At 41.9% G+C, this 283,891-nt stretch overlaps 9 protein-coding genes across 24 annotated transcripts; 3 read left to right on the forward strand and 6 right to left on the reverse strand.

The window, feature by feature from the left end:
* The first annotated feature begins 62,747 nt into the window (after positions 1–62,747).
* Positions 62,748–78,140, forward strand: nocta (nocturnin a). 2 transcript variants are annotated; one of them, XM_028589490.1, is made up of 3 exons: positions 62,748–63,366; positions 74,054–74,332; positions 76,838–78,140. In XM_028589490.1, the coding sequence occupies exons 1-3, from the start codon at positions 63,150–63,152 to the stop codon at positions 77,701–77,703; spliced, it is 1,362 nt and encodes a 453-aa protein (XP_028445291.1). In that variant the 5' UTR covers positions 62,748–63,149; the 3' UTR covers positions 77,704–78,140. The 2 variants fall into 2 exon arrangements, with proteins under 2 accessions (XP_028445291.1, XP_028445292.1); XM_028589491.1 differs by lacking the exon at positions 62,748–63,366 and adding an exon at positions 69,893–70,068.
* A 6,493-nt stretch (positions 78,141–84,633) lies between these two features.
* elf2a (E74-like factor 2a (ets domain transcription factor)) lies at positions 84,634–97,827 on the reverse strand. 2 transcript variants are annotated; one of them, XM_028590175.1, is made up of 9 exons: positions 97,601–97,827; positions 95,650–95,733; positions 93,433–93,742; positions 91,486–91,593; positions 90,722–90,835; positions 90,375–90,458; positions 88,069–88,261; positions 86,276–86,530; positions 84,634–85,230 (listed from the first exon to the last, which is right to left on the reverse strand). In XM_028590175.1, the coding sequence occupies exons 2-9, from the start codon at positions 95,722–95,724 to the stop codon at positions 84,660–84,662; spliced, it is 1,710 nt and encodes a 569-aa protein (XP_028445976.1). In that variant the 5' UTR covers positions 95,725–95,733; positions 97,601–97,827; the 3' UTR covers positions 84,634–84,659. The 2 variants fall into 2 exon arrangements, with proteins under 2 accessions (XP_028445976.1, XP_028445975.1); XM_028590174.1 differs by having other exon boundaries at positions 97,510–97,827.
* A 4,656-nt stretch (positions 97,828–102,483) lies between these two features.
* Positions 102,484–131,901, reverse strand: mgarpa (mitochondria localized glutamic acid rich protein a). 10 transcript variants are annotated; one of them, XM_028588715.1, is made up of 9 exons: positions 131,596–131,901; positions 126,218–126,318; positions 125,119–125,224; positions 116,255–116,272; positions 108,351–108,689; positions 105,774–106,222; positions 104,958–105,740; positions 104,653–104,699; positions 102,484–104,416 (listed from the first exon to the last, which is right to left on the reverse strand). In XM_028588715.1, exons 1-8 carry the CDS (start codon positions 131,672–131,674, stop codon positions 104,664–104,666), a joined length of 1,911 nt encoding a protein of 636 aa, XP_028444516.1. In that variant the 5' UTR covers positions 131,675–131,901; the 3' UTR covers positions 102,484–104,416; positions 104,653–104,663. The 10 variants fall into 10 exon arrangements, with proteins under 10 accessions (XP_028444516.1, XP_028444519.1, XP_028444517.1 ...); XM_028588718.1 differs by having other exon boundaries at positions 104,958–105,593; positions 105,627–106,222; XM_028588716.1 differs by having other exon boundaries at positions 104,958–105,548; positions 105,582–106,222.
* Positions 131,902–140,182: 8,281 nt separating this feature from the next.
* ndufc1 (NADH:ubiquinone oxidoreductase subunit C1) lies at positions 140,183–144,028 on the reverse strand. The gene is made up of 4 exons (XM_028588915.1): positions 143,765–144,028; positions 142,908–143,011; positions 141,694–141,765; positions 140,183–140,312 (listed from the first exon to the last, which is right to left on the reverse strand). The coding sequence occupies exons 1-3, from the start codon at positions 143,808–143,810 to the stop codon at positions 141,706–141,708; spliced, it is 210 nt and encodes a 69-aa protein (XP_028444716.1). The 5' UTR covers positions 143,811–144,028; the 3' UTR covers positions 140,183–140,312; positions 141,694–141,705.
* Positions 144,029–144,351: 323 nt separating this feature from the next.
* On the forward strand, positions 144,352–168,201 carry LOC114562508 (N-alpha-acetyltransferase 15, NatA auxiliary subunit-like). Its single transcript, XM_028588914.1, is given in 21 exon segments — positions 144,352–144,735; positions 145,834–145,918; positions 147,403–147,507; positions 148,556–148,713; positions 149,956–150,090; positions 151,438–151,591; positions 151,951–152,070; positions 152,647–152,742; positions 153,157–153,263; positions 153,363–153,435; positions 153,559–153,728; positions 155,440–155,592; positions 156,682–156,810; positions 157,572–157,785; positions 160,758–160,951; positions 161,806–161,914; positions 162,084–162,182; positions 162,779–162,922; positions 167,270–167,367; positions 167,474–167,558; positions 167,561–168,201. Coding segments are annotated over 21 exon segments (2,763 nt in total). The 5' UTR covers positions 144,352–144,681; the 3' UTR covers positions 167,842–168,201.
* A 4,763-nt stretch (positions 168,202–172,964) lies between these two features.
* Positions 172,965–199,174, reverse strand: immt (inner membrane protein, mitochondrial (mitofilin)). Of its 2 annotated transcripts, XM_028589861.1 has the most exons (15): positions 198,945–199,174; positions 196,942–197,009; positions 196,839–196,841; positions 196,480–196,675; positions 189,646–189,763; positions 184,502–184,594; positions 183,588–183,755; positions 181,957–182,090; positions 180,512–180,615; positions 179,072–179,207; positions 177,332–177,461; positions 176,098–176,321; positions 174,833–174,964; positions 174,124–174,253; positions 172,965–173,743 (listed from the first exon to the last, which is right to left on the reverse strand). In XM_028589861.1, the coding sequence occupies exons 1-15, from the start codon at positions 198,984–198,986 to the stop codon at positions 173,136–173,138; spliced, it is 2,286 nt and encodes a 761-aa protein (XP_028445662.1). In that variant the 5' UTR covers positions 198,987–199,174; the 3' UTR covers positions 172,965–173,135. The 2 variants fall into 2 exon arrangements, with proteins under 2 accessions (XP_028445662.1, XP_028445663.1); XM_028589862.1 differs by lacking the exon at positions 196,839–196,841.
* Positions 199,175–200,500: 1,326 nt separating this feature from the next.
* Positions 200,501–210,281, reverse strand: slbp (stem-loop histone mRNA binding protein). 2 transcript variants are annotated; one of them, XM_028589403.1, is made up of 8 exons: positions 209,839–210,281; positions 208,920–209,033; positions 206,660–206,773; positions 206,468–206,533; positions 205,344–205,466; positions 204,310–204,462; positions 204,111–204,213; positions 200,501–201,186 (listed from the first exon to the last, which is right to left on the reverse strand). In XM_028589403.1, the coding sequence occupies exons 1-8, from the start codon at positions 209,895–209,897 to the stop codon at positions 201,115–201,117; spliced, it is 804 nt and encodes a 267-aa protein (XP_028445204.1). In that variant the 5' UTR covers positions 209,898–210,281; the 3' UTR covers positions 200,501–201,114. The 2 variants fall into 2 exon arrangements, with proteins under 2 accessions (XP_028445204.1, XP_028445203.1); XM_028589402.1 differs by having other exon boundaries at positions 206,468–206,539; positions 209,839–210,272.
* Positions 210,282–213,288: 3,007 nt separating this feature from the next.
* ccdc142 (coiled-coil domain containing 142) lies at positions 213,289–230,554 on the forward strand. Of its 3 annotated transcripts, none has more exons than XM_028590170.1 (12): positions 213,289–213,934; positions 214,902–214,954; positions 215,629–215,669; positions 216,430–216,475; positions 217,813–218,060; positions 218,655–218,879; positions 220,291–221,624; positions 224,124–224,416; positions 226,792–226,878; positions 228,374–228,526; positions 229,424–229,591; positions 230,430–230,554. In XM_028590170.1, exons 1-12 carry the CDS (start codon positions 213,927–213,929, stop codon positions 230,468–230,470), a joined length of 2,697 nt encoding a protein of 898 aa, XP_028445971.1. In that variant the 5' UTR covers positions 213,289–213,926; the 3' UTR covers positions 230,471–230,554. The 3 variants fall into 3 exon arrangements, with proteins under 3 accessions (XP_028445971.1, XP_028445972.1, XP_028445973.1); XM_028590171.1 differs by having other exon boundaries at positions 213,289–213,673; XM_028590172.1 differs by having other exon boundaries at positions 213,289–213,389.
* Positions 230,555–245,330: 14,776 nt separating this feature from the next.
* Positions 245,331–272,909, reverse strand: enpp6 (ectonucleotide pyrophosphatase/phosphodiesterase 6). The gene is made up of 8 exons (XM_028589343.1): positions 272,535–272,909; positions 254,198–254,377; positions 252,778–252,889; positions 252,390–252,531; positions 251,421–251,600; positions 248,511–248,648; positions 248,084–248,207; positions 245,331–246,804 (listed from the first exon to the last, which is right to left on the reverse strand). The coding sequence occupies exons 1-8, from the start codon at positions 272,770–272,772 to the stop codon at positions 246,599–246,601; spliced, it is 1,320 nt and encodes a 439-aa protein (XP_028445144.1). The 5' UTR covers positions 272,773–272,909; the 3' UTR covers positions 245,331–246,598.
* Between the last annotated feature and the right edge of the window lie 10,982 nt (positions 272,910–283,891).

Below are 283,891 nucleotides of genomic sequence, written 5' to 3' on the forward strand. Positions count from 1 at the left end.
TTTTCTGTTCTGCCATACATGCAGATGAATGGCGGCAGTACCCGGAGGTCTGCGTTTATCCGCCGGTAAAACTCCCGTTGACGCGCTTCAAAAGCATTGAAAATCAGCAATTTTCCCCCGACTCTAGCCGTTTGCTGCCTTCTGTTTATTGGCTGGAGGGAGCGTACCCATTGGTCGTTGACAATGTTCACATGATTTGTAACTTCACTGCCAACACTTAAAACTTACGATAATATCAAACACATTTTGTCGGAACATCAAGACGGGAAAAAGACTGACTGGGAATGAGTTTTATGACCACCTTACACCAAACCATTGAGACCACGGGAGCACCCCGACTCCAGCAAGACTCAGGATTTCGTTCCGATATTGGAAATTAGTTTGCGACAGCGGAATCGCTTGAAAAGTTGTTTGGTGTAAGGTCGGCATTAGTCTACAGCTGTGTGCAAAACACTGGGCAGGAAGGAGAATCATTGGATGTCAAACAACCATGAGCTTAATGCTGAAAGGGAAATCACCAATTGAGTGGTGCACAGAGAACAACCTACTGCTCAGCGTCATTAACACCAAGGAGCTGATCATTGATTTTAGAAAAAAATGGAGGGGAAGACACACACCCCTGTCTACATTGGTGGAGCTGGTGAACAGTTTTAGAGTTAGGTTTCTGGGAGTAAACATCACAGAGAATCTGACATCATCTCAAATTTCCATCTTGTCTTGAGTCTTGAATTAATTCTGATGAATGTGCCCCTCTAATTGAGTCACCCCCATCTAGACAAGACTGACAGGTTGGTTGAATTTTCATTATGCTACAATATGACAATTATTCTTGGTGGTTTATTATCCATTATTGTTGCCCCTTTTCATCCTTTTTTTTTTTTAACCTCTGATTTTACCAAACTTTTAGATTATTTTATATTCAGTGTGGCAAGCATACCAGCCATTACAAATGACATCGACTTGACCTAGTGCTCTTTTAGTTTCTGTGTGAAAGATTTGACTTTGGTTGATTTTTTTGTTTCTGATTATAAAGCAGTGCTTTTCCAGGTTCCATTCCTCTCTCCTGACCCCAAACCCCCGACAGCAAATTACTCCACCTGCATTAATACACTCTCTGTTCCTCGTTTCTGTCCAGATTATACTGTCTAAAACAATTTTTTACTACTCACAAACACCATAGAAAAGCTTGTCAGTATTTTTAACAGCTGTTGCACGAATATTTTTAGATTCTGTAGCTCCTGTCAAACACAAAAAGTCTAAATCTTCTCTCAAAGATCAGCGGTATTTATAAACGTGGCGTACGCACAAAACGGGGCTGATAATGTGCGTACGCCACTTCACACGCAAAGGTTGTGATTTATAAAAAAACAAACTTGACGGGAGAATGTGCGGTCCTCCACGCACACTCTGACCCATGCGTACGCACATTTTGGAGACAATGGGAATTGGCGACGCAGATGGTGAGGTGGTGAACTCATGTCAGACTGCATAAAGTAAATGTGGGAAGAACGATTACTCGCAATATTATTAAGTATTGATGCCTCACGCACGTTTTAGCTCCATATCATCCACGTTATCATGAAGATTAAATCCAACAGTGCTCTTTGCACTTGTACTGAGTGATAATTGTTCCATAAACACTTTTAAAATCCAACGCAAATCTTGCACAGGAGGAGGAGATGGCCCGACTGCATGGAATACAGGATGGCATCAAATACCCTAGCATTAGATAACTGCAGAACACAGTGTAAATAACTAAGTATCTTTAATACTGTGCATTTATCGTAAAATGTCAAAGTCTGGAAATGCTGCCTTTAAACTCATGCACAATCATTGCACTTAATGTATATATATCTATATATATATAATGGATATAATCTAATTCTGTTAAATCTCATCCTATAGGTCTGGTATATCGCAGCCGTCCCTGAGTTCTATAATGCCTGCCGTTTTGGAAGGTATTATTAATATAGGTAGTAGATACATCAGGTTTCCCTACACTGCGCGGAACAGGCCAAAATTAAAATGCAATTTGCAGCAATGTCCGGTTTGCCGAATGTAATTGCCGTAATTGACTGCACTCATATTGGTATAAGGGCTCCATATGAAAACAAATTTGTTTACGTTAAAAGAAAGCATGTCCATTCTATTAATGTGCAAGTCATATGTGACGTTAACATGACCCTCACAAACATTGTGGCACGCTGGCCAGGCTCAACACATGATTCCTTTATCCTGACAAATAGCAGTGTAAAATGCACTACAATGAGGTCCACTCTTGTGCGCGCTCAGTCGTGGAGCGTGCCATCGGCCTGCTTATATGCAGATGGTGTGCTCTGGACGCATTAGGCAGTCTTCTTTACCACCCGGCAAAGGTGTGTGCAATTATCAGGGCGTGTGTTGTTCTGTACAATGTGGCCCTCCTGACCTCCTCCCCAACATTGTGACCCCGAACCACAGCCCCCTGACCGACAAGAGGCCTATGTGTGGGGATGTCATGCGGCGTTTGTAAGAAAGATAAGAAAGGTTCAAGGTTCATTTTTTAACAACATCTTTTAATAATTGTGCAATTTCTTGTATTGCTTGTCTCATCTGCTGTAGCTCATTTGAAATGAGGTTGATAGCGTTTATTGTGTCTCACTGTAGCTGCAGGACGGCGTCAGTGAGCACCCGACCACTTCCATGCACACGAGGTGCACCGCTGATTGGAGCCGGATGCTGTGCAGCTGCAGAGGAGCCCTCACAGTTGCTCTCCTCGCAGAGAACCTAGTACCCTATTGTCCCTCTAGAGCACTGCGCTCCCAGAATGCAGAGTTACTTGTGGTTCCTGGAGTCTCTAAAAGTAGAATGGGAGCCAGAGCCTTCAGCTATCAGGCTCCGCTCCTGTGGAACCAGCTCCCAATCTGGGTTCGGGGGGCAGACACCGTCACCACATTTAAGACTAAACTGAAAACTCTCCTCTTTTGATAAAGCTTATAGTTAGGGAGTGAGGAGTTGCAGTGTACGCCTAGCCTGGCGGGGGCAGTGTGTATAGCTACAGACACAGAACCCCTGCTTTTCTCTGCTTCTCTTTATAGTCATCAGATTTACCTTTCATATAATCAATAATATAATGAGATTAGAGGCAGGCAGGCCAGTACAGCCCGATCCAGTTGGGGAGAGTTCTAGCCTGATCAGGCACCTCTTAACCTGCCTCTATTATTATTTTATACTGCCGGGGAAGTTCCTTCCCTCTTATGACACAATGAGCTGCGCTCTCTTTTCTTTATTTCCTTTTATGTGTATCCTGTCCCAGAAAAGCTTGTTACTAACCTAGCTCTGGGGAGTTAACTCCCCGGAGTCCTTATGTTTCTTCTTGGCAGAGCTACGCTTTGCGATTCCCTGCAATGTCCGGCTACATCCTGCTGCGTCCTGCCGCGTCCACTGCGTCCACCCATGCTGCTCTGCTGGGCCACGTTACATCCTGTAACATCCTGTGCCCAGCTATGACATGAACTACTACGACTACCATTGTAGTCACTGTTCCATTATCTTTATTGTGACTATTACGCCACTGTTCATCATAACCCTAACTGGTCTGCCGAGGTTTCTTCCTAAAAGGGAGTTTCTCCTCGTCACTGTTGCAGTAGCCACTGCTAATGCTTGCTCTTGGGGGAATTATTGGAATTGTTGGGGCTTTGTAAATTATAGAGTGTGGTCTAGACCTACTCTATCTGTAAAGTGTCTCGAGATAACTCTTGTTATGATTTGATACTATGAATAAAATTGAATTGAATTGATTACCCCCCCTCTCTTAGCCGGCCAGTTGAATCCTCCCCAGAGTGATATGAAGAATTCCTTCATTACTTTAATAGCAAAATTGTGCAGATTCTGCAGCACATTAACACAGAATTCAAAGAGGTTAATGTTAATTGAAAATCTCTTTGTGAACCCTGGAACACGCTGTTGCACATTAAAAATCATTCACCTGCCCTTCCGGCCACATTTACCTTGCTACGTTTTGGTTTAAAAAGTATTATCTTTTGATACGTTTCCCCCTCTCATTCCTCCTGCTCTAGCGTTTCCGAGCCTCTAAACCGGAGACATTTGGAAACACTTCTGACCCGTTTTGGTTTGTGGCCGTTGAGACTGCAACACAACCCCGCAGGTTGGAACCTGCGGGGTTGTGTTGCAGTCTCAACGGCCGCAAACGGAAACCTTTGGCAACACCAACACTGACGCCAACGTTTCTCCGCCTGATTGGGTCTAATTGGTCAAGATATCTCGGTCTCTGAGACTAAGCTACTAACGTTATCGTGGCAACCACCGGCAGCGGGAGGAGTATACATTCTGCCTCCTGCTTATGCCCAGTGTACGAGAATGTTGATGAGATATGCGGTTTGGCCGTGTTAGTTTAACGGAGATTAGTTCTACTACTGGAGCTAAAAACACTGCACGGAGATCACTTTTGGCTCAAAACTCCACTTAAAAACCAAAACGTAGCAATGTAAATGTAGCCTCACTCTGCATTGCCACTTGGTTTTTAAAAGCAGTATTTCAGATGGTTGGTCTGGATATTTTAGCTGTCATTAACCGCTCTCTGTCTACAAGCAGTTAGACCTCTCTCTTCTCTAAACTGCCATTACTATACAATATCTTAGAAAAATGCCTCTACTCAATTAAATTCTTTTATGAACAACAATCAAATTATTTTACTATGCACAGCACTAGGACTACTCTTGTCAAGGTCTCCAATGACTTACGGCTTGTTGCTGACACAGACCTGTAGCCTACTCCATTTTAACTCTTCTTGACCACAGCACAGCCTTTGACACAGTGGACCATAATGTCTCAATAAGCCATCTGAGAAACTTTGTTGGCATCATTGATGCAGCTCTGGGGTCCATTCTTCGTACATTGCTTAAAACATCTGAGATCAAATGACACATCCTAGATGATATCATCGTGCAAATCATGATCTGGCAAATTAGGTTCTTCGAACACACTGCCGTATATGATTAGTATAGCTGGATTGAGTTAGTGAGATAATTGCGCGTTCATGCGCTTGTTTAAAATGGGATATGTATCAATAGCAGAAACATTGATCAGCTACGCTGCTATTGGCTGCTCACCATGGCCAAAGAGCGCGCTCAGTTTTTCAACGCAGCAGAGCAAGAAATATTACTGGAAGGGTATGCTGAGTTTGAAACAATAATTAAAACGCCAGGGAACACCTCAAAGTCTGCAAAAGCCAGGAGAGAGGGCTGGCAAAAAGTAGCAGACAAATTAAATGCGTAAGTGTTTCATGTTATGGTTATATCACCTATTACAGTATATATTCTTGTATTTTAATAATTTTCTAATTGCTTAATGTCAGAGCCAGCTCAGGACCCACTAGAACATGGGAACAAGTAAAAGTGAAGTACAAGAATATTCTTCTAACTGGTAATCTTTTCTACTTCTACTGTTTAGTCTCTGTTACCCAAAAACATGTTAAATTATGTGTTTGTCTGTTTATAACAGCAACCAGAAAAAGGCGGAGCATAAAAAAAACAGGTGGTGGTCCTGCATCCCCACATTATACCCCGGCAGAAGCGCTGGCCCTTGGGCTAAATGAGAACCGACCCATTGTGGAGGGCATCCCTGGGGGCAGCTCTTCCTTAGACCTAAAGCCAGGGACCAGTAACAGCAACACCTTAATTACAGGTAAATGAGTTTTAAATCATCTTGCTACACTGTAAATAATTTGTTGCTGCTTTAAATTAAGTATGTCTATAATCCAAATGGCTGGTAAAGTCATTTCAACAGATAAATATTGAGTCAATTGCTTTGACTTGTGAAGGTGAAAACTGCATAACTTAATGTACAAATGTTTTGCAATATGTTATTGATCATATTTTTTCCTAGTGTAGTTCATTGTAATGCCATTGTGTTCTCCTCTTTTGTGTAGTTTTACATAATACACCAACACTTTTACCTGTTCCCAAGAAAGTGGTGGCTGAAATATGTGCAGTAAGTGGACTTTTTCTAACTTTACATCAAAAGAAAAGAAAGTGCAACACTTTGTAATACCCATTTTTATTTTGCACAGGACAGTGAAGAAACCCTCTCAGATGATAAAGTACTTGTAAGTGCATAAATAACTTTATTTTATTTCTAGTTGTGTGCATATTATTTCTGACTGCAATGAGTTGCAGGAGGAAACGCCTACAGACAGGCCTACAGCACAAAGTGATACAGAGGTGGGCAGTCTACTTTTCCTTTTTATTTCTGTTGCATGAGGCTTGTGTTCATTTTTCTTTTTTATGGCACAGGGTGATATCTGTACCCTATATAAACGGAATCTTCAACAGAAAATTGAGTATTTTGACCTTAAAAAAGAAAAATTAAGGGGAGAAATAGAACTTGACACCTTAAAGAAGACAAAACTGGCACTAGAGATTGAGTTGCTTCAAAAGGAACTTCAGAGTAAGTGCTAAAACACTCTTTTTCACAGAGTACTATTGCTAACCTTGGATAACAATATATATTATTGCAGGCAAAAGATGACCTTCACTGGCTTTTCAAGACAAACAATAATTGAAATAAAACTCAATGAACTAAGCATGTTGTCTTGTCTTCTATTATTCATTTAATTAAGGTTTTTTTTGCGTGTAAAAAATAAATAAATAAAAAATAAATAAAAAATGGTGTTCCACAATTCTGTCCCGTGCAGATCTGCCACTAGGTTGGTCCAAGTGCACTGGCTGGAGGTCATCATCAGGCTGCACCTCCACCACAGGGGTCCTCTCCTTTCTGATGGCGGCAATATTGTGGAGGATGGCACATGCAACAATAATGTCACAGGCCCTGTCAGGTGCAACCCTCAGACCCTTCAGACACTGAAAAAATGCAGCAGGTCTTGAGCGGGGTCTGAACAGAGAACTACAGGAGCTCTAGCGACAACAGGAAACTCGACACAAAAAAAGTAAACTGAGCCAAGCTTCCACACTGGTGGATGTAACGATCTGGCGCCGATGGTGAGATCAGCCTGGGTATATGTACTGCAGAGGTGAATCATGGAATAGGCCGCAGCTGTGCAGGTAGAATGGATCGAACGACCACGCCCCTTGACCTACTTCCGTGAAGCCACACCCCTTGACCTACTTCCAGGTAGAGTCATCACAGAACAGACAGAAACACAAGGGAAAGGGGAGAGATTCTAAATGGCCCCAAGTTGATTTCCTGTTGCAGTCAATCAACTGACAGGAAGGGGCAAGAATGGGCCAGACTGTTGCCTAGCAAGTGAATTCAATTGAAAAGGTCTTTATCATAGATACAAAACAGCTTTATATCTATGGTCTGTATACATTCAACCCCTGGGACAAATCATGCATAGGCATTATATTGATTTTCATTGTTATGTAGATGATACACAGCTGTGTGTCCCGATAATGCCGTTTACCATCCATATATCCTTTAATAAACCTGAATTTTAAAAGCCACATTAACATAATTAAAAAATCAGCCTATTATCACCTTAAAAATATATCAAGGGTTAAAGGACTTATGTCTTAGCAGGATCTGGAAAAACTTGTCCACGCTTTTATCTTCAGTAGACTTGACTACTGTAACGGTGTCTTTACAGGTCTCCCTAAAAAATCAATCAGACAGCTGCAGCTGATTCAGAACGCTGCTGCTCGAGTCCTCACGAAAACCAAGAAAGTAGATCACATCACTCCAGTACTGAAGTCTTTACACTGGCTTCCAGTGCCTCAAAGAATTGATTCCAAAATACTTTTACTGGTTTATAAATCACTAAACGGTTTAGGGCCAAAATACATTACTGATCTGCTACTACATTATGACCCACCCAGACCTCTCAGGTCGTCTGGGACAGGTCTACTTGTTGTCCCCAGAGTCAGAACTAAACAGGGGGAAGCAGCGTTCAGTTTTTATGCTCCACATCTTTGGAACAAACTCCCAGAAACCTGTAGGTCCGCTGCAACTCTCAGTTCTTTTAAATCTAAGCTAAAGACCTATCTTTTTGATGTTGCTTTTCTTTAAATAATCTATTTTACTAACTTTAATTTCTTATACTGCACTGTAACTTTTATTCTTATACTGCACTATCAATTTTATTCTTGTCTTTTAATGTTTTTAATTTGTTTATTAATGTTTTTAAATTGTTTTTAATTGTCTTCTAACTGCTCTTTAATGTTTTATGTAACACTTTGAATTGCCCTGTTGCTGAAATGTGCTATACAAATAAAGCTGCCTTGCCTTGCCTTGCCTTAATATTTCCTGAAATGTTGAAATTAAGAATTAGATTTCCTGGAGTTGAATGACTCCAAATCAGAAATATTTATAATCACCCGTTTACCAGCATTAACAATCTCTTGTCTAGTCTGATTGTCTAATAATGTAAAAAAAAAAAAAAAAAAAAAAAGGTCCATAACCTAGGTGTACTTTTTGACTCAGAATTGTCTTTTGATGCTCAGGGGACTAAAGTGGTGTAGTCATTCCTTTCATCTGCAGATCTAGAAAAAGCCATCAATGCTTTTATCTCTCCCAGACTAGACTATTGCGATGCACTTTATTTTGGTATCAGCAGGCGAAACATATATTATATTATACTATATTATATTATTATACAAAATGCTGCTGCCAGCAACCACTATACACCAGCCTTTGATGCCCTTCACTGGTTACCTGTGAGTTTTAGAATTGATTTTAAGATTGTACTGCTCCTTTTTAAAGCCTTGCGTTGTCAGGCTTCTGCTTATATCTGTGATCTGCTAACCTACTAATGGTTCCTATATCTCGACTTGTCACTAAAGGTGACTGGGCCTTTGTTGTTTGGCCCCTCAGCTGTGGAACTGTATCCTCTTTAATATCTCTTCTTAAAACCTACTTTGACCTTATGGCTTTATAAAGGTAATGGTAAAATGTTAATTATCTCAACAAGGAAACCTTCCTGTTAGCCCTTTATAAGAACTTTATACGATTCAATGTACTGACAGGTGGTAAATAGTTGCACAAAGCTGTTTAATTAATTGTGCATGCATTTATGTTATTTTATTTTTACAGCTGATAGGTGTAGACTGATGGTTTGGATGGGATAATAATATTTTTTTTTGAGAGACAGTGTGCAGAGTACTCTTGATCATGTGTGGCTGATAAATAATTCATTCACATTTACCTTTAAACTATATGTTGATTGGTTGGATTGGCAAGTTGCTTCATTTGTAAATGTTGTAAATGTCAATAATGAATCTATCATGACATTGTGGCAGCATGTTTTCTACCCCCCTGCTGCGTACATCTTGGATTGTTTGTATCCTGGAAACCTGCCCATTTAATCATTAAAAGTATTTCCACATTCCTGAACATTATAAAATCCACAATAGTAAATTAATACCATGCATACTTGGATATTTGGAATCCAGTCAGAATTTCTCATTAGAATCAGTTCAGTTTAAGTTTCTACCAGAGAATAGCAGTGAGCTGAACTGTGGGTCTGAGTCCAGCAGCAGCACCCTAGGTTGGTCTGAGGGCACAGCAGTGATCTACTGCCACCCTGAGTCTGGGCAACGCTGACATTATGCCACCCAGCTTTCCCATCAGGCTTCATCTGACACTTCAGTGTGTGTGTGTGTGTGTGTGTGTGTGTGTGTGTGTGTGTGTGTGTGTGTGTGTACATTCACTCCCAGTGCCAGCAATTTCCTGCTGTCAGTCCATCTGATGGAGAAATACAATTAAGTTTCATTTTTAAAATGTAGCTTCTGCTTTTCTACTGGGTTAAATTGTCAGCTGCCTTCTTCAAGAATCCAACTGTTCTTTATTGATGTTTTTTGTATTTTTTTTTCATACCTTAACAGGCGTGTATTGTCATCACTCCTTTTTTTCCAACAACCCAACAGCTCCATAGTTTTCCCCAACTATGATGGCTATTGTGTCCAATTAACAGATGCACAAATATCCTTTTTCATTGCTGTCTGAGAAGAAAAAAGGTTACTTTCTTCTTTTTCATTTCTACAAAGACATAAACACATTTCTTATGAAAGTTTGAATCCTCTGACTTTGATCTACAGTTCCCACTTTGAGAATTTTGACATAATGAAAGGACTATGGTTGCTGCCTACGCTTCCTGTGTATGTGTGTGTGTGTGTGTGTGTGTGTGTGTGTGTGTGTGTGTGTGTGTGTGTGTGTGTGTGTGTGTGTGTGTGTGTGTGTGTGTGAGTGAGAAGCTGTTTGTCTGATCGTAGCTCTGTTATTAGGTGGAACAACAGTGCCCCCTGCAGAACAAATGTACAGTATCATACTGTCAAGAGTAACAGTATAGTGTGTGTATTTTTCCAGGCATGTATTTTGCGTTTGTATCAGTGTGTATGCATGTGTTTAGCCCCTGTATTCAGTTTCACCTCTCACTGTACTGTTGCAACCTTTTTTGAAGCCAGAGAGAGTCATCAAAAATAAAGTGTTACTTCACACTCTTGAAAAAAAGAACCTGTGTGCTTTGATGCTGAGGGAAGAGACAGAGGTGTAGCGGCTGTATGGCTTGTAGTTGATGCTGACAGCAGAGGAGGCCGTCTGAAAACAAGGCGGCAGTAAAGACATAATCAGCCCATAAATGATGCAGTGGATGAAAGCACATGGCAGTTTGAGGTTATTCTGCTCACCATCCTGTCCAACATCTCCATACAGCTCTGAGACCGTAGAACATTTAAAATGAACTGCAATGCCTAAGATGCTGGAAGTAGAAGCCTTTAGAGATCAGGTAACGATCACAGTGATAATAGTTCTCATTGCAGTTAGATTGGATTTCCCCTCTCCATTCTATAACAGGGGTCTTCAATGTTTTTTTAAGCCAAGGACCCCTTAACTGAAAGAGAGACGGAGCATATATTGTACTACATATATTGTATATAATTAAGTTGCATATTAAACTGGGCCTACAATAACATGTAGGGCGGTTTAAGCCTTTATACATAAATTTTTTGCATATAATATTAAGCTATTCAAACAGTAATTGTTGGCATGATTTTATAAATCATGTTTTAATGTTAAACATACATGTGGCACAGTGAATCCTTAGGAGTAACTGTATCTATGGATGGCATTAGAGACTACCTTACCTATAGGCCAGAGAGCAGTGGGGATTTATATTTGCTAATATGTTGGATTCATGTTAAGGCTTTTAATTTTTGAAAAAAAAGAATCAACAATAATTTAGAGGTGTCAATAAAAAATTAATAACAAAAAAAAACAATAATTTAGAGGCCCTCCTGCATTGACTCTAAGGACCCCCTAAGGGTCCTGGACCCCCTGTTGAAGATCTGTGTTCTAAACAATTCTTTATGTTTGTGGAAGCATATTTGGTTAGTAATTGTTAGTTTAATTTCAAGTTCCCTGGTTATCTGATAAAGTGGTACAAAAGCTTGAATTAAGCTCTACTACTCAGTGTTTTCTTTAGTAATGAATGGAATGACCACTTGTGAGGTGAAAGATGATGTCGCTTGGAATGACAAGAATTATCAAGTCTGCAGGTCTGCTGAGCTTTTTAGCCCTTTTTAAGATCACTGTGTTGGTTTTGCAGTAAATTTTATGGTGGAACGTTTAGATATTTTATTCCCAGGAGTTGCTGGAAACAGAGCAAAAAGAATGTTGCATTACCACACAGACAGAATTCATACTACATTAGCCAGGATATGCCAATCTGGGGAGTACTGCCATTGTGGGGTCTGTTCATTCAACAAGACTCCAAGGGCATTTTTACACCTACAGTTTGTTTGCTTTGGTCCGAATTAGTGATGGGACAAGCAACTCTTTTACGTGAGTCGGTTCAACCGGTCGTGGGTTGGCCTACCGAGTTAATAGATTCGGTCACCGGTTCGCGTGCCCTCGGCGGCGGAGGCGGGGGGGTGATCGCATTCCCCCGCCAGGAACCAAGACTCGAGTGGTTGCGTTTACATTCGGTCTCAACATATTATTTACACACTCATACTGACCGACACTAGACTCACGCACTGGCCACGGTTACATTCGGTAGCCTGGTGGGCGGTCTCCTCATGACAGTCTAACTACCATGTAGCAACATTCACTTCTAACATTTAACTTAACGTTAACTACCAAGATAACATTACGTGTATTTGTATGTGATATAATACTTTCCCCTTGGTAATGTAGCCTATGAATTTCCATGAACACAATTCTAAAATGCACAAGACATAAAGGCTTCTGCTATCGGTAACTCAAACTTGCCGAGAACCTAGACACCCGTGATTACACAGACTCATGCGTTAGGCACGGTTACGGTCTCGTTCAGTAGCCTGGTGCGCGGTCTCCTCGTGACACCCTACCTACCACGTAGCAACATTCACTTCTCTAACATTTAACTTAACATAACTACCAAAATAACATGACGTGTATTTGTATGTGATGTACTGTACTTGCCCATCGATAATGTGTGAATTGCCATGAACACAATCCTCTAAGATGCACCAGAAACAAGGCTTGGTTAATAACTCACACTTGCCGAGAACCAAGACAACGCTTGATTACATTAGATTCGAGCGGGCCGGCCGGTTGCACATTTACATTCGGTCTCAATCAGTAGCCTGGTGCTCGGTCTAGGTAGCTCATTTCCTGATTGATTCTACCACCACCACTCCAGTGGAGGCGCTAATGAGCTAGATTACTACACGCAGTAGCAAAAGAATGCCAGCTACACACAACGGCACGAATGAAGTAAAAGAAAAAAACAGGAGTGAGTCGGTTCAATGACGTATGGCACTCGAGTCTCCCGGTTCAGTGACACGAGTCGGGTTAATTAACTGGCTCTTCAGTCAGTTCGTCAACACTAGTCCGAATCGGTTGATGAGTATTTGAGTATTAGTTTCACAGCTGGAAAAATCCAAGCGTACCAAAATGCGTCATTATAAACAGCGCAAGAATGTTCACTCCACTTATTGGTCAGATGTGTCTTGGGCGGGAGCAAGAAAGTAAATACAGGAAGAAGGTCCTGTGTTCGTAGTAGTGCATATTTCTTGCTTCTCTTTGGTCAAACCAGCTCATTTCATTTAAAGCTTTAATGCATAACTTTTTGATATTTAAGAACGTCCGTTACATTCAAGCCATTGCCAAATGAGTTGATACAAAGCTAATTAAGACTATCAGTTCAACACTACTCTCTGTATTTCTCAGTATGGCTATGGTCAGAAAGATTGTGGAGTCTGGCGACTTTTGCGCACAGAAACTCAAGTGGAGATAATTACCTCTTCTGAAGAGTCCATCATGTTTTTTTTAATCCTCCGTGTCCTCCTTGGCTACTAGCAACTGTGTGGGGGAGGGGTGGGGAGGGGTGGGGGCTGTGCGCGGGAAGGCTTGTAACATGTGGACACGCCGACAGTTTTGTTGTCAGTACTTAGAATTCCTCATGGGGGCGGCAGAAAATACGCACTATAGCTTTAAATAATCAAATATTGTTTCTCAAGCGACTACGTCTGCTCTGCTCACCGAGACTTCGCTCTGCTCTGCCGGCCAACTTTAGGAGTGACTGGTTTGACCACAGAGATGCGAGTGACTGATGGCGAGCCTGGCCTCTGTTTATTTCTGTGAGAGAAACACTGCAAGCTGCTACAGTTTGCATGTCCTGCCGCATCACAGATTGAATATTAATCTGAGCCTGTCAGTAGCAAAACAAGCACTTTTGTGATGGTAAATACAAGCTGCTCAATTGCCCTGTTAACTTACATTGTAGCTTGTTTCGCAGCTGCCAACTGCAGCAATCTCGCTTAATACTGGACCAATGTCAAAGATTGTTGTTCCAAAAATCAGTCACAAAAACATAAAAAAAAACTGAAAAAAACGGTAGTTACCCTTTAATGAATGCTAAGCCTGCTATGTATCTGTTGTTTCTAAATACGCCAATGTTTGCTACCACTGTTAGCTATGGAGAAATGAAGTCCCTCCTCTTCCGATGGACCACCATGGGAACTTATTTTGGAAAAATTATGTTCGGTAGTGAACAGGGAGAGACAAATACATTTTTGATCCCATTTTAATTGAGCCATGAATTACACATGATGTTCGGCAATTTAAAAGACAATTTTGCAAGTCCAGAAAGGCTCAGTTTGTCATAGAAAATAAGTAATTAGAAAGACTCCTCACCCCAAAGTTGCATAAGTGACATCTCGCAGAACCAGATATCATCTTTTTCATTCCATGAGTTCTTCTGCCTCATCAAAACCTGGCGCCTACATTATGATGAACTGATTGGACAAAGCAAAACAATCCTACAATCGGCTCATTATTATTTTTTTGCTCTAAGCTGCTGTAACATTAAAGTTATATCATATATATTAAGATAATTATTCAAAGAAAGCATTTTTAATGAAATGGAAAAAATAAACTATATTTTTCACACTTAACATCAGCAACATTAGACATACTGAGTATAATCATTTAAACTAGCATTTAAAATACAGTTCTTTGAACAGAGCTCAGCTGTGCAACATGCAAACTTTCTTCTGTTCCTTCGTTGGTCTGTAAAGTAAGTCACAGTCATGTATTTGCATCTATTACTGTCACTACAGTAGCCTAAGTGCAGCTCATGTGAGGTGAAGTATGATATTGAGTACGATCAGTTATATCAGAGCCACCATGATTCATTACAGTTTAAAATTCAACAGCTTTGGACTTAGTCGGCCTATCAAACGCTTCAGTGATGGGAGTGTGAAGGAACGCATCCCCCACAGCCTATCATCACTCACACACCGCTGGCACTGATTAATTCATCACTGCTACAATTTAGTTAGATGATAAATAAAAAAGAAGTCATTTCAGGGCATTTGTGATAGTTTTTACAGCTGCTCCTTTTACAATGACTGTGTATAGTGTCACAAACTGGCTCAGGGAATGTGACAAAAAAGGGAGTTCACACAAGGTTATACTTAAAAGCAACACAGTTTATTAAAATGAATGTTAAGACAAAACTAACAATGGATGGACAATCGACAATGAAAGCAGGGCATGGATGCCTGGCGTGTGTGCTGTGGAGATGTTGAAAGTGCAAAAACAAAAGAAGATGATGCAGGGTGGATGTCAGAATGAGCACGTGCCCCAGCTTCTATAGTCTCATCAGGGCCCACGTGAGCCAATCAGCTGACGACCCTCCCGTGTCAGCCAATTGACTGCTGAGGTTGGCCGAACAGATTGCAGTAAAGTGGGAGGGGTGTCACAGTTGGAAAAGTACTTTTTTGACCAGTGATTCGGAAACGACTGGGCGCCTCGGTACCGCACAGTGTCTGACAAACACTAGTCTAGATCAAAGGTAGTACATTTTCAAGATCAAGCTTCCTCTCTCTGTGTGTCGCCGTTCTCAAAATCCCTTCGCTACAGGAAACAACAACAGACTTGGAGCAAGCTACACGGTCAAAATGGCAAGTTTTGAAAAAAAATGTGGATCATTCAACAAGGCAGGCCTGCTTGGTTCTTTCGGGGAATGATTGTAAAGATTTACAAAGAACATGTTTACGGCATTTCTTCTCTAACTGGGACGTTTTGGAACTCAGACATCTTACCTGGACATATTGGTATAATGCTCTTTTACCTGTGCACTGTTTCTCTCAAACGGTACAGTGTATGTTGTACTGTTTCATTCTTACTTGGAGTTTTAGAGTCATATATATATATATATATATATAAAAAGAAATGTCCTCTCACTTTCAACTGCTTTTATTTTCAGCCAACTTTGTATGAACATAAGAAGATTCAACTACTAAGACAAAGTTACACAGACATGTGACTAACATAAATGAAAAAATGTGTCCTTGAACAAAGGATGGTCAAAATCAAAAGTTACAATCAGTATCTGGTGTGGCCACCAGTTGCATTAAGTACAGCAGTGCATCTCCTCCTCATGGACTGCACCAGGTTTGCCAGTTCTTGCTGTAAGATGTTACCCCACTCTTCCACCAAGACACCTGCAAGTTCCCAGACATTTCTGGGGGGCATGGTTCTCGCTCTCACCCTCCGATCCGACAGGTCCCAGACGTGCTCAATAGGATTGAGATGACATGAGGTAGGAGGATGTCTTCCCTGTAACGTACAGCATTGAGATTGCCTACAATGACAACAAGCTCAGTGTGATGATCCTGTGACACACTGCCCCAGACCATTACAGACCCTCCACCTCCAAATCGATCCCGCTCCAGAGTAAAGGCCTCGGTGTAACGCTCATTCCCTCGACGATAGACGCGAATCCGACCATCGCCCCTGGTGAGACAAAACCGTGACTCGTCAATGAAGAGCACTTTTTGCCAGTCCTGTCTGGGGCAGCGAAGGTGGGTTTGTGCCTATAGGCGACATTGTTGCCGGTGATGTCTACTAAGGACCTGCCTTACAACTGGCCTACAAGCCCTCAGTCCAGCCTCTCTCAGCCTATCGCAGACAGTCTTGGCACAGATGGAGGGGTTGTGCACTCCTTTTTTTTTTTTAAACCATGTATTTATTGAAATTGTTGTACATTTTACAGGCAAAAACAGTACAAGGCACATAACATGAAACAGAAAAAAGACCCAAGGATCAAATGTAGTAGCTGTAGTATCCATAGTCATAAGTCCATACATCCATAGGTGTATGTTTACATGAAAATCATACCGCCATTGTTTATCTCAACACCGTACAGTACAGATGGCACACTACAGGCATTAAGAGAATGTTATATTATTTACAAAAAATAAACAAATAATAAAAAAATGGGTTGTGCACTCCTGCTGTGACTCGGGCAGTTGTTGTTGCCATCCTGTACCTGTCCGGCAGGTGTGATATTCGGATGTACCGATCCTGTGCAGGTGTTGTTACACGTGGTCTGCCTGTGCGAGGACGATCAGCTGTCCTTCCTGTCTCCCTGTAGCGCTGTCTTAGGCGTCTCACAGTAGGGGACATTGCAATTTATTCCCCTTGCCACATCTGCAGTCCTCATGCCTCCTTGCAGCATGCCTAAGGCACATTCATGCAGATGAGCAGGGACCCTGGGCATCGTTCTGTGGCGTTTTTCAGGATCAGTAGAAAGGTCTCTTTAGTGTTCTTTAGAGTTTTTTTAAACTGTGACCCTTGTTAGTGTGTTGGTGATCATTCCACAGGTGCATGTTCAGTGATTGTTTATGATTCATTGGACAAGTATGGAAAACATTGTCTACATCTTTTACAATAAAGATCTGTAAAGTTCTTTGGATTTTTACAGAATTATCTTTACAATATAGTGTCCTGAAAAAGGGAAGTTTCTTTTTTTGCTGAGTTTATATTATATATATATATATAATATGCGTTCACGGAAAGGTCTAAAACAAGACACCTGCTTAGTCTTTCAGCTGAAATTGCAATCAGCAGTGTTTAAAATTCATCAGGCTGAAATCCATTCTGTTGTGTGTGGTTAACAGTTTTGACAGCAGTGTGTTAGCATTTGAACAAACTGCTGTAAGTCCACAGTGTTGTGCAGGTTGTGGTTAAAGCCGTGGGATAAGTGTGTAGAGTTTTGAAAACTGTGTTTAGGCAATGAAAAATGAACTAGAGTTTGGTCCACATGAACTGCTTCTGTGCAGACTGTAGTTAGAGTTTTGCACACGTGTCTACAGTTGTGCCCACTGTCGTTTAGCAATCGAAAAAAAAAACTAAGTAAAAGTATGTAACTATCATCAGGAAAATATAATTAAAGTATTAAAAGAAACTGTAAAGGATCCAAACAGTTGTGTGTTAATGGTCTAATCATTTCAGCTGGACTTGTAGGACCATATATTGTTTGGTAGTTTCATTTATAATAAAACATCATATTTTATAAACTGCATGTGTTTTGTGTGCAAAAATCCTAATTTGTAAAGTAACTGTAAACAGTAATGAGTTCATTTGTCTGGTCTCTTCGGCGCATACACACCACGTACACGCTGCTCTCTTGTCCGGTGTCACCAGTTTCATTGATTATAAGGTTACCAGAACTTAGTTAGTGGTTTTGTTCTCATTAGATCAACATCCTTTTTCATTTTTAATGATTCAACTAATTCTAAACTTAAGTGAAAATCTATATACCTTTGCAGTTTTAACCTAAAAAAAAAAAAATGCCAAAGAACTTTGCAACTTTCATCGCAACTTTTTAGAAAAGTGGCTGCAAAATCAGGCATTTTAGGCCGCAAAAAAATCACAAAAAAGGAACGCAAAATCCTGGAGGGACTGATAGTGGAGCATCCGCTCCGCATACGTTACGTATGCAATGTAGCCAGCCCATTATATACGATTGGAAGATTGCTATCTTTCAAATCCATAACCTATTAAGACCATCCATTGATCTTTGTCTGTGTGACAACACATCATAAATCCCCCCCCCGGTACAAAACTCTAAACACACACAAATGTCATATTTTTTTTTCGGAGGTTCTGGAAACACAGAGGCCATGGTTGGCAGTGAAAGGGCATGGATGGAGTGTAGAGAGCAAAGGATGGCATTTGAACTGAACCGATCTGCCATTTCACCGATGCCTGAGCAAATAGATGGCCACACACATGAAAGTATGACTGGGTGAAAAACATCGAGGTTTTTGAGGTTGAAAGGCAGAAGAGCTCTGACGGTGGAAGGGCAGAGGACAGCTGGAGGGAGGTCAACACGAGAAACAGCACTGGGTGGGGTCCTGGGTCGGCCGCGGTAACTCTAAATACAACACAGGACAGTAAGAACACTTCAGGGTGTCTGCTGTGCATTTTGAGACATTTAGCAGTTTGTGGGATAAGAGAGACAGAGTTTTCATTTTTTTTGATGTCCTTAAAAATCAAATAATTTCAATAAATTGTTTGTTTTTTTACATTTACCCTCCCCCTTTGACATAAATATTCTGAAAATAATCAGAGCCAATGTAGATTAGAGGATGGTGGTGCGCACAGTCGCAGTGGCTCACGGCTCTCCAATACCTTGCCTTTTCTGTGTGTTTTTGACTGTGAAGTTCTGTCAAGCTAATTATGTCTGCAGCCACCAAGACTTGCTCACTTATTATTTAAGAACCTGTGTTGTCGGCCTGTGTTGTGTGCTGAAGCCGTTTTGTTTCTGTGATGTCTTTTTATTGCACTGATTTATTCTGTACAATGACAATTTCCAATTCTTTCTAATTTCTAAATGAATGTTTTAGCTGTAACTCATTAGTTGACTGGCTACGTACACTAATATCCATACACTCATCAAGTAGTTCAGTATCAGAAAATACATAAACTTTATTACATGTATTTGAGTTTTAATCCTATGAAGAATTATTTTTAAATTGTATTCTACATTTATATTTACCTATTTTTTTTATTTTCTACTATGGGCATTCACATGTTGCTGTTTTACTATATGACATTATTATGGCCTGTTTGCATTGAAGGAGTATGCATTTTAATTAGAACTACAATTTTCCTGTGGATTACATCTAGTTTTGTCCCTAATACATTTTTCTATGGTCTCGCGGTGTGTTTTGAATCATGCTTTGACTATTTTAAAATCATTCATGACAGCGGCATTGTCAGATATCTAGAATTATTATTATTGTTTGTCTAATAAGGACAATTCAAAACACTGATTTGATCTTCTGTCTGGCTAATTCTCAAATAATGTGAATAGCAGTCATCCAGATGAAAAGAAAGGATGAAAGGAAATTGAAAAAGATGAAAAAGGCATTTGTGACACTCTTCAGGTCATTAAATGAGAAGAACGGTTTGAGTTTTTAATCTTTTATGATTTGTTTTGTCATTTTTAGAGATTAGCAGCATCCATTTTCTCCCTTCCTCCTTTGTGTATGTGTATGATTTTAAACTGGAGGTTTTGGTGTTTTTGTTTTTTGCTGCTGAATCGTAAAGCACTTTGTATTGCGTTGTGTGCTTGAAATGTGCTATTTAAATAAAGTTTATTCTTTCATTCACATATCGGCCGGGCTATAACTAATCTTACCAGCCTAAACGGCTGTATCTAGTAAAGTAAGCCATTACATTATTAGGTCTAGTAAGTCTATAAAAAAAAAAAAAGCAGTGTGTTAAATGATGTTGAATTGGCATGAAAAGGGACATGTTAGAGAGCATGAAAGTTTCTCCCTGACTGTGGAAACAACAGTTTGACAAAGAAAATAGCTTTTTTCTGGGCTAACAAGAGCATTGCGTGGTCTTTAGCAGTGAATGGAGTTTCATAATTACCTTTTTTTAACAGATAATTAAATTGATTTGATCATCCACCTTGCATGAAGACTGACAGGTAACTGAACACTTGATGATGATGATGATGATGATGATACATTTTATTCCAGTTAAAAAACATGAAAGAAACAATTCTTTCCCACAATTTGCCACCGTAGCTAACCGAAAAAGGAATAGGCTGAAGCCAAGGCTTATTTTTGCCTATATCCTATAATACCCATAGAATCCCCCAGAAATACAACAAAACTAAATGAAACTAGATGAGTTAGGTGAGCTGTGTGCATTCCTAACTCATCCGTAAACTCCAACCCGGGCTGGGTGAATATGCACACTCGCTCTCACTCTCTCTGATGTTTTATGAGCATCATGAATCTTATCAGGATCTCATTGAGTCGCATGCTCTCCGTCTCCAGTTGAGTGTCACAAATCAATCCTGTCTTCTTTATCATCATGACTCATTGCTAGCCTCCCTCCCTCCCTCCCTCTCTCTCCATTGACACAGACATTTAGATGCTCCACTCTTTCACTCGTCCATCCATCCATCACCTCCCTTTCTGTAGATGGGGGGGGGGGGGTATATGAGTGCCATTCTTCAGCTCTGTGTGGAAATGATTATTCATCATTACTATTGACGTTCTCATCATGGCAGCTGTCATCAGGAGTGGAGTGGCAGCTTTTGGACTTCCCTCAGTCAAACTCCCTTGAGCAGCTGCTGTCCATGTTGATATTTCACTGACACACACTCCTGCTACTTTTCTGCCATATGACTCTATCAAAATTAAAAATTAAATTAAAATTAAAAACACAAAAATCTACAGTCAAAAAAAAACTAGTGACACTAATACTGTTTGTGAATAACACTTAAGTTTTCTAAAAAATTACAACAGAATAGCACTATTTGATTAGTTGATGGGAGTCCATCTATTCAGGACCATTTGTGTTCACAGAGATACATAATATTGTATACATAGAACATTAATAACAACCTAGAACCAAACTGTGTTTCATTCCAACAAAAATCAAATGGAAAACAAGCATGTTGTCTTATAATAAACTTAACAAATTATTGAAAGAGTAAACACCACTAAATTCTTCTAGGGTCTATATCGATGAATGTTTAAATTGCAAATGCCATATTGATCACCTAACAAAAAAGTTATCTAAATATGTTGGACTATTTTTATAAATTAAGACATTTTCTCCCACACTCAGCACTTCTCATCTAAAAATCAAAACTTTGTTTGAGCCCCATTTAAACTATTGTAATGTCATATGGTGTAATACTTTTCCCAGCCACTTGAAAACACTACAGACTTTACAGAAACAAATTATACAGGCATTAACTTTGTCTGAGCCCAATACCCCCACTCGTCCTCTGTTTTGTCACATTGGTTTACTTAGACTTAGACAAGAATATGTCTTTTATAATGCCTGCATGATATTCCAGGTCATTCATAGGTTAAACTACCGATTGTGGGAGCTTGTTCCAATCTGTCGTCCGCCAGCACACTTATGACAAACACTGGCAAAAAAACGAAGGCTAAAGTGTACAATCCTGAGTGTAGTTTGTAGGGGACCATCTGGAATGCGCTTGAGTTTGAGCTTGAGTTTATGACTATAAAATTAAATAAATATGGCTATGAAATAAATCATGAAATAGGTAAATGAGGCAATAAATATATAATTGAGTCAACATATTTCAATAAATAAATACAGTACATTTTCATACATCTTTATATTTCCGTTTCTTATATTTAAATGAATGAGGCATGGTTATCTCAAAGATTCAGACCAAACCAAAACAACTAGCTGGTACACAGTGAGAAAAAAATCCTTAGAAAAAAGACAATTTCCTGGCAGAAAATTACCAGTACCTTTTCCGTTAAGGTTACGGACATTTCTGTTAATCCAAAAAATCTAAATACGGAAGAACACCTGTGAAAAGTCATTACAGAAAATTCTAGCATTTTAAAGCTTTAGTGCTTAACTTTTTTTATATTTATAAACGTCCGTTACATTCAAGCCATTGCCAAATGAGTTGCTACAAAGCTCATTAAGACTATCAGCTCCACAACAACTCTTTCTGTATTTTTCAGTATGGCTATGGTCAGAAGATTGTGTCTTCTTTGTGCGACTCAATATAGTCCCAAGTCAATATCTGCCTAGGAAATCATCTAGTCTTAATGTGCATTGCTATTTTTACTCGTTGTGAATACGCAGGCCACAAGAAGTAATTAGGTTTTGTTTTGGTCACTTTTACTCACGACATGCTAACGGCAACAAAGGATTCCATTCATTATGCTAAGCTAAGCTAGCGGCGGCGCCGCCAGACTAAGACAATGCATGCACTGAGACAAAAATGCGCTTGCCCATCTATATAAATATAGAGGAGACGGTGAATAAACCTATTTCAACAAATGGTGGCGTAATCCTTTAAAATGTTTTCAGAAACACGTTTCGGTGAACTATTTTAGTACAATATGAGATTGTACTCTGAACAAACCGCCATGACAGTCTGTCTTTGAATTTCCGGAGAAACCAGACCCACATGATGCATTTGTCCAATCAGCTGCCGGTTTTCATTTTTGTGTGACAATACACATTAGCCCCGTCTGCTGTTATGGAGACGTATTACGTCTCGTCACTTCGGTGTGTTCCGAGGCACTTTTTTGACCAACTCGGGGATACTGATCGGTCAGACTGCCTTTTCTGCCGTCGGCCATCTGGTCAGTGTGTCTGCAGCTTGAGAGTTGCCACTATGGCTACAGATAAAAAACACATTCCAGTGCAGCTAGTTATCAATTTTCTGCTGGCCACAAGTCCACTGTGACCCGCGCAATGGGTTTGCGCTGGCTGAATTTGAGTTGCTACAGCAGTGAACTAAAGGTCCGTCTCCGGAGCTGACATCCACTCTAACTTACTTTGTCGGGAATAGATCTATTCCCGACAAAGTAAGTTGTCTCAGCAGTGGAATGTGCACGGCTGTGCCTAGCTATTTGCCTTGGCCTGAATCAAAACCGATAAAGTGAATATAAAAAATAGAAATAGAAAGAGCTGTGAAATAAATGCAGCATTATAAAAATAAAAGTCCCCTGAAATAAATAAATGTGGAATTGTAAAATAAAAGTCCACTGAAATAAATAAAAGTAGTCCTTTGAAAAACATAATTTTACCTTTTTATTTATTGAACTATGCTGACTCATTTATATTTACATGTATTTATATATTTATTGGCTCATTTATTTATTTCATAGCCATTTTCATTTATTTATTTAATATGGATCTAAATGGCTTTCCTCTCTTTATCTCAGCTCCAACTTTTCTCTTTCTCTCCCTCTGTCTTTGTGCTGCGCCGTCCATGTTTTTCAGAGTTTACAGTAGCTAGACTTTCTCTCCACTACACTGCTGTCTCTTATTTCTAAAGCTATTTATTCATCCGACTTGCGGAGTGTGAGGGCCCATTCATCGCTGCTTGCAGCTTTAATTTATATATTGTGACTTATTTGCCTGAGCCAAGTTTGCCCAGTTTTCATCTTACTCATTAAGGGACTTTTACAAGTCAAGCTGCCTCACAGCTTCCAAATGTAAACGGTGTGCACCCAGGATAACATTGTCATGTCCCGCAGCAGCTTTATAATTGGAGGTTCTCTGCTCTGATCTCAGACTGTATACCAGCGAAGCCTCTGCAGTGCTTTTCTGACTTGCTGCCAAAGATGCCCAAGTCTTTCAGCGATGACAGCAGGCATTCCGAAAGCCCCAAGAGATTGTATTTCAGTCACAGTATAATGTTGGAATATACTGTATGAGCAAAACAACAGTCCCCTTTTAACTGTAAGGCAGCCAGAGGGCTGCTAGCCAGACTCAATTTTCAGTATTTCAGTTGGAGCTGGAAAATCAAAGTGTCTGGTGAATGACTGTCTGTTAAATACACCACTAACATGTGTCTAATCAAGTGTTTCCAATCATTTGACTCACCTGTGTCTGGTTTATAAATCATGATTTGTTTTTCTGTGTCTGGCTGAGAACAAAAACTCTTTCTTCTGTGAAAAAATGAAAATGAGTGCACTTACATAATATCATAGAAATAGAAATAATGTACTTGTCATAAAAGCCTATGCCAAGTAAAAGCCTGCTTCTCTCTGCCACAAAACTTATATAAATATATATGCACTAACCAGTTTGCTGTGGGAAACCCTTAATCTAAGTGTTGCTACAGGCACAACAGGGAGAACTATAGTTAATGGCAAAACTGCAAAAAACATGGGAGCTTTATAACAAAATATCTGCAGGTTTCCGAAATTTAAACAATTAAAAATGATTATTGTTACAGAAATTATTAATGGGATAATTTATAGTATTGAACATTAAAGCATGTAAACATGTTCTAATAGAAACCCAAAATACAAGCATGACCTTGAAAATTAGAAATCAGAAATTGAATTCCTTTGATTTTAGTTTAATTTAAAACAATTAAGACAATTGTGTCCAGATTTTGTCAGTTGCTGCCATCTTTGTTGTGTACAGTTACCATGGTTACAGGTATTGTTCTAGTGGAAAAGTACTCCCGCATTGCCAGACCTTCCTCCACAGCGCTGCAGAGGAGGGTCTGGCGAGTCCACACAGCATTCCAGGATGGGAGAAAAGCGTGCTTTGGTTTATTGGCATTTCTTTAAACCAATCACAATCGTCTTCAGCGGCGCTAGGCGCCGAGCGGAGCCACTTTGCCTCAGCTAAATACGGGAAGGAACTTGTTTTGGTGGAACATGTGTACGTTAAAAAAAACTCAGATTGGACAGATAGTCTAGCTAGCTGTCTGGATTTACCCTGCAGAGATCTGAGGAGTAGTTAACCATAGTCCTCATAAATCTACTGGAGTTTTAAAGGTCCCATGGCATGAAAATTTCACTTCATGAGGTTTTTTAACATTTATATGAGTTCCCCCAGCCTGTCTATGGTCCCCCAGTGGCTAGAAATGGTGATAGGTGTAAACCGAGCCCTGGGTATCCTGCTCTGCCTTTGAGAAAATGAAAGCTCAGATGAGCCGTTTGGAATCTGCTTGTTATGAGGTCATAACAAGCAAGGTTACCTCCCCTTTCTCTGCTTTGCCCGCCCAAAGAATTTGGCCAACCCATGAGAGAGAGACATCATGGCTTTCAAACGAGAAAAGTGGCAGTTGGTCAAGGCCACACCCTCACCCTCCACCTTGCCCCTCCCCCTCTCTTCGTCAATAGCTTCAGACACAGAAATGGCACATCCTAAGGAAAGCTCATTGTGGGACTGGCTCTAGTGGCTGTAGTTCTGCACCAAAGCTGAATTTCGGGAAAGAGACTTCAGATACAGTATTAGGGGACCACTAAGGTCTATATAAAAGCATCCAAAGAGCACCATGTCATTGGACATTTAAATGCCAACACAAAGAAAGCCCAAGGCAATGGATATCTGGCCTAAATAAGTGAATTCCAGAAGAATTTCTGTTGGCAACGGAACAGTCCTGGAAGTGGAACGTCAGGGATATAGACTAGTAGAAAAGGCACTTTTAAGTTGTTCACACACAGTGTCCATGTCACTGTGCTCTGACTGTTGACAGTCATATAGGGAGACCCTCGACAAACTGAAACTGTGACTAGAAGGGGCCAAATGTAACCAGTTGTGAGTACCATTTATGTTTTGTATTAGCTCTTAACGGAAAGGTCAGTAATGAGTCTGAATCAACGGAGGTAGATTTTCAGGATAAAGCCCGACATACTGCGCGTGGCTCACAAAATTTGGATTGTGCAACAAGGCAGGCCTGCTTAGTTCTTTTCGGTTGGTGGGACCAGATTTCCCGGAACAAAAACCGTGACACTTTGCGCGTGACCGTAGTGCTCGTGCATGGACACGTTTTTTTATATGGGCCAACCCAGGTCAGACATAGTCACAGACAGATTAGACACAACTTTGCCAACAGCACACAAAGGCCTACTGCTCACAACATAATGGGGTATCTCAATTAATATTCATGAATTTTCTTGGTATGAAGCCTACATTGAGTAAGTTTAAATGGGAGACCAACTTTATTTTTCAGAATTAAAGCATTCTTTTGGAAAATGCACCCACTGAACTTGTGAAAAACTTTGTGAAAAGGTATTTTTCATTGCATGGCACTAAACAAATTATTGCCACAGGCTTGAACTAAAGTTATGGTAACACTTTATGGTAAGGGTACATGAATTATGAATTCATGCATGAATTAATTCATGAATATTTATGAATCATCAGGAATTGACATGAATTCATAGCCTCTCATTCATGACCTCTCATTCATGCATGAACAACCCATCAACTAAAGCATTAGGTAAGGTGGGTAGGCTACATCATTATGCACAAGTTGTGTTCAAATCAGAATTTGCACAGTGATGACCAAATTTTTTTGCAGAAAAATAAATAATCATGATCATGCTTAATAAATCATAATTCATAATGATGTGCCCACGTACCTAATGCTTTAGTTGTGTTATTCATGTATGAGGTCACGAATGACAGACTATGAACACGTCAATTCCTGATGATTCATGGGATATTAAGGAATGCAGTAATACATACATCAATTAATTCATGCATAAATTCATGATAATTCACATACCCTTACCGTAAAGTGTTACCACTGTTATTCTAACCAACAACACACAAAACGTAATCTTATTAGATAGAGCAGATAGCTTTCCTATTGGAAACATTAATTACGTATATTTGTTAGAGGAGTGAATTTGCTCAATAATCAATTTGTTGGTTGAAAGCCTACTGTGCACAGGTGTCAGCAAAACTGGCCTGTGTGACGAGTAGTGCCTTTAAGGTGGGAATGGTCATGCGGTTCCTCTCGTCAGTCATGTGTTGTTCATGAGCGAAAAGATCCGCTCGACGGGAGAATTTGTGCCCGGTAGACACGTAGCGAACTGACAAAGGAGATTTACATTTTTGAACAGAATCTCCCTACTTTTGAAATGTGCGAACATTTCCACCCAGCATTCGTAACGCTGGCTGCACATATTATGCAAATGCAGACCGCTACGATTGACTGACACACACACACCAAATTGTTAAAACCATACGCTGGGCGCTTTATTAGTCTTTGTACATGGGTTCAGTTAATGTTCGGGCTATAATAAGACCACGTCGGCTATGTAATCGCTGACAACTGGGACAGTTTCATAGTGGTTGGTGTAAACCGGGACATTTTAGCATCCCTTTTGTCAGGACTCGGGACATGCAACTCAAAATCGGGACTGTCCCAGTCAAACCGGGATGTCTGGTCCACGTTACTATATTGTGTGAACAGTTAACTTCATTTAATGTTGAATGTGGTGTTTTCTTTTGCGGGGTGCAAATGTTCCACCAAAACAATTTCCGTCTCGAGACAATTTTGCAGACTATTTTCCATCGCTGCGTCCGGAGCTTAGCGCCGCCCAAGACGATTGTGATTGGTTTAAAGAAATTTAAACAACCCAGAGCATTTTTTTCTCCTATCATAGAATGTATGTGTGGTGTAGCCAGACCACACAGCTCTATGGAGATAGGTCTGGCAATGTGAGACTAGTAATGAGCTGAAACTCCTATAAATCCACAGCAGTGCCAGTGACTCCCTCTCCACTTGAGCATATCATTGCTCAGTTCCCAGCAGGCTGTGGGCAGCACAGTGTTATTTCGTTATGGAATTGTGTGAGGGCTGCTCATGTGTCAGCTGGTTTTGGCTTGTGGTCTGCATTGGCAAGTGCCCACTTTTCACTTAGCATCTGGCCACCTTCCTGGAGTCACACCAACACTGCTGTGAGTGGTTATTCATGCTGTGTCCTCTCCCTCCACATGCACAGCAATATCATCTTCATTATTATTTACACCACCCGAGTGCATAGCAGCTGAGACAGGCATCTGTGGAGGTACTCTGGTCCTGAGTCCAAGCCAAAATGGCAATTTGTTGAGGCAGCAGTGCCTGCAGGGGAGAGTGACGTACTGAGCTTCTTGTTTTCTTCCTCTACTTCCTTCACTTTGCCAACAACTGGTCCTCTGATGCCAACAATCTCTTTACCTGTAGTACCTAATTAGCTCTGAGAGGTCAGGCACAATCCTAACTGTTCCTCATGGATATGTGGTGCCATTTTCAGTGAGCACATCTATATGACAGTGGAGTTTGTTTGTTTTTCCACAACTATCTACTAGTTAAGAGTTAAGTTGGTTATTTAACAAATTTCCATTCACCGTGACAAGAAGACTGTGATCCAACACAGTCACTGTGCCAGGTTATTGTTCACAATCTTGTGTTGTTGTGACGAGAGGTTGGTGCTGGGGAGAATGACGTGGCCAAGCCAATGTTGTTTATGGTTGTAATGTAGGGTGACCTGATTTCCGGGAGCTGAAACCGGGACACTTTGCGTCTGACCGTAGTGCTTGTGCACACTCTTTTTAATGTGAACATGTGCCAGCCGAGGTCAGACATAGACAGTAACTTCATTATTTTGATCATAGGCTCCTCATCTAATAATAAATGTTTTGGTTTTTTTTCGGTAAAATTAACAAAATTGCAGCAACAGCCTTTTTCAGTTCAGAATGAGATTTATGTTGAGACTTTTCTAAAAAAGATTTTTGAAGTGTTATTTATTCCAATAACACCAAAAGACTTAAAATGATTGAAAATTTTGAGCATTAAACACTTCATTTCCTGCATTCTGGTGAATTTTTATGCACCTATTTCTACCTTTTTCTGAATCAATGTATGCTGCAAATATCGTTATGTAAAGAGAAAAATAGATTACAATCCAAATATAAAAACATAATGCAATATATTGAAGTAAGGCTAACAGGCATTATGTATTGCTTTCAAATATGTATTCTCCTTTGGATGGACTTTTGTAATTATAGCTGAGTCAGCACACATGTAGCCTAGGCATCATTTACTCCTCCATCCTGTTTTGCTCTTCTGTTGTTAATGTAGGCCTATTAATAAACCCCTGGACTGTAATTTTTCAAATGTGTTTGAGCAATGTCCCAAACTTTGTGCACATTCAAAATACAGTATCTGTGATCTCTGTGATTTGTCGTGATTTTGAGAAAAATAAAGTTATAATAGGCTATTACAAGAATAAAGTCACTATTTCAGAAATCTACCTGCACCATAGTCTGGTTTTACGTGATTGCTGTAGCTCTCAGACCTTCTGACAGACACAGAGCCCTGTTTGGGTGTCTGAATGAGACAAAGAGTTTAGCTAGGGAAGTGGCCGTACGCTGCTCTACATCGGAGGTGGAAAAACAGTTCTACTGCAGAAATACACGGAGCACAAACGCAACACATCTACCGCAGCATGTCGACAGCAGAGCGCATCCGGTATAACCTGAGGTTGCGCTGCATTTTACAGAGAGAGTGGACACTAAGAGACGCACAGGTCTTCTTCAGAGCTCCGTGTGGTTGAGTCTGAACAATAGACTGTAAACATCACGTCACAGGAACTTCAAACTAAGTCATTAGTATTGCGCTCCTTAACTTTGTGTTGATGGCATCAATGTATTACACTGATTTGGCTAGGATTCCTCCGAAAACTTCACCCGGCTTTCACAGCTTTTCCTTCACGTAGAGACGATTGGTAGGTGATAGCAACAAACACAACATGGTCGGACCCTGCATGTAGCTGCCTGTTCTATTCGCCTCGGAAAAATAATCTGGAAAAAGTTACATTTGGGACTACACTCAAAACATTCGGGGCTCAAGCCCCAGCAAAATCGTCTGACGCCGCTCCTCCTAAAACCGGGACATTTTAGCGTCCCGGCAGGATTTTGTTGGGACTCGGGACATTAACTTCAAAATCGGGACTGTCCCGGTCAAACCAGGACGTATGGTCACCCTATTGTAATGGCGCTAAGCTAAGCTAAAAGCTAAAGCTAAAGAGGGAAAGTTACTGCCGCCATTCATCTGCATGTACAGGAGAGCAAACATTCCCTTAAGTTACCAGCTGACGCTAGCGGTAGATAGCTAGCTTGGTTAGTCGAACGCTAGATAAGGCATTTCTAGGCAACCGAAATGTCCCAATTAACTTTGATGAAGTGAAAACACACAGTGAGAGGGTCAAAAGTTCAAGATTAAAACACACCCTGATGGAAGTTTGATAGAATGCAAGTTTGCACTTCCGGATTCGCATCACTTTTCAGGCTGTAAGCTTTGTCCATTATTATTATATTATACAGGCTATGGTTGTTCACCAAGAAATAGTTTCAGTAATGTATGCAACTCCCCCCAATTTCTGTTTGTGTACATAATAAACAAATGACATGTTCATTAGTGAGCTTTAAGCTTGGGACAAAGCTGAAGATTAGCTGAAACATACAAGACTGGAACCATATAAAGAGTGTTTCCACCAATTTGCACCAATTTTTTAGTCCACTAGACAATCAGGAAGGAGCATTAATCTTACAGTAACTAAATACAACACACTGAACCACTGGTCAGTAACTACAGGAGGTCTGGAGGTAGACAACCCCAGAAATCCCACAAAGAGGCGAAAACGGTCACGTGTTCTCATACCAACACAAACATGGGCTGCAACCAGTTATATTATATATGCAGTGACATTTGTGCTGAAAAGGCCCCCAAACTAGGGCTAAAACAATTATTTGAGTAACTAACATATACCGCAGGATTCTGGACCCGGATGATCATTACTGTCGCCCTACGGACTGACGCTGCTGTTGACACATGCCATGAAGACTGACGGGGCAGATTACAAAGTGAAGGAAGAGAGCGAAGAGAAGAGAGGTGGAGAAAACGACGGAAGGTTTGGGGTCATTTAATGCTGCAAAAAAAAAACTGGATAGTGTGCCACGGAGTGGACAAGTTACACAAGGTAACATTAACGTCTGCATGCAGTCTCTCATCCAGTGTTTTACACAACTACAGCTGTCGGTAAACTTAGGCCTAGTCTACACGGACACGGGTATTTTTATAACCGTGACTTTTTTTACACGGTTCGGCCTTCCGTCCACACGAAAACGCAGTTTCAGGGCCCTGTAACCGAACATTTTTGAAAACTCCGGCCAGGGTGAGCATTTTCAGGAACGCCGGTTACAGTGTTGACGTGTGGACAGTATAACCGGGTTTTTTGTCTTGCGACGTCAGAGTGTGCGCCGTTATCCGCTGTGTTTGACGTCATATTATGCGCCGCTAACTGCTTTGTTTTGTGCTTCTGTTTGTTTTTGCGTTTTCATGTGGACGGAGATTTATTTTAAACCGAGCATATGTGGACGGGTTTTTTTTTTTTAAACGGAGGAGAAAAAACTCTGGTTATAAAAATACCCGTGTCCGTGTGGACTAGGCCTTAGCTGCTGGTGGAGACAAACCAGCCCCTCTCTCTTAACCAGCGCCTCCTGCACACTGCTACTTAATATGCATGTGAATGACATCATTGGACCACATTTAGGCCACCAAAAATGTACTTGCGACCAGTGCTAAAAAATATTAGCGTCTATTCCTGTTATTGTATGCAATTTAAGCAATACAATTGTAGCTTTTTCTAAAAATTAAACCTTTCTTTTCTATATTTATTATTGCTCTTTACTATAAAGCAAAAGCATTTCTTATCCGATTCCTCGATTAACTGATGGAATAATCTGTAGAATACTCGATTACTAAACTAATCGATAGCTGCAGCCCTACCGAGACCCATAATGCACCAAGAAAGTGGATGCCAACTGCAGTAAAACAAAAAGAAGAAGAGTTGAGAGCCTTGTGCAGACAATCCAGACTCTGAACGTAGCACTTTTAGACTGGCAGCAACAGTTCAGAATCTGTACATACTGTATCTCTCACGATATGATTTTGTCTGCCGACTGTCCACACCAACCGACCCAGTATGGAACAGACCCGGTCCAACTCGGTCCCATCAGTAATCATGGCCAAATCATATTCATAATCGGCTCGACCGTCCTGATTTGTGCCGCCGCCGCCGCCTCTAGAGGTGTTGCTAGCTGCATTTTTTTTACTTTGGACAGAGCCAGGCAGTTTTTCTAATCCTCCGTGTCCTCCTTGAGCTACTAACAACTGCGTGGAGGAGGGGTGGGGGCGCGTGCGTGATCACGAAATGCTTGTATCATGTGGACGCGCCGACAGTTTTGTTGTCATTACTTAGAATTCCTCATGGGGGCGGCAGAAACTACGCACTATAGCTTTAATGATTATTTTAAGAGGATGGAGGGGGGGGGGTGTTCATATTGTGAGTTGTATGTTTTGTATGCCGTTTAAAAAAAAGAAATGTTAATCACAAAAAAGGAAATAAATTAATTTCCCTGAATGTTGAACCATTCCTCTAAACATTTATTTTCACCAGAGAACTTTCCTGGAGAATAACATTTTAAACACTGATCATGAATACAACCTTCCCAACAACTCTTAGCGGTTGACTGTATTTTGGTGGATAAAGACTTTAGAGCCAAGCAGCTCTCTGTGTTCAAGGACGGACACTGGCCCGACATCAGTGAAAAGCAGCAGCAGCACAGACGGAGGCAGATGAAGGTGCTCAGAGTTAAAAGCAAGGCAGCATTTGAAGAGAGATACAAAAACATGAGAGTCACACAGAAAAGAGGAGAGCAGAGGAATAAGAGAAATAAAAGGTAGTCAAAGAAAGAGAAAGTTTGGAAGAAAGAGGGAAGACATGGTGGAGAAGCTGATGAAGGCCAAGGAGAGAAGTAGAAGTGTCATGATATACCGGAATTGACGATAACCGTGATATTTAAAAATGAAACATTGATATCATGTTAATAACACACCATATAATGTAATAGCATGTAAATAATCCAGCAGCTCTTAAATCATTTCCCTTTCTTTTTGTTCTCGCTTTGTCTTTCTCTCTCTCAACGCCCCACACATCGGATTTCTTTGTTCATCAGTTCATCTGGTTGCCTTTTCACTATTTTTAGAACAGCTCCGGAACACTGCGGTGTAGAGAATTACTCTAAATTGCCTCAGATTTGTTACCTTTGTAGTTTTCCAACAAAGGCTCTGCTGTATCCCTTTTAGAAGCATCAAAATCCAGCATGCAACAGTAGTGTATTTTTAAGAGACTTTATAAAACGTATAGACCACCATCACCAAAGAAAAAAATCCTAAAGGCTGGTCTGTATACACAGGGACCAGAACACAAAATTGCAAAGAAAATAATCTGTAGGTTTGATCACACCCTAAAGAAAAAGAGTGGGCAGATGCATCACACTCCATTCCCTACTTAAAAGCTTGATTGAACAGGCCGGACTCATGGTGGAAAACCTCTAAAATAGAGCCAGGACCCTCTCATCCCCGTGAGATAAAGATCAAGATGAGTAGGAGGAAAAGGAAGAAGAATAACCTATAATCCTTAAAGCCTTTTGTTTGAAGAAGAAAGACCCATCTCTGGGGGAGTGGCGTCCTGAGTGGTGGGCCAAGTCGCTTGTGCATTGGAGAAAATAATAATACTCCCCACGAAAAAGCACAGTAGCGATTCACCGCAGGGTCTGGAGCTTCCTCAGAAACATGCAAGAATGAAGTGGGCGAGGAAACTGGGGGATGTGGAATTCCATCGCTTCTGTGTAGAAGGATCCTAATGGATGAAGTTAACAGAGGCAGGCTGTGTAGGCTACAGACATCATCAGAGGACCGTGGGGGGGGTTCAACTCCACAGACAGCTGCTCCGTTCTGGGCCCAGTTCCCTCGAAGCACCGCCAACCATCACACCGGTTTTCACTCAATAACCACCATTCAAAACTAAATATTTTCTCAAGGATCACATCCAGTTTGGATTGTTGCAGGACATTTCAGTCCTAGTGGACTGAATGAAGCATTGGATCCACTACAACTCAAATCAAGTTACCGTAGGATCCTGCTGCAGAGCATTCCAGCCTCTTTTTTTTGTCATTTCATCCTCAGCAGTCATACAGTATGTCCTTCAACACACAGCTATCATTTCTAAAGTCAGGTAATAACTACCAAGTGATACAAAAATGTGATCGAAGGCTCCTCTAATGAGTCAAAATATCAAAGAAGCAGGGTTTTTTTTATGTCTGTCCGGCATTTAACAAAGCCATTTCAAATAAGTATTTTGCTATTAATGTATTTATTCTAATGTATTGAACAACATGACATAAATGACAAAAAATGTCACCCAATCAACATCCAAACAACTTTTTTTTATTTGACTTTAATATTTGAACCCACAGAAGACAATCCACACATTGTGTGGATGATCCACAGATATTTCACGATCCGCGAACATGGATCTTTTTTTGTGCTTGTGTAAAGTCATTTACAAATGTAAATAGTTTGACCACAACAAAAAGTCATGTACATGTAAAGTCATATTTACGTATTTGTGGTAAACTTGCCAAAACAGAACAGCTGACATTTGTTCTGAATAGCGTTACCTGATGCTTAAAATTGTCATGCAAGTTTACAGTTGTTGTGGTGCATTGCTCAAAGGTCACCTCAGCAGTGCCAAGGAGGTGTACTCCACCGCTCCAGCGTACACTCCTTACTTAGTCCGTACGGTGAATGAACAGGCGAACCTCCGGTTCCCAAGCCAAGTCCCTACAGACTGAGCTACTGCAGCACCCAAAGCCCTCAGCCTGTTTTTATAGCAAGAAATATCTATAAAAAATAAAACGTATCAGAAAATGTAACACTTGCACAACACAAACATCAGCTTGATATTATTAAATTATATAAATATTATTATTTATTTGACGTGTTCTTACATTTTTTAGTTTGGCCCATGTCCCATCCGCTAACATGGAGGGGGCGGGGTTTATGACCTATACTGCAGCCAGCCACCTGCGGTACGATGGGACAAATATCTGCAAACAAATAAGAGGCAAGTCACAAATGTCACATGGCCCACAAACTGACAGGAAGGGATCCACAAATGTGCTAAACCACTTGTACAAATAGATCCACAAATGTGTAAATATGACTTACCGTGTATTGGTTGTGATGAAACTATTTACATTTGTAAAGCCTATAACATTTTTATGTGAAATAAAAAAAAACGTAATACATCTTTGTAAAAACTTCCATAAACAACAGCTAAATAATATAAGGTCTTCAATCGGTCATCTTGTAACCTTTCACTTTCACCCAGATTTTGGCAGACTTTTTAATATCTCCACATTTTGACGTTACAAAGACGACTTTGTGCTGAGTGAGCCCCCTCAGCATACACCACACACCAACTGTGACTCTCCATTTCAGTAGAGTGTGCAGTTGTGTTTAACTCCCGGTCCTGACTTTCCATTCCATTTAACCTGATCAGTTCATTAAGAAAATGAAGCATGGGCCCCTAATGAGGCCTTATTAATGAGGGAGATCAAATTGCCTCCATGATCTCAGTGTTTAATTAGGAAGAGAGAGGGGGCAAGCTGAGAAATACAGAGCGAGAGAGAGCAGTAAGATAAACCTTCAAGAAGTGTTTGGTTCGCAGCAGAACCCAGCGTGATGCTCAAACACGTTTGGCTGAATCTCTTCGATGTTTCTAGCAATCTTGACGCGCACTGCTCCTTTCCCGGTCAACCTAGTAGGCGTTGCGCATTTGAAAAGCTCTGCGAACAAAATGTACTGTGATTCTGTGGAGCCTGATTCTGTGATTAGAGTCTGCTAAATTGTGGGAGGTCATAATTCCCTCCGTTTCACAGCAGCATATGCGATATCGACATTCAGAGGTCATCAGCAATAGCTTTAAAGTTTCATGGTTGTGGTTTTCAGTTGTGGATGCCTGGTAGCTCACCTGATTGAGCGTGCGCCCCATGTACAAAGGCTCAGTTCCTACGGCAGCGGCCGCAGGTTTGATTTGCTGCATTTGATTTGCTGCATGTCATTCCCCCCATCTCTCTCCCCTTCCCTTGACCTCGAGCCAAACAACCCCCCATAAGCTTTTATCCCTTGTTATGACGTTGGTCGAGTCAGCGTTATCAGCTGGTTAGCTTAGTGCAGGCGCTAATGGATCGACATTTGTATCTCGTAAATTAGCCCACTAATAATGCCCGGAATGATACCAACCATCTACAGTAGTACAAATAGTTTCTGTACTTATAAAACGAGGCATTAGAAAGTTTGTAACTACACCAGAAGTATATTTAAATAACACTTGCCTGATGGATACTCTGTGTGTGCCCTGTGTGTGAGATCACACACAGGGCACAACACCTATTGCCGGAAAAGACTAATGGAGAAGAAGATCCAAAAGCGAGTGAACAGCAGAAGCAGCTACTGCAGCGTGAGGCGATAGGACAAGATGAATTTAATATACAAATATGGATCCATTAGCGCCTGCACTAAGCTAACCATAACCATGATAAGGCTAACTCAACCAACATTATAACAAGGGAAAATAAGCTTATGTGGGGTTGTTTGGCTCGAGGTCAAGGTGCAAGGCAGCCTAAGGGTGAAATTACTCCGAACCATCGCTTTAAACTGTCCGGTCGAATGCCCAAAATAATAACAGTTTCTGATTAAGGGGCCTTTATCTGTGATAATATCTGCGCGCCTTTCTCAGCTCGAGAGAAGTTTTTCAAATATAAAAAGTCTATGATTGGAAATTCAGTCGTAACCAACCTTTTACTGCAGTTCGAGGTGTCCTGGCAACAGTTTTACTAGTCTGGATCGACGACAGTTTATTTATCAGATAGTTATGGCGCCGCCGGAAGTCCCTCACCTGCTTTCTTGGTGTTTACGTTAAACTCCCAAATGTATTATAAGTTAAATTCCGGTTGCATGATGGAACAGCAAAAAGAACCTCTTAGCAACTGTTACATGCTAAAAACGGAAAGTTTTAAAGAAATGTTGGATGGTGCAACAAGGCAGGCCTGCTTGGTTCATTCGGGGAATGATTGTAAAGATTAACAAAGAATATGTTTACGGCATTTACTCTCTAACTTGGATGATTGTGATTGGTTTACAGAAATGCAAACAACCCCTGACTGTTTCTTCTCCTATCCAGGAGTGTATGCTCCCGTTGCCAGTGCTTCCTTCGCACCACTGTGAAGATAGGTCTGTCAATGCGAGACTACAGTTTTTAAGAGTGGCGGCACTTCCATTGTTTTCAAACATCCTGCCATTCCGACATGGGTTAGGGTTAGGGTTAGACCGGTAGATGGCGTGGATTATTGATATTTAGCCGCGGGTGCAGATGACATTACAGCTCATCCGTGCTTCTCAGGATGTTGGAATTTGATACAGGAACCGTGGAGATAAATTGACTTGAAAAAAAAAAATTTCGTTGCAATATTGACTACTTCACTCCACTAGTCTCACTTTGCCAGACCCTTCCTCCAAAGCGCGCTGAAGGAGGGTCTGGATACTCCACATAGCATTCAGGGATGGGAGGAAAACGTGCTCTGGTTTTATGGAAATTTCTTTAAACCAATCAGAATCGTCATGGGCGGCGCTAAGCTCTGCACAGAGCCGTTGCAAAATAGTCGTGAGAGAGAAGAAAGGGGAAGGAAACGGAAAATACACACAGCCGGGCGGAATTTCCTGCGGCACCAGAGCAATCCCGGAAGTGGAATGTCAAGGATATAGACTAGCGCTCTACTAACTTGGGTGGGTGATTAAATGATGGTGTGCTTGCAGAGCACAGATGATGAGACTCCAGAGATCCAGAAACAGTGACCAAGCAGAGCACACGGTGCTTTTTTTGGGAGAGGGGGATAAAAGAGACAGACGCTCCGACAGAGTGTCTCAGACAGAGGGTGAATACAGGTGTAGCAGCCATGGGCAGTATGAGAAAAAACAAAAAAGGATGTAAACATGTTCTGCTAGAAACATGCAAGTATATAAACAGTATATAATACTGTAGGTCACTTTTATTACATTTCCAGCAGTTTAAGCACATGGCCAAACTAAAGCAGAGAACATTTAAGTCAGGGGTCACCAACCTTTTTGAAACTGAGAGCTACTTTATGGGTATTGAGTCATACGAAGGGCTACCAGTTTGATGCACTCTTCTGAAACAACAAATTTGCTCAGTTTGCCTTTAGTTATACATTATTAATAATGATTAATAATACTCATCTATGTGAAGACACTGGTTCATGATTTCTCACAATAATTAAACAATGACAATAAGGTGGGAAACAGATATCGATATTCAGCACTTTAATCTCAGTAATTGTTACATTTTCAGATGATCACTTGCATCACTACATTTCATTGGAAAAATGTCCCATTTTCACTAGCCAGTGACAAACCCTTTTAACAAACCATTAACTATGTTGCACTGTTTCAAAACGTTATCAATTAGGTAATGTTAGAAAAATCAACTTACATATTTTAAAATACATTTTGTCACATTTTGAACTAATGACCAAATATGCAGCATTTTTAACAAAATTATAACTGTTACATGTCATGAACAAACTTAAATTGAACACAATTCTTCAATATTGTAATTCAACTTCGTCATGGCACTGCCATGTTGCCACTGACATCTGGTATCTGTTTCTTTGTTAGTGGGAAGACTGGCATTGCATGCTGTTCACCAGTGTATTGTAATCTGGTGTGTAACTTGACACTGCAACTGTGAGTGAGTCTTTCAGATGTGCATCAGTGAGGCGTGTTCTGTGTTTGTTCTTGATGAAGTTCATGTCAGAAAACGCTGATTCACAGAGATAGGTTGAACCAAACAGGCTAGCAACCTTCATAGCTGCTGTGCATACTCCACTGTACTTCTCTGTGTCAACAAGGCACCAAAAGTTTGGTGCAGCCTGGTAGGCTTTGAGGTGGAGGTCATTTTGCAGTGTTATGATTTCAATCTCCACCTGTCCAGCATCCAAGTTGAACGTTGCACTTAGTTGCTCAGCAAAGCATGTTGTGTCCACATTCATGAAAGGATTGGAAATGAACGACACACATGGCTCAAGCTGATGAAGGTCACAAAACCTATTCTCAAACTCTTGCCCAAGTCTGTTTATGACTTCACAGTACTTTTCTGCAACTTTGTCAAATGTCTCAGATGCAGAAGCATTGTCTTTCAGCACCGACTGCACAGAGGGAAAGTGCAGCACCTTTTTTCTCTGTAAATCCACAGAGAAAATGTTCATCTTGGCTTTAAATGCATTTAAAGCACTTATCATATCAACAACAGTCTTACATTTGCCTTGCAGCTTGCAGTTCAAGTCGTTTAGTTTCCCAGTAATGTCCGTCAAAAATGCAAGGTCAAGTGTCCACTCTGTGTCCTCTAGCAGTGAGACGTCTTCGCCTTTGGACTGCTTGAACTCTTTGATTTCACCCAAAAGTGACAAAAAACGAAGTAAAACTCGTCCTCTGCTGAGCCATCGGATTTCTGTGTGTAGCAGCAGGTCACCATATTCAGCTGACATCTCCTCCAACAGCACCTGGAAAATCCTGTGCTGTTTTGCTTTGGAGCGGATGTTGTTTATGATTTTGACAACAGGAGTCATCACATGCTCAAAGCCGATCACTTTTGCACATAACGCCTGCTGGTGAATGATGCAGTGGTAATGCAGAAATATTGGGAAGTCTGGGTCACTTTTACAGTGAGCGATGAAACCTGTATGTCGGCCGATCATAGCAGGAGCCCCGTCTGTAGTCACCGCTACCAGCTTTTCCAATGGTACCTTTTTCTGCACGAAAAACTCCTTCACCGTGTTATAAATGTCAACTCCCCTCGTAGTTGTCTTTAAGGGCAGTAGTGTCAGGAGTTCTTCTCTTGTGGAGAAATCCTCAAACACCATCCGGATAAAAACTAACAGCTGCGCTGTACTGCTGCTGTCCACGGACTCGTCACACTGGATGCTAAACCAGCGGCACTTCGCCAGATCCCGGTCCAGCTGATCGGCCAAGTTACCAGACATAGCTGACACTCGCCTAACTATCGTAGAGGCACCCAGTTGGACGTCGGAGAGAGTGGAGATTAGATCGGTTCCATTTTTCTCGTCTTTAAGTACAGTGTTAGCAATTATCATCATTGCTTCTTTGACAACTTCTCCGTCTGAAAATGCCTTCTTCTTCTTGATCAGAAAATGTGTAGCTCTCAACGAGGCTTCGGTTACTTTTTGTGACTTTTTCGCCGGCCTCGTGAAAAAAGACTGTTGCTTACCCAAAGCTGCCTTTAGCTCACGGGCTTTTTCTGTCCGTAGTGCACTTCCCAGTGGGTAGTTAGCATGGTAGCTTTTGTGACACGTAGTGAAGTGTCTCTCCACATTGTGCCGCTTTGCCGTCGCCACAGTAGCCCCGCAAATGAGACACACGCAGGTTTCTTTCACAGAAGTAAAAAAGAATTCCTCCTCCCATTCGTTGTGAAAGTGATAAGTTTTCTTCCTTTTTTCTGCCATGTTTTTGGGGCAAGAAACTGAATTCCGCTACCATCTTTGCTGCGCCCGCTAGCTTACTCTCCACGAGCATTGGTTTTGTCACGCGCACAATACTGACCTTTGAACTACAGTAGGTCAGAGTTCACCTAAACTTATCTAAACTCATGTATAATGAACATATTTTTAAGATATTGTCATTTTTAAATATATATAAATGCAAGTGTGATTTAAAAAAAGAATAGCAACAGAATACAATACAATTAAATTTCAGACGCAGCTCACTAGTGAGTTGTGCTATTTTTAGAACAGGCATGCGGGCGACTCATGTGGTCCTTGGGGGCGACCTGGTGCCCGCGGGCACCGTGTTGGTGACCCCTGATTTAAGTGTTTTGGTGAAGTGCTTAGTGAGTGTGCCCCAAGAATACAAACCATCCATCTGCATTATTACTACAGCTGTTCAGCTTGTTCCATTAGAGAAATCCACAAGAATAATGAACTCATGGGAGTGAGGCTTTTTTTGCTTGTACAGCGTAATCCATCTTTCTTTCTTTCTTTTTCGCTTCATGTTTTTTTCCAGCCAGTCGGTTTGATAAACAGCCTCTTATGCAAAAGCTGAGGAGAGGGAGGGAAAGAATGAAAAGGCAGGGCGAAACCACACACACTTGCATAGACAGAATGAGAGTTCTTATCTTTTCAACAAGAATAAGTCTGAAGGCTCATATTTCATTAAGTCCCTATTATGAGGCTCTGTTGTCGGCCCTGCAACCAGCTTTAATCTGTAAACCATTACCAGCGCCTAAAAATAACCGAGTTAACATGCACAGCTGCCGAGCCAACCGGCAAAATTTTAATAAATGTCATGTAAACACCGCAACAATCAAATTTAATGGCCCTGAACCACAGCAACGATGCTTTGCCCCACAGCATAGTTTGCATAAAGAAAATGACAAGCAAACCCAATAACAGAATATTTGTTTCTTTTACATATTTAATTCATAAGGTGGTGTTGTGTTTACAACACTTTACATTTGGCTTAATATCCCTTCAGAGAGTGAGCCAAAGAGGGAAAGAGGTAAGAATTAGGTGACAATAGGACAAAAAAGGTACAGAAAAGAGGCCAGACCAAGCCCCCAGGTACACCATTGGACTGCGTGGCGATATGGCCATAGTCAGAATTGCAGGTCATGTGATAGCCCCTGGCCCAGTTACTCTGAAAAGAGAGCTAAATCAGGAAATGATCCTCATGCCATTCATGTGTGCAGGGAGTCAGCAAAGGATTCTTAACGCTGGGTTTCCACTGGCAGCAGGAATAACGGCAGAGCGAAGCGATTCCATTAATTCCCTATAAGAACAGCGTTATAAACGAAAGTGCCCGGATGTTCACCGCTCTCCCCGCTCTGCAAAAGTTGACTCTGGGTCAACTTTTGCAGAGCGGGAGCCAATGAGAGGGCAGACTCGCGAACGACCATCCAATATATTCTCCCGTGTATACACATATGCGTTTGTGACCACTCAGGACCAAGTACCGTATCTGGGGTGACAGACTGTTAGAAAAGTTATGCTTACTTTTCTTTTAGTGTTAAACTATGTGTGCAAATTATTTCTGTCCCTCATGAGATCATCATGAGACCGCTGACCATGCGAGGGGCACGGAAAGCCCCTGAGGGGCAGAGCGCGTGTGGAAGAGACGCCGCGCCTGACCAGAGATAATTGGACAGTAGCTCCTTTGTAATATTCCTCCCTGATTGTTATAAAAAGAAAAAGACACTGCTGTGAACAGGCAGTCATTTGTTCTGTGCTTGCTCTGATGTGCTGTAAATCTGACTCTACTTGCTGCAAGTAAACGAACTTGGAGAGAACTCCAGTGATTTCTGTCCATTCTTTGATAAATAATTATCCTGACACAGAGCTTTCACCATTGCAGCCCCCTCCCTGTGGAACTCCCTACCCATACACATCCGTGACTGTACTGACCTGGACACATTCAAAACACTAATCAAAACACACCTCTTCACATTAGCTTTCCGCACACAATAGTCTTACATTTCTCACCTGATCGCTACTGGTTTTATTGTTTTTAATTGCTTCTAATATGCTTGTTTTATGTGTTGGTTGTATTGCTAATCTGTTTTTAATGTGCTGTATGTGCTGGTTTTACTGTAAAGTGTCTTTGAGTACCATGTAAAGCGCTATATAAATAAAATGGATTATTATTATTATTATTATATGCTCATCTCATTCGCTTTCACTTATTACTGTGCATTCAGTAATAATGCTTTACAAGGAACAGCGAGTGATTTATGGACTTTTTTCAGCTCTCAGGCTACATAGATGCTGCTGCTCTACCCTCTGATTGGTGGAGATTATACAATATCTGCAGCCTGAGACTAAGACCTGCACACACAACCCAGGGATGGAAAAATACTGCCAAATCCTCTGCATGTTTCTTTTGGTAAAAAAAAAAAAAGGGAAGAGGCAGTGAAAGACAGAAGCAAACACAATATGTATCCGTCATAAAGTATCAGGTAAGGGGTGTTAGTGCATTAATAATACCGCAATTGACATGGATTTTGTAATGCGATGACTATTGAATTGGAAAGCCCATTACTAATTCCATAATATGTCATTTGTGAGATTTTACATTGAAACAGGAAAGAGGAAGAGATGAGGTTAAAAGAAGAAGACTGTTTTTCTTCAGCATGAAAATTGAAAATAGAAAAGAAACAGGCTTGTTATTTCTTTAGCTCGCTTTTCATTGACCTGTACGCTCTGGAACCACTGCTGTTTGTGTGTGTGTGTGTGTGTGTGTGTGTGTGTGTGTGTGTGTGTGTGTGTGTGTGTGTGTTGTGTGTGTGTGTGTGTGTGTGTGTGTGTGTGTGTGTGTGTGTGTGTGTGTGTGTGTGTGTGTGTGTGTGAATAATCAACAACTGCTTGTGAAGGCCAAACAGCATGCTATGTTATTCTCAAGGGGAATCTAAGTGTTAAGTAGCAACACAATTGTGGATGATTGCATTCACCTTCCTCAGCATAACCCCACTCACACACACACACACACAGGATATTGCTAACCGCCCCTGACACTTACTGACACTGCGTCGCCCCCACTTCATCTCCAGCACAAAGGTACACAACACCTTAAAATGCATCTTCAAAACTAATCCACTCCACACAAAGACATGACCTGTTTCTGTTCCAGCCGGCCCTGCTGTGGCAGAGGCCACGGTTGGAAGGAGAGGAAGCAAACAGAAGCAGAAAGTAACAGAAAGAGAGAGAAATCAAAAGATAAATCTAATACATTATGTGTGGAGAGGTGATGGGTTGAGTCCTTCAGCAACAGAGCTACCAGAGTGAAAGCCAATCGAGCATGGAGAAAAACGTGAATTTTCTCAGAGGGGAAGAAATGACAAAAAGAGGGCAAAAAAAATAAAAAAATTGAAAAACACAGAGCTAGAGAGCAACAACACTCAGGTTCATCCCCCTCTTGGCTTCCATCCGATGCTTTTAGAGAGCTCAACCTTCGCCTGGAGATGTCAAGCGGAAAATAACCTACCGATTATAAAACCCTGTCAGGGGCTGGGAGAAGGGATCCACCACTGGCTTTGTTAAGGGAAGACATGGAATCACACCAAGGGTCTCATTTATAAATGTGGCGTACGCAGAAAACGGGGCTGATAATGTGAAAGGTTGACTCCGGGTCACCACGCAAAGGTTGTGATATATAAAAAAAAAAACTTGACAGCAGAATGTGCGGTCCTCCACGCAAACTCTGACCCATGCGTACGCACATTTTGGAGACAATGGGAATTGGCGACGCAGATGCTGAGGTGGTGAACTGAAGTCAGACTGCCACGAAGTGCTATTTGCGCTTGTACTGATACTTGTTCCATAAACACCTTGTAAAATCCAGCTGAAATGTGTTATTAATGTTTAATCGGTGCTGTCTCGCCGTCACATTGTCTGCTACAGAGCGCAGGAGGAAGAGATGGCCCGACTGCATGGAATACAGGATAGCATCAAATACCCTATCATTAGATAACTGCAGAACACAGTGTAGATAACCAAATATCTGTCTTTAAAACATGTGCATATATCATCAAATGTCAAAGTCTGGAAATACAGCCTTAAGCACTTGCGCAATCGTTACACTTAATGTCCTCGTTATCAGTCCTAACTTTAATACTGCTCGTGACGAAACCTGCATGAAGAAAAGTGTGTTTGCCTATTATACTTTCGTCTTCAAATTGTATCTCGGGGTCGGGGATACCACTAGTTGATGCCGTGATTTTAGCAAAGTGTTAACAATCACAATATGTTGTAAACATATATAATACTGCGGTGAACCCGTGCGTAATGCTGCATGATGGCACTGCTGGCCCTGCAGGAGGACTACGGCAATGGAAGAATCAGGAGAAAAAGAGGCTTCAAGGACCATGACGATGACTGGCTAATATGCCGATTTAAGGGTCCCATGGCATGAACATATCACTTTATGAGGTTTTTTACCATTAATATGAGTTCTCCCAGCCTGCCTATGTTCCCCCAGTGGCTAAAAATGGCGATAGGTGTAAACCAAGCTCTGGATATCCTGCTCTGCCTTTGAGAAAATGAAAGCTCAGATGGGCTGATCTGACCTGGAATCTTAGGTTACCTCCCCTTTCTCTGCTTTGCCCGCCCATGAGAAAGAGAGAGACATCATGGTTTGCAAACAAACAAAGTGGCAGTTGGTCAAGGCCACACTCCCACCCTCCACCTTGCACCCCCCCTCCTCAATAGCTACAGACACAGAAATGGCACATCCTAAGGAAAGCTCATTGTGGGACTGGCTCTATTGGCTGTAATTCTGCACCAAGGCTGAATTTCGGGAAAGAGACTTCAGATACAGTATTAGGGGACCACTAAGGCCTATATAAAAGCATCCAATAAGCAGCATGTCATGGGACCTTTAAATTCCCTAAAGCTGTACTCTTGGATCTCTGTACTGAATTGGGTCCAGTAGAGAGGGCATCGCGCCGGAACCGTGCCATCATGGTCCAAATACAGGTCCTCGCCACTCTGGGGGCAAACGGTTGTTTCCATAGGGAAATGTCAGACAGCTAAGTGTTTTGTATAAATATCATATATAATCTTCAACTTTATCACTAAGGCTTGTTTGGATAGCCTATAATATATAGTTCTGTTAAATCTTATCATATACGTCTGGTATATTGAAGATGTCCCCGAGTGCCGTAATGTCTGCTATTTTGGAAGGTATTATTAATAGAGATAGTCCATAGATCAGGCTTCCCTACATGAATGAGGGTGTTTTTTTATGAATTAAACTACCCAACAATATAACAGCCTACAAGTTCAGCTGAAATTATTTGACTTTCAACTCTTTTTCACACTGTTTGTTTCCAGTTTCTAAAATGTGAGGCGTTTTCTACATTGAGTACTTTTACTTTTAATACTTTAAGTACATTTTACTGATGATACTTACATACTTTTACTTAAGTAACATTTTCAATGCATGACTTTTACTTGTAACAGAGTATTATTACAGTGTGGTATTAGTACTTTTACTTAAGTAAAGGATCTGAATACTTCTTCCACCACTGTCAACATGTATCTGTATCTGCATACACAAAAACACATTTAATGCTAGGTGTGCATGCAGAACGTATTGGGATTGGAGTTTGGTCGGATCAGCCAGACCACATTTGGAGGTGGTCAGGCTCGCATCAGTTCTCTATTGTATCGAGACTATCTCTCCACCGTTACATATTCCATATGTACAGGCCGTACAAATGAACCAAGGTTACAACATAACCGAGCGATCTCAGCCTGGTGTAAATGCAATCTGTACACTCCATTGTCTATTCTTTAAAAAAAAAAAAATAATCCACCCAGCTAGTTAAAAAGGTCACCTTATTGACAAAAACTGCAAGTAGATAGCTAGCAGGTCTTCCATCCTGTTTGTTGACAAGTCTGCCAGCAACACCTAACTAATCTGCACATTGATCACAATGTAATATAATGAGAGCCCATTTTAATACCAGGTGTAAATGCAAAGACCCATGGATTGGATGTCATTACCGGATAACGTATCCAGATACAGATCACACGTTGACCACACCAGGTGTAAATGGACCTGGGCAATGACAAAACAACTCTACTTCTACTTCTAAGGTCTACTTATAAACTTTTTCTGGTGCTTTCAACTTAGTCTCGTGGTCTTCATCGGCAATTGAAGTACATGCACACCTTTTAGAACTGGAAATTTGGTCATGTGATGCAACTGAGCTAAAATAATAAGTGAGCAAACTCCATCCACTGATGAAGACCATGAGATGCTGTCAAAAGCTCCAGAAACCTAGTAAGTGGATGCTAAGTTAAGGAAATTAAAAGTCAGAGGTACCCTAGTTTTCTTTACATTGAGTGAGAGAATCTTTTGGCTAACCTACAACCTGGGTTTACTGTCTGAACTGAGTCTAAACCCTAATTTCCACCGACTCCCGTGAGCAATAACGGCCATTCAAGTCAATGCCTGATATTCTACCACTCGCATCACAGTGAGTCCCAGAAGCATGTGTGAAGCAGCTCTCCGCTCCGCTAAAGATACGCGCCAGCTAAAAAGTGGAGCCAAACATTTGCAAGACAAAACTGTGTAAATAAATACAACATACAAATACAAGCAATAGACGCAAAACATAGATAATGACACGACAAAATAAGAATATAAAGATAAGCAATAAAATAGAATTAATCTCAGTAGCAATAAATGATATGAATAATGAATAATGATATAACACTGAAAGGGTGTTTATGAGTACTTTTGATGTTTTAAGTTCATTTTACTGATGATACTTTTAAGTCATTTGAATGCTGGGCTTTGACTTGTAATGGAGTATTTCTACACTGTGGTATTGCTACTTGTATTTAAGTATTAAGGATCTGAGTACTTCTTCCATCACTGTGTGTTGTTGAGTTTTGGGAGGAAAGCTCCTCTGCAAGCCTGTGTGGCCTAGAATTACCCATATCACCCTTTTCCTTTGTTGGAACTGCAGATGATTTAATGATTTATACTGTTTATTGATCCCCAGTGGGGAAATTACAATTTACACTCTGTTTGTTAGAACACACTACACACAGGCCTAAAATACACACACACATGCTCAGGTCCTATACATGCACTAATGGAGAGATGTCAGAGTGAGGGGCTGTGAGTGCTAAAGGGGCCCAGTAGGTGAACTGGCATGTCTCCAGCTACCAGTCCACACATTGTACTTCGGTTCATACAGGGTCTTGAACCGGCGACCTTGCGGTTCCCAACCCGACTGAGCTACTCCAAACCCAAAGTGTAGTGAAGTTCATGTGCATCTGCAAAAAAACTCCCCACACACGAAGCACACACAAATGATATACTAATACAAGCTTTTTTAACCTCCTCAATCTCTTTGCATTTTAATTGGCCCAAGTGATTCTAAGTGTGGTGACACAAAGACTAATCATTTCAATTGTGCATGCAGGCAACAATGTTGTTTTTTCCATGGACATTCTTTGGTTGATTTTATTTACAATTTTCTTTCCTATGCTATAATATTTTCTATTACTAATTATGTTTGCTCCAGTTTATGAGCACTCCTACATTGTAAGCTGAAGTGCTTTTTCCCCATAGCAGAATAATGCATCCACAATAACAACAAGAAGAAGAAACATTTTATAAAGGTAAAGGGTTTTCATTTCAGACTCAGGATCAGGTTTATTGCTAAGTAGGTCTTCACATACAAGGAATATGCCTTGATGTGGAATATGCCTTGATGTGCATAACAACAACAACAACATCCTGAGAATCCTAAATATAAAATACAATAAATACTGTAGAAAATATATTTAAAAAAATATGTATCTGTTTTTAAAATGGCAAGAGGGGTACAGCATTAAAACAAAGAGGATGGGATATGCAAAATATTGGCCAAGGAAGCTGCGAAGTATAAAGAATATGTTTAATGTGCAGAGATAATAATCCAAAATGTGCGATTATGTAAGACATTGAGTCAGATGTGGAAACTTTATGTCAATGTCAATGTATAATATGTACTTACATACTTTTACTTAAAGCTTTAGTGCGTTACTTTTTGATATTAATGAACGTCCGTTACATTCAAGCCATCGCCAAATGAGTTAATACAAAGTTAATTAAGACTATCAGCTCCACACAACTCTCTGTATTTCTCAGTATGGCAATGTTCAGAAGATTGTGGCATCCGGCGATTTTCCCGCTCAGAAAATTGGCTATTAGCAACTGTGTGGGGGGGAGGTGCGTGATCACGGAAGGCTGTACAGTTTTGTTGTCATTACTTAGAATTCCTCATCCTCCATAGCATTTTCAATGCAGGACTTTTAGTTAACGGAGTATTTTTACAGCATGGTTTTAGTTCTTTTACTTAAAATGGCTATATGTAACTTTCATTTTGTGTTGATTCTAGCGTTTTGGACAAAAGGGGACAAGGAAAAAGAAAATAGTAGGCCAACACAAACACGGAGTAAAAGATGCCCAGCTAAATCATTTACAATCCCGTAATTGTCTCCATCTGTTGATAATCTGACTGACTGTGACTCGCGTTGTCGACCGATGTCTTTCACTTTCCCTTTTAGCTTTTAGCTGTTCTTCATTTAATTTCCTTCTTCCCTGTGATGGTCCTGCCCCTGTATCAGCCATAACTACAGCAGATAACTTCTAAAATAGCATTTAAAATACAATTAGGCCTATATAAAGAAATCTCCTGCTACCTTTTACCTGGCTCAGCTGGCTGAATAAGCTAACAGACCTTTCCGGTGTTCCAAAGAAATCTGTGACCCGTCAGAATGTGTTACTGTAGCGCCGTCCACCTGCCGCATTTCATTCTGTGACTTTGCTGGAAAAATTGGACCCGGGCAGAGGCCTTACTAAAAACAATATAAAAATAGCGTTCTTTTCACTGTTAGTCTTGTTTGCTGTTACAGGTCATTTTAGACCATTGAAATGACAGAGCTTTAGGAACATTAAAAAGTTACATATAGTCACTTTAAAGCAACACCAAAGATTCTTTTGTACCTTAAAATAATGTTTCCAAAATCGTTTCAGTGGTTCATCAACTCGTAACAGGGTGAATGGCCCTGCTGCATTCGCTTTGCGGCCCTCTATCGGCTAACCGCACTATCGAAGTTTGCCAGATCGGGTAGCGGATCTGTAGTCCGAATGAGAAATAATGGACACAATTTCCACTTTTAACCTGTAGGGGGACCGAAGAGGAAAAGTGCTTTGGTGTTGCTTTAAGTAAAGGATCTGAATACTTCCTCCACCACTGTTTAATAGTATATTGAGCGCTGTACTGGAAATTTTCATTTCAGAAATCTGGTCACCTTAAGCTGTCCGCCTGCGTGGCTCCGCAAGATGGCCGCCCTACCTACTGCTGTCTAAACCTGAGGAGATAGAGCTGAATCTCTCCGATGTTTCTAGCCATCTTGATGCGCTGCTCTTTCACTCATCAACTAGCGCTGTGGTAGTTCTGGCAATGCAGAATTACCTGTGGTGGTAATTACTCCAGAATTAGATCCAGAATTACTCAATTCAATCAAGCCTCTAGTCCCTTTTAATTTTTGCATGTGGGAAAACTATGTTAAACTAAATATTAATCATACTTTAAAATGTGTCTGAAGTGGGACTTTAAATAAATATCAATCAACCGCAGAAATGTGTTGATTTAAACTTTGTGTGATACAGTGTTTACAATAATTTCCCACATACAGATTTATCAGTATGCCAGGCTAGAAAGTTATTCTATAAAGGCCCTGGACACCCACACAGGTGTTTTCAGTTAATGTGTCTGAGTGGACCTCTTCCTAGGACTGTGTGGGTCAGAACTGATTGATATCTTCTGTTAGCTTTGTTGCACCTTTTAGGGCAGGATAAATGACACTTTTATCATTCTTATTGTTCGATAAAAAATCAAAGCTCCGGCCCACCTTTAACCTGAGCAGAAGTCTAATCAGCCTGAATGTCTGAAAAAGAAAACCTGTGTGTGTGTGTGTTCAGAGGCTTTAAAGAGCCCCTGTTATGCTTTGGGGGATTTTTCCATCTCTTAGTGTGTTATATAGTTTTTTGTGTATGTAATAAAGTACAAAAAAAACACATTTCACTCCAAACTGAGCTTTTTTCTCCCACAGACTGCACTTTTTCTCAAATGGCTTGCCCCACATTCCTAGTTCCTAGTTCCTAATAGACATTCCTATTAGTGATGTCACTGATTGAGAAAGCAGCCCAATTTTTCCTATGTGCTGCCCATAGGGGATGCCTTAAAAAGCACAGCCCACCCAGTGGCTTATTTGAATTTGTTTGACCACTCACATCAGAGTGGGCCAGCTGACCAATCAGAGCAGACTTGGCTTTTTAGGAAGGTGGGCCAAGAGCTCTGACAGGTGAATGCACTGCGGCAATGGGCAGTATGAGACCCTGTTTACACATATATGCTTATTTTTACAAACAGAGACATTTCCCTTCGTTTGTACCCTTCGTTTACACGAAAACGGAGAATTTGCCTCTGAAACCAAGTCTTTCTAAAAAGATTGGCCAGAGTGGAGATATTTGAAATCTTCGTTTGCACGTTTGTATGTAAACTGAGACAAACGGAGGTTTAGACAGCCGAGAGACAGAAAGAGCAAGGGATTCGTTGCTGTTGTTGCTATTTTCGGGATTCTGATTGGCTAACATGGGCTTGAGCTTCTCGTTTACACTGCCACCTACAGGTTTTGCATGCTCTTGACTGTATTGATGGCATATACAGTGAGGAAAATAAGTATTTGAACACCCTGCTATTTTGCAAGTTCTCCCACTTGGAAATCATGGAGGGGTCTGAAATTGTCATCGTAGGTGCATGTCCACTGTGAGAGACATAATCTAAAAAACAAATCCAGAAATCACAATATATGATTTTTTAACTATTTATTTGTATGATACAGCTGCAAATAAGTATTTGAACACCTGTCTATCAGCTAGAATTCTGACCCTCAGTGTTAGTCTGCCTTTAAAATGTCCACCTCCACTCCATTTATTATCCTAAATTAGCTGCACCTGTTTGAGGTTGTTAGCTGCATAAAGACACCTGTCCACCCCATACAATCAGTAAGAATCCAACTACTAACATGGCCAAGACCAAAGAGCTGTCCAAAGACACTAGAGACAAAATTGTACACCTCCACAAGGCTGGAAAGGGCTACGGGGAAATTGCCAAGCAGCTTGGTGAAAAAAGGTCCACTGTTGGAGCAATCATTAGATCTCCTTCGGACTGGGGCTCCATGCAAGATCTCACCTTGTGGGGTCTCAATGATCCTAAGAAAGGTGAGAAATCAGCCCAGAACTACACGGGAGGAGCTGGTCAATGACCTGAAAAGAGCTGGGACCACCGTTTCCAAGGTTACTGTTGGTAATACACTAAGACGTCATGGTTTGAAATCATGCACGGCACGGAAGGTTCCCCTGCTTAAACCAGCACATGTCAAGGCCCGTCTTAAGTTTGCCAATGACCATTTGGATGATCGAGAGGAGTCATGGGAGAAAGTCATGTGGTCAGATGAGACCAAAATAGAACTTTTTGGTCATAATTCCACTAACCGTGTTTGGAGGAAGAAGAATGATGAGTACCATCCCAAGAACACCATCCCTACTGTGAAGCATGGGGTGGTAGCATCATCTTTGGGGGTGTTTTTCTGCACATGGGACAGGGCGACTGCATTGTATTAAGGAGAGGATGACCGGGGCCATGTATTGCGAGATTTTGGGGAACAACCTCCTTCCCTCAGTTAGAGCATTGAAGATGGGTCGAGGCTGGGTCTTCCAACATGACAATGAGCCGAAGCACACAGCCAGGATAACCAAGGAGTGGCTCTGTAAGAAGCATATCAAGGTTCTGGCCTGGCCTAGCCAGTCTCCAGACCTAAACCCAATAGAGAATCTTTGGAGGGAGCTCAAACTCCGTGTTTCTCAGCGACAGCCCAGAAACCTGACTGATCTAGAGAAGATCTGTGTGAAGGAGTGGGCCAAAATCCCTCCTGCAGTGTGTGCAAACCTGGTGAAAAACTACAGGAAACGTTTGACTTCTGTACTTGCAAACAAAGGCTACTGTACCAAATATTAACATTGATTTTCTCAGGTGTTCAAATACTTATTTGCAGCTGTATCATACAAATAAATAGTTAAAAAAATCATACATTGTGATTTCTGGATTTTTTTCTCTCACAGTGGACATGCACCTACGATGACCATTTCAGACCCCTCCATGATTTCTAAGTGGGTGAACTTGCAAAATAGCAGGGTGTTCAAATACTTATTTTCCTCACTGTATATACACGGGTACGTGTAAACGAACACTTTTCTGAAAACTGACAGCTGTGCACGATGTTATTTTTGAAAAACGGAGAGGTTGAAATGTCCTTTTATGAAAATAGCCGGCCACGTGTAAACGTAGCATGAGAAACATAATATGTTTTTTGAACATCAAAGCATGTAAACCTATTCTAGTAGACCCCACAAGTACAAATATGATGCTGAAAAGGAGCATCATAGGGCCTCTTTAAGTAAAAACAGGTTACACATCACTGGTCTTACCTCTTTCTAGAGAAGAGAGGGCTCTATCCATCACTACCACCCATCTCTGAGGCTTTTTCAGTTCAACTCCATTTCCATCTGAGCAGTGAAAGGTTAGGAACAGACCCCAGACACCGGAACAGACGGGTAGAGAATCTGTTTGAATCCTTCTGCACGTTAGGGTCACTTTGTAATTCCAGGCAGATCTGGGAGAGCAGGCAGGTGGTCACCTCCACTGCTACTTTCTGCTTTCCTCTACCTCTTTCACCCTCCTTTTGACCTCTCCTTTTACCCTTTTTTCCTTTTTCTTTCCACTTTTCTTCCACTCCCTTAGGCAGCACCTTTAGTCCATCAACACCTTCTCTTCACCGAGAGAGGGAATCGATAGCACTCAGGTCTGGGCGGTGGAGGAGGCATCGATTGCTCGGCCTCGCAGACTGCCCTTTCGCGGTCTGTTCAGTAAGCTGAATGGCAGGACGTTTCGGAGCTGTCTTCATGTCCAGGCGGACATTTATCAAATTTTGTTCCTCCAGAGATGCAGCGAGGAAACGTTACACACACTTTTTTCAATATTGAGTTTATCAGCAGGACCACCAGAGACACTGGCCTCACAGAAGCAGCAGTAATTCACGCTGATAGAACTTATTTAAATAAATAAAACACTGGAAATGACAATTCCCCAGAATGCCATGCTGCCACTAATCACTGGATTGTTGTTGTAATTACTGAGATGTAGCTTCAGAATGAGAAGAAAAAAAATCACCAGGGATCATGAAAATCTGCAGAGCAGTCGGTTAATTTGGCTGTAATTTAAATGACCTGGGTAAATGACTACTCTGGTGGGTTGGGTGAAGGAGATTTGCGCGATTTTAAACAAAAAGGATCTTACTCTTTAACAAAAAGGTCTATCTCTGCAGGGATCCTTTCCATAAGGTTGCCAGACACGTAGAATAATAATCTGAGCCTGAACATTTGTCTTATATGTTACATTGCAGCCCAGGTACAGTGTTCTCGCTCAATACTGGACCACAGATTTCAAAAGATTTCAAGATTTCAAAGATTTTGGTTCACATTAGTCACTTAGACATCAATGCATGGGAAAATAGGGTACAAGTTGAAAGATACGGAAACACCTTTATTTATGTAAATGAGCACATTTAATAAGATCATGCTTAATTGCCATAATTACACATAAAAGTTCAGAAAATGTGTCTACGTCCATCAGTGCCCCTGTTGGCTCAGGTGTCAATCAAATGGGTCCATTGGCCCACCCACTCAGAGGCTTACATTTTAAAGGAACATTTATCATTCATCCACAAAGACAAGAACAAATTCTTGCTATCAACATTTAAAAAATCTTTGCAAAGACTGCAAAAAATTAATCACTGTTCCGTAACGAAAGTGTAATCTAAATAAGGTTTCCACCGCTTGAACACTCGCTATTTGTTAAACACTTTCACCCTGTGTGTCTGTATATCAGGAAGCAGTATCTTCTTTTACTAACACAATTGCTTTTTTTTATATATTACAATTATAATACGAAAGCTATGCTTCTAAATAAGGTCGGGGGGTAGGGCAGAAATCTGATTACTGACTTACTGCATGTACACACAGATTTACAATACGCTGTTTACAACAGTGCATGTAAATGCGTTCTTCGATTACATACCTAACACGAATTAGACATTTTGGGGAGCCTTGTTTAGGTTTTCCTTTAAATAAAGCTTGCCTGAACGTCTGACATCGTCGTGTTCCCAGCAGTTACTTTTGTGAGTATAATATAATTATAATTGTTAAAATAAAAAGAAGAAATGGTTTGATGACCAAAACCACATAAAGTAATTTCGAAGTTGTAACAAACCTGCATTATCCTATAAAGTGATACTCCACCCATAGACTTTGTAGTATCAAACACTCCCCCCCCCTGCAGACTTAAAAGACTGTTAAAAGTTGGTTCATTTATCCTTCACAGAGAACAGCTGTTCTCTTGGATTCCACAACATCCACGGAAATTTCTCAAACCTCCTGTAGAATCATCCACTCATCTGCTGTCTTTCAGCACACTCGGTATGTTGTATACTCAAACAGAGCTTTTGCCAAAATAAGACTAAACACAATGCTTCTGCTTGCAGCTCACACTATGTGTCTGTATGAGCTGTTGGTCACCCTGTATCACATCAACATCTGGTATTTCACACACTTGCAGCACTCAGCATCTGGGTTATACCAGAGCTACATAACCACGGGTGGCTAAAGAAGGCTCTCTCCTATAGTGTCGCATTGCCAGACCTTCCTCCACAGCGCTTCAGAGAAGGGTCTGGCTAGTCTACACAGCATTCCTGGATAGGAGAAAAATGTGCTCTTGTTTATTGGCATTTCTTTAAACCAATCACAATTGTCTTGGGCGGTGCTAATGCAATTACTGTGTCCCTGCAAAATAGCCTCGGAAAGGACCTTCTTTTGGTGGAACATGTGTATGTTCAAAAGTAGTTTGAACAGAAAACTCAGAATGGACAGATAGCATAGCTAGCTGTCTGCATTAACCTAGTCTATATCGACGACGTTCCACTTTAGGTTGCCGCCGGATATTCCGCCGGATGTCCCTTATTTTGGCCGGCTGTCCATCACCATTGCTTTCTTTGCGTTGGCATTCTAAACTCCAGTAGATTTATGAGGACTATGGTTAACTGCTCCTGAGATCTCTGCAGGGTAAATCCAGACAGCTAGCTAGACTATCTGTCCAATCTGAGTTTTCTGTTGCACGACTAAAACAACTTTTGAACGTACACATGTTCCACCAAAACAGGTTTCTTCCCGAGGCTATTTTGCAGAAGCACCATCGATCCGTACGGCGCTTAGCGCTACCCAAGACGATTGTGATTGGTTTAATAAAATGCCAATAAACCAGAGCACGTTTTCCTCCCATCTCGGAATGCTGTGTGGATAAGCCAGACCTTCCTCCGCAGTGCTGTGGAGGAAGGTCTGACAAAGCAAGACTAGGATTTGCCCTGCAGAGATCTGAGGCGCAGTTAACCACAGTCCTGATAAATCCACCGGAGTTTAGAACGCCAACACAAAGAAAGAGGAAGGTAACAGACACCCGGCCAAAATTTGGGACATCAATTTGGGACAGCATTCCCGGAAATAAATTGTCGTTGATATAGAATAGCTCTCTCCTAACAGAGATATGAAGCCTCTTGAAGTTCTGCTTCTTGTACTGTTATTTGCATAATGCTGGGTGCATGGCATGACCCTAGATTACCACAGTCCCCAGGAGAATATTAAACCGTCTGGATGGCCGGATATCTGAAATTACTGATTTGCATAGGCAAATAAAATTACAATTCATTATTAATGTCATCTGGAGAGGGTTTAAGTATTGGATTTGTTTCCCCTCCTGGTCCAAATGAACATGGGATTTTCATTTGCGCCTCAAACTCTTCCAACTTCTTGCAGCTTTAAATCTGAAGCTCAGCATTCATGTCGTGTCAAATGTCATGAGTGTATGATTCATGAAATAAAGGGAAGAATGTAAGGATATGATGGAAAAAAACATATAAAAGATATAGTGATGTGAATCTAGTGATAGTCCGTATCCCTAGACTTTGGTCGTTGGAATACAGCTCAGTATAGGTTTGTTTGAACACAAACCACGGGTCCAGCATGGAACTTTGGGGACACCTAGTGTCTAGACAGGCGTAGGACACTTTATACCTACACTAACCCAAATACCCAAGGCCGGAATATACTCTCATCATTTTTAATCCTTACATAATAATCAGCACTGTGGAACATCATTAATTCATCAAAGTGATTTCCATTGCAATTGCCTTTCAAAATAAAATTGAGTTTTCATTAATTTGGGATTTTGTTTTGCTCTTATTCAAATGAGGTGGTATGATCCCATCTAATCCGTTTTTTTGCTAATACTAGCACACAAGTCCAAGTTCTAAAGGTGTATGCATGAAGAGACACAGCTTAGATTTCTACTTAAACTAAATTGAGGAGGATAAAAAGCCCTGCTCTGGGTAATAACCCAGAAATATTACTGAGTCTGGACAAATTAGACAGCCTCTCACTAAAAATACACACACACACACACACACACACACACACACACACACACCTACATACATATAGAGAGGCACACACGTGCACAAACATTGAACACACTTGCTTCTGCTTTCTCAGCAGGACTTTGTCAAATGAGGTACAAAACTGCTGAGGAAATGGTGTGCTGTGTTTCAGGTCTTATCATGGCTCATACATTATATGTCGATGGAAGTCATAACCTTTCCTTCTTACATCTCCATAAAGTGTGATATCAGCACTGAGCAGCAACTTCTATTTCTGTTCTGAATCACTGAGGTACTTTGGTGCAGCTCTCTTTAAAACCTCTGCATTTACACTTTATTGACTGACTGTGAATATTAATTTCACACCCCTTTGAATGCTACTCTCCTTCCTTTTCTCAGCGGGCGACTCCGAGTTTATTCTGGAGACGGGAGGGGTTTTCTCAGTTACTGAAGAACCTTGTGTTATTCTCAATACACAGCTTGAACTATGTGCCACGTTTTTATTCACCATGAGACTGGACAATGTGGGGGGTAATCACAGAGGCCCAACAATACGATATTATCACAATACTTGTCACGATATGATATTATTGCGACACAAATATAACATTGCAGTTTATTACCTTTTTTGAACTTCAAATTATGTCCCCAAAGGAAAACTTTGTCATTATCTGATTTATCTTAAAGGATATATTTTGTTCATGTCACTTCAATGACTCCATCTAGTGGACTGAAAAAGCAATAGATTATATTATTCTAGTACCAAAAAGTTAGATTCTCAAGTGCAATATATCTATCTATAAATTGCAGGAACGTCTGTCTGTCTATCTGTCTGTCTGTCTGTGTGTGTGTTGTTAGTCCGATGGATTTCAAATTTGACAGGTGTTTAGATTAGAAATGCAAAGGATTTTGTTAAATATATATCTGTAAAAGAAGCACACATTGGCTTTTGCCCTAGCCGCTGGCCACTCCCCCTCTCACACTGCTCACTGACTGAGCAAAGTGCAGGACCAGAGACAGAGAGGGTCGAAGAAAGCAGCAGAGCTTTGGTAGGTAAAATGTGAAATACACCTCATCGCGACTGTCTGTGTGGAATAAGGTTGGCGAAAAAAAGGAGTTTCAGATTATTCCTTCACAGCGCTGTGCAATGCGAGAAAATCTCAGAAGTGAACTGGGCAGACACAGCACTCATTCAAACAGTTTGTGTCCGGGGGCTGTCGTATTTTTAGTTATATGACTGGGTGCTATAGCGTTAATTTTGTCACTTAATTTTAATTTAGTCTTAGTCTTGGTCTTATGCCAAATGTCCTTGTTAGTTTTAATCACATTCATTCATTCACATATCTTTTTTGTTAGTTTTAGTCGAATAAAAGTGTTGTCATTTTAGTATAGTTTTAGTCAAAAGAAAACTCACTATATCTTAGTCAAGTTTTAGTCAAAACATTTGAGTCTTTTTTTAAATAAAAAAATATTTCTGAGATTATTTCTGATAACCATTTTAATCAAATAGTTATAATAACACATTCTGATTCTTTGTCAATATCATTGTACATAAAATGCGACCAAATATCGAGCCTCTTCCTTATTTCACCAGTAAATTCATGTTAAACAACAAAAACAAACACTGGATGGGAAAAGGGTATTTTGCAATAACTCTGAATGCAGCACGAGGCTGGTGAGGTGAGTTTCTAGTGAACGCAAGCAACGTCTGTGTTGTTTTTCCGACAACGGCTCTACAGACTGTCGTACATCCTAGTGTTGGAATCCTACACAAATACAGGCACACTTTACACCGTTTAGCTGTCAGTATTTTAACCGTGTTTAATCCAGCTGCTAGCTAACGGTAGGCTAATGTTACCTGCTGCCAAGTGTAGCATCAGAGAGAAGCGCAGAAATGGCACCGAAATGAGGCACCGAAATCCACGTAGATAATGGTCGTTAAAGCACCCATGCCGTATTAGCACCAAGAAAACGGAGATCCCAGAGATTCGGCAGCAAGACATTCCCAATCATCCTTGGCCTTATCTGACATTTGTGTGGTCCAGGTAGCATTGCCTAAAAAATGTCATTCATGAGGCTACTTTTACTTTTATACTTTAAGTAAATTTCCAAGCCTGTACTTTGTTACTTTTACTTGAGTAAAGAAGTTAAATCAGTACTTCTACTTCTACCTGATTCTTTTTTAACACAAGTACCTGTACTTTTCAATCTTTGTTTTATATCAGAAAATACGGGACGTAGAAATAAGCGCTGAAAATGTGCAGAAGAAAAATGTAACAATTTAAAACGTTGGAAAAAGCAAAAACAAACTGTGAAAAAAAGGCGTCAAAAACTTCGGAAAAAATAGACAGGAAAGTGGGAGAGAGAGGGGAAATGACATGTAGCAAAGGGCCACAGGTCAGAACCGAACCCGCAGCCACTGCGACAAGGACTGAACCTCTGTACTTTGGGCGCACGCCCTACCAGGTGAGCCTACCATGCGTCCCGCTACCTCAAAGTTTGATGTTGTTTCCCGAAGCGAAGCGATTGCGAGAACAGCAACCACACAGAGAGCGGACATCCGGCACAATGTCTGGCTTTATCCTGGAAACGTTCTTCCGCTGATCCAGGATGGATACCATGTGTTGTGAAATAATCCAATCCTAATTGTTTTGTGGTTTGTATCCTATCATCTTGACCTCTGTGAGTTGGTTATGAAAGCAGTGACACTAAGCAGGGGTCGGTTCACAAAGTTCTAAAGGTTTAATGAGACACCCAAAGATATAGACATTTTCTATGTATCGCTCCATTCAATTAGATGACTTGATAGTATATAGAGAAGAAAGAGGTCCTGGGAGAGGAGGATTGGTTTAAGGTTGGTTCACACAGATACATCTTCAAGGAGGAAAAAAGTGTGAGAATGTATGATACATATTAAAACAGATGAGAGAGGCTTTGTTCAGAGTTCTCAGAGAATGGAATGTAACATATTCACATCAACATATGATCGCTAAAAAGGCTGTCAACTCTGTAGAAATCTCATATCTCAGAGGTTGTGACTCTGGAAAAACTTGGACACTACATCAAGAAAAGGGACTCATATTTTTCTGCATAAGTGGAAGAGGCCACTGGAACTTTTGGGAGTGGACTATAATCTGGATTTGAATAGATAGATAATATGATGGGCAATATCCACGTGTCTGAACTGGAACTAGCGGCCTGGGGGTTGACTCGTCTATTCTACTTATTGCTGTCTCCATTACTATGGACTACTGTGCAAGTACAGTGCCCTATTTTGTTTTGCTAATAATACCACATTTCTCTTTACTATAAGGACCAGTCCTGTTTGTTTACGTGTTGTTTGTACATTTGTCTTTAAAAAATTTAATAAACAGTATTTAAAAACCTCTCGTTGCATTAGATGACCACTAGATGGTAGTACAAAGCAACAGTAAGAAAATCTGAATCTGAAATCTGAAATCAGAAAAGGTTTTATTGCCACAATAAGTACACTTGTGGAATTTGCATACATAAAAAAAAAACATATTAAACGTTAACATAAAATAAACAATAAAAACAGAAAAAACAAATATACTGAATGGGTTGAGTGCAAAATTGCAAAGAATAAAAAGTATATGGGCAGATATAAAGTCCAGAATGAAGGTTAGTGCAGGTAAGTGTAGTGACTAGGGATCAGGGGTGGGGGGGGGGGTCTGCAGCCTTGTTGGTGGGGCTTACTGCTGAGGGGAAGAAACTGTTTTTGTGGCGTGAAGTTTTGGTTCTGATGGACCGCAGCCTCCTGCCAGAGGGGAGGGGTTCAAACAGTTTGTGCCTGGGGGGTGAGAGGGATTGGCTACAATCTTCCCTGCCGGCCTCAGCGTCCTGAAGCCGTACAGGTCCCAGAGAGACGGCAGATTGCGGCCAATCACCTTCTCAGTAGAGCGGATGATGCACTGCAGTCTGCTCTTTTCCTTAGCAGTGGCAGCAGCGTACCAGATGGAGACGGAGCAGCTGAGGATGGACTTGATGATGGCAACGTAGAAGTGCACCATCGTAGTCTTTGACAAGTTGAACTTCTTCACTTGCAGCAGAAAGTACATCCTCTGTTGGGCTGATGTCCATCATTTTACCAGAGTTATAATAATTGGCTACTTTTATTCTGAATGTCAGGTGTATTTTAAAAGCCTTAACCTGCATATGCACAGGTTGTTAGTCTGTTGGCTTGGTTGAGCAAATTGCTTGCACAGATATTGATGCCATTTTTTTTTTTCTAGCAAATAACCAAATGGTAATATTCATTTTTTGGGTTTAACATCTTCAGCCTGCTGCCATAGGTTTGCTAATATGAGCTAAATAAGAGACCCATTGAATTATTTAAATTGACCCAAAAAAGTGTGAATCTGATAAAAGAACAACAAACTGCCAAAACTTGTAGTGTTGTTACATAAAAAGGAAAGGAACACACAAATAGAGATACATAGCTCTAAAGTTGTATTTTGCTGCCATATGGAGCTTCTGTGTTTGCTGTTTTCACTGCTTGTCTTTGTTTTCTTTGCTTCTGTTTTTTCAGCATTATGAAGCACATTATGTACAGTTTACATACATGTACTTTGAAAACTGGAACAACTTATGCAACTTTGAAAGCGAGGTGATCGAGTTGATGAATAATTTACAGAGAAACAGTCACTACTGACCCTTCACCTGGTTATCTAATGGCATTATCACATTAGTTTGGCCTCAACTAACTCCAGATGAGATTTGAAAAAAGAACACTTAGAGTGGGTGACACATTCATAGAAAAGACCATTTACATGAAGTAGGCCTAGTGTTTTAGGCTGTTCTGACCTCGTTTTAACAGCTGTCCTGAGTGATCGGATCACAAGGGGACAGCTCTATGTGCGTGTGTGTTTTTTTTGCCTGTCTGTAGAATGTGTCTCCAAATGTGAGCTAATGCAAGTTGTGACCACTTTCTTGCAACTAAACAAAAATGCAAATGACAACTTTAATAGGCTATATTTACAATGGGGAAATGTGGCTTTGTTATTCAAACAGTACTTCCCAAACTCGTTTAATTTGAAATTCGCTGCTCTTACTGACTTAAGTTTTTGGTTAAAACAGAAAAGAAAAGTTAAGCACAGCCGACAGATGACTTTGGGGATTATATTTGTATTAATGTGATACGTTGTCATTTCTAATTGTTTTATCATTTATATGATATCAGTAAACTCAAGGCCTCACTGGCAGTCACTTTAATCTTAAATACACAGCTGTCATCAACTCATCTTTTCTTTAGGTTGACAGGCTGGCAGTGTTGGCTGATCTAGGCCAGGCTGTTCTTATTTATTTACAGGACTAGTTTTCAGGGGAAGGTGATATAACTTGAGAAGAACACTGCATACAAAGCATTGGGAACACGTAGGAGCAGGTGTGGAGGGGCGTGTTGTTGACGTCAGAACCGTCATTGTATATATCCATGCGTCATTCCAGTCTAACAAGCACTCTGGACGCTGATTGGCGTGTTTATGGAAAGTTACGCCCTCTTCTCGCAGGTTCCCGCCTCTTTGGTACACATGTAAGTGCGGCTTGAGCCACTGGTGACTTGAGGGGGATCACTATGTGTAGCCCTTTTTAAATGTATACTTAAATCCGTTTGCGAAGAAAAATAAAACAGTCAGGTACACTTTCAACGAAGTGTATTCACTTTGTGTAGTCTATAGTCAGCTCTAACGAATGTTGGTGGCCTCGGTAAAAGCATTATGGACTAGCCCATCATTGGTCAACCCCTCAATAGCCGGTGTTCCGTGACTCGCACATGATGTAACGTTTGCCGGCTTCTGTTACCTTAAAGCGCAAAGACAAAAGGAAGTTTATCCTGTCATACGGCGGGTAAGGGGAACATTCTCACGCATTTTGTTGGACAAATGGCTCGTTTTCTTTAGGTGAAAAGACAGCGACATACTGCCGGTAACTTGCGGTTCTTTCTCCGTTAGACTCAGTAACGTTACAGTAAAAAAATGAATCCGGCTCGTCGCTGTTCGGCTTTATTGAGCCAGCTGTGTGTAACCTCGCGGGGTGGGTCGACAGCCAGGAGACCGTTGTCCCCGGGACCAGTCTCAGCCCTGGGGGGAACACGGTGCTGTCGCTCCGGGGTTGGAGGAGGAGGAGCGGGAGTCAAAGAGACCTGTCCCCAGCCGAGGCCGAGTGGAGCATCCACAACTGGGACAGCACCAGGTAATGTACACCTCAACATTTCCATTCAGTATTCTCCAAAACGGGTAACATAGACTGTATTAAATATAGACGCAGTATCCGTGACGTCACCCATAGCTTTATGAAGAGTCATCCTCCATCACTCAAAATGTGGTTGTTGAAACTATCTACAATATTTGAAAAACCTACACTTCCGTTTCATCTTTCCTTGTGGTAAATCTATTGTGAAATATTGAAACAAGTGGATATTTTATCAACAAACATAACGTAACTTTTTCCATATTAAGACACTATATAGTGATTCTAAATATTTGAAGTTGTTTGTATATTGGGTGCACCTTTTTTATGAGTGTAACTTTTCACCTCAAACTGTCTCCAAACTGGTCATGGTCATTCGCTGCTGATGTAACCGATGCCCCGCTGACCTCTCCCCCATAGTTATAACCAAGTTATGTGCAAACAAATCAGTTCAAATGCCTTTTTTAAAGGAGCATTACAACAAAATACCTCTGAAGCAGCCAGGAAATGTTGCCAAATGATTTAGACCGGACACATGGGAACGGTTTAGTTGTACTGTGTTTCTGCACTGGGCAGAATGTTCCTTTTTAAAATTGTAATTTCTTGGTGTCATTCGCTCTACTGAACAATATTATAAACTGAAAGCTACATTTAGTTTTTCTAAACCCCTAGCTTCCAGCCAAACATTTTAGTTAATGATCCTTTTTTGGGGGCGGCTTTTCCGCCTTTAATGGACAGGACAGCTAGGTTAGAAAGGGGAGAGAGAGGGGGAAGACGTGCAGGAAATCGTCACAGGTTGGACTCGAACCCTGGACCTCTGTGTCGAGGCATAAACCTCCTATGTATATGTGCGCCTGCTCTACCAACTGAGCCAACCCGGCCACCAGCCAAATGTTTTTGGATATCTAAATCATGATGTAGAAGTATTTTTCCTTTTGAAGCACCTGTAATCTGGCATCTTCGGGACAAAATACACTGGCACAATGGGGCCGCATCTAGTCTCGCATTGCCAGACAAGCTTCCACAAGGCCGTGGCCCTGCTTTTGTTGCATGTCACCTGGGAGCAAGACGAATCTGCAAGGTCATGTTTCATTTGCTATGGCAGATACGTCCCCCCCCTCCTCCCCTCCTCCCTCTCATTCAGATAGATTTCCAGCCAATTTTTTTTTTCAGTTTTCAGCGGTGATCCAGAATGGATAGCAGACAGTTTTTCTGCTTGGGGTGGAGATGTGTTAACATTCAGTGTTTGTTTTTTTTCAAATTTATTTAAAATTTTTTAAAACCTACGCGTTTGCAGATTCCTTGTGGCCCTGAAAATATGGGGTGGGTTTTTAAGATGAAGAGTGATGGTCTGTGGAAAGAAACTCTTCTTGTGTCTGGTTGTTGTGGCGTTCAGTGTTCTGTAGCGCCTACCGGAGAGAGGAGAGGTTTGAATAGGTTGTGTCCGGGGTGTAGAGGCTCTCCAGTGATGTTTCCTGGGCGTTTCCGGACTCTGGACATGTATGAGTCCTGAATGAAGGGCAGGCAGTCCTGACTGTCTGTTGTAGTCTGTTCCTGTCCCTCTTTGGTGGCAGATCCAAACCAGACTGTGATAGATGTGCAGAGAACAGACCGAATGAGTAGAACTTATCAATTATCAAAGTGTTATTCATTGATTTTCTGTCCAATCATTTGGATGACTAATTTAGCACAAGTTTGGTATGAACAAGAAAAAGTGAACTTTTCCCCCAGTGTATTGCTAGCCTGGTGGCCAAAGTTGCCCCCCACCAGGCCTAAGCCACTGGAAATAATTTTGTATGTATTTACTAGGCTATGTTCACACTTGGCATCTTTTTTGGAGCTACCAGTGTCTGTTTTACATTATAATCATATAGTATACAGTGTTTTCAAAAAAGTCCTGAGTGCTTTTTTTAAAAGCCACCACCGACTTCTTTTCTGCAGCTCAGGTTTCCATGACAACAAGAAAAAATGGAGTCGGAGCACAGCGAGTTATATGATATGACCGGGTGCTCCCTGTACAGGGATGTAACGTTAGCAGCACCGCTCCCTCTCTCTGTTCTTTCTCTAGCTCGCTCCACCGCTTTGTTTTATCTAACGTTAGCATTAGCACCGCTCCACATAGCGCTCTAGGATACTGTAGCAGTAGCTGTTGTTATAGCAACAAAAGACGCTCTCGGCTGATTTTTGGAACCAAAATTCTGCCAAGTATGAACATTAGGGCTGCAACTAATGATTATTTTGGTAGTCGACTAATCTGTAGATTTTTTTTTTTTTCGATTAGTCATATTTTCAAATAGCTTTTAGCACTGATTTAATGTCTGGCTCTATGGGATTTGGGTTTAACTTTTTTTTTTTTTTTTTTTTTTTTTTTTTATTCTCAATTTTTGCGATTCTTTCCATGGCTCTAAATTAATGTTGCCATCAGTCTGGGAATGGCCCTCCCTTGGGGGGGAGGGGGTGGAACCCTGTATTCCTTAACTTGACAAAGTAATCTTTACTTACAACAAGGCGTTCCTGGGCAGATAAAGTTTTGCTCCGTTGTCACAGAAGTGCAGATATTGAAACTCCTGTTCCTGTCTAGTCCGAGTCTGTCTGCCTGTGTCGGCCATGTTGGCTGTAAATGAGCTAGTGTGAGGATCACACTTTATGTGTGCTTGTATGTGGAGAGTCTCACATACTAAATAAAACCGAACATCTGATGAAATCTGCAACATTAGCTCTCGGACTTGTCAACCCTTCAAGTCTGTGAGTTGGGAGTTTCTATTGGCGGCGCTCTTTTCTTCAGCCACGGTGTCTTAACCCTGCTCCTGCTCAGTAACTAGTTCTATTTATTCACTCTCTAGAACCATGACACAGGATGTTCTTGATGTGGCTCTTAAGCCGGTACATCTGTCTGGTAATCTGTTCAAGCAGCCGTGGTTTCCTTCCGGCCACGGCAGACTCTGACACTCCGCTTCTTATCTCACTGCATTTAGCGCTTCTTGCTGACTAATGGACCTTTTTCACAGCAGACATTTTTGACTTGTCATAGTAGGACAAGCACCGCTGAAATTGATGACCTTAATTCCATCAAATAAGCAATTTCAGAGAGTCAGCTTGCACAATACCAGGGCCTCTCCTAAGTGGAATGCAGCCATCATTAATGGTTTGGAATACACCTGTGCTTTTCCTACTATGACATGTCAACATGTCTGCCGTGAAAAAGGTCTATGGGCTGAAAGGACTGTGTGGAGCACCAGAGATCAACCTGGTGTTGAGATGTTAATACATGAGATTTGCCTGCTTGCTTAAGGTTTAAGAAAAGACTGCTTCATGTCAGTGCAGCTTGATTTGTAAACCACCATCTTGCATTACAAAGGCATTGTTTCCCTCAAAGAAGAGAACATTTGATATAAAGCAGCACCAGACACTTTAAAGAAACGGACAGCTGATTTAGGTCAGACAATGGTCAGGGTTAAATTCATATAATGGTAGATTAAGTACTTTTTTAGCTGCACAAAATGTACGTTTCGTAGTCATTACGGTTAGGATTTTACAGCACTTTCAAAATAAGAGGAGAATAAGCAAGAGCATGTCAAACGTCCTGGTGGACCCCAAAAAGAGGGAGAACGTTTGGCCCGCGGGTCGCAAATTGGGCGACCCTGGTCCAAAGGAAGCCTGATTTTAATGAAATATCGGCCTTCAAAAACTTGCGCTGGTTAAATGCGACGCGGGCTAGTCAGGGACCAGCGTTTGGGTCAAAGTCCAGGTTGGAGGTTTATTTTAGGCATTGTCAGGAAACGGGTCAGGTCTCTAGGTTCATGCCTATGGTCAGGTCAAGTCAAGCCCGCACAAACGCACGCACATGTATACTTATGCACATTCCCACGTGACCTGGGTCAGCAGCAAAATGGTGCCCTAAATTAGCCACTTTATTAGCTCCTGTGTTTCTCTGGAGGCTTCAACTCTTAATCTAACTCCTTGCAGATCTTCACTGGCCTCCATATGTAATGGGATTGGTCAGGCCGAGTTACATAACCATCAAGACATGGTCAAGTGAGAGTGCACACTATGGTTACATCAATCAGTCAGGACTGTTTTTATCTTCCATTCCAAAGTGAAATCTCTTGAGGTAGCTCGGCCCTGTCGACACAATCAGCACTAAAACTAAAACCTAAAGCTGATCTGATGGCTGGTGTGTGTGTGTGTGTGTGTGTGTGTGTGTGTGTGTGTGTGTGTGTGTGTGTGTGTGTGTGTGTGTGTGTGTGTGTGTGTGTGTGTGTGTGTGTGTGTGTGTGTGTGTGTGTGTGTGTGTGTGTGTGTGTGTGTGTGTGTGTGTGTGTGTGTGTGTGTGTGTGTGTGTGTGTGTGTGTGTGTGTGTGTGTGTGTGTGTGTGTGTGTCATTGATGTGTATTTAACAGTATTTTTATTAAAACAATGGAGCTTTATGGCACAGAGGAAGAAGATATATCAGGCTGTGACACACACAATACTTGTTATTAGGATACTTTTATTGTTGGTTCTGAGGTTTCTTGTTGTTTACAGTAAGATAAATAATCTTTTAAGAGTACTGGCTGTTGGCATTTTTTGAAGCAGGGCACACTTGCCTTCTTTCCTGGTGGCGTATGACGCATATTCAAATTAAAATGTAGAATGAACACACAACGTGAAGGTTCCCTCCTTGTTAACTGACATTCCAGTTGACTGTGTTTCCTTCCTGGATTGCTTACGCTGCAGAGCTCTCATTCTGTTACTTGAGCGAGAGGGAGAGCATTCTTGAATGGGCTCAGTTAATGACCGAGTCACCTCCTTGATCTGGCTGCCACAGCGGCAGTCCCTGGGACTGTCTCATGAGAGTTACACTGTCCTTCAATACCCTCAATACCCACATTACCCACTTACCCAGCAGACTGCCTGGAGGAAGAAGAGCAAGCGATGACTGAGAGGACGACAGGCAGGAAGAAAGGAAGAGTGTGAGGTGGATAACTAGTGGACAGACTAAAACCTATGTATGTATGTATGTATGTATGTATGTATGTATGTATGTATGTATGTATGTATGTATGTATGTATACTTTATCCATCTTGGGGGACTGGGAGGGGCCCATAGAGAATGCCTTTCTACAGCGCCCAGAATGTTGCCCCTAGATAGCATTAAATATTGACTGATGACACTGTCATTGTAGAATTGATCAGCATTCAGACTTGTGGAAACCACGTAACTGTATGTATGTACGCATGTATAAATGATGACGTTGAAGGAGGACGTTATTAAGCAAGATGAAGTAATCCCATTGTTTGCAACAGTAGACAGTAGCCTGTCGTATAACAAAGAAACATTGCTTGTTGTTTGAATTGACACAGTCTGTCTGGTCATTGTGAGGCCACAGTTAGGGGTGTTTTGCACCGTGTTGTATCGAGAGGTTTTTTAAGCCAAGCTAGTGGTGTGTCTCTGGGGAGGACGGGAGTCAGGCGATCAGTGGGTAGGTTGAAGGTTGACAGTTTTTGGTTATGACTGAAATATCTTAACACATTTTGAATGTAATGCCATGAGATTGTGTGCAGGCTTCCCTGATGCAGTCGCTGCGAAACGAGCACTTTTGTGAAGGTAAATACAAGCTGGACAATTGCCCTGTTAACTTACATTGTAGCTTTTTTCACCGCTGCCGACTGCAGCGATCTCGCGTAGTATAGATTGTTGTTACCATTAGTCACAGAGACATAAAAACATAGGAGAATAGGGTCCAGTTTGAAAAAAAAATCAGTAGTTACCCTTTTAAGCACATGAAATGGTGCCACTGACCCAAAGTCAGATAGGTGAATTAACCAGGTTAAGAAATGTCTCGAACCATGTAAATGTGCCACTGACAAAGAGAACAAGCCACTCTCTTGTCTCTTTCTCTTCCCTCGGCTCTATTCACAGTTATCCAGAGAGCACATGACTTTGTTAGACAACGTGCGGTTTCTAATCAAAACCTCACCTACTTATAAAATTAGTTAGGCCAGAGTTTCTCAATTATTTTTTCAGCAAAGGACCAGATAGAAAATATGTATGTCCCTTGGAATAATTTGACCTATTCTTTACACTTCTATAGTCTAGTTATGTAAAAGAACAACACAAGAGACCTGTATTAGAAAGATATTAGACATGGATTAAAAAGAATTGCACTCAACACAGAATACTCATTGCAAAACATTGCAATTAACATAAATATAATTAGCTGCAAGTAACACTGTACCTAAACACAATATCAAAAGCCAATCAAGAAAAAAAGGGCTGATTTGAAGTGCATTTTAGAACACACACACACATCAAGGGAAGTGTGTGTTTGACTGTTAGTGCAGTCATCAGCTAAATAAAATGTGAATTCTGATTCATATAAATCGTGATAATGGAAAAACCTTACTGGTCTCTCTCTCTCCCCCTCTCTCTCCCTCTTTCTCTCTCCATGTATGAGCCAGGCCTCCTGCTCTCTAGAGGTCATTCTGTCACACACCGAGCGAGAGGGGGAGGGAGGCGGTAGGAACTGATGATTCAGGGAGAGGGAGACAGACTTACTGGAGGACAAGATAAAGGATGAGTCACAGCGTGGTTAGACAGGGAGGGATCCAGCTATGTAGTGGCAGAGGATAAAAGGGCAGAAGGGAATGACGGGTGGATTGTGCTGGTCCTCAGACGTAGGAAGAAGAGGGAGAGAAGCATTAGACCAGACATGGAGGCCATGGGTAAGATATTTATACTACACACACTTACTTACAATTATGACTGGAGCAGTAGATAAAAGACCAGCTGGCAATGGTAAAGAAATGAAAAGTTGAGGTCCTTAAGCCGCCTACACACGATAGGCAACAAGACCGCTTTGCACCGGCCGTTCCATTGATTTCCTATGGGGAGGGCGGTGCCGTCCAACTGTGCACTGTTAACGTGTAACATGTAATAACATATATTACGTAAAACATGAAGGCTCTGCCACGTATGAGATAATTGGTTGTGATTGGCCTGACCAGGATCTGGTCGGCTGGAAATCTGTCTGAATGGGAGGGGAAACGGACGTATATGCCAGAGCAGATAAAAAAAAACTCGCAGATTTGTCTGTTTCCAAGGCTAGGGTTTTGTAGAAAATCCTTTTTGTATCCTAACAACGGTATGATATAAAAAAACTCATTGTTTGGTTATCAGTGCCAACATTCAGATCCAGGCTCCTATATCTAAAAATGTAAGACGTCTGTCTGATACTCATTATTATCTTAGGTATTGGGTTGGACATGGTTTGGTTCAGTTGGATCTGGTCAGGACTTCATCTATAGCTGTAGTCTCTGCTCCTGCATCTCTAGCTATGTTTCCACCACATGTTTTCATGCAAATTAAGTGATATGGAATAAAAAATGCCTTATGGGAACCGTAAAATTAGATTGAATTTCATGGATAGCGACTCAAAGTTTATACGTTCGGTCTCATCGGATTTTCTCTTGATTGATATACGGTTTATTCGATAAACGCTGATGGAAATGTTATTTGCCGAATAAATAATGAATTGCGATTTAAGTTTGAGGTAATTTTATGGTTAAACAGACGCACCTAGAGGTGAAGACCGCGCGCCTAATGTGCACTACCGGGAATTCGACACGAATGTCCCTTATCATGCAACAATCGTCTACTAGAGCATGTAGTAGTATGACTGATGGCCAGCCCTTTCTATTGACAAAATCCCTGCAGCCTTCAGCAGGGGGTCCAATCGGGACGTGCACCTTATCCACTCCAAGTAGGTATTTACCTTCACATTATCCTCGTTCGTATGGCATTGCACATGGCGTAAACACACGGTGGCCTTGCTGACCCAAACGTTTCGCCTACCACTCTGTACTGCGCATGTAGCCAGTTTGTAGAGCGCAACTGCGATACGCTTCTCGGGTTGGAACCGGAGGGCCTTATCTGGGTCAAATGTCTCAAATCATGTCGATACACCAATTTGACCAATTTGGCCGCAAAACAGGATGTGACGTCATTACGCACAAGTTTTTATTCGCTTTAAAGCCGTTTGATGGAAACACACTTTCACCGGCTTTATTCGTTTGAGTTTTTTTTTTTTTTTACCGAACTTCAGATAATTCGATTGACAAGTGGATGGAAACTTAGCTTCTGTCCAAACAGAATAACACCATAGAATTTAAGCATCTTCAAAGATGTTACTTGGATTGTTGGCATGTCTTTTTGATGTTGGCAGTGAAGGTGGACAGTCATAGTTTAATGATTGTCATGCTAGTCATTTTCCTGCCTGGTGGACATAGTGGGGTAAATTTGTCACATTAGCATGGTTTGCTAATATGACAGGAGAGATATTCCAGTGGACCTTTTTTAATAAATCCCATTTTCTTTACTTCTCAGAATTCCTTATCGGTAGTATTGCAGTATTTCTCCAAGCTGACACTGTCCAATCAATGTCTGAACGATCAGCTATCAGCCTGACCACGGTTTAGCCTCTGGGGGCAACGGCCAAAAGTTTGGGTGTTCCATTGTAGCCAGCGGATATCTGGGCCAACTTCCTCTTCCGTGCGCCAGGTCCAATCAGCAACTTGTATAATGAAAGGCAAGGCAAGGCAAGGCAAGGCAGCTTTATTTATATAGCACATTTCAGCAACAGGGCAATTCAAAGTGCTTTACATAAAACATTAAAGAGCAGTTAGAAAACAATTAAAAAACAATAATAAACAACTTAAAAACATTAAAAGACAAGAATAAAATTGATAGTGCAGTATAATAATAAAAGTTACAGTGCAGTATAAGAAATTAAAGTTAATAAAATAGATTATTTAAAGAAAAGCAACATCAAAAAGATAGGTCTTTAGCTTAGATTTAAAAGAACTGAGAGTTGCAGCGGACCTACAGGTTTCTGGGAGTTTGTTCCAGATATGTGGAGCATAAAAACTGAACGCTGCTTCCCCCTGTTTAGTTCTGACTCTGGGGACAACAAGTAGACCTGTCCCAGACCACCTGAGAGGTCTGGGTGGGTCATAATGTAGTAGCAGATCAGTAATGTATTTTGGCCCTAAACCGTTTAGTGATTTATAAACCAGTAAAAGTATTTTGAAATCAATTCTTTGAGGCACTGGAAGCCAGTGTAGAGACTTCAGTACTGGAGTGATGTGATCTACTTTCTTGGTTTTAGTGAGGACTCGAGCAGCAGCGTTTTGAATCAGCTGCAGCTGTCTGATTGATTTTTTAGGGAGACCTGTAAAGACACGGTTACAGTAGTCAAGTCTACTGAAGATAAAAGCATGGACAAGTTTTTCCAGATCCTGCTGAGACATAAGCCCTTTAACCCTTGATATATTTTTAAGGTGATAATAGGCGGATTTTTTAATTATGTTAATGTGGCTTTTAAAATTTAGGTCTGAGTCCATGACTACACCAAGATTTCTTGCTTTGTCTGTTGCTTGCTTTGAAAAGCTAAATGGTCGTCGGATGATAGTCGATGGGTTCTGAGATTGCATTTTGGCCTATGCGTTCCGCCCAATTTTGCTCTCAACGGACTGTTTTACCTGTATGAAACCACAGCCCGCTAAAGCGTGATTGGTCAATACTACTCGGACTACCAACGAAAAGTAAAACGCTTCTGATTGTCCCGTTGCCTACAGATTCTGCATTCATATGCAATATCTGTTTATGGAGATTCGTATCCCATAAAAGAAGAAAAGGGTCACTGGAAACAATTAAAAGCAGGGTCTCCAAGAAACTCTGCAGTCATATGGAATTAACCAGGATAAAACGTTTTTATATCCATGATTCATACTCATCTCTTCCTTTTTAGAGAGTGGAGAGCAGAAACTGAAGCCTTAGAGCGCTCATAACAAGAGAACGCACGGCGCTTCTGTTAAAGCAGGACAAAAGAAGGAATGACACAATATTCCTCTTACAAATGAAAAGTTGAATTCATGCATTCAGGCACTAAAACACATGCTTAGTGAAGTCAGTTCACTCACTCGCACTTTCTTGGTCGGGTGTGACCAGTAGCTTATGTTGGCTAAAGGCGCCGACACACCAACCCGATTATCGGCCGTCGGACAGTCTGGCGAGGTCGATGACTCGAGTCTGTTCCGTGCGTTCCGTGCCGTCGGCCTTCATTAGGGACAATTTGACTTGTTGAATCTGCCAGTGGGCAATCGGACTCGATGACCAATTACTGGAAATGACAAGCGGGATGAGCGTGACGAACGCCTCTCAAAATCTGATGAATCTTTTAAACTGACCTTTTGTCGATCTGAAATGAAGATTCAGCAACTGCACGGCCTACTTCTCGCTTAAAATGTTTTCAGAAACACGTTTCAGTGAACTATTTTCGCAAATTACGAGATCGTATTCTGAACGAGCCGACATTATGGTCGGTTTTGAAATCCGGGAGAAGCCAGACCCACGTGACGCGTTCGTCCAATCAGCTGCCAGTTTTCATGTTTTGGGCGACTATACAGATTAGCGCCGCCTGCTGTTATGGAGACGTTTTACGTATCGCGCACGCGCAGAACGTACGCTCAAGTCGGCGTCACTTCGGTGTGTTCCGAGGCACTTTTGTTTTGACCAACTCGGGGAGACCGATCAGTCCGACTGCCTTTTCTGCCGACGGCCGGCTGTCGGGTTGGTGTGTCAGAGCCTTAATGTTACCAAACCGACACAAAAGCACCTTCTTAATATTTCCCCTTGTCTCCTCTCCATCAGTTTGTCCAATGGGTCGCAGCAGCAGCAGGTTGTTTGGTACGTTTGCCCAGTCACTGAACCGCGCCCCGTTGGCCCAACCAGCCCCGTACCCAGAGGAGAACCCAGACCAGGACCTGGCCCAGACCGACCCGGACCAGCTGCTCCGAGAGTGTGAGGAGGCGCTGCAGAGGCGTCCGGCCCGGCCACATCGCCATCTGGTCTATCCCAGCGGCACGGCGTCCCGCCGCCACAAGCATAACCCAGCCATACGGATCATGCAGTGGAATATACTCGCACAAGGTACAAATCTGGGGATAAACCATACAGTACTGTTATTACAGTAGTATTATAGAGAATTTGGGATGACTCCAGTGACGGACAGAAATGTAGAAGTTGTATCCAAATTCAAGGGGTTATTTTTTAACCACTGCTAGCGTGGTTAACCCTTGTGTTTTCCTCCCGTCGACCATGCACTAGTCGTCCTCCCGGGTCAAAATTGACCCGGTCTGTTTTGCCAGTTTATAAAGCATGAAGTATAAATTATCAACCAATTCTGTGTTACATCTTCTTAACAACTTCTTTCCAACATATTACCACTAATTTTACACTTATTTTTTTTATATATGGTGAAAAAAACGCATTTATATCAAATTATACCTAATTTCTGAGGTAAAAAAAAGATGAAATTATGAATTATTATAGTTGAGATCAATGGGAACATGTGTTGATGGATTATCACGGACTGGTATAAGTCAAAGTTTAGTGAAAATACTGTTTTGAAACTATTTCAATTTTTTAATGGCAGCCAATAATCCCACTTGTTGTCCTCCCGGGTCAAAATTGACCCGGTCTGTTTTGGCTATTAATAAAGCATAAAGTATGAATTATCACCCAATTCTATTTTACACCTTCTTAACAACTTCATTTCAACTCATTACCACTAGTTTTACAATTATTTTTGGAATTTATGGTGAATAAACTTCATTTACATGAAATAATACCTAATTTTAGGGGTAAAATAAGCATAAATTATGAATTATTTTCATTATAGTTAAGATCAGATGAACCTATGTTTGTGGATAATCACTGACTGCTATATGGTAATGATTAGTCAGGATATGGTTTTGAAACCATTTTATTATTTTGAATGGCAGCCAATAATTACACCTGGTGTCTTCCTGGGCAAAAAGTGACCTGATCTGCTTTGCGTGTTTATAAAGCATAGGCAATTATAATTAATCACTCAAACCTGTGTTACCACTTTTATTCAACTTCATTTCATCTCAACTAGTTTTATACTTATTCTGTTCTATTTATGGTCAACAGACCTCATTTACATAACATTATACCTACCTTCTGAGTAAAATCAGTTGAGATCTGAGATATTGAGAAAGTTGCGTTTGGATTAATGGCTGGTATGTGACAATTATTATATTCCCAGGTTAAAATTAACGAATGCAATTGTATTCACAAACAAAGGAGAGCTACCAAAAAGGAAAAAAATAATTTACTGAAAGTTTACTGAAAGTTTACTAAAAGTTTACTGAAAGTTTACTTGGCCCCTTTTAGGAAAAGACACATTAAAGGTGTTAAAACAACAAGTTTACAAAACTGTAGTTTGAAGTTGTGTGTGTGTGTGTGTGTGTGTGTTTGTGTGTGTGTGTGTTTGTGTGTGTGTGTGTGTGTGTGTGTGTACATACGCGCACATGTCTGTGTGTGCATGTGTGTCTGTGTACATTTTTATGTCAGGACAGCTCAATAGTGTGATATATTGCAGGTCTCAGCTGTTTCTGAGTGTGTGTGTGCACGTCTGCATGTGTACATGTGTGTCTGTGTGTGTGCGTGTTCATCTGCTGAAAAGAACAGTAGTGTGATCCACTGCTGTGTGTGTGTGTGTGTGTGTGTGTGTGTGTGTGTGTGTGAGAAAAGAACAGTGTGTGTGTGTGTGTGTGTGTGTGTGTGTGTGTGTGTGTGTGTGTGTGTGTGTGTGTGTGTGTGTGTGTGTGTGTGGGCGTGTGTGTGTATGCATGCGTGTGTGTTTGTGTGCGTGCGTTCATGTGCTGAAAAGCACAATAGTGTAATCTTTTGTAGGTCTCAGCTACTGTGTGTGTGTGTGTGTACTGTGTGTGTGTGTGTGTGTGTGTGTGTGTGTGTTTGGGTGCATTTCCATGTGCTGGAAAGCACAATAATGTGATCAATTACATGAGGTAGTTCTCAGCTGCTGTTTGTATGAATGTGTGCGTTTGGGGGGGTGGGGGGTGTATGTGTGTGCATGTGTGTGGGGGTGTTTGTGTGTCCCCACATGTGCATTCATGTATGTGTGTGTCTGTTCATCTGCTGTTGAGCGCAAGAGTGCCCCATTGCACCACCGGGTCAAAATTGACCCGGGAAGAACACAAATGCAATAAAATTAAATAAAACACCCAAAATTCTATGAAAGCAGTGATCATTAATTTTACTTGCGAAGAACTTAATTGGGAACCACCCATGCTATTTTTGGTTAATTTGGTTGAAAGAAACCTATATTTCTGATAAAGAAACTTTGGAGACGACACAAGGGTTAAAAAATAAGGACAAGTAGGAATCGGTTCTCGATGCCCAATCCTACTGAACAGCGTCGGAGAAACGCTGCTTTTTAACGTGAAACTGCTTTAATCAGTGTATTCTCACCGGTTTTAATCACTTGGTGCGCTCGTTTTGGAGAGGAGACCTAATGGTCTTACAGAACCGAGGATAAAAAATGGATGATTTTGGTAAAAAAAAAAATAAAAATAAAAAACTCAATCTCTCTCTCTTTGTTTCCAGCTCTCGGCGAGGGGAAGGATGGGTTTATCCGCTGTCCAATGGACGCTCTCAACTGGCAGGAAAGGAAGTACCTGATCATGGAGGAGATCCTCACCTACCGCCCCGACATCCTGTGCCTCCAGGAAGTGGACCACTACTACGACACGTTCCAGCCCGTCCTGGCCAGCCTCGGTTACCACGGCAGCTTCCTGGCCAAGCCCTGGTCGCCCTGTCTGGACGTGGAGCGGAACAACGGCCCCGACGGCTGCGCTCTGTTTTACCGCCGCTCGCGCTTCTCCCTCCAGGCCACCGCTTACCTGCGGCTGTCGGCCATGATGCTGCCCACCAACCAGGTCGCCATCGTCCAGACGCTGATCTGCCGGGAGACGGGCCAGCGGCTGTGCGTGGCCGTCACCCACCTGAAAGCTCGCAGCGGCTGGGAGAGGATGCGGAGCGCGCAGGGCGCCGACTTGCTGCGGAGTTTGCGCGGCATAACGTCCCAGCGTAGCAGCGGCCAGACGGAGGCGGCGCCCGGCGCCGTCCCTCTGGTGGTGTGCGGGGACTTCAACGCGGAGCCCTCGGAGGACGTTTACCGCCGCTTCAGCTCCTCCGCCCTCGGCCTGAACTCGGCGTACAAGCTGCTGAGCGCTGACGGACAGACGGAGCCGGCCTATACCACGTGGAAGATCCGCCCCTCTGGAGAGAGCTGCAGCACTCTGGACTATATCTGGTACACCCAAGGCGCTCTGAGTGTGGACTGCCTTTTGGACATTCCCACGGAGGAGCAGATTGGCCCCGACCGCCTGCCCTCCTACCACTACCCCTCTGACCACTTATCACTGCTCTGTGACATCAGCTTCAGGGACGAGCCCCACAGGTTGATGTAGGCTGCCAATCACAGCACCACGGGACCAATAGGAGGACTGAGAGTGGACTGCTTGAAACGATACTCCGCCTTTTTACTGTAAATCGGGAGTGAGGAAAGTGAACGTGATACCATCTGTCAGATTGAGTCATGGAAGTGAAATCTGATTAGAGTGTGAATAATTCGCATTGAGACACAAATCACGTTCTGTAATGTTGCTATTATTTAAAACATAGTCATAATGGGGAACATTAGAAGAAGTGAAATGAGACATCGTAACATCACTTAGCATCACTGATGGAAAAGCTACTTCTAGCTTTAGCAATAATTTGGGATTTGCTCCGTTGACTTGTGTAGAGATGGGTGAGCCTGTCGGCCCCATGTTTCTTTGAGCTTTTTAAAGTGCTCATATTATGCTTTTTGGCTTTTTCCCTTTTTTATAGTGTTATATATCTTTTTTTTTTTTTTTTTTTTTGTGCACGTTATAGGTTTACAAAATGAAAAAGCCCAAAGACTACCCCAAAGGCACTTACCACCTCCCAACAGAAAACACTGTTCACCAACTGCTCCAAACAGCTCTATTGTAGTCCAGCCTTTACTCCCGCGACGAACACGCGTCACTTTGTAACACGCGTTATAATGCTCGCCTAGCTGCTAGCGTGGCACGCCCTCAAAATTAAACCATGTAAACCTATTCTGACATCACCTCTAAATACACTTGTGAACCTGAAAATGAGAATAATATGAGCACTTTAACTAAATGCATTTCTTTAACTGAACTTCCGCTGAAATGGCAGCTAAGGGGCTCATCTCCTGAAGTTTGAACACTGGAAACCAAGTGCAGTTAAAAGTATTATCACTTCATTTTATGACTTTTTTTTCTTTTTACTTTTTGTCAGTTGGTTATAGCATAATCAACATTTAGTGTTTTTAAATTCATTATTTTGAATTGAGGTTTCTCAGTTTGACATGGGTAACCACGACAGTGTTGTTGCTGTGACTTCACTGTACATGAGAACTGTTTAATTTATAAAAATAAAGTAATTATTTTGACTCTTATTCTTCTTTTTGACTCTTATTGATTTCTTGCCTGGTACAGTTTACTCATGAAGAAGTACATTGTTAACATAAAATGGATAGAAAGCCCATTGAGCTGTTAGCCACAGTCATTTGACTGGTACCAAAAAAAATATGGCGATTGTTGTTACTTGTCATGGTGACAACACGTCAGTGAGTCTTGTGTATGTACAAATGAGGAAATGTACATACACCAAAAGATATTCTAATTCATAAAACCTTGCGCTGCAAAATAGCCTCGGGAAGGAACTAAAAGTTGTTTACTCGTGCAACAGAAAACTCAGATTGGACAGATCAGTCTAGCTAGCTGTCTGGATTTACCCTGCAGAGATCTGAGGAGCAGTTAACCACATTCCTCATAAATCCACCGGAGTTTAGAACACCAACACAAAGATCCTTGAGAAGGTAGTCGCTAATCCGTTACGTGAATTTCTACATAGCATTTGAGGACTTTCAGTCAGGATTTAGAATGCATCATAGCACAGAGACAGTACTGGTGAAAATTACTAACCTTACTAACCTTCTAACTGCTTCAGACAAAGGACTTGTCTCCGTACTTGTCTTTCTAGATCTTAGTGCTGCATTCAACACTATTGACCATACCATCCTGTTACAGAGACTGGAACATTTAGTTGGCATTAAAGGAATTGCTCTAAGCTGGTTTAAGTGCTATTTATCTGATCGATCTCAATTTGTTAATATTAACGATGAATCCTCCAGGCACGCTAAAGTTAGCAATGGCGTTCCACAAGGCTCAGTGCTTGGACCAATTCTATTCACCTTATACATGCTTCATCTAGGCAATATTATTAGGAAACACTCAATTAATTTTCACTGTTATGCGGATGACACACAATTATCACTATCAATCAAGCCAGACAAAACCAGTCGGTTAGCTAAACTTCAAGCATGCATTAACGATATAAAATCATTGATGACCTACAATTTTCTGATGTTAAACTTCATTCAAGCAGTCCAAACTCCATTGTTTTAGCTATGGTAACCAAACAGAAACCATCTGTTCCTAACTATTAGAAACTACCTACATCAGTATGAAATCACTGAAGCACCTGTTTGACACTCCTTCACACAAATCTTCAATTAGCAATCAGTCTGCAGGCCTTAAAGCGGCAGCGTCTGTGTTGTTCTTTGCCAACATGTATGGAAGAGGTCAAAGCAGATGAAAGTGAGAGTGAGAGGTAGAGGTAGAGGTAGAGGTATCAATCATGGCCTTCACTTAGAGAGGCTGGACAAAGAGTCCAACCTGATCTGAACAGAAACGCTGTCACATCCATTGTCAGAATTCTTCGACAGGAAAACAGGTAATGTTGCTGTACAGTATATACAGAAATATCTTCAGTGATATACTTTATGTAATTGTTCCCTCATTCCCATTACATGTATTCTTTATAGAATCCAAAGGGTACCATTCTCTGGTGGCAAAGGGTGATTTTTTAGTGCTGAGCAGGAGGCAGACGTTGTGAACGTGGTTGTGGCAAACAATGCCATAAGGCTGCGTGAAATCAGGGCAGCAGTGATTGCAGACAAGGGCATGTTATGAAAGAAATGCCAATAAACCAGAGCACGTTTTTCTCCCATCCCAGAATGCTGTGTGGACTAGCCAGACCCTCTTCCGCAGCACTGTGGAGGAAGGTCTGGCTATTAATCTGAAACGCAGCTCAGCAGTGTGTGAAGTGTTTCTACATCTGTAATAAACATTGTGTTTTGATTAGGCCCCTATTCAAATTATTAAAAGTTTAGTGTACAAGGGCTCAGGCATTGTGATGGAAGTATATGGTTATGATATATATTATGTCTTAAGTTGTTGCAGCAATGTTTGGGTTGATAGCATTTGTTACAGACTTGGTGCAAAATGTAACTAATGTAAATAAATACATAATTGTTGACCACTCAAAAATGTATAAAAATGGTTAAAAATCCTTCCAAAATACCACATTAAGACACTAAGACCTTGAGGAACACCATAGAAAAATCCACGCTGGGATTCGGTTTCAAAACTTTTGACATTTGGAGATTCCGATTGGATGGAGGGCACTTCTGTTCTAGAACCCCCCCTTAATGTCAATATACTTAGGAAAGTCACACACCCTCTGAGAGCCCCCAGTCTTTAGTTTGTGCCTGTAAAGTTTCATGAAGCTGTGATTATCCTAGAGGTCCCTACAGCTCATTTTATACTGCGAGGTCAAGTTTTTACTTATTTTTTTTTTTTTACAACTGCTTACACACAAAATCACAAAATGTCACACGGATTTTGAAACCGCTCACTCAAAGAGCAAAACTACACACCAAATCTCCAAAAACCATAAGCTATGTCTCAGCCTTTCACTCAGTTTTCAATTGCATTAAAATAAAATACAAAAAAAAAATGTCAAAACACTACTACATAATTCTCTACCTAAGATACAAAAATCTTAACAGGAAGTGACTTGCTTTCCTTTTCCATACACAACCAATCAAATTGCTACACTTATTCACACACCCACTCCTCACATGTGCAAGCTAACCAATACATTTACTATTATGAAAGAAAGTGTTTGCCATTTGATACAAATGCTTCATTTTTAGATTTGTTTATGGCATTTTGAATGCAGGGTTTCATTTTGAAGGAGATGGGAGGCATTTTGTGTGTGCAGTTTTGGAATTGTGTGTAGTTTTTTTTTTTTTTTAAGTGTGTGCAAGCAGCTGTAAAAAAAGCAAAAAAACAAAGTAACTACAATGAAATGGCTACTATAGGGACTAACATTAGCCTGGTCCGACCAAACTCTGGTACATTTCATTTGTACAGCGAGTCTGACCTCTCTCCATTGACAAGTGTTAACTTCCTTAAAAGGCGGGTACTCTGTTGAAGTTTAAAACTATTGGATCTGCCCAGAGCCACTCTGGATCTGCCATTACCAATCACTAACGTTTGCTCGTGACGTATCATAGATATATACACTATGGTGACGTATGTCACGCGCAATGTGCAACGAGAGGGTAGATCGACAACTATCGGATTATATTTAGCATTAACGTTAGCCTTAGCCAAGTCCTTCACGGCTAACGGAGCGAGCTGGAAAATCTAACTGTTCCCAAACCCCATGGGGAGGAGGGCCACAACATCATGGCCACCAACACAACTCAGCAAAGATTGTTCTTTCTCGAATGGCTTCGCTCGCATCTTTCTAGCGCACGTCCTCAACGTCATCGTTCTCAGCCGCTCCCTCTGTTCGCGGATTGGACCGTCAAATATTTGGCAGGAGAAAACCCAAGAATATACCGCAAACCCAGACGAGAGTACTGAAGGGAAATGAAAACTGAGCGGAAGTACGTAGGAGGGCGGAGCCACTAGAGATACCAAATGAAGCTTCATGAGCATTGACATACAATGGACCAATAGAACCCGTTGCTCTGGACGGAGACCAGTGAAGGCTATTAGAAGCACTTTTCCGGTGATCTCCTGCTTTACTGCGCAGCCTCCAACTGAGAGAGACAACGTAAATGTGACGTGAGCAACGTGTCTGAAAGTTGTAAGTCTTCTGGTAGCTGTGCCAAGAGAAATCTCAATCATTTCCAATCTTACAGAGACGGAGAGTGTAGGTATATCTAAGGAGATAACATGGGCACAGGCTAATTATTGCTAACTAACATGCTAGTTAACATTAGTAATTAAACCTAAACAGCAAATGTAAGTTAAAACTGCCTGTGAGCTTCTCCTGTACTATACGGTAATTCCTCTACTGTGCGACAGTAAGTCACTTGGTTATCACACAATCGTTAGCTTATTTTTACAAAAACGTCTGCTACGGAGCCATAACGTGAGGTACAAGGTAATGGAGCCTTTTATACATTGTCGTGTTTCTTTAGAACTAAACAATGGACAAATAGAGTCTTTAAACGCTTCAGATGTAAAGTTATTCAGTCAGGTGACGTAAAAAAAAAAATGGCGGTCAGTGGAATGCTAACAAGAGGTGATAGCTTTGTAGCAACAAAATGGCGCCATCGGAGGTTCGAGTTCTGAAGCGAAGCTTACCCCTTGTTCATGAAACTTTGCGAGCCATCTTTATTTTCTGAGCCCACCAGATGGCGTTCTTGGTTTAAAAAAAAAAGAACGAACATCTTTGCTGAACAGAGAGAGCGCCGTCAGAAAATAGAGAATGCTTCACAAAGCTTCATTTGGCCATAACTACACCGTATGCAGCGCGTTCAGTTCATTTCAGTCCAGAAAGTATTTCCTCTTTGCTTCTTTCCACATGGTGTTGTAAGTGGTTTTCCCTTTTACATTTTCAGTGTTTTCTGTGCAAACCATTTCCAACATGGCATCATGACTTCACGTAAATATACACGCTAACTTTCTTAAGCCAAGTGGCGTGTTATCTGTATGCTTTTTCAGCTATCCGCGTGTATGTCTACGCCGTCAGACTGATCTCATAAAGTGGTGTACGTATGACACGCCAATTCGTATGCTGTTGTGGCGTGTTATCAAGACGCATTATCGCTTTATAGCGTGTTTATCACCGCCGTTCGGCCGCCATTGACCTACATTACGTGTGAATGTTCGCCATAGCCGGTAGTATGAAGGGATATAAGTCAGCGTAGCAAGGTTGGTTGGGGTGGCGAATGGGTAAAACGCAGGACTTTCACCCAAGAGAGCCAGGATCGTGTCCTGCGTGTGCCGTTTTTCAAAATTTTTTTTTTTTTAAGCCTTCCCCAATGTTTCGACGTGTTATCGCGAGAAGAACACTACGGTTTAGGAAAAGAACGGGGTTGGCTTTAGTAAAAGAAGAAAGCGAAGGTTGAGTTTAGGAAAACGTCACACGCGGGACGCAATCCTCGGTCTCCTGGGTGAAAGTCCCGACCAAACTCCCTACGCGGATTCTTGCCCTTTCATACTACTCTACGGCATAAAGTCACACGCAATCACAAGGTAATGTAAGTCAATGTAAGTCAATGGAGGCCAAACGGCGTTGATAAACACGCTAAATAATATAATAATATAATGGCATACGAATTGGCGTGTCATACATACGCCACTTCATGAGATCGGTCGGCTATTTCAATATCTGAGATTGAATCAGGCGTGACCGAGCAATTTACTTTGTATTCATGCAACTTGAGCATTTCTTTTCAAACAAGGCCCTAGAAAACGCCTTAGCATTTTTCAGATGGCTGAATAAGACCACTTCAGTCAGATGAAGTCACATTTGTCATTTTTTTATAATACATATTTCAGTAAAATCTACTTCAATACACTGATACAAGAAAAAAATAGTATATTATACTTGTTTGGAGCACGCTATTTAGTTGTTTAGTCTCGACACAGACATCCTTTCACTCCCTTTTTATGAACAGTAAAAAAACAACAGTGCTGTGGAGTAACAGAACTCTGAGACAAACCATTAGACTGAAACAGAAGAGGAAACAAAGACATGAAATCAAACTGATATATACCCGATGAGTATCAAAAAATGCTTTTTACATTTCTGTTTACAACAAAGTCTTGTCAGGCTTTTTATATTACCTTTTGATAACAAAAAGGAGTTTTTTCTCATTTACAATCTAAGGCTGCCCAGGACTCCTGAGCTCCGAAGGATTTGTGTGTGTGTGTGTGTGTGTGTGTGTGTGTGTGTGTGTGTGTGTGTGTGTGTGTGTGTGTGTGTGTGTGTGTGTGTGTGTGTGTGTGCGTGCGCACAACAGTCCCTTAAATCCTTTCTGGGGCTTCAGCAGCTCCACAGTAAGCGCAGGCGTCACGCTGACTGTCTGAGCCAATCAAAGAGCATCTCTGCTCTGTGATGGTGGGGTGGGGGGGGGGGGATGTGTCCTGCACTTCCTCAGCAGTGTCCACAGTCACTTCCTGATACCCCCCCCCCCCCACCCCCCCCCCTCCTCAGGGCAGAGCACTCAGGACGAGGCGGTTTCTGCTGATGCTGCTGGTGGGCTGGTGGGGGGCGGAGCCTCCGCCGCTGCCTCTGACTGCGCGGCTTTGAGCTGACCCCTGGGCTGGGCGGCGGGGGCTTTGGGCGGGGAAGGGTGAGGCTGGCCGACGTGGACAGAGAGCTGTGGCAGCGGCTGGGCCACCACCGCCGGCTTAGCCAGGATGAGGTGCGGCGTTGGCCGGCCTGCCGTGAGCTGGACCGTCGGGGCCGTGGCGGCGGGCTTAGCGGCGGAATGCGCCAACTGCGTCGCAACGGGTTTAGCCTGGAAGAGCTGCGCCAGCTGGGCTGACGGGTTGCCCTGCATGAGCGCGGCCAGCTGGTTGGCCGGGATGGTGATGATGGTGATCTTCTCTCCCGCTTTGGAGCCGGCGGGCAGCATGGCGGGCAGAGCCTGGATGACCAGTTTGGGCGGAGCGCTGGCGGAGGCGTTGCCTACCGTCATCGGGACTCCCGCGGTGGTGGTGAGGATGGAGGAGGAGTTCAACGTCACCTGACCCAGCGAGTTGGTCATGACCAATGGCATGGCTCGGATAGACCTGCGGGAGAAAGCACACGGAGGAAAATGGCGTTTACATCACCTGCTCTGCGCCACAGCTGAAACATGGCAGTTCCTCTCCGATTTACACGACAGGCCTCTGTCACCGAAGACATTTGGCCACGCGCAGGTGTAAAGGAAATGAATGATGGCGGAGTTCCATTTAGGCGCTTCAGTTCAGGGGCCCGGTATTGTTCATGCTGGCTCGCCGTCACACCTTCACGACTTAACTTGGCCACTTGACTAAAACGGAGCCATCGGTGATGTTATAAGTAACACCTGGGCTTTTTCTGCTATGGACAGGTAACACTTTACTTGAAGGTATCTACATAAGAGTGACATGACACTGGCATAAACACATAACACTGGCGTGAACACATGAACCCTAACCCTCACTTGTCATGACAAAAACTGAATGACACTTAGGCCGGTTGCACACTGGCTACGTGGCGTGAGCGTAGCGTTTCGGTTGCATGGCGGCTGCCTGGCGCTGCTGCTAGCCTTGTCTGGACACATGTATGTTTCCCATTGATAAAATGAAATACCATGTTGAACATAAATATATACTGATCCGATTACAGCAAAAACAACGTCGGCAGTATTGACAGCAAAATAGACTACAGAATATTTTGTTCTGTATTGACAGGTGCAATATTAGAAAAATCGATTTTTATTTTTTTATTTACAATACATTATTCATTCACAAAAAAAAATTGGTGTCCTTAAAAAGGTTGAATTTTTCCTCATTTCTTTTTATTAAGGCATTAAGATCAATTTCCAAAAGATGATTTTTTTATATTCCTCTTTTTAGTCAACTTTAGCATGGGTTGAGCAGCACTGTATGTAGGTTTACTGTATGTTAATTGTGCGTTTCTGTGCAATGCGGCGCCATTTTTGTTCTCTCGACGGGCCCAAGACTAATTTCTCCTATAGGAGACAATTATCTGATCTTATTTTAGTGCGTCACAACAATTAGTGGCGTTAGAACGAATCTGCGACGACGCGTTAAAACATGGGGAGATATTGAAAACGGTGAAAACAGAGACCTGGTGGCAGCGTTGCCGGGGATGACGGTGACGTAGGTCTGCTGAGGCTGGGTGGTGGCGGGGGAGCTGGTGCCCAGGCTGGCGGGGCCGTGCTGGTCAGCCGGATGCTGGCCGACCATTACGCCCTCGCCGTCCTCCACCTCCTCGCCGTCCTCCTCGTCGTCAATCACCCGGATGTTCTTGGGCATGTCTTTAAACTGGTAGGCCAGCCGCTGGCCCTCCACTTTGGCCAGGATGCCGCGCTGGTAGTAATACCTACACAGACACACACACAGACACACACATTATATATGACAGGCAGACTGTTCAGGACTGTTAAGGATAGGGCTACACAATATGAGGAAAATTGCGATTAATTTGACTGATATGATTGACGTTATTGGAGGGAATTATCATTTTTGTATCATTATTCTCATTGCAAAATATTAAAATTAACAAAATGTAAAAGATTTATAGTGTGAGTTTTGGTAGGATCTGTACCAAACAGAGGTTTTCTGTAGTCTGTAGGATAGGATTGGTAGGCCGGGACCCGGGACGTCTCTGCACCACAATACTTCCAGTCGCAGGGTTTTTCCCGCATAGCAAAAGCTTTGGCGCCGCCTGAAGAGGTTTTAGCCAGCGCCAAAGGAAAAACACGAGCGCCAAAACATCTGATTTTCTGCAGCCGGCCTTCCTCTCATCCACAGCGACTACTGTATCGACAAATTTGGCTGGCGCTGATTTGACTGGACCGGAACACTACGCTGTATAGTGCTAACGGTATCTCCGTTTGGCAGGGTCAGACTCCCGATGAGCACGCTGCTCTGGGGACCGCCGGTGCCGCAAGATGCCGCTGCTGACGGATGCAGAGCTCTCCGTCCGCCGGAGCTCCGACTGCTGTCCGTCTGCGCTTCCGTCTATCAGTATTACATTGAGACAGTTTCATTACCTGTAAAAAACGTCTCGCAGTAAGTAGCGTTAAAGGTGCGGTGTAATTTTAACATCGACAACTTCTCAAACTCTCCCCCGTCCTTTCTGCTAAATCCCAAACTGTCTCTTAAGCCCCTCCCCCCACAAGGGAGAATGAATGCATGTGCATGAGCAGTGATTGACACGCAGTTAGACTGGCCCTGATTGGTGCATCTGAACAGGGAGCTGTGGATTTTTGCAAATCGCACTACACGCTGTACGTGGTGCCAGAGGTGCCAAATGACCTGCTTCATGTAGTTCTACTGGAACATAGGGTCAGTTTCAGCAAATATGACAGAAGGTTAGTTTTATGAGACTTACCTACTGCACCTTTAAGCTTTTTCCCGTGTTGATGCAAGCCGTACATCAGCAGCCCAAGCGTGAAACCCAAAGTTTGGTGCTTTAGCGGCATTGCCCTGACTCCCTGAATAAGCTGCAGAGACGTCGTCTCGCTCCGCCTCTCTGCTGAGCCCCGTTCACGTAGCCCAGCAGCAGCAGCAGTTGAACAGCATTTCACACTATGGTGGTCACACTTGCAATTAATCCGCAGTTCACATGCCTGCCAAACTGTAGGGGCGGCCCGTTACACTACTGTAGGCCTATAGGCTGTTCAACATCACTGACAATTATTTTGACCAATATTTCAAAATAGAAAACATAACATTTCATGGTGTTTTGTAATCAACACTATTGTATTATTGTACAAATTAGCCACAACGGTAATAGTAGTACCCCCACCCCACCATTAAGATATTGCACTAGTCCATATTGCGATTTCGATAAAATCAGAGATAATTGTGCAGCCCTAGTAAAGGATTAGGTGTTTGCGGAGAGGACAGGCAGACCTCAGGGCTCGGCCCATGGTCTCGTAGTTCATGTCGGGCTTGTTCTTGTGCTTCCCCCACAGTTTGGACACGGCCTTGGAGTCGACCAGTTTGAAGATGCCCTTTTCCCGCTGCATCCACTTGATGTACTTGGGACAGGTGTTTTTATCCTGCAGCAGCTCCAGCAGGAACTCCCACAGATAGGTGGTGTTGCCTTCAGGACAAAGAGCACAACGTCGTGTAAACCCAAGAAGCTCGGAATCATTATTTCACAGTGATGCGTTGATGCAGTGACGGTAGGGTTGTGCTGATGGACGATATCATCGTCCATCGTGATGGCTGGCCGACATCACGATGGAGAGCCACCATAGTGATGCCCCCCCACCCCAGCTACTTTTTCCCCCTTTACGTGCAACCTATTTGTGAAAAAGACCATCGCTTTGAGCAGACTGCTGATTGGCTGTAGTGATACATTCTCTCTCTCTCTCCCGGTCAGTTGTAGCTCGCTCTACCTTCTAGTAACGTTTGGATGGTCTCGAGTGAGAGAGAAAAAATCGTTAAAAGTGGAACGCTATCACACTTTCCTTTCTCCCCTCATTGGACTAAGTTTGTCGACACTACTTTGTGCGTGCATCAATAAGTAAGTCTGAGGTCCTGTAGGTACGGGACGATGTTATGCAGGATTTATGAATGTACGTTAGCAACAGGCTAATTCACGAGGGTGCTATTTTATGTGTGAGCTAATATTGCGCATCTGTTCATGTGCCCTGCAAGAGTTATGTTTCTGTTTATTGAATGCGTTATTCAGTGCAATCATAACCGAGAATGTAGTTTAAACTCAGTAATGATGGTATGTTGGGTTATTACTGTCGCTCTGTTGAAGGCAAACGTCCCACTGTACTGTCGTTACGCAGATCACGGACTTCTGATTGACTTTACTGCACCGTAGTTAAGTGAAAGTAGGTCAAGTTGTAAAACCTACCATAGTAAGAGATATGTTCTGAGATTAATTTATTTTTATATATATATATATATATATATATATATATATATATATATATATATATATATATATATATATATATATATAGTGAGTACACCCCTCACATTTTAGTAAATATTTCATTATAACTTTTAATGGGACAACACTGAATAAATGACACTTTGCTACAATGTAAAGTATTAAGTGTACAGCTTGTATAACAGTGTAAATGTGCTGTCCCCTCAAAATAACTCAACATACAGCCATTAATGTCTAAACCGCTGGCAACAAAAGTGAGTAAATCCCTATGTTAAATTCCCATAGAGGCAGGCAGATTTTTATTTTTAAAGGCCAGTTATGGATCCAGGATACTATGCATCCTGATAAAGTTCCCTTGGACTTTGGAATTAAAATAGCCCCACATCATTACATACCCATCACCATACCTAGAGACTGGCATGGGGTACTTTCCATAAAATCATCTCTCTATCATCTCTTTATCAGGATGCATAGTATCCAGGATACTTTGCATCCTGATAAAGTTCCCTTGGTCTTTGGAATTAAAATAGCCCCACATCATCACATACCCTTCACCATACCTAGAGATTGGCATGGTTTTATGTCAGTTAGCCTAATAGCTAGTTTGATTTGCATTGAGACATGATTTTATGGAAAGTATCCCATACCCCACTCCAACATCAGGTGTTGCCTATTGCAAACATGTTATCTTCTGCACACACGCTAAAGAATTTCCAAACAGCTGACATGTTGCAGGTTAATTCACGAGGTTCCCTACACGTGCGAGAATAGCGCGGACACGCGCTTCACACCGCTAACGGGTACGATAATATGTATACAAGTACAGCCCAAATTAGGGCTGGGCGATAGGGAGAAAATCAGATATCACGATATTCTTAACCAAACACCTCGATATCGAGGCGATATTCTAGGGTTGACAATTGATGCTTTAACAAAATATCTTCACACATAAATAATCATCTGTAATGTGGACATAATGTCTAAGTGGGTAAAGGCAAATAATAGAACAGCTAGAACAGTCTGCTAAGTTCAGAAAAGTACATCACTTTACTGTAACGCAGCCTTTAAAACCAGGAAAAGACTAAACTTATGCCATATTATGATATCCAAAATCTAAGACGATATCTAGTCTCATATCATGATATCGATATAATATTGATATATTGCCCAGCCCTAGCCCAAATGATTAAAAAGAGTGAATTTTTATTTTCAAACCAACTGTATCTAGGTTAGGGTTAGATTTTACTCCTATAGTCCTTTCACAGAGCAGGGTCATCTAGACAGAATTTAAACGAAAAAGCCAAACCTTTGCCCTCCCTCGGTCTCTTCTTGATGCCCAGGTCAAAGGAGCCGTTTGAAGCAGGCTGGTTCGTCTTGGGCTTGCGTCCACCTGCGCGCACACACACACACACACACACACACACACACACACACACACACACACACACACACACACACACACACACACACACACACACACACACACACACACACACACACACACACACACACACACACACACACACACACACACACACACACACACACACACACACACACACACACACTTTGACTGTGAATAAAGCACACGTCGTTTAACATTAAGCCTTGGAGAGTCCCATGTAACATCGGGTGTACTGTAGTGACACTGACCTCCTCTCTTCTTCTTGGCAGCAGGTTCGCATTCAGGAGGGATGGGGAAGGAATCCTCCTCCATGGGTCCACACTCTGTAGACACCTCCACCACCGTCTCCATCATCACATCCTCTGCCGGGGGTCAAACAGATCACATATATTCCAAACCCCCACACTATTCTCTTTCTGCTGGATCATGGAGTGAGAAAGCTACAGGGAACACTGTATTTGGCGGTTCTTTTATCAAGATGTCTGTAAACTGCCAGGAGGCATTATTAAATGCTGATGCCGGGATGTGCCGGTGTGTGTGTCTGTGTGGGTGTGTGTCTGTCTGTCCCATGAGCATGCAGATAGCAGATCCTCCCATTAAATATCCCCACTAGCCTCATGGCTACAAACCGGTTCCTCACAGGAAGAGCACTGCTACCCGCTGAAGAGACAAAGGCCAGACATACTTGGGACACACACTTCTGTTTATACTGCATACATGGATGTGTTCACACACGTTTGTCTGCATGTCCACTGCACTCGCACAGACCCTCATGGAGACACTGAACGGATTATAAGCAACCCAAACTAATCATTTTTTTCATCATTTGGGGCGTGGTGTAAAACGGATGCAACTTCATTGGAATTGGGGTTTGTATAAAACAGATGGTTTTTGATGGAGAACTAGTAAAGTATACAAAGAAGCAGACCATTATTGCCTGGTTCGAGCCCTGGGAGGACAAGCAGTTTCTCTAACATCCAACGTTGGAGGAAGTACTGACAGCGTTGTTTACCTGTGTTGCGTTCACTGTGCAGTCCTCCGGGAGACTCCATGTGCAGGAGAGCTTCAGCTGCTTCAAAGGTTTTGTCGAAACACACCATGTCGTGACCCGACATCTCCACTGAGGAGAGGAGCAGAGAGGAGGCCGTCAGTACACAGACCTCTGCGACGCGCGCTCGCTGACTGAGAGTCGACAAGACTTCGACATCAAATAGCAACACAAGGAGCCTGGTTCTGGCGGGAAAAGGTTAGAACGTTCACAACAGCACGGCACCGCAACAACAACCCTTTTGAAATGCTGACTTCCTTGTTTGAAGAGGCAGATTGTTCCTCCCTCCCTTGTTTCCAGTAACCTGGTCTAAATAGTAACATGTTGTTCCTGCCAGCAGAGGGCAGTCTACTGCAGTCACAGCAAGCGGCAACCTCCGGTGCCGAAGAAGGTGCCAAAAACTGCAGTTCACGTTGGAATGGCGATAACCGCACATAACAGTTCTTGCGACACACAAGAACTAGGGAGGGAGGGAAAATGAAAACGTGTGCACAGGAGTGGAATTACCGCAACAGCCTTTATGATGTTAAAAGCACATTATTCTATGCAGAAAAGTTAGGGTGAATCTAGTCTCACGTTGCCAGATCTTCCTCCACAGCGCTGCGGAGGAGGGTCTGGCGAGTCCACACAGCTCTGGCTTATTGGCAGTTCTTTAATCACAATCATCTTAGGCGGTGCTAAGCACCAGACGGAGCCACTGTGCTTCTGAAAAATAGCCTCAGGAAGGAACTTTTTTTGGTGGCGAGCTCTGGGAAAAAAATGGCTGTCTATAACAATTTTACTTAAGGAAAAATATGTTAAACCATTCTGAATTAAGTATTGTGGGGCTGCAGAGATGTCGCGGCCTACAGACTAAAGATAAAAAATATCTTTGTTTGGTACCGATCCTAGCAAAAAAGAGAAAAAAAAATAAAATGAAAAATCACACTATAATCATTTACATTCTTTTCATTTTAGTATTTTTCAATGAAAATGAGAATAATGATACAAAAATGATCATTCCCTCCAATATCGTGACTCATATTGCAATCGCAATATCACTCAAAATAACCGCAACTTGATATTTTCCTCATAGCCCTAATCCGACCGAAAATGAGGACATCCGGCAGAACTTCCGGCGGCACCGGAACTATCCCGTGAATGAAACATCATCGATATAGACTAGGCTGACTCTCACTCCAACCCCACCCAGGTGAAATGAAAACCACCACCATTGTCTGTTAATCCTTTTTGTAAAGGCGGATTTATGGTTCTGCGGAGACTCCACGCAGAGCTTTCTCCGTAGCCTACTTAAGTGGCCTGAAGTTTATACACTGTGTTCCAAATTATTTTTTACCCTGATTTACCTAAATAGTCGATGCAAATGACAGTCAGCATCATTTTCAAGTCACCAACCGTTAAGGTATAAGTCGAATTTCATTGAACAAACCACCCAATGAAAACAGTATTTTTTTGAAAAATAAGAAACTCAAATTGCACTGTTCCAAATTATTATGCACAACAGAGTTTCAAAACATTTCATAGGTTGTAAAGAACTGAAAATGGTCATTTTGCTGAATTTGTAGCATTAGGGGGTCATATTTACTGAAATCAAAAGCTATTTCAATCAAACACATCTTAACAGGGCTAGTTACATGTTAACATAGGAGCCCTTCATTGATATCACCTTCACAATTCTTGCATCCATTGAACTTGTGAGTTTATGGAGCGTTTCTGCTTGAATGTCTTTGCAGGATGTCAGAATAGCCTCCCAGAGCTGCTGTTTGGATGCAAACTGCCTCCCACTCTCATAGATCTTTTGCTCGAGGATGCTCCAAAGGTTCTCTAACTCTGGGGGATACGGTGAATAAGCTAAAGTCCCAATAAGTAGGCGTGTTCCTTTAAGTTAGATCAAACATTGGAAGAACTTACCAGTCTCAGCCACCTCTGTAACCACCTCCTGCTCCTCCGCCACGTCCTGCATCAGATACGTCTCATCGTCGTAGACCAGGACTTGTGCCGAGTAGCACTCCTCCACCTGGGCGCTGGGCACCTCCTCCACGATCACCGCCGGACAGCCCTCTTCCTGCAGCACCACGCCCTCCTCCTCCTCTTCCACATCTTCCTCCACCTCGTCTCCGGCCCCCACGATTATCGCCTCGATTTCCTGCTGAACCACTTCTTCTTCTTCTTCTTCTTCTTCTTCTTCCTCCTCGTCCTCCTCAGTGGGCTGCTGCTCACACTGGACAGTAAGAAGAAGTGTGTGGAAAAAGTGAGATTTAAAGTGAGGTTACTAGGCCTGTAACAAAATTACATAATTGTTTAATCGCAATATTTTTACGTAATCGCAGTTTCTTTGCTTAACCGCAATCATTGCTCACAGTCCTAAGGGGTGTGACTGTGTGAATTTATGCAATGATGAAAAAATTTAGAAATAAATGAAAAAAATCTTCGGCCAAGTTCTTAATTTTGGTGTTTCCCTAATTTTCTCCCTATATTCTGTGAGTTTTGAGACGTGTTACGTGCCGTATTGTTCTGGCGATTCTGCTGAGGACATAACAACCCCTTAAGTGACGTTTTGGACAGATCTTAACGCCTCTCGCTTGAAAAGAGACGCCAATAATTCTCAGTGAATGTGCTCTCATGTGGCTCTCTGGACTGGAGTGTTAAGTGAGTAGAGGACAGCAGCCGCAGCGGGTTCAGTCGACCAATCAGCAGCCAGACAGAAACGTGAATGTGAATACCTCACAACCAATCACTGATCCCCATTGTTGGTCTGGGGAATCCCTTGTTATTTTGCTTTGGTTCTAAGTATCAAAAGGACCGGTGTTTAGGATTTAGTGGCATCTAGCGGTGAGGTTGCAGAATGCAACCGACTGAACGCCCCTTCCCTCAGCCCTCCCTTTCCAAACGTGTAGTCGAACCTACAGTGGCCTTCAGGTACTGTAAAAACGCTAGAAGACCCTCTCGAGAGCCAGTGTTTGGTTTGTCCGTCCTGGGCTACTGTAGCAACATGGCGGGCTACGCGGAAGAGGACCCGCTCCCTATGTAGATACGAAGGGCTCGTTCTAAGCTAACGAAAACACAACAGCTATTAGTTTCATGCGACTATACAGTAATGAAAAGATAGTTTATAGTATTTCATTCCATTTCTTCCAATAGGTCCCCCTTAATCCTACACACTGCTCCTTTAACTTGACTCGTAAGATTACATTTTTCCTCAATATCCACAGAGTTTACAAGACTAAGTTTATTCCAGTGTCTGGATCCTTTCATTCATGATAATTAAGTTGGATTTAGAAGCATATTGATATTATGACAGCAGCTTAAAAAAACAAAACAATACTTAATACCTAGCAATAAAGCAATAAAGTTTAGCTACACTTCATTATTTTTTTAAATCTTGAAAATGGATACATAATGACGTCAGAAACATGGAAATGACATAATTTCGCGACAACTAGCAAATCTTCGAGCAGGCTTTAGCTATTTTCTATTCCCCGAGTTTTGAAGAAAACTCTCATTGACCTTTTTCATCTCTCTCCTTTCGGTTTCCTAGCATGCTGGTTGGTTGTATTTTCTGTGAACACTGTAGGCTTGTGTGGGATCAGTTTTTCCTTCCACTCTTGGCTGCTTTGTGTCAACATTTTCTATTGCCTCACACTGCATACTTGGACATGTCACCTCTCCAAAGACGACCTTAAATCACCTACAGTGAAAAATGCTGAATGAACTTGCCCTCTCACTTTTTATTTCTATTTCTCACACATAATATGAACTTTAGAGGCTGTGTCTAACATTAACAACTGGCCCTTGATGTGACTATCCTTTTCCAGTGTGGCCCTTAGTGAACTTGAGTTTAACACCCCTGATTTAGTAGCTCTTATTGTGGCATTGCCGTCACCAAATGTTTAAATTGAAAACTGAATCAAATCGTGACCTTAAAATCAAAAGTCAAATTGAATCGTGGATTTGGAGAACCATGAAACCCTCTAGCCAAGTACATCATAGAGAAAGTTGAATTAACCCGACGCTGGTCTTCTAATTGCAACCATTGGCACAATCTCTAGTGTCTTTTTCTGAAACTTGTTTCAACAGAACAGTCTTTGTTGGCTTCCCTGAGAGCAGTTGTGGGGATAGACAGCTTACCTGTTGGGGCCCCTCCACCACGGTGACATACTCCACTATGTTCCCTCCACCGTCTGACACTACCACAGAGGTCATCACTCATTCCTACCAAAACAAAAAGCACATGGGGTCAGGAAGGACACATTTGGAGTGTGTCTGTGAATGTGTGTGTAGGGGGGTGGGGTCATGTGAATGCCCCATGGCTCTCCTCATGACTAAAGCCTGTTTTACAGTTCTGCAGAGGCTCCACACAGAGCTTTCGCTGTAGCCTATGTAAGTGGCCTGATGTTTATACTTGTGCGCTGGTGTGTGCGTCGAGCCAGGCGCGCGCGCATGCGTGTGTGTGTGTGTGTGTGTGTGTGTGTGTGTGTGTGTGTGTGTGTGTGTGTGTGTGTGTGTGTGTGTGTGTGTATGTGGAGTGGGTGATAGAGCAAGGAGAAGTGAGAGAGTGTTGATTAGCTTCGGAGCAGGTACCGACTCTAGAGTCATAGTGAGAGAAACAAAGTGTCTCCCCTGTGCTTTCTGACCACGGTGGGAAATCTGTAGCAGGAAGAGTTAACCCTCTCCTTGATTTCATGTTGTTTATGGAGAAGGAGAACCAGGAAATCAGTCGGGGGAAATGCAACGCTACCAAGCAACGGCCGAGTAACATGCTTTGCTGCGACGTGTAGTTACATTTTTCAAATGGTGCATGTCAGGCTACGGCGAGAAAAGAACACCAGGCCACAGTCCAGTCTAAAATATTCTGGTAACTCTACCCTTGTGCTAGCTTCAGCTTATATAACAGTTTTTTTTTTCATTTCAATAACGTATTGAAAATGGAACTTATTGGTCATAGACTTTCGTCACGCATCAAACTCACAATAAGAGACAAGAACATCTTTATGCAAAAGGCCCAGGCTGCAACAACAACCTACAAAGAACAAGTCAAACACCTGGGACAATAAAAACAACAATGTGCTCTTGTTGTATAAAGATGTTGGTGTTTCATATTGTGAATTTGATGCTTGAATCTCTTTTTTTGTTTGTTTGTATTTTACTATTTTGTGTTTTTTTTTCTGTGTGTCATATCAAAAGAAGCATCGATAATCGTTTTTATACTAATGTTGTATCGAAGTTTAAAATTCTAGTATGGTGACAACCTTAGCTTAAAGTATGTATGTATGTACAACTGATCAATGGCTCAGAGGTTTGGTATAACGTTACTGTTTTATATTATACTTGTACAAAAAATAAATGCCATTACATTGATATTTTGGATATACATCCTTTCCCGCAAAAAAACTGTCATGCAGCCTGGACAACGTTTAATGTAATTCAGATTGCCAGCACGACTAATATATAATGGGAAGAGTGACTGAAAACACTAGCAGTGTGCATCATATCAGACAGGCACTGACCGATCTCACCACACAGTAACGTTGGCTAATGTTTACTTCCTGAGCGGCGGGTTGGCACGTCTGTGTGCTCACTCAGTCTGTGACGTTAGCTGCAGCTACAAACTCTACAGCTAACTCGTTATTGCTTCTGCTAAATACTTAAACGTAGCTAACGTTACTGCTGCCAGAGTATGCACTTTGTTATCTAAAGTCACATATTCAATGCCATAAAAAATAAATTAACACTGCATTCTCCTTAAAAATGGAGATCACCAACCAATAACATAGCAATAGATGGCTAGCATTAATGTTAGTTAATGAGCTCGAAACAGTTAGCAGATAGCTAGCAAACATTCGTATTTAACGTAACGTATAGCTAGTTGAATGAGCAACGTTACACTGTCTCTGGCAGGCCAATAGGGCAAATTAAGACAACTGCAATAGTAGTTGTGGTCTATGAGAGTCTGCTAATATGTTGTTGCAATGAGTTTCCTCCCCTTACCTTGTTTTGCTTTTGCTAGCGTAAAGTAAGCTCCACAGCTAGCGCTACCTGGGCCTAACGTTAGCCTAGCTGTCAAGGCCAAAATGCTTACTTCGCTCGCATAAACAAGTGTTTGCCCGTCCTCCGTCCCTCACAATCACTTTGCAGACACCTATCGTCTTCCTGCGTCTGGAGTCTAAAGGGTGGACGTGAATGCAGGCCCTGAAGTTGTGTTTTGATCACAGCTCGTTTCTTGCTATCCTGTAGCTTTCCGGCGCGTCGACTCTTCGTTCGCTGCAGCGGGTCAAAGCACAGACCGCCGTGACGTCACGAGGACAAACCCCACTAACAATGGGCGCAACCTCGTATGTAGGCTACTTTCTGGCAACATGTAACCTTGTAACTCCTCCCGTGGCTCAAAAATCACAAATTTACTGAAAAATCTATTACACAAATATCATGCCAATAATAAATTATTAAAATAACCAACGTTTTTTTAGGAACATGCAGGAGGGTTTCTAGGTTTTGAAGACATTGGGGGCCCGGACTCGAGGGGGTCCTAATCATTGAAAAAGTTATAATAATAATAATAATAATAATAATAATAATAATACATTTTATTTATATAGCGCTTTACATGTTACTCAAAGACACTTTACAGTAAAACCAGCACATATCACATTAACAACAGATAACCAACAAAACCAACACATAAAACAAGCATATAAAAGCAATAATTATAGCCTGATGTAGTGTCTTTTAACCAGACCTACATTAGGCCAATGCGGCGAGACAAAGGGAGAACTTGCTTTGACGTGTGGTTTAGGCTGCCAATAAATCAATGTGGACTCACAGGTATATTTCAGTTTGTCCATTACTTCAGGTAGGTTTCATTCTGCTTTCCAACTAAACCCTAATAAAACAATACCACTGAGAAGCCATTATCACGGTGAAAAGCTGTATGCCTTCCTTTTTGCCACACACCTGTGTAGATCTGGCTGATTACCTTTATCCTTTCCGGTGACAATGCTCCAACCAGTGATCAAATACAAAAACTGCATATGCATTAATTTCACCAATGTGGTATATAAACAAACCAAAAAGCAAAGCTACATAATGACTCCAACATATAATCATTGGAAAATGTAAATGTATAGGCCTACCTCAAAACTTTACTTTTGCATTTTAAATAGCGTATACCAAGCTAACAAAGGCTTGATAGACTTTTGGTCTATCTAATCCAATCTAATCTACTTCACAAATAGGAAGTTTGAACAGTTTTGGCATAGGAAAAAAAAAGGCATTGAAAAAAAGTAAACCGGCATTAAACATGGGTTTATTATATGCATTCTGGTGTGTTTTCCAATGGCAATCTTAAGATTTTCAGTGGTAGTTTTTTTGCTGACCTTAAGACATGGAGGGGTTTGAGGGGAGGGGGCAAGGAGAGAGTGATTTATAATTTGCGTACTAAGGAGAGGACTTCACTCCTCTGGACCCCTAGCCCACTCCGAAGCATGGCATAAAAACGAAAAAGATTCCCCACACAGCTATACTGTAGCATGTCTTCCATGAAATCACCTGGATCTCCCAAACAGCTATGGTAAGTTCCAGAGTCTTTTGTGGTCCTGTCTTGATTATGTTTCCTGTGTCAAAAACTAGTTTTAAGACCATTATTTAAACTGATACTTTATTTATGCATATTTCTAAATGAATGTGTTGAATCAAATCAGCACACAGCAAACCTATCAGGTAGCATTTCAGCACAGTAATAGGCCTACTGTACACAATGCACAGACAACTGGCAAGTTTATCACTTTCAGATCATAACAAATCAGTCTGTTGTCATATTAGTTATGGTTACAGCTTTTTAAAATCATAGATGTCATTTTTGCAAACAAGTATTGTTTGACGTTAGTTTGACTTATCACTCAGAAATAATTGATTTTCCTCTTTAGAAGATGTCATCATGGGTATCTGAGAGAAGGGTTTTAAAGAAATGCTGGAATACTCAAAATCATGTTGTGATGTCTTAATGAAGACAGACATGTAACTACATAAACATCAGTGCAGCAGCTAAAATAAAGTTAAAGTAATGTGGGACGGCCTCTCATCACACTACAGTAATTAAAGGGATGGTTCAGAGTAATTTCACCCTAGGGTCCATTGCACAATGACCTCGAGCTAAACACCCCCCCAAAAGCTTTTTTCCCTTGGTCTAACATTGGTTGAGTTAGCGCTATCAGCCGAACGCCTTAGTGCCATAAAATAAACTCCTTGTGTACTTACAAACTTTCCAATGCCTCATTTTATGAGTACAGAACCTATTTGTACTACTGTAGAAGTTTGGTACCATTCCAGGCATTATTAGTGGGGTAATTTACGAGATACACCTTTTGTACCATTAGTGCCTGCACTTAGCCATTTGGCTGATAGCGCTAACTTGACCAATGTTCGACCAAAGGAAAAAAGCTTCTTTCTTGCTTTTTCTATAGCATTGCAGATGGTTATGGTTTAATTTGCCCAGTCTCCGAGATGTCTGTAATCACACCACAACAGAGTGGAAGAGATGTTTGTGGTGCTCAGAACACTGAAAGACACTCACTGAATCATTTTCATTGGAAATACTTTCTGCTAAAGAAGTAGTCCATAACAATATGGCTGACAGAGAGGTCTGTGATTCAATACAGCGTAACAAGGATATTGTTTCAGTCATGAAAAGTAACTTAGTACATTTACTTATAAGTACTTAACCCTCCTGTTGTCCTTGGGTCAAATCAGAAATATGGGTTTCCTTCAAGCAAACCGCACAAAAATAACATGGATGGTTCCATACAACGTTTAGCTAGTAAAATTAATGATCAGTTGAATTTTTATAGCATGAGAAACTTTTTTTTTTTCTTTTTCAAAACAGTGACTTAACTTTGACAGTCTGTGATTATCCATCAACATATGTTTCACTGGGCGCCTGGGTGGCTCCCCTGGTGGTGTGTGCGCCCATGTGCAGAGGTTTAGTCCGCAATGCAGTGGCTGTGGGTTTGATTCCGACCTGCGGCCCTTTGCTGCTTGTCGTTCCCGGTTTCTCTCCCCTTTTGGCTCAGTGGTAGAGCAGTCGCCTGCCAATCAGAAGGTTGGCGGTTCGATCCCTGGCCCTGCAGTCCCATGTTGAAGTGTCCTTGGGCAAGACAAAGTTTCCCCCGATGCTGCGCCATCGGAGTGTAAATGTGTGTGAATGTTTATCTGATGAGCAGGTGGCCCTTGTACGGCAGCCTCGCCCACAGTGTATGAATGGTGAATGGTTCCTGTACTATGTAAAAGCGTTTTGAGTAGTCGTTAAAACTAGAAAATAGCTATATAAAAAAATTGTCCATTTACATTTACTTTCATTTCTAAGGCACACAGTACAGTACAGTACAGTATACACTAGTGGTAGTAAAAAAAAATGTAAAAAAAAAAAAAAAAAGTCTAAAAATGTTGAAAAAAATGACTAAAACCTTGAAAAAAAAATGATAAGTAAACATATTGGGTACTTATACTTAACTTGAGCATTTCCATTTTATGCTACTTTACACTTCTACTCTAGACTAACTCAAATATTGTATTTTACTCTGATCTGACAGACTTAGTTAGGTTTTTTTACAGATTAAGATTTTATACAAAACATGAATTTCTTAACTTCAAACTACCCAAAAGTACATAACATTACTAACCACATATAGCATTATACTCAGCATTATACTCACAGGAGCCACTTTTATGATTCTTTAAAGTACTAGTACATAGTATTTTTACTTATATTGAGTATCTTTATTCAATTTAATTGTATTTTTACTGTCAAATCACATGTCAGGATACTTTACAGAGTAGTTCTAGACCACACTATAATTTAAAAGGCCCAACAATGGATCAACTGGAGTCTTTATATTGCTTAAGTATTTTATCTGAACCTCTCCAGTAGAGACACACAGCTGTTTGAGAGTTTATCATATTTACATTTTCAGAGTTTTGAACAGCACAAACTTCCAATTACCTCCACTGTTTTAGAGTGGGCAACAGAAGTTTCAGTGGCAGATACCTTAAAGCGAGCCCATGTGACTGGGTGAACTGTGTTCACAAGTGACAGCTATGGGTGAATGGGAAATGCTAAAATGTAGCATAATAGCACACTAGTAACTAACTCTAGTTAAAGTTTTACATAAGATAATATTGGCCACCGTAAGTTACTGTTTCAGCTACTGGTAGCAGCAAAAAAGTTTATTGAACTGAGCAAGTTCTATTGGTTATACATTACATTACTAAACTGAGCAAGTTCTATTGGTTATGATATTGCTTCTTTAATAATAAAAGTAATACTTACTTAATATGCTGAAGTCACCTTTTAAGCTTTTGTGATGACGAAGAAATGGAGACCGTGGGAACAAAATAAAAACTCAAAGTAGTATTTTTTTATTATTCCAGTTATGGGGAATCAAAAAGATCCACAATTTATTTTAACCTAACTGGGCTCACATTGCCCAAACTTCCATCTTAAAACAGTGTCTAAAACAAACTATACCTATATTTATTTAGTTGTGTTCTTACATTATCCTAAATGTTTCCAACAATGTTCCCAGAAAAATCTGTAATTTTAATCAATGACACAGGACCTTTGTTTGGGCGCCAATGTCACAGAATTAGAATAATACAGCATTTTCTTTTACATTACTTGCCACTTTCCAACACAGTAACCCTAGTAAAGACCATATGTATTGATATATTTCAATATCCAGCTCGCTACGATGTTGTAGGTTGACATGTGGCTCATGCTAATGCTTGGTGGCTAACGGCATGGAAACGTTATAGCGTTGCGACAACGTTCAACACGCTCATGGTTAGTTTTAGTTGTTTTGGCCACGGTTAACAGCGCTGGGCTGACCCACAATTACATTTCGTTTTTAGTCAAAGTGTTGTTGGGTAAAATTAGTTTGAAAAAAAAAGAAAGAAAACTCAAATGTAAAATCAAGTTTAATCCCTCTTTATTTTGCAAAAACAAGAAAAACAGTAACATGTGAAACCGTCAGTTTCTGTCCTTTGCTAAGTCAAAGGCATCCACCCCGCATCCTATCATAGAAACCTCAGAATAAAATCATTCCCATTTTTAAATCCATACTAACAGGCAAGTTCAATTCTCCCCTCAGTGATCCATTTTAAATAGCGTACAACAAGCTAACAAAGGCCGAAACTCAGACAGCGGAGGCGAGAAAATCTGAAAAGAAGAAATCAAAGAGAGAACTACAAGCGACTTGTCAAAGCATTTCACACTGGAGACTTTACTTCAGACATACTGCAACACTTCCAAAAACACACATTTCATGTCACACCAGCACATCAGCATCATTACGGTTCATACTTGCTGCAAGCCTTCATATCATACATCCACTCAGACCGGACGGCTAGAACAAGACAAGAAAAGCTCTGAGAAAGGACAGAAAAGCAAAGAGTGAAAGAACATATACATTCCCTTATCCAACCCTCGCATCTATATCAATGGCGGAGATGTGGATACAAATGATACAAGGACTGTTGCACTATCCATATAACATAAGCCAAAGTTTAAAAGATTGCAACATAATATCAGAGGATGTCCCAAATGTTATACATTCACTATATAATCATTAGACTGTCTACAAAATTAAGAAGGAACAAACTAAAAAGGTAACTCAACACATAAATATAAAGAGGAAAACACCGGCTGTGACATCACCAACTGGGGATGTGGCTAGGGTACATGGGGCACATTCAATTTCAAAACTGTGTGCACTGTTTTGCCATGGTTTCCTGGTTGATCCTCATGTATCCTTAGAACGGTGTGAATCATTGTGCAACAATCTTTGAGGTATGTTTTTTCTCGTTTGGTGGGTGCGTCAGAGGTGTTAGCCAATCAGCAGCGACGGCAGCGTGAACTCTTATTAAAAAAAGGAGCGCGCGCGTGGCACATAGCACGGTGTTCGACACACCGCCGTTTCAGTTTGAATAAACATTTCGCTACGTCTTGTTGGGGCTGAACTCCCATGCTTTAAGATTTTTAACCCAATGACTGCAGATCAGCAGTTTTCCTCTGTTCCAGTGTTAAATTACCCTTTAAAAAAGGAAGACAATTAAAGGGTCAACAAATGCCTGCCTTATTTAGTTTGGCATGATAAGTTTAGGTGATCAAATTACAGCTTCTGAAAAGTAAGAATGCAATGTTGGAAGTCAGCGGCTTAGGAACTGTAACACTGTGACTGCATCAAGAAGAGGTCTATGGTGTCATTTTAAAGACTGAGAACACGGTGAGGTAGGATGGTCTTTCTTCTAAAACAAAAACTACAGCAAGTTTTTTTTCAGAGAAAAACCTGAGGCCGGGTATTGAAAAGAATGCTGGTGAATAAAAACAGGCCTCACTTCTTTACAATATAACACTAGTTTCACATTATAAGTGGCTGGGCAGAGCCTGGGTTAACAGGATGCGGTGATGAGTATCAAGGTATTGCACTGGAGTGATTTCTGAGGCAGTGAACACTGTAACAGTACAAAAAGAAAAAAATAGGGTGTCTGAATGGCTCAGTTTTGTCGGGTTACAATTCACAGAAGTTACAAGTACTCTTATTGAGGCTACTACATGATAAACCAGAGATCTGTTCAACTACTGACTGGGTGCAGCTGGGACTATACAGTCAAGTCATTGTGGAGTGTCACAGTAATGGGCCATATGGGCACCGCTAATATGTGAGACAGGATGGTTCCATAGAGCAGGCATTGATTTAAAAACACTGAGGTATGTGTATCTTTTCACTGAAACTAAATTTTAGTCCCTTGCATTTTTATGGGTGAAGGGAGAAAGAGAAAGGGTTCGAGAAAGGCACATCCTCTTCTTCTGCAGGATAGAAAGTCATCATTCGGGAGCCATTTACTGCGATGGGAGGACAGAAACACAAAAGTCAATAGAACTGTACATTGTCTGTGTCTATATGAACACATTCCAATAGGAATACATTTTTTTACAAAACAATTCCACATCCCTAGCGTGTATTTGAACCTAAAGTATAGCAATGTGGACCTAAAGGGTGGGAATGTTCAGTCTGAATGACACGTATGTCATGTCCACAGGCTACTCTACCATGGTAGAAATAATCAAAGGCTCAGTACCTTATTTGGAACTACTGCATTTGCATCCTAAGAAGACGTCGCCTACCCTGAGTAGCAGAGTTTAAAAATCCATGTTAAAAGCCCACACTGATTGAGAGCAAATCCATTACATATGGAGTTATACTGAAGCATCCTGACATAAAAAATTGGTCTTATCAGCCCTCTCTCAAAATACTGTTACACTTTTAACAACCAAGGCTGAGACATATGGGAAATATGCTCCGGTCACTTAGATACTAATCAATTTCCATACATGGAGTCTTTAATCAATCTGAGATCAGTCTAAGAACAAAGTTATCTGGTACCTCAGAAGCAGGGGCATCATCCTCTTCTGGAGCTTGGATGATTTTTCCAGTCAAGGGCCCTACTCCTAGCACCTTTGGCCTTTTTTCAGCTTTTGGTGTTCCTTCCAGAACCACAACAATGTACTCTCTCTTGGGACCTTCTGCCAGGGTTTCTGCAGCTGCTTCTTCCACCACCACCGCGGTGGCTACTTCCACAGCAGGGGTTGCTGAGACTTCTTCCACAACTGGTTCCACAGCCAGTTCTACTGGCGTTGAGGCCTCTTCTACCACTGCCGCAGCCTCTACTGGTGATGGAGCCTCAACAATTGGTGCAGAGGTCTCTTCTTTAGGCGCAGCCTCTACTGTTGTTGGGACGTCTTCAACAACTGCCGCAGCCTCTACTGGTGCTGAGACGTCTTCTACAACTGGCGCAGCCTCTACTGGTGCCTCTTCAACAACTGGCGCAGCCTCTACTGGTGCCTCTTCAACAACTGGCGCAGCCTCTACTGGTGCCTCTTCTACAACTGGCGCAGCCTCTACTGGTGCTGGGGTCTCTTCAACAACTGGTGCAGCCTCTACTGGTGCTGGGGCCTCTTCAACAACTGGCGCAGCCTCTACTGGTGCCTCTTCAACAACTGGTGCAGCCTCTACTGGTGCCTCTTCAACAACTGGTGCAGCCTCTACTGGTGCCTCTTCAACAACTGGCGCAGCCTCTACTGGTGCTGGGGTCTCTTCAACAACTGGTGCAGCCTCTACTGGTGCTGGGGCCTCAACAACTGGCGCAGCCTCTACTGGTGCTGGGGCCTCTTCAACAACTGGCGCAGCCTCTACTGGTGCCTCTTCAACAACTGGCGCAGCCTCTACTGGTGCTGGGGCCTCTTCAACAACTGGTGCAGCCTCTACTGGTGCTGGGGCCTCTTCAACAACTGGTGCAGCCTCTACTGGTGCTGGGGCCTCTTCAACAACTGGTGCAGCCTCTACTGGTGCTGGGGCCTCTTCAACAACTGGTGCAGCCTCTACTGGTGCTGGGGCCTCTTCAACAACTGGTGCAGCCTCTACTGGTGCTGGGACGTCTTCAACAACTGGCGCAGCCTCTACTGGTGCTGGGACATCTTCTACTGGTGCAGGGGCCTCTTCTGCTGGCTTAGTAGCCTCCTCAACTGGTGCAATTTCTTCAACAGGCTGTGCCTCTACTGGTGCCATTGACTCTTTGATGTCTTCAACAGCGATTGCCAACTCTTGAGTTATCTTTGGTACCTCTAGAGCAGAGGCAGCTGCCAGCAGCACTGTAACACAAAATCCAGCCATCCAAACATCACTGATGCTCAAGTTATATTTTCCTACTTTAAGTTCACACAACTTGTGGTGGTTAGCCAAAGGTAACATTTGTGACAACCTTTTTTTAGGGTTAGGGGATCTAGTGCCAGGAAATTTATCTGTGACTACATGCAGGTGCAATGTCAACCGCTAGCAGTGGACGAAGTTGAGGAGAAACAAAATGGCGCAGCAGGAAACCAATGTTAGTCAGAAGGGGCATCGATGCAGTGCTAAAAGCCAATGAAGATCTTCCATAAGAATAGGAAAAATACACAGCTTGCTTGCCACAGACAAAAGCAAAGCAGCACACCAGTAATAATGGCCAATTTTGGTGGCATTTGGAAACCCCACTTTACATTCTGGAAAATTATTTTACTAAAATCCAAACCGTGCAAAAAGTAAGGGTTGTCTTTTTAAATACAGAAGTCCCGGTGCATTTCTGACAGTGCAGCAAAGTAGTTTGGTGCAGAGAGCAGTGAGAAGGAATTGAAAGGACAGAATGTATTTTAAAATGCTTACTCAATGAAAAAAGCAAGCTTGCATCTATATGTTCATTGAAGACTTACATTTAATATGAAATTTCTGTAAATGATAGAAATTGAAATTTCTATCATTTACAGAATCATTTACCTCTGAGTTTCTCCTAATGTCAGCAATTGATTTTCATTTACAGAAAACTATTAGTACATTTGTGGAGAAACAAGGCAGTGAAAATGTCATTTTTAAACTGGAATGAATGGCTAGAAATATCCTTACTTAAAAATTACAGTAAAGACTAATTCAGACAAATAAAAGACGGCAGTAAACCTTTCCGGTTTGATAAAAGTTTTATTGTTTCCTTATGTAGTTATAAGCAAAATAAAAATATGATCACATATGGGTTGCATAACTTGGAAACCTAATGGAGTTCTTATGAGTTTCACATTACAATTAAGGAAAAGAACCCACTGCAGCAGTTACAGAGTTTGTACAGAGCCATCTCATCTTGCTGTAGGATATACACAGCTGTATGACAGTTTAAGGGTGTTGCTTGTTTGGAGAGGGAGCGTTTCCCTCCCCAAAAATCGGTCTTGTTTCGTCGCTGTTCAACATTGCTGTGTGAGCACAAACGAACCAAGAGACAAATGCAAATATTGTATAATTTTTAGCCCCTGAATCGGAACAAAGCAAACGAGCTACATGTGTGAAAACGCCCTTTCAACTGCCTGCTCTGTGATACCCGATGAAGAAGTACAACATTACAGAGGTTTCAAAGAAATACAGTGTTGGTCAAATCTTGGAAAAACAGCAGTCGGGGCTTCATAACAAAAAGACACCAATGATATCACAACATTTAAAGGTTGTTTCTGCTTGTTCTCTACGTCCATTTACTTATGTGTGAACCTGAAAGTACGGTCTAGACCTGCTCTCTATGAAAAGGGTCATGAGAGTTGCGATTTAGCGCCAGAAAAAGGCAAGTGGTATTCTCACAGGCGAATTAGCTGGTTGTTGAGTCATATTAACTGTGCGAAATAAGTGCCAATCTGTATGGATGTTTGTATTCACAGTGATCACATTTATTTCACCCATAACTGCAAATGAGTCACAATAAAATACCTCACTGCCACTTTGGAAATGTCTCACTGTGGTGTGCAGCTGTAAATCAAGAAGAACCTGCTGAGAAGATGGCCTTGCTGGTTTTTAACATCTCTAGGCCCCATAATAATAATAATAATCGGAACAAATATATACATCACACAGTGACGCTGCACACCAGAAAAAAAAACAACCAAAAGTCATCCTTACGTTACCCTACCCACACCAATAAATACAAGAGCAAAATATACATTTGTTTTCCCACCTGAGGCACCTGAGGAGAAGCAGCTAACCTCTAGTGGTTCTAGACAGTGACTGGAAGGTATCGGTTTTATTCTTCCTAATGCTGTGAGAGCAGAAAAAGACCTGCTGTCAGCGGCTCTTTAATTACAGAGGTTTAGCGATTGTGTGTCTGGTGAGAGTCAAGTGTACGTCTGGTAGTGTGTGCGTCTCCCTGCAGTGAGTGTGTGCAACCTCAAGCCTCAGAGGCAGCTGCCTCCTCCTCAGCTGAAGAAGTCGTACCGTTGCTTTCGGGCTCCTCGGCAGCGACGGCGGCCGGTTCTGCGATAGCCTTGGCCGTCTCCTCGACCGCTTCGGCCGCGTGAGCCACTTCTTCTGCGACCGTCTCCACTTCGTGCGCAACCTCGGCGACGGCCTCGGCAGCCTCGGCGATGGCCTCGGAAGCCTCGACGACCGCTTCGGCGACGGCCTCTACGACAGCCTCGGCCTCCTCGGCGACCGCCTCGACGACGGACTCTGCCTCGCCATCGGCGGCAGCGACGGCAACTTCCTCTTCGGCAACCTCAGCCTCTCCAGCGGCCTCCTCGGCTGCCACCTCTTCCTCCTCCTCCTCCTCTCCAGCTGGAACACAAGAACCAGAAGGAGCGCATTAGCCAGAGCTTTGGTTTGACTCACAGGGCTAACACTTTGCAGTAGGGGTGTAAATCACGAGTTTTATCACAATACTGATATCCTAAAGACTATCACGATAGGATTTTGATTCGATATAATTCAGGGGCCTGCGATAGATACCATACCATATGCCCAGTTAACACAGCTATAGTTATAGCAATTTAAAAACAAAAGCAACTAAAATATGATTTGACAATTTTACTAAAAGGAGCTTCTCCAGACATTTAAATTAAAACAAACTATTCTCTGTAATAAAAACAATACATATAAAGTGGGAATCTAAAATAAAGGGGAATCTTACAGACTATATGTATCGCTATTTTTACATTGCATCGATAATATTGGATCGTGGATCATTGAATCGATACATCGATCGTTACACCCCTACTTTGTAGCAGACACTTCATCTACTACAGTAAGCAGCCAGTAGTCAGCCACTGTTTTCTAGATGCATGCAGTTTGAAATGCTACATGTAAGAAAATAAAGCAAGCAAAAATCCCTCTTTTCAAATATATTTTGAAGAACATTTAAAAAGCAGCACAATACATTAAAAGCAGCACTATACATTATTTAGTCGTGGTAGTAGTTTCCATCCAAGGTGTGTTAACTACACCATGGAGAGAGAACATTTGATTAAAGGTTTCTTTTTTTAATGCACACTCAAATGTAGTAGGGCTGTCACTTTTTATACGAAATTCAAACAACCATTACAACGTGGGGAAAACAAACATTTGACCAGTAATACATTTTACTTAATCGAAAATTCACGGTTTACCTTTATTTATGCATTTACCTACAATCAAATAGTTATGCTCCTCATTGCTGCACAAAAAGTTGCAAACTAGGTAGTGGTGCTAAACAAATAAACCATCTGAAGTAATTTTTGGAAGCATCTTGGATCCAATACCATCAGGTGGGAAAAATCTTGGGATAAAAAAAAGGTGAGGTTGTTTGTTGCCCTTTAAAAATACAGCAGAGCCTGATGGCGTTAATGGGCAACAAATCGGAAGTCACTTACTGTACGAGGGTTTCATTGGAGTTCATTTGGACAGTTACACGTTAGCTCTCAATTATTTTAACTGAAAAAGTGACAGCTCTACAATGTAGATGACAGAAATGCATGTGCTGAACATCTTACATTTATCAAATGTCAGGTGCTTTTAGAAGGAGCAGTTGTTTTCAATGTAAACACTCATTGCACTGCTCTTTGCCGCTGCAGTCACAGTTTATGGTTGCACTTTTTCCAACTTGCTGCCTTTCATTGGAAAGTCAGACTCAAGTGTATACCAAATTATATAAGGGGTTGATGCACTGACTGTATACGTGAAGCCAAAACATCTGGATCACCCCCTGGTGGCTGGCTGCAGTATAGGTCATTAACCCCACCCCCTCTATGTTAGCAGATGGGACATGGGCCAAAAAAAAAAATTAAAGTACACGTCAAATACATTTTTCCTAAAGATAGTTTCTGCCATTTTAAGTCGTTCTGAACACACAGTTTGTTCAAGTGTTCATTTTCCTGATAAGTTTGATGCCATAAAGACACGGTGAAACGTCATGATTGACAACTGTGATCGACTCGCAATTGGTCATGCGGGTGTATGGGCGGGACTTCCAATCACTACTGCGCAGACACTGGCTCCAAAATTACAAGATGGCAGCGCACGTATCCGGGATATTTTGGCTTCACTTTTGTACAGTGGGAGGAAGTGGAAACAAATCTTTTTTTCTTTTACAGTCTATGGAGTATATCAACTGTGTAAAAGTGACTGATGGGCATTTGGATGGAAACAGAGCTACTTAACAGCTGAAGGTTTCCCAGCAGGCTGATCCAGAAATACTACTTCTAGTCATGCCATTCCAAAAATGACCACTGCCTCAGCGAAAACTTTATCTGAAAAACCCCAGGAGGCGGCACATTCACTACATTGAGTGCATGCAAACTCAAAGACAGGGAGGAGCACGACATACTGTAGACAAGAGAGAGGGGAAAAGGGAAGGGGAGGGAGAGGAGGACGGGTTAAGGTGCAGGGTAGAAGGGGTGAAGTTGAATCGTGGTTCTTACCATCCAATCAACAAACTATGTGTTATCTGAAAGTCTGAAAAGTGAGCGTGACAGTGAGACCGACACCGAGGCAGCCCAGGTAGGTTGTGCGTCTTTATTCTTTAACAGAGAGATTCCCTCCACCATTTGTTCTACATTTACCATCAACAAAAATACACCAAGTTTGTGGGAGACTGGCCCAGGAATCAACATTGACTCTGGTGCTCAACACTTGAGCGTTGGACCATTGGGAGTGATATTAGCCTGTTGGCACGTTGGCATTTCATGAATGCCAACGTTGACCATGAATTTGTTGGCCTTCCAGGGCAAAACCAAAAATGAATTTGTCAGGGGGCGCTTCCCCCCCCCGACATTTGTTGATTATTTGAATATATGGTTAATAAACCCAATTCATATGACATTAAACCTAATTTGAGCTATAAAAAAGCAGAAAATATGAATTATTTTGACTAACAGATCAAGAGTTTGTTGGGTGGATCCCAGACTGGTATATGTCAAAGTTTAGTCAGGATACGGTTTTGAAACTATTTAAAAAAAAAAAAAAAAAAAGTGTGGCTCGCAGCCATTTAATGTCATCGTTAACGCTATTTATGGTATATTTGTACTGAAAACACCACTGCTGTAATATGTTTGCCATAATTGAAAATCTCGCTAAATCTAAACCTGGCTACGTCAGCTCAAACATTCAAAGATTGTGGTAATGGACTACTATCACTCACAATAGTGCATGCTAATGTGTTAGCATGAATAGCTTTACACAGCAGCTCAGTTGACCACCTGAGCTAATGTCCCACAAAAATAGCCAATTTTTATTTTTTTTTTTTTCCAACATTCAAACCTAGAGTTGTGTTGAACAATGATAAAGTCCATCGACAAAAGAAAAGTCAACAGTCAACATTGGTTTCGGATAATTCTGTCAGTCCATTTAGCACATTCAGAGAGTTTAGCATTTAGCACCAAGAGGCAAAAAAGAAATAAAAATTAATGAAGAAAAGGAGCACAGAATCAATATCGTCCACAGAATTGTCCCGGGGTTTTAGGCAGAGTAGAGCACTCTCTTTCTGAGCAGTACAGGAGGGGAGGGAAGGAGGAGAGAGGGATTTTGTTTTCCTGTTCAGATCCAAAGAGTCCAGTTCTAGGACGAATATCCATGCGGCCACAGAGGACCTTAGCTTTAGCATTACACTGAAAAGAGTAAAGACAGAGTTAGAGAAACGGGAAGAAGATAAATCTAGCGCTTTCAAAAAAGCCAAGTTCAATTTACACAACAATGGCATTTTCAATCTAACAGCAACCACAGAAGCTATAAATGGGAATTAGCCAAAATGGATATGGGCTGCTACCAAGATGCACTGGGGATGTCGATGTTGAGCGCTTTATGAGAAGAAGACTAAAGGCTGATTTATGGTTGTGCGGAGGCTCCACGCAGAGCTTTCTCCGTAGCCTACGTACGGTAAGTGGCCTGAAGTTTATACTTGTGTTGTGTGCGTCGATCTCTTTAATAGAATAGCAGGGCCGGTGGGTGTTGTGTGTGTGTGTGTGTGTGTGTGTGTGTGTGTGTGTGTGTGTGTGTGTGTGTGTGTGTGTGTGTGGTAGAGCAAGTGAGAGAGTGATTGTGATTCGCATCGGAGGGAGTAGTGACTCTAAAGTCATAGTGAGAGAAACAAAGGCTATGTTCACACTGCAAGTCCTAATGCCTAATTCAGATTTTTTGCTCAGATCCAATTTCTTTTACATTACCTTTTAAAATGTGGCCTATATCAGATTCCAGTGTGAACTGTTTGCAGTTTTGAAATGACCCGTATGCGCAAAAGAACAATAACAATGACATCAGACGCAGCACACTGTTGCACTAAAGTTAGGGAGGTTATGGAGGGGTTATGGCTGCAAAAGTCACTACAGAGGTCTGTGTTACCAGACGACCGATTTGCACGTCAAATAATACAAATAAATCAGATCTGGGCTAGATTTGAGTGTTGACACTAGTTCTGAGGAAGCCTGACCTGGACCCTTGTCCCCCCCCCCCAAAATAAATAAATAAATAGGATTTGGGCCACTTTTGCCTGCAGTCTGAACGTAGCCAAAGTGTCTCCCCTGTGCTTTCTGACCACAGTGGGAAATCTGTAGCAGGAAGAGTTAACCCTCTCCTTGACTTCATGTTGTGTATGGAGAAGGAGAACCAGGAAATCAGTCGTCAACGCTACCAAGCCACGGGTTGCGCGACGTGCGTCACATAAACGTAGTTAAATTTTTTGAGAGGTGCACGTCAGGCTACGGCGTAGGGATCGGTATCTCCACCTACGTAGACGCGGCGTAAACTTACTGCAGAAGCATAAATCAGCCTTTAGTTATTACAAAGTCAAATAAAGTCACCAGTTTGTTTCACTTGGAACAGAGATGTCTTCAAATGATGCAAGACTGCGTTTTTATCTAAAGCCTCTTCCAACACAAGAGGAATGAAGAACACAATGAAGAGAGAGAGAGAAGAGGGATTGAGTGGTATGACAGGAGGGGACTGATTTGGTGACTAAGCCAGTAGGATAAATTTGGGAGAGGTGGGACTGAGGTCACATACTGTAGGAGGACAGATTTGTCAAAACTTATTGGCCAAGTGTAGCCAAGCTCCATAAGGAATAGGGTATGTTGCATATACATATTCCTAAACTAGCTACAATAGAGGAGTATGATGAATTACAAATCTGGCTAAAGCCAAAACTTCGCTACACAGGAAGTGGTTTACAATTTTGATTTTTTGATTGAATTTCTCAATCTGTCACTTTATTGTGCAGAGGCAAACCTCTGCACTATTTACGCACATGTGTAATTGTTAAATGTATGCATCATAAAACTGCACAGTTGATTTTTTTTTTTTTTTTTTTTAAAAAAAAAGGTCCCATGACATGGTGCTCTTTGGATGCTTTTATATAGATCTTAGTGGTCCCCTAATACTGTATCTGAAGTCTCTTTCCCGAAATTCAGCCATGGAGCAGAATTACAGCCACTAGAGCCAGTCCCACAATGAGCTGTCCTTAGGATGTGCCATCTGTGTCTGTAGCTATTGAGGAGGAGAGAGGGGGCAAGGTGGAGGGTGGGGGTGTGGCCTTGACCAACTGCCACTTTGCTCATTTGAAAGCCATGATGCCTCTCTCTCATGAGTGGGCCAAATTCTCTGGGCGGGCAAAGCAGAGAAAGGGGAGGTAACCTTGCTCCTTATGACCTCATAAGGAGAAGATTCCAGATCGGCCCATCTGAGCTTTCATTTTCTCAAAGACAGAGCAGGATACCCAGGGCTCGGTTTACACCTATCACCATTTCTAGCCACTGGGGGGACCATAGGTAGGCTGGGGAACTCATATTAATGTTTAAAAACCTCATAAAGTGACATTTCCATGCCATGGGACCTTTAAGTTCAAACTGAGTTGAATTTCCTTCAGTAGAATCCATTATTTGACCTGCATTTTCAGTGTTCTGCCAAAGTCTAACATTAATAGTGCGTTCCATTTACCTCGGAACTCTGAGCTGGGAATGACGTTATCGGTATACGATCCGTTCTGCCTGCACGATCCGTTCTGCACATGCGCAAGAAAGGATCTGCACGATCTGTTCCACGCTAGCCTATGGCTAACCTCAACTGGGAAGCTAACGTTAGTTTAGCTAACAGCTAATTCGGCTAACCGCTAGCTGACAGCTAGATTCAGTCTAAAATAACGTTAAGTCAAACTTAATGGGAGAAGCAGGCTACAGCTAAACTTTACAGTAATAACAATAAAGACAAATATTGAGTGATTGTATTTTAAATGAGCACAAGCAGAACTGACGTAACAGCTGTTATATATGTTAACGTTTATTTTCAAGTTTTATTTTGAGGGTCTTTTAAAGTTATTACATGCTGTCTCAGCTAGCGGTTAGCCGAATTAGCTGTTAGCTAAACTAAGCTTGGCCGTCAACCAGAAGCGTGGAACAGATTGTGCAGTTGTAACATAGTTGAATGGGTTCAGGTTAAATTCTACTAAATTGGCATAACTACGCCACCTACTGTTAAAAGCTGTACCTGCTTCGAGTAGGAGACATTTCACATAGGTCACACAGTGTCGTAAATCCTCGTACAACAGCGCATGCGAACATTTTGCGCATGTGCAGAACGGATCGCGCATGTGCAGAACAGATCGTGCAGGCAGAACAGATCGTGCAGGCAGAACGGATCGTGTACTGACAGACGTCACACCTGGAGTTGAATGGGTTCCATTTACAAGTCAGATTTTTCATTGTGGTGTTAGCTCTAGCCAGGTTAGCCATTGTTAGCAATGCCAGTTGATAACGGATTACGCCGTTTTCTGCCCATACAAACTGCATAGCAACATGTCGACAGATAGAAGACGGACAGGACTGTGTGTACCACTGATTTAGTGAGACATAAATAATAAGACAGAAGTGCTAATAACTGTATGTTTCTACAGCTGTCACTGCTGCTGATGCTGGCGGAGCAGCCATGCTGGATTTTGAGCTTGGGGTACTGCAAGGTTGTCCGAGTTTCGAGCTCAGAAATCCGACTTCCGAGTGCAAACGGAACGCACGACGACCATTCAGTGTGTGCCAAATGCACACTTTCTCACTGAGGAAAAGTCAAATGGGCCAATCTGAGCACAGCTGGGATCATCAGCTTTAGCGGTCTCTTAAGTCTGCGGCACTGACACAGAGGGCAATCCTGTACACTTACAATTAAGTTCAAATTACTTTATTCAATTTCAATTTGTACTAATGCCGCATTTATTCAATTTCGTCTTACATTTTTATGTTCGTAAGAGCCTTTCCAAGCATGCATACAAATGTATTAAAGCTTTATGTAGCTACTATCACAGATGTAGCTAGAGCTGGGCAATATATCAATATTATATCGATATCGTGATATGAGACTAGATATCGTCTTAGATGTTGGAGATCGTAATATGCCATAAGTGTTGTCTTTTCCTGGTTTTAAAGGCTGCATTACAGTAAAGTTATGTCATTTTCTGAACTTACCAGACTGTTGTAACTGTTCTATTATTTGCCTTTACCCACTTAGTCATTATATCCACATTATTGGTGATTATTTATCAAAAATCTCATTGTGTAAATATTTTGTGAAAGCACCAATAGTCAACACTACAATATCGTTGCGGTATCGATAGAGGTATTTGGTAAACAATATTGTGATATTTGATTTTCTCCACATCGCCCAGCTCTAGGTGTAGCCCTCTTAATTTCTGTGTACATTATTTTGTCAAGTTTCCTTTCCACTGTCAACGGTCTAATCTTGAACTATGGAGGGGTAAAACACATACATGTGATTAGTGTGAAATTATTAGAAGCACAATCAAGCCCATGCCAACATTTCAGTGAGCATTCAGACTGTTCTCAGGCAGCGATGAGAATGAATGAAAGCTAAATATCCGTGTTGACCCAACTTACCCTCTTCTTCGTCCTTGCCTGCAAGCAAAGAGAAACATCAGTTTCACATAGAAACAAGCCACGGCAGCAGTAGTCAGCTCAGTTGCTGAGCAGTAAAGAAATGCAGGCTTTTGCAAAGGAAGAAGGAACTCTGGGTTTGTTTCTTCGGTTAACGTTTAGGGCTGCAACTAACGATTATTTTAATAACCGATTAATCTGTCGATTATTTTTTCGATTAATCGAGGAATTGGATAAAAAAAAAAAGCATTCATTTACATCAACTCAATACATACATACTTGTTGTTTTAGTTAATAGTTGTGTAAAGGTAAGTAACCCAAATAGCAGATACAGACAAGACACACAGACAGACAGACAGACAGACACACACACTTATTCATTAAATTATTACCATCATTGTAGTAAGTGCAAGTTAAGTTCGTTTATACACCACAAACTATTATATTTGTCAACAATAACTGGTATGGGACAAAGTACATAATATATACATGACAACAGATTGAAAAATTAATGGGCCAAAAAAGGAGAGTGAATAAAACAGTGTCTTTAGTCTTGCAAACTATACCACCCCTGCTTTATTACTGTTATTACCGAGCTGCTCTTTTTTCTTTTCTTTCGCTCCGCGCTGCTCCGCGCTGCTCCGCGCTGCTCCGCGCTGCTCCGCGCTCAACTCTTTTTTTTTTTTTTTTTTATCTCCGCGACTAGGTTGCCTAATAGTTGCGCGACACAACGAATCGATAATTAAATTCGTTGCCAACTTTTTTAGTAATCAAATTTTATTGATTCGTTGTTGCAGCCCTATTAACGTTTAACTTTTTCCTCATTCGGTTACGGTTGACCAAAATCTGGAAACCTGAAACTGTTTACATTTGATTACACCTTTGAAATTAGGCATGGGCCGGTATGAGATTCTGACCGTATGATAACCTTTCAGCTAAAAAAAAAAAAAAAAAAAAAAAAAAATCACGGTTTCAGGGTTTTCGCAGCTTTAAAGTGTATTATTTTGAAATGCCTGGGTAAAAAACAACTTTTTATTTTTTTTATTTTTTTCATTGAACACAATGTATTTTATTTTTAAAAACACACTGCACACTGGCAGGGAGAGGGATTTCTAAAGTGCAATTTCTGTCCTTCAAGACACAGCTCATACCTTAGGAACGGTATGATGGAAAATGTTAGTGGTTTTGAAATCTGACTTTTTCTTAAAAACTTGAAACCTGTAACCGGCCCATGCCTATTTAAAAAAAAAAGATTTTTGAAACACATTTTCAATCCATTGTATTCTATTGAACATGCTGATCATGCCGTTTGCCTTTTTAGATGTGCTTTTTCTCAAAGAACAGTAAAAATGGAGATTTAATAAAAAGAATCCAACATTATTTGCCATACTGTATATCACAAAGGATTTATCCTTTGGAAGCATGAATGTAAAGTTCATATTATTATGTTATATTGTACAACCAATTACATTTAAACAATGCCTGGGTTAAAATGGGAAATATGTTTTGATGGACAAAAGACTCAAAAGATGGAATCTTCTTGGGACTAAAGCCTTTATACTTTAATTCTGTGGAACCAACTAGATTTTTCAATACTCAGCCCTAGATGGGATCGTTTCTTATTGTGTGCGATGTCAACAACTTCAAATGGGTCATCTTGAGACCAGCAGTGAGTGTGACCCTGCATAAGCCAAATAAATGGATTTATCTCCTAGGCATTAGTGCACAGTAAGCGGGCTGCTGCTGATGTTATCAGTACGCTATATACACGCTATGTTTGCTCTAGTCACACTTCAAAAACTGATCAAGTAAACTAATCTCAACCATCTACAATAGAGCACGGGCAGTTAAGAGTCTGCTGGCCAGAACAAATAAGAAGCAAACTGTCAGTGATCACAAACACGGATATAACATTCAAACAGAATACACAAGGCCGTGTGTGCTGGACCAGAGGATGTTTGTGTTTAGAGGAAAGGACAGGGTTCCCCCCCAGTGTATTAGGACCACCAGGCCTAAGCCACTGAGTATTATGAATTTATTTTTTGAGACGTTTTTTAAATCTAGAGTTACAGTGGGGCGGCTCGGTTGGAAACTGAGACGTAGTCATATTTTTCCAGTTAGCTTTTAACACTGACTTAATGGGACTTAAAGGGCCCTATGGAATCTGTTTTACAGCTTTTTTTAAATTCAAAATGTCATGATTCCCTCCATGATTCCTTTACCACAGAAGCTATTGGGATTTACAGAAACTATCGGGCTCTACATTAATTCTGTCTTTAACTGGTCCGAGCCCTCGTTCGGCACTTGCCACCGGGCTTTACAACTTTTCTGGGCGAACACTGAATGAGTTTGTGTTCGGGAGGGGAGGGGGGTTTAGAACAGGTAAGCGCAGAGGAAACAGGAAAGATGGACTAACGTGAGCATTTAGAAAGAATCAATGCATTCATTGGTTTGGATCCATGAGGCCTTCATGTCTACTTTTGTCAAATTGACATTTTTGTCAGAATGGGCTTTATTTTTTGCCAGGGTGGAAAAGCTTCTCAAACACTTCAAAATACACTGGAAACCAATTTTTATATTTTTTTTTAAATGTCAAATAAACAAAGTCACATTTGGAGGAAGTAGTGCTGCGCTGCTTTCTCTGGGTGATAAGCATGTCATATTTAGGCCACATCCCAATCAGTAATGTCACTAGAGAAGTCCCGATCCGAGAAGTATTGCAAGACATTTTTTTGTATTGACTAAAATAAAGACGATCAAAGTCCGAGCCATTCTTTACTATGTTCTACAGTGTTTATTTACTGTAATACACATCTCAGTGAGCAGGTCATATCAGCTGTCACTAATAAGACACTAATTCTGTCAGTAATTTGATGACCGAACCAAATTGAAAGCGTCTGTTGTCTGGTTTGTATGTTCTCGGCAGCAGGTGATTGTACTCGGCCAGAGATCACTTGGGAGAGAGGAACCTTCACTCTGTAACACCGCAGGGTAATTGCGAGTGGACACAACGCTTCTGTAGTTCCATGCCCATCTTTTTTAAAAAAAAAAAAAAACGGAGAGAACTACAGCCGCTAATGAAGATCATGAGATGTGGGTGAAAATTCAAAATGGTAGTAAGGGGAACTTTATGTTTTTGCCAAACACTTCAGCTCAGAAATAAGCTCTCGCACTGTGCCGCAGCAGTTTTTCCCTATATGTACGTCCTTCCCCATTTAATTATCCTTCACATTAATTAGGGCAGCAAGTTATATAACCCTATTTTCACTGGGTTTATCTTCGGTATATTTTCTCAATTAATCAATGGTTTGGTCTATAGAATTGGCAGAAAAATTATGCCATTATCCATTGCCATTTTCCAGAACCCAAGTTTGACTTGTTTTGGCTCACCAACAGTTCAAAACCTCAAACTATTGAACGTATTATCATAGTGTTATGGTTTCGGTGTTTTGCCTTGTATTTTGTTCCATTTCTGTTGTCTTGTTTGTAGATCTCTGTAATGTATCCTGTTTTGTATATTCCTGTTGTTTATATTTCTGTTCCTTATTCCCCTGTTCATTGTGTGTTTCTGTTTATCCTGTTTTAACTGTGTATTCTTGTTTGTACTTTGTATTCCTGTTCGTTGGTGATTATTTCTGGTTCCTGATAGTCTGTTTTTTTGTCGTGCCTAGTTTTACTTCCTGCATTTTCCCGTCAGTCTGATTGTCCTGCCCCACCCTGATGTGTTTCACCTGTTGTCTACCTGTTCCTGGTTTGCTCGTTTCCTAGTTTATTTAGCCTCGGTGTTTTCCCTTTGTGTCTTGTCAGATTGTTTTGTGCTTCGTCCTGTCTGTTTGCATCCTGCTCAGCCTTTCCCAGCCTTTTGTTTGCCTGCCTCCTCTGGACACCTTGTGTTCCCCTCTGCACTTTTGGATACCTTAGTTTGTTGGAACTCTGCCTCTTTTGTTGTTGTGAATAAATTGTCATGTTCAACCTTCTCCTGCCTGCCTCTCCCTGCATTGGGGTCCGTTATCCCCCTGCTCCACACAACACATAGAAGACTAAGAAAACCAGCAAACATTCACAACTAAGAAGTGTGAACCCAAGAGGTGTTGGCATTTTTTATTTAAAACCCCCAAAAGATTTTGCTAATGTAAATGGAATTCAGAACTTAAGTCAAAATTGAATAATAATGAAGAAGATAATAAATAATGAAGAATAATTTTCTGTCCATTGACTATATTTGTTTCAGTTCTACTTAATTTATAAACCTTTATCCTCATTTATTTACTTATAAATATGCTACGTTTACACGTGGCCGGCTATTTTCATAAACAGACATTTCAACCTCTCGGTTTTCAGAAAAGTGTTCGTTTATATGTACCAGTGTAGAAATGCCGTCAATGCAGTCAAGAGCACGCCAGACCTGTAGGTGGCAGTGTAACGAGAAGCTCAAGCCCACGTTAGCCAATCAGAATCCCGACAATAGCAACAACCGCAACCAATCATGTCCTCTTTCTCTCTCTCGGCTGCCTAAACCTCCGTTTGTCTCAGTTTACATGCAAACAAAGATTTCAAAAATCTCCACTTTGGCCGGAGTTTTTAGAAAAATAATCGTTTTCGGGGATAAAAAAAAAAAAAAAAAAAAAAAAGGGCTTTTCGTGTAAATGAGAGGCCAAACCGCAGAAAAATATCTGCATCTTCCCTTCGTGTAAACGGGGCTTTACTGTGTGTGTAGGTCTTCCCATAAAGAACGTATGTAGTACAGAACTCACTGTATTTTTTTTCAATCATTGCTGTCAAACTGCAGCACAAATGAAAACACTTCACTGGATTATACAATCTCTAATTAAAAAGACCAATTCCTAACTGATGAACCACTCTGACAATAGTCCGTGGGGTTGTTCTAGTTGGCGATCAAAACATGAACGTCTCGATACAAAATTTCACATGCAGGCAGTACGGCTGTGCGTGTGTGTGTATGGGTCTCTAACACTGAGCTGGGCTGCTACGCTCAGTCTCTCTGTGCGTTTTTGTCAGTGATGTTCCCTCACTGCTGAAATAAGCCAGGGATAATCTGGGACTGTCCCACAACCCTTGCTCGGGGTGAACACAATCCGTTTGCTCACAGGGAGGCAGAGCAGCCCATTAACGAGGCTACGTGTGAATTAAAGAAACACACTACATCACCGATGGGGCTGTGCAATTAATGGAACTTTAATAAATGGAATTCTAAATCGCAATTTTGGTTTTCGACTCCTAACGATCACAAAAACAATGGAATAGAGAGAAACCATTACACATTACGTATTTTGGTCTTGTGTTTTTGAATGGCACGGGCAGTTAAAAAGTATTAAGGGAAATTTCACAGTCCAAGGTGTTTGCGCTGTTGATTTGTTTAACGGTTTATTTTAAGTTCAATAAATGCAACTTCTTTCCAAAAGTCAGTCAATGAGCAATCATGTTAAATAATTGTGATTTAAATACTGACCAAACATAATTGTGATTGTTTTTTTTTTTTCTTTCCCATAATCGAGCAGCCCTAATTTCTAATAGATGGTTCTGGTGGTTAGTGATCCTTGCATGATTAGAGGAATTAAAAAAAAAAAAAAAAAAAAAACAAGCATACTTGTGTCCTCAGTGAATCCCTGTCTCTAGAGCTTCATGCTTACCCTTTAGCATACATTATTTACTGCTAAAACAGATGGCAGGACCAGTAATTTCAGCACTGTTGATTGAGTACACAAACACAGCTACACTATGATTAATTTGTTTGAATTATTATCATCATCATTGTTTAAGTGCAAGCCAACCCAGCTTAGACCTTGTTAATAAACCTAACTATCTTCTTTTTAAGTTATTTTTTAGGGTTTTTCCTTTATTTAGAACAGCTAAAGAAAGACAGGAAACAGTGGAGAGAGAGAGGGGGAAAGACATGCAGTAAAAGGGCCACGGGTTGCATTCAAACCCGGGCCACTGGCAAGAAGCGCTTATATGGGACACGCGCTCTACCAGGTAAGCTATAGCCGCCCCTAGACTTACATTCTGACAGAACGCTGTGTCATAAGGCAAGGCAGACCATCTGCACCACTTGATAAAGCCTCCATAACCACAGAAAGAAAAATGGACTGAGAAAACAGGAGCTAAAAGGAAACTGGACAACAGCGCTTTTTATCTTTACACACCAATGCTCCTTAGTGTTAAACAAATCATTTTGTGTGGTTAAATAATTAATGTGTTTTAATGAAAGACAACAGAGTTTCATTTTTCATCTGCTGTTTGTTGGCCTCGTTTCAGCACCAGGAGCTGTCCACAGTGGGACCCATTAGGCCTCACACATGGTGCACAACAAGGCCCAGAGACTGTCTCCACAAGGGGTTATTGATTATTAATTGATGGAAAATTCATGCCATTTCCAACGTTATCTTAATGGTAATCGATTATATCTGCAGAGGGCAGAAACACTTTTGTGGCTGTCTGATTAAAGGTGCTCTATGTGATGTCACGCGTTTTTTAGGCTACGCCATTGTTTTTGTCACATTCAGCAAACATCTCCTCACTATCCGCTTTTAACACCGTTAAAAAAAAAAAAAAAAAAAACACAACCCATCTCTGTAGACAGCCGAGGCTCCACAAACGGCAAAAAAAAACAACAAAACTACGCCAACCTGCACCACAAAACATAAACCGTGTTCCAGACAAGAAGGAGTTGGTTGAGCCCTCACCGCAGCAGCGTTAGCACCTAGGCTACTTCCACAATGCGCGTTCATGACCGTTTCAGGAATAGGGTTGGGGACTGAAATGCGGAGCCAATAGGGCACCGGTTTCGACATAAACTGTAGTAACGAGGCCGAATAAGAAATGAAAATTTCAGTGCCTTATTTCAGTCTCTGACTTTTTTTTTTTTTTTTTTTTCTCTCTCAAAAGCATCGCTGCACAGGACGCTACGTTACCGTTAGCTAGTAGCTGAATTAAACACAATGGTGACTGTATTTCCCTGTAGAGGATTCCAACACCGGGACGTAACAGTCCGCAGCTGCCGTTGTCGGAAAAACAACACAGACGCTGCATTTACTTGAAACTCGCCAGCCTTGTGGTGCATTTTAAGTTATTGTAAAATACCCTTTTCCCATTTGGTGCTTGTTTTTGTCGTTTACCAGCAATTTACTGGTGAAATAAGTCATTGTTGTAACATTAAAAAACCCAAACGATACCAAACTCTATTTAGGAAGCACGGAAGGGAGGGGGGAGGGGACGGGATGAGGAGGAGGGAGGGGTGAACTGGCCTCATTTTGTAAACAATACTTTGAATGTCAACATGAAGTAACGTCAACATCGCTTAGAGCACCTTTAATGTTCACAACATTGAGCTAAGCTGTAAAATGAGATGCACCAAAGAAGATATGAAATATTGATAAAGTAAGCATGTGACAACATCAGAAAAAAAAGAAAACTGGTGTAGCCTTCTGAACTTAGAAGGTATGCATTACTTATGTATGTGTGTGTCTGTGTATCACTATGTGTATGTGTTATTTTGCCAGGAACAGCCAGCCATTCTTTTAAGATGATATTCCTAACAGCACATAGGCGTATCCAGGCCTCAGAGTGCATCCTCAGTCCAAGGTTTCTCCATATCCATGATTACCTTGTGAACTCTCGCCCAGTTAGAAATATCTAACATACCCTTCCCCCCCCAGGAAACATTCCTAAGCTGGTTGTTTGACCCCTCTCTCTCTACAACCACACACGCAAACTTCTGTCTCTCCAACTTAAGGACAGAGAGGTTCAGGAGATCCTTTGTCCCCACAGCCATCAGGCTTTTTAAACACCAACTAACTCTCCCCCCCATACCAAAACAGATAAGAACTGGGCTGTGTGAAGTAGTTGTAATTATGCTGCTCTTATCCTGTTTTTAACTCTCTTGTGTATGCATGTGCATTGTATTTATTTATTTATTTATTTATTATGGGGAACTGTGTTGTGTATGGTAATGTGTGTTTATGTGTGAGCTGCTGGACACGTGGGGATGAATAAAGTATCTTCTAGTCCAAGAACAGATACATGCCATTATATTTAAAGAGTCATTATAACTCATTGATTATTTGATTATACATGATATAGGCAGACATAAATGATTGTCTTTTAATCAGGGCCTTGGCATAGCCTTATTTTGTTGAAACTAGGCACTTAGCATGTTAACTTTTTTTTATTTCTTCACATACTAACAGTCCCAGTTCAGAGCTAGTAACTTTGTTATATTGAAATTGATGTGACTTGATCAGCTAGGTCTTTCAACTATGGAAAAACCTGTTTGACTGCGTTCAGTCACTGGCTTGCACGGAGCACTTCAACTTGAGAAGAAGTTGAACTATCGGCAAGAGATATTTTTTTTCTTGCTGGTAACTCATTTTAACCAGCAAAAGCAGTCACCGCTGCTGGCTAAAATACAGAATAAATAAATAAATAAATAAATAAATAGCCAACATGGAAGCATATCTAAAATAAAACCAGCTATCAGAGACCCTAACATGGATTGTAACTACACAACAAGAACAAGTAAAAAAAAAAAAAAATGGAATATTCTTAATTCAGTGATTGGTCCATGCCTATGTCATCATCCAAAATCCCCTTTTTGTCACAGCAAAGTGTCGTCAATCATCTCTAAGACTGACACTTAAGATATAGTCCTACACTTCACTCAAATTATGACTGAGATGCTTGACAACTAACTTTTAAGCACAGCTTTGAGGCAAGATTTTTTTTAACTAGTCAATTCTTAGTGTTCTTATGAGTAATTCTCAGAGGCTTGATAAATACCGGCTCTGATCAGCACTAGTGTATTCTGGTAAAGTGGGGAAAGATTCAAGTTGCAGGTGAGGAATACTTACTCTTAGGTGGCCATGGTTTAGGTGCCCACTCTGTCTTGGGTCTGGCGTTGATTTCTGCAATGCGATCATTGAACCTGGCGCTGTCTGTGGACACGGTGCTGTATGCCTGTGGAGAGAGGAGAAAGTCAGAATCTGAGCATTCTGTTCATTTCACACAAAAATATCTCATTTTACAGGATTAGCTCATTTGTTGGACTTGGGTAGCTCTCTGTTGAGGAGATAATGTTAGCACTGTCAACGGGATGCTAATAATAATAATAATAATAATAATAATAATAATAATAATAATAATAATAATAATCCATCCAAGCCCATCTCCACCTGCGAGGTTGTCAGCTGTGCGTCTACTACGGGCAGGAATCACCACAGGACCCACGATACGATATTATCACGATACTTATGTCACAATACTATTGTCAGTTTAAAGCTATAATGTGTAACTTTTTGATATTAATGAACGTCTGTTACAGTCAAGCCATTGCCAAATGAGTTGCTTGTGAAGAAATAAAAAAAAAAGGTTAATATGCTAGATGCCTAGCTTCAACAAGAAAGCTACACCAAGGCCCTGATTAAAAGACAATCATTTATAATGTCTTCCTATATCATGCATATAATGACTCTTTAAATATAATGGCATGTATCGGTTCTTGACTTCAGTTAGAGAGGCAGGAATCTGAGAGAGTTAGGAATCTGTTTAGAGAGAGAGAGAGAGAGAGAGAGAGAGAGAGAGAGAGAGAGAGAGAGAGAGAGAGAGAGAAAGATCTCAGGAAAGAATTAGTTTCCAGGGGGAGAGGGTATATTAGGTTAGGCCAACCACAAAAGGGGGCCCACCATTAGAACTTCCGGTTAGACCAAAGAAAGAGGCCATTCTACGGAGCTCCAGGGTGATCCTTTTGCTTTATTACTTACAATAAATAGAGATCAAATGAGGAGTAGCTCTACGCTTTGCACCGCACAGAGCCACAAACTAATAAAATTGCTTAAAAAAAACACTCTAGCATTTCAACGTCCGTAGTTGTCAACCTTGTTAAGTGTTGGTTAGTATCATCATAGTATCAAGTTGAAGCTGAAATGATGGAACAGAATCAATACAACTTACGTATGAAAGAGCACCAACAAAGGCTCCACCACACAGCAGAGTGTAGACTATGTTCTCCCCAGACCCACCAGGAACAGATGACATTGGTCGCCGCTGCACAACTGGAAACAGTCAAAGGTCACACGTTAGATCTTTGTCAAAAAAAAAAAAAAAAAAGTACTTGATAACTCAAGATTTTCCCTAATGGAGCCTTCATTACATGTTCTCACTTTGACCTAAACATACATTAGGTTTAAAAGACAGAGTTCAACTTCAACTGCTTTGCCTCCATGTGTCCCCACTGTCGTTGGAATAGGAATAATGTGCTGCACAAGCCCATAGCTTCAGCTCTGTCCGTGTAAAAAGGGATTGGTGAGAAAGCACCCTAAGGCACTCTACTGGCTCATGATGCCTCCTAATCTGATTGGATTTGGAACAAAATATTTAGATTGCCAGAAATCAGCCAGCACTTGCATGGTTTTTGCTGTATAGAGGAATTCTTGGCGCTCCCCCCACCCCCAAAAAAGAGGTTTTAGCCAGCCCCAAAGGAAAATCACCAGCACCAAAATGGTAAGAACTGAGAATAAAAATGGCATTTAAAATCCTCTCTAAATGGGTTTAAGAGCAATTTAGCAAACAACCGCTAAACAAGCAGAACATAAACCTGAATATGAGTGCTAATCTTAGTTTTATCTCCAGAGTCAGGTTGAGTCTCAGTGATTTAAATATTATATTTTCAAACCAGTTTTGTTAATTTGGATTTCATTTATTCTAGCATAAAATACATTTGTTTTTCAAATTATCAGAATTGCAAAAAAGGAAACTGCATAGATTTCTGTCAAATAAAGTAACAGACTTATTGTGTTTACTGTACACAGAGCGCTCATGCTAACTGTCGGTCCTAGTCCTAGTTTGTGCGGCGTGTCCCTCCCCGTCACCACAGCCAATTCGTATGATTGGCTGTTCAGCTTGAAAACGAGAGTGAGGAAAACAAACGACTGTGAGAAGCACAAGGCTCCTTTCATTTTTCCATCTCATCCGATCAATCCAAAACACAAAAGAGCTGTCAAGAATGACGTACGAATGTTTCTTAAAAGAAAAAGAAAAGAAAAAACACCGTTTAAACGATTGGAATATCTATTTTTGCACACTATGTCCATAAGATGGCAAACATACAACCAGATATACATAACTACTTGTGTAGGCATATTTATTCCAACAATAACATTTTTAAAAGTTCTCTACATACCTACACATTACAAAATAAAACTAACATTAAACTAATATCCTACACCATGACATTTAATATAAAGACCGTAATAGACTTCTCTCTCTCTGCGCCCTCTGCACCGCTAAACAATGAGCCCCTTAGCAAGCAAGCTAGCTTACTAGCCAGCCTCTAAATTAGTAAAATGTAACAAATTAATGTTTAATTCACACGCTCTTGTCAAATCGAATGACAGCAAAGTGCTATCGCCAGATGAGTGACAATTTTGTTTGGCTAATTTTCTGCAACCAGTGTTTTATAAAAAGGCATGTTGGGTTGGTGAAATTAGCAAGCTAACGTTAGCTAACGAGCCAGCGGCGGGCCATTCGGTCCCTGCGCAGAGAGACTTCTTTGCGGAGAGAACGGGATGACAGACTGGGAAAAGGACAGTCTGGTTAGCCATCTCCCGGTGTCGGCTGTCTTCCCGGCGGGGGTTAAGCAGAGATACCGTAGGCTCTGTTCCGTTCTGCCGCTGATCGAGCAAACGCTGTTTGTTGTGGATATCATGGCAACGTTATCCGGTTTCTCTTGTTGAATGATGAATAGATTACCGCCGCCTGCTGCTACGGAGAGTTATTTCCTCTCTCGCAGGCGCAGAACGTACGTGGTATTTGATCGCCAGCTGTAGTCTCTGCGACGTGTACCAGTGCTCATTTTTGGCCCAGACAAAGGAGACGCCACAGTCGGCCGTCGAGGACAGCCCTACGTCAAATGGATAAGTCAAAGTAACAGGACAAATGAATGCCTCCAATTGTTTCAACTGACCAAATGTCCCCTGTGAGCCAAAGACATTAACTAGATGTTTTTGTAAAAGTCAAGGCCAATGAGCTTTGCCACGTACAGTGTTGAGGGTATTAAACGCGCCATGTTCTCAGGAACTAATCCAGTATCCAGGGCTGTGACACAACTCCCTGCCACCCTGTTATTTTTACTGGCTAATCGGCTCAAGTCTTAAAAAGGTATGAGTTGGGCGGATTAGAAGGTGAAAATCCGTGACATGAGGAGGGGACGCAGGTCAAGAGGTCACAGGATTAGATTATGATACCATCCTCTGGTTAAGTGGGACCACTGGACTGGGGAAGGGCTACATGTCTCATTACTGACTTTTATGTAGCCTATACAGTGGCCACAGCTTTGTTGTAGGCATGGGCCGGTTCTGACGGTATGATAACCTGCAGAAAAAGTCTGCAACATTGTTTTAGCCAGATGACCCGATGCCCAGAGAGCAGTGTCCAGCACAGCCCCCACTGAAGGAGACAGGATATTATTATTCCTCGCTTTTAAAAAGGTAGCCTATAGTGTTATGTTTGGTAATGATATTCATAGGCTACAGGAAACATGACGATGCACAACATTTTTATTTATTATTCAGGTTTTCATTTCTATGTCGTGAACGATTTATTTCTGCCATTGACCGAGTTATTTCGGCTTGTTTTCCCAGCCCCTCTGCTGTCAGGAGACAGGATCCAGCACGGGGGGGGCGGAGGACACGCACTCTCCCTCAGCTGTTGCCTCGTTCTGACTCATGAAAAAAAACGAGTAAAATAACACTGCATAAACTCCGCTACCGTGTGTTTATTTAAATATAGGTACACCATGTAGGCCTAAGAGATTACAATAAGCCTGTATATTACTATTAGGACTATAGAAAATGTGTCAAGGATGTATAAATTAAATAGGCTAAACTTCAGCTGGAGTCCGATTTACTACGGCAACACTGTTGACCGCATCGGTGATCTCTTTTCATCCCGCATTCTTTCTACAGCCTTTAATACCAGTTTTCAGGCTGCCAAAAAGTACACACATTAGTGCAAATGAACCTGAGATATCAGGGTTTCAATCTCCACCTCTGAAAAGTGCCGCTTCTCAGCCGGATTACTTCTCGCCATGTTGTAAATTGCAGGGGCGAGGCCTCAAAACCGAGAATATATTGGGGCGTGATATTTAAATTACGATCGTTTCCAGCCGCGGCATTTATCAATGTACGACCACTTACGCTCGGATTGGTGTGATACGAACGTTTCATAAATCACAGGTGAAGCCTGTCGTAAGATGATTTCTGCGCTCATATCTGCGCTGGTTTCTACGTTAGGTTCACAAATGAGGGCCAATGTATTTTATTTCTAAATGCACTGCACTCGTGGCAGGGAGAGGGATTTCTAAACTGCACTTTAGGTCGTTGAAGACGTTTGTGGTTTTTAAACAGTGACTTTTTCAAACCGCGGTATACCTTGAAACCGGTAATCGGCCCATGCCTACCTACTTTGTTGTAATCTCTTTAGAGGCCCCCAGTTGTGCCTGGCTGCAAGACAACAGAGGCAAGCCCTTGTAGGGAGGCTTGCCATGCTACAATCTTTTTTTAGGCATTGGCTTATTGTTATGATACAGAAGCCAAGAGGTGCTGCCCGAAGCAGTCGGGACCAAAATCAGAAGGGTTGGGGGGGGCAGCCTGGACATTAAAGAAAATGTTTGACAACTTGAAAAAAAAACTGAGTTTTAGATCTATAAGTGAAAAGTGTAATGGCTGCTACACCTGACCATTTAGAGGCGAAACACGAGCTGGCTACAATCTTTCAGCCAAACATGACCTATTGAACGCAAAACTCAAGGTCCACTTTATTTTTTCGCAGTTTAAAGTTCCAGAAAAGCAAGCCTTGCAAATGGACCTTTGTTGGTCTGCTGTATGCTCCAATGCGGTCTGTATTAGGGATCTACCCATACTGTTTTTTCAAGACTGATTATTAGTAGTTAATAAAACCCATAACCGATATATGGAACTTATATACATATACAGTGAAAATGAAAATCTTTATATCAAAATTAAGATTTTGGAATGTTACAAAATCCAACATCCAATAGTCAGATAGTGTTATGGGCGGGAGATTAAGTCAGACTCGGTGGTGAGTGAAACCGAAGCAGAGGGACAGACAGAGCTGTAGCCGAGCCATAGTGGAACACTTTTTAATTCATCAACTTTATCGGTTATTGGTCAACTAAAACGCAGTTAAAGATCATCTGCAAACTGGCAAAAAACAGTCTGTCAAATGTCCTGAGATAACATCTGCTATGATTTGACAGTATAAATAACATTGAATTAGACGGAATGGAGGACTTTGGACAGACTCTGGATTCATTTAAGGTGCAAGTAACAGAACCTTGTAACATCACTTGTGCTGATTATGAATCAGCACAAGTGATGAGTAGTGAGAACAGAGGAATTTGTTCTTGGGGTGGCCCATATGCTCCCATCTGCTAACAGCTAGGGTATCCAATGTTTCCTCTATTAGTTATGTAAGCTCATCACAGATAAAGACAGAAGCGGTGAGTCGCCAGTTTCTATCAGCTGTAGAGGTATAGCTCGTGCCTGTGCATTCTTTACGTTAGAATACCGTCACACAAGCACACCACGTGACTCACAGTGGCAACCATGTTTCCAGGCTCCCCATAGCCTGCTGAAGGTCACTTACACATGTATACATGTGGCGTACATTCATATTTAAAACCAACTTTCAATGGCCGTAACTTCACAGAGAAAACCTCGTGCGGCTCCTTCATTTGTAACATTATTGCTAGTATTGACGGTTCGGCCCACGTTCAAACACCGGTTTAAAAACGTAACATGCCATTTATAAAGCAGCCTATGGAAACAAGCTGACAAACAGCGGAATGAATTTTAAATCAGGCAGTCTAGTGCTCCGTTTAACACTCCAGCAGTGGATACATGTGTCATTATTAAATAACAACTAGCTCAAGTGTAGGCTGTGTCATTCCTCCATGAGGAAACCCCGAAAAAGCATGGCCTGAAAGACATAATTTAAATAAGAGTGACCTAAATGCACCACAATGATTATTTCAGTCAAAGATCAGCCAAAAAAACACGTTGACCTTCAGTGGCCGTGGGCAGCCATCGCCATTCTGCAAGCTTGGAGAAGCAGCTATGCAGAGAAATGCACACGAGGACAACGTGTACTATTCCACCGATTTCAGTCAAGCGGCGACACATGACCGTGAGACAACGTCTACGTTTTAAAGAACATAGATTGTGCAGAAAGTAATGATAAAAAAAACAAAAACAAAAAAACATATCATTCAGGTTTGGGTTTTGTTATAACGCCAGGCTGAAGAAACTCACCATCCCGGGGCAACCTAGTGTAGGCTGCTCTGCGAGCCAGAGGCCCACACCTTTGCCAGGCTGCTCTGCAAGAAAACATCGCTGCTCTCCGACGGCTACGCTGGGAGTGCTGCTGCAGTGCAGTTGGAGCAGCAAACGCTGGATGAATGGCTGGTCTAGTCTGGTTGGAGAAGCGTGCGAGGAGGCGGAGGCCACACTGTTGCGCAATATATGTTGTGCAGTGCCGGAGTATGAGGGGTGGTTAATGCCACAGAGGGGAAAAACGGAAGATGACATGTATGAGGAGTCGTAACATCCCGGAAGAGAAGGAGGCTAAACACATTAGAGTAGAGTGGCCAGCGGTGGAAGAAGTATTCAGATCCTTTACTTAATTAAGTAGCCTAATACCACTGCACTGTAAAAATACTCTGTTACAAGTAAAAGTCCTGCCTTAATGTTACTTAAGTAAATGTAAGTAAATATCATCAGGAAAATGTACTTAGAATATTAAAAGTACTCAATGCAGAAAAATCCTCACATTTTAGAAAATGGAAACGATCCAAACAGTTCTGTCAATCAACTGAGTGTTTAATGGTCTAATCATCTCAGCTGGACTGGTAGGCCTATACATTGTTGGTTAGTTTAATTTATAATTAAACATCGTATTTTATAAACTACATGTGTTTTGTGTGCAAAAATCTTAATTTGTAACTAGTAACTAAAGCTGTCAGATGAATGTAGTGGAGTAAAAAGTACAATATTTCTCTCTGAAATGTAGCGGAGTAGAAGTAGAAAGTGGCATGAAAAGAAAAGACTCAAGTAAAGTTACAAGTACTTCCAATTTGTACTTCAAATGCTCTTATTATGCTCATTTTCAGGTTCATAATTTTATTTAGAGGTTGTACCAGAATAGGTTTAATTTTCAAAAAACATCATATTTAGCTCCTCTTTTCACCTTGTGGGTTGAGCTCTCTGCTTTAGCTACAGATTGAGGCATTTTGACAATAAAGTAGGGTATGCTTTTGGGCATGGCTGCAGTAGCCTCGTGAGACCATCCTGATCTTGTGAGCTCCAGTTTTCCACTCACAGATCAGTCTGGCATCTTGAGATAGAGAACATTTGGAGCCGTTCGCCAAACGATCGACCAATCAGTGTTGGTTTTGAGGCAGGTTTAGGTTCGACGCAACGAGAAGCGACTGTTCAGTCTAAACAACATGGTGGCTTACACGGATGAGATGAGCGTAGCTATCGTGCAAGTTTGATCCGAATTAGAAAGTATTCCTTCATTGAAAGAAGAACAAAAACGGCACTGCAGAGTAAATGCGAAGCAATCCATCTGGCAGAGTCAGGTTAGTTAGTACGTCATACGCTTTGTTGATCTGATTGGTTGATTTGGCCCGTCTATCACCAACATAGGTGGTGATAGACAGATGGTTTATCCAATCAGCTAACCAGTATTTTCGCCCCTTCCCAAAATGTTCTCCAACAGAAAGTTCCCTTAATGGGTATGCCGAGCAAATGCGAAGCAATCCATCTGGCGGAGTCAGGTTATGGCTGCAGACCCAGTGCGTCAAAAGGTGACGCCAAGACCCAGTGCGTCAAAAAGTGACGCTAAGAATCCCAAACCAGAGCGTCAAAAAGTGACGCCAAGAGTCCCGACCGAAAACGTCAAAAAGTGACGCCAAGAGTCCCAACCCAGAGTGTCAAAAAGTGACGCCAAGAGTCCCGACCCAAAACGTCAAAAAGTGACGCCAAGAGTCCCGACCCAGAGCGTCAAAAAGTGACGCCAAGAGGCCCGACCAAGGGCGTCAAAAAGTGACTGCAAGAGTCCCGACCCAGAGCGTCAAATAGTGACGCCAAGAGGCCCGACCAAGGGCGTCAAAAAGTGACTGCAAGAGTCCCGACCCAAAACGTCAAAAAGTGACGCCAAGAGTCCCGACCCAAAACGTCAAAAAGTGACGGCAAGAGTCCCAACCAAGGGCGTCTAAAGGAGACTTTTGGCGTCAATAACAAACGCCAAAGGCACCCGTGACCTGACCACGTGTTGCTGAGTGAAAATGTGTATCTTGGTGATACAGACTCAAAAGAACAGTCCCCACGGGTCCTAAGTTGGGTGTGTGTTATATGATACTAGGACAAGAGACCCAGAGCGTCAAAAAGTGACGCCAAGAGTCCCGACCCAGAGCGTCAAAAAGTCATGTTAAGAGTCCTGACCCAGAGCGTCAAAAAGTGACGCCAAGAGTCCCGACCCAAAACGTCAAAAAGTGACGCCAAGAGTCCCGACCCAGAGCGTCAAAAAGTGACGCCAAGAGGCCCGACCAAGGGCGTCAAAAAGTGACTGCAAGAGTCCCGATCCAGAGCGTCAAATAGTGACGCCAAGAGGCCCGACCAAGGGCGTCAAAAAGTGACTGCAAGCGTCCCGACCCAAAACGTCAAAAAGTGACGCCAAGAGTCCCGACCCAAAACGTCAAAAAGTGACGGCAAGAGTCCCGACCAAGGGCGTCTAAAGGAGACTTTTGGCGTCAATAACAAACGCCAAAGGCACCCTAGACCTTACCACGTGTTGCTGAGTGAAAATGTGTATCTTGGTGATACAGACTCAAAAGAACAGTCCCCACGGGTCCTAAGTTGGGTGCGTGTTATATGATACTAGGACAAGAGACCCAGAGCGTCAAAAAGTGACGCCAAGAGTCCCGACCCAGAGCGTCAAAAAGTTACACAAAGAATCCCGACCCAGAGCGTCAAAAAGTCATGTTAAGAGTCCTGACCCAGAGCGTCAAAAAGTGACGCCAAGAGTCCCGACCCAAAACGTCAAAAAGTGACGCCAAGAGTCCCAACCCAGAGCGTCAAAAAGTGACGCCAAGAGGCCCGACCAAGGGCGTCAAAAAGTGACTGCAAGAGTCCCGACCCAGAGCGTCAAATAGTGACGCCAAGAGGCCCGACCAAGGGCGTCAAAAAGTGACTGCAAGCGTCCCGACCCAAAACGTCAAAAAGTGACGCCAAGAGTCCCGACCCAAAACGTCAAAAAGTGACGACAAGAGTCCCGACCAAGGGCGTCTAAAGGAGACTTTTGATGTCAATAACAAATGCCAAAGGCACCCGTGACCTGACCACGTGTTGCTGAGTGAAAATGTGTATCTTGGTGATACAGACTCAAAAGAACAGTCCCCACGGGTCCTAAGTTGGGTGCGTGTTAAATGATACTAGGACAAGAGACCAGAGCGTCAAAAAGTGACGCCAAGAGTCCCGACCCAGAGCGTCAAAAAGTTACGCTAAGAATCCCGACCCAGAGCGTCAAAAAGTGACGCCAAGAGGCCCGACCAAGGGCGTAAAAAAGTGACTGCAAGAGTCCCGACCCAGAGCGTCAAATAGTGACGCCAAGAGGCCCGACCAAGGGCGTCAAAAAGTGACTGCAAGCGTCCCGACCCAAAACGTCAAAAAGTGACGCCAAGAGTCCCGACCCAAAACGTCAAAAAGTGACGGCAAGAGTCCCGACCAAGGGCGTCTAAAAGAGACTTTTGGCGTCAATAACAAACGCCAAAGGCACCCATGACCTGACCACGTGTTGCTGAGTGAAAATGTGTATCTTGGTGATACAGACTCAAAAGAACAGTCCCCACGGGTCCTAAGTTGGGTGCGTGTTATATGATACTAGGACAAGAGACCCAGAGCGTCAAAAAGTGACGCCAAGAGTCCCGACCCACCCAGAGTCCTGACCCAGAGCGTCAAAAAGTGACGCCAAGAGTCCCGACCCAAAACGTCAAAAGTGGCCCAAAGAACCCCGTCAAAAAGTGACGCCAAGAGGCCCGACCAGGGCGTCAAAAAGTGACTGCAGTGATCCAAGAGTCAAATAGTGACCCAAGAGGCCCGACCAAGGGCGTCAAAAAGTGACTGCAAGAGTCCCGACCCAAAAGCGTCAAAAAGTGACGCCAAGAGTCCCAACCCAAACGTCAAAAAGTGACGGCAAGAGTCCCGACCAAGGGCGTTTAAAAGGAGACTTTTGGCGTCAATAACAAACGCCAAAGGCACCTGTGACCTTACCACGTGTTGCTGAGTGAAAATGTGTATCTTGGTGATACAGACTCAAAAGAACAACGGGTCCTAAGTCGTGTTATATGATACTAGGACAAAGAGACCCAGAGCGTCAAAAAACGCCAAGAGTGACCCAGAGCGTCAAAAAGTTACAAAGAATCCCGAGGTCAAAAGTCATGTTAAGAGTCCTGACCCAGAGCGTCAAAAGTGACGCCAAGAGTCCCGACCCAAAACGTCAAAAGTGGCCCAAGAGTCCCAAAGGCGTCAAAAGTGAAAAGGCCCGACCAAGGGCGTCGACAACAAGAGTCCCGACCCAGAGCGTCAAATAGTGACGCCAAGAGGCCCGACCAAGGGCGTCAAAAAAAGCGTCCCGACCCAAAAACGTCAAAAAGTGACGCCAAGAGTCCCGACCAAAAACGTCAAAAGTGACGGCAAGAGTCCCGACCAAGGGCGTCTAAAGGAGACTTTGATGTCAATAACAAACGCCAAAGGCACCTGTGACCTGACCACGTGTTGCTGAGTGAAAATGTATCTTGTATACAGACTCAAAAGAACAGATACAGACTCAAAAAGAACAGTCGCCAAGAGTCCCGACCCAGGGTCAAAAAGTTGGGTCAAAAGCATGTTAAATGATACTAGAACAAGAGACCCAGAGCGTCAAAAAGTGACGCCAAGAGGTCCCGACCAAGGCGTCAAAAAGTGACTGCAAGAGTCCCGAAGTCAAATCCCGACCCAGAGCGTCCCGACCAAAAACGTCAAAAGTGACGCCAAGAGTCCCGACCCAAAGCGTCAAAAAGTGACGCCAAGAGTCCCAACCCAGAGCGTCAAAAAGTGACGCCAAGAGGCCCGACCAAGGGCGTCAAAAAGTGACTGCAAGAGTCCCGACCCAGAGCGTCAAATAGTGACGCCAAGAGGCCCGACCAAGGGCGTCAAAAAGTGACTGCAAGCGTCCCGACCCAAAACGTCAAAAAGTGACGCCAAGAGTCCCGACCCAAAACGTCAAAAAGTGACGACAAGAGTCCCGACCAAGGGCGTCTAAAGGAGACTTTTGATGTCAATAACAAATGCCAAAGGCACCCGTGACCTGACCACGTGTTGCTGAGTGAAAATGTGTATCTTGGTGATACAGACTCAAAAGAACAGTCCCCACGGGTCCTAAGTTGGGTGCGTGTTAAATGATACTAGGACAAGAGACCAGAGCGTCAAAAAGTGACGCCAAGAGTCCCGACCCAGAGCGTCAAAAAGTTACGCTAAGAATCCCGACCCAGAGCGTCAAAAAGTGACGCCAAGAGGCCCGACCAAGGGCGTAAAAAAGTGACTGCAAGAGTCCCGACCCAGAGCGTCAAATAGTGACGCCAAGAGGCCTGACCAAGGGCGTCAAAAAGTGACTGCAAGCGTCCCGACCCAAAACGTCAAAAAGTGGACGCCAAGAGTCCCGACCCAAAACGTCAAAAGTGACGGCAAGAGTCCCGACCAAGGGGCGTCTAAAAGAGACTTTTGGCGCATCAATAACAAGCCAAAGGCACCCATGACCTGACCACGTGTTGCTGAGTGAAAATGTGTATCTTGGTGATACAGACTCAAAAGAACAGTCCCCACGGGTCCTAAGTTGGGTGCGTGTTATATGATACTAGGACAAGAGACCCAGAGCGTCAAAAAGTGACGCCAAGAGTCCCGACCCAGAGCGTCAAAAAGTTACGCTAAGAATCCCGACCCAGAGCGTCAAAAAGTCATGTTAAGAGTCCTGACCCCGTCAAAAAGTGACGCCAAGAGTCCCGACCCAAAAACGTCAAAAAGTGAAAGAGTCCTGCGTCAAAAGTAAAGCAAGAGTCCCGACCCAAAACGTCAAAAAATGACGCCAAGAGTCCCGACCCAGAGCGTCAAATAGTGACGCCAAGAGTCCCGACCCAGAGAGTCAAATAGTGACGCCAAGAGTCCCGACCCAAAACGTCAAAAAGTGACGACAAGAGTCCCGACCCAAAACGTCAAATAGTGACGCCAAGAGTCCCGACCAAGGGCGTCTAAAGGAGACTTTTGGCGTCAATAACAAACGCCAAAGGCACCTGTGACCTGACCACATGTTGCTGAGTGAAAATGTGTATCTTGGTGATACAGACTCAAAAGAACAGTCCCCACGGGTCCTAAGTTGGGTGCGTGTTATATTATACTAGGACAAGAGACCCAGAGCGTCAGAAAGTGACGCCAAGAGTCCCGACCCAGAGCATCGAAAAGTTACACAAAGAATCCCGACCCAGAGCGTCAAAAAGTGACGCCAAGAGTCCCGACCCAGAGCATCAAAAAGTTACGCTAACAATCCCGACCCAGAGCGTCAAAAAGTCATGTTAAGAGTCCTGACCCAGAGCGTCAAAAAGTGACGCTACGAGTCCCGACCAATAGCGTCTAAATATGACGCTAAAGGAGACTTTTGGCGTCAATAACAAATGCCAAAGGCACCTGACCAAGTGTTGTTGAGTGAAAATGTGTATCTTGGTGATAAAGACTCAAAAGAACAGTCCCCACGGGTCCTAAGTCGGGTGCGTGTTATATGATACTTATATAATACAAGAAATACACTTGCAAAGTAGCCTAAAGAAAGTTTTACACCTGCTATATTTTCTTCTACAACAGCACTGCATACTTGTCTTATTAAAATCAACCCCAAAACGTGTTGTTGCACTTTGTATGGCATTGATCACCCTCCATATATCATGGTGACCTCCGCCCTACCCTTTTCAGTAGAAGCGTTAAAGCCCAGAAGGTCGCACAAACAACACACAAAGACAAAATGACACTGTTATTTTTTTCATGCTTATTCATTCCTGTATTTATCTCTGCTTTTACAGTCTGTGTTTTCAGGGCAGGCACAAAATAATGTTGCTGCTGTGGATTTTTTTTTTCTCCAATTATCTTACTTATTTAGATAATTGTTGTCCTCAATTTTAGGTACTTTGTTTAGTTTCAAAATGTGTCATCTTAGAAACCCCTTTCTATAATTTAAAAATGCATAGCAGTCATTGCAAAGTGGACAGTCTGGTGTCTTCCTTTCTCCCTCTAGTTCAAAACAGGTTTATTGAAATAAAAGAACGTCCCTCTCTCTTTCTGTAACACTGTTTGACGTGTGTGTGTGTGTATTTGTCTACTAGAAAAAAACATACTTAACAGTATACTTAAACACCATTACAATGTTCCTGATTAAAGAACATCTTTGTACATCTTTATGTCTAACCAAAAACAAATGTCTGTGTGTGTGTGTGTGTGTGTGTGTGCAGGGGAAAAATGCATCACATTGCCTAAGAAACTACAATTTAATCTAATAGAAGTAATACCATTTTATCTGCAATAGTGTAGATACTAAACAAAATATAGTCATGGTAAAAAAAATTACTACTTTCTTACATCAAAATCAGTTTTTTTGTTTCTACATTCATAATGTGCCCGTTTCCAGCCTTGACTACCCCCATGGGGGAGTTGGTAGGAAGGAGGAAAATACTGAAATGATCACTCCTATCGTATCCCTAATTTGTGGAATGGTGGTCTTCCAACCATCCCCAGTCTCCCCTACAGTATTGAGTACAAGACCCTGTCCAAAGCTTACAAAAACACATTATGCACGATAACTACTAGTGTTGGATATGGTCGAACCGGCAAACAGCTTCATTCCCCAGGCTCTCACATAGTGTCAAAACGATATATAAAAATGTATTATCGTATACATTTTTCTATATCATTTATATCGTAATGCTGAAAAACCAGTAGCTGAACAGCGTTACAGCGATGTATAAGTCAGTTTTCTTTTTCTTTTTTTAAATTGTATTTAATTCACACAGAAGTATGCAAAAAAAATAGGCTTTACCATGTGGTTATTTCATGTAGCCTATTGATTTATTGAATTACCAGAAAACATGCTATATTCTGATATATATTGTTGTCGACATGAAATGACCTACTTTAGGATAGAAGATTTTGGCTATATCACACGCCCTACTTCAAATAAAAAATAAAATCAAAGACTCGCTCACACATTTCATTATTCTGCTTGAAATTCAGTATCCAGATCAGCGCCCCAGACCCACTGTTGAAGATCTCTGATTGAGAATTTATTACTGTATTGTACACATTACTTATCTTTTTTAATTTTTAAATACTTATATATTTTTTTAAATCTTATTTGTATACATTACTTATCTTTTATTATATTTGTACGTGTCCTTATTGCATATAAATTATATAAGCGTATTTTCAATTGTTCTGTATGCCTAGCTGGCACATATTGCAGAATTGACACTAAAGTTGACTTGACTACAATTTAACCAGTACTACAAGATAAAAGAGGTCATTTAAGGACTATACACTGACAAGAAGTTATCCTCCTGCTCTGGTATATTTCGAAGTCAACGGCCAACAAATATGACAACAAGTTTAAATACTGATATTTTGGAAAAGATGGAACAGAAAACATACACTACCTATCTCAGACAGTTGGTTTATTAATAAAGAAGTATAAATTCCACACAAATAATATATCGATCAATACCAACACCACAGAAACAGCTGGGAATGTATATGGACAAAATGATCACGACTCTTATTTATTTCACATGATACATTTTTATTTTACACAGAATTCAGAATGAGGAATCGGAAACAGAGGAAATCAAAAGAAGCGGACCAACAAGTGCATCCTGTAGACAGGACCTGACGACCTCCTACACGGGACAAGAAATGAAAGAATATCATGTTTTATTTGTTCATCCATTTAGAGATTTTATATCTTCACTCTGGATGATATAATACCAATAGAGAAAGAGCGCATGTAAGTCCCGCTCCCGCCAGAGGGGAAACTCTCTACTCTCCGTTGACTTGTATTGCGTGAAGTGTTCCTCCTCTTCAATTTCACCTGCTAGCAAACAACAGAAAAAAGCCTAAAAGCTGCTTTTTGTACGTTTATAAAAAGCTGCGACATGATAAAACTGAGCTTTTATGAAGACAAAAGTGGATACAGAGGTGAGGAATCAGCAGGAAGAATGGGGAGACTGTGGGATCACGCCGCATCATCAAACTAACCTAACGATAAGTCCGACGTTGATATTTGGATATTATCACTTGGTAACAAAACGCTTGCTGCAAACATGACGTCGGACATAACGTTAACTTAGTGTCAGAATCCCACTGTCTTCCCATCCTTCCTGCTGATTCCTCACATCTGTATCGACTTTTGTCTTTGTAAAAAGCCCATTTTTTCGGATCGGCAGCTTATAAAAAAACTAAAAAGGTATGGGTTATTTACCCTATTGGTAGTGAATATCACCACACAGCAGCTTTTAGGCATTTTTCTGTTGTTTGCTAGCTGACCGAATTGACGAGGAGCAACGCCCCACGAAATACAAGTCAACGGAGAGCGGAGAGTTGTTTTCTAGTGGTGGGCGGATCGATCCAAATATCGATACCAACGGTGGTATTGATATTGATCAGTACCAGTGTAATGACATCGATACTTTAGTTTCAGTTTCTCTCCAGTATGCACCACTGTGGTTTCATCAAAGAGGCGACCTGGCTGTCTGTGTAATTGCCGCTGCTTTCAAGTGCCGCTCCTGTCACAGCGTGGAGCAGGCACACTTTGCCCCCCCCCTTGTGATTTGATGTTGTACAAGACTCAGCGGCGTCGGGCAAACAAGCAAGCAATCAGCCAGGCCTGGCAGCGGCAGGCACGCACGCAAATATATACAAGCATATGAAAATTCTGTCCTGGGTTTGAACTTATTAATAATCCAAAAGGAAAAAAAAATCGCAAAAACACGAAAATTCTATCAAATTTAGCTATTTGATGATGAATCCACCTTAATTATTAAAAAGTATTGTATTTGTATCGGCGATATTGGCCCTGTATTTACTTGGTATCGGATCGATACCAAATTTTGCAGTATCGCACACCACTACTGTTTTCCCCTCCGGTGGGGTGGGGAACGCGATGCGCTCTGTCTCGATCATGCTACATGGCAATATAGGTATCAAATCGAAAAAATAAAGATTTACTGAATGTTGGGTCCATATTGAATTTAAGTATCATCTAGACAAACACTCACATACCAGTGTGAAGAGTTATTCCAGGCCATTCCTCACTTTGTACTCGTGTTCATCTGTGCTGTGCTGCTTGAATAGCTGCGGGGGGGGAGACAGATACAAGTCATTTAAATGTACCAACTAGTTATATCAGATTCATATTCAACTACATGCAATAATCTTAAATTCTTCAAAGCTTTCTGGAGGGCTCCTAAAGGGAGAGACGTGTATAATGGGCTTATGGTGTTGTCATTCATACATATGTTCGTTTGGTTTATGGGTTATGGACTATTTTGTTATTATTTTGTTTCATGGCCTTGAATATTGTAGTTACTGTGTCGTGTTTTCTGGATTATTGTCTGGGTGGGGGTGGTGGTGGGGGGGGTATGTTCATGTTGCAAATTGTATGTTTTATTGTTTTAAAAATAAATACAATTTGTATTTGCTGGGCAATATGACAATATATAGTGTCAAAACGATATAAAAATGTCTATTGTATATATGTTTCTGTATGGTTCATATCGTAATGTCGAAAAACCAGCAGCTGAACTGCGTTACGGCGATGTAGACGTCAGTTGGAAGACGTTTCACGTTCTGATCCTTGTACCTTATGTTTATTTTGCACTAAAGTCTTAATAAAATGACAATACTCAGTGCTTTTCATTTGTTTAATTGTATTTAATTCACACAGGAGTATGCAAAAATAGGCTTTACCATGTGGTTATTTCATGTAGCCTATTGATTTATTGAATGACCAGAAAACATGCTATATTCTGATATATATTGTTGTCGACATATGAAATGACCTATTTTGGGACAGAAGATTTTGTACTATATCACACGCCCTACTTCAAATAAAAAATAAAATCAAAAACTCACTCACTAAGACTTTTGTATAAGATTATTGAAGAAACATTTCATTGTTCTGCTTGAAATTCAGTATACAGTTGTTGTCCTGATCCCCACATGTGAACTCAAAGATCTAAATTGCTAGCTGCGTATTGGTGCCCTCTCCTGGGTAAACTAATGCAAGACATTTTGGGATACAGTAACAGTACTCAAAAACGGGTCTTTTATCTTGCTGGAAGACATGTACATTTCTGGATAGGTTAGCCAATGACATAAATTGCACGATTGGTGTATGAACAGAGTTTGGTGTCCATACAAAGAGATAGAGATAAACTAAATTTATAAATGATATGTTATTAAAATGTTCTGTGTGAAATGATGTGGTCACTTACCAGGCCCCAAAGGAAAGCAGATGTTCCAAAGGCAAGGCCCACCCTCACCCAGTTGGGGTTGACAGTGTCAGGCTTGGAGCTTGTGAATACAGACCTGGATCCAAAAAAAAAAAAAAAAAAAAAAAAAAAAAAAAAAAATACACTGTGACAATACAACTGTTTTCAATGAAAAATGTCTTGGCACGGGCAGTCAGTACTTTGAAAAAGCAATGAAGGTAAGCATCAATAACAGTGTAAGAAGAATGAACCCTTACAAACCTGGTAGAAATGAATTGACACTATTATAAACCCATATGATTCGCCTGGCCATATTCCATATCAATAATACTGCATATTAGAGTGCTCTCTATGCGCTACTGTATGCTTTGGTGGAAGCAGACTGTGGACTGTCCAGTTATTAGAAGCTAGCCGAATTAAAGAATTGCCCTAACTCACACTAAAAAGTTAAAATTAAGTCTTCCTTCAAAGGTGGGCTTTCCAAAAAAACGGGGAAGCATTAAATTACACAAGTTCTGAAAGACATTTGGCGTGTATGCCCCTTCATATATGAGATACTCGTATAACGTGGATACAACTTGGTTTACAAGCCTTACTATTAAATCAGATAAACAGTATAATAATATATTGGAAAACAATTGGGTAAACAATTGAAAAGTACTAAGCAACACTGCCATAAGAAGCATACATTTAGGGGGAGAACCCCGTCTCTGTGGCTGCAGTGCTAACGTTACATGAATGCTAAGCTAAGGTCAGGCTTCAAAATAAATACGGCGTTCACGTAGTAAACAGCCAGATAAATAAAACGTGTGTTTCAAAACCATAACCATGACTTCGTTGGCATTATGTCACAATCTTACCTTTGCTGACGAGAGCAGCCCTATATAATAACCGGTTGAAAGTCATTTTAGCTTAAGAACAGGAGCTCACTTCATCCGATTTGCAACCCACCGCGGTTGATTAACCTCCCTGGAAGCTGACAGGACTGAGTAGATGATTCGGATAAATCGCTCGAACAATTATAACAACAATCTCATCTGCTTGCTGTAACATTTTGTCATTTGAAACTCAACAGATGTATGTATGACCTAATCTCCAGAACAAAGTTTAGCATCATTAGCGTTACAAATTCAAATTCCTCTCCTAATGGGGTTGGTAGTTGATACTGAACCAAAGTCCATAAGAAAATGAACCATGTTTTTCTACCGCGCCCTCATTCTAAAAACGTGATTTTAATGAAACAAACTAATGTTTGGTGAGTAGTCATCGTGCCTACTTTTACAACCTATTCAAATAATTAGTAAAAATATTCTATACTCCACTAAGTGTGAGCATTTGACGAAAAGCAAGGCAGTGTTAAATTTGTAGATATGTCAATGGGATTTGGTGAGCAACTTTTGAGACAACCAGTGTACACAGCTGGAGCGCACTGGCACCATTTCCATCCAACATAAAAAGTTGTATAATTTAAAACATATCCGGATACATTGCTATATGGATTATAAAATAAAGCCGTGTCACGTCATTCTTGTCAAAAGACTATCAGTCACACAGCGTTACATGTTAGCCCTGCTTGCCCGTGTTTGACACGCAGACTCAGAGAGCAGCCTGACCCGGAGGAAAAGCACATATCGGCCATTTTGCTCGGAAGGGGGCCTCGGCTTGGCTTCAACACGTGAAAGATAGGAGCCTGAAGATACTGAAACAGTCCAGGGTCTCTGACTCCAAGAGGATATTATTCATGTGTGAACCGTGCGAGGCATAGGAAGCCAACAAAATGCCCACAATCACTCTACCGCCGAAGGAGAATGCTCTCTTCAAGAGAATATTGGTAGGCTAAATGCCCGAGATCACGTCAGCTTGCTGGCTAATGCTAGCTAGTTTGCCAAGTAGCCGTCAGTTGTAAGTTAGCAGACAGAGCATGTACCGTTAGCTAGGGAGTCGTTAGTGAAATAACCAACATATTCATTTTACCAAACGCGTTTTTACAATAGCATATCTCAGTTATTATAACACTGCCATTAAGGAGACCGCATCACGTTAGTTTGCAGCAACCTGTGTGTGGTGTCCTAGCTATGCGCTGGCCTCGGCAACACATCTAAAGTAACGTTACAATCAATGACAAAGCTGCTCGACACATGACAGCCACACAACTTGGATGGAGAGTTGACGTTAGCTTTTCTAGTTAAAAGTTTCAGTTTGGAAAACGTATTCGTCTGCACTGTCAATAAAGTTGCTGAACACTGTTCTTGTATGTGCGTCCAGAAATAGTTGTCCTTAGTTCGAGCAATTCAGTTAAGCCCATACCGCGAGCCAGATTTCATTCAGTAATTTCGAAGTGAAGAGCTTAGCTAACTTACTCTTGCTTCTTTACAAACCAAACGTGTAACGTGGACGTTAAAGCTTGAGTCGCTAAATAAATCAGTTGATGCCACATTAAATTCGGCATATGTCAACAACTGCTAAAATCAAGTCTTTATTTAAAATATTGACTGAACAGTATCATTCTAATAATGTATACCACTACTCTTGGGTATTAAGTGCATTTTTTTGTGGGAGTTGGCATGATTTCTACTGGGGGGGCTCTGAACTCCTGATGCCTGAGCCAGTCACATCCATCTGGCCGCTTGTCTGATTTCATTTTGTCCACAGCCCCTCCATCATCAAGGCTCTTATCTCAAGTTGTGTTTCTTCCGTGCCACAGTCTCATGCTGACAGGACTGGCAATGTTTGGTGGATGTGATGCTTTGCTCTCTCGCTGGGACCAGTTATTTCTACTGGTCACTGAAACACAGTGTTGGCATTCAGCAATTATTAATGTCTTTTTCTGGCACTCCAGCATGGCTCTCTGAGGATTAGTGCAGCGGTAGAAGGGCAGTCTGTTGGCCTCAGGCGCCTGATGTAAAGTCTGCTCTGTCTTCTGTTGCAGAGATGCTACGAACACAAGCAGTACAGAAACGGCCTCAAGTTCTGCAAACAGATCCTGGGCAACCCAAAGTTTGCTGAACATGGAGGTAAGACACAAGCTGCTTGACTTGTCCCCAACACATATACTCAGTGACGGAGGCTCTGCAAAAATAGTCTTGGAAAGGAACTTGTTTTGGTGGAAGATTTTCACCCTGCAAAACAAAAAGCCACATCCAATATTAAATGAAGTTAACTGTTCACAATACAGTAACGTGAGCTATTTCAATTAGCTGGATACATGGTTAAACCTCATTTGCTCTTACCAGCGTATTGCTGTGTGTATTTCGTCCACAATCCCACCAATTGGTCCCAAAACATCCCAGTTAGAGAGGAAATGCCGTAAACATATTAATGGTAAATCTTTACAACCATTCCCAAAAAAAAAAAAAAAAAAAAAAAAAAAAGGCCTGCCTTGTCGCACAATCTAAATTTTCTTCCAAACTTTTCATTTTCAGCGTGTAGCTTGCTAGCTCGAAGTTTGTTGTTGTTTCCCGTAGCGAAGGGATTTGGAGAACGACAACACACAGAGAGCAGAAGGTCATGCGAAATGTACTTTCGTTGCTCCAGACTACTTATCAGCTAATGTATGCAGTGATACTGATGTTTTTTGTGAAAAGCTGTGATCGGCCAATAGAATGGTCTGCCTCTAGTCGTGATATTTGTCACGCTGTTTACCATTGCAGTTTGTGGCAATGCCGTGGTATTTTTTTCTCAATACTGCCTAGTACTTTATTACTACTCCCACCTGTTCCATTTAGTTGGCCAGCAGCAACCTTATTATTATACTGAGAAGTAAGCTGCAAAGTTGTGCAAGACATTTCATCAGTTCATGTGAATACACTGTGTGTAAGCAGTCCGTGTCTGGATGCCAAAAAACAATTAGCTAAAATGCTAAAAAAAAATAAATAAAAATAAAGCTCTGTAAAGCTGAAGGGAATTGCAGAGTTGGGTTGTAATTTTCGGTCCGTCACTACAAGGGACCCTTTTCTTGTTACACGTAGCCATTTAATCAATCGTAAATATTAAAAATGTTGATTATGGAACTCTTAAACGTAATATAATACATATGGGAATATCGAGCAAGCAACTTGTACAATTCACAACAAAACGAGTATTGGGGCAACTTGTAACGGACCCCTTGTTACCACACTTGTAAGTCCCATTATTTTTTTTTGCATAATGTATCTGATTAGAGCAGGGATCCAACTAAATGTCAGGTAAGGAAATGATGTACTGAAAGAGACAACCTTGATTGGCCAGTCTGAAGAAAGGGCAGAACGCTGACTGGCTGCTGTTAGCCCTGTGTCACTTCTCTTCACTGGTCCTCTGGCTCTGGCATGGGGAATCACAATCCGCTCTGTGTGTTTAATTAAAATGCTGCATTGTGCCACTGTGCCTCCCTGGACTTCATTTACATAAACCGTCTCAATAAATCAGGTATAAAAGTGGAGGAAGCTGCACCTGTCTTGACATCTCATGTCCCTGAATGTCCCGCTCCTCTCTTTCCCGCCCCCCTTGCTTTGTGCTCCAGAGACGCTGGCCATGAAGGGTTTAACCCTCAACTGTCTGGGCAAGAAGGAGGAGGCCTACGAGCTGGTGAGACGGGGCTTACGCAACGACCTCAAGAGCCACGTCTGTATCCTTCCGTCAGCCCCCTCGGGGCAGTTTGACACTCAAATTCAGTTAGGCACAACATTTGCTGAATCACTTTGAATAGGGCTGTGCAATTAATCAAATTTGAATCACGGTCCCGATTTCGGCCTGCAGCGATCACTAAAACAATATACTCAAGAAAACATTATTTGGCACGACATTTTGAAAGTAAACTCTTATCTCATCTTGAGTACAACAGGAAAAGTATTAAGGGGAATTTCACAGTTCAAGGTGTTTTCACTGTTGATTTGTTTCACTGTTAAGTTCAATAAATGCAACATCTTTCCAAAAGTCATTGAGAAATCGTGTTAAATAATCGTGAATTCGATATTGACCAAAAATAATTTTTATTTTTAATTTTTTTTCCATAATCGAGCATCCCTAAAGGTGCCGACACACCAACCCGATTATCGATTACCGATAATCGGACAGTCAGGCGAGGTCAGTGGCTCGAGTGTGTTCGGTGTGCCGTCGTCAGTCGGAGGAGCCGTCGGCGTCCATTTTGGCCGATTTTGACTTGTTGAATCGGCCAGTGGGCAGTCGGACTCGAGGACCAATCTGATTGGTGGAGTGCTAGCCCTTGGCTAGCGAATCAGTGCTTCTTCCACAAGAAGAAGCCCGAGAGCGGACAACGGCAGTATCTTCTTATTGCTAGCCATCGTATTTTCTTCCGTGCACTGTGTTTACTAGGAGATGATCCATCATTTCCGGTTTAAATTTTTTTGGGCGACAATACAGGTCAGCGCCGTCTGCTGTTATGGAGACGTATTATGTCTTGCGCATACGCAGAACGTACGCTCAAGTCGGCGTCGCTTCGGTGAGCCGGGGGACCAGACTGATCAGTCCGGCTGCCTTTTCTGCTTTAACTCCAAAACACCTTGAACTTGCTCTTTGATCAAATTTCTGCTTGGCCGAGAAGAGTCTTTACATACTTCCAGTCTTTTAATTCCGATGTGTGTGTTTGCTACATTTGTAAGTACATTAAAAACCCCTGCAGGAGTGTTGGCTTCCTGAACTCGCTCTTCCTCCAGGCTGGCATGTGTACGGCCTGCTGCAGCGCTCCGACAAAAAGTACGACGAGGCCATCAAGTGTTACCGCAACGCTCTGAAGTGGGACAAAGACAACCTGCAGATCCTGCGAGACTTGTCCCTGCTGCAGATCCAGATGAGAGACCTGGAGGGATACAGGGTGAGGGTCACCAGAGAGAGGAGATGTGTGTGTGTGTGTGTGTGTGTGTGTGTGTGTGTGTGTGTGTGTGTGTGTGTGTGTGTGTGTGTGTGTGTGTGTGTGTGTGTGTGTGTGTGTGTGTGTGTGTGTGTGTGTGTGTGTGTGTGTAAAAAAAATTCAAAAAAAAAAAAAAAAAGGCCCGGATGGAGGGGGACGAGGAAGAGAATGGATGAAGGGGTTGTGGGGCAAGCGTGTGTGTCTCCCGCCGTCCGTGGTGTTGTAGAGGAGACCTATACGATATTGGGGGTCTTTTGGTAAAATGACTGGATGCTCTCGCTGTTCTACCTCCTGGTGAACGCCCTGCGGCCCCCGTAAAAATAGACCTGGCGCGTGTCTTTGGATTTAGAGCCGTTTCACCCAAGGGTTGGCTATCGTTTGGATTTTTAGGATTCTGATGCCAAACCGGTACTTTGAAAACGAAAATTCTGATTCCTAAACCGATTTGTTATTGTAAGTGTAATATGTTTACTAGCGATCACGTGCAGTCAGTGAATGGTTAATATGCTTTTAAGTCCGTTTTGGTGAGCCCAGAGGGGAAATATGGCATTTTAAAAGTAGCCTACATTTAGGCGTCAGACACCGCCTACCAAGAGCCTGGGTCTGTCCGAGGTTTCTTCCCAAGAGGGAGTTTTTCCTCGCCACTGTCGCACTGCTTGCTCTTGAGGGAATTACTGGAATTGTTGGAATTGTTGGGGCTTTGTAAATTATAGAGTGTGGTCTAGACCTACTCTATCTGTAAAGTGTCTCGAGATAACCTACGTTATGATTTGATACTATAAATAAAATTGAATTGAATTTACGGTAGCTAGCTAGCAGTAGACTACTAAGAGAGTGTGATATTTTTACGTCCATTTCGGAGCGACGGAGGAAAAATATTTCAGTCGACACATTAAGTGGAACCGAAATTTGCGTTTTAATCCGGTCCGATTCCTACCGGGTTTCGGTACCCAACCCTACTTTACCCACGCTTTGGAATCGCGGCGGTACATGTGGGCTGAAAAATCAAGCATTGACTTAAATGGCCGCCTCCAGAACGCAGCGCCAGACGCGCCCAGTAGAAAATAGGGGTTAGATGGTGAAGACTGACAGAGGACGGGATGACTGACCAGTACAAGTCAATGGTGGACATACTGTTATAACAGACATAAATATGGTTGCTTACAGTTTGGTGTGCTATGATGGTCCTTCTCCCTCTCTCTGCAGGAGACGCGGTACCAGCTGCTGCAGCTCCGCCCGGCCCAGCGGGCCTCGTGGATCGGTTACGCTGTCGCCTATCACCTGTTGGAGGACTTTGAGATGGCTGCCAAGATTGTTGAGGAGTTCCGCAAAACGCAACAGGTAAGCCAGAGCTACAGGCGACTCAACGGGACTGTACAGAATTAGTTTTTATATTATACTGAGTCATGCTTGTAGTAGGGCTGGGCGATATGGAGAAAATCAAATATCACCTTATTAATGACCAAATACCTCGATATCAAGACAATATTGTAGGCTTAACAATAGGACTGGCTGATAATTCAGTATGATAATATATCGTCTTTCAATGGAATCGCATCGTGATGAAGTCATATATAAAGATATACAATTATACTACGTTGCAGATTTGTTTTAACATCACACTATTTCTGTGCATGCATGTAAACATAATCCGTATATATCACTTGAAACTGTTTACCACATTATTTATCTAAAATCTCATTGTTAAGAAATAATATTTTGTGAAAGTACCAAGTCCAAGTACCAAGTCACCCCTACAATATCTTCGCAATATTGACATACGTGGTCAAGTATATCGTGATGTCTGATTTTCTCCAAATCACCCAGCCCTAGTTGACAATTTGTTCTTTTCACAAAATATTTACACAATGAGATTTTTCATAAATATTCATCAGTAATGTGGATAAAACTTCTAAGTGTAGCAAGCAAATAAGAGAACCGCCAAGAACAGTCTGGTAAGAAAGGGACATCACTTTAGTGTAATGCAGCCTGTAAAACCAGGAAAAGACGAAACCTATGCCATATTACGATATCCAAAATCTAGGACTATATGTCCTGCATCTAGTCTCCTATGACAATATCGTTATATTGCCCGGCCCTAAATTGTAGTGGAAGTATGCCACCTGCTGGGGACTCCTAACAGATTAGGGTCTCTTTAAGGTATAGTGCGTAGTTTCTGTCGCCCCCATGAGGAATTCTAAGTAACGACAACAAAACTGTCGGCGCATCCACATGACACAAGCCTTCCGTGATCGCGCACCGCCCCCCCACCCCTCCTCCATGCAGTCGCTAGTAGCCGGGGAGGACACGGAGGATTACAAAAACATGATGGACTCTTCAGAAGAGGTCATTACCTTCACTCGAGTTTCTGCGCGCATAAGTCGCTGGACGCCACAATCTTCTGGACATGAGAGAAATCCAGAGAGAGTAGTGTGGAGCTGATAGTCTTAATTAGCTTTGTAGCAACTCATTTGGCGATGGCTTGAATGTAACGGACGTTCATTAATATCAAAAAGTTACGCCAGAGTGGAGATAGAAAGACTTTCCTGAGCTAACACTCCTGGCGTTGATAATTGGCAAGGGCAACAAAGTCCACTCAAGGATGCTCCACTCATACGTTTTCATCCCTTTCCCGTGTGTGTGTGTGTGTGTGTGTATCTGTGTGTGTGTGTGTCTGTGTGTGTCCAGACGTCTCCAGACAAGGTCGACTACGAGTACAGCGAACTGCTGCTTTATCAGAACCAGGTTCTGAGGGAGGCGGGCCTGCACAAGGAGGCCCTCGATCACCTCAACAACTACGAGAAACAGATCTGTGACAAACTGGCTGTGGAGGAGACGAGAGGTGGGCTGATGCTGTCGCTCAGAACGCGACACTGGTTACCCAGGTCGTGTGTTGAGGCAGAGGGGCTGGAAAGGTTCAATCCTCCAGCTCGGACAGAACGTGTAAAAGAATTTAAACTGGCTAGGGCCCCTCTTCATATTTCAGTCCTGCTTTATAATTTATATAATACAAACATTGTGCTTAGTTAATGTTGAAAGCAGGCTCCAAAATTAGCACCATCCACCAGCCAAATGGCCGTTAAATGTGTAAGTGGCTGGTAGATTTGCTTTACTCGCCAGCCCAAAGAAATTGGTGGTGTGGTGGGCAAAAAAGTTAATTTTGAACCCTAAGTGTGTGTCTGTGTGTGTCTGTGTGCGCAGGAGAGCTTCTGCTGAAGCTGGAGAGGCCTGAGGAAGCTTCCGATGTCTACAGCAGACTCCAGGAGAGGAACCCTGAGAACTGGGCCTACTACCATGGCCTGGAAAAGGCCTTAAAGCCAGGTGAACACTATCCTCAGGCCCACGCGTGGTCCACGCAATATGATGGATGGATGTAGTTATACTGTAGCTACTTATTAGGGCTGTACCAGGTTTAACATTCTCTCCGGGTCACCAGTTTAGGGTGTGTCTATTGGGAGATCCCTTCTCAACGTCCTTCCAGTGGAAGCCAAAGGGGCACAAAACTCACACAAATTGCAGAAAATGTATTTCGCTGTTTATTTTAAGTCAACATGGGGCTTCTGCAGCGCTAATCCACAGTCCTCTTTTGTGTAGAAACATACACCCCAAACTTTAGCTGAAGCTAAAAATGAGGCATCAGCATCCTGAGTTTATTCAAATCTAAATGTATCATTCCACAATTAAGCTGTTTGAGTCCTTAATACCCTCTTAGTGTTTACATGGACAGTCGTTCTGTGCTGAGCTACAGTGAAAAGACAGTAACACACAAGGAAAGAACAGTAGCCACATTGTTTTTCTTCTTCCACTGTGTGTGTGTGTGTGTGTGTGTGTGTGTGTGTGTGTGTGTGTGTGTGTGTGTGTGTCCGTGTGTGTGTGTGTGTCCGTGTGTGTGTCCAGGAGGTGTAGAGGATCGTCAGAAGATTTACGAGGACTCCTGGGTGAAGTTTCCTAAAGGCCTGGTTCCCCGAAGACTTCCTCTTAGTTTTCTCACAGGTACACACAGTGCAGCCTGCCGCAGCACCCTGCAGTCAGTGTGGCATGTTTTTGATCAAAACCCTTTTCTTTTTCTCTATGGTCGTGGTGAGTTTGTGGTCTTCATCAGCAGATGTAGTTTGCTTTGTCATTACCCCGCTCACTACCTGAGACAACAAATGTACTATTAACTTACTGGACCCGCAAAATAGCTAAAATGTACAGGGAAGGAAGTAACGGGTAGCTCACCTGGTAGAGTGCGCGCACATATACAGAGGCTCGATCCTCAACCCAGCGGTCGCGGGTTTGGTTCCGACCTGCGGCCCTTTGCTGCACGTCACTCCCCCTCTTTCTCTTTCATGTCTAAAGCTGTTCTTGTCATCTCACTACAAATCTCACTTTACTGTACCTTTTACTGTGTGTTGTGCTGGCCAGGGGAGAAGTTCTGTGAATGTCTGGACAGCTACCTGAGGATGAACTTCAGCAAAGGCTGCCCCCCCGTCTTCACTACCCTCAAATCCCTCTACACAGACAAAGCAAAGGTGAGCGGCGTCACATTTAATATACGCGCTTCCACATTGAAGCCGTTGTCGTTCCTGGTCTGCAATAATGACAATTTCATTTGTTTCCCCCTCGTGCAGGTTACAACCATTGAAGACTTAGTAGTTGGCTATGAAACCTGTTTAAAAACCTGTCGAATGTTTAGTGAAAAGGGTGAGTGTCGCTTGTTCTTGAGTTGATTTCTTCTTCACGGGCCTCGATGTGTTTGTTAGACCCATCCAAAAATCACACACAAAGGCAGAACTCGTGTGACTTTTGTAAAAAATGTGTGCGCAGATGATGGGAAGGAGGAGCCCCCTACCACCCTGTTGTGGGTACAGTATTTCCTGGCACAGCACTTTGACTTCATAGACAAACCCAGCCTCGCTCTGGAGTACATCAACGCCGCCATAGACAGCACGCCTACGCTCATCGAGCTCTTCCTCATCAAAGCCAAGATCTACAAGGTTCAGTATAAACTCCACACATCAAATGCATTACGCTCAACTCAGAAAAAAACACGAGCCACCAGGATGTGGGAACGATTGAGCCCATGCTAATTTTATTGATGCAACTTTGCACGTTTGCATTATTTTATATTAGGTGTGAATGTGTTTTTAAAATTGTATATTTGGATGTTTTGTACTTCACTTGGATTGGATATTTCAGAGCTCGACAGTAACGGTTTCCCGGGTTGCCCTTGGCAAGCATATTGAGTCAATTGGCAACCATTTCGTGGCCTCTGTTCAATATTTGTGTTTAAAAAAAAAATATATAAAAACAAACCAAACTGGAAAATCTTATTTCCAAAGAAGTCAATATTTTATTTGGATGTCTCCATAAAGTTTAAACCCAACATTTCAGCTGTTGTGTGACCGCTTTCCACACATGCGCGTTTGCGCTGAAAAAAGATACAGGCACCGCAATTTTCTGTTCACCTTAACAGCGTATGTTACTACCGGACGGAATAGCAACGCGGATTTCGGTGCCTCGTTACGGTGCAACTTAAATGTCTGTGCTGCTCTCTGATGCTCCGAAACAGACGTTGGAGGCTAAAGAAGCATCGCTGCATGTCACACTAGTTAACACTAATAACACGTTACCCTTGGCAGCAGCTAACGTTTTCCTACCGTTAGCTACAGTAGTAGCTGGAATAAACACGGTTAAAATGCTGACAATTAACAACGTTGTAGTGTGACTGTATTTCACTGTAGAGGATTCCAACAGCAGGACGTACAACATTCTGCCGCTAAAGCTATGAGCTTAAAGACACAAACTAGCACTTGGTCACTGCTGTTGTCAGAAAAACAAAACAGACGGGACTATTGTTTTGTTCCAGACACAATTTTTAGCCCGTAAGTTCCGATCAAGTCACGACTCACGACTTGGTAGCGTTCCAGGCAAAGTCACGACAAACCCTTCTAGCTAGCGTTAGCTAGTGGCTACCTACTATTGACCGATACTAGCGAGTTCTAGTCGGAAACATATTTTGGGCTTCATTTAATAAACATAACTTTTAGTAGTACACAATTGTATGTGTATTGTTTTGATTACAATGTGCGGATTTACTTTACGTTGCCTTTTTATGTATATTTATTTCTATTTCTCACTGTTAATCGCCGGCGTCTGTACAGCATCAACAGGGGTCGACATTGTTGTTTATGTGTGTGTGACGTCAAAACTGTAACTGGGAGTACAACGATCTGGTACAAGTTCACGAGTAGTAAGTTACACGAGTTACGGGTTGCCTGGAACACAGGATAAATGTTGCGTTTACCTGAAACTGGTGAACCTCGTGGTGCATCCATAGTTATTGTAAAATACCTTTTTTCTCATCTGTTTTTCTCTTTTAACAGCAATTTACTGGTGAAAGAAGTAATTATTATTAAAAGTTATTATTACATTTTTTTTATAATCATTTAAATTCCCCCCTTTTTTTGTGCTTCCGTGACTCAAAACCGCGATCCGATCCGTAAGTTGGACGGGGAATTATATTGCTTAGTCGCGGTCTTCGCGATTAGCTAATCGCCTTCTTTCAAATCTCGATTTTTCGATTTGAAAGCGATTTGTCGTTCAGCCCTACTTTGGCAGAAGTTGGATGATTAAACTCCACATGTATGGGAATGTATGCATTGACTCTTTGCCCCGTCTTCCTCCCTGTGTCCCTTGGCCCTGCAGCACGCCGGCAACATAAAGGAAGCCGCTCGGTGGATGGACGAGGCTCAGGCCCTGGACACCGCCGACCGTTTCATCAACTCCAAGTGTGCCAAGTACATGCTGAAGGCCGGCCTCATCAAGGAAGCCGAGGAGATGTGCTCCAAGTTCACACGGGTAAGAGACCGTGAGAGTGTGGGTTGGATAGGGCTGCGTACCGAACATCGATACCTTTTATGCACCGACCGGATTGCCTCTTTAGTATCAATTATCGAAAAATGCATCATACCCAATTTCAATACCTAAGGAGTAAATCTCATCATTGTCAGTGAGCCATTAATCAGGCAGCATGCTTGCAGATCTAATTAGGGACAGACCAATTATGGGCCCGGGCCGATTATCGGGGCCGTTTTTTGGCAGTTTGCAGATTATGTGTATCTGCATTTTTATTTGCCTGATGATAACTGATAAAGTTAAAAGGCAACGACAACAAATCCGATCTGCGGCCCTCTGGCTGCGTGTCATCCCCTCTTTCGCTCCACCCTTTCCTGTCTATCCACTGTCACTGTTGAATAAAGGGAAAAGTATAATAATAAAAATGGGCCCTCCTGTGCTGACTGCCTGCACAAACAGGCGGTTGCCACGGAAGGAAGCACAGGTAGCGTTAGCCTACACTAACATAGGCTTTTTTCTTTAGCTTAACACTAACGAAAGGCACACAATAACACATACTGACTAACCAATCGAGGCAGCAGGAGAACAGCAACAGTTTTTTGAGTTCAAATAACCGTTGTTGTCAATGGAGTCTGGTGGCTTTGAAGAGTGGAGATAGACAACAGCTATCAGTTTGTTAGTCTGTTTGTTTTTTCTCAGACTCGGAGTGATACTTATTGTCTAATGGAAACAAAAGTCATAGCTGTTGTAAATGGTTATTATATCACGGCTATTAACCAATCCGTTGTAAATGGTTATTATATCACGGCTATTAACCAATCCGATTGTGAGGTCCTCAGTTCTTTGACTCAAATGTAGCTTAGCCATGGCTTGTGATGTGCTACTTCAGTATATTACTGGGACCACTGCAGAAAATTTCAGATTTAATATCTAGGAAATCACATTTGTGTGTGTGTGTGTGTGTGTGTGTGTGTGTGTGTGTGTGTGTGTGTGTGTGTGTGTGTGTGTGTGTGTGTGTGTGTGTGTGTGTGTGTGTGTGTGTGTGTGTGTGTGTGTGTGTGTGTGTGTGTGTGTGTGTGTGTTGTTTTTCAGGAGGGGGCGTCTGCAGTGGAGAACCTGAATGAGATGCAGTGCATGTGGTTCCAGACAGAGTGTGCCTTGGCCTACAAGGCCATGAACAAGTTTGGAGAGGCCCTGAAGAAGTGCCACGAGATTGAGAGGGTAAGCTTCTACCTTCTGCTCTAACTAACATCACCCCCACCCTCATCCATTCCAACTTCTCTACCTTTGGACTCTGCAGCATTGGCCCCATTTTAAACTCAACAATGCGTTTTGTAACCGAATAAAGTGTGCAATCCCCAATTTTAATGGAGTTGCGACGTTGTGTAAAACGTAAATAAAAACAATGATTTGCAAATACTTTTCGACCTATATTCAAGTGAATACACTACAAAGACAAGATATGCAATGTTTAAACTGATCAACTTTATTGTTGTTTTTTTTTGGCGAATATTCCCTCATTTTGAATTTGATGATCTCCGCTGCCGTCAGTCCTACCGGACCTCCGATGACCAGAGGAGTTTGACTTCCACGTTGATTGTTCTAAACTCAGCAGATCTAAACTGGGGCTGCACCACAGGAGGAAAAATATCGAATTGCGATTTATTTTTGGACTGATAGCTTCCGATTGTGATATGATTCACGACATTGGAGGGAAGGATAATTTGTGTATCATTATTCTCATTTTCATTTTTTTTTTTTTTTTTTTTTTTTGCGAGGATCTGTACCAAACAAAGATTTTTTTCTGTAGGATTTGATTTGTAGGCTGCAACCTCTCTGCAAGCGCCACAATGCATTCAGAATGGTTTGACATATTATGCCTTTAACAAATATTGCGCCCCTCCATGTTGCGATTTCAATTTAATTGTGCAGCTCTAGTCTAAACACAGGCTCATTCCCCCCCCTCCTCTCCTCTCCATCAGCATTTTGTGGAGATCACGGACGACCAGTTTGACTTCCACACCTACTGCATGAGGAAGATGACGTTGCGCTCCTACGTGGACCTGCTGAAGCTGGAGGACGTCCTGCGGCAGCATCCGTTCTACTACAGAGCTGCTCGGACCGCCATCCAGATCTACCTGGTCCTGCACGACAAACCTCTGGCTGACGACAGCAAGGAGAGCCAGGCAGACACCGGTCTGTCTTTCTGTCTGTCTGTCTCTGTGTTACAATCAAGCAATATTACACAAGAGGGTTTTATCTAACGTCATCATTGGCACGACAAGTGATGCAGTCAGGCCGAGGTCTGTAAGCATTGCAAAATAAGGAAGCACAGTCCACAGTCCACAGTGTTAGGACGAGGGGGTGGGCATTACACTCCCTGACCCGTCTAAACACAGCAGAACAAAAGTGTTCATTGCTAAAAAGGTTACTGGTGGTTGCTTACTTAAGAAGAAATAACCGTTAACCCTTGTGTCGTCTTCCATTTAAAGGTGCAATATGTAATATTGTACGTAATACTGGCAGCTAGCGGTTAAAATAGTTACTGCACTACCAATTCAAAATACTGGAGAGTGGTTTCCCCCGCCCCCTCCTGCCCAGACTCAAAGTTCACGGGGGTTGCCAGGCTGAGACCGCAGCATTCACAACAATGTTGCTAGACGCTTTTCTCACATAGCCAGACATTACTCCACAGCACAGCGGAGTAGCTAACGGTAGATGCTAGTCTCACATAGCCAGACATTACTCCACAGCACAGCGGAGTAGCTAACGGTAGATGCTAGTCTCACATAGCCAGACATTACTCCACAGCACAGCGGAGTAGCTAACGGTAGATGCTGGCTATATTGACAGTCATAAAGCCCGTGCTCAACGCGGAGCTCTGTAAACAACTGACAGACACACTTTTTCGGCTTAAAATTACAGTATGAACCGCTAAAAACACAACAACCTCACCGTCCTCTCCACACGCCAGTCAGGCACACTTCCTCAGCTTAGAATTACGATACCAAACGCTAAAAATACCACTACCTTGCCGACGGAACACACTTCATTGGATTAGAATTACGGCAACAATCGCTAAACACACTGCAAACTCACAGTCCTCTGTTTCCGATTTACAGCCCCCCTCTCGTGGCTTAAAATAACTCACCGTTGTCGGCTCCATCTGCTGAACTACACGTTGTAAACAGCCATGGGCTGCTTGCCTGGTCCTCCCGGTAACGTTAACAGTTAGCAGGGTTAGCATGGCGGCGTTAGACAGGACCAGTCGGGATCACTTTACTGGCTGTCTCAATTGTTTTTGCGAGTAACCAACTCAGGTACTCTAGCTATATAATTCAATGTGAGTACACAAATGTTGAAATGACAAAAAATGCCCATCCCTAGTAGCTGTGATAAATTAGCCTGAAGCTAATGCTTACCTGTTCAGGAGAAAATAAGCCAACTCTGCGTCCTTTTGGGATCCAAGTTGTCTCCATCTTTCAAATACATCTCCAATATATACCAGGGGGTTGTTACGTCTCTGGTCACGCAACTGTTAGAAACATGCTGTTTTCTTTTTTTTTTATGTCATGTAGAATCTATCTCCGTTGATCCTGTTCGTTTGTTTGCTGCTTTCATGGCTGTACTACCGTTACAGCTGTAGCGCGCTGGGTTTACGTTTTTACAGGTATATCTGGCAACCCGGCCTGCCTGTCAAACTGGGCCGTTGATAACAACACACAGTTCAAGACAAACATAAATTCCGTCACGGAATTTAAATTTCAAAAAGAAAAAATACTGACATTAGCATTGTTGTCAGAAAAGGTAGTATTTCAGTTTAACATGTTTCCTTAATATCTGATGTGGCATTGGTGTCATTTTTGGATTTATTACAGTACAAATATTACATATTGGACCTTTAACCATGCACTTGTCGTCACGGGTCAAAACTGAAAATCACTAATTTGGGTTGTTTTGTTCCATTTTATAGCATTTGAAGAAAAAATAGATTTTTAGACATTTCATATGAATGAGGTTTATTGACAATGGATCCCGAGGATAAGTATAAAAATAGTGGTGGTAGTGAAAAAGAAAAGTGTCAAATGTCTAAGAAGCGTAGGAAAAAAAAAAATGACAAAAAAGGACAGGACACCCCCGTCTGTCGCTAGCAATGATGACTCAGTGATGATTCTCTCCGACCAATCAGTAGTCCGCAGTGTTTTCACGTCACCTTTTGGTATCGCCTCAGCTCGCTTGGAACCTCGACGGAGGTGATACTAAAAAACTTACCCGTTAGCTAGTACCAGGTACTTTATTTCATAACCGAAAAAACTAAAGACGAGTGGAGTCGGGGCGAGTCAAGCAGGTACCATGTAATGGTTTATGCCTCGACGCAGAGGTCCAGTGTTCGAGTCCGATTTGGACGATTTTCTGCATGTCTTCCCCCTCTCTCTCTCTTCTTTCATATCTAGCTGTCGTATCAAAGAAAGGCAGAAAAGCCCAAAAAATCTTAAAAAAAAAAGAATTCTAGGATAAATTCCATGGTATGGGAACGGTGCATTAACTCCAGTACTTTCCGATACCAGCATTTTAGGCAGTATCGGAGGCTTTTTTTTTTTTTTAAAGATAATTTTTTTGGGGCTTTTTTGCCTTAAATTCAACAGGACAGCTAGGTGAGAATGTGGAGAGAGAGGGGGAAGACGTGCAGGAAATCGTCAAAGATTGGATTCAAACCCTGGGCCTCTGCGTCCAGGCATAAACCTCTCAGTATATGTGTGCCTGCTCTACCACTGAGCCAACCCGGCCACACATCGGAGGCTTTTCTGATACTGGTATCGGTACTGGTATATCTCTAGTTGAAAGTAGAGAGATGACATTAAAAGAGAGCAGGGGATTGGCATGCAACAAAAGTCCCCAGCCGGACACACTCATTTTTTTTTTTTAAATGTTTAATCAAATTGACCGGCTCTTCCCAGTTAGACACACAAACAGGAATTCACAAAAGGGAGTTTTTAGTTTGTTCCTCCTTTCGTTCCTGTGGTTCCATCGTTCTTTGAACAGTTCATTCAGAGCTAGAGTTTGCGAAATTATACCAGTTTGGTGCCAGTACTGTCTTTAAAGTGTTACTATTTTTTAACACTTTTATATTTTTGTAACACTTTTTATTTTATTGTATTTATTTTTAGAAAATCTGACAGACAAGGAGCTGAAGAAACTGCGCAACAAGCAGCGGAGAGCGCAGAAGAAGGCCCAGTTGGAAGAGGAGAAGAAGAACGCGGAGAAGGAGAAACAGCTAAAGAACCAGAAGAAGAAGAAGGAGGATGATGATGAGGAGATAGGCGGGCCAAAAGAGGAGCTAGTACCAGACAAACTGGCCAAGGTGGGCTCATAGAATATGAAGTAGTATTTATAACCGAAGGATGTAATGAATGAAAGTGTCAAATGGCTGATATAGTGATATATTGGTTTTTAATGGAAGCGGAATCTTTTTTTCCATTGAAATGTAATCCAAAAGTGTGTAACGTGTGTAGGCCACCCTTATGTCCAAAGTTTGAGCTGTTGCAGAGGTCTGACCAGTAGGAACGTAACACTGTCGTCAGCTCGCTCACTGTAAATGCAACCGTCGGCTCCTGACTCCTTAACTGTTAACTGTAACATTACTGTACATTAAACAGGCTAAAGGCCTATTTATGTTTCTGCCTTAAATGACGTGCACCTCTCGCAAAATGTAACTACACGTCGCGGCTACGCACGCTACTCGGCCACTGAATCGTATAACGTTATGTCTAGATACGTGCGCGAACCGGGAAAAAATATTTACGACAAGCCTCCCCACCGCAAATCTTTCAAAACAGTCTTACTGGCTACCGAGAGCACCGCTTTGTGAGCCGCTTTATCAGATCGTTAAAACAAAAAACGTGACTGAACAGTCACAGGCTCACAGTTTTTGCAATAAAAGCAACAATAGTTCTATTAAGAATTTGTCGTCTCGTCTTTCCACCAAATAATAGAAAAGTATCCATAATTGTATCGATAAAGACTCGGACGGTTAAGCCGTCTTGAAAATGGTATCAATATCAATACAAATAAACGATCCCCATCCCTATACATAACATGCAGTCAGTTAACACTCGATGTAGCAGAGCCTTTACGATTAATTAATAGTGAAATCTGTTGATCGCAGCATCCCCACACGTGTGTACAGTATTCCTTTATATGAGCTTCTTTTACCAGGTGGAGAATCCTCTGGAGGAGGCAGTGAAGTTCCTGATCCCTCTGAAGAACCTGGTGCGCAACAAGATCGAGACTCACCTTCTGGCCTTCGAGATCTACTTCAGGAAAGGTCAGGCCCATAACTGCCACGCTGCGTTTCATGGCCTTTCACACGCCCCGTTTCAATAGTCCCAACCGAAAGCATTCCGTCTTTTTTTCAGGACCATTTTTGAATCTAGAGTGTAACTGCGTCATTACTTCCTTGAACTAACTAGATCTGTTTTTCTTCGTTCCATCAGAGAAGTACCTGCTGATGCTTCAGTCAATAAAGAGAGCTGTAACCATAGAGCCTTCCAACCCATGGTTGCACCAGTGTCTAGTGCGCTTCTTTAAAGGAGGTGAGTATACATTCTCCATGTGACATTGAAACATCAGAAAGCTTCTACTTGTGTGATCTAAGCGTGCAACCGCTTTAAGTCAGGATGGTAGCAAAGGGTTAAAGGGATACGTGGCCGATTTGAATCCAGCTCTGTGTCATCTTTGTGTGGGCGGCGTGTGCGAAGGAGCGGTGTTTGTCTCCCCTCCGTGGCGCCAGTGCACAGAGCAGCCGAGATCCACCGGATGACGCTAACCCAGACCTCCGCTGCGCTGCTCGGATAGGACACAGAGGGAAGCCAAACAGCGTTCATCTGCCCACACTGCCATGACGCAGCTGGATTCAAATCTGAGGCCTGAAACCACAAACTGTCCCATCTAACTTGAATTTACTAATAAGTCTGTAGGCGCTTCTCAATAGATTAACATGACTTGATTTGAGCTAAGATTTTCAAAGCTTCATATGGGTGTGTGTGTGTGTGTGTGTGTGTGTGTGTGTGTGTGTGTGTGTGTGTGTGTGTGTGTGTGTGTGTGTGTGTGTGTGTGTGTGTGTGTGTGTGTGTGTGTGTGTGTGTGTGTGTGTGTGTGTGTGTGTGTGTGTGTGTGTGTGTGTGTGTAGTGCGTGAGAGTGCAGACTTGGCGGAGGCAGTAAGGACGGTGTTGAAGCAGGAGATCTCCAGGCTGTTTGGGGAGAGCAACCCTCAGAGCTTCAACAAGAACTACTTGAGCAAACACTCCAACTCCATCCCACACCGGCTGGCTGGTACGCAGAACACACACATATACACACACACTCATACTATTCTTTCTTAAAGGGGAACTCCACCAATGTCACAGATTGAAACCATTTTTTTTCAAATGAACTCTTGACGATGTCAGGAGAATTTGGTCGTAAACAACCGAGGGCCTTGCCGTTCCTTGAATTTGTCTGACGATCTGACAGAAGTTCACAAATCGAATGCATAGAATGCAAAACCGATTTTACCTTGTCATAGTTGAAAAATGACAGTTTGGTGTGTAAATAGGACATACATAGAACCTCAAATGACAATGACACCTCTCTCCTTTGCAAATCTCAATTTAAAACTGCCTCGGAAAACGGGCAAATCTCAACGAGCCGCCGAGTTGACGTCAACTCGGCGGCTCCTCCTCATTTGGCTCTAGTCTCTCTCTTTGTCACGCCCCAACATTTACATAGGCTACACAACTGACCTGAGATCAGGTAGTCTTCTGAATCTAGGTCGCGCAGCTCTCTGCTATTCCAATATAAAATTCACTTCTGAGACTTTTTTTATGCGAGAAATCAACTAAATAAGCTGTAAAGCTCAAATATGGGCCGTTTTACGAAATCGACGGCTAATTGCAAATTTTGTCCGACGGCGTGTCGGAGTTCAGCAGCCGGTGCTGCCTGGGTTGCTACATCGCCGCCCTGCCTGTCCTCCTTCACAGACCCCGGCCTGCTGTGAGCTAGATTGAGCTCCGTCACGGCCAGCAACCCGCGGTGCTCAATACCCGCGCAAACTCACCCTTTCTGGGTGACTGGACTACCAAACGCCGCAGCCCTGACTGAGCTCCAGTGCCTGCAGCTCGATGTTCTCCCTCCCCTCTTCCTGCCAAATGGCCGGTGTGTGTGTGACTGAGAGCGCGGTCAGCGAGCTTGTTACGCCCGCAATTTCTTACGGCAGGTTCTAGTTAATCTTATAATGGATATGTGTGTTGAGTTATTTAAAGGTCCAATGACATGGTGCTATTTGGATGCTTTTATATAGACCTTAGTGGTCCCCTAATACTGTATCTGAAGTCTCTTTCCCCGAAATTCAGCTTTGGTGCAGAACTAGAGCCAGTCCCACAATGAGCTTTCCTTAGGATGTGCCATTTCTGTATCTGAAGTTATTTAGGAAGAGAGAGGGGGGGGGGGCAACTGACCAACTGCCACTTTTCTCGTTTGAAAGCCATGATGTCTCTCTCTCATGGGTGGGCCAAATTCTTTGGGCGGGCAAAGCAGAGAAAGGGGCGGTAACCTTGCTTGTTATGACCTCCTAACAAGCGGATTCCAAAACGGCTCATCTGAGCTTTCCTTTTCTCAAAGGCAGAGCAGGATACCCAGGGCTCGGTTTACACCTATCCCCATTTCTAGCCACTGGAGGACCATAGACAGGCTGGGGGAACTCATATAAATGTTAAAAAACCTCAAAGTGAAATTTTCATACCATGGGACCTTTTAAACAAAAGATCAGGGAAATAAACGCCTCTTGTCTGCGAGTCTCATTGATAGAGCCTGCGGTGAGCTGGAGTCCATCAATGAGAGCTAGCTAGCCTCCTCCTAACGAGAGCTCTGGAATTCACAAAAATGCATTAAATTGAAATCGGACAAGTGTTAGCTAAGAATTGGAAGACCTTGGGGAACCTGTAATTTAAGTGCCGTAACAAAATTCAAACTGTAAATATACTATAGTTATGCCGAAAGTGTAGCTAGCTAGCTGCGATCTTTTCCCATTGTATTGAATGGGACACATAGCTAGCTGCTCCTCCTAACAAGACCCCTCACATTCTGAAATTCACAAAAATGCATTAAATTGAAATCAGACACAACTGTTACTTTTTATAAGACACTGTGATATAAGTGCCATGACGAAATTCAAACTGTAAATTTACTATAGTTATGCCGGCAGCCAGTTGTGGAGCCCCACAGTGCAGTAATCCACAAAGGGTGACTTTGCCTTGGGTATGGAGCCCAGAAGGGCTGCCGTTTTCTCGTCCGACTGTGTGGAGCTCCTAAATTCCGACACGTCTTACCAAATTTGCAATTAGCCATACATGTTCGTAAAACAGCCCATATTTGAGCTTTATGTAGTTGATTTCTCGCATTAAAAAGGCTCAGAAGTGAATTTGGTAACGAAACATTGCAGTGTCTGGAATATGAGATCTGCTGTCTCGTCTCTAATGTGTGTGTAGGGGGATTTGCTCAACCAATCAGTGCACAGCTCATCTAAATATTCATGAGCATACCATATTTGGAAGAAAAGCTCTTGTTACAAATAGGGCCAAAACACAGGGATGCATAAGGGCCAATAAAATATCAACCAGGCCATTTTCAGCCCAACCAATGTTACATATCCAATTAGGAGACATTAAGGAACAGTGTGAAAAACCATATATAATCATTCTATCACCCCTTTAAGTGTCTCCAGAGGGAGCTGTGTGAAGTCTGATGATTGCCCTCAAGTGATGTCACTTGAGTCAGCGTCGTTTGGGTCTAAAGACAAGTTTTGAAAATGAAAACAATCTGGAGGTATGGAGTTAGAAAGAAGTGATCTTATCCCTCCTCTGTAGCCCGCTGCTCAGAGGCTCCAGGCTACATTAGCAGCTACTACACCTAAACCTCTGACCCAACTGTCAGTGGACACGTTGCATTGTGGGTAATGTAGGCACTAGGTTTTGACGGAGGAAGAAGAATGTGTTGAATTAAAAGAAGACCATATCTCTGAATCTGCTGCATCTGGGTTTTTTTTTCTCTTATAATGAACAACACAACTTTCAATCTTGCAGCTGTAATATTAACATGACTGCATTTAATTCAGACCTGTGCCGGGGTGAAAGGGTTACAAGGTCCGACCTGGTAAGACTGCTGTTGGCACTTTTATGTGAAAGCAACTTGGGCGCTTGAGGCCAACATGTAAGATTGACAAAAGATTTGCGACATGGTGCATATCTTATAAGGGGTGGAAAGGTACACAGAAGTCACGGTTCAGTTCATACCTCGGTTCAGACATCACGGTTCGGTACGAGTTTGGTACAACGGAGGGGAAAGCAAAACACTTTACTGTGCATGTCTCAGGCTGTACCACCTAGTGTCATACAGTCTCTCCCCTGAGCTAGCTGCAACAGCCTGAAGTGTGTAAACAGGGTTTCAGACTAACTTTTTGCCTTGGTTGCACTGGTGCGCCTAACTTTTTTTTATTTAGGTACACCAGCACAAAATGTAGGTGCACCCAAATTTTTCCTCGCGTCGCCGTTAACGCTGAATGGCGATACACGATATATAGCTCTGTATTTTTTTTACAAAGTGGGCTAAATGTTCAGTTTGTCACTTTTATGAAAAAAAAAAAACCGGGAGAGAGGGGGAGTGCGATGGACGAGCGAGCGACGGCTGACTCATTATGAATGGGTCCAGCACGGGTCAAATGCACTTTGGCGCGTCAGCGGCGTTACACACGTCTTAGGCTATGAAATGTCTGTATCGTCCCTGGCTGCGCTGCATTTTTATGAACTATGATAATGTGGCCATGGGTCACATCTCTCGCCAGGCTCCATCTCACACATTATTACTCAACGCACTGAAGTTAGTTCCATTCAATAACTTCTAATGGGTTTTTCACCGTGGTGGCCGCAAGAACAGAGAGTTACCAGCGGAAACACTGGTACCAATACAGGTTTCCTTCTCATACTTAATATACAGCTGTGTTAATAACAATTAAAACCATAGACGAATGTCAGCATGTGGACCGGCGGCGCTGTGTCTCTCCATGTTGTGGTCACACACTAGAGCCCTCGTAAAGTAAGATGTAAACCGTAAACAATAAGTACCCCCCCATCATCTCCAGACTCCATCTGGAACTTGTAAACAAAAAAAGACGATCCGCTATAAAGCTGAAAATACAGCATCTCTGTTCTCTGCAAAGAAACTAAATCACCTGATTAATGCCCCGTATCACCGTGGAAAGCCGCTCCCTGCCTGGCTAAAGCTAACATAGTTAGTCTGAAGAAACGAGGCGTCTGTCCCAACGAACGTTACGTCCTCTAACGTTTGTGGCTTGCCACCACTCGCCATACTCGTCCTCAGTGCTGCTATCATACATATCATACATAGGCAGAGCTGGGCTAGCTTCAGAGCTAAGGCGGGGCTACGGATTAGGTGTCCCTAAAGAACCCGCGTATCTAACCGTAATTCTGTTCTTATGCGTTTTCATACCGTGTATTCTCCGTGTCAATTCATGCACCGAACCGTGCCGCCCGTACCGTTTCGGTTCAATATGTACCATTCCACCCCTGATACTGCAACCTAAAGGGCTATAGTTTTGAAGCAAGCGTCTCTCTCTTGTATTGCCAGCTGCTAAGATGATGGTGTACCTGGAGCCTTCCTCTGATAACATGGCCTGTGAGATCGCTACGGCCCTGGACGAGTCGCTGTCTGGAAGAGGCATCCAGGTCGGTAATCATCTCCCAACAACTACAGTACCAGATATCAAACTCCTGCAGCCTTTGGGTTACAACATGTCCACCATAATGTGTCTGTGTGTGTGTGTGTGCGTAGATCTGTACTGAGGTGCTGGAGGCTTTGCGTGACGGGCAGCTGGGCGAGGACCAGCAGAAGGCTGCTGAGGCGTACCGATCCGCCTGCCAAAAGGTTTACCCCTACAGCCTGGCCTTCATGCCTCCCGGTTACCAAGACAACAACACCGCGGTCAGCGCCAACACGATCAGTGCCAACGGCGATCTGTCTGCAGGAGAGCACGACGACATGGCCAACGAAATGTGAGCTCGGATGAAAAGAGACGAGGAGGAGGTGCGAGCCCGCTGCCAGACGCCTTAGTCCGCCAACACAACCCATTTCCCCAAACCCCCCCCCCCTCCAGTCCCTGGGCTATGGCTGCTGCGTGTCGCCCCCCTACGTTGCACTGATCTGGATGGACTGAGCGCCGCTGGAGAGACAGGAAAGGGAGCTGGCACATGGAGGAAGGCGACGCCCATAGAACTTTTTTTTTTTAAAACATAAAAAATGGCCCTGTCCACAGTTGTTCTGTAAAAAAAAAAAAAAACAACAGATAAATATGGTATGGGGAGGCAAAAAAAGAGGATCTGGGAAAAGTGGACATTGGATGGCTAAGATGGCTCCTGTAAACACAGTCTAGGTTTTCTATAACTCCTGTGTTTTCACGCCACGTCCTTCTTGTAGGTGCATCTGCTTCTCACGTTTTTAAAAGTAATTTATATATTACAAACTGACAAATGGATTAATAAAACAATGTTTGCAAAACCAAACGGTACCATAGTTGCTAGTGCTGGTGATGTTGGAAGTGTTGTTGTTCAGAATGTGAGCTGCTGTTTGCAAAAAAAAAAAAAAAAAACGGGACAGAAAAAAGGGCAAACGCTGATGTTGAAGGGAAGTTGTAGTAACCAGTTCTCTGCTCCGCCTGCTTCCAACACGAAAAGAGGGCGATGAGGAGAGGACATGCAGGACAGGTGTGTGTGTGTGTGTGTGTGTGTGTGTGTGTGTGTGTGTGTGTGTGTGTGTGTGTGTGTGTGTGTGTGTGTGTGTGTGTGTGTGTGTGTGTGTGTGTGTGTGTGTGTGTGTGTGTGTGTGTGTGTGTGTGTGTGTGTGTGTGTGAGAGAGACCAAGACTTCATACTGATCTCCTTACTGGTCTGCATGTCTTCGGGTTGATCCTGGGGGGTACGGATACCTACATATGCTTAAAATGCTGGTATCGGAAATGTACTGGAGTTTACGCACCGATCCGATACCACTTAATTTAGCCCAGAAGAAAAGAAACCTCGGACAGACCCAGGCGTCGCTGCCGGTTTGGACACTGATACAGATAATTATAGCAGTTGGAATGATGAACAGTGGCAGTTATAGTAACAATAAAGCTAGTAGAACTAGGACTAGAAATAATAGTTGAGGCAGTTCAGGGCGTAGTGGGGCTAGGCCGAACAACAAAGATAGAAATCATCACATCCATACAGGGATAGTAGTTTACAACTGTTAAAATATATATGTATTTTTTAACACGCTGGTATCAGATCAGTACTCTGGTATCGGCCGATACGCAAGTTCAGGTATTGGGTAAATTAGTATTGGACTCTCTAGTCAGAACCCGAGTGTATGTAAGTCTGACCCAATCCAACCCACCGTCGGCCTGCTCCTATTTATCAGCCATCAAGGAGTTGGGAATAAAACTAGTTTTCTAAGAGGGAGTCTTTAATTGATTGCAGTTACATGTGGCGTAAGCTAGTTTTAATAAAATGTTATGTTGCTAAGGGTGCAAGAGAAGAATTTACACTAAACAACTAGGGCTGGGCGATATGCTATGAATATCGTCAAAAACGACATAGAAATGTAAAAATCACACATTTTTCTATCACAATATTGAAAAACCAGCAGCCAAATTGCGTTAGGGCAATATTTACAATGCTTTACATTGTGATCCTTGCACTTGGGAGAGAACCGTAGAGGCGCTGTTTTGGAGTTTACAAAAATAAGCTTTACCACGTTATTTCATCAAGACTATTTGCTTATTGAATTAGCAGGAAACGTGCTATATCGTGCTATAAATCGTTATCGAGATACGAAATGACCGAAATCGGGATAGAAGACGTTGGCCGTATCGCCCAGCCATGCTGACAACATATTAAAGTGCTCATATTATGCTCATTTTCAGGTTCATAATTGTATTTAGAGGTTATATCGGAATATGTTTACATGGTTTAATTTTCAGAAAACACCATATATTTGTTGTACTGCACATTGCTGCAGCTCCTCTTTTCACCCTGTGTGTTGAGCTCTCTGTTTTAGCTACAGTGAGACACTTCTGTTCCATCTTTGTTTGGAGTCGCACATGCGCAGTAGCTAGGTAAGGACTACTAGCCAGTCAGAAGTAGGAGGGCGTGCCACGCTAGCAGCTAGGTGAGCATTATAACGTGGGTTACAAAGTGACCACGTTTGGAGCAGTTTGTGTTTTCTGTTGGAGATGGTAAGTCCCTTTGGGGTGGGCTTTGGGCTTTTTCAATTTGTAAACCTATAACGTGCACAAAAAGATATATAACACAATAAAGGAAAGGGAGAAAGCCAAAAAGCATAATATGAGCACACAACAGGAAAGCAACATTACCGTTAGTTACTAGGGGCATCGGTGCCATGCTAAAAGCCAACGATCTTCCATAAGACTAGGAAACATAAAGCTTCCCGCACAAAGTCTACAGAGACAAAAGCAAAACGGCACACAGTATTAATGGTCCATTTTGGTGGGGGTTGGATACACATCTTACAGTGTGTGCAATACTGTATTATTCAATTTCATTTAAAAAAAAAATCTGATGTATATCGACCACTTTATTTTATTTGTTTACATAAACTTTAAAATATGTTGTCAAGGACACATGTAGGCCTACTGATTTGGACATTTTATTGTTTAAAAAAAAAAAAAAAAAAAAAAGAACTCGTCAATGCTCTCTGGGGTCTCCTTGATGCATTTCAGCACTGTATTTACTTGATACTAATTCGCCAAAATGTACAGCAGTACTGATATACAGTACAGTGCCCTGGGAGCCAGAGAAATCTGCGAGCAGTGGCGGAATGTAACTAAGTACATTTACTCCAGTACTGCACTTAAGTCCAAATGTTGAGGTACTTGTACTTTTACTTGAGTCTTTTTCTTTTCATGCTACTTTCTACTTTGCTACATTTCAGAGAGAAATATTGTAATTTTTACTTCACTAGATTCATCTGACAGGTTTAGTTACTTTACAGATTAAGATTTTTGCACACAAAACACATGGTTTATAAAATCTGACGTTTTATTATAAATGAAACTAGCCAACAATGTAACGCCCTACAAGTTCAGCTGAAATGATAAGACCATAAAACACACAACTGTTTGGATCCTTTACAGTTTCTAAAATGGCAGGATTTTTCTGCATTGAGTAATTTTACTTTTAATATTTTGAATACATTTTCCTTAAGTAACATTTCAACGCAAAGCTTTAGTGCGTAACTTTCTTATAATAATGAACGTTACATTCAAGCCATCGCCAAATGAGTTGCTACAAAGCTAATTAAGACTATCAGCTCCACACAACTCTCTCTGGATTTCTCAGTATGGCTATGGTCAGAAGATTGTGGCATTAGCCGACTTTCGCCCGCAGAAACTCGAGTGAAGATAATGACCTCTTCTGAAGAGTCCATCATGTTTTTTTGCTTTTTTTGTCCTCCTTGGCTACTAGTAACTACGTGGAGGAGTGGGGGCGCGTGCGTGATCACAGAAGGCTTGTATCATGTGGACGCCCCAACAGTGTTGTCATTACTTAGAATTCCTCATGGGGGCGACAGAAACTACGCACTATAAAGCTTTAAAAGGTCCCATGGCATGAAAATTTCACTTTGAGGTTTTTTTAAAATTAATATGAGTTCCCCCAGCCTGCCTATGGTCCCCCAGTGGCTAGAAATGGCGATAGGTGTAAACCGAGCCCTGGGTATCCTGCTCTGCCTTTGAGAAAATGAAAGCTCAGATGGACCGATCTGGAATCTTTCCTTTATGATGTCATAAGGAGCAAGGTTACCTCCCCTTTCTCCGCTTTTACCCACGCAGAGAGTTTGGCCGACCCATGAGAAAGAGACATTATGGCTTGAAAAACAAGCGAAGCAAGGCAGTTGGTCAAGGCCACCCCCCCTTTCTTCTGCACCAAGGAGCTCATACTTTATTTGCTCTGGCAGATACACATTAATACACATTTGCAAATTAGTCGGGCAACGCCAGCTAGATATACAGTACCTGTGAAGAGACGGAATTATTTTTAACTCTATATATGGAACATACTGTGGGTCGTCATGCACATATATCCCTAAACAGTAACGGGTTGTTATCTTGATGAATACAGAAGTTCCGATGCATTTCTGACAGCGAAGCAGTGTTTTAAAATGCTCTCTTAATAAATTTAAAAGAGCAAGATTGCATCTATAAGTTCACTGAAGACTTGCATTCAATATGAAATGGCAATTTCTATCATATGAAAATTCTCTATGAATATCTTTAACATAAAATTCAGTCCAAATCGTAACTGTTCAACCGCTGTGAGGGAGGAAAGAAAACATTGAACACACAGGATTCTTGTTCATGATTTATTGGAACATGTGCAGCGTTGACAAAAATAAAATGCAGAATGACATTCTAATCAGTGTTAGGATACATGTTGGGGGAATACATGAATAAATACCAAACCTGCGGGCCTGACAGAGAGGGTGCATCAATTATATTTTTAGAATAATCCTTCCACGATGACTTGAGGCTTTCAAACAAATAGACTTCTGTCACATCTTAACATCAATCACTTTGGTAAGTTAACTTAAAAGGAACACACCACTGAAAATCTCTTCGGAGTAGCAAACACTCGCTCCCAGCTGACGGCGGCTTTCCTCCGCAAAGATGCGAGCTCCAACCTCTCCCCTGGCTACATTTTAGGGATGCGCCGAATCCAGGATTCGTCCGAACATTGGGCTTTTTGACGGGGGTTCAGTTTCTGCCGAACCTTAGGATTTTTTTTTTTCCCAGCGGAACCGAACCCTACGCTTGCACTACGCGCGCTTCGCTGGTCGACGTAATGACGCCGCCGTTGATTACGAGAATGTGTTTACGCGGGTGGACCGTGCAATGCTGGGGGAAAAGTGGAAATGGAACTCGCAAGCAGAGAAAAAAAAAAAAAAAAAAAAGTGTTGTCTGGCAGTACTCTCAGTCAAAAGAAGGCCATTCAAGTCTAGCTACAGGTTCAATGCCGATTTGTCTCGTGGTGGCGAGGACCCTAAACAATACACAATATCGCCGCTGTTAAAACATCTGCGTATGGAACAGCCGAAATAAAATACTAGTTGTGCACGAATGAACATACACACGGCAGCCAAAACGGCAGCAACTTCAGGTACGGCAAAGGAAGGACAGTCGCAGCTAAAAACTTGCGTTAGCCATTTGTTTACTTCATTAAAGTGTTTACTGTGTTAAGGGACTGAGGGTGGGAGTAGGATTCGGTATTCGGTTTTGGATTCGGCAGAATCTTAACCAGTGGATTCGGTATTCGGTCGAACCCCAAAAATCTGGATTTGGTGCATCCCCTACTGCTGGGACTACGGACTACTTGATAGTAACCAGACTAGAGTTTCAGTGGACGGTTCCTTTAAGGGTTACCAGAAGAAAAGAGCGCGGCGGCCTAGGGAGCCTGGGTGGTTCCTAACCCCACGGCGTTTGCGTACGCCGACAGCAGGCTGACCACCTGCTTGGTCTCCAGTGTGAGTCTGGCTTCCGTCAGCCAGTCCTCCGCCACCCTGCGGGCCTCTCCTCTCAGCTGGTTCATCAGTTTGGCTGCCAGCTCCAGATCCCCGTGCTCCAGGCAGTAGCTCGCGTACGCCAGGAGCCTGAACGGGTCTAAATCCTCGCTGCTCAGCTGCGAGGGCGGGGCTTCCTGTTTGTCCTCAAACAGCAGCGCGGCCTGGAGGTAGGACAGGAAATACTGGTACAGGGAGTTGTGGGTTTCGTCGATGAGGGCGACGCGGCGGGCCAGCGACCGGAGGGAGTTGAAGCGGGCGCGGAGCGAGGCCTCGCTGTACACGCCGCGCTGCAGGGACTCTTCCGGCAGGGCCGACGCCAGGGCCATGGCAAAGTCGTTGTCGCGGCAGCTGTCTCGCACGGCCTGAGCCGCCCCCTCCAGGGGCACGGTGGGGACCTCGGCGTCGGCCGTCTTCAACGTGTAGTTGAGCGCCTCCACGGAGAGCCAGAGCAGGTGAGCTTTGCGCGCCTCCTCCTCCGCTACCACGTGGCCTGCAAGAGACACCGAGGGCTTTCAGCAGAGCGCGAGACGGCCGCCTCCAGTTTTCCAAACGGGCCTACTCCGCCCCGAGTCCTCAGCTCTACATCAATTACAGAAATCTAAACTAGAACTAGTAGTTACGACTGTCTCTGCCAATCAACGGTGGAATGTGACTAGGCACACTACAGGTTGAGATTTTACACACGCACAAAATATGATGCATTGTTATTAGATTAAACTATTAATTACTTAAAATGATTAGAAAGTTCAGGGATAGAGCATGTTGTCATCAGATGACACGCTGGCTGCAGTTACTAGTATTAGTTCAAACAAACATTACGGGTCTAACAATTCCAAATGCTGTGTGTGTGTGTGTGTGTGTGTCTCTTACTGTCTATGGCCTCCTCCACCCCCTTCAGCCTTGCGTAGGCAGTGTTTACATCCAGAGTGAAGTTATCCAGCTGTTCCTGGCTCAGCTGGCGGTAGCGGGTCTCCTGTTCCAGCAGCTTACTGCTCAGCACCTGAACACAACACAACCCAACCCAACCGGCAGCAGAGCGTTGAAGGAATGACTCGGACAGTTAAGACAGGATGGGGTGGATGCTACACACACCAAGCACCCTTTCTTGCTTTAACAATTTAATGAGGTAGTATGCAGTGTTTCCTTTAGGATTTTTTTTTTTTTTAAGCAGCGGAGGGAGGTCTGTCCGAACAACATCACCACATTCAAATAAACTTTAACATAACACTATAAAATCGGCGTTGTCACATATTAACCACGATGATTAGCTAAGTAGACTAAGTGTGCCGTGGAGAAAGGAAGATAAGGCTTTCATGACAACTCCTGCCATAACTTCCATCTAAAAATTGTCCCATGGTGTCACACAACACAAAACTACATTGTGCGTCTGCCCTATTTCCGATACCGTGGCGGCAGATATTGTGGCGTGACGGGCCGCCATTTCCAATTCAACAGAGGAAACACTGCAGTACGTGATCCTAGAATAACAAAGTACTGATGTTAAACACATCATTTACTCATCGGAGTGCTCTAATATCTGAACTGAATGTGTGCGAAGAATGCAGGGCAGTGTGGAGACCTGCTCGGCGTCAGCTCGCAGCTCCTGCTCCTGGACTTTGAGGACATCTTGGACGTGGTCTTGGTGAGCGGCGGCCTGGCGCCGGAGCTGAGTCCTCATCTCGGCCTCCATCACTTCCCTTAATTCGGACAGCTACACGCACAAACACACAGAGACACACCTAATTTTAATTTGATATTGTCTAGTTACATTGATATTAGTCTAGATCAACAACTTTTCATTTCTGGGATTGCTCCAGTGCCACCGGAAATTCCCCCGGATGTCCCTCTTTTTTTGGCCGGATGTCTGTCACCTTTGTGTTGGCGTTCTAAACTCTGGTGGATTTCTGAGGACTATGGTTAACTGCTCCTCAGATCTCTGCAGGGTAAATCCAGACAGCTAGCTAGACTATCTGTCCAATCTGAGTTTTCTGTTGCACGTCTAAAACAACCTTTGAACGTTCACGTTCCACCAAAACTAGTTCCTTCCCGAGGCTATTTTGCGGCGGCACCGTGGCTCCGTACGGCGTATAGCGCCGCCCCAAGACGTTTGTGATGGGTTTAAAGAAATGCCAATAAACCAGAGAATGATTCTCTCCCATCCCGGAATGCTGTGTGGACTAGCCAGACCCTCCTCTACAGCGCTGTGGAGGAAGGTCTGGCAATGCGAGACTACGTCTAAAATAAAATAAGTTAGGGATTGGGTTCAGCTAGTCATCTCCTTGCCTCAGTAGCCAACGCATGGCTGTCTGTGAGAAAGCAGGCCGTTAAAGATCCCATATTATTCTCATTTTCTGGGCGATTCTGTGTGGGATTATGGGCTAGGATAGGCAAAAATAAGCCCCGGCTTCAGCCTATTCCTTTTTGGGTTAGCTACGGTGGCATTATCATGGTTTCTTTCATGTATGTTAACCGAAATGAAACGATTCATCAACGTCATACTTGTATTTTGGGTTTCTACTAGAACATGTTTACATGCTTTTAATGTTCAAAAAACACATTATTTTTCTTATACTGTCTGAATATTTTTGTATTAACCGCCTGTCTCTTTAAGCCCCCCACCCCAAAAAAAAAAAAGCCCAGTCTGCTCTGATTGATCAGCGTTTCCGGGTCTTCTGTATCTCCGCTCTCGGACTCTCTGTACCGCCATTGCAGCCGGGGGGGAAGACTGTAACGGCACGGTAGCAGCACTTCCCACCAATATATGGTACAGTTGGGACATCACAACAGTACAGAAGTCCTGGCGGTGCGTTTAAAGGCCCGAACCAGGGTCTGTCCCCTGCATACCTTCCTCTCCTGCTCCAGACGGGCGTCCTCCTTGTAGTGCTGCAGGGCGGTGCTGACAGCTTTCTCCAGGGCCTTCTGGTCCTCCAGCCTCTGCTGCTCCAGCGACGCCTCGATGTGGATCTGCTCTCGGACTCTCTGCTCAGCCAGCTCGCGGTTCAGCTGGTCAATGCGACGGTGTGCGTGGGCAATCAGGGCGTTGAGGTCATCCGCTGACAGTTTACCAGCTAAAAACACAAAGACACGTTGTTTTGCAAATATGTCCATTTCAGGTGCTTCTCTTGATCACGGAGAGCACGAGTGTGTCCCAACTCCATCTCATACCGTAACAGTATATAGAGGATACACCATGTACTGTCACGGCACACTCCAGCTGTTATTCTATTGGCCGCACGGGCGGGGTGGGTGTGGCCTATTTGCATCACGAAGCTGAAAAGCGGAAGCGAAGCAGACTCGAGAGGACACACGTTGCGGTGGAACATCTCAGGGAGAGACTGCTGAAGAAGATTGTGTTGTCTGACTTGTTATGATGAATTATGAATTTCGAACAACTGAACCGTCAACTGAGGGTCAATACTGGCCAGCGTCGAAGCTGAGGACATGCCGAGGCGACGGACTCCAGGCAGGCCTCCGACCCGGTCAGTCGGGCGGCTAAGCGCTTAGCTGTTCTAGTTTTCAAATGCATGAGTAAAACCAAGCTCTGAATTGCTTTTGTTAAGTCTGGGATTATAACCGCGTTCCCCAGGGTTGGTGATGCCGTGACAGTACTTAAATTGACAGAGCATTATTTTGACATTAATGGCCCGCCTGGGGTGGGGTGGGGTGGGATGCAGGAACTTTGAGCTTTGTCCCCAGCCAGATGTGAACCAGGGACGTTGCAGTTCAGGGCGCCGCACAATAACTTTAATTTTACATAAAAAAAAAAAATAATGACATTCCATTTTGCATAAGTTCTTCATCTGTCACAATCAACTATGCCCTTAACATGTAAACACTTCCAGTGTTGTTTACAGCACGCTCCACGCTGGTTCTTCCTGATACTGAATCCTATCTGCTCAAATAAAAAAATACGGATGCAATCCAATGTCCAGGTGAGCTCACAGTCTAAGACGCTTACTGTATAACTGCAGAGTCCCCACTTCCATTTTGGACTGCAACATTTTGTCAAATATTATTTATTTCCCATCACTCTATTATCAACTATCTAATAAATGTGTGCGTGTGCGTGTGTTCTTACTGAGGCTCTTCCAGTTGGCATGGATCTCTGGAGTAAGGCTGGTTACTTCCCTCTGGAACTGTTGTTTGGCTTCATTAACCAGTTCACTGTACTGGGAGACAACCTTAGCTTCTGACTCTGCAGACTGCACCTACAGACACGCACACACTGGGTTTAGTGGCCAAAAGAACTCAATAACAATATTATCACAATAGCTTTAGATCAGTAAACATTTTTAACTTTGGGCAGCAACTGAACTAATGTGAAGAATGTCCTTTGCTGAACAAACAGCCCAGATCTACTGATACTAGAATGTGTAAATGTCATGTTATCTCATTGGGCGTGGCCAGGGATTAGAACGGTTGTGCACACATGCCCAATCAGAAACAAGGCCTCTGATCAGTCGACAGACTCAACTCAATGTATCATGGGAGAAATCTTGTCAGGCTTTATCCTAGCATTAACCCGTGCATCTGTTGAGCCAGACTAGTACCGGTATGTCGGGAACTCCCAACTCCAAAAGATAGGGAACATTTTGGCGAGGGAAAAACTGGCATGGGCATTTTCAAAAGGTCCCCTGACCTCTCCCCTTAAGATATATGAATGATCTGAATTAGTTCTATAGGCACCCTCTCCCCTTTACAGACATGCCCACTCTATGATAATCATATGTAGTTTGGGTCAAAAACCATGCCGTTTTTCTCATGCAGTACAAATTATTCTAAAATGGTCTATTTGAATATTTCTGCATACTGGGGTCCCTAAACAGTTTTGGCGTTGCATAAATTAGGTCTGGCTGGAAAGCTGAGACTCTTGTGGATCCAATGAGCCTACTTCTATTTATTTGTGATGATGTTAGTCCCCATAGGAGCCATTTCATTGTGGTGAGACAATTTTTTTTGAAACTTGACCTGAAATTTGGTTTACAATAAAGGGTAAGTACAGTTTTTTCAGCCTGGATCCTATTTTCTGTTTTTGTGTCTAAGTCAGTGATGGGAACAACAATCTTTGACAATGGTCCAGTATTAAGAAAGATCGCTGCAGTTGGCAGCACAGAAACAAGTTACAATGTAAGTTAATAGGGCAATTGTCCAGCTTGTATTTACCTTGACAAAAGTGCTCGTTTTGTCACTGACAGGCTCAGATTTTTATTCTAAGTATCTGACAACATTATGAAAAAGGATCCCTTCAGAGACAGACCTTTAAAACCTCTTTGAGACCTTTTGGTTTAACCAGAAACAGCTCTGAAGTCACTAGCGCTAAACCCACCAGGATGTTTTGATGTTTAAAAAAAGGGTTCTCACTCTTTAACAGAAAAGTCGACCTCCTTAGAAATCCTTTCCATAATGTTGTCAGACACTTAGAATATTAATCGGAGTCTGTCAGTGGCAAAACAAGCACTTTTGTGAAGGTAAATACAAGCTGGACAAATGCCCTATTAACTTACACTGTAGCTTCTTTCTGTGCTGCCGACTGCAGCGATCTCGCTTAATACTGTAACCATGTCAAAGATTGTTGTTCCCATCAGTCACTTAGACACAAAAACATAGGTTCAAAATAACGGTAATTACCCTTTAACTAATAATTTTTGGAGATCCTGAGACTTTTCTTCATATTAACCGTACAGACATAAGAGTGGTATAGGTCTGAACATCAATTCCCCAGCAAGAAAACTAATCAGCATATTTCCCAAAATGTAGAATTAGCCCTTTAAAAGTCTTTTCATATGGTTGTACATAATGTACAAAATAATGTCCTTACCTTAGTGACCACTTTGTCCAAGTCCACCACCATGTTATGGAGATTCTCCTCTGCTGCTAAAACCAGCGGGCGAACAGCGCTCACCTTAAGCCCTTTAGACTGGTCAATCACTGACTTGAGACTGTTCAAGGCTTCACTACAGGGAGAGACAGACGGGAGAGACGGGGTGAGGAGGAAAACTGCTGCTAGACCTGAAGGTGAATCAGGGTGATTTTGGAATAGAGGCTTAGCAACCCTTCCCTGGATGTACTGTATACATGTTCACGTGACATGTGACTGATCGATAGCAATATACTCAAGCTATATTCTTCACTCTGGTTTCAGAGGGCAAGTATCAAACAGAGTGGAACTTTAACACTTAACACACTTGTGTGCACAGCTGGTGCTGGCCTATGAGTGGGCTATATGGATAAAATCCTTTATCACCATATATGTATAGTATATTTATATTGGCGTTTACATGGCAAATAGAGGTACGTCATCACATTAATGCAAACATTTAAAAATCTAATACTGTCATAAAGCAGCAACACTGTCACAATGGTTTGATACACCCTGAGATATTAGAGGAGAGCACCCACATTATGTACTGTAAACCGTACATCTCCGATGGCAGAAAATGGCATGCTATGGTATATTGTAATAACTCTAAGACCAAAAATGTTCAAGGTTTCGCAAGTGTTTTATAGTGGTGGCGTCCCGGCTCATCTGAAATAAAGAGCCCCTCCACTTACAGCAAAAGAAATTATTAGGGTTGTGTATTGGCAAGAATCTATACATCGATACATGGGTCACGATTCAATATATTCCAATATATATTTCGATAATGTGCGTAAGGCTATTGGGATTTTTTTTTTAAGTATAATTTTAGAAAAACTAATATTTAAAAAAAGACATGATGTGCATACAAGTCAAAGAAGTTTTCTTTAGGTAAACAATTAAGTACACAGAAAATCAAACTGCCAGTTTGGGATTGTGGTTCACAGGTTCTTAGTGAGCTAATATTTATATGCTAAAGTAGGCCAAAGTTCAGCCATAGCTACATTGTTAGCTTCTAGCAAAAAGTCAGGGACTGCTAGGCACTGTTAGGCAAGGACACTAGTGGTGTGTCTCAGCATAGCCATCTAGCGGTAGGGGGTTTAAATGCAACATAAACGTGAACCACTGTCTTACCATGAATATATTTGGACGTAAACTTAAAAAAAAAAATAGTGATACTCAAGTGTATCGATTGTTTTCTTACACCCCTAGAAAATATAATGTTAGGTTTATCAAGCTTCTGGGAAAATAAGCAGTTATGCTATTTCAGAACCACGACCACATATCTAAAGAGGGAGAAGATTGTTTAAATCCTGTAACTACAAGATGAGATGTGTAATGATGTGTGTGTGTGTGTGTGTGTGTGTGTGTGTGTGTGTGTGTGTGTGTTAATATTCTTACTTGGCTTTCAACAGAGCAGTTTCAGCATCAGTCACGGCAGAAGTTCTTTCAGCTATTGTAGCTTCTAGCTCCTTCCACTGGGCCGACTTCTCCTCAGGTGGGACCTGGATTTAATAACAACTGTAATCACTCTACTGCTAAACAATTATGTGAGCCATTAGAAGGGTCACTGCACAGAGACTACTGATCAAGTGTTTTGTAGTTAGGCCTAGGGATACCACTAACTCCTACGGCGATACCTGGGCATGAAAATCTTTTTGGGAAAGCTATAAGACAGATTCTATATGGCCCTACATTAAGTCAGAGCTAAAAACTAACTGGAGATCTTAACATGATACACTGTATTGCCAAGCCTGGTGGCCTACCAGCTTTGGCAATACAATGGGGGAAACCCTGGAGATTTTTCAGGCCCCTGTGTTATGATGAATGAGCCTTTTGATCCTCATCTCTGGCATCATGGTGGACAGTCAATGGTGAAAATGATGGAAGTGAACCGTCCCACACGTCACGTGGGCCTGTTTTCTCCGGAAATTCAAACACAGACCGTCATGGCGGCTTGTTCAGAAGACTATCTCGTATTTTACTAAAATAGTTCACCGAAATGTGCTTCTGAAAACATTTTAAGCGAGAAATAGGCCACGCAGTTGCTGAATCGGTCTTCATTTCAGATCCACAAAGGTCAGTTTAAAAAAATATCGTCAGATTTTGAGAGGCTCATTTCGCTCCCCGTTTCCGGGTTAGCACTCTACCAATCAGATGGGTCATTTGAGTCCGACTGCCGGCAGTGCCCGCCCTGCCGATTATACATGTCAAATCGGCCAAAACAAAGGCCAACGGACAACGGCACAGAACACACCGAACAGACTCGAGTCACTGACCTCGCCAGACTGTCCGATGGACGATTATCGGCTCAGTGTTTAGTAGGCTTTAAATTCACCAATTCACAGAAATCTAATCCCATCTTCCGTCTTGTTGTAATTAGAGATGTTCCGATACCGGCTCCGATACTGCCTAAAACGCTGGTATCGGAAAGTACTGGAGTTTATGCACCGATCCAATACCACGTAATAAAGCCCTAAAGAAAATCTACGTTAAAGTAGTTTATTTATGTTCTTTTTCCGTTATAACTGACTGTCAAACTGGAGAATAAAAGAAAGTTCTGGGGCATTCATTGTTTGTGTTTGTTCATGTTTCACAAAGAGTTTAACCTGAGCCAGACCGACAACAAAGATAGAAATAATATCACATCCATACAGGGATAGTAGTATACAGCTGTTAAAACCTAATGAAATATATGACACCCTGGTATCGGATCGGTACTCGGTATCGGCTGATACGCAAGTTCAGGTATCGGAATCGGTATCGGGAAGCAAAAAATTGGTATCGGGCCATCTCTAGTTGTAATCACACCACAGCCTTGTGGTCAGTAGAAGTGTGTTCTGTACCTCTGCTTCCATGGCCTCCTTCAGTTTGTGTGTGTGCCGTGCGATAGCCTGCAGGGCTGCCTCCTGAGCTCCAATGGCCTGCAGTGTAGCTTTAGCCGAGCTGGCCAGTGAGTCTTCAAGACTGGCCGATACAGCTGCAAAACAGTGCGACACACAGGCAGACAGACAGGGAAACATCAGAGGTTGACAGAGAGTTTAGAGTACGATTGAGGGTAGAGTTGGTGCAGTGGAATGTTCCTACCTCGTTCTTCTGAAAGATAACAGAGCTAGCTAGACACTGCTAAAAGGTACTAAACTCAACCTAAATTCACAAGTTGGATTTTTTCTATCGTCACAGGTTTTGCACCGTTTCATTCTCTGATACACAAGAGATGACAGCAGCAGTTCTGTGTAGGATAACAGAAGTGTGTGTGTGTGTGTGTGTGTGTGTGTGAGTGAGAGAGAGAGAGAGCGAGAGAGAGAGATGTGGACTGGCGACAGCATCCTTCATACATTACCTTTTTTTTTTATTGGAACAAAGAACACAAAGTTATCATGGATGCTCAAACAGTATCACAACATAATTCCAACATCTTGATATACAATTGCAAGCAATATTTTTAATAAATATTTATCCTTATTTAAAACATTTCCTGGTATTTTACCTAAATATATAGTATTGAACGAAAAATCAACCTCTACCCCCAATATTTTCTCAATCTCTGCCACTACTCCTTGCCAAAACAATTTCATTTTTGGGCATGCCCAGAAAATATGATAGTGATTAGCCATCGGGGTATCACATTGCCTCCAGCAAAGGCCACGGCTCTGTGAGCCTGTATGCAGTGCTGTTAATTTGGGAGTTATAAAGAATCGTACTAAATTCTTCCATCCAGATTCCCTCCAGGATCTTGAGTTTGTCGTATTTGCCTGTATCATACATATGTCTGTCCAGTCTTCATCTGTTATTTGTGAGTCAGACTCTTTCTCCCATTTTTGTTTAATGTATATTGATGAATGGTTCTTGGATGCTTGTATACTTCCATATAATCTAGAAACCGGCTTCTTGTTATCTTCCAATGTGTACGCTTTTGAGAATATTGTAATTAAGTTATGATCTTCCGGCAATTTTTTTGTTAAAATAATCTCTGACCTGCAAATATCTATAAAAATCCTGCTTTTCTAGTCCAAATTTATTTGAAAGTGTCTGATAACTCTGTAATTTCCCATTAGAGATAACCAAACAGTAAGATGGGATTCCTTTCCACACCCACTGTTTAAATCTCTCATCTACCCTAGCTGGTTCAAAACCTGGGTCAAATGCTATCCAACTTAAAACTCCAGTTTGATTCTCTAATTTCAATTTCTTCAGTACTCTGAACCATACCTTCAATGAAAATATAGTCCCAAGTACTCAATTTGTTATAGCTAACAGGGACCATTTGAGCATTAAATATATGAATATTAAAAAAAATAACTAATGAAATTTGAATGGTATTATAGAGGACGCTAACGCTGTGTTGTTGGGTACCATATGCCCCTTTTTAACTTTGAGCACCTGCCCCTTCAGAGGTCTCTGCACGTGTGTGTGTGTGTGTGTGTGTGTGTGTGTGTGTGTGTGTGCGTGTGTGCGTGTGTGTGTGTCAACTTACATGCCAGGGTGTCCTGTTCCTCCTGGTCTTGCTGAGCCAGTCTTGCTGTCACTTCTTCTACTGGTCGCTCTTTCAGTGGTTCTGTTAGGGCAGGGGACTCTGTGTCAGGGTGAACTACTGCAGTCGCTGGGGTAGCCTCGTGGCCGTGGCACTCTTTGCACTCCTCCTCTGGCGGGGGCGGGGGGGGGGAGACACAGACGCAACGTAACCTTACTTTCACCAAATACCTTATAGCAGTGATGTGATGCAGACAAACAGTGTAACCGTTTTCTTCATAACTGGCTGTATTTATTCGGTTATTTAGTGTACAGTGTGCCTCATGGAAGCGGGATGTGTTTGGTTTAGGTTTAGTGTGCGTTTTCTGATTTACAGCCAATGATATAAAAAAATATAAGGTTATTCTCTTATTTTGAAAGTGCTTAAAAAATCCTGAAACCTACAAATTTAGAATGTTTATTTTCTTTACAATACAAGTACGCTGCAAGTAACGATTATTTCTTATAGTCGAATCTTTTTTTTCTCTCATTTAAAATCGATGAGTTAATTGGTCCGTGCAAAGTCGATCGGTGTTTCCCACAGTCGAAGGTGATGTCCTCAGATGTCTTGTTCTGTCCACAACTCAAAGATATTTAGTTTACTGTCACAGAGGAGTGAAGAAACTAGAACAAATATCCACATTTAACAAGCTGGAATCTAAAATCAATTAATCCACAATCAAAATAGTTGGCGATTCATTTAATAGTTGACAACTAATTGATTCATCTTTGCAGCTTTAATTTAATATAATGTAATGTAATTCCACGTGACATCAACATTTATTTTTGGCCCGGAGCCTTCCATCCACTTGTGATCTATAAATTGATTTAAATGTCCAAACAAAGGTTGAATTTCTGCTTTTGCAGCTTGATGGTTACCTTTGGCTGCTTTTCCCTCGGTGTCACATGGAGCAGGGACTGATTGGACCTCACCCATGGCTGAGATGATGTGACTAGCCTCTGCTGAAGCCTCTGGGTGGGACACAGATACAGAAAGGCAAAGAGAGTTTGTGTTTGTCTTTGTGTGTTTGTGCCGTAACGTTGTGATTTCTTTTGTTTTATAAAATTATTAAAAAAATTAAAAATATAATACAAAATGATTAAAATATAAAATTAAACCAGATTCATTTTCTTTAGTAGTATTTATCACAGAGCTTGTACTAGACTACATTACAGTGTTCCTCCTCAAGCAGTAAAGGACCTATTCGTAGGCTACAAACAACATTCTAACACCAAAGCGTGATTTATGCTTCTGCGTTGAATCTACGCCGTGGCTACGTACGTAGGTAAGTGGAGACACGGCGATGCATGCCGCTCGGCCGTGGCTGGGTAGCGTTGCATTCCCCCCCCCCGACTCATTTCCTGGTTCTCCTTCTCCATAAACGACATGAAATCAAGAAAGGGTCAACTCTTCCTGCTACAGATTTTCCACCGTGATCAGAAAGAACAGGGGAGACACTTTGTTTCACTCACTGACTCTAGAGTCGCTACTCGCTCTGAAGCTAATCGCCGTCACTCTCTCACTTGCTCTACCACACACACACACACACACACACACACACACACACACACACACACACACACACACACACACACACACACACACACACACACACACACACACACACTTAAAGAGATCGCGCACACACCAACGTAAGTATAAACTTTAGGCGACTTACGTAGGCTACAGAGAAAGCCTCCGCAGGACCATAAATCACGCTTAATGGTGTCTAACAGGACTGCACCTGATGATTATTTTCAGAAGCAGTGAATTCTGGCATTTTGCTTAAATGGCAAACAGTCAATGTGATGACTTCATTTCCTGTCAATTCCCTTAAAGAGTTTCTGTATCTTGGGGGATACAGTCATTTAACAGGCTGTAGGGGGAGGGGCTATGGGGGGGAGGGGCATTATGTGGTTGCAGTTGATGAGAAACACTGATGGTGTGATGGGTCATGTAATTAGGTCATGTGACTTTATACCAACATTCCAAACATTTGTATCAAAATCCAAAATGGCAGCAAACGTGGACAAAGACACTGGCCATGAGGTAAGTGTTTTTACATTTTTCACGATTATGATATTTTAGAGCGATTTTGTTTTAGAAAATAGTTTTTTACGGATAGTTTTACATGTTCTTGTGGATATTTTTAAAATAATCTTCTCACAACTTTGATTATCAGGCATTGAATGCCTGTATCCTGGGGGATACATTGCCCATATAAGGGTATTTAACAGGGCTGATCACTCACAGATATATTTATGTTTTGAGGCCGGTTCTCTACAGATATTGAATAGGATAAAGGTGTGCAAAATTGATTACTTTTTTATTTTACTCTCAAATGTGTATTATTGATGAATTCAACATGTACACATGTTTTCAGGGAATTTCTGTCAGCAGTTTCTACAGTACAAGAAAGAGAGGTGAAGTCTGTAGTTTTGCCACCTGATTGTTCATCAGATTCAGAGGAGGGATCCAGTGAGGAAGTTGAGGAAGATGAGCTGTATAGGCCTACAGAGGGACAGTGTGAGGATGACAGCAGCAGCGGTGACAATTTGAATGGCAGCTCTAGTGATGAGGCCGAGGAAGGAGCAAAAACAGAATAAACAAGCAAACCAGAATAAACGAGGGAAGATGTTTAGGTAATGATTAGAGGAGTATTTCAAATTGTTATGTGAAAGATCTAGTGGTTTTGCTGTACATATTCTATCTGTGTGTGTCCACATGATGTGTTATGGTGATGTGTTAGTAAATGAGTGGAGGGAAGAGGGAAGGAACCCCCCTTCCCAATACTTTCTCTATTTTACACACACAACACACACACACACACACACTCTCACACACACACACACACACACACACAACAACACACAGGAGTTTGTGTAAAATTGCATATACTTAGGTGGTTTATGTTGAAGATTGGGGAAATATTGATATAATTTTTCCTTTTCAATAGTTGGAGAAAAACTGAGTTTGAGCACCAGTCCACTGCTACACAAAGCTGCTTCACTGCACCAGACGAGCTCTCCACTCCACTAATGTACTTCTCCAAATTCTTCAACAAGGACATCTTTGAAGTCCTTGCTCAGCAGACAAACTTGTATTCCTGTCAGCTCATTGGATGCAGCATCAACACTAATGTGTCTGAAATCAAGGCTTTCATTGGAATGAAGCTGATCATGGGTATAGTGAAAATGTCTGCAATGGAAAACTACTGGGCAACAGATACAAGATATGAGAAAGTAGCAAATGTCATGCCACTCAAGAGGTACAAATGTTTATCCAGGATGCTCCACTTTCAAGACAACATGAGCTCTGAGTCCAGTGAAGATCGCCTTGTGAAAATAAGGCCTGTACTGGACCACATGAGGAGCAAGTGCATGGAAATGGAGAGTGAGAACCAGTTCTCAATTGATGAAATGATGGTTCTTTACAAAGGAAAAAAAGCTGGAAGTCTGCGGCAGTATCTACCCAGTAAACCCAAAAAATGGGGTATCAAGATCTTTGTCCGCGCTGGTCTGTCTGGATTTGTGTATGACTTCATGGTCTATACAGGGAAGTCTACATTTGGTGGTTCTAATCAACCTCAAGGCAAAGAGTTTGGGTTAGGTGCAAATGTTGTCCTGCAGTTGTGCAAAACCATCAGAAACCCCTCCGACTGAGTTGTCTACTTTGACAATTTTTTCACATCGTTGAGATTGGTAACACATCTAAAAGATTCTATGGGCCTCAGAAGTTTGGGCACTATTCAAAAGAACCGCTTGATGGGTTGCAGCGTAGAAGAAGATCGAGACCTCCTACAAAGAGGAAGAGGCAGCTTCGACTTTGGTGAGCTCCTGTGCGTCTGTCAACCCTGTTGGCCAAGTGAGACGCTACTCTAGGAGGAGAAGAAGAGAAAGATAAGTGTGCCATGCCCCAAGATTGTGTCTGAATACAATACTCATATGGGAGGAGTGGATTTGGCAGATATGATGATTGCCCTGTACCGCACTCCAACAAAGTCCCATCAGTGGTACATGGGCATATTTTGGCAGATAGTTGACATTGCTGTCAATAATGCATGGCTCCTCCACCGGCGTGATGCAGCAGCTCTTGGTCAGAAACACCAGTGTCTGAAGGACTTTAGGCTGGATGCTGCCAGGGAACTCATCTACCTTGAAAAGCAGAAAAGGGGACGGCCATCCAAAGGAAATGAAGACAATACGCCAGAAAAAGTGATCAAACAGCCAAAGGTTCCCAGGCCAGTGGATGGCATGAGGTATGACAGGATTGACCACTTCCCTATCCTGTCAGTGAAAGGCCAATGCAGGATGTGCCAGGATGGGCAGACATCCATCATGTGTCAGAAGTGCAAAGTGAGGCTTTGCCTGGTCACTGGACAAAATGCTCGCAACGTTTTCTCAGCTTCCATTGCCCATAGAATATATCTGGTGTGGGGCACCACAGGGAAGATGGTAGAATTAAAAAAAGAAAAAACAGGAAAAAGGTGTTTTAAAAATCGGCACATGAACTGTTTAAAAAGTTATGAAATTTTAAATGTATATCCTACATAGGCAATACATCTTGGGAGAAAAAGTTCAGTTTTTTCCAATTTTTCTAATCTTGTATGGATAACATGAAACAATTTAGCTAATTAATTGTTTATGAAATGTTTTAAAAGTTGTCATATGAACTATAATAAAAAAGAACACATTGAAAAATGTTACCCTAAATGGGCAATGTATCTCGGGAGATACAGAGTGTAACTTAGAAAATAAAGGTCATATTTTGGAAAAAATGCATGAACTGTGTCATTTTAGTCTAGATATATACAAAAATAGCAATGAATAATTTTTCCATCAAATTTATTTATGCTTGCCCATTAAAAGGACTAAAGGGCAACAAGCTGTGTTTTGGATGGTTATTTGCTCTGGCCAATCACAATAGAGAGAGGGGATGTCAGGCTGTATCGCATGCAGCAATGTACAACTGTTAAGCCAGATTGCTGAGTTCTCTTTAAACAGAGGACTAAAAAAAATGTCAATCATAAAATAAAACACGGCCAAAGAATACTAATAAAAACATACCGCTTTGTGGACTAGAACAAATGTTATGCCCACACATGATAAAAATATTGTAAAAAAAAAATCACCAGAGAAATAAGGGAATTTGATTTCAGTTGCCACCATCTTGCTCCGGGACGCCTTTGTGTATTATCCTTAGTTGTTTTCACTCTTAAGTGTAGTGAAAGGCCGAGGAGCACAGCTTAAGAACAACAGAAGAAAGCTTACCCTGAGAGATCTCTTGGGGGGCATTAAAAACAACATAGTGCACAGAAAACACTTTTAATTCAGTAACATTTTTGATTGCTTTTCTTTTTAAAGGATACGATAGAAATGATACGATAGAAAAGGGACACGAACCCCTAACCCCGAACCCTATGTCAGCCACTGCTCTTGGAAGAGAAATTTAACATCCAGGTTAATGTCAATCTTTATCTCGATGCAAAACTAGGGTATGCAAATTCAAAATTTGAAAAACTATTCAACAGCATGCAAAGTTATCAATTAATTGGGTGCTTTACCAAAAACAGGGTGCGACCAAATCATGTGCGACTAGAGGAAAAGTTAGTCTGAACTCTGCCTTCCAACACATAGCTGTGGCAATCATTAGGGCTTGGGTACACAATTCAATATCTAATAATCTAATAATGCCTGCGATTGGTTGTTTAACGTTACACATCGCAGAGACACGCAGGAAAAACTATACGATACACAGAGACGGGGCTGAAAAAACTTAAACAAAAAGATTATGCTGTAATGTGTAATGTTGTAATTTGTTTTTATTTTGTAAAACTGGTGGAAATAGTATCGTTCAGGAAAGGGTATGAAAAGTCACGGTATTGGTATCGGAATTGAATATTTTTGAACGATACCCAGCCCTAGCAATCATGCTGCAACGTACAACGGTGGCTCACTGCAGCGAGGTGGCTGAATGAAAGGAGTGACATAATGTCTGAGTCCGAACCAAATTAGAGCCTTACCCTCTATGCTCTGTGTAGGGATGGGACTTTCTGCCGCCTCCTTTGCCTTTTTCTCCGACTTAGCTTTGGACGCCTTCACCGGTTTGTCCATCATAGAGGGAGGCTGGGCCGTCTCCACCTAAACAGCAGGAACAGAAGCCATTTTAACAGAGGCCTGAGAGTCTCAAAATGTTTTTGTTTAGAGCCACACATCACAATCACTTCTGTACAAAGTCTAATCTATTAACGATGGGTGTTGATTAAATATGTATCTGACACAGCCTTCTTAATTTAGCCCACCTTATTTAATTTTTTTACATACTACTTGATCTAAATACTGAAGGCCCTGATTTAAAACTATTAAGCTAATGAACATAAAATGACTGATCTGATATTTATTGGAATAATACAATGCTAGAGCAGAGGTGCCCAAAATTCTTTCATATGAAGGGCCAAAAATGTACCTGGATGAAAGGCCACAAGCCAAATCCTTACCCTAACGCTGATGACGATATGTGAAAATGTATTCGATTTGATAGAAAATGAACATTCTAATTAATCTAAAATAAAGTTGTGGCTGACTCAGAGCCAGCGATGTTAGCATGGCTCACAGCACATGAGGGAGAGCGGAGAGAGAGAAAGAATACCGTCATTCTTGAAATTCTTCCTAGATAAAAACTTACGTACGTAGGTTAATAAGGAAGTTTACCAGCACTGTGCTTTACATTGCCGTAAAACTCAGATAAAGTACTTTTCAGCTGCACAAAATGTACGTTTCGTAGTGATTACAGTTAGGATTTTAGAGCACTTTTAAAAATGGGAGAATAAGCATGAGCGTGTCAAATGCCACGGCGGGCCAAAATAAAAAGGGAGCACGGGCCAAACTTGGCCCGCGGGCCGCAAATTGGGCAGCCTTGAGTTAGAGAGTAGAGGTGGAGTCCACTCCCAGTTGTGCAGTCTGCTTACAGATATCTTTTACCAATCTTTGGCAGAGTACAGACACATGCTGCAGAGAGCACACAAACCAGACAAATTTCATTTTGTTCTGTCATCAAGTTAGGATAAGCTAACTGAATGTTTTAAGCTTCGCTAATAAGAAAGAGGGGAGAGATAACGGATTGGTTACCCTCGTAGCTTAGTGGATTTTGCCAATTCTGCAGCAGGGGTTGTAGCCGATTCTGTGGTCTGTCCTGGGACCAGTGGTCTTCTTCACTGTTTTGAGAATACAGTACTGTACTCTGTTTCTTTACTGTGTTTCTTTGCTGTACTCTACTGTGTTGTGTCCACCCCAGCCTGCTAGTATTGCAGCGCTGCTCTCCTTAATGACAGCTGGGCTCTACAGTGCAGCACTTAACTGCTTATGGGAGTGAGTTAGTTCGTGAATGTAAAAAATTATTTGATGCACCCGTGGTTGACTCTATTTATGACTCGCAGAATTGGAGAGGGGGTTGTAGCCGATTCTGTGGTCTGTCCTGGGACCAGTGGTCTCTGACAGGGACCAGTGGTCACAACCACTAGGGGCGCTAGAGACACTGGGCGCGACCAGCTCCTCAGTGGTCTTCCCTGTGGTCCCTGTGGTCTGTGAAGCGGCTTTAGTATTGTCAAACCCTTCCCTGTCGTTTTGGCAGCACTGTTAGCTGGATAAATGTCAGAGATCACAATCTTTTGTCTATAAAATACACTATATCATATATATTATGATTAATATTGTTATTATTATTGATGATGGAGATCCGTGTGGTCAGGACCAGCTGGTCTCTGGCAGGGACCAGTGGTCACAACCACTAGGGGCGCTAGAGACACTGGTTGCGACCAGTGGCACAGTGGTCATTACCAGCATCTTACTGGCACAAAGGGCACTAAAATGACTGGTCCTGACCACCTCCTCTGTGATCTGGTCTGTTCTTTGGACCAGTTGAGTGATCTGTGGAGTGTTTATTTTTAATACAACTTTCACGTTTCTCAAAGTGTGAGCAGAGTCGCCTAATGTGAGAAGCCATAATCGTTTGTCTATCCAATGCTATTGATCACTATTATTAATAAAAATCATAATAACAATGATTAAATTATTATGATTAGTCGTAGTTGTATGAGTAGTACTATCGACTATGCAGGTCCATGTCTTCCATTGAGAATTGAAGATTAATTTTCAATTGGTTTTTCGATTATGCCATGGCTACATGGCCACTGCCTTTAAACTAATGAAATGAAGTAAACTGTTGGTGATTCAGTTCCTGGCCAATAAGAAGCCATTTCCAATTTTGATGCCAGGTGTGATCATATTGATCATATGCCGTATGCTCATTCTTTTTTTTACAAGTATTTTTATTGCTTTAGAGAAGATAAAGTGCAACATTACAATGTCAATAACAAGACCTCTTTCAATTAACCCCATCCCACCCACAACAAACCCTTGAGGAAAGGAAAGCTAAAGAAACAAAAAATAATAAAAACACCTTTCTTCTATTACTCATGATAGCAAATAGTGTAATCAGTGTGCTTCACAAATCTTAGCAGTTATTAAGAGGGACGTGTAGTAAGTCTTTCAAAGTAAGCCAGTAAAGGATCCCAGTTTTTGTAAAATGTTCTGGTTAATCCTCTAAGAAAGTATTTGATTTTTTCTATTTTTAGAAACATCATAATATCAGAAAGCCATGTGGAGGCTTTTGGTGGTGTAGATGTTTTTGTAGTATTCTCCGTCATGCTATTAAGGTGACAAAAGCAACAACACTTTCCTTCCCATTGGACCTTACAATATCACCCCCTTTTACTCCAAACACGGCCATTGTAGGGCTAGGTTGTAGATCTAAATCAAAGGCTTCATTTAAGACCTCAAATATTGAAGCCCAGAACTCTCTCAACCTGGAACATGACCAAAACATGTGAAGTAAATCTGCTCTGTCCATTCTACATCTTTCACAGATGTCATCCATGTCAGAGTATATTTTGGCCAGTTTAACCTTACTGTAGTGCATACGGTGAAGAACTTTAAACTGAATCAAATTCAAACGTGCACGAGAAGAGGTCGCATTCACCCAGCTTAGAGCTCTGTCCCATATAGCATCTGATATATTTGTCCCCAACTCTTCTTCCCATTTTGCTTTGATAGGATCCATGGATATACTGTAAAGTGAGATTTGAGACTCATGACTTCACAGAGCAACTTAGAGAAATATGCAGTATTCCTCTTTCACAAAGCCGAGCCAGATGTTTGATGCCCATGATGTTAAGGCAGAGTTTCAGAGAGTTAAGACAAATAAGAGCATGGGGCCTGATTCTATTACAGGAAGATTGCTAAAGCACTGTTCAGAATAGCTTTGTGATGTGTTCTGTAAAATATTTAGGATATCTCTGGAGCAGTGAAGGGTCCCAAAGTTACGGAAGGAGTCCAATGTTGTTCCGGTGGCTAAAAGCGGAACCCCTAAGGTGCTAAATGACCTTAGACCAGTGGCATTGACTTCACTGGTCATAAAGTCATTTGAAAGGCTGGTCAAAATGGAACTGATAACTATGGTGGAGGAGGCTTTAGACCCCATGCAGTTTGCATATAGGGCAGGGATGGGGGTAGAAGATGCCTAACTTTCTGTATAAGCACCTGGAAGGTCCTGGCACTCATGCCAGACTTTTATTTATGGATTTTTCATCAGCTTTTAATACTATTCAACCACATATTTTAGCTTGGAAACTGCATACCTATTTTAATTTTGATGTAAATTTTGTCGGCTGGATTGCAGATTTTTTAACATGTAGATCTCAGAGGGTTAGGGTTAATGGCTTTCAGAACAGCGCTCCTCTTCCACTGGCTCTCCTCAGGGCTGTGTCCTGTCCCCGTTGCTGTACATTCTTTACACCAATGACTGTAGAAGCCAGCATGAGAACAGGCACATTCTGAAGTTTGCTGATGATACGGTCATCATTAGCCTGCTCCGTAAAGATGAATCTGAGCATGGGCCAGTTGTGGATGAGTTTGTCCAATGGTGTGATGAGGCCTTTCTCCAATTAAACTCCACAAAAACCAAGGATATGGTCATTGATTTTAGGAAAGTATTCCTCCCACCATCTAAGACTTTCATTAAGGGAACTGAAATTGAGTTTGTTGAACAGTACAAGTATCTGGGAACTGTCATTGATAAAAACCTGAAGTTTGATGTGAATAGTGATGCAGTCTGTAAGAAGGGACAGCACTTGTACTTCCTTAGAAGTTAAACACTTAATGTAGATAGGAAAATTATGTCCTTATTTTATAAATCTTTTATTGAATCAGTTCTTATGTTTGCCATGATTGCTTGGTACGGTAACCTTAATAGAGACAAAAACCACCTAAGCCATATCGTAAAGGTGGCTGGTAAGGTGTTTTCACAGTCCCCCTTGATGGTTATCTTTGACCAGCAAGTTCTTCGCAAGGCCCGGTCTATATCTATAAACCACCCCCTTCACTCTTTGTAGTAGTAGTTGTAGAGTTTGTAATACTCCCATCAGGTCGCAGATTTAGAGTACCTCGGTTTAAGACCAGTAGGGATAAAAACTCCTTCGTCCCATGTGCGATAACTCAGCTTAATTTGCACATGTAATGTAGTACTTGTTTTGTTTTTAGAGATTGTTCCAGTGGTGATAAATTCTGTTGTGTGCATTACACAGGAAATCTTTTTTGTACTCATGTCTTGTATTGTTGCCTCTATTTGTATGTGGCTTGAATGGGTTTCTTTTTATCTTTCACTTCTAACTGCATATCAAGTTTCCCATTTGGGATAATAAAGTGACTTAACTGAACATAATTGAATTACATGTTAGAGATTTGGCCTCTAAAGGTTAGAGGGGTCTGGCAATTGAGAAAATGATGAGATGTGTGTTTAAATGAAATGACGAACCTGAAGATATCTGAAAAAACTTTTAGTGATGTTGAATTTACTGACCAAGTCAGTGAAACTGAGAAAGATGTTATTTAGGAAAAAATCTTTACATGTTGAAAGGCCCATACTGTTCCACTGTTTGAAAGTATCGTCAATTTTAGCAGCCGTAAAAAGATGATTATTACGCCGTATGCTCATTCTAAAACCACAAAGGGGGGAAAATATGGTCTAGGATATACTTTGCTTGGATTCCTTGGATTCCCAGGCCCATTCCAACGATCTGTGTAAGTAATCTTTGACTTTTATTGTTTTTATTGTTATTCGTCGAGATATGCTTACGTGATCAGACTCTTTTTAGATTTGAGCCATCTTCTGTGTCTTTGACCATAGCCTAACTGAAATGTCATTGAATATAAGCCCCAAATGAAGAAGAAGCTTATAAAGCCACAAGAGGCCCTATCAGGACCCATGGCCTCTTGTGGCTTTATAAGCTTCTTCTTCATTTGGGGCTTATATTCAAACAACATTTCATAAAGAGAGAGAGCAAGAGAGAATAATGGTTTCTTTAAAGCACTTTCAGTGCCCAGAAAAGTTCTATATAATTCCAACCCATTATTTTATGTTTATAATCTGTCCTCTTCCTTGTTTATTTTTTCCTATGTTGTCATGAACTTAAATGTTTTCTATTATGCAGTCCACAATTGACATCCTGGCGAGATTTGAGGGTTTTCCAGATTTTATCCAGAAAAAATCCTTTGAACGATCAGGTGATCAGGTGCTGGATCAATCAAGATGATTTGACTGTTACTTTTGTTACTGTACTGTAGGCTACTTAAGTTGAATTTGTAATTAAACTTTTACATTTTTGTATTTCATTTGATGTTGCTTTGTCAGTCAACTCTACATTTTTTCCTCCACTACATGTATTTGACTTTAGTTTCTAGATCAAGATTTGATACAAAGGGTAATGTGATAAGCTTTTAAAATGCAACACATTGGTAAAGTTTAAACCAGTCAGGAAGACATGGACCTGCATAGTCGATAGTACTACTCAAACAACTACGACTAATCATAATAATTTAATCATTGTTATTATGATTTTTATTAATAATAGTGATCAATAGCATTGGATAGACAAACGATTATGGCTTCTCACATTAGGCGACTCTGCTCACACTTTGAGAAATGTGAAAAGTTGTATTAAAAATAAACACTCCACAGATCACTCAACTGGTCCAAAGAACAGACCAGATCACAGAGGAGGTGGTCAGGACCAGTCATTTTAGTGCCCTTTGTGCCAGTAAGATGCTGGTAATGACCACTGTGCCACTGGTCGCAACCAGTGTCTCTAGCGCCCCTAGTGGTTGTGACCACTGGTCCCTGCCAGAGACCAGCTGGTCCTGACCACACGGATCTCCATCATCAATAATAATAACAATAATAATCATAATATATATGATATAGTGTATTTTATAGACAAAAGATTGTGATCTCTGACATTTATCCAGCTAACAGTGCTGCCAAAACGACAGGGAAGGGTTTGACAATACTAAAGCCGCTTCACAGACCACAGGGACCACAGGGAAGACCACTGAGGAGCTGGTCGCGCCCAGTGTCTCTAGCGCCCCTAGTGGTTGTGACCACTGGTCCCTGTCAGAGACCACTGGTCCCAGGACAGACCACAGAATCGGCTACAACCCCCTCTCCAATTCTGCGAGTCATAAATAGAGTCAACCACGGGTGCATCAAATAATTTTTTACATTCACGAACTAACTCACTCCCATAAGCAGTTAAGTGCTGCACTGTAGAGCCCAGCTGTCATTAAGGAGAGCAGCGCTGCAATACTAGCAGGCTGGGGTGGACACAACACAGTAGAGTACAGCAAAGAAACACAGTAAAGAAACAGAGTACAGTACTGTATTCTCAAAACAGTCTCATCTAATGAAGAAGAGATTCCAGCTAGCTTTAGCACATTGCCCCAACATGCCGTGGTTCCATCCTGACCTGTTTCTTGACGGGGAGGCCGTTGTCTTGAGACGCGGGTCCCAAAGCTAGACCCAGCAGCCAGTCTGAGTATGGAACGTTGTTCTCCACGGCTGCTCTGAACTTGTGGTCCCATTTGGCGTAGAGTACTGTCCCTCCGATGCCTCCGCCTACTGTCAACAAGCCAGCAGCAACCACTTTAGCAGCACCACCACCACTGTGGGGGAAGAGGACAGAAAAGGGTAGACATGAATGTGATGTCAACATGAGGTGTGACAAAGTCTTGCTATCAGCTAGAGGGCTAAATGTAATGTGCAAGCATGTGTGTGTGTCTTACTGTCTCTAGAATACTTGTCTATAAAACAGTATTTCACATATGCCCACTTACCCAGGTGGTTGACATGTAGTTGCGCTGTGTGTGTGTGTGTGTGTGTGTGTGTGTGTGTGTGTGTGTGTGTGTGTGTGTGTGTGTGTGTGTGTTACCTGGACTCTCCTGCTGTGTAGTGGCGGCAGTGTTGCAGATTGGTTAGAGGGGTTCTCCCGCAGTTCTTCTAGAGAGCGGGGAGAGAGAATGACTATTAGACAGACAGTTCATGCAGTGTTTTTGCTTGATCTTCACCGCCTAAAACATGCACAGGTCCAATGTTAACTATAATTTCATTTAAAAAAAAATCTTATTAAATCTGAACTATGATATCATGAAGTAACATCTAACAAGGAAATATACAAATTCAAATAACTGCATGCTACCAGGAATGGCCTTGGTGTTGCGGAGCAGTGAAATTCACTTAAAAAAGTATGGTTTGACAGATTTCTGCATATGTGAATGCTTGTAAAACAGCTATTAGAGGGAACTCATGCAGAGGCTAATATTTTCTCAGGTGGACAGCACAGCAGCAGTATGTGGTCAATTTTTGTTATTTGGAAAGCATATCACAGGAAAAGATGTTTCCTTACATCTTTTCCTCGCATCTCTCTCTAACCTCTTAACTGGGAAGTGCAACAGACCTTTTTCAGGGCAGACATGTTGACATGTCATAGTAGAAAAAGCACAGGTGTATTAAAAACCATTAATAATGGCTGCATTCCACTTAGGAGAGACCCTGGTATTGTGCATGCTGACTCACTGAAATAGCTTACTAGGACACTTGATGGAATGGAGCCATCCTTAAGGATATCAATTTCAGCTGGGCTTTTCCTACTATGACAAGTCAACGATGTCTGCTGTGAAAAAGGCCCATGGCAGAGTGAAAAGACACTAGTTATTTTTTCCTTTTACCATATGTGTTTGTTATATTACATGTTCTGGTGCCGTTTCTGTTTTTCAGGTTTTGTTGGAATAAAAGTTTCACTTTGTTAAACAATAAATAAAAGTCCTATTTCATACATTTCAAACCAAGGTTTCAGCAAAGAATAGGTTAAACGGTGTACAAAGCCCAGTCCCACAAATGCATCCATCAAACACTTGAAATACATGTATTCATTTTATAATTCTTTGTTGTTAGCAATATGAATGGCAAGTTACCCAAATCACCAGAACTACAATGTAACCGTTAACAACATAAAAGTGCTGTGCGCTGAACATGTTTCTCATATCACAGGAATGGCTATTACAAACATTTTCACTCTTTATTACATGTGTTTATACCCCCTAAGATACAGAAACTCTTTAAGGGTTCAACTATAGCGACTGCAAATAAAGCGAAGCAATAACGTTATTACAAGATGACCGTATTTACTTATCCGGGCTGCAGCCTACCGGTTAAGGTCAGACCGAGCCGTGTGATGTCATTACTGGGTAAGAAAAAGGGTGGGTACCGTCTAAGATCCAGTTCTAGACACATTTCACTCTGGATCTTTTACGTGCAGTTTAGAGTCCCAAATTCCCCCTACAGGGTCTTTAATTAATTATTAACCTGCTAAGCAACCTGTGCTACCCTAACCGGTCTCAAATAATACCCTCATCATTTGGGACACTAAGTTTTTGGAAAATAATTCGGGACACTAAACTTCACGTAAGCCTTTTCCAACATGAAGCCGACATTTGTTTAAGAGGCTTTTAAATAATGCAGAGTGTAGCTAAATAACCTTCCCGGCCTTAACTTGATTAACTAGCATACATACATGGACCAGACAGGGTTATTTTAATGTAATTTAAATATTGCAATTCAGCAAACATTATGGTTGAAATGTCATTAGCCATGTGTCACGTTAGACTAGAAGCTAACCGGCTAGCACTGACGTAATGCGTTGTTTTCATTGGCTCTCTCTGAGGACATCTTCACGTTGAATGGACAACCGTGTGAATTCTAAAGCCGAACGTTATGTTAGTGTTAACAGCCCAGCCGTGTTTACAATAAAAAAAAAAATCCAGTATGGCACCTTGGGCCAGTCTGTGGGTCACAGTGAATGACAACATGGTAGCTAAATGGGTAACGTTGACGTTAGCTCGCGCTAGTAAAGGAGGGGTTAGTTGCGCGTCTTACCCGGGCTGTGGCATTAGCTCCTCTCAGACAAGCCCTCAGCATGGTCCACAATCACTCTTTTTACCCAAATGCTAATTAATTTAACCTGCACAGTAGCAGTAGCAGCTCTTTTCTCCTCAGTCCTCTCGTCCTACTTTTCGTTTTCTTCCGCCCCTTCTTCTTCTTCTTCCTTCGTACGTTAGGTAGTTTAAACGCTTGTGTGCGCAATACTGCCTCCCTCAGTCAAAAGTAGAATTTTAACGGAGGCTTTTCTCAAGCTCTGGTAACATGGTTGCTTTTTGACCAAATAGATAAAATACTTCCAATTACTTAAATGCAACAACAAGTTTATAAGAAATTCTTTACTTAACTGCCAAAAGAGATTATATTCTCAAAGACTTTGGTAAAGAGACAATTACAAAAATTAGATGTAAATACTAAAAATTCCCTGTCCCGCCAAAGATGAAAGAAATGCAATTTAAAATTATGAATAGGATTTATCCGACTAATGATTTCTTAAAACGATTTAAAATGGATGTAGGAAACTGCAACTTTTGTGAAAATGAACCCAAAGACTTGATCATCTTTTCTGTTTGTGTGAAGTTGTTCAAAGACTTTGGCTGGACCTTATTCAATTGCTTGTATCTAAAGGAATTCAGATAATGAATATCAATTAATGATATAAAATGTGGTATTTTTCCCAATGATTACAATGATTTTGGCATTAACAATGTCATTCTGTTGCGTAAACATTTCATACACAAATGTCTTTTTTTCAAGAAAATCCTAATATAACTCATTGGAGGAATGAGTTGAAACTTTTTTTATAAATCTTTACTACTGATTAATAACAAGAATGCAGGGAAACTGGCTTCTTTTATAAACATTATCGAATAATTGCCCTTTTGATTTATTTTCTTTTGAATTTGTTCATTTCTTTTTTGCTGGTATATCATGCCCCATGTTCTTTTGTTCATTTATGTATATATCCTCTAAGATATGCACTGTAATTTCGTAGTAAGATTTTACACTGTACCTGATTGGGCTGTATTTGTTCTGTTAATTAAAATAAAAAAACAACTTCCAATAACTTAACCTCTGTCGTCTCCTTTTTCCTTTCTTTTTTTCTGTGGCTTTGGCCAGAAGCAGGGGCGAGGATCAGTAAGTTTAGTAAGTGTCATTCAGTTTTTGTCATGACAAGTTATGGTTAGAGTTAAGGTTCATGTGTTCATGACAGTGTCATGTCACTCTTATGTAGACAGCTTCAAGTAAAGGGTTACCCACTCTACACTCCCTCACTTTAATAAAACTGAATCCGACACATGCAATGGAAGAAATGCAATTGTTGTACTCTTGCAGCAAAATGTACAGTGCTGGTTATCATAAAGTTCTGGTAATAAAAGGCAATATGAGACATTCAAGTTTTTTTTTTATTATTTGAAAGTCTTCACCATGAAAGAAACAACAACAAACACAGTAACATTAGCATTTAAAAAAAAACAACCAATATAAAAACAAATCACAGCCCAAGATGACAGAAGTAATGTTCTTCAGTATTTAAAAATTGTACATACTTTGGAGGGAGGGGGGGGGGGGAGAGAAATCTTGTCAATCTGAATTATGAAAATACTTTGCCTTTGGTTTGCCTTTCTTTTAAAACGATTTAGAAGAACACTTTGAGTTTGGTCAGTTTCTATCTATTCTTTCATTCCATTTAGCGAGTACAAGCATTTGCAAATAATGGACATCAACTAACCTGGATGTCTGCCCTACCAGGCCACGGATCAGCGCTACAAGTGGTTTGGGCGAACACCATATCCTAAACCATTTCAACTGACCGAAGTGTGATTAAACATGCAACTGTAAAATCCTGCCATAAAAGAAAGAAGAAAGAAAAAAAAGACTCCCTGAGCAGATTAGTGATCTGGAAAAAAAAGAAGGTCCCAACCATTGGATAAAGGAGCACTAGTATAAATGGAAACTAAAGATGCTACAGTGTTGAACCAGTAACTATCAGCTGAGACGCAGACACAGCACTGTGAAGCTGTGCAGGGCGCCGAGTTACTTCCAGCAGCGTCAAGTAGCTGCAACCTGGAACAGAGTCCTTCTGGGAGACACGGTGGGCTGTGACAAGTCAGAGTGCTGGGGGAGCAAAACCATTTTTTTCTTTTTCTCCATTTTCCATGACAAACTACGCCATGTCAGGCTCCACTGTGGTTTCTGTCTTCTGTACTTTGACTGGAGTACCCGAGCAGTCTTCACCCTGAGCAGAATCAGAATAGGATTTATTGCAAGTATCCGAGTAAGTAACATTTACAAAGTAGTGGTGTAACGGAGCATGGTTGCTCCGTGACGATTAGTCTCGCTTTGCCGGATCCTCCTCCAAAGCGCGCTGGAGGAGGGTCTGGCTACTCCACACGGCATTCGGGATGGGAGGAAAACGTGCTCTGGTTTAAATGGAATTTCTTTAACCCTTGTGTTGTCGATTTTTTTTGTCGATTTCTTTCTGCGCTTTTGACGTTTTTTTTCAACGTTTTATAATTTTTTTTTTCATTCAAATGCTATAAAATTGAATAAAACACCCAAATTCAATGAAAGTAGTGAACCGATCATTTATTTTACTTGTGAAGAGTAATTGTTGCAGGGAACCATGCACTTTATTCATTTATTTTTTTGGACAGTTTCTTTGAAAGAAACTCCCATTTATGATATAGAAAGTTTTTATGTTTTGTTTTTTTAAATAAATGGGTCAAATTTGACCCAAGCACAACAGGAGGGTTAAACCAATCACAATCGTCTTGGGCGGTGCCACCCAAGGCGGTGCCACCGGAGAAAAGCCACACCGCGGCTGCAAAATAGCCTCAGGAAGGAAGCTGTTTTGGTGGAACAAGTGTACGTTCAAAAGTTGATTTAGTCGTGCAACAGAAAACTCAGATTGGACAGATAGTCTAGCTAGCTGTCTGGATTCACCCTGCAGAGATCTGAGGAGCAGTTAACCATAGTCCTCAGAAATACACCGGAGTTTAAAATGCCAACACAAAGGAAGCCCAAGGCAACCAATATCTGGCCTAAATGAGTGAAATCCGATTTTCTGGCGGCAACGGAGCAATCCCGGAAGTGGAACATCAAGGATATAGACTAGTACGTATAGACACTCAAGGTTCGGAATGCGTGTGATCCTTGGATCAATTGCAAAGTGTAACCATAATAATAGTGTAAAATACCTTTTTTACAGTCGCTGTTACTTAAAAGTAGGCTGATAAATGTCTATGGAGGGTTGCCGTGAAAAGATACAGGCAACGCAACTTTGTTCTCACATGAACGGCGCATGTTAAAATGCAATGCGGATTTCGGTGCCACTAAAATGTCTGCGCTGCTTTCTGATGCTGGGCCCGGGATCCCCTGTGTCAGCGGGGATCCCGGGCCTTGTTAATAAAGCCGACTGCAGTTGGGAAAAAACGGCTTTGTGGCTACAGGATTTGGTTCTGATGGACTGCAACCTCCTCCCAGAGGGGAGTGTTTTAAAAAGTCCAGGGTTAAAGAGTCCAGGGTGGGAGGGACTTGCCACAATCTTTCCTGACCCTTCAGGGTCAAAACAAGAGAGCAAAATCAATCTAGTTCGATTAAAAAATTAAATAAAAAGCTGCTTCATTAAGTTATTTTTCGCCACCCTGCTTTAAATGAGGTTGTCCAACTCTTGTAGTTATTAGTACTGGATTCGAAGTGTAACTACTAGGGGTGGGGAATCACCAGAGGCCTCACAATACAATATTATTGAGACTTTAAAACATATTGCAATATACTAACTTTTTTCCAACTTCAAATTTTTTCCCAATTTCAAATGATGTCCCCAAAAGGAAAACTTTGTCAACATCGGTTTTATCTAAAAAGATAAATGTCTCTTTGTTCATCTCACTTCAATTGTATTGCTGCAAAATGGGATGGTCAAGCAGACAAACTGACCGACACATAATAATAGATTGATACTTGGCGTCTGGGTATCAATACAGTGTTGCCACGGAAAATATGGCAATACTATGCTGTATTGATTTTATTCCCCTACTCCTAGTAAGTATGTTTTTTTTCAACCTGGACCCAATTGTCCAGCTTGTATTTACCTTTACAAAAGTGCTCGTTTTGTCTGACAACATTATGGAAAGGACCTTAAAAACCTCTGAGACCTTTCTGTTTAACCAGAAACAGCTCTGAAGTCGCTAAACCCACCAGACTCCATTTAAAAAAGAAATACTTTCAGCGGGTATAGAGCAAACATATTTTCACATCAAACATATTTTCAAATCTGTGTGTAAATTTGTTTATTTCAACCAAAACTAGAGTTGTGATGGTTGGAAAAATGGAAAGACTTCCCAAAGCGGGTTTTTTGTTTGTTTCCGTTGACTTTGAATGAAGTGTATTTTACGATGCTAAAATTACTGTTCATTTACATGGAGTCTGGTGGGTTTAGCGAACCCAATTTCGCAGATGTTTTTATGTTTAAAAAAAAAAAAAAAAAAAAAGGGTCTCACTCTTTAACAGACCGGTTGACCTCCATAGAAATCCTTTCCATAATGTTGTCAGACACCTAGAATATTAATAATTAATTAAAGCGTAACTACTAGGGGTGTGACGAGACACCCAGCTCATTGGTAAGACACGGGATTGAGTTCACAAGAACGAGATTTAAGAAATGTGACTGGAAAAATAGTCTTTACTTAGAGAACCAAGGTTACAACGTAACCAAGCATTTCATTGCAGCAGTAAACAAGGAAGTAGGCTGCTCTCGTATTGATTTATGACCATTTTAAGACGAGGGGAGAACATTTCACTTTGTTTAATATTATTGAAACTAAAGTTAGGTCTTGCTTTCTGCTTCAGACAAAAAAAAATAAATAAAAAAAGAGCGATCCCCGCGAGTCGGCGGCAGCGCCACACTCAACTGTACGCTGCAGTCCGTGTGTGTGTGTGTGTGTGTCTCGAGCGTGCATGAGCGCGAGAGAGAGAGAGGCCGTACTCTAACGTTCTAACGCTGGGTTTTACCGGCAGCTTTGTACTATTTCAACATTTTTTGCTACTTCAAAATGGGAAAAACTTGACTTGAATATATTTCTTATGGCTTTAAAATGATTCAGATCTAATAGGGGATTTGATAGAACTCGACTAAACAGATAATGACTCAATCAAACTCACCTCCAGTGAAAGGCTGCGTGCGGGGAGAGAGGCATTCTGGGAGTCTGGCAAGGTTGGGAAGTCCAGCTCAATGTCCATTACGTCACCAAGATCCAGCTCCTCTCTGGATGAACAAGAGGACAAAACGACACATGAGCATGACCCAACAGCTGATTGAGACTGAGGTGCATTCTCGATCGGAGGCCAAATATCTTCTTACATATCAAGGACTTTGTCCTGGCCATCCTCCGTTGGGGGGTCCCAGGCGTGCAGTTTGACCTTCCACAGTTTGATCTGCTGGTCCCAGGAGCGACGGCTGTACTTCCTGAACTTATTGGGAGTCTTTGGGTGAACACCCGGCTGACGCATGTGTCTGGAAACAAAAGGGGTAGAAAAAAAAAAAAAATAGAAACGGAGAAGATCAGAATATGAATATATATATATATATATATATAATATATATATATATATATATATATATATATATATATATATATATATATATATATATATATATATATATATATATATATATATATATATATATATATATATATATATATATATATATATATATATATATATATATATATATATATATATATATATATATATATATATATATATATATACACACACACACACACTCTCTCATTTGAATAATCAAATATCGATTCATAAAATCCAGAAGGGATCTCTGTCTGTATCATATGAAACTAGAAGACCTAAGGAATCCATCGGGGAAGGCGGTTAAATAACAAAAGATGGGCTACATTTTGGCGAGAAAAAAAAAAAAAAAAAAAAAACAATGTCATGGCCATTTTAAAAAGGACGTCCCTTGACCGCTCTCACCTCAAGATATCTGAATGAAAGGTCACTTAAAACTCAGAGTGTAGAAATCATAGAATATCTGTCACATCCCAGCAAGAAATGGGCTGAAATATACAGAATCGACACGGAATCAGAAATCGAATGAATGAATGTTATCGAATCGGGACCTTGTGAATCGGAATCTAATGATTTGGGGAAAATCAGTGGCGATACCCGGCCCTATTGCCAAGTAGGTTTGCACATTCAAGGAATTAGTCTCGGCGCGTCACGAAAAACACAGTCCAAAGTCAAGGTTCTACTTATTTATTATTGTTCTATGTCGCACACACGTGCTCATAATAGTTGCAGTGCTGTACTGCTTGTGTGTGTGTGTGTGTGTGTGTGTGTGTGTGTGTGTGTGTGTGTGTGTGTGTGTGGACCTACTTTGGAACTTCCTTGGTGTATCGGTCATAGGCCAGTGTGTTCTTGCCATAGTTGATCTGTTTCTGGCGCCGTAGCAACACGGCCTCATCGGTCTCCATGTTTTCTCCCTCTCTTGAGTCACAGCTGCAGACAGACAGACGGGGGGTATTCACACATACAGACTCAAAGAATAATAATAAAAAGGCACGACATTGTGAATGGAAACTTCAAACAGCAGTGTGGCCCCACGCCCCCCCGGGATTCAGGACGCTTAGGTCACTTTATGAAAATGTCCTCTTTAAACAAATGTGGGAAGAGGTGAATCATTGCAGACAACAGCTTTAGCATTCAACGTGATGGAAGTTTCCCAAGGTACCGGGACTTGAACGCAACATGACGAAAGACATCGCTCAGGAAAACAACGTACTTGGTTGTGCGGCAGTATAGTGGTAACAGGAGAAAATAATGATCAGAGAGGCGTATGTAAATGATGTGCTCAACTAAACACACTTGCGAGCTTCAAGCTTGGGAGGGGGAAGAGAGAGCCTGCTACTTTGAATGTGTGTGTGTGTGTGTGTGTGTACAGCTGGTTAGACTCTGCAATGATGAATGAATATGGATATTATGGCTGAACATTTAATTGAGAATAATGATACAAAAACAATAATTTAAACTGATTTTTTTTTGTAATGGCTGAAAAGAAAATGCCACTTTAAAATGTTAACTGTCACTCTCTATTTAGTGGCGCCTTTTATTTATTTTCAATTCAAATGTTCAATTTGTCAAATAAAAGAACGTTGGAAATTAGGTCCTCTCATTTGTTTTAAACTCAACAAGCAATTTGTCGCATTTTAGCTGAATACTGAGAGCAGCAGAAATGCAGAACTGAGTACACTTTAATATCTGGTTATTTATTGCAGGTGATATCTTTACCACGATATTCAACGTTATTGCATATTTTCCTCATGTCTTGCAGCCCCAATTCTGTGTTTGTGCCTTTAATACAGAACGGCGAGGCGGGATAACCGCGCAACAGTTCCACCCTGAACAGGCTGTGAAAAGGGACCGACATGCGATAGACAATAATAAAGTGAATTTATATAGCGCTTTTCAAGAACTCAAAGTCGCTTGATAGGGTGACATACCTCTCAGAAGAGCCAGATGAGGTCTTTCTCTCTCTCTGGGTGACCTCTGCACCCAGTATCCTCCTCCTGTAACTGGACACAGTGCACACACAGTCAGTGAAGATTGGCACACAATAAAAAGTGGGCTTTGAATGAATCAAGAGACAATAAAAAATAAAAAATAAATAAAAACAAGAAGCAGAGTTTGTTTACCGCTGCATGTCTCTGTGTACATCCCTCCTCATCTCATCGTCATCTACCTGGCTGCCCCAGTCAGCCGGTCTGCTGCAGCGAGACACCGGGCCTGTGCTCTCTGGAGTGGTGAAACTAGGGAGGAAGCACAAGAGGTACATACCCGCATTAACACACGGAGGGGGAATACAAGTTTGCGATGCCACGGTGGCAGCAGATGTAGCCGCACACTGCCAACTTTGTTGACCGAGTACCATTTCCAATACATTGTGTCGAGTGTCAAGCGAAGAATACCACGCGACCAATCGGACAGTTTGTACAGTTTTGCAGCTAAACTATGTAAAAAGGTAGTCTCACATCGCCAGACCTTCCTCCACAGCGCTGCGAAGGAGGGTCTGGCTAGCCCACACGGCATTCCGTGATGGGAGAAAAACGTGCTCTAGTTTATTGGCATTTCTTTAAAACCAATCACAATGTCTTGGGCAGCACTAAGCGCCGGAGGCAGAAACAGCGCCGCTCCAACAGAGATCTGAGGAGCAGTTAACCATAGTCCTCATAAATCCACCGGCGTTTAGAACGCCAACACAAAGAGAGCGATGGCCATCCGGCCAAAATGAGGGACATCCAGCAGAATTTTCGGCGGCAACTGAACAATACCGGAAATGAAACGTCGTCAAATTAGACTATGTAAAAGGATGCGTTAGAAGGTAAGAGAGAGGAGAATAATAATTGGAAAATATTGCGATGTACACTAGAAAGGTATAAAACATAATTATGAGAACATTGTCAACTGATATCAAGAAATAATGCAATAAAAAGCTAATATAATATGCTAATTTATTTAATATTATATTCCATCACATTGCTACTAATGTGAACCGTTACATTAAAGCGAGGGGCATTCTGTAAATAACTTACAAAATAGATTAAAAAAAAAAGAAAAAAAAGGAACAAGCCGACTTATTGGGACTTCAGCTTATTCACCGTATCCCCCAGAGTTAGACAAGTCCATACATACCCTTCTCATCTCCGTGCGTGTTGTGGTGAATAAGCTAAAGTCACAATAAGTCAGCGTGTTCCTTTAATATCAATTAAGGCCTTCTTTTTTGACTAATAAATTCAATGCATTTTAGAACTTTAAGGATCCGCAGGAACCCTTTAAACAGCAGGACAAGTGAAGTGAAGATAACGTTGATAGTCCAGCGTGAACAACACACTAACCGACCGACCGTGTTTTTAGCTGAGCTTTACCAAAAGAATATTCTGTTAAAACTGATGGCTGCCGTTTTGCCCTAATTGTTCTCTGTGAAGATTGTACACCAACATCATTTTGTTTCAATGAAAACTCAGCTCCTGCCATTCTTCGCCACAGTTTTGGAAGAAGGAAAAAAAATGGGAGTAAACAGGCAACCCAGCTTTAAAGGTGACATATTTTCTTTAAATAAGTGCTGTGTGGTGGACCTAAGTCATGCTGATATGAAGAGTGGTTCTTGTGGATTTTGAAAAGTATTCAAAGAAACAAAGTATTAAATTTGGCCCCAGCCTATTCGCCAGGCCAAAGCAGTCAACTTAGACCACTTCACTTGTGTCAAACTCGAGGCCCGCGGGCCAAATCTGTCCCATGCGAGTTTTGATCCGGCCCACATATCAGTTTAGGTACACTACAAATTTTGGCCTGCCTATATGTGCGCTGAAGAACAGAAACTGTTTTCAAACTGTAATCACGCGACACTCAAAACAGAATTTGGCAGATTTGCCGACTTTGACATTCTGAAATTCCCACAGAAGCAGCGAGTTTGCATTTTCAGGCCTGCGAAACCGGTCCTTATAAAAATATGTAATCATTGTTTTTAGCTCGATTTGCTAAACTCTATGAAGGAACTTTTTTTGCTGACTTTTGTGGACCAAACTGTAAGTGACAAAAGCTGTATGAGACATGCAACAATAGTCACCCTTTTTGGACTTTCAATTAAATAAAAAGCATGTCAATAAACTAAACATGTCTGGCCCTTAATGTGATTCTCATTTTCTAGTGTGGCCCCTTAGTGAAACTGAGTTTGACACCCCTGACTTAGAGGAAACACTGCTGTTCATCCTCCTCTAAATAACTTTGATATTAATATCTACCACATACTGTTTGTCTATACATTTGTAAATACTTTTTTTGCACGTCTGGTGATATGCTAAACTGCACTTCGTGGTCTCAGTTACTGTGCTCCAACAATAAAGTTAAATCCAATCCAAAAAAATATCCACTTCTATTGTAAGTGTGTAGTCTTACCTAGCATGTCTTTTTTCAGAGTATCTGTAGCTGCCGTCGGTGTGGCCGCCGTTCTCTCTACCGCTACCACCTGTCTCTCTGTTGGCCCGCAGGCTTCCGTCGACCCCTCGTTTCCTGCAGGGGGGGAATAAAGATTTGGATTAAAAACATACAAGCACACGTTACAACAAGCATGTCTGAAGTAACCTTCCCCCTAACGTTAGCGTTTCTATCCGTCTCGAGCAAACCAATAAGAATAAAAAAGGCGATAAGCAAGCGCCTAAACCTACCTAGCTAGCTAACGTTAGCGCGGCAAACGCAGAACTAGCTTGCAGACCGTATGCGACATAGTTTTGAAATGTGTAACGTTATTACAGCAAGATACAGCAACTTAACATTAATGCTAAGGTTTCCAAAAATCAAAACAAAGATGGCAGCCCGCCGGAACTCCGGCCACCGGGCTAGCTAGAAAAGAAACAGTCGCCACTTAGGAGAGGGTTACACGCTTTGTTATAACGCAGCAAACGGATTGTTTAGTTGTTGTTTTTTTTACCATTAAACGAGTCATGACGAATCTGAAAGTAACGTCAGAACCGTGGCAACGTCACCTGTTTTTAGAGAAGCTTCTGGGTTGTTATTTCGCCTTTAGAGAAACCGATGGTTAACTTATTTTACCTCGGATACATAAGAGGCACGGACCAGAGCTAACGTAAGTTGCACCCCTAGCGTTACTTAAACCAGCTTTCCGCTGTCCAATAGAATAGAAATCCTTAGTTTAAACGTTTCTCCCGCCATCTGCTTCCTATTTCCGATTGTTCTGGCCGTCTGTTCATCCATCCATTAACGCGATCTAGCTAACTAGCTAAGTTACACACAATGGAAGCTCGTAATAAAGGTGTTTTAAGTAAGTAACGTTGAAAGCACAGCATTCGAAACGTACCTATTTTCAGGTTTGCTGCTGTGAGAGTCACTTCGTCTGCCTCTGGTCCAGTCAGACATTTTCTTTGTAAGGAATAGAGAGATCAATGAGTATCTGGAGCGGTAAAGTATCTCTGTTGTCAGCCAGGAGGCTCTACAGCAGTGAATCTACTGATACCCGCCAACACCAAAAGACGCGCGGTTCCAAACAATCCCAGAAGTCACGTGGCCGGAAAGGGCGGTTATACATGTAAATTGGTAAATTGCTATATACCAGAGAATGTCTAATAATGGGAGAACGTCCACTCTCGGGAAAATTCCGGGTTGGTACAATGGGGCTAATAGGGAGTGAACAGGCTCTCCATAGACAGGCTCTGTATATACTGTCTATGGTAAATTGAAGTTCCCAAAAGTTGAATCCTAAATCGGATCTGCTAGAATGATCGACGTAGTTAGTTTAAGGCATGAGGATTGGGTATTGGTTAGAGTACGAATACCAGGGTGGGTAAGCCAATCAGAGGCAGAATAAGGCGGGCCACGAGCCACGTCCTTTGATGTCGACACGTCTAGTGGATCCGATCTTCTTCTTCTTCTTCTTTAGAGTTTAACGGCAGTTGGCATCCAAGTCGTTGCATTACTGCCTCCTATTGACAATTTCTCAACATCTATTTATTCAGACCAATACACTACAATTTCCTAAAAACACCAGTACCTTTCAAAAACGCAAATAGATATTTCCTTCCATTCATAATAACAGCACTTTCAAGAAAATCTGTAATCCTGAGTTCACCTAAACCTAATTTCCGTAGTCCAGGAAACATAACCCCTCTTTCTCGGACATATTTCCTGCATGACATCAATACATGCTCCACTGTCTCCATTACCTCACATACATTGCACTGGCCAGTCGGATGTTTCCCCAATATAAAAAGTGTACCATTTAATCTACTGTGACCTATTCTCAGTCTACTGACAATTACTTGTTCTTGTCGGTTAAACCCACTTTAACTCATCCCTCCTTGGCCTACCTCAGCCTGAATCATATGCAATTCCCTCCCCTTATTTCCACCATCCCAACACTGTTGCCACTGTCTGGAAATTTCTTCCCACACAATGCTTTTCCCCTCTGACTTTGATAGTTTAGTATTCAGTTCCACAGCACCCTTCTTAACCGCCTCCTTTGCCAATTCATCCACTCGCTCATTACCTCCTCTCATTACCTAGTATACCTGCATGAGCAGGAACCCACATGAACACCACATTCACACCCTGATCAACAAACCTTGAATTTGTAAACAAAATTTCATACACAATTTCTTGGTGATTCCTGGCTGATCCTGATTTGAGACTCGACAGCGTTGACACTGAGTCACTACAAATGAGTACATTGCGCATCATCACCTCTTCCACCCATTGTACAGCTAACAAAAGACCTAACATTTCAACAGCATACACACTTAAATAGTCTGAGGTTCTCCTACTGACTCCAGTCTGATAACTGGGAATCACCACTGCGGCCCCCGTTGCCCCCTTCGATCCATCAGTAAAAACCTGTACATAACCACCATAATTTCTATCTCTATAATCGTAATATTCTTGAACTATGTCAACTATCTTATTCTTGCGCTTAATATTCAGCAACTCCAGGTCTACACAAGCAATATTCAGCATCCAGGCTGGCATCACAGGCCACAGAACAGTTGAGCAAAATTCAATTTCCTGGACTTTCATCTGCTCTGCTATTTCCTCACCTATCCATCCAAAACTTGCCTTTCGCTCTTTACCCCTCTCCCAGCAATTCTCCAATACCCTCTTTGTAGGATGCCAGTCATCATGGCCTTTTTAATTGATCCAATAATTGGCCATAAGCTGTTTCCTATGGAGCCACAACAGCATTTCACCTGCCTCAACTTGCAAAGCACAAACTGGAGCAGTTTTCATCGACCCCAAACAAATCCTCAGAGCATGGGCCTGAATAACATCCAGGTCTGGATCCGATCTAGCATCTACCACTGCCTACATTCTGAAAAGAAAATGACACAAAACCTTATATATATGTCAATGCACAGAACATACAATCACAGTTGAAGGGAAAGATGTTATCACCTACTTCAAATGTAAAGATAGGAACTTGTGTAATATTGTAAATCTTTATTATTATATTAGGTAGGCTAAGTTCCATATTCACAAAGCTAAATCAAAAACTAGTTGAAAATTATATGCACGTTGAGTCTCTTTGGTAATTACACAAATAAGAAAGGTATTTCAATAACTAATATCTACTCAGAACTATTTAATTAAAAACACTTGCTGTCATGACTTTAGTGAAGTCTGTAAGTCTGTCCTCATTGCTCATTGAGAGAACACCAAGGGTTTGCAGAGTTATCAAAAAAAGCAAAGGGTGGCTACTTGAGGAATCTAAAATATAAGACATGTTTTCAGTTATTTCACACTGTTTTGTTAAGTACATAACTCCATATGTGTTCATTCATAGTTGTGATGCCTTCAGTGAGAATCTACAATGTAAATAGTCATGAAAATAAAGAAACACATTGAATGAGAAGGTGTGTCCAAACTTTTGGCCTGTATATATATATATATATATATATATATATATATATATATATATATATATATATATATATATATATATATATATATCTTTTTTTATTCTTTACTGTATAATAGTGATACAAACAATCAAGGCACAATGTGTTTGTACATTTGTCAAATAAGTGTTGACAGCTTTGAGGTAGGGACAATATAATTTGATAGCTCCTCGACTCCTCAAAAAAAAAAATCTAAAATGTGAAGAAGGGTGCTTCTTCTTGTGTAATAAACAGGCTAATCCAGCATTTCTAATAACAACCTGGTGTGATTATATTTCTACCCGTTATGAAAGATGATTGACACTCATCAATGAGAAGTGATAATCCCTCATTCAGACGATGAGACGAGTGCCAGCAATTTATAATCCATGCATAACAAAGTATTTGGTCTCCAATTATCGAATACAAGAGGTTATTTGTTAGTTTTAGGGATAGTAGGAGAAAGAGTTCCTTATGAGATACAGTTTAAATAGGCGTTATGGAGCAGTTTTAAGTTATCACTCCCATAGAGAGATAGACATTTCACGGTTATCCCATCTATTTCAGGTGATTTCCTCTTAGACATCTAGCTCCTCGATTTTTAGTCAATGGAGAGCGGAGAGTTGTTATCCCCTCCGGCAACTCGATTGGTTGGGGTAGGCATTTCACCTCGAGTGGTTAAGGTTATGGTTAGGGGATTGGTCAGGGGATAGAACCTGTCCATGTAAACCTGGACGCCTGGCCAATAGTAGTGTGTGAATGCTATTGAAGGGCGGGTCTTGGCGTGGCCATAGTGGGGGAAAAAATATTGCCGGGCGGGACTTAATGCGCTCTGTTTTCCATAACAACCGTGCACGCTTCCTCCTGATTGGCTACTCCTTCATCCTGTGTTTTCAGGCTTTGCTAGCTAGCAGATGCTATTTTGAACCATACCTCTTTCGTGAGGAGCTGCAGCACTGGATTAACAAGTGCATTTATAACAGGAGTAAGTCAATAACAACATACTTGGCTTTTCGGCGGCCGTTTCAGTGAACGAATTTGATAAGTATAAATAGTAGACACGGATAAAAAAAGCCGTTAGTCGCTACTAAACGGGCGAACGTTAAGTCTGCTGCTGCTAAGAGAACAGTTTGGTGGGAAAACTCACGTTAACTGTCTGAATGTGAAGCTTCCAGTTCACATAAGACAAGTGAATTGTCAGAACAGTTCTAAAGTTGAGTCGTCAAGATGCACCGGGGATGGACGTTTGGACGCCATTGCTAATGCTGAGTAAGAAAATGTCTTGATAATGTTAAAATCAGCACTTGAATCCACGCCTCTTCCTATCACCTGTTTTTATCTCAGTCCAAACGGTTCCGTCCGTTTAGGAACATCCGACGTTTGCGACGTTACTTAAAGAAGTTTAGGATTTACGTCTTCTGGTGTTATGAATGTTGTGTGACACACCATCCCAGATGAAATCAGTGCCACTGGTTGAAGAGAAATATGTTAGCCTATCTCCCAACTCCTGAGAGGTTCATTAATGGAGAGGTATGTAGACGTAGCATTACAACAGCCTACACCATAACAAATATTAGGCCTACCTTAAAGGTAAATAAATAGCCCACCAGAAAAATATCTTAAAGTAAATGGCCCCTGTGAGTGTTACTTTTTATGTTGTATTTTACTTACTATGTCATAGACCTTTTGCACGGCAGACACGTTGACATGTCACAGTAGGAAAAGCACAGGTGTATTCAAAACCATTAATGATGGCTGCATCCCACTTAGGAGAGACCCTGGTATTGTGCATGCTGACTCACTCAAACAGCTTACTGGGACACTTGATGGAATGGAGCCATTACAGCTGGGCTTTTCCTACTATGATGAGTCAAAAAGTCTGCCATGAAAAAGGTCCATTAATGTGAGCATTTAGCTGTTGCTGGAGGTGAAGTTAATCTTAACAGTATACAGTTAGGTAGGTTAATCTATAACAATGCTATAACAATTATATTTTATAATTTCAATATGTTTTGAATATTAAATCTGGATCTGTAAAGTAACTACTATACTGTATCTGATAAATGCAGTATAGTGAAGTAAAAAAAAAAAAAATATTTCTTTCCGAAACTTAAGTAAAGTACCTCACATTTTTTCCTTAAATACCTCTCTGGAAATTAGGTGGGAATTAGCTAAACTAACAGGGAACACTGTGGATCATCATACTGCATAACTATTCCATTCATATGACATTTGGTGTCATTGTTTGAATGTCACATACATACAATTTAAAAATAAAAAAAATAAATAAATAAAAAATGTAAAAACAAATCTTTTAGACAGAATGTCCAGCCGTGACATGTTGCCGTTGGAAACAAAGACAACCCTATCACAGACAACACCTCACCCTTGAAAGCATTGCTTTCAGCAGCATGGAGCACTACAAATCAGACCCAAATGGTGTCTGCAGATTCTGTCTGGCCTGGCTAATAATAATGTCTATGCTGTCTGTTCACAGGATGGACCACAACAACCCAGAGATACTAGAAGAGCCTGGTGGAGAGACAGCAGGTGTGTGACACACACACACACACACACACACACACTCACTCACTCACTCACTCACTCACTCACTCACTCACTCACTCACACACACTCACACTCATCACCTCCATTCTGTCAGACAGTGAAGGTGGGTAGGGAAAGGATGGGGGAGCAGGTTGTGGACCAGAAAGTATAGGACAGTGGCACATGTTTTCATTGTGTTGTCTCTGAACTCCAGCACATTGGATTTGAACTGAAGACTTGAGTCTGATAACAATAAGAAAAAATGGAGTCGGAGCACAGCGAGGTTATATGATATAACCAGGTGCTCCCTGTATTGGAAACTCACTTTGTTTTATCTAACGTTAGCAGCAACGCTCTCGGCCGCTTTTTGAAATAAAAACGCTGCCAGGGTCTTCTTCTTTTCACTACAGATATGCCCTAGTCAACGTCTCTCTCTCTCTCTCTCTCTCTCTCTCTCTCTCTCTATATATATATATATATATATATATATATATATATATATATTCCAGGGAAAAGAATCGATTTTAAAAATAGTTGCAAAAAAATAACGATACATTTAACATACTTTTCTGCATGGAACCATTTCCCCAGTGGTGGTACAGTCATGTTGATGCTTTCTCTCCTTGATTTCAGATATTGTCTGATGATTGTGGGTGTTGTTTGTCTTTCTCTTTCAGAACGGGAAAATTCTAAGTCATTCTGTCCAGAAAAGGAGCAGGTTAGTTTTTTGTCAACAAAAAGTACTAATTTTTATATATATATATATATATATATATATATATATATATATATATATATATATATATATATATATTTTTTTTTTTTTTTTTTTTTTTTTTTTTTTTTCTTTCAAGTTTGTCACATAGAGAGGTGTGAGCAACAGGTACCAATGTAAATCCCACTACTCCCCAGGAAGTACCTTTATGGCGGAGAAATAGGATAATAAGGGTTGCCAACTAATTTATATTTGAATGTGTATTATGTATTTATGTAAAAAGGGGTTGCTTGTATTGAGGAAACCCATGGAGAATTAAAGCTGCAAGCAGTGTTGGACGAGCTGTCGCTCCTCCGTGCGCGTCGGGGTTACTGGCGGACGCCGCCCCACGTGACCCTGCATTTGTGCAATGGTCGGACACAGCACACGCGGTGGCGTGTGCGGCGTTGGAAATGGTGTATTTCAAAATTTTTACAAAGTAGAGAGGTCGGGGCAACCGGTCACCGGAGTTCAGTGATACCTCACACAGTAGTCTACATCAAACGGGTCATTAGTTATAAAATAGGTGCACTTGCTACAGTGAGCAGCTGTCTATTGAGTTTTGTGCCCTCTAAATCTGTATGTTTCTGTATGTGTATATCTGCTTGTTTCTGTGTGGTACTGGCTGTGAAAACAAATTACCCTCTGGGACAATAAATCTTAATCTTATATTTAAGATCACGGTCAATAATATTTTCCGGAATTTTCTCTTTGTGTCTTTCAGACGAGATGCAGTTCGTGCATGGTGGCCGAGGATCTGACCCCTAATGGTACTGTGTATGCATGTGTGTCAGCAGCAGATAAAAGTCGTCATCGTGTACAACACTGCAGCCTGCTGCTGGGAGAACTGTGTCCACAAACAGACGCTGTGTTTGAATCTGTTCCCCGAAAACAGAAATAGTTCCCTATATAGTGTGTTCGCCATTTTGTAGTGGTGTTCAAAATCTCAGCGGGCATTTTCATACACTATATAGTCTAGCTAATCTGATCGTACATACGATGCGATATATATACCCCTTGTTTGTGAGTTGTCTCCTTTTAATCTGCATTCACGCTGCCTGCTACGGCCGTCAGACGGTGCGACAAAAACGCAGGTTTTTCCATTCATTTAGAATTTAGTTACCGCTTCAGTTTAGTCACACATCTTCTAGGCCTGCACGATAAATCGTTATAAAATCGTGATCTTGATTCACCCCTGTTTGCGATTTAATTTTAAAATGATTTCAATTAATTGATTGAAAGCATTTGACATTGACAAACATGTTTTAATTATGTAAAGACATGTTCAAGGAGTTCAGATAGAGCCTGTATCAGGGCCATATTTAGTTCAATGTGTTATATGTCACTATTTTTGGTAGCCTACTGTACTTAAAGGTCCCATGGCATGAAAATTTCACTTTATGAGGTTTTTTTAACATTAATATGAGTTCTCCCAGCCTGTCTATGGTCCCCCAGTGGCTAGAAATGGTGATAGGTGTAAACCGAGCCCTGGGTATCCTGCTCTGCCTTTGAGAAAATGAAAGCTCAGATGAGTCGTTTTGGAATCTGCTTGTTATGAGGTCATAACAAGCAAGGTTACCTCCCCTTTCTCTGTTTGGCCCGCCCAGAGAATTTGGCCCACCCATGAGAGAGAGACATCATGGCTTTCAAACGTGCAAAGTGGCAGTTGGTCAAGGCCACACCCCCACCCTCCACCTTGCCCCCCCTCCTCCTCAATAGCTTCAGACACAGAAATGGCACATCCTAAAGAAAGCTCATTGTGGGACTGGCTCTAGTGGCTGTAATTCTGCACCAAGGCTGAATTATGGGAAATAGACTTCAGATACAGTATTAGGGGTAAAAGCATCCAAAGAGCACCATGTCATGGGACCTTTAAATGGCCAGTATGTGCTTTATTTTCTCTATTCATCCTCTATGTTTAGAGGCTTGTGGTGATGTGCTATAGGTGCCAAAAAAAAAAATCTATGTTTGGTACTGCCAATTTGTTTGGTTTTGTCACGGTTCATGTGTGCAATAAACATAACACTTGCATTGCTTTTTTTTGGTCTGAATGCAGCCTTTAGTCTCTTAAGTGTGCTGAAACCCCCACCATTGTCTGCCCCTGCAGGTCCCTGGTCACAGAGTTCCATCTCCCGTTCCCTGCAGCGAGCAGAGACGTTACTCAGAAGCACCTTTAATCCCAGTCTGAAGTGGCTGTTCCATGGCCGCAGTCAAGATGAGGAAGAGGAACATTTTGTAGCCGCCGCCAACCTGGTGTCCCGGTCCTCTGCACGTCTCCTGCGTCTGCAACAAGCTCTTCTGACTGTGAGCCCCCAGTGGCAGCTGGTCGGCGGGGCACAGCCGGGATCTCACCGGGTGAGTTCCAGGGATTGCGGGGAAAATGGAAATATGTTGATGTGTGTGACGATTAGCCTTCACTACTCACTTTACAAGGATTACCTTTGTAGCGGCAATTTGCATTTTAAGTGTCATAGAATGCCTGCACTCTACTTTGGGCTATCAGAAACCATCAGTATGTATCTCCAATTTCTTTATAAATGGAAGGTTTATTTGGCTACTAAGGATATACACACTATTAATCAAAGCCCCTTCCAGACACGTTTTAAAACATGTAAAAAATACTCTGTGTGGGCGCCCGGATAGCTCCGTTGGTAGAGCAAAAAAATAATCTTAAAAAAAGAATACTCTGTGATTAGGGAGACCATAGGTCCTGAAAAAAAGTATATATATATACACACACACACAGACACACACACACACACACAGTAGGAGGTGGCAGAGTAGCATTTATAGTGACAATATTGTCAATTTATTAATATTGAGGAGATGATGCATCGTGATATTGAATAGATTTGAATCATTGACAGGATATTCGTAATTGAATAGTGAGACCGGTGAAGATTCGCACCCCTAGTCCCTACCCTCCTCTCTCTCTTCCTCCCCCATCAGGTGTGTGTTAAAGGCCTCCCATCAGAGGGCGGTGTTCTCCTCCTGCCCTCCTCCCCCTCCCTGCAGGGCCACTACACAGCCCTGCGGAGGCTCCTGGAGCAGCGATGCCTGCTGCTCTTCGTACACGAGTACACCAGAAGGGCTCGCTTAACGGCAGCATACATATCCAGAGTGAGCCACCTGCTGGAGGGTCGGCTGAAGAAACCCCACCTGACACCTGACCAGGTTAGGCAGGACATTCTCAAACTGTTAAAAAAGTTTTCTATAAGCAGACTTTGTGATATGAACATTTAATCAAAGTATTCAAAGGCAGGGTTGAGATATGAATGAATAACACATTCAGGCCACACGGAGGTGGGGTCAAGGCATCATGACAACATTAACTCAGTTTAGAGTAGCTGCAGAACATATGTTTCTATGATATTATAGGATCAATTAGACAGTGCTGGTATCATAAATTACTGAATGATTTGAATTATTACAGTGACGTTACAAATTGCAGTCCATATAGGGATCCTATTGGACTGCTTGAGTTTCAACAGTATTTCACATTTGAGACCTTTGGCTTCTTATCTTCAATAAAAAAAAAAAGAAGAAGCCAAGGCACTCGTCTTTTACGAAAAATATATACCGGTGTATATATAAAATGCCTTTAATGCATGTGGCACATTCTAAATAGAATGAGATAAAAACAACTTCAACCTGTTTCGGCATCCGGCCTTCTTCAGGAAGTAACAGGCACAGGAGTGGGGTGAAACAATGTAAAGCGCCAGGTGTGAGCACATCAACAAGTGCAGCCATTCGGCAATCAATTATTTAAAAAAAATAACAAATGAAATTCTAATGGTATTATAGAGGAAGACTGAGAGCTCTAGTCTATAGAGTCTATACCAATAGCTTTCAGGATACATGGGTTGCTGTTATGTTTTTCTTAAAGGTCCCATGACATGGTGCTCTTTGGATGCTTTTATATAGACCTTAGTGTTCCCCTAATACTGTATCTGAATAGACCTTAGAGGAACTGTATCTCTTTCCGAAATTCAGCCTTGGTGCAGAATTACAGCCACTAGAGCCAGTCCCACAATGAGCTTTCCTTAGGATGTGCCAGTTCTGTGTCTGTAGCTATTGAGGAGGAGAGAGGGGGGTGCAAGGTGGAGGGTGGGGGTGTGGCCTTGACCAACTGCCACTTTGCTCGTTTGAAAGCCATGATGTCTCTCTCTCATGGGTGGGCCAAATTCTCTGTGCGGGCAAAGCAGAGAAAGGGGAGGTAACCTTGCTCCTTATGACCTCATAAGGAGAAGATTCCAGATCGGCCCATCTGAGCTTTCATTTTCTCAAAGACAGAGCAGGATACCCAGGGCTCGGTTTACACCTATCGCCATTTCTAGTCACTGGGGGACCATAGGCAGGCTTGGGGAACGCATATTAATGTTAAAAAACCTCATAAAGTGAAATTGTCATGCCATGGGACCTTTTAAAAATGTCTAGCTATCAGATAAAAGAAATGTTTATATTTCACACAGTAAGGTACTGAAAAAAAAAATATTTTGGTATCAGTACTGTATTAGCACTTTTTTTTCAAATGATACCTCAGGGGCTTATTCACAAACGCAAACTTTCTCCTCCTCCTTTCCAGACCCCGTCCAGCTGGTCTTCAATCGGGGTTGGTCTTGGCTCACTGAGTCAGGAGCTCCGGGTCCATCTCAACCACTGGTCCTGTCTGTTGTCTAAAGTCCAGTCGGACCACTATCTGAGGCCCGCTCTGGTCCAGCAGACCAGGCTGCTGGCAGAAATCAAACAAACTCTGGACTTACTCGGTCTGCAGGCACTGGTTTTAATGGAACATTATGTTTATGTCCTTCTGTCTGCTATAGCCCAGACTGAATTAGACTCTGTACCAAGAGAAGTCTTGGAGGATATTTTAACGGGTACAGCCCTGTATAACCAGGCAGTGGGGGAGCAGAGAGCGCAGCACAGCGCCACCCAGCTGAGGACTGCGGTATTACAGCAGACACATTGTTCCACACTGGATTCTAGTCTTCCAAAAAGCTTCACAGCAGGGCATCACCCCGCGGCCTTCTCAGTCAAAGAGTTGATGATGGTTTTAGCAGTGCATGAAGCAAACGCGGCAGCCAAGCAGCTGCTCTGCTGGGCCTCTGAGCAGAGCTCCCACGCGTGTCAGGTCCACGCCAACCACGAGTCCTGCGCATGCTCCGAAAACTGTGTTAGTCAGGGGGCCCGGCTCAGCTGTGGGGCCTCCGCACTGAGATCTGAGTGGACCTGGGAGCACCTGCAGCATACCTACCTTATTTCCTCTCCTCTCTCCTCTAATTATCACCATGCCCCCTTACAGTCATCGTCTCGCCACACCTGCCATAAAACTGCCCAAGTTTACGTCCCTGACCTTCATTTGGACAGTACTATTTTTGAAAACCATTATCCTGTATTAGCCAAGCCCACATTTGTGCAACACAGTCCAGATGGCTCCATCAAAGACCAAACCAGCCAGTGCCAAACAAACATATCCCAGACTGGTCTAGCCCAACCAAATCTAGAAACGCAGACCAGTTTAGGAAACTGTAAACTACTGCGGACCGTTTCACCTCCTTCAACCACCTTCCACCATCTCTTAGCCCGGCCTCTGTCAGGGGGTCGCCAGCAGGACCATTCCTCGGTAGAGCTGCTTTTTCAGGTGCTGGTTTCTTCCAATGACCTGCTGGCTCCGCTTGTTTCACGTACATCTACGCCAGAGGCACCGAGTGAACAACTTTTCCCAAATACAGGAACAGATGTGTTGTCACCAAACGAAAAGAATGACTTGATTATTTTAAATGGTCCGATCATAAATGCAGCAGGTTCAGTGGAATGCAATAGTCTGAGTACAGAAGGCAACAAGGACCAAAAGGTGGAAGGACCTCAGCAGGAATGGCATGAACTGGAAATAACAACCAGGAAAGACGCTACTGTCAGGTAATAAGATTAACCAGCCACTGACCGTCGTGGATCCACTATTGCTAAGCAATTTGTTCAAAGCCTACTGATGCCTTCGGTACGGTGGCCGACAGGGGCAAACGCACTGCAATTTAATGAAACGCACGCAAATAGACAAAACACAAGCAAATTAAGAAAACCTCTTAATTTGACGACACATCGCGCAGCATTTAGCAAACTCGCTGCAAATACACACAACACAACCAAATACGCAAACGCGCTGCAAATACAGAAATGATGCAAAAAGAAAAGCACACAATCCCCGAAAACAAATGCAACCAGATTGCACAACTGGGGCGGTGCCCATAGAGGTCTACTCCTCGACGCAGCGGGCCCGGGTTCGACTCCGACCTGCGGCCCTTTGCTGCATATCATTACCCCCTCTCTCTCTCCTCTTTCGTGTCTTCAGCTGTCCAAAAAATAAAAAAAGAAGGAAGTTCTCCATGCCTCTAGAGGGAGGGCTAAGTGGCATGCTGCGCATGTGTTGTCAAATTTTTTGAAGATGTTTTCTTAATTTGCTTGTGTTTTGTCTATTTGCGTATTTCATTAGGTTGCAGTGCGTTTTGTCCCTGTCGGACACCGTACTTCGGATCATCTGAGACCCCTTTTCCTGACAGAATTAATCACATTTGACTAAGGCTGGGTATCGTTAAAATTATTTTTATGACCGTAATAGATACCAATACCGTGACTTTGATTCCGGTTCCTAAACGATACTTTTTTCGATACCAATTTTATTAAAAACAAAAAGACATTACAACATTACGGCACAAATCTTTTTATCTATTTCTCAACTCCTACTGCGTGATCCCCGTCTCTGTGTATCGTAGAGTTTTTCCTGTGGACAGACAATCACAGACCTTATTAGATCTTGGTAGAAGCACGCTGCATGCTAATCAGCTCACTGTAGCTGATGAGATTCACTCCTTAGGTATTGAAATTGGGTATTAAATGACGAGGCATTTTTCGATACTCGATACTTTAGAGGCAATTTCGGCGGTGTCTAAAAAGTATTGAATTCTGTACCCAGCCCTACATTTGACACTTACTGAAACAGACAATCAAGTCTACTTCACGCAATGATTGGCCCAGAGTTTGAACTTCTCTCTCAAACTCTCTTTTTTTTTTGCCTGCCGTTTACGCCGGTGACAGCCGTGGTCGGAGGCATTATGTTTTTGGGTTGTCTGTCTGTTATTTCTTAATATTTGGCGTGAATGTCCACTTGGACTTAAAGTATGAGAATTTGAATTTGGTGGTCAAAGGTCACCGGGACCTCACATAACACCATTTTTGGTCATAACTCAAGAATTACTACGCTAATTATGACAACATTTTTCACAGAAAGGCCTCATAGGAGAAATGATAAAGTGATAAGAGTTTATACCCAAAAGGTCAAATGTCAACATCACTGTATGTTAATGTGGATACACCACAGATACACTCTGGGAAAGGAGAGAAAAAAACGCTCTGGGTTGTTTGCATTTTTTAAACTCACAATTGTCTTGGGGCAGAGCTAAGCTCCGGATGCAGCGACTGTGTCTCTGCGAATTAGTCTCGTGAAGGAACTTGTTTTGGTGGAAGATTTTCACCCCGCAAAAGAAAAGTGCCACATAGTATATTAAATGAAGTTAACTGTTCACACAATACAGTAACATTTGATTATTTAAATTAGCTGGATACATGGTTAAACCTCATTTGCATTTACCAGTGTATCGCTGTGTGTACAAAACGTCCCAGTTAGAGAGTAAATGCCGTAAACATATTCTTTGTAAATCTTTACAATCAGTCCCCGAAAGAACCAAGCAGCCCTACCATGTTGCACGATCCAAATTTTCTTTAAAACTTTCCATTTTCAGCGTGTAGCTTGCTAGCTCGAAGTGTATTGGTGTTTCCCATAGTGAAGGAATTTTGAGAATGGCAACACACAGAGAGCAGAAGGTGAGTTGCAAAGCCAAACGACAGGCTTTATCCTAAAAAATGTATTTCTGTTGATCCAGACTAACGTCACTGTGACATCATAATGTTCAAATGTGCAAACGTTCAACATTCATTACAACACAATTACTGTATTCAGGAACAGAATGGAAGATTATGACCAAATATGACTTTTGGTCCAATACTGACTTGGAGACCGTTATCATAGGGTGCCCACCTTCAAACTGTGGTGATTGTTGAGAGCTTATGTGCTGCCCAGTTTGATGACGTGTGTGTGTGTGTGTGTGTGTGTGTGTGTGTGTGTGTGTGTGTGTGTGTGTGTGTGTGTGTGTGTGTGTGTGTGCGTGTGCGTGTGCGTGTGCGAGAAGCATCTGTTTTACCAAAAAACTTAATACCATATATTAAAGGGGCTGTAAACGACATTCAGAACATTATTGGTGGTTGCAGCCCGGAAAATATGTTGTCGAGTTTTGTTGATCTTTAGGTGACCACACTCCCAGTTGCCCAGTCCCTGTGTGACAACTGAGCGTCTGTGTCCTTCAGCTCAGGTTTTGGAAGCCCAGAGAAGGAGGAGACTGGGGGAGCAGAGGGGACCACGGCGGAGCAAGATTGTCTCCGCTGGCCTCACTCGGTACAGTGGCTGGACCTCGGTCAGTCGCTGGTTTTTGCCGAGCTGTTTGGACAGTACCGCACGCTGCTGTGGACTCTGTGCAGCAAAGCCCTGCGGCTGCAGCTGCATGTTCCACAAGCAGGAAGCGCTGCAGGAAGCATCAACCTCCAAGACAAACACAGGGGCTTCCAAATCCTGCACAGGATCAGTCAGGCTTCAAAGGACGGTAAGAAGATAATGTCCAGTCAAATGAAACCGTGTGGAAGTGTCCATACAGCATGTGCTTTAACACGGTCACCAGTGACTGACACCAGGACCGGGTATCGAGAACCGGTTCTAACTTGGAATCATTTCAAAAGTGACGATTCCAGTGGAATCGCTGTTCTATTGGAATAATTTGTCAAATTTGTTTCTCAAATCCAATCATCGGTTTCAGTTTTAACATGCGTACGTTTTGGTTTCCGTAGCATCCGCCGTACTTCCAGGCGCTTGTTGTGTTGCAGCCATGGTAAGCTGCGCTCTAAATTGTGGCTTTATTTTACGTTGAAAAAGCCTGGTTAAAATGTAAACCACCATTTGGTAACAACGTTGTTTTTAACGTCGCTATCATCACAAACAGATGAAATCATCCATTCCCTTAGCAGCACGACCGTTTTGCACTAGTGTGCAAGGGTATGAAGTTAAATTAAATGGTTTGTTACATCATGTAGAATAAATATTCATATTTTCTAAATGAAATGTTCCTCTGTGAAATAAGCATGTGACCTGTATCAACTCCACCCCTCAAAGACTTGGAATCGAAAAGAAGCATCGCAATTAGAATCAGAATTGTTTAAATCAAAACGATGCCCAACCCTTTCTGCAACAATCATCCTTTATTCATTCATTTGTTTATCCGTCTTTCATAATTATTTGTGCAATTGGTGACTTCCTTTACACCATGTACAGCATTCCTTGTTCCAGTAATTTACTTTCATGTGTTTTAAATTCCATTATGATATTCATTGATAATAAAGTTTTATTAACAGAAAATAAAGTCTTTCTCTGAGAGTACTTACTCTCCTAATAAGCTCTCTTTTTCTCACTCTCTCCCTGTCTCCTGATCTCTCTCTAGCTCTTTCTCCAAAACAAATCTCAAAAAATTGCTTGTTCCTTCAACATGGCACTTAAGAGGGGAAACTGAGTGTTTGGGCCCTTAGTCTCGAAGGCTTCTCCTTAACCCTCCTGTTGTCCTCGGGTCAAATTTGACCCATTTTTAAAACGTTTCTATATTTGAAATTTGGGTTTCTTTCAACCAAATTGTCCAAAAAAATAACGTGGATGGTTCTGGACAACACTCTTCACAAGTAATTATAATCATGAATTTGGGTGTTTTATTCAGTTCCATAGCATTTGAAAAAAAAGTTGATAAAAGAACGGTGAAAAAAGTGACAAAAATAACATCAAAAAGTGCAGAAAAAAATCGACAAAGACGTCGAAAAAAATGACAAATGTCAGAAAAAGCTTGAAATATGTGAAAAAAAAGGCCGAACAAAAGCACAGAAAAAAACGACAAAGTGACAGAGAACTTCGGGAAAAGTGACAAAAACATCGACCAAAAGTAACAAAAACACTGGGGAAAGCGGAAAGAAGTGTCTTATGGTTTTTAATTTAAAATTTTGACCCAGAAAAAAACAAGACAACAATCAACTGTGGTTTGGATTGTACGTATCATTCGTATGTCGCTTTGGACAAAAGTGTCTGCCTACCTAACGATAAATGTAATATTTAAAGCTATTTCTCGGGGTAAAATATGAATATTTATTCTACATGATGTAACAAACCATTAATTTAACTTCAGACCCTTGCACACTAGCGCAAAACTGTAGTGCTGCTAAGGGAATGGATAATTTTGTTTGTTTGTGATGATAGCGACGTTAAAAACAACATTACCATTCTGCATGTCATCACTCCAGCAAATATTAAGGGAATGGATAGAATTTGTATTTATTTCTTGTGATTGCAAAGATTGTGTGCAAAGTTGTTGGATATGGTGTCTACATTGGATCAGTTTCACATCTTCCATCTTAAAATGAGATGTTTTTTTCACAGAGAGGAAGGAATGATTTCCCCCTCAGAAATCCAGTTTTACTGTAGTGTGTACTAGGGCTGCACGATAAAACGGGAAAATATGTGATATGCGATAACGTTGTTGAATATTGTGATGTTACTTGCCATAAATAAACCGATATTAAAAGTGGGCTCAGTTCTGCATTTCTGCCGCTTTCAGTATTGTGCTTAAATACAACGAATTGCTTGTTGAATTTAAAACAAACCAAAGGAAATCATATCTAACATTCGTTATTGAACAAATTAATCATTAAATTGTATACAAAAGGCACCACTGAAAAAAGAATTGACCGTTTCATTTCAAAGTGCACATTCTGCTGATATTTTCTTTCTACTAACACAAAAAAATCTCTGAGTGTCTTTTGCGATATGTTGCAGCATTTCGTGATGTGTTTATTGCAGCAGTTTTGCAATGACGATAAAAAAAAAACGTTATATTGTGCAGCCCTGCTGTGTACATGACGCCTCTGGGTTTTGTGCTGTTTGTTGTAGATCTGGTTGCCAAGGAGTGCAGAACCATGCTGGAGGACTTCAGTCTCTATCTGTTAGTCATTACAGCACATGCTCAGTGGGACTACGGTTAGCACACACACACACACACACACAAACACACACTCACAGAGAGAGAACACACTTCTTGCGAATGTTTTTCATTTAAAGGTGCAGTAGGTAAGACTAATAAAACTGACCTTTTGTCATATTTGCTGAAACTGACCCTATGTTCCAGTAGAACTACATGAAGCAGGTCATGAAAAACAATTCCAGCTCCTCTGGCACAACCTACAGCCTGTAGTGCGATTTGCAACAATCCACCGCTCCCTGTTCAGATGCACCAATCAGGGCCAGGGGGTGTTTCTAACTGGGGCTGTCAATCACTGCTCATGCACACACATTCATTCTCCCTTGTGGGGGGAGGGGCTTAGGAGACCGTTTTGGGCTTTAGCAGAAAGGGGCGGAGGGACTGAGAAGTTGTTGATGTTCAAATTTTTGGGCTAAGTCCTGGATCTTTGCAATCCTACCTACAGCATCTTTAAGATTTCATATAGGGCGCCCAGGTAGCTCAGTTGGTAGAGTGCGCGCCCATATATAGTAAGGGTAGGGGTGGGGGGGAAATCAGTACAGCACAGTATTGCGATATTTTCCGTGGCAACAGTGTATCGATACACAGACGCCAAGTATCAATCTGTTATTATTATGTGTTGGTCAGTTTGTCTGCTCGACAATCCCATTTTGTAGTAATAAAATTGAAGTACGATGAACAAACAGAGAAATGTATCTAAGTTTTCCTTTTGGGGACATCATTTGAAATTGGGAAAAATATGAAGTTGGAAAAAAGGCAATATATGGCAATATATTGCAATATGTGAGGCCTCTGGTGATTCCCACCCCTGATATATAGAGGTCTACTCCTCGACGCTGCGGCCGCAGGTTCGACTCCGACCTGTGGCCCTTTGCTGCATGTCATTCCCCCTCTCTCTCCCCTTTCATGTCTTCAGCTGTTCTGTCAAAATAAAGGCCTAAAATGCCCAAAAAATAATCTTAAAAAAAAATCTAAAAGATTTCATATAAACCCTATACAAACCTTAGGGGTCATTTTTTTTTTTTCTTCAACCTAGACCATATGTAGTGACCATTGCCATACTCCCCAGACTCCATTTAAATAAACACTACTTTTAGCGTGTATAGAGTCAGCATATTTCCACATGTAAATGCCTGATTTACATGTTTATTTCAACCAAACCAGAGTGGCAAAGAACAGTGATGGATAAACAAAGCTTTTTCACTAAAGCACTTTTTTTTTTTTTTTTTTTTTGGCGTTTCCGCCTTTAATTGAGAGGACAGCTAGGTGACAAAGTGGAGAGAGAGGGGGGGAAGACATGCAGGAAATCGTAACAGGTCGGATTCGAAACCTGGACCTCTGCGTCGAGGCATAACCCTCTAAGTATATGTGCGCCTGCTCCACCCACTGACCCAACCCGGCCACAAACTAAAGCACTCAATTGACTGAATTTTTCTGTTGCATTCATTTGTCACGTTGTCTCTGTGTTGTCACACAATGTCTGTCTTCCTTCAGTGGTGTGCAGAAGTTTAGGTTCAGCTCTGAAAGATAAGTGTCTCACAGATGTGAATCAGGGCAGCCACTCTGTGACCATGGGTCACTTCCTGCTGCTGTCCCCTCCTCTCCTGTCATCTCTGTGCTGCCATCGCTCAAACAGCAGAGCCTCAGGTAAAAAAGGCATACACACGCACACTGTTCCCTCCGCAGTAATTGACTCACACCAGCAGCGTACCTTTGTGCAATATTACCTGATTCACCAGTGTGTGCCAACATGGCACCAAAACAGCATCCTCACAGCCAAAGCTGCACTCCTCATCGGCAGTGTTAAGGAAAAACTCAGGAGCAGCACAACTCATTTCACATACGGGAAGAAGGTTCGGGAGTCAGCAAAACATGCAGGCGTTGATAAAAGTAGTTGATCAGCTCGGAGGCATAGGATTCTAAAGGATTGGACACTTTGGAACAGATTCTGTTGCACGACTAAAACAACTTTTGAATGTACACATGTTCCACCAAAACAAGTTCCTTCCAGAGGCTATTTTGCAGCCACCCAAGAGGATTGTGATTGGTTTAAAGAAATGCCAATAAACCAGAGCACGTTTTCCTCCCATCCAGGAATGCTTAGTGGACTAGCCAGACCCTTCTCCACAGTGCTGTGAAGGAAGGTCTAGCAACGCGAGACTTTTAATCCCCCAGTACTTTAGGATGCCAGTTCCAGCACATGTCTGGAACTTTGGTTTTCTCAGTGACTGACTAGTCTCAAGTTAGTGCGCCTTTCTCTGTCCTCTTGGTCTTTGATTTTATTGTGTAATATCTCTATTGTTCCTTCCAGTTATTAGTCAGAGGGCAGTTATATCTTCCTCTGCCTGCGAGAGTCTCTCCTCCCCTTCCCCAATTCTTCTCAAGTGTGATAGTAAATCTCTTTTAATGCTAATAATTGCCTCCAACATATGAACTGATTGATTGACAAAATCTTCTCCCACTGAACAGACTGCGTTAAGTATATGGCTGTTTGTAGGTGCTGATAACAGCCTCTCTCTCTCTCTCTCTCTCTCTCTCTCTCAGGTTCTACTAGCCTCTTCCCCTCCCGGCTCACTCTCCAGAGACAGACTGTTAGCTTGGCGTTAGCCACGGTGCAACTGTCTCACGGTGTGGGTCATGTCCAAGGCTTACCAGTTCCTATCCTCATGGAGCCTCAACAAGTTCCTGCTTATCACGCAGGGAGACCTCAAAGTAGGTTCCTCATTACATTAAACACAAGACTTTTATATATTTTAGTCATTGGAGGATCAAAAGACCTACACTGATCATAATATCCCAACATCCCTCCCCCCAAATAACAGAAAAGGCAGCCGGACTGACTGCCTCCCCGAGTTGGTCAAAAAAGTGCCTCGGAACACACCGAAGCGACGCCGTACGTTCTGCGCGTACGCGAAACGTAATACGTCTCCATAACAGCAGGCGGCGCTAATATGTGTTTTCACCCCAAAAAATGAAAACCTTGCTGATTGGAGGAATGCGTCAAGTGGGTCTGGCGACCATAATGGTGGCTTGTTCGGAATACGATCTCATATTTTACGAAAATAGTTCACCGAAACGTGTTTCTGAAAACATTTGAAGCGAGAAATAGGCCATGCAGTTGCCCGAATCTGTCTTCATTTCAGATCGACAAAGGTCAGTTTAAAAGATTTTCGTCAGATTTTGAGAGGCGTTCGTCAGGCTCATCCCGCTCGTCATTTCCGGGTTAGCCCTCCACCAATCAGAATTGGTCATTGAGTCCGACTGCCCGCCTTTCCGATTCAACATGTCAAATCGGCCCAAATGAAGGCCGACGGCTCCTCCGACTGACGACACACCGAACAGACTCGAGTCACCGACCTCGCCAGACTGTCCGACGGCTGAAAATCGGGTTGGTGCGTCAGCGCCTTTAGGCAGAAACCTCGGGTGGTGAGGAAAACTCCCTTTTTAGGGAGAAAGCTCGGACAGACCCAGGCTCTTGGTGGTTGTCTGACGTGCCGGTTGGGGGTGTGATAAGGTGTGTTTGTGATGTGTTGTGTCTGTGTCTCTGCAGGTGCTGATGGAGTCATTAGAGATGATGGAGCATCAGACTGAGGCCCTGGGGATGAATTCAGATACGAACCAACATCCCACTCTTCATAACCACAACCAGCTTCTGCTGAGGCAGCAACTCAACGCATTTGGCAGGGCTGTATCCGAGCTGCAGGTGACCTGCCGGGGGTTTAGGCTTACCACATCAGAAAGCTGACTCCTCCTGCATTTTTTTGTCTTGCAAATCAGTGGAAGCCATGCTGTTGTGAGAATGGTATCCCAATGTTTAAGATCGAGTGGTTTTAGAGAACAAGAACAGCAACACATGAGCTGGGTTTGATGGTTTACATAAAAACATTATCTTGACCTGTTTTTAAGGTCAGGATTGAACATGTACTGTACATTCAGCAGCATTCATATCATTTATGATTTATGATGGAAAAATATCCGACTAGGAAGAGCAGTTCATGTTCAAACTTCCTGGAATTGTTATTCTAAGTAAGTAAGTAAGTAAGTAAGTAAGTAAAGTTTATGTAGCACTTTTCACAGATAAAAAATCACAAAGTGCTTTACAATAAATTGAAATATGATAAATAGAAGAAAAGAATACAAGGAAAACATAGACACATAAAATAAGCCAGCCATAAAAGCCCGTAAAGAGAGCAGTGCATTCCACAGCCCTGGGTTCCACTGCCTGAAAGGTTGGAGAAATTGGCATTAAAGTGGGCTGGAACGATCTGGAACTGCGTTCCGGCACCTTCGAATAATAGGTCAATTCATCTGATTGGCTGTGTAATACATCAGTGTCTCTTTCTGCAGTGATCCACTGCTATGATTGCATGAACGAGGCACTTTGCATTTACATTTGCAAAGTGCTTCGTAGCAGGACAGTCAAGTGTCTGTTAAACTGCCAAAGTCAGTGGAACCGGTTGAAGTTAAGATCACTTTGTCAGTAGCCTGCTGGTTACAAACTGGCTCGGTAGTGAACGACGCACTAGACGGATTCTGTGTTTTTAGCTGCGCTAGACCAGAGAATATTCGGTTAAAACAGATCAGTGATGCCGTTTTGCCCTCATTGTTCTCTGGGAAGACTGGCAGAAGTGATGTAATGCCCCAGTGTGTCTGATGTGGCAGCAACCGTTAATATGGTACATTGCTGATTTGTCATGCAGTTACTCTAACAGTCATCAAAAGTCCTGGCAACACTAGGAGCATGCTGCTAGTGTTCTTCGCTACAGTTTTGGAAGAAGGAAGTCACAGGAATCACAGGAGAACCAGATTTAAAAATGACATATTTTCTTTTTAAATAAGTGCTGTGTGGTGGATGGGAAGCTGGTCCATGTGATTCCCACGAGAACCCAATGAATATTTAAAGACACTTTAAATTTGAGAACGAAATTTAGGCATGGTGGGAAAAGAATTGCAGAACAGCAAACCGAGAATGTTTGATGTAATGTGATCCTGATGCCACTGCTCTCGCCACCAGACCTTCTCTTCGCTGGTGCTGAAAACCTTCTCCAGCGACTGCAAGAGGATGTCAGGGGAGATCTTTGAACAGACCATGCCTTCTGCTGTACACTGGAGACACAGTCTCAGGACAGGTATTGAAACTGGACTGCTAATAACGGTCAGGCTTTGTAATGAACTCCTACAACAGATTCTTGCTGATTTTAAATGCAGAATTTTTTTTAAGACTTCAGACCCCGCAGGAACCCTGTTATAGTGCATCGCTTTACACATAACATTAGTTGCATTGATTACACACTTATTATGGCATTTCTAAAACTTTAATCCCTGAGAGCAGCTTGACTGAGGCACAAGTAGAGGGAGGATATACTGTACAGTAGATGAATTATCAAGGGTCATTGATAGAGAAAAGGATGATGGAAAGTGGAAAACCCCCAACAGACTGAAATAATACATACATTGTTTGGGCCGTTTAATGTTATTTTGGAAATGGCCCTTCCTCAACTTCACAGACAGCATTTTGATAAAGCCACTGGGAGCTTAAACATATTGATAATTGTGTATTTCTCTGTGTATTTCAGGTTTTCCCAGCAGTCCCAGTGAGTATGCATCTGTGGCAGCTCAGACTGTGATTGGTCAGGTTTTAGAGGGGGTGGCACCGTTGTCTGATGATGCCCGTGTCCAAGCTCTGAGTATAACCATGACAGCTTTCATGGAGGCATGGATGGAACACATCCTGAAACAGAAGATCAAATTTAGGTATGCTTTTCGTCATAGCACATAACCGCACATTTCTAGTTTGACTCCCGCAATAAAGTTCAAAAACATAAAGCATAATTTTAGTAGCTACAAAAAATATTGTTTTTGCCTATAAAATACTGTTTTGTCAAACTGCATACATGTTAAATGTATGTTTTGTGCAGTGGTGGAATGTAACTAAGTACATTTACTCGAGTACTGTTCTTAAAGGGTTACTACCGTTTTTTCAACCTGTGTTGTGTTTTTATGTCTAAGTGACTGATGGGAACAACAATCTTTGATATTGGTCCAGTATTAAGCGAGATCGCTGCAGTCAGCAGTGGTGAAACAAGCTGCAATGTTAGTTAACAGAGCAATTGTATTGGCTTGTATTTACCTTCACAAAAGTGCTTGTTTTGCCACTGACAGACTCAGATATTCTAAAGGCCGTTTTACACTTGTGCGGAGGCTCCACGCAGAGCTCTTGCCGTAGTCTATGTAAGTGGCCTGATGTTTATACTTGTGCGCTGGTGTGTGCGTCGAGCCGCATGTGTGTGTGTGTGGGGGGGGGAGTGTGTGGTAGAGGGAGAAGTGAGAGAGTGCCGGCGATTAGCTTTCTGAGCGAGTAGCGACTCTAGAGTCATAGTGAGAGAAACAAAGTGTCTCCCCTGTGTTTTCTGACCATGGTGGGAAATCTGTAACCTGACTCCGCCAGATGGAATGCTTCACATTTGCTCGGCATAGCCATCTGGGAACTTTCCGTTGGAGAACTTTTGGGAAGGGGCGGAAATACTGGTCATTTGATTGGATGAACCATCTGTCTATCACCTATGTTGGTGATAGACGGGCCAAATCAACCAATCAGATCCACGAAGCGTATGAAAATACAACCACAAGCCCGCCCCTGCTGCTGCAGGCAAAGCATAGCTCGTTAGCTCAGCATGCAAGCAACATGTCGGTAAAGGATATTTGCCGTTTGTGTAACGAGAATTTAGGAATAAAAGGCACCCTTTCAGGTTCCCGGACCGCTGTCTGAAAATACTGGTTAGCTGATTGGATAAACCATCTGTCTATCACCACCTAACCCACCTCAAAACCAACGCTGATTGGCCCGGTTGTTTTGGCGAGCGGCTCCAAATTTTCTCTATCTCAAAATGCCAGACTGATCTGCGAGTGGAAAACTGGAGCTCGCGAGATCAGGACGGTCTCACGAGGCTATGAAATCTGGAGCAGTAGAAGTTAACTCTCTCCTTGATTTCACGTTGTTTATGGAGAAGGAGAACCAGGAAATGAGACGGGGGAAATGCAACGCTACCAAGCCACGGCCGAGCAACGTGCGTCGAGAGGTGCACGTCAGGCTATGGCGTAGGGTGCGGCAGAGGGGTCTGCGTCTACGCCGGACCCTGTGGCGTCAATTCAACGCACAACTATAAAAAGGCCTTAAGTGTCTGACAAGGTGAATACAAGCCGGACAATTGCCCTGTTAACTTACATTGTAGCTTGTTTCACCACTGCTGACTGCAGCGATTTCGCTTAATACTGGACCAATGTCAAAGATTGTTGTTCCCATCAGTCACTTCGACACAAAAACATAGGAAAATAGGGTCCAGGTTCAAAAACACGTTAGTTACCCTTTAAGTCCAAATGTTGAGGTACTTGTACTTTTACTTGAGTCTTTTCTTTTCATGCCACTTTCTACTTCTACTCCGGTACATTTCAGAGAGAAATATTGTACTTTTTTACTTCACTACATTTATCTGACCGCTTTAGTTACTTTACAGATTAAGAATTTTGCACACAAAACACATGTTGTTTATAAAATCTGATGTTTTATTATAAACTGAACTAGCTAACAATATATAGTCCTACAAGTCTAGCTGAAATGATTAGACCATAAAACACACAACTGTTTGGCTCCATTACAGTTTCTTAAAGGTGCAATATGTAATACTGACAGCTAGTGTTTAAAATACTTACCACAGTACAAATTCAAAATCCTGAAGAGAGTCGTCTCCCCCCTCTCCAGACTCGAAGTTCACGGAGGTTGCCAGACTGAGACTGCAGCATCCACACCAATGTTGCTAGACGCTTGCCTCACACAGCCAGACATTACTTCACAGCATAGCGGAGAAGTTAACGTTAGATGGCGGCTATATTGACAGTCATAAAAGCCCGTGCTCACGTGGAGCTCTGTACCCAACTGACAGGCACACTTTTTCGGGTTAGAATTACGGTAGGAACTGCTACGAACCCCACAACCTCGCTGTCCTCTCCACCCGACGGACAGACACACTTCCTTGGCTTAGAATTACGATAGGAACCGCTAAAAATAGCACTACCTTGCCGTCCTTTTCCACCCGACTGAAATACACACTTCATTTGCTTAGAATTACACCAACAATCGCTAAACACACTGCAAACTCACGGTCATATCTTTCGGATTTACAGCTTTTGCTTAAAATAACTAACCTGTCGGCTACGAACAGGCCACACGTTGTAAACAGCCGTGGCTCGCATACCTGGTCTTCCGTTAACGTTAGCTAGCAGTTAACAGGGTTAGCATGGCGGCGTTAGCCAGGACCAGACGGTATCACTTTACTGGCTGTGTTTCAATTGTTTTTGTGAGTAACCAACTCGGGTACTCTAGCTATATAATTCAATGTGAGTACACAAATGTTGAAATAACATAAAATGCCCGTCCCTAGTAGCTGTGATAAAATAGCCTGAAGCTAATGCTTACCTGTTCAGGAGGAAATTGGCCAACTCTGCGTCCTTTTGGGATCTAAGCTGTCTCCATCTTTCAAATACATCTCCAATATTTACACGGGGTTTGTTACGTCTCTGGTAACGCAACTGTTAGAAACTCGCCGTTTTTTTAGGTCGGGTAGAATTTATCTCCGTTGATCCTGTTCGTTTGTTTGCTGCTTTCATGGCTGTACTAACGTTACAGCTGTAGCGCGCTGGGTTTACGTTTTTCCAGTTATATCTGGCAACCCGGCCTGTCTGTCAAACCGGGCAGTTGATAACAACACACAGGCCAAAACACAAACAGAAATTTCGGAACGGAAATTTCAAAAGGAGAACATACTGGCATTAGCATTGTTGTCAGAAAAGATAGTATTGTTTCCTTAATATCTGATGATGCATTGGGCTCATTTTGGGATTTATTACAGTAAATATATTACATATAGGACCTTTTTAAATGGGAGGAATTTTTTGCATTGACTACTTTTACTTTTAATACTTTAATTATGTTACATTTTACTGATGATACTTACATACCTTTACTTAAGTAACATTTTCAATGCAGGGGTTTTACTTGTAACAGTGTGGTGTTAGTACTTTTACTTAAGTAAAGGATCTGATTACTTCTTTCACCACTGGTTTTATGATTGTGTGCATGAAACAACAGCAGTCCCTCTCTCCTTCAGTGTGTCTAACTGGGTCAGCAGGCTGCTGATATATTGTTCAGTGGACAAAGTTTTCAGATCCTTTACTTCAGTAAAAGTACACCACACTATAAAAATACTCTGTTACAAGTAAAAGTCCTGCATTAAAAATATTGTTTCAGGAAAACGTATTAAAACTACTAAATGCACAAAACCCCTCACATTTTAGAAACCGGAAACAATCCAAACAGTTGTGTCAATCAACTAAGTGGTTAATCGGCCAATTTCTAAAAACATCAGATTTTATAACCTACATGTGTTTTGTGTGCAAACATCTTAATTTGTAAAGTAACTGTCAGATGAACGTAGTGGAGCAAAAAGTACAATATTTCTCTCTGAAATGTGGCGGAGTAGAAGTAGAAAGTGGCATGACAAGAAAAGACTCAAGCAAAGTACAAGTACCTCAACATTTGTACTTAAGTACAGCACTTGGGTAAATGTACTTAGTTACATCCCGCCATTGGTACAGGGAGACCTCTGACCTCTGATCCGTGATGTTTTTGTTGTTCCCCTCTCAGCGTGCAGGGAGCTCTCCAGCTGAAGCACGACTTTGATTCTATCAGAGAGCTGATCCAGTCAGACGCATCCGGTCTGTCAGCTGAACTCCACCAACGACTGCTCAGCCTCCGGTATCTCAGTCTGTGTTGTATCCTGCCCTTTAACCCACTATTCATGACAACAATTCCCTCGGTGTAATGCATTTCTCGACACCAGACCAGGCTCCTGTATTAATTAAATAAGCGCTGTTCTGTATCTAAAATTGTGCAAAAGCTGTCAATGTGTTTACTTGTAAGAAAGGTTTAAATCTATCAGACGTACATTTATGTTAAAGTTTTCACAGCTTTGCCATGTTACCATACAGTATTAAATAGTAATTATATTAGCAATATTAAAGCAAACATTGCTTTACACTTGACCGCCAGATCTTTAGCATTGGCGGTTCAAAGTGGGGGTGGCCTGGTGGGGGTGGCCAGTCCCTAGGGCTGCACAATTAATCGAATTTTAATCACGATCACGATTTTGGCTTGCCACGATCAAGTTTGCGTGATCGAGCGATATTTAAAATGCGTCATAGAACGCTCATTATCAAAGTTTTTGCAAAGCCACTCTAGCGCTCCATAAACCAATCTCTGATCACGTGCCTCTGTGAGCCAATCAGAGTTGTTCCCTGCACCGCGCAGCTTAGTTTCTAGATGTGGACCGTCACAGAGGATAGAGGAGTAACGGGAGGAAAATTCCACAACAGGTAGCAGTCGGTCATTATAAGCCGGTCATAATGTTTACCAGTTTACCAGTAAACGCAACATTATGTCCCGTATGTTTTGTTTTTCAGACAACAGCAGTGACTATAGTGCCAGTTTGTGTCTGTTAGCTCATAGCTTTAGCAGCAGACTGTTGGACGTCCCGTTGTTGGAAATACATTCACACTACACCGTTTAGCTGTCAGCTTTTTAGCTGTGTCCAGTATCCAGTTACTACTGTGGCTAACAGTAGGCTAACGTTACCTGCTGTGTAACGTGTTATTAGTGTTTACTGTAGCTAACGGTGGGCTAACGCTACCTGCTGTGTAACGTGTTATTAGTGTTTACTAGCGTGACATGCAGCAATGCTTATGTTGCCCCTAACGTGGGTTTCGTAGCATCAGAGCGCAACGCAGACATGTAAGTGGCAGTGTAATGAGCCAATGAAATCCGCGTTGCTATTTCGTCAGGTAGATACCATACGGCAAACCTGCATGTATGGAAAGCGGTCGCACAACAGCTGAAATGGCATACTCCTTCACAGTATCCTTCAATAAAGGAGGAATGTAGCACAATATGGATGTAAAAGCAGTTATAATTGGCCTATGTGACAATAAAATTTGTTTTGGTTAAATCAACAAATAATCGTGATAATTAATCGTGATCTCAATATTGATCAAAATAATCGTGATTATCATTTTGGCCATAATCGTGCAGCCCTACCAGTCCCCCCTTAATATTAAGCCTTAACCCCCCCCTCCCCTCTGCCCCCCCTAACTGTGGCAACATTTTCATAAATTTGTAGGGTTAAAATTATTCATGTGCAGTGAGAAATAAAATGTAGGTCAACAGTGAATGAGTATTCTTGTGTTTATTCTTCTATGTGTATCGTTAGTCTTTTGTAGAACCAAACCTATGGAGGGTTGGTGGTATGTTACACTTATGCTTAATATATTTGGTACCCCTAAAATCAAATGTGGCCCCAGCCTGGTCCCTCCATTTGAAATGGTCTGGAACCGCCACAGCTCTTTTGGGTCCCTGTCCAAATATCAAACCGAAAGCACCAGAAAAATATTTTTTATTTTTTATTTGAATCCGTTTTATTGGACTGTTGACTTGCTGAAACTTTGAAAGAGCTTAGACATAATCACATTATCCAATATAGATGTCTTAGAAATTTAAACGCCACGGCGAAGAGAACCTCCACCCGTGCTGATCCTTCTCCAGACCTTGGTCAGCAGGTCGGGTAATCCTTCTCTCTGTCTGCAGGGTGTTTCAGCAAGTGGACTCAGCAGTGGTGTGTCTGCTCCAGCAGCCGCCGGCCAAACCGTACCTGCAGCCCAGAGCCTGGGAGCCCTTCACACGCTGCTGTGAGTATTCATTCATTCATCAACCTTTTTGTTGTCGTTGGTGGCATTTTAGGCCTTTTTATTTGACAGGACAGCTTAGACATGAAAGGGGAGAGAGAGAGGGGGAATGACATGCAGCAAAGGGTGTCGCAGGTCAGAATCGAACCCCAACCGCTGCAGCGAGGGCCGAGCCTCTGTACATGGGGCGCACGCTCGACCAGGTGAGCTACCCAGGCGCCCCTCAACCTTGGTATTTAAACCTGAGAGATCATTGAGGGGCGGCCCTCATTTACAATAACATTGAGTAATTACAAAGACAACAACAAAACGATAGCACAGAAAAGAATACGCCATCATCAGAAAGGTAAAAAGACAATTGAATTGAAAGTTTGATAAATAAAATGTGATAAATAAATTAGAATAATACGGATATGGGTATAAGAGTGTTTTATGGAACCATCCACGTTATTTATTTTGACAATTTAAGTCCATGCTGACATTTCAACATTCTCCGCTCACATTCTCCGCTCACCTGAGGTTTGGATTCTCCACTCTTGACCACTCCAGCTTGTTTGGAAGCCATTCCAATCCGCTGTCTTTTTGGCTTTGCAGCTTTGCTGGAAATAAGTCTTCACCAAAGTCTCTGTCAGGCTGCATCTGCTTTTCCTCCGGGATTTCCACGTAATTCTAACTTCAAGACTTCCAGCTCCCTCCCGACGTGCTGCTAATTGTGTTAGCAGCACACTTAAACCAGCGTAAAATCTTTAGAATGAATTTACAGCTCACAGCAACTTAATACGATATAGTGTCTGGCTTTTGTTTGATATCAAGTGTCGGCCAAATGCTCTGAGTGAATTGAAGCTGGGCTTCTATTGTGCAAGGGAGACACGGAAGAGCCAGCGTTATACCAGGGTTTTTCTTCCTCAACCTTTAATTTCACAGTTTATTAACATCCAACGCTGTACAAACTGCTCCAAAAGCCAAATCCCAAGTGTATTGGTTACCCAGGAAGCCAAGTGTGACGTGAATAGGATGAGCGTTTCTCGAGCTATTTGAAAGACGCATTTGCACACACGCATGGTGGGGGAGTCGTGTTCTGGCTATAATCATTTTGCCAGAGCTACTTGGATCTCTCAAATGTAAAATTCACTTTGGAATGGCTACAAATTCCTGTATCTAATGACAACTGACAAACAATATGTATTGATGCATTTCATTTGTTACTGACTTTGTTACCGCTTTGATGAACTTCAAGCAAAACTAGTCTTTCTTGTTTGTATTGAATTTATTTGAACAGAAATCCACTTGGTGATAGACCACTGTAATGGATGCAGGGAAGGCATCCGTCACAGAGCTGATATGTAAATGCTTAAGCAACTTTCAATTGTGTTCCACACACGGGTACCATATATTGGACATGTGCAGTACACGTCACAACAGCACCTTTTCCTCTGTACCAAACACTGCCTTTTTAATGGTTTTACTATTTAATGCTGCTCCTTTTTATGACCTTTTAATGTCTTTGTCTATTAAGTGCCGGTTCTTTTTTTTTACATGTAACATACCATGATCTCTGGAGAACGATATTTCGCTTCCATGTATGCCGAGTGTGTATCATGACAGTGACAATTAAACTGATTCTAAATTCAAAATTCATTGGTTTGAAAAGAGAAAATAGAACCAGTACAGATGGTGACTGGGGCTCAGTGTGGCAGGTAGTGATTCCCATTGTGTATCGGCAGCTTGTACTAGAGTTAGCCCATGAACACCCTTGGTCTGGTCACCTTGGTGTTACTAAAACATATGACCGCATCCTGAAACGTTTCTTCTGGCCAGGAATGAAGGCAGACGTGGCTCGTTTTTGCAAAACATGTAGCACCTGCCAGGTGGTGGGGAAGCCAAATCAGGTTGTTCCCCCAGCCCCTTTGCGCCCTATTCCTGCTGTTGGTGAACCCTTTGAACGTGTGTTGGTTGATTGCGTTGGTCCTTTGCCGAGGACGAAGTCTGGTAACCAGTTTTTGTTAACGGTAATGTGCGTTACCACTGAGGCCATTCCGCTGCGTAAAGTCACCGCGCCTGGCATCACAAAGGCATTGACCAAGTTCTTCACCACGTTTGGGTTACCGAAGGTAGTACAGACTGACCAAGGAACTAACTTCCTGTCTAACTCTTTCAGGCAAGCCTTGCGATCTCTGGGCATCACTCATTCCGTCTCTAATGCGTACCATCCACAGTCACAAGGGGCGCTTGAGAGTTGGCACCAAACCTTTAAGTCCATGCTGCGTAAGTACTGTCACGACACAGGGAGAGACTGGGATGAGGGTGCCCCCTTTGCACTGTTCGCCATACGTGGGGCCAAACAGGAGTCTCTGGGGTTTAGCCCAGCGGAACTTGTGTTCGGGCATAATGTACGTGGCCCACTCGAAGTGTTGAAGGACCAGTTCTTGTGTGACATTTCCCCGTGGACTACCGTTCAAGAGTTCGCGTCACGATGTAAGGAGCATTTACATCACTGTTTGAAACTGTTTGTGTGTGTGTAACTCTTCAGGTCCGACCAACGGCAGCAGAGACAGCATTGATGCGGCGGTGGCGAGCAGTATAACCAACCTGAGGTGTATGGAGGGGGAGGACCTGACTCAGGCTGATCCCTCAGTTGTGACCACTGACCTCCCACCAGTGGACCCATCAACCCCCGGAGAACCCTACCTTGCTCCAAGGTACATTTGTACAACTGGGATCGCTCAGTGATATGGTTTGGAATAGGACGTATTGGACTAAATGCCTGTTCCACAGATTTTCATTCTGAACCAACGCTTTATGACTATTATGAATTCAGTTTAAGAGCTACTGTATCACAACATCAACAAAAAAAAATATACGTCGATGTCAGGGTCCGAAAACAACGTTTGAAACAATTCCCCAATATCCTCCTTGGAATTATAAGACTGGTGTCTAGTCACTGTGTAGATAGTCTATATCCACGATGTTCCACTTCTGGCATTGCTCCGGTGCTGCCGGATATTCCGCTGGATGTCAATCTTTTTGGCCGGATGTCATCTGGCACCTTCCTCTTTCTTTGTGTTGGCGTTCTAAACTCCGGTGGATTTGTGAGGACTATGGTTAACTGCTCCTCAGATCTCTGCAGGGTAAATCCAGACAGCTAGCTAGACTATCTGTCCAATCTGAGTTTTCTGTTGCACGACTAAAACAACCGTTTAACGTACACATGTTCCACCAAAACAAGTTCCTTCCCGTTCCTGAGGCTATTTTGCAGAGGCACCCTGGCTCTGTCCGGTGCGTTGAAAACCACTGATTTAAGACCTAGAACACAATCACAATACTTAGCGAATACTAGCGAATTTAAGACTTTTTTAAGGCTTAAAATTTTGATTTTGAAATGTTAATTTTGTTTTAGAATTTTTTTAAGACCCTGCAGAAACCCTGAAAATATCTGCAGATTCCGTTTGGGTCTGCTGAGAAGGTTCTGTGTTATGATTGAGTTTTGGGGCAAAAACATTTGTGCTGTTGAGACGATTATTATATTGTCTTTATGTTGTGCTCCCAGTCTAGCGCTGGGTGTTGCTCAGCGGGAATGGTTGGACCTGAGGATCCACAGCAGCGTTCGGCGCTGGAGGCTGCCGGGACTCCCGTGTCTCTCCAAGTCTGAACCCTGAACACACACACGCACACGCACAATATAATATCTAGTAAAAACATTTTATTCTTGTTGTTTGGATAGTGTCTATTTTTGCAGTTAAGAATGTGATACCTCTGGAGGTTACTTTTAAATCATGTAAAATGAATGTACAAATGAATCTTAAAATATTTTCTATTAAAAGATTTTGTTTTACCTCTTGTCTGCAAACATTTTTATATTCCTAAAAGAAAATCATCACTTCCAGGTAAACTGTTTGTTCTGCACACACATAATTTGTTTTATAATAGATGTTTTTATCCAGAAAAAAACTGCAGCTCCCATGTTTACTTGTGTTCATTTACAGGCCAGTCCAGTCTTGTAGAGTAGCTGTGGTCGCGTTAACCGAATGTTTTCCATCATTGACCGAAATTGTACTCTACACTTAAAAACGTTAGCATCAACATTGTAGAAAAGCAGGGGTGTAGTACCTGAGTCTCCAAACCAATAGAAAAACGTCACTATATACGACATGACGTTTGACCTGCAGCAAAGGGCTGCAGGGCGGAGTCAAACCTGCGGCCGCTGTGTCGAGGAGTACTCCTCTATACCAGGCCTCTAAAGTAACTTCCTCCTTCAAAACAAAACCATTAATGAAGCGTTATTATGGAACCCACGCAACTTTGAGGCAAGACCCGCCCTTCAGTAGCATTCACACGTTACTATTGGCCAGGCGTCCATGCTTACGCAAGATTACGTAACCCGATTTGTTCAGGTCCTATCCCCTGACCAATCGGCTATCCTAACCTTAACCACTCAAGCTCAATACCTAACCCCCAACAATCGGGGTGGTTCCTAGGGCGGGACTTGCCTAGAAGTTACGTGGGATCCGCAATAACTCATTAATGAAGCATGCTTGTTCAGCAAACCAGTATTGGTTTATTTCAAAATCCATCTAGATTGGTCGCCTGGTATACACCTGGCTGCATCATATACCTCAATCAACAGGCATCAATCATTTTCATTTTGGCAGACACATACACAATGTCAGCAAGCATGTTGATGAATTCTTCAGGACAAGTTATAAGTTTAATAATGGGAACATTTCCACTTTATACTAAAGTAAATAATCTGCCGTGATGTGATCCTATGGTGTGTTACTCTACTTTTTAATTATTAAGCAAAATGGTCATCTTAAGATAAAAGATTGATGTCTCTCACATCACAAACAAACAGGTAAGTGGTCTTAAAGAGGATTCTTTTGTTTGTATCTTGGTCTTGACTGGTCTTGGTCTTGACTCGGTCTCAACTAGTCCTGGTATTGGACTCGACAAAGGTGGACTTGACTACAGCCCTGGTAGAAAGGGAGAGGACACTAATGTTTTGTCTCTGGCTGTACATCTAGCTAACAAAGTTATCTAATGCGCTAAAAGAGTTAGGAGAGAAATCACCTATTCCTCCTAGTTCCCCAATTTCTGAGGTGGGCATGGCCACCCTGACCTACAACAGACTATACTTTATTAAATATAAAGTGTGCACTACAAGCATGAGTGTTTTTGATGATCGCCTCAATCCAATAGAACTTGATGCTCAATCAGTGTGGTTGCGGAAGTGAAAAAATCCCTTTCATTTTCTCCATAAGGATTTAGATTATCAGCCATAATGTCTAAATCATCTGAGGTAGACTGACCACGAGCTCCGAGGTTGTGAAACGAAAAAAAACCAAAAACAAACGCGTTTTACACACTACTACCCACAATCCTAAGCGTAACAGCGACGTCTGATTGGTGGAAGTGAGCTGCTACCATTGAAGCCTATGATAGTTTCTAGTTCCCGGTCTTGTACCTTTGCCTTTTTCAAAATGTTTTTTTTTGCGCTCAATCAAATGTTTTATGGTCAAAATTCATCTCATAGCTGGTTGGCTTGGTTCGAGGCCTAAAATTCTTTATATAAGCAATTTAATTAAATGTCAATGGAGATATTGAACAGGGAAAACCACGTCCGGAAACCAGAGCCTTTAACAAAGTGGGCGGTCACTGTTGAGCTCTTTAGTGGAAGCATGTAGCATTCGCTCCGCAAAACGATCTGCATTAGTTAAGTGTTTAATGTAGTCTGCCTGTTTAGCCTCTATATACACACACACACACACACACACACACACACATACGGAGTGCAACAGAGTGGATGTTAAGTGATAACGGTTACCTGTTTTACCCGTTTGTTAGTTATAGTTGGCTAGTTGTATGGCCAGAGACAAAACATCCTTTCTACATTTGTGTCACATATTTCTTTTTCCTTTTGTAGGAAAAAGTTTTGTATTTGCAAAACAAAATGCATTAGTTTGGTAATGGCGTTTTGTGTTTTCAAGCCACACGGTTTGTCAGGGAATGGTATGGGATTTTGTAAAACACTTTTTTTTTTTAAAGTTTTGGCAGGAAATTAGCTCCATATATTATTCCATACGGGATTGCAAACGGAATGAAGTTGTAGCCAGATCAAAAGAAGCATCTGTTATAATCATCCAGCATAAAGAGTGAGAGCCCAAGCATAGAAGAGAAGGAAAAGTGTCGGGTTTCAAAACATACATGTATTTGTGCTTTGCCGATAAAAAAGTATAGCTTACACCATTCCAACCTGTTACATGTATCAAAAGAAGGCAACATCAGCATTATTTACTGTATGATCAGTTTAAAAGTGCACTTCTGTGATATTTAAAATGATTGATTCTGATCTGGAAATGCAGGGGTTAAAGGTCCCATGGCATGAAAGGTTTTTTAACATTAATATGAGTTCCCCAGCCTAACTATGGTCCCCCAGTGGCTAGAAATGGCGATAGGCGTAAACCGAGCCCTGGGTATCCGGCTCTGCCTTTGAGAAAATGAAAGCTCAGATGGGCCGATCTGGAATCTTCCCTTTATGACATCATAAGGGGAAAGGTTACCTCCCCTTTCTCTGCTTTGCCCACGCAGAGAGTTTGGCCGACCCATGAGAAAGAGAGAGACATCATGGCTTGCAAACAAGCAAAGCATGGCAGTTGGTCAAGGCCACACCCCCACCCTCCACCTTGCCCCCCTCTCTCCTCCTCAATAGCATTTAAAGTTACAGACAGCTCATTGTAGGACTGGCTCCAGTGGCTGTAATTCTGCACCAAGACTGAATTTCGGTAAAGAGACTTCAGATACAGTATTAGGGGACCACTAAGGTCTATATAAAAGCATCCAAAGAGCACCATGTCATGGGACCTTTTAAATTTGTACACAATCGAAAATTAGATCTTGGAACAAAGATGGCAAGGAGGTTTACATTCAACAGCTTCAAGGTTACAAAACACAGAAATCAGTAATGTTTTATTTTATGGGGGTCTGTATTATTTTTCTGTACCATTTCCTAGGAAGTTTCCTGGAAAGAACTATGTAGTTTGGAAATACTTAAATTGTTCACTGTAAGAGCCAATTAGTGTCCTTGTTATAAATAGGAACCAATCTTTGGTTCCTCGGGTGCAACCCAGAAGCACATACAGTTTTTGACCACACGCACACCAACACCACAACACCACACAGGCATACATACAAGCAGTAATTTGTCTGGAAACCCATGAAGATCTCATGGAAATAAATGGAACCAAAGGTTTTAACTGCAAATAGGATTTGGACTTTCATTGATCAAAAAGGTAAAAAGGGCATCAATTACTCTACCCGTGGAACAGCACCTCAGGGGCTTAAAGCTTGGGCTCAGCCTCTACATTCACTACCAATTAATTGATTTCTATTAATTGGTTGTGTAACCTACACAGTTTAGTCCGAGAACAGCAGGTCAGCTGGACATAAATGTGAAATTTGTCTAAAGGCAAGCATACAGTGTAACATACTGTATATAGAGAATAATGTTTCCAATAATCGATTAATAATGAATAGGTTGAGTTTAAATGGAGCAGTTCTTTTCAAGAACACTCCTATTTTCCCTGTAGTTAGTTTCAAATGAGCTAGTTCTTTCCAGGAAACTTTGTAGAAACGTATTAGAAAATGATTAGGATTGTGCCCTTTAACCCAGAAATCAGTACCAGCCTTATTGGCCAAATATGTGAACACATACAAGAAATTTGACACTGGTATATATCGGTGATATACCATGTGATAAACAGTAAAGCACCAGAAACCCTGAACACTTGCATCACTGAATACAAGTCCTGCTGACATGTTGTAGCTCTAACTTTTCATCTTTCACCATGATTGACAACAAATGAAAATTGAGAGAAATTGCAGAAGAAAACAAAACCACAGGCAAAAACTGAAAATGCTCAGACATCGGACTGCTTAGTGCCAGAGTGCAAGCAGTACTCCTATCGCACTCATACAGCAGAGGGTTGTGGGCAGAGATGGATCATCGGAACTATTCAGTAAGTACTCCACCCGAGACCAGGACCCATTATTTGGCAAAGGTTTCACTCCCAACGTCCAGCACATGAGGTTATAGATGTCCACCGATCGAATTGGAGCAGCCTGAACATTCCGCTTGAAGTCTGGATGAAATGAAGTAAACGTAATTATATCTACGTCTCAAATGAATATCCTGACCACACCACAAACTAGAGACCATACTGACAGAGCAGCAGTACATGTCATTTCTCCTGCACAGTTCACACTCTCCTGTCTGCCACAAAACAAACAACCAAGACCCAGGCTCACTTGGGTTCTGGGCATGGAGGGCATAGACTGTAAAAAAAATAATGGACGGAGCTTCAGGGTCTGAAAAGCGAAGCCAATGCCGAAGTGCCTTAGAACTGTATTCTATCCAATTTCCAGCAGGGGGGCAACTCCTCTGGTTGCAAAAAGAAAAAAACATTTTCATAGGGAGTTTATGGTCTCAATCGCTAGTTTCAACTCTTTTTCTTCTTCAGTATGATGCTCATTTTTTAAATTTTGGTCCTGTTTTGTTAAATGATAAAGCAGGGGTAGCTTTGGGACCTGTAAATCAGCAAAGAGGCTTAGCAATGCTAACCATGCTAACAATGTGTACATTAAAATAGCCCTGAACTGGTTTTTGGGTGTTGTCCGTGTTTTCATCTTAAACTTTGTCCCTGTCATTGTGTGTTTTCACTTCATCAAAGTTAACTGGAACACTTTGGTTTGCCTAAAAATGGGTTGTTCAGTGTTCGGTAACGCCCTGCCAACCATGCTAGCTAGCTAACGCTAGTGTTAGCTGGTAACTTAAGGTAAAGTCTGCTGATGTTCTGTTCTGCCGTACACGCAGATGAACCGCAGCATTACTCAGTGGTCCGCGCCAGTAAAACTCCAGTGGAAGACTCGCTTCAGAAGGGTCGAAAACAACTTTCACTCTTTAGCGTTTAGCTTAGCTTAGCGTCATTGCAACCATAATCAACACACTGGCTGGGCTGTGTTATCCTCCCCAGCTCCACTACGTCCATTAGTTTTACTGTCTATGGTTCTGGGTCACATTTAACCCTTGTATTGTCCTACGTGTCATGGGGACTTGGTTAGTTCATTCACATTTTGTATTAGCCTGTCCAAATGCGTTCAATCGCAGCACGGGTCTCTGGGACCCCCACCCCTGTGCCAGGTCACGTGAAATAACATCACATACTACGCAAGGGTCACCGGGGGGACCTGAAGGACAACACAAGGGCTAGACTACTAGGAGCCCAATGTAGCGTCTTTACACTGGCATGCTACAGCCTGCTTTAGACACACAGTGGACAACAGGAGGAGGTGGTGGTTGCTCGAAAGATCACAGGTATAAAACAATGCCCAGATTGTACTATTAAAATATGACTTTGTTACCAGGTCCTGATGCCAGGAAAAAGCCTCTCATGTCGAGGAACTCGTTGTCGTAACCATGCCAACCATTTTGCCAGGCTGAGGGTTCCCCGGAGTCGTTTTTCCAATATGGGAGATGTTCCTTGTTCTGGACACACACACACACACACACACACACACACACACACATTTTAACAAAAGATAGAGCAAAGTATGCAGTAATAAGTCTTCATTTTTGAATAGCTACTAAATGGTAACCTTCCATGGCAGCTAGATTCTTGCCATATCATAAGATCACGCATATATATCATATTGTTTTCTATCTATATATATGCTTGCATTCACTTCAAATGCAGTTGCTCATATAAAAAAAAAAAAAAAATTGCAGGTGAAGAGAAGAAGACTTTGTCCTAGTGAATGTGTTGATACAAGTGAAATTTGTATCCGTTACCTCGATGATGAACCAGCCTGGCTCAGCCACCAGCGTCAGGGGGGAAACAAACCTCCCTCCTTTGAAATGGAAACGTTCAGGGATCTCCTGTCTGGCATAGACACGCATGTTAGGGACCTGGGACAACGCGGCATACACCTGGCATAACACACAGATACACACAAACTGTTAATTTAACACCAAGCCTTTCTACAAAATATAGCTTTACTAACTAGTGCTAGCTGGTCAGACAGCTGCATAGAGAAATGTGTGACCTGCTATATATGTTCAAGAAAAATCTATACTGTAATTTGTTCGTACAATCAGTCTGTCCTTTCAGGATCAGGTTGATGTTATAATAATACCGGTATAAGGAAACATATTTGAAGAGGTCATCTCATTTTCCCTGAGCCAAGATGCACTTAAAAAGGAAGACAAGGAAGGAATAAAAATAATAGAAGCCTTTTGGCCAGTAGAGCTGGGCGATATGGAAAAAATCTAATATCACGATATTGTTGACCGAATACCTCGATATTGATATTGCGACGATATTGTAGTGTTGACAATTGCCGCTTACAAAAAAATATTTACTCAATGAGATTTTGGATAAATAATCATCATTAATGTGTATATAATAACTAAGTGGGTTAAGGCAAATAATAGAAAAGCTAAAACCGGTAAATTCAAACAATTACATCACTCTATTGTAATCCAGCCATTAAAACCAGGAACACTGGTGTCTTATCACAATATTACAATATCCAAAATCTAAGACGATATCCAGTCTCATATAACAATATCAATATAATATCAATATATTGCCAAGCTCTATTGGCCAGCTACTAACAACAACGTACAGTACCTGACTGCCTGAAAAGGATGCAGATTCGAGCTGAAACCCTATCACAAAGACTGCTCTGCTCCCCATACAGGTTAAAGAGGTTCAACATGGCCTTCAGGATACTCCGCAACTTCTACAGGTGCACTATGGAGAGCATCCTGAATCTTTACTGTCACTGAAGCATATCCCTGAGCTAGGGGTGCATGATATATGGACTCAATATCGTTATCGCGATATCACGTTGCGCAATATTATATCAAAAGTGTGCGATATTTTGTTTATTTTGTGGAGCGCAGCGTCCCGTCCGTTGGCTGTGTTTGAAACGCTATAATGATCAAGTCTCATTGGCCAGTCACCGTGCCACTTGCACATGTTGGTGCACGTCAGCGCATAGGTCCACTACGTGACAAATCCTATGGAGCGTACTACGTGACGTGTGTGCACAGACTGACAGGGTAAGTGAAGAAAAAGATAAAGACAAAAAAAAAAAACTCAACAAATCAGAGAAGCGAAAGAAAAGAAAGGACCTAAAGAGAGAGTGAAGGGAGTCAGTGGAGCAAAACGTTGCTGAAATATTTTGTTCCGATGCTTTCATTGACTCTCTATGGGCTTCTCCCTTGACTGTATGCCTCAACGTCCCCCCTGATTGCCTGCAAGCTTTTCCTGACTATACGGTAATTTCTCTACTGTGCGAAAGTCGCGTAGCTATGACACAATCGTTAGCCTATTTTTACAAAAAACGTCTGCTATGGAGCCATAAAGTGAGATACAAGGTAATGGAGCCTTTTATACATTGTTGTGTTAAACAATGGACAAATAGAGTCTTTAAACGCTTCAGATGTAAAGTTATTCGCTGTCAAAGTGACGCCAAAATGAATGGGAGTCAATGGAATGCTAGCTGAAGGTGATTGCTTGATAGCCTCAGAATTTCCTCATAGGAGGTACGCTTTCTGGATGCTTGCTTACCCCCTTGGTTAATACGCCAGAGCTAGCCAATCAAGCCTCGCTAGCGAGTGCTTTTGTTAGTGGCACAAAGTAGGACAAGAACTCAAAGAGACACACCAAAATCACCAATACTATCAGGTACTATTTGGCCAAAGATATGATGCCCATCCATACAGAGGATAAAAAGGCTTTGAAGAAGCTTCTGAATGAACTAGACAAACAGTTCCCAAATCACCAACCCGTATCTATTTCTCACAGGTAGCTATCCCACAACTTTATAAACAGTTCAGAAAGGCAGTGCAGGCAGAGTTGGAGTCAGAAAGATTGAATATTTTTCATCAACGACCGACCCAGGGTCCAGCCGCACTACGGAGCCGTACATAAGTCTCACTGTGAACTATATTGTTGTGAATCTATTTTGATGCGTTTTCCCATAACTTTTGTAATTTTACATATGCTAATTATTTACATTAATATTGATATCGCAATATTACATTTTGTCAATATCATGCAACCCTACCCTGGTTGTCGGGCAAGAACCTTTTATGTCCAGAACATGTGTTTTTTTAGGAAATGCAAAAAAAGGCTAATTTGAAAACATTTTATTGAGCTATTTACATCAGAAAAAGTCAAATGAATACTCCTCGTCATGGTTTAAATATTTGTAAAACCCACAGACAGATGTAAATGGTGACCAATAGCGTTGACTTATGAAAATAATTTAAAATGACAAAATATGGAGATAAGAGGTTTCTGCCTGACAGCGATATCGTCCGGATATCACTGGATGACTCGCTTCAGAAGGGTTGAAAACAATTTTCACTCTTTAGTGTTTAGCTTAGCTTAGCGCCATTGCAACCATAATCAACACTGGCTTGGCTGCGTCGTCCTCCCCAGCTCCACCATTTCATCAAGAAAATCCTCCCGACACAAGATGGCAAAGGCCAAATCGCCAATGGGTGATGTCACTGCTTCTATGTCCATTAGCTTTACCGTCTATGGTTCTGGGTCACATCTAGAGACTACTAGGAGCACATTGTAGCATCTTTACACTGGCATGGTACAGCCTGCTTTAGACACACAGTGGACAACAGGATAAGGTGGTGGTTGAAAAGGCTAATTTGAACACATTTTATTGGCCTCACCTCTTGGTACTTGTTATCTTTGGGCCACAGACTGACCACTGGTCCCCTGTCCATCATCTTGACAATGGCTGTCATGTTGATATACTTGTCCAGCTCAATGACCTTCTCCATCCACTGGATCTTTGTCATACCGTGGTCTGAAAACAGCATAATGTTCAGCTGGTTCACCATCTTCTTCTCCTGCAGAAACATCACAAGCAACAGAAGCAGTTGAAAAATTAAACTGCATGACAGGAGAAGCAGTAGTAGCTGTATATTTTATTAACAATAGTCATGTTTCCATTAACGTATTTTTAGGCGCATTTTGAAGTACTGCATTAGGAAATGTTGATGGAAACGGCAAAATTTGAAGAAAAAAAATGTCCTCAAATTGAGGTAGTTTTTGCCTTTTTCGAAAAAGAGTTAATGCGCAGAATGGGAGAAGGAAACAGCTTTGCTGAATAAGTTGTGACGTAGCGAACTATAGTCCCGGTATCCATCGGATAGGGGAAGGATCGGGAAATGGGTCCCACCCAGTACGCCGTACACTTGTTGCGTGGTGGAGTTGTGGTGCGCTATAGCCTGGGCCCCAGCCACGTCGGGTAAATTGACAAATTGGTTCAACAGCTTGAATCGTGCGGCCCTGCACACCGCGTATACACATTGGTGAATGGTTGTCTCGCTGACACCAAACGTCTCTGCCACAACCCTGGATTCTGCACAGGTGGCCAACTTGTCCAATGCTACCTCTCTCCATTTAGCCAAAGAACTTAGCTTCTAAACTCTTTGATTTAGCAAGCCGGTTTGCAATCTACAACCACGTGTGACGAAACTACGCTAGTCTACGTCTAGTTTATTTGCTCTAAACCAGTTGATGGAAACGCTTCTAATTCACATTTTCTTTTCTTTTTTTGCGACATTTTAAAAGTTCGCTTAAAATTCGCTTGACAATTAGATGGAAACATGACTACAGGTAGGGATATTACTAACTTTGATTTTTCTGTTAAGAGTCTGCATAGCGAGATCCAGTTGTCGCACAGCTGTCCTGACCTGTTCAGATTCTGGGCCGAAGTGATGGCCCTCCACATCTATCTTCTCATAATATACTGCTGCCATGCCTGCTTGGCCCGACCTACACAAAACACACACACACACACACACACACACACAAATCTCTCTGGCTCGGTGTGTAAAAAAATATATTTTTTGTGGCATTTTAGGCCTTTATTTGCCCATGCTTATGCTACTTTTCCCCAGCTCTCAGAACGCAAGCTCAAAAGTATTTACTTTAATGCCATTCAAATCTCAAGTTGACAGCTCTTTTCCATGTATGGGCAAAAAGTAAGCCATGGGTCACATGATGCCATTGGGTTGTTACCTCAGGACATTGAGAGCATCCTCTATCGCATCTGTGAGGTTTTTCTCTGATGGGTTGGTGACGTATTCCTCACAGAATGACGGACGGACACTCAGAATCTCCACCTCGCAGCCTGAAGACACAACGTGATATCACTGCATTATTTACAGACGCTTCTTAGGATGGTTAACATCGCAAATAGTAGCACACGGGACTTGAAGTGAGTTCTTACCCCAACTTTAAACTTCATCATTGGGCATTTGTGCTCAGGACGCTGACTTGGTGGTTCAATACTAATAACTCTTCCTCTTAGAAATAAATAGAAGGAGGTCTTTCTACTTACTGGTGTTCCTATTCATTATATCATGGTCCTATAACTGCTTACATGCTCACATTTTTAGGGTGTAGAAAAACAATTAAATGTCAAAGACGTGGTGTAAACATCTGCAATCCGGAACTACAACAATATTTTCTCAAGGCAGGGACATTATATTCACAAAAAAATGGTACTACTACTGTAAATGAACATACATATATAAGAAATGCACTTTATTCACTTCATACACTTCCAAAATATCTCACTGTATAATACTGAAGGTCTGCCTATAAAGTTCCATGGGGATATAACGCCGAATGTACACATGATCCGAGTAGCAGCCTGCTGATTCAGGAGACCCCTGGGCCAACCAAGCCCCAATGGCCTCTAACTTCAGCTGGACAGCCTCCTTCATTGCTGGTGTCCACCAGCAGGTTTTTAGGCTGCCACACCCCCCAGGCACCAACAACCTTCTGACACAGGGCCAACTTGGATTCCAAGTTTGATACTTCAACCCAGGGCTAGGAGGGGGGCCCAATCCATTGGGCTAGAGTTCTGTCAATCTGACAGTTGGGATTTCCAATGGATCACAGTACTGTTCACAGGCTGCCTGTTCTGCCAATTTTCCCAGCCCTTGTCACATGACCAATTTATGTTTCCATGACGACTATCCAAATTTCTGATACCATGGAACTAGCACTGGATCTGTTTTTTTTTAAGTGGCAGACTGAAACCTATATCATTACATTGTGCTTTATCCTATCCAATGTTTCCTATATTTCTAAGCAGATGTTCTATGATGTATTCTGAAAAATGCCTGAAAAAATCTGAAAAAATTGCTGATTATTGGTCCCCCCTGTGCCACCCCACGTTAAAAAGAATCCTGGAATCATCCCTTACCCCCAACCTCCAAGTTTCAAGTTATTTATTGTCATGTGCACAATAATTACAAGAAGCAGTTGTTGGCAAAGAAAACTCCTGGATCTCGGGCTCCCTCCAACAATGCTCATTTAATATGTATTAAAAGTACACAAGTAAAAGCAAAACGAGAGCCTTGAAACGCTTTCTGTGTAGACAAGCCTTAGCCTTCAGCTGAGTGTTCAGGTTAACATTGTGTGTGCTCACCCGGCCAGTAGTACATGAAAACCTTCTTTCCCAGGTTTTGCAGGGTGACCCATAAAGGCTCTGATCCATCCCACCAGAGAGGCAACCGACTGTCAGGGTTGACCCCAATCAGGAACTCCTTCTTGGAGGCTTCATCCCACATGAAGTTTCCGGTCATCTGATGAACGTCACAGTGACGGCCTGACAAAAATCAACATAACAAAAACAAAATAGCTTAGTCTGAGCATCCAAAGCCTAGCTATTATTGTTAGTATTCCTCTGTACCATAGAGTTCCATTGTTGTCCAAAAACTATTAAAACCTGTGGGGAGAATTGTACGATTACACAATCAACGCTGTATAATGTTTTGAACATATTTACTGCATGTGTAATCAAGTATTATTTCCCCAATGGTTAATCATTCTCAGTGTGTGCCATGTAGCCCCACCCGAGTGAACTGTTATAATTAAGTAACAAGTCAACAAGAGGGCTTGTGGAATGTGTATCTGACAAAGTGATTGGTTTATTTAGTAAATTAGAACCGTACAGTTGCCTCCAAGGGAGGTAACAAAAGGGTCAAAGTCTAATACTGGGAAGAGACAGCTAAAGTTTTGTTAGTAATTAATATTCTGAGAATGGATAAGAAATCCTTTTGGCTTAAAGGGGGAAAAAAACAATAAAGGGTACAAGAGATGGAAAACTTCTCTTGGGAGTGCACTCTTCAACAGAACGTTTTGTTCTGAGCATTAATAAAGTGTGACAAAACTGTAACAGATTTTTGTCTTGTTCCTCTTTTGTTATCAGAAATTAAACTACATGCACGTTTTTGATGAAGGGAGGTGTCAATGAACTGGATGCGTGCATGTGTGTGTCTCCAGCCAGTGATAGAATGTGCTCTATCAAAACACACACATCAGCACATCATCAGGGGGCAGGCTCCAAAACTCACATCCCGTTGGCCAGGATGGGCTGTTGTTTATAGGGCTTAGTAAGATAGGGAGGTACAACACAAAGGCATGCCTCTCACACACACACACACACACACACACACACACACACACACACACACACACACACACACACACACACAACCAATATCCATTTCACCGAGTCATCATCCTCAGTCAGTTATGTGTTATGTTTTGCCCAACGACTTTTGTTTTGTCCTTTCCACCTTCTGACACACATTAGGCTAATCTAAAATATGCACATGCTTCTATCCACTCAGTTACATATTTTGATAATAAATACATCCCAGGAGAAATATTCTGCATAATTTTGGATTTTCAAGAAATTGCAAAGTTCCACCGATTATCAAGGTTAGATTATCTTATTACCCTGTTCGCATTTTGGTGATTAATCAGAGCAACACATGACATTGTCACAGTGGCGGTTCTATGGGGGGGCCAAGGGTGACCTGTGCCCCCCTTAATATTAAGCCTCGACCCTCAAAAACTTTGGATATACCAAAAAACGTTTTCAGCACCAGTGCCAGATCCCAATCAGAGCACGACATCTATTGCCGGAAGATACTATCAGTAAAGTAGTGTAGAAGGAGCAAGAAGCGAGGGAACAGAAGAAGAGATCAACGAAATGGCAGAGTTTGAAGTTAGCATCGAACGCGACAAAGAGTGGCTCAATTTCGAAGGTGGAGGAGCTACAACTAATGGAGGAGAATTGGAGAGCTAGCTAGCTAGCAGCGGTAACAGCAGAGAGTAGAAGCCATCAGGCAAGTGTTATTTAAATAAACTCCTGGTGTACTTACAAAACAAAAAATGGGGCGGGCGCTTTGGCTCGAGGTCATGGTGCAAAGGACCCTAGGGTGAAATTACTCCGAACCATCCCTTTAACGCACGTGTCAAACTCAAGGCCCCTCGCAGATTTTGATCCGGACCACATATCAATTTAGGTTCACAATAAATTTTGGCCCACCTAGTTTTTGTCACTTTTGCCGATGCTTTTGGTAATTTCACCCTGTTGCTGACTGTTTTAGGGCTTTATGTCGACCAAACTATAAGGGAGAAGGCTTTATAAGACATGCAATAATACAGTCAAAGATATTTGACTTTTTCAAAATGAAAGCATGTGAATAAACTCTAAATGTCTGGCCCTTGATGTGTTCTTATTTTCCAATATGGCCCTTAGTGAAACTGAGTTTGACACTACTGATTTAACGTGATCAGAAAATTGCGTTGCCTGTATCTTTTTTCACGGCAAACGCGCGTGTGTTGAAGGCACTCTCACAACAGCTGAAATGTTGTGTTGCGCACGGACGTAGTGTTTAAACTTTACGGAGAAATATTAAAATATTGACTTCTTTTGAAATAAGACCTTCCAGTTTTGTAAGTTTTGATTAGTTTTTATATATTAAGAAAAACACAAATATTGATCAGGTGGTTGCGAAAGAGGGCAACCGGGGCAACCGTTACTGTCGAGCCCTGGATTTAATCAAAGTAAACAGTTGATGCATAATGGCATTGTTTCTAGGCTTTATCTAATCAAATATCTGACCTGCTACAAACAAAGGGCTGCAGGGATTCAATGAATAAAGGAGGTTTTCATAAAGGATAGAGCAGCCGTGGACAACAGATTCTATAATGTTCCCACTATAAGATGCAGACTGACAGAAAGTTCAAATGTAATTTTACACGGTAGGCCGGGCCATGTTTTTGAGTCTTAGGCATTTGGCACCTTTCAAGAGGGCAAGGCACACTCATTGATTGTGCTGTTTAACCGTGGAATTAGAGCAATTAATGCCTCATTTCTTTTCCCATATATCGGATAGTGGCCACCCTTTAAAATAAAACAACAAACAAACAACAATCTACCAACACAAACAGTAAGTCTCAAATATACAAAGGCTGAGTAGGATGGAGAAATGTTGTCAGTGACACACTCAGAGTGCATGGCTGTGGCTATTTGGAGAGCTGAAGTGTGTCTCAATTCGGATACCTCCGTGAGTGCACTTACAGGTAGTACACTGTGCACACTTGTGCAGTACATATACATTTCGAGTAGTGTTGTCAGCTGGCCGGAGCATTACCGCCAACTGCTGTTTCCCGGCTTGTTTTCTCACTAACTGACATCAGTATAGTGGGACTTATTGGAAAAAACGCATGTATATGTTACATTTGTATAGTTTGTGTTCAGCCGTTCCAGCTTCCTCGCCACTTTTACAGGTTTAAAAATACGTTGGTGGTGATGTAGCTTCCGCTCCGTAATAAAGATGGCGGCAGTTAAGTGCGAGTCATTTAATATTGAAGTTTAACAAGAGGAATGTTAAAGAGCGTGTAACTCCTTATAAATTATAGGGTTTCTGTCAATATTTTTGCCATGCTTGTGTGATAAAAACTTGTGAAGCTATTAATCTAAATACATGACAAATGCCTTCTAATCCTGCTGAGCTCTCAAACCCAGAGAGTTAAGGAAAGAATGTGGAAATGTGAACTCACGGGATGGCAGGAAATCTTCTTAACAACCTATAAGATAGGAAAAAAGCAATCTGTGTGTAAAGTAACAAAAAACACAACTTAGTCAGAACAAGAAAGGTAAACCAAAATGTGGCTTAAAGAGACTAATTCCCCCCCTTGCTAGCTTGAGTTATGTGCCATGGGAATACACACGCCCAAGCCTATGGACCATGGATAGCGTTAGCTTTCTGAATTCTATGAGCTGAGCGGGCTAAAAATATCTCCCTCTCGATGTTCTCATGAGCATCTCGTAAATTCATGGTGCATTCAAGTGCACCCCGAGAAACTCAAGCTGTTGTTTTAAAGTACCCTTCTGCCATCTAGTGGTTCTAATTTTTGTTGCTTCACAGCCATTGACTGGTGAAATAAGTTATTGTTATTACAATTTGTATAAATTATTTAAATTTGACCATATGACCTTATCAATAAACCACGGAAATGGTTCAGGCAGCGTTTAGGCACCGGCACCACTTTAAAGGATTGTTTTAGCACCAGTATTGGAAAAAACCTGAACGATACCTAACCCTAACCTACAATCTGTATCAGTGTTTTACAAAAAGCTTCAGCATAATATCTTTATGACCTTTATAATAAAGAGCACTTCCCTTAAAGTATGCTCTGTGTGGGAAGCCCACACCCCTATACATATGATGAGAACAGCTGATTTCAGGCAAGTGCAATGGTCACACTACAGCAGTCTGATGGCAGAAAGCACTTTGCGCTTCCCAAGTTCTGCTTCTCCAGGTGGGTAGGCAAAACATTGCAACTGGTTTCCACATATGAGGCTTTGGGGCGTTACAAGGCCCTAACACGACCAAGCCGTCAATTTTAGATAGCTAATACTGTAGATGACATAAATTAATGATGTGTCCTGGCTTACATTTTAGATTTTTTTATTTTAATTGCAGAGCTACGATTTAGCAGACCTTCAACACACAATCTAAAACTGATATAATAAAGACAAAGACTTTATTATACCCATCTCACAGACTGAGAGATTCACATGACTCATTCAGAGTTGCTGTTATCACTGTGTGACAACAGCAGCTTCAAAAGCAACGACTGCTGGTACTGACAATATAATTCCCCTAAAAGTGACTGCAATAGAACAATAACTAAGTGAGATTGGCTCTGCATTATGACAACAACTAAAAGGTTGACTCCATGTTTTATCTATGAATGATGCTTTATTACATCATCATGTAGAACTTTTCAATCAAACTATCAAGGCCAGATACATTCACCCACATTAGATTATGGTCAGAAATCTCAACCCTTACACACATCTCTTATCCATTCTCTAGCATACAAAAATATATACTGTTTTGTAAAGCACTCAGAGTACAACTCAGTAGTGAATAAAAACAAAAAACATGCAAAATGACTTATACACTTACAGTATCTTTATACTTGGCATATATACACAGAAACAAACTACAAGCCCGCAGTAATCCGTATCTTGTGTTGTTACTCATTAACACTCATAACTCATTGTACAGCCCAGCTTTAAATATAACAAGATCCCAGCAACTAGTGGACCATCTCTACAAACATTCAAAGCACAGAGACAGCAATACATGCTGAATTGGTACTGGGAACAGTCCCTGTAGACTATGTCTGGGTTGAAAGCATGCTATAAGACAACAGCTGTGGTGTTCAGACAAACAAGGCACATTATAGGGCTGCACGATTATGGAAAAAATCCTAATCACAATTATTTTGGTCAATACTGAAATCACGATTATTTTAAAATGATTACTCATTGACTTTAGGAAAGATGTTGCATTTACTTTACAATAACTTTGAATGCACCACAAGGTTCACCAGTTTTAAAAGGACCCATGGCATGAAAATTTCACTTTATTTTTAACATTAATATGCATTCCCCCAGCCTACCTATGGTCCCCCAGTGGCTAGAAATGGCGATAGGTGTAAACCGAGCCCTGGGTATCCTGCTCTGCCTTTGAGAAAATGAAAGCTCAGATGGGCCAATCTGGAATCTTGCTCCTTATGAGGTCATAACAATCAAGGTTACCTCCCCTTTCTCTGTTTTGGCCGCCCAGAGAATTTGGCCCCCCCATGAGAGAGAGACATCATGGCTTTCAAACGAGCAAAGTGGCAGTTGGTCAAGGCCACACCCTCCACCTTGCCCCCCCCCCCCCTCCTCAATAGCTACACAGAAATGGCACATACTAAGGAAAGCTCATTGTGGGACTGGCTCTAGTGGCTGTAATTCTGCACCAAGGCTGAATTTCGGGAAAGAGACTTCAGATACAGTATTAGGGGACCACTAAGGTCAATATAAAAGCATCCAAAAAGCACCATGGCATGGGAACTTTAAGTAAATGCAACATTTAGTCCCGTCTGTTTAGTTTTTCTGACAACAGCAGTGACCAAGTGCTAGTTTGTGTCTTTTAGCTCATAGCTTTAGCGGCAGATTGTTGTACGTCCTGCTGTTGGAATCCTCTACAATGAAATACAGTCACACTTTTACACCGTTTAACTGTCAGCATTTTAACTGTCTACGGTAGGCTAACGTTACCTGCTGCCAAGTGAAACGTGTTATTAGTGTTTACTAGTGTTACATGCAGCGATGCTTCTTTAGCCTCTAACGTCTGTTTCGGAGCATCAGAGAGCAGCACAGAAATTTAAAAATTTAAGTGGCACTGTAATGAGGCACCGAAATCCGCATTGCTATTGCGTCCGGCAGATAACGGGCATTTTAACATACACCGTTAACGTGAACAGAAAATTGCGTTGCCTTTATCTTTTTTCACAGCAAACGCGCATGAGTGGAAAGCAGTTGCACAACAGCTGAAATGTTGTGTTGTACAAGGCCCTATCCGGCCAAGCCGTCAATTTTAGATAGCTACTACTGTAGATGACATAAATTAATGATGTGTCCTGGCTTACATTTTAGATTTTTTTATTTTAATTGTAGAGCTACGATTTAGCAGACCTTCAACACACAATCTAAAACTGATATAATAAAGACTTTATTATACCCATCTCACAGACAAAGATTCACATGACTCATTCAGAGTTGCTGTTATCAACTTCAAAAGCAACGACTGCTGGTACTGACGATATAATTCCCCTAAAAGTGACTGCAATAGAACAACAACTAAGTGAGATTGGCTCTGCATTATGACAACAACTAAAAGGTTGACTTAGATTATGGTCAGAAATCTCAACCCTTACACACATCTCTTATCCATTCTCTAGCATACAAAAATTATTTAATAATTTGTAAAACACATGCAACATGACTTACACACAGTATCTTTATACTTGGCATATATACAAAAACAAACTACAAGCCCGCAGTAATCCGTATCTTGTGTAGTTACACATTAACGCTCATAACTCATTGTACAGCCCAGCTTTAAAAATAACAAGATCCCAGCAACTAGTGGACCATCTCTACAAACATTCAAAGCACAGAGACAGCAATACATGCTGAATTGGTACTGAGAACAGTAGACCAGGGGTCAGCAACCTTAGGCACGCGTGCCACCACGGGCACACGGGACCTTAACCAAAGGCACGCTGGCAATATGTGCGCAAGAGAGTTATTGAAGTGTTGAAATCATGGTTGAAATGCTGAAGCACTCTCTCATCCGCATGCCAAATTACAACGTTCACAGTTGCGAACCTGTTATTTACAGTAGTTTGATTGACTCATATCTCTGACTGGGAACAATACAAAGACTATTACCAACGGCTGCTGGGGCAGATGAACTAACGCTAGTCTTGTTACTGTAAGTAGGCTACATTAAAACCTTCGTAAGTTAAAAGCCAATACTTATCAATGCACTGACCTGTGTAGACATAGCCTCGTGAGACCGTCCTGATCTCGCGAGCTCCAGTTTTCCACTCGCAGATCAGTCTGGCATCTTGAGATAGAGAAAATTTGGAGCCATTCGCCAAACGACCGGGCCAATCAGCGTTGGTTTTGAGGCGGGTTTAGGTGGTGACAGATGGTTTATCCAATCAGCTAACCAGTATTTTCAGACAGTGGTAGCCCTAATTCTGTTAGCTGCTCGCTAATGCTTTTTTCTCTTGGATCCTTCTTTTGGAATATGGACAGGGAACCTGAAAGGGTGCCTTTTATTCATAAATTCTCGTTACACAAACGGCAAATATCCTTTACCGACATGCTGCTTGCTTGCTGAGCTAACGAGCTATGCTTTGCCTGCAGCAGCAGGGGCTTGTGGTAGTATTTTCATACGCTTCGTTGATCTGATTGGTTGATTTGGCCCGTCTATCACCAACATAGGTGATAGACAGATGGTTTATCCAATCAGCTAACCAGTATTTTCGCCCCTTATCAAAAGTTTTCCAACGGAAAGTTCCCAGATGGATATGCCGAGCAAATGCGAAGCAATTCATCTGGCGGAGTCAGGTTAGTGCAGACCGGCATAAACATGTAGAAAGCGATATTTCAATCTTCTCTGTCTGCTCAGTACACTCTTGTCCGCTGCGCTGTTTTACGCAAACACAGCTCCACTCTGCAAATAGCAAATCTTTACAAAACAAGCTAAAGCAAAATCTATCGGTTAGTAGTCTGTTTATCTTAGTTTGCAGGGATTCTTGAAATTTGGACAAATTCTTATGAACTTAAGCTGGCTGAAGAAACCATCCTCTCCGCTGGAGCGGTAAATATGGATTTATTATAAGACCAAAACAAATACATGTTGTTTACTTAATATGCACGTGAATGACACGTGAATGACGCAATCGTTATGTTCGTGTTCTTCATTCTTGATAATGATGCTGGTTGTGTTATTAGTTTGCCACAGCATCGTTTCATTGAAAATGAGGCATACAGGACCTGCTTATCAGTCCATTCATCATTAAAGCTGGGCTTTTCCACGTCAACTTTTCGCTTCAGGCTCTTTGACAGTGATATTTTTGTTAGACCATTTTCCACCAATCAGGATGCTGCATACTAAAACCATGTTTCCATAATCATAATAATAATATACAATAATAATAATTACAAGGTCCTGATTATGAGAAATAAATGTTATCAAATGTTGCTATGGAATAGCATGGAATTAGATTCCCTGGATATTACATTTTGATGTGATGTCATAATTAAACTTAATGTTGACATGGCACTCAACCAATTTTGAAAAGGGCACTTAATATCAAAAAGGTTGCCGACCCCTGCTGTAGACTATGTCTAGGTTGACAGCATGCTATAAGACAACCGCTGTGGTGTTCAGACAAAAAAAAGGCACATTATAGGGATGCACGATTATGGAAAAAATCCTAATCACAATCATTTTGGTCAATATTGAAATCACGATTATTTTAAAATGATAACTCATTGACTTTTGGAAAGATCCATCCATCTTCGTCCGCTTATCCGGTATCGGGTCGCGGAGGGAGCAGCTCCAGCAGGGGACCCCAAACTTCCCTTTCCCGAGCAACATTAACCAGCTCCGACTGGGGGATCCCGAGGCGTTCCCAGGCCAGGTTGGAGATATAATCCCTCTAAGAACCTGCTGTTGGAATCCAATGCTTTATCTAAACGCGCTGGGTCAGGACTATTGGCGTCACTTTTGACGCAGTTAGGTTAAGGAAAAGAAAACGATAACGGGACGGTTGGGTTTAGATAATCCTCGTAAAACAGGATTATCATCTGCGCATGCGCGAACATCTTGCGCATGCACATGACCAGAGGTGTCAAAAGTATTTACATTCATTATTCAAGTAGAAGTATAGATACTAGGGTTTGAAAAGACTTCTGTAGAAGTTGAAGTATCAACTCAAGCTTTTTACTCAAGTAAAAGTGTAAAAGTACTGGTTTCAAAACTACTTAAAGTATAAAAGTAAAAGTAATGTAAGGGGGAAAAAATGCCATTAAGGACAAAAGCTTAGCCCCCACAGGGGCCTATAGTGCACTGCCCCACCTCAACAAAAAAGGAAGCACCAATTGTATTGTTCTGTATGTTCTAAAATATAAAACAATAAAAAGTTGATCTTAAAAAAAACAAAGGAGCACAAGGCGACATTAAAGAACGGCTTGTGTATTGCTAAGGCCACAGGGTCAAAATTAAATGATTTATTAAAAATGTAATAACAATAACTTATAACAATAACTTATTTCAGGCTGTTATTTCAGACAACGGCAGCTACAGTCTGGTGTTACAATTTTAACCGTGTTTAATCCAGCTACTAGCTAACGGTAGGCTAACGTTACCTGCGGCCAACTGTAGTGTTAACTAGCGTCCCATGCGGCGATGTTTCAGTTCCCTCAAACGTCCATTTTTGGAGCATCAAAGAGAAGCGCAGGCATTTAAGTGGCACCTAATTAGGCACCGAAATCCGCGTTGCTATTCGGTACAGTAGATAACAGTCATTGGCACCGGTGCCCTATTAGCACCGGGTCTGTGCAGGTGCAATGGATCGCGTACAAACCAATAGGGTGTCGGAATGGTATATGTTTATACTTCTCATCCAACCACAAATAGAGCTCAACAGTCCCGCCCACAGTGGGTTCCGGAAGTAAAAATACAATGCAATTTCTCCATTGACAATTTGGAGTATAAGCCATAAAATTATAACCATCGATGGTAGACTTAAAACCAGCATGCCGACGTGACTAAGCGATTCTATATAATCATATAGACACCAAAAATCATAGGGCACCAACCTTGTTTTGAGATAAACGTCTTTTATTCGTGATGTCTTGGATAAGTACTTCATTACCCACAATCCTGAACAATCCCACAATCCCACAGTGATGCCTCTGATTGGTGGAACTCATGCTGGTGAGGAGGGGGAGCTGCCTGCACGAACCGTCACGAGGACTTACGACACTGCACGAATCACGATCTGTTCCACGCTTCTGCCGTTAGCCTCCGCCGGGAAGCTAACGTTAGTTTAGCTAACAGCTAATTCGGCTAACCGCTAGCTGACTGCTTGATTCAGTCTAAAATAACGTTAACTCAAACTTAACACTGGGTAAAGCAGGCTACAGCTGATGTAACAGCTGTTAAATATTTTAACGGTTATTTTCAGGTTTTATTTTAAGGGGCTTTTAAAGTTATTACATGCTGTCTCAGCTAGCGGTTACTCAAATTAGCCATTAGCTAAACTAACGTAGCTTTCTTTATTCAGTGGTGCGCGGTGTTTTTTTGGGATGACTAGTTCCTTCGCTCTGAAATGACGATATGTACACAGTCTTGTACCTTTGACTTTTTTTGGATTTTCTGTTTGTTTTTTCACTCGAAATGGTACATGTATTGTATTCATATGAGTCACGTACCATCTGGTTACCCCAAGGCATGGTCTAAAACTCTTAATGTACGGATTTTTCCAGACGTCAATGGGAGAAATTAATGGGAAATTTACTTCCGGAACCCAAGGTCTCTCAGAGGAGGGGCGGTACTGTTGAGCTCATTGACATATATAAAATGGACCAACAGATCCCGTTGTTGTGGACGGAGACCAGTGAAGGATATTAGAAGCACTTTTCCGGTGAGCGCTGAGCATTACTGCGCAGCCTCCAACTGAGAGAGACAACGTAAATGTGATGTGAGCAACCTGTCTGAAAGTTGGAAGTCTTTTGGTAGCTGTGCCAAGAGAAATCCCAATCATTCCGAATCTTGCAGAGACGGAGAGCGTAGGTATATGTAAGGAGATAACATAGTCACATGCTAATTATTGCTAACTAAAATGCTAGTTAACATTAGTAATCAAACCTAAACAGCTAATGTAAGTCAAAACTGCCTGCGAGCTTCTCCTGTACTACACGGTAATTCCTCTACTATGCGACAGTAAGTCGCTTGGTTATGACACAATCGTTCCAAAAACGTCTGCTACGGAGCCATAACGTGAGGTACAAGGTAATGGAGCCTTTTATACATTGTCATGTTTCTTTAGAAATAAACAATGGACAAATAGAGTCTTTAAACGCTTCAGATGTAAAGTTATTCGCTTCAAAGTTACGTCAAAATGAATGGCAGTCAATGGGATGCTAACGGGAGGTGATCACTTTGTAGCATCAAAATGGCGCCATAGGAGGTTCGAGTTCTGAAGCGAAGCTTACCCCCTTGGTTGAGCTCTATTCACTCTATCTGGATGGCGCGATTTATCTGGATAGGTTTTTTTTTTGTGTGTGTGTTTTTTTGAACGATGACAAGCCGGAATGAAAACAAGCCGAACTGAAATAGGAGTAACGAGGCGTAAACGTAAGGAGTAGAAAGTACAGATAATTGCGTAAAAATGTAAGGAGTAAAAGTAAAAAGCATGCTGTAAAATAATTACTCCAGTAAAGTATAGATACCCAAAATTTCTAGGTAACGAAGTATTTGTACTTCGTTACTTGACACCTCTGCACATGATGGATCGTGCAGGCAGCACAGATTGGTAACCGACACCCTCCCTGTCGGTACACGATCCGTTCTGCCTGCACGATCCGTTCTGCAAATGCGCAAGATATTACGGTTTACAACCTGCACGATCTGTTCCACGCTAGCCTATGGCTAGCCTCCAACAGGAAGCTAACGTTAGTTTAGCTAACAGCTAATTTGGCTAACTGCTAGCTGACAGCTAGATTCAGTCTAAAATAACGTTAAGTCAAACATTCATACGTATTAAAAGAATATGCTTACAGATATCAACTGGCGCAATAAACACATCGGGATAGACTAGTTCGGTATTTTTTTTGTTGAAAGAAAATATCAGTAGATAACGGCACTTTAGAAAATCATTTTTTAAGTAGTGCATTTTATATTCAATTCAATGTTTAATTTGTTCAATAAAAGAATGTTGAAAATAATTTCCTTTCATTTGTTTTAAATTCAAGAAGCAATTTGAGAAAACATAAAAAATGCATAACTGAGTACATTGTAATATCTGTTTATTAACGATATTCAACAACGTTATCGTATATCACATATTTTCCTTATATCGTGTTAGCCCTAATATGCACGCACCTAAGGATAGGCTCTACTGCAGTTTGGTCGAGCTGTTTTGTTCTAGCTTTTTACATTAAAGATTCAGCTAAACTTAAAGGTAATCTCCCCGGGCCCCTCCTTTCCAGCGTCGAAGTTCACCAGGGTTGCCAGGTTGCAAATGCTAAACCACAATGTCAATGTAGCTAGATGCTAACGTTAGACTTGCATTGCAAGACATTACTAAACAGTGCAGCAGAGATGCTACATGCTTTTATGTTGACGGTTATAAAAGCCTGTGCTCTCGCGGAGCTTTGTACCCTGCTGACAATCACATTATATTGGCTAAACTTAACAACAACGACTGCTAAAAAGCTTTGTGCGTGACTGACAGCCACCCTTTCTCAGCTAAATGTCACTGCAACAGCCGCTAAATTTTGGCAGGGGGGAGATTTTCGGTACTACTTCTTTTCAGATCCTGTTATACAGCTTGTCTATACACTGTACATTACACATTATGGTTGCATTACATGCCAGTATGTAACAAAGTGGGAATCATCTTATCACAACCTTGAAGCTGGCGATGGTAACGTTAGCCACAAGAGTATTCCATAACATAACTTTACATACATTGCAGAGTGACCTGTAGAGAACGTAAGCTGTGTCCCAATCCAACAAATAAGGCTGTTATAAGGCTGTTTTGACAAAGTTAAATTGCATGTATCCATTATGAAGAAGTCAAACTTGCGGTTTCTGTCATATGTCCATCACGGTGGTTGTAAACAGCTATGGCCTGCTTGCATGGTTAACGTTAGCAGTTAGCACGGCAGCATTAGCACCAGTCGGGATCACTTCACCGGATGTGTCACTTTTTTATTTTTTTGAGTAACTGTTGGGAATAATATTTCATTCCACATTCCATTCTGTGAGAACTCAGAAGAAAGTTGTTCTCAATCGTTTTATTTGTATCCTAAATTGCAACACTGTTTTTCTATCTGTGTGAGTGAACCAACCTTGGAACAATCCTTTTACCCATCCGGACTCTTTCCTATCTTACTACACATTACGGTAAGAGAATATGTATATCCTTGTGTGTCTCATTAAACCTTTCGAACATTGTGAACTGAACCCTGCTTCGTTCCTCTTTGTTCTCTGAGATCTTGCCGCTGCTTTCAGAATCTACTCACAGAGATCAAGCCAGTAGATGATAAAATTCAAACCAAAAAACAATCCTGATCGGATTTTTCACAACAGTAACTAACTTGATTACTCTTTATAATTAGATGCAAACACATGAATGTTGAAATGACTGAAAATGCCCATCCCTACTACGTTAGCAGTGACATAAACTAATGAAGCGCAACGCTCACCTGTTTATATGGAAATTAGCCAAGTCGGTGTCCTTTAGGACTCTAAGCCTCTAAGCTGTGTTTTACCACGTCTCTGGTCATGCAACTGTTTAGCAAGATGCTGAGGTTATTTTAGTTTGGGTAAAATTAATCTATCTCTGTTAATCCAGTTTGTTTGGTTGCTGCTTTAGCAAATATTGGCTTTAGCATTCTTGTCAGAGAAGATAGTATTTCAACTTAGAATGTTTCCTTAATATCTGATCTAATTTTTTGATTAAATACAGTAAATATATTATATTTGACCTTTAACACCTCCAGCATGAGTTTAAACACACCTACAGGAAGACAGGAACTCCAGAAGTTGGGAAAGCACTATACGATAACTCAATTGTACTGTTTTCCTAAATTCTCCTTGATTCGAGATTTTTTTTTTCTTCACGTAGTGAATATCAGTTGGGCTGCTCCTGAGGTTTTCCATAACAACATAAGTACGTCACAAGTTTTTAACTTCTATTTGCTATTTATGGCCTGTAGGCCTCATTGATCTGAGCTCATATAACTCGTTTTTGAGTTAAAAAGCATAGTGTATGGATTATTTTGGCTAGAAAAAAATACTCATTACCAACATATTATGGTACATATGGTACACAGACTGCTTTGTAGGAAGGAAATTTGTTTTTAAACCGTTTTAAATTTGTTATCTGTTGTGTTCCTGGTCGAAACTGATTTAATTAGTAAAGAAAGGACATAGGCCCTTGGCGCCCAAATAGCTCGGTTGGTGGAGCGGGCGGCCATGTGTAGAGGTTTGCACCTCGACGCAGCGGACCCGGGTTCGATTCCGACCTGCGGCCCTTTGCTGCATGTCGTTCCCCCTCTCTCTCCCCTTTCACTTCTTCAGCTGTCCTATCATTAAAGGCCTAAAATGCCCCAAAAATAATCTAAAAAAAAAAAAAAAAAAGAAAGGACATAGGCCCAAAACTACACATTACAAACATTACCGTTATAAAATGAATGACAAGAAAAAAAACAGCAACACAAACAGTAACCAAAAACGTTAAAATGTTCACAGTCTGTCAATCAATGGTGGTTACATTGTGTGTGTGCTCATGCACATGTTGGACAATTTGTGATGGTGGTTGCATGTGCTTTGCTTGGGAGCCGGGGCTACAGCCCAGATGTTTTTTTATGAATAGCCCCAGTTCTCAACTTTTATATATACACATACGTATATAAACCTTTTGTCGCATAATATGGTAGAATTTCCAGCTTACGAAATCATGCTATGTTTGTTGAGACCGTTGTACCCCAGGTCTCATGTCAGGTCAGTGTCCAACATAACCTCATAACCTGCCTCAGGCGGAGGAGTAGTTCAATTCTGTCTCCACAGAGACGTAACAGCTGTATGATAATACAGCGCTGCCTTATCCTGCCAAGGTCATGAAGGAAGTTAACACAAAACACAGGCCTGTTGAATTTGGGTTCTTGGAATCTTGTGTTTAAGGCACCGGCAATATCTTTGTTTCCATTGAAGATTCAGCTAAAGTTAACGCCTCCAGCATGAGATTAAAAGAACACTTATTGGGACTTTAGCTCATTCACAGTATCCCCCAGATTTAGATAAGTCGATACATACCCTTCTCATCTCGGTGTGTGTTGTAACTCTGTCAGATGCCCCCAGCGCTAGCTAAGCCTAGCACAGATCCTGGAGGTAAACGGTACACCCTGTGACTATACAAATCACAACATGTAAACAGGAACATGTTGACGTATTATTATTGGGAGCAGTAGGCTAGTTGGAACCGGTTACCTCCAGGATCTGTGCTAGGCTTAGCTAGCGCTGGGGGGGGTCAGACAGACTTACAACACACACAGAAATGAGAAGGGTATGTATGGACTTGTCTAACTCTGGGGGGTTAGTGTGAATAAGCTGAAGTCCCAATAAGTCGGCGTGTTCCTTTAAATACTCCTTCAAGAAGACAGGAACTTCAGAGAGTTGGGACGGCACGACACCATAACACATCGTGGTTAAACTGTACTGCCTGCCTGGGTGGCCTCTAGCTCACTCGGTTGAGTGTGCGCCCCATGTAGGCTGTCCTTTCCAGTGGCACAGGTTTGGATCTAGTCTATATCGATGATGTTTCACTTCTGGGATTGTTCAGGTGCCGCCGGATATTCCGCCGGATGTCCCACATTTGTCCAGATGTCCGTCACCTTCCTCTTTCTTTGTGTTAGCATTCTAAACTCCGGTGGATTTCTGAGGACTATGGTTAACTGCTCCTGAGATCTCTGCAGGGTAAATCCAGACAGCTAGGTAGACTATCTGTCCAATCTGAGTTTTCTGTTGCACGACTAAACCAACTTTTGCACGTACACATGTTCCACCAAAACAAGTTCCTTCCCGAGGCTATTTTGCAGAGGCAACGTAGCTCCATGTTGTCTCTCCCTTTCCTGTCTTTAAACTATCCTATCAATTAAAGGCCATAAGAGCCCCAAAAATTAATAAATAAACTGTACTGCCTACATTTTCTCCTCAAACTTTGAGCGCAAATAGTTTTTCTTAAACGGAGAGATGAATGGTGCACACACTACACTGACGCTCCCATAAGTCGTTTGTTCAAGCAGCAATAAGAACCAATATTTACGTTTAGAATGGTCTAGTGGCCAGAGATAAAATGGGAGCAGAGCAAAAGGTAAAGTGACAAAGTATAAGAGCGGCAAGTTCCGCCCTGCATGTTGGGCTGGTTTATGGCTCAAACAAACACAGGACTTCCACCAAGGAGACAGGGGTTCGGGCCCCGTTTTAAAATAAAAGTAAACGGCATGTTTACGGAACAAACGGAGCTAGGTCATGTTCGTCGTCACATGCGTAACTGGAAGTGAAGTAATGTCAGATTTTTACCCAAAACCACAATGTTTTACTAAACTTAACCAAGTAGTTTTTTGTGCCTTAACATAACCAAACTGTGCCTGTTTCACAACATTAACGTTGTGTTTAAAGCCGATGTCACTGCCCGATGTGAGTCGAGCGCAGATTTGAGTCGCGCATGCGTCACTTTGCGACGAGTGCAGATGGGAGTTTGCGCATGCGTCACTTTGCGACAAGTAGCCTACAAGATGCTAACGGCTTTTTGAGCTAACGTTAGCAATCAAACAATCATAGATAGCTAAAACGTTTTTGAAATGACTGCTGCTGCTGGCTACAAGTTAGCAATCAAACACAACAAAGGCTGTCACTTGAATGGCGTTTTGAGCTAACGTTAGCAATCTAACAATCATAGATAGCTAAAACATTTTTGAAATGATTTCCATCTTCTGTTATTGTATGTAAAGAGAAAAGTTTATTATTTTATGGATTTCACAAATTTCAGTAAGACACGTTATGCAGTAAACCGTTTAAATCTGAGTAATGCGCGACTCACATCTGCCCTCCACTCACATCGGGCAGTGACAGCCGAAACCATTGCATTCTCTGGTTTTAGATATAAGGACGGAAAATGCTTCTAGAGTAAATTACTCTAATACTCTTACTGTGAGTAAGCCTTTAAACCAACCACTCCTAAATATCATCTCAGAGCTGGTTACAGGTGCAGACTACTTGTTTTCATATTTAGCAGCTGAGGACCCACCTTCACAGGTCGGTGGAGAACTTGGGATGGCCAAAAAGAGGGTTTAACGGCTTGCAAAGTATTGTGCTGTCGCTGCTATCATTGGCAGCCGCCATTTATGGCCGACACGCTGCTTCTTATATCCCTGAGAACTGAGTAGGCCTACTGTTTTCTATTTTGACTTGCTATCACTGGTCCATGAATTTATGAATGTACTCTGACACCTTTAATATTTGTGTCCTTGTACAGATTATTTTCTATGTGGACATAAATAAATGTGTTAAAGTGTGTGTGTGTGTGTGTGTGTGTGTGTGTGTGTGTGTGTGTAGAGAGAGAAGGAGGAGCGCAATTAGTTTAGCCAGCTATGCAAGAAAGATGAAGTTGAGACAGAGCTATAACCTACTTCCTAACAGAATGCACAAAACTCCAGCCAGTTTAAACTGAACCATTCTGAATTGGACCACAACACCAAAACTAAACGCCAAAACACACACACACACACACACACACACACACAAAACACATGATATATTTCCACATATTGACACACGTACGCGCACACGCACAAACACATATACAGACACAAAGCACATGATATATTTCCACATACTGACACACACCACACACACCACACACACACACACACACACACACACACACACACACACACACACACACACACACACACACACACACACACACACACACACACACAGCAAACCGTTACAAAGCACATCATATAGTTCCACACACTGACTCACAACGCACAGAAAGAGAGCGCGGGTCTACTTTGTTTATTACTAGCCTACTGAGTTATTATTATTTTCATATTGTGGCTGCTGTGCATGAGTTAGGTTCTAGGTGTTATTTAATATGGTTGACATGGCTGTTCCTTTTCCACAATTGTTTAATTGACATGTTAACATGTTTGATCGTTCGCATCTTAAAAACTGTACTTTTCACTCTTGTAGCCTACTTGCTGTCATGCTGATAAAGCCTCTTTAAATGAAATTGAGATAGCCTACCTGTCATCAATGAGTAGTAATTAGGGTATGATAAACTCGGGAAGTCTGGTGTCATGTAGTCCACCTTCACCCCGTTGGCCACGAGCTCGCGAAATCCGGGTAGAGCGTGCAGGTCATCCATGTAGTCATAGCGGAACCCATCGATCAGAAACACGAGCAACGGACGGGCTGCGAGACACTGGTGCCCCGCTCCGAACAGCAGTAGCAGGGAGAGCGCGGCTGTGTGTGTCGGGGACATGCTGTGCTGGGGTTCTGGAAATGATCCGGCAGCTGTGTGGGAATTATGTCCAAGTCCTACGCAGTTAGTGACTGCGGCCAAGCCAGCCTCCACAAAAACACGGTGGGAAGCAAGCCAGCCCCCCACTTGTTTTGCGGTTCGTGTATATCCTAGGCATTACGGTAAGAGTGTGTAAGAACTGACTTCAAAATAAAAGCACCGTTCCGGTGAACATGATGAGCAATTTCACATTAATTTAACAGTCAAAAATTTAACAGTAACAGTCAGTCAGTTAATAAACATTTCAATTCAGTTCAATTCAATTCAATTCAATTTTCAATTCAATTCTATTTATAGTGTCAAATCTTAAAAGGCGTTATCTCAGGACACTTTACAGGTAGGTCTAGATCACACTATAATTTACAAACAACAAATCACCAATAAAGGCTTCTCACGATATTGTTGACCAAATACCTCAATATCGATATTGCGGTGATATTGTAGGGTTGACAATTGGTGCGCACAGAAAAATATTTACACAATGAGATTTTTGATAAAAATCATCATTGATGTGTATATAATAACTAAGTGGGTAAAGGCAAATAATAGTAAAGCTAGAACAGTCTGGGGAAGTTAAAAAAAATGACATCACTTTACTGTAATCCAGCCATTAAAACCAGGGACAGATAACACTTGTGTCTTATCACAATATTACGATATTCAAGATCTAAGATGACGAGTCTCATATCACAATATCGATATATTGCCCAGCCCTATTTGAAACCAAAAACTACACAACCGGACACGTTCCAGAAGCAATGTGATCCAAAATCGGGGAGAAATTATTAACAACATTGGTTACCAAGAATGAATGCAAAATATATAAACTGCAGTAACGGAAGGAACGGTGTGTAGAAGCCTAAGTGTTGACACCCGCACAGTGTGCCTGTGTTGACGTCGACACGTGCATCGCGTGCAATCTAGCATCTACTCAGATTGTTTTTTGTAAATGTATTCTTTTTATTCTTTCTATTATACATTTTTAATCCATAGACTTTTTATATTTGTTATACTTTACAAGAATAGCGATTGAAAAACCTGTCACGCCTTCGTAATGTAAAGTCGGGCCGACTATGGGCCGAGCGGGAATTCGCGGGTGGGGCCAGCAGTGGAAACACTACTGCGCACATTCAGTGGGCCGCATATCACGGAAGTAAACCCCGAAGCTTAGAATTTGTTTGCCGTATGTGCCAGGCAAGCAAACATATTGTACTAAATAGGCTCCCTTTTGGAATCCAGTATCCAGTCATGGTCTGGGCGGGCCAGAATGACGATTCTGTTACTATTGCCTATTTCTCGCCTAAAATATTTCAGAAAGACATTTCAATGTATTGTTTATCTAGGAGAAAGTGTGTCACCATGCTGCCGTGTTTCTTTTTTCTGCTTCAAAACTGACCGAGCACGGCACCGCCCCAACTTGCATGTGTCACTCTGCGCTATCCATTGCTCTGATTGGTTGAAGGTCTATTCAATTGCGTCCAGAGGCAGTTTAGTCGGCCTCTTCAAAATCGAAAATTTTACTAAGAGGTTCTTGACAAAAGGCCCTTACACAATATGGGTGTTGTGTTGTGAATATGTTACATTCCGTTCTGTGAAAACTCTGAAGAAATCCTCTCTCATCTGGTTTAATTGTTTCCTTCCCAGAAGACTTATCTGTGTGAAGCAACCTTGAGACAATCTTTCTGTCCATCCTGAGTATCTTTCTTATCTTACTACACCTCATCTAAATGAGCGATTGTTAAAATGTGTATATCCTTGTGTGTCTCATTGTGAACTGAACCCTGCTTCTTATCGCCTTGTTCTCCGAGATCTCAAGAGAGAATTTTTATCAGAATACAGCATAGAAATATTGCTTAGAAATGTAGGAAAAATTGAATAGGATAGAACAACACAATGTAATTCTGCTAAATAAACAGCACGGTCTCACGGCAGTTTGTGAAATTATTAATCTATTGATTTGTGGTGGTCAGCACGTAATGGGAAGTATCTATAGGACGGTTGTGTTTAGGAAGAGAACAACGGGGAAAGGAATCATTGCACGCGGAACACGATCCACGGTCTCCGGGGTGAAAGTCCTGCATTTCATACTACTCGCTACCGTAGTCGTGCTGTGATCACGAAAGATGCTTCCCATTGAAATACATTAGTTTAAAAAACGTGCTGAAGACCACGAAAAAAAACAACATAAACGTGTCCGTGTACACAGATCGATAGATTAAATAACGTGACCGTTTCATGAACTGCCGTGAGACTGGGTTGAAATAAATCATTATTAATTTCACGTTTTAATTTTAAACAAATTGTATATCAGTATACTGTAATGAGAAAACGTGGGGGGAGGGTCTCTATCTCCCTGCGGACACTTGAACTGAAGGATCCCTGTGTAATTGAGAACTGATGACTCTCACCTGTGTTAGTGGGGGAGAGGATTGAGGAGGGACAGGCCGCGATATTTTTTTTCACACTATGTCCACGCCAAGACCCGCCCTTCAATAGCTACTATTGGCCAGGCGTCCATGCTTACGCAAGGTAACGTAACCTGATTTGTTCAGGTCCTATCCCCTGACCAATGGACTATCCTAACCTTAACCAATCAAGGTCAAATGCCTAACCCCAAACCTTAAAGAGGATCTTTATAATAGGCAACCCTGCTGACTGAAGGGGCCCTCTGCCTCCCCCTAGTGATAGAAGTGGTTCTGACCTGCCTACGGTTTGGAGTGGTCTTTAGTGAGTGCGGTGCATTTTTATTATATGGTGTTTTCATTAGTGTGCGGTGTACGGATTGCTGTGGATTTGATTCTTTGTGCAGTGGTTCTCTCGGGGTGTGTGCAATATACATTTGCAGTGCTGTGTTGTAAGGTTGTAGGGGGCTCTGTTGCCAGATAGGGGTTGACCTTTTATAGGGGGCTTTCTGTGGTGGTGTCCCTATTTTATTGAATTTGTATTTCTAATAAAGGCTGTATTTTGTACTAGCCTACATTCCTGTACGTGTGGTGATATTCTTTTGCCTCTGACACCGGACCCGACAGGGTCAACGAAGGTAGTGGCAGTATTACACTGCCTTTAAAATCTTTAATCAGTAAAGTTTATTACAATACACATTTTCTATATCTATATATCAGTCTGCCACTTTTATTAAAAAACAATTCCGGTGCTGATTCCATGGTATCAGAACAGAAAGATTGTCTCTGGTAAACTCGATTAATAAAGTTTGACTATACATACTTGTTCCAAAAAAAAAAAAGACATTGATTTATCTCTGCGTAATATTCGCCTTCTGTGTGAAAATAATAATGCCAAACATAACAGTTTGATAAATATATTAACAAATGAATCAGATGATAAAAAAGTCCCCCGTCTGTAAAGGCCTTAATACAAATTTGCTAATGTGGCTATGTCAGGCTAAGAAAGTTTGACCAATTACTCACATAATTAAAATGACAAAACCTTGATTTTCAAAGTCTCAATTTTTTCTATCAAATACATTTTGCATGCTGTAGTTTGTTTTTTAGTATCATTCATTTTGTTAATTTAATATTTATTCATTTTGATAAATTTTTATTGACAGACTGACTGATTTATGTATTCATTGAATCAATGTGAAATTGAGATTGCTTTTATTTTGAAGTCAGTTCTTACAAGCTCTTGCCGTAATGCTTAGGATAGACACGAACCGCAACAAGTGGGGGCTGGCTCATATGGCCGGCTTGAACATGTTTTTTGAGGTGGAAGCTGGCTTGGCTGCAGTCGGCAACAACTGGGGTTAGTCTGTATCACTGTGTATAAAATAGGTCTAAATGCATTAACGACGTGAAACTTGCTTTGTGAGCCTCATGTTTGAAAAAATAAATAAAAACTATAGCAGAAATCTTGGATGCAAGGCAGAAATGTTGATCACATTAAAACACGCAACAGTGGTGTAACCAAACATTGTTATTTTATTATCTTAAAAAGTAACACAATCCAAATAGGGTATCACATACACTACAACAATGGTAACACCAGTACTACACATCAAAGGGACTTTCAGATATTATAGACATTTAAAAAAATCCCTCTTTTTATTGTTTAAATTATTTGACTAGGCATGACAGATAAACATCATTTACAGGTATGACATACCGTCACCGTTAGAAACAATGTTATTGTTGAACCTCCATTTTTATAAACCACCACCGATGTTAAGGGAAGACATTTCATGGACTGTCAGTGTAGAAAAGGGATGGAAGGTTGCAGGACTGTGGCTGGAGGGGACCAGGGGTTGATAAGAGGGCCACTGGGCCAGACAGTAGCTGAGTAGGGGGCAGTGCAATCATCATCAGACACGAAGGATGGAATCCATGACCTCCACCAGGCAGGGGACTACATCCCTAATTTACTGGTGGAACAGGGACAAGAACCCCACTGTGGCTGTGGAACAGGAGCTAAAAGCCCTGAAATGTGGTACAATAAAGATTAAAGTCCACTGTAAGGACAGGAACTCAACTGTGGTTTTAAACCCAAGATTAGTGGTACAACAGGGACTGAAACGGCTGTATTTGTAGGAACGGGGCACCCTCTGAAAGGTAAAGGTGGAACAGAGACTAGAACTTGACTCCCAGAATCGGGATATATCCATCACGGTCTATGCGTCTTTCCGTAGTCATAGATTAGGGCACAGGTTCCCAATCTTTTTTTCAACCAAGGACTCCTTACAAGATAGAGAATACACCGGGGACCCCCCTCATGTATGTCCCTTGGAATAATTGGACGTAGCCTATTCTTTACACTTCTATAGTCTTGGTTATGTGAAAGAACGCAAGAGAAATGTATTGCAAAGATATTAGACATGCATTAAACATATTTGCAGTTTCTAAGCGTTATAGATTTGTTAGATTAGATTATTAGAACGTAATCTAGGAAATATTATAGATTTAAAAAAAAAAAAAAAAAAAAAATATTTGTTTAACTATGAATCCTTTTGTAAAAATAAATAAATACGTTTTATATCATGATGTGACTTAAATGAATGAATGTGAAAACTTTTTGCGGGACCCCTGGCAGGAGGCGACGAGCCCCTGGGGGGACCCCACTTTGAGAATCAGTGGAATAGGGGATAAGGCCCAACGACATGGGTACAACTGGCACTACAGACCCTTCCGTAGAGGTTTTGGGGACTAGAATCCTACTACAATTACGTAGTGATGACTAAAGCCCTACTGTTGTGGGCTTTATAATGGATTGGAAGCCTACTATTGGGCTAGCGCAGGGACAGGAACCCTATTACAGTTACAATACACTCCTAAAATATATTGACAGAAAAGGAACTAAAACCCTTAAGTGGTATTAAAACCCTGCTGACGTAATAGACTACAGGCTATTGTCCTAGAATACTTAAAGAACTGAATTGAATTATTGGCAGTTTTAGCCTCTCTTGGATTTTAGCATTTTGAAGTGTAGCATACTGAACATTTTATAATTTTAATTTATTTAAGATATGAGGTTGTAACCCTTGTGTAGTTGCACCGTAGAGAGTAGGAACGAATGCGGTGGTAGAAGGAGAACTAAAACCCAACAGTACGTCAGGGAGTAGAATCCTACTCCAGCGGTACGGATAATACCTTCTTACGTCACACACCGAGCCGTTCGACTAGTTCTTAAATGAAGTTTTCACGACAGAAGCGGTTGGTTACGTTTGTTCAGAGCACGTGAAGGTAGCGATGGCCAAAAATGTACACGGCGGCAAAGAGTTTAAAGTTCCAGTCTACCACTTCAGGAGTTTGATTCCCACAAACACGTGTTCGCGGGTGGGGAGCCAGTGAGGGTTCTTGTCCTTGTCGCTACGCTAATGGCTCCTACTGGTCAGTCGTGGCGCCTTCACAGTTGCCCAGACCGACAGTAGAGTTAGCTGCAGCGAGGACTGTAAGGCGGAGGGAACGGAGCACCGCACGTTGAGCGAACACGGGGGGAAAAATCTATGAAAATAAATAGAATTGTTATAAAACCTATTTGGTCCTACCATACAGCAAACAAGTTAACTCAAGGTGAGAGCGACAAGTATCGTGATGCACAGCGCCCTTGACTACCAAAAGCAGCTACACTTGCATCTTTCACTGAGGGCCGGTAAGCTTCGAATGAAGCGCTGGCCGGATCGTGGAACATCAAACTTTTCAGATGCTGTTTAGGCCTTCCAGTGTGGAAATTAAAGAGCACACTTAACCCTTGTGTTGTCCTCTATCTGTTTTGCCTGTTCTTAAAGCATAAAGTAGTAATGATCCCCCCCAATTCTGTGTTACTTCTTCTTAGCCAACTAAATTCCAAATAATGACCACTAGTTTAACACTTATTTATGGAATTCATAGTCAATAAACCTCATTCATAACCCCCCCCCAGAAATGATGAATTCTTTTGACTAATGGTTAAGATCAGAGAAGCCTACGTTGATAGATAATTACAGCCAATGGAACCATCGATGGAACCATCCAAGTTATTTTTGGGCAATTTAGTTGAATTTTTGACGTAGAAACTTTGAAAACGGGTCTAATTTGACCCAAGGACAACTTGAGGGTTAAAGGCGGGTGTCGCAATTCAGAACAGGTAGATAGAGCGACTGTAGACATGGTCAGACAGCACGTTGTATCAACTGGTTTGTTTCAAGCATACTGAACCCCTCAAGGCTAATTCTGAAATCTTAACACGCAGCTGTGAGGCTCCACGTGACGTAAACTTTGTCTGCAGCTCATGTCGGACACGGAGACAGCCAAAATGTATGCCCGTGAGGAACTGGCTTTTGAGGATATCGGACGTCTTACAGTGTGTACATCCTCACCGAATCTGATATTGACTTTGTTGTGCGTCGTCACGGCGGGCTAGCTTGCATAGCTGTATGTCAGGACATTGTGTTACACGTCTTTATTGGTGAGAAGGCCAACACTGTTTGGGGTTGAAGTCCCTTTCTGGGACCCTGCAGAGGAAGTTATGTACCACTAGTGGTTGTAATAAGGAGGATGAGAAGGAGTGTGTCTGTGTGTGTGTTTGGGGTGGGGTGGGGGGGGGGGGGGTGGCAGCTGAACCACATTGTTTTCATGTACCGTTAGAAGAAGCCTTGTTGTTGAAGAAAGGGAAACAATAGGGAGTCCAGCACTTTGATGTGTAGTGTGTTAGTGTGTATGTATGTGTATATGTGTGTGTGTGTGTGTGTGTGTGTGTGTGTGTGTGTAGACATTCACAGGCTAGAGGCTGATGACAGTGTGATAGTAGAAAGGACGGGCTGTGTTTTTGCTGCTGTGGAGGTAGTTGTAGAGGAGCCTGTAGGACGACAACACTGGGGTGACTGACAGCTCCCTGAGCCTATAGGAGGATGGGAAATGATTGACCTATAGGACTGCAGGATTTGTTTCCGTCTTTTTCCAGTTAGGTAAATCTAGCTCAGCTCAGGTCTAGTTACAGTGAGACCAACACGTGTTTTAATGTACCGTAGGTCTTATTTCACATCTCCCTGTGCCGTAGTCAGCTGTCGCCCTGTACATGCTTCACAGAAGGGACTAAATGGCCATTGCCAAACGTATGCAGGTGAAGCCTATTATACAAGTGTAAGCAACCATTTACTATATTTCAACTCTCTCATCACCCTTTTTATTATGACTATTATCATGGCCGTCGCTGGCCACAATACATCTTAGCACCAGGAGTGAGAGTGGCTCAGGGATTCAAACAGTTTGACGAAAAAAACTCAAGTAGTCATGAACTGGATAGAAATGTAAAATTGACAATAAAGTTGTGTATAACTAAAGAAATACTGAAAAAAAAAAAAAAGGAAAAACAACATAGTCACATCCCTGCTTGTTGTGTAGAACACTGGTCTGGTTTAGTTCTCTGAATCCCCTCCATGTCTCATATTCTCTGTTGGACGCTCAGCCACCTCCAGTGCCAGTACAGCTGCTCCTCGTCAACGTACATTTGGACAACCTTTAAACCTGCAGCAGCGTCTACGCTTTCTGATGCCAGGATTTATACATTTCATTTCAAATTCACTACCCATCTACTGCAAGGGGCCAGCGATATTTGCTAGTTTCAAATTCCCACTTTTAGCTCGACGGGGACGTGACCGTAACCCCTTATGTCCCCTGGATGCAGCTGGAAGTCTGCTTCAAGTGCTTACTGAAACGAAGGTGCTTTGTTTCACATGCCGTGTAGCCAACATTTGCTGCGTTTTTATGTTGGTTTTTTTCCGTTTCTTTCTCTCCACCCTCCTCTCACTTCAACTGAATATGTACACAAGCATTACATGGTGAAAACTGTCCCTATAAAAAACTAAACCAATGGATTTTCTCTGTCCGTGTGCTTATTTTGTGACATAAATGTTTTTTTTTGAGGTCCTGCTGTGACGTTGCCACATAGCGCGGAGTGCCATACTGAAGCGCAGAAGCAAGGTGACTGCTCCGAAAGCCACAATGGCTAGTTCATAGTTTCTTCATGAACGGAGCCATTAAATACGGTGTTATGCCTTGTGTTGTCCTTCGGGTCACCGGGACCCATTCCAGTTTATTTGACGTTTTGTATTGGCCTGGCGTTGAGCTGGACCCCCATGCTCAACGCCAGGCCAATACAAAACATCAAATCATTTTCGTCAAATAAATTTCATGAACGTGTGATTAGCGTAATCCTACTTGAATGAGGAACAGTCAGACTGAGTTCCTTTAACACCAAAGTAACTTCACGAGTAGCCTACGTCTACCGACTGAAGCCTGTTTTATACTTCTGCGTAAAATCTACGCCGTTGGCACGTGGAGACACGAATCTACGCCGTGGCCCGACATGCACTTCTCGATAAATGTAACTACGCGTCGCGGCGACGTTACTGAGACGGTTGCTTCCCCGACTCATTTCCTGGTTCTCCTTCTCCATAAACAACATGAAATCAAGGAGAGGGCTAACCTTTCCTGCTACAGATTTCCCACCGTGGTCAGAAAGAACAGGGGAGACACTTTGTTTCTCCACAGCGCTGTGGAGGAAGGTCTGGCAAAGCGAGACTACACTGCTATCAATCACAGGTATCCAAATCTCAGCGATGTTTACTGAAAGGAACGTGACAAAGTTTATCTGCGGGTTTAGTGTTTTGTGACTGATTTTGACCTCAGCAGTCAGTATGAATACTATTTACACGCTAGCAGGACAGAGAAAAACATGCTTTCTGCGGGTGTGGCGGCTGTGACATCGTCTGCAGGACCTCAATAGCTTATATCCGAGCACCACGGAGAAGTGACTCTACAAACAAACAAGAAAGACTGCTTTTGCTATATGTACATAAAGACAAAGTCAGTACAAAAATGCAGCATGTCATTAAATATTAATTTCATGTCAACTGTCAATACATATAGGCATTTATACACTGTATATATAAACTCACTTATATTGTGTAAGGTATGTATATACTGGATATTCCTCTTTTAATGTCACCTCTAATTTCATCATTATGACAACGCTGAAGTTAGCTTCCGATTGGGCAGGTAAGGGGAAAGCTAATGGAAACGTAACTGATCCTCTGTTTTCCGCACTTCCATACTCTTGTGAAAGTGATTTTAGGTAAAGCATTTAAGTTGTCTGAGACTTTTTGAGACTTTGTGAGCAACACCACAATAAAGACTTCACAAATCCGAAACTATCTTGGATAATCTTTTTAAGCTTTTCTGGGATGGTGTAGTCCAGATTTGACAAGTCTAGGTTTAGTGGTTTTGGTCTGGCACTGGTCCACTGTGGTTCTAATGCGAGACAAGCAGTGAAATCCCCCTTTTTTGTGTGCATTTTCAAAAAAAAAAAAAAAAAAAAAGCTTTCACAAATCTGAAACTGCGTTTTAAAGAATCTCTAGCCTCTCTGGGATAATATAGTCCTGATTTGACCAGTTTAAGTAAAGGGTTTCTTTTCTTCTTTTTTTTTTTTTTTTTTTTTTGCATTTTAGTCCTTTATTTCTAGGACAGCTGAAGACATGAAAGAGGAGAGAGAGGGGGGAATGACATGCAGCAAAGGGCCGCAGGTCCGAGTCAAGCCCCCGGCCGCTGCGTCGAGGAGTAAACCTCTATATGTGGGCGCCCGCTCTACCAACTGAGCTACCCAGGCGCCCAAGTAAAGTGGGTTTTTGATCTGGACCTGGTCCAATGTTGTCTACATTTGAAAATCTCTCTATTTATTTTTACACATAGAAAAAGCTTTCACAAATCTCAAAGTGGATTTCAGACAGCTTTAATGCTTTACCTAAAATCACTAACTAGTAAGAGGAGCAAAAAATGGAGGATCTGTTGCTGAGCAATGCCAAGTTTCCCTTAACTTTCCGAATTTCTGCCGAATTCGAAATCGTATCAATTTTTTTTTTTCTTTAAATAGTTCTCTATTTGTTTTCTTACCTCTCAGTCTGTCTCTGTGCTGCTGTAACATGGATTCCCCCTCAGGGATCAATAAAGTCTTATTTACGGTGGCCCTGACAGCTATCCAGTGTTTTCTTATTATTTTGTGTCTTTTCGTACTAATCTCATCCGTTACAGCCTGTTGCGATAGTGGAGTGGAGTGGAGAAGAGAGCATGGGTCCAGCAGCCACGACAAAGTGGAAACATGATGCAGCTGCATCCAGTCGGACATGAGGGGCAACGTTAAAAAAAAAAAAAGACAAAAAAAAAAGTGGAAGAAGATCTGTAATCAAAAATCTCATCCCTGGAGTTACACCTCAGGCTGTCCATATCATCTGACAACAATGGAGGAGACCACAGCGTTCAGGCAGTTTGAAATGGGCATCATGGCATCCAACAGATACAAGAACTGCTCAGCTTCATTCTACAGAGTGTTAGAGTAAAAAACAGCCCAGGTTACTCATTTGACTGTCTAACCCCCCCCCCCTCACATCGTTGATGCACTTTGGAGTGATGGTCAAGGGTATTCGTTGCCATTTTTTTTTTTTGTGTGGCACTGCACCTTACAAGGTGCCCGCCAGTGGTGAATTTAGAGAAGAGCCTAACGGAGACAAGTGAGTAGCTGGATCAGTGAGAATGTGTGTACCATCAGTAACAGTAGTCAGCAGAGCTGCATCTCTTCAGTGTGTAATACCAGGAG

This window comes from Perca flavescens, chromosome 10 (assembly GCF_004354835.1).
Source record: "Perca flavescens isolate YP-PL-M2 chromosome 10, PFLA_1.0, whole genome shotgun sequence".
NCBI classification, from domain to species: Eukaryota; Metazoa; Chordata; class Actinopteri; order Perciformes; family Percidae; genus Perca; species Perca flavescens.

Coding starts and splice junctions, on each gene's coding strand:
- ccdc142 (XM_028590170.1), top strand. Junction 218,061..218,654: donor CACAGCCGGGATCTCACCGG/GTGAGTTCCAGG, acceptor CTCCCCCATCAG/GTGTGTGTTAAAGGCCTCCC. Junction 221,625..224,123: donor AGGAAAGACGCTACTGTCAG/GTAATAAGATTA, acceptor TGTGTCCTTCAG/CTCAGGTTTTGGAAGCCCAG.
- slbp (XM_028589402.1), bottom strand. CDS start 209,897: ATGTCTGACTGGACCAGAGGCAGACGAAGTGACTCTCACAGCAGCAAA. Junction 205,467..206,467: donor TCATCTGGCTCTTCTGAGAG/GTATGTCACCCT, acceptor GTCTGTCTGCAG/CTGTGACTCAAGAGAGGGAG. Junction 201,187..204,110: donor CACGCAGCCTTTCACTGGAG/GTGAGTTTGATT, acceptor GATTCTGCTCAG/GGTGAAGACTGCTCGGGTAC.
- mgarpa (XM_028588711.1), bottom strand. CDS start 131,674: ATGTTTTCTTGCAGAGCAGCCTGGCAAAGGTGTGGGCCTCTGGCTCGC. Junction 125,225..126,217: donor TTGTTGGTGCTCTTTCATAC/GTAAGTTGTATT, acceptor CTCTCTCCACAG/GCATACAGCACCGTGTCCAC. Junction 106,223..108,350: donor CGAGGAGCCCGAAAGCAACG/GTACGACTTCTT, acceptor TTTGTGTTACAG/TGCTGCTGGCAGCTGCCTCT.
- ndufc1 (XM_028588915.1), bottom strand. CDS start 143,810: ATGACTTTCAACCGGTTATTATATAGGGCTGCTCTCGTCAGCAAAG. Junction 143,012..143,764: donor GGCTGCTCTCGTCAGCAAAG/GTAAGATTGTGA, acceptor TTTTTTTTTTTT/TTGGATCCAGGTCTGTATTC. Junction 141,766..142,907: donor CTGCTTTCCTTTGGGGCCTG/GTAAGTGACCAC, acceptor CCCCCCCCGCAG/CTATTCAAGCAGCACAGCAC.
- elf2a (XM_028590175.1), bottom strand. CDS start 95,724: ATGACCTCTGTGGTAGTGTCAGACGGTGGAGGGAACATAGTGGAGTAT. Junction 91,594..93,432: donor TACAGAGGTGGCTGAGACTG/GTAAGTTCTTCC, acceptor TCCTCTCCTCAG/TGGAGATGTCGGGTCACGAC. Junction 90,836..91,485: donor GCACAGTGAACGCAACACAG/GTAAACAACGCT, acceptor GACCCCCGGCAG/AGGATGTGATGATGGAGACG.
- immt (XM_028589861.1), bottom strand. CDS start 198,986: ATGCTGAGGGCTTGTCTGAGAGGAGCTAATGCCACAGCCCGG. Junction 177,462..179,071: donor TGGACAAAGTGGTCACTAAG/GTAAGGACATTA, acceptor GCGTGTCTGTAG/GTGCAGTCTGCAGAGTCAGA. Junction 174,254..174,832: donor TGCGAGCTGACGCCGAGCAG/GTCTCCACACTG, acceptor TGTTGTGTTCAG/GTGCTGAGCAGTAAGCTGCT.
- nocta (XM_028589490.1), top strand. CDS start 63,150: ATGAATCCGGCTCGTCGCTGTTCGGCTTTATTGAGCCAGCTGTGTGTA. Junction 63,367..74,053: donor CACAACTGGGACAGCACCAG/GTAATGTACACC, acceptor CCTCTCCATCAG/TTTGTCCAATGGGTCGCAGC. Junction 74,333..76,837: donor GTGGAATATACTCGCACAAG/GTACAAATCTGG, acceptor CTTTGTTTCCAG/CTCTCGGCGAGGGGAAGGAT.
- enpp6 (XM_028589343.1), bottom strand. CDS start 272,772: ATGTCCCCGACACACACAGCCGCGCTCTCCCTGCTACTGCTGTTCGGA. Junction 251,601..252,389: donor CTCTTAACAGAAAAATCAAA/GTTAGTAATATC, acceptor ATGTTTCTGCAG/GAGAAGAAGATGGTGAACCA. Junction 248,208..248,510: donor CAGGCTGGTTCATCATCGAG/GTAACGGATACA, acceptor GTGTGTGTCCAG/AACAAGGAACATCTCCCATA.